General features: G+C 38.2%; 11 protein-coding genes and 2 non-coding genes across 22 annotated transcripts in view; 3 read left to right on the top strand and 10 right to left on the bottom strand.

The window, feature by feature from the left end:
* Positions 1-34,260, bottom strand: part of mllt3 (MLLT3 super elongation complex subunit) — a 52,213-nt gene extending 17,953 nt beyond the window's left edge. The window contains exons 1-7 of one of the 3 annotated variants that reach the window (XM_034303346.2): positions 33,815-34,260; positions 27,277-27,457; positions 7,019-7,101; positions 6,784-6,927; positions 5,392-5,430; positions 5,051-5,179; positions 2,648-3,238 (exon numbers count right to left, since the gene is read on the bottom strand). In XM_034303346.2, coding sequence (XP_034159237.1) covers positions 2,648-3,238; positions 5,051-5,179; positions 5,392-5,430; positions 6,784-6,927; positions 7,019-7,101; positions 27,277-27,373 — 1,083 coding nt within the window. In that variant the 5' untranslated portion in view covers positions 27,374-27,457; positions 33,815-34,260. Of the gene's footprint in view, positions 1-2,647; positions 3,239-5,050; positions 5,180-5,391; positions 5,431-6,783; positions 6,928-7,018; positions 7,102-27,276; positions 27,458-27,888; positions 28,059-33,814 lie in introns of those variants that run through there. The other 2 variants (XM_026935811.3, XM_026935810.3) reach the window with 2 other exon arrangements.
* focad (focadhesin) lies at positions 32,004-89,976 on the top strand. The gene is made up of 44 exons (XM_026936477.3): positions 32,004-32,138; positions 36,576-36,660; positions 37,415-37,489; positions 38,916-39,070; positions 41,968-42,066; positions 45,977-46,078; positions 46,468-46,678; positions 47,259-47,465; positions 49,324-49,411; positions 51,167-51,357; positions 51,521-51,781; positions 55,673-55,777; positions 56,638-56,739; positions 59,211-59,341; positions 63,513-63,639; positions 65,462-65,596; positions 65,724-65,774; positions 65,880-65,963; positions 66,059-66,191; positions 69,354-69,542; positions 69,791-69,912; positions 72,298-72,390; positions 73,275-73,363; positions 75,040-75,081; positions 75,462-75,570; positions 75,897-76,016; positions 76,898-77,136; positions 77,833-77,922; positions 79,050-79,197; positions 79,322-79,441; positions 79,580-79,702; positions 80,643-80,720; positions 81,980-82,051; positions 82,192-82,294; positions 83,082-83,162; positions 83,302-83,430; positions 83,637-83,752; positions 83,950-84,210; positions 84,332-84,421; positions 84,726-84,903; positions 86,023-86,120; positions 86,503-86,754; positions 89,053-89,116; positions 89,309-89,976. Exons 2-44 carry the CDS (start codon positions 36,601-36,603, stop codon positions 89,380-89,382), a joined length of 5,397 nt encoding a protein of 1,798 aa, XP_026792278.3. The 5' UTR covers positions 32,004-32,138; positions 36,576-36,600; the 3' UTR covers positions 89,383-89,976.
* hacd4 (3-hydroxyacyl-CoA dehydratase 4) lies at positions 89,438-96,414 on the bottom strand. 5 transcript variants are annotated; one of them, XM_053233037.1, is made up of 8 exons: positions 96,079-96,398; positions 95,538-95,644; positions 92,131-92,258; positions 91,882-91,991; positions 91,517-91,623; positions 90,148-90,279; positions 89,925-90,056; positions 89,438-89,518 (listed from the first exon to the last, which is right to left on the bottom strand). In XM_053233037.1, the coding sequence occupies exons 1-7, from the start codon at positions 96,135-96,137 to the stop codon at positions 89,974-89,976; spliced, it is 726 nt and encodes a 241-aa protein (XP_053089012.1). In that variant the 5' UTR covers positions 96,138-96,398; the 3' UTR covers positions 89,438-89,518; positions 89,925-89,973. The 5 variants fall into 5 exon arrangements, 4 of the variants coding, with proteins under 4 accessions (XP_053089012.1, XP_026792282.1, XP_034159238.1 ...); XR_008301545.1 differs by lacking the exon at positions 91,517-91,623 and having other exon boundaries at positions 96,079-96,414; XM_026936481.3 differs by having other exon boundaries at positions 89,438-90,056; positions 95,963-96,090.
* A 4,479-nt stretch (positions 96,415-100,893) lies between these two features.
* fcer1g (Fc epsilon receptor IgFc epsilon receptor Ig) lies at positions 100,894-107,820 on the bottom strand. Its single transcript, XM_026935939.3, has 5 exons — positions 107,658-107,820; positions 103,570-103,661; positions 103,292-103,330; positions 102,177-102,203; positions 100,894-101,977 (listed from the first exon to the last, which is right to left on the bottom strand). The coding sequence occupies exons 1-5, from the start codon at positions 107,719-107,721 to the stop codon at positions 101,915-101,917; spliced, it is 285 nt and encodes a 94-aa protein (XP_026791740.3). The 5' UTR covers positions 107,722-107,820; the 3' UTR covers positions 100,894-101,914.
* A 3,914-nt stretch (positions 107,821-111,734) lies between these two features.
* On the top strand, positions 111,735-111,840 carry LOC113540737 (U6 spliceosomal RNA). The gene has a single exon (XR_003404107.1). It is a non-coding gene; the product is annotated as a U6 spliceosomal RNA (small nuclear RNA).
* A 236-nt stretch (positions 111,841-112,076) lies between these two features.
* ndufs2 (NADH:ubiquinone oxidoreductase core subunit S2) lies at positions 112,077-122,858 on the top strand. The gene is made up of 14 exons (XM_026937203.3): positions 112,077-112,234; positions 113,329-113,432; positions 113,713-113,903; positions 114,076-114,196; positions 114,423-114,535; positions 115,352-115,426; positions 115,531-115,608; positions 115,756-115,841; positions 115,942-116,061; positions 116,276-116,405; positions 116,971-117,066; positions 120,067-120,150; positions 120,495-120,552; positions 122,694-122,858. Exons 1-14 carry the CDS (start codon positions 112,131-112,133, stop codon positions 122,729-122,731), a joined length of 1,398 nt encoding a protein of 465 aa, XP_026793004.2. The 5' UTR covers positions 112,077-112,130; the 3' UTR covers positions 122,732-122,858.
* A 746-nt stretch (positions 122,859-123,604) lies between these two features.
* On the bottom strand, positions 123,605-153,181 carry kirrel1a (kirre like nephrin family adhesion molecule 1a). Of its 2 annotated transcripts, none has more exons than XM_026937098.3 (15): positions 152,835-153,181; positions 138,829-138,978; positions 137,815-137,964; positions 136,768-136,925; positions 136,426-136,576; positions 136,034-136,139; positions 135,059-135,207; positions 134,337-134,464; positions 133,383-133,509; positions 132,938-133,038; positions 131,314-131,530; positions 130,146-130,253; positions 129,820-129,947; positions 128,557-128,670; positions 123,605-128,050 (listed from the first exon to the last, which is right to left on the bottom strand). In XM_026937098.3, the coding sequence occupies exons 1-15, from the start codon at positions 152,884-152,886 to the stop codon at positions 127,445-127,447; spliced, it is 2,445 nt and encodes an 814-aa protein (XP_026792899.1). In that variant the 5' UTR covers positions 152,887-153,181; the 3' UTR covers positions 123,605-127,444. The 2 variants fall into 2 exon arrangements, with proteins under 2 accessions (XP_026792899.1, XP_026792900.1); XM_026937099.3 differs by having other exon boundaries at positions 128,557-128,634; positions 152,835-153,180.
* Positions 153,182-154,571: 1,390 nt separating this feature from the next.
* trnar-ucu (transfer RNA arginine (anticodon UCU)) lies at positions 154,572-154,645 on the bottom strand. The gene has a single exon. It is a non-coding gene; the product is annotated as a tRNA-Arg (tRNA).
* A 938-nt stretch (positions 154,646-155,583) lies between these two features.
* On the bottom strand, positions 155,584-163,814 carry LOC113539830 (uncharacterized). Its single transcript, XM_026935895.3, has 7 exons — positions 163,394-163,814; positions 158,699-158,823; positions 158,125-158,284; positions 157,845-157,944; positions 157,567-157,651; positions 157,213-157,305; positions 155,584-156,939 (listed from the first exon to the last, which is right to left on the bottom strand). The coding sequence occupies exons 1-6, from the start codon at positions 163,473-163,475 to the stop codon at positions 157,225-157,227; spliced, it is 633 nt and encodes a 210-aa protein (XP_026791696.3). The 5' UTR covers positions 163,476-163,814; the 3' UTR covers positions 155,584-156,939; positions 157,213-157,224.
* Positions 163,815-167,864: 4,050 nt separating this feature from the next.
* Positions 167,865-173,958, bottom strand: LOC113540456 (uncharacterized). The gene is made up of 6 exons (XM_026936960.3): positions 173,678-173,958; positions 169,988-170,118; positions 169,335-169,485; positions 168,990-169,089; positions 168,683-168,770; positions 167,865-168,568 (listed from the first exon to the last, which is right to left on the bottom strand). The coding sequence occupies exons 1-6, from the start codon at positions 173,802-173,804 to the stop codon at positions 168,458-168,460; spliced, it is 708 nt and encodes a 235-aa protein (XP_026792761.1). The 5' UTR covers positions 173,805-173,958; the 3' UTR covers positions 167,865-168,457.
* Positions 173,959-180,724: 6,766 nt separating this feature from the next.
* Positions 180,725-186,725, bottom strand: LOC113540455 (granulocyte-macrophage colony-stimulating factor receptor subunit alpha). Its single transcript, XM_026936959.3, has 10 exons — positions 186,385-186,725; positions 185,265-185,398; positions 184,910-185,081; positions 184,487-184,586; positions 184,181-184,368; positions 183,809-183,939; positions 182,244-182,391; positions 181,868-181,967; positions 181,561-181,648; positions 180,725-181,446 (listed from the first exon to the last, which is right to left on the bottom strand). The coding sequence occupies exons 1-10, from the start codon at positions 186,461-186,463 to the stop codon at positions 181,336-181,338; spliced, it is 1,251 nt and encodes a 416-aa protein (XP_026792760.1). The 5' UTR covers positions 186,464-186,725; the 3' UTR covers positions 180,725-181,335.
* A 1,817-nt stretch (positions 186,726-188,542) lies between these two features.
* dock11 (dedicator of cytokinesis 11) lies at positions 188,543-263,934 on the bottom strand. 3 transcript variants are annotated; one of them, XM_026937321.3, is made up of 54 exons: positions 263,701-263,934; positions 258,024-258,140; positions 257,479-257,568; positions 257,238-257,320; positions 254,721-254,781; positions 251,566-251,658; positions 251,316-251,450; positions 250,903-251,077; positions 247,106-247,185; positions 246,855-246,938; positions 246,595-246,735; positions 244,362-244,589; positions 240,715-240,837; positions 240,323-240,405; positions 239,826-239,948; positions 239,639-239,715; positions 236,906-237,090; positions 236,696-236,761; positions 236,093-236,185; positions 235,229-235,352; positions 235,023-235,144; positions 234,725-234,805; positions 234,509-234,598; positions 233,238-233,359; positions 233,002-233,071; positions 232,661-232,786; positions 232,004-232,075; positions 231,008-231,154; positions 229,226-229,309; positions 224,451-224,562; positions 223,747-223,785; positions 222,767-222,948; positions 220,508-220,621; positions 219,016-219,085; positions 218,777-218,865; positions 217,794-217,908; positions 217,482-217,548; positions 212,025-212,072; positions 211,646-211,788; positions 211,311-211,426; positions 211,084-211,221; positions 210,690-210,872; positions 207,879-207,992; positions 206,167-206,382; positions 202,015-202,072; positions 201,115-201,221; positions 200,782-200,904; positions 197,971-198,084; positions 196,545-196,691; positions 195,495-195,705; positions 193,611-193,801; positions 193,327-193,424; positions 192,833-192,971; positions 188,543-190,162 (listed from the first exon to the last, which is right to left on the bottom strand). In XM_026937321.3, the coding sequence occupies exons 1-54, from the start codon at positions 263,800-263,802 to the stop codon at positions 190,073-190,075; spliced, it is 6,201 nt and encodes a 2,066-aa protein (XP_026793122.3). In that variant the 5' UTR covers positions 263,803-263,934; the 3' UTR covers positions 188,543-190,072. The 3 variants fall into 3 exon arrangements, with proteins under 3 accessions (XP_026793122.3, XP_034159408.2, XP_026793123.3); XM_034303517.2 differs by having other exon boundaries at positions 211,311-211,411; XM_026937322.3 differs by lacking the exon at positions 223,747-223,785.
* Positions 263,935-271,432: 7,498 nt separating this feature from the next.
* On the bottom strand, positions 271,433-283,417 carry ntn4 (netrin 4). The gene is made up of 10 exons (XM_026937262.3): positions 282,895-283,417; positions 280,731-281,194; positions 277,649-277,918; positions 275,500-275,626; positions 275,179-275,364; positions 272,937-273,126; positions 272,755-272,822; positions 272,543-272,611; positions 272,141-272,314; positions 271,433-272,007 (listed from the first exon to the last, which is right to left on the bottom strand). The coding sequence occupies exons 1-10, from the start codon at positions 282,953-282,955 to the stop codon at positions 271,871-271,873; spliced, it is 1,746 nt and encodes a 581-aa protein (XP_026793063.3). The 5' UTR covers positions 282,956-283,417; the 3' UTR covers positions 271,433-271,870.
* Positions 283,418-288,358: the final 4,941 nt, after the last annotated feature.

Genomic DNA, 288,358 nt, shown 5'->3' with positions numbered 1-288,358 from the left:
CGGGGGGTGGGGGGACCTTGGAATGCGATGTTCAACACATCCACATAATTTTGGTCATACTGTGTAACAGCACAAATGTTATGCAAAAATTGCTGTCTCAGTGGTCCATCTTCATTAGGAGTGTATTGGATGTTAGTACTTAAAGTGAAGTGAATTGAAGTGACGTGTGGCCAAGTATGGCGACCCATACTCGGAACTTGTGCTCTGCATTTAACCCATCCCAGTGCACACACACACAGTAGTGAACACACCCGGAGCAGCCTTTTTTGCTGCGGCACCCGGGGAGCAGTTGGGGGTTCGGTGCCTCGCTCAAGGGTCTCACCTCAGTCGTGGTATTGAGGGTGGAAGAGAGCGCTCTTCCCCCCACCTACAATCCCTGCCGGACCCGAGAATCGAACTCACAACCTTCGGGTTACAAGTCCAACTCTCTAACCACTAGGCCACGACTGCCCCAGTGTTGAAAGAACTTTGGTCTGAAAGATTCAACTGAACCCCAAGACAACAACAACTGAACAAAGCAAGAAGGAATTGGAAGCCTCAGTTAACAAACTATGTACATCCACCATTGCCCATGTGCAAGGAAGAAGCCCCTACACCAAAATGAGCATAAAAAAGCCAGACTGAAACAGGTGATCACCAGGACAAACACCTCACTTTTTGGAAGAGTACTCTCTGGTCAAATGAAACCAAAAAAATTTACTGTTTGGCCATAATGATCTGTGCAGTGTATGGAGAAAAAAGTTGAGGCTCTTAATATGAACAACATCCCATCTGTGAAGCATGGAGGTGGCAGCATCATGCTGTGGAGGTGTTTTGCTGGAAAACGGACTACTGCATTTCAGAAAATAGATGGCATCATGAGGAATAAAGATTATCTAGACATACTGAAGCAACACCCTAAGACAGAAAGCAAGCAAGACATTAGCTAGAAAGTAAAAACCTGGTTCCAAATGAGATCAGGACAACGACCCTAAGCATACCTCTAAAGTTGTAACAAAATGGTTTAAAGACAACAAAGTAACAGAGTGACCATCACAAAGCCCCTGAAAATCTGTGGACTAAACTGAAAAGCATTTCTCACAAAGGCTCACAAACCTAAACTGTGAAACCTAGCTGTGAAAAACTGAATTTGGATGACTTGTATGTAAACATTTGGGCTCAACTGTACCAATGTCGCCTTTTTCCATGGAGCAACATGGACGCATTATGTGTTGTCATGGAATGGCAGTATTTATCCTAACATTATGATATGTGGTGACAGAATGTTGACACCATAATCATGTTTCCATATAAATGTCAGGCGAATGTAATTCATCCCCTTTAGAAAACACAAGGTCCATTATAAAAGAGCCCATTAATATCATCAAATGAATCTGCCACTGTGTTTTACTGGAATCATATTTTAATAGCTATTCTCAGTCAAAAGCTTTAAACAGGTGAAGTTAGGCTTAACACTACATGTACACACATTTCTTTCTTAGTACATTAGAAAGCCTACATGACGGCCAACACAAATAATCAAAGACAGTGAAGAATACATTGCTATCAAGCACGTTTAGGGCTGAGCACAACTATATCCACTATTTCCCATCATATACAAGAGTCTCAAATGAAAACCTTAATTTTTTATTTTGCATTGTTTATTGCAAATAGGTGTCAGAAAAGTGTATCTGGTTTAAGGTGGCAGTAGAAAGGGCTATTGAGAACCATGGACCAGTAGTACAATTTTTACTTTTCTAACTACTAATTTAATGTAGTGTTTCTCTAATTTATGCCCGACTTTTAAGGTTTTCATTTGCCTCCCCCTCGTAAAAACACACACCATGTCGAGTGACAAGGACACAAGCAATGTGAGAGAAGTGAATGCTGCTTGTTAAAGCACAACCACAGGATAATCTGAGTAATTTAATATTTTCTTTTGGTGGAATAGTATTCAAAGTACTAATAGTATTAAAAGTTCTAATTCAAATATTAACAATTATTATTACTAACTGAATTAAAAAAAACTGACAAATTATAGCTTAAATATCTGAATTTTCCTACTGTGGTTTAGTTTCAGTGCCAGCATGGTGGTAACTGATGAGTCAAAATTTGTATTCCAGACACCACCTTTCTGACATCTTCCAGCACTGATTCCCTGAACCCCACCCAGGCCTCAGTGTGTGAACACCCAGCGACTTTATTAGCCCTCCTCACTGACCAAACCTGTGTTACTGGAATTCTCCCATTGCCCGTCATGACCTGTTAGTTTGATGATTACACAACTCCCGCATGCTGTTCTGGGAGAACTGTCTGTAAACAGGGCGTCCTACAGATCAAGTATCAGAACCTACTGGTGCTGCTCGACCGACACACACACACACACACACACACACACACACACACACACACACACACACACACACACACTCGTTTCTGACCTTTACCCTAATTCTAAAAAAGAAATCTGTAATTAACTGCTTTCAAAATTCCAAACCACATCTAAGAAATCGTTACTCAAAATGTGCAGATATGCTTAGTAGACAATGCTGCGGGCTCACTAGAAGATGACTCACGACAACAGGGTTAGAAACATAAATATAGCAAGTCAGTGAAAGAAATAACAAAACATCAGAAAAAACAAGCAGAAGCACCACAGGGTACTTACGTCGTATTTAGCAGAAATGTTGTCATCCATATCAGAGTCATTTGGGTCCACCACATCCTGAAAAGGAGGCAATGTGGACACCTTCCTTCTCTCTGACAGCTCATTATCCCTTAACTTGGCATGCCGGACCTGCGATTTGTCCTTTAGAGCCTTTTTATCCGAGTGGTGAGGCTGGACCAAGCTAGAACCGGATTGAAGCTTCTGCGATGACTCTGAAAAACTTCCTTTCCGTTTTTTGGTAATGTGGGCTTCATCGTCCATTGAGGGCCTTCGTTTATTTTGGCCCAAGCTCGAGAAGCTAACCTCAGTTGCCCGGTGTTCCTTAGATATGGCCTTGGGCTCTTTGAAACCCATCTTAGGGATGGGCTGCTCATCACGCAGCGGCTGGTTCTCTTTGGGTTTCTTCAAGGAGTCTTTGGAGACTTTGCCCGAGTCCCTGCTGAAGTCTCTGAAGGCACTTTTGGACTCTTTTGAGTCTTTGGAAGGCTTGTCCTTGTGCTCCTTGGATGGCTTGTGGAGCTTGAGTGAGCTGCTGCTGATGCTGTTGTTGGTGGTGGTGATGGTGAGGGCACTACTGCTTTTAGACCCGTCCTGCAGACAAAGCAGGCCAGTCAGTTAAAGCAAACTCATTAAATTACAGTATAAAAATTGCAGTCTGTGAGGGAATATCTTCTAAAAAGTACACATATAGTGAGTCAATGCTTATTCAGCAGAACTCAAAAAAACTTCTGTATCCCTCCAAACTGTGAATTTACATACCGTCTAATTTTGGAGTAAATGGAAAGAAAGCAAGCTACAGGAGCAGGGGAAGGTGAAACCCTCAGTTGTAACCTGGACATGGAGGCTTTAAGGCACTTCCTCCCCTAATGACTGGGTTGTTCTGTCCCAAGGTCAGGCCTGGTAGCCCCTGTCAATATTTCACTCGTGTAGTAAAGCCATTAGGCAGTCTAGACAGAGGAGGTGTTATGACCTGCCTGAACTACCTCTAAAGCTTTTTATTTTCCCTATCTGTTGTTGACCCTTGGACCTCTGAAGACAAAGAGGCTTCTTCATGGCGAGCCAAAGAATACAATTCGACCTGACAGAAAGCTTCAAGTGTTCATTTATATACATTTTACAAGGCTGGAGCGACACCAAATAGTGGATTTCAAATTAAACAAACGAGCCTTGCCTCTTATTATTTAAGTAAATCAACTGTAACAGTATTCAGCAGATTTAGCTTAGACCTAAAAGGGTGTTATTACCTGAGAAATATACAGTATTGAAAAACACTAAGATATAAAATGCTACCAGCAGCAACCTGAAATATGGATGCAATTTTTGCAACTTTTCAGTTTTTCTGAACTTTAAAAGGAGCAATGTGTGCACACATTGGTGTGTATATGTGTGTGTGTATTATATATATATATATATGTATATATATATATATATATATATATATATATATATATATATATATATATATATATATATATAAAATATTTTATATATATATAAAATCTTTCACAAGTACAGCCAAATCTCATCTGAATGATCTTAATCAAATCAAACATAGCCATCACTAGAACTTCCATGACCACAACACCAAATTAGCTAGAGAACATGGTGTAGACACTAGTATGTGGACCAGCTTTTGCCTATTTCCTAAGGAGGCTGATGTAGTTGTGCAGCAGCCAGGCTACCAGTGACCCTTGATCTGTCAGTAATCCATCACGTGCGAGGGCCTGTTTAGATTGGGAAGCGTTTCCATGTGCGGTAGGGACTCCCCTAACCTCTGCATGTGTGCAGCGCTTCAAGCTGGATCACAGTAAGTGATACGACACTGGAGACTAAAAATAAAACCTAACTGAAGAAATATGTAGGTGCATAGTCCTGCACGATTTACTAGCGTAATGGATAATGTGCTTCACTCAATACATAGAAAAAAGTGTTTTAACTTCTAAGCTCCCTGTGCAACACTGCTGGAAACTAATAACTGGAGTGGAGCTTTACATAAAAAGGCCTGAACAGTTTCTTAAATGGTTCTTTCAGACAGATTGGAAAAAAGAGAAAAACTGAAAATGTCTGAGGTGTATAAGTATTTCACAGTTAATTCAAAACCCCTCCTGTAACGGGACACCCTGCTGCTTAGTTTACGTCATCATAATGTAAGCACTTGCCTTTTTCCCAGCCAAGAAATACCTGACTCAAGCCAATGTTTAACGTCTCACAAAATCTCAGCTAAATGCCCTGAACATATTTGAACTTGCCAAATATGGAAGATTAAGAAGAGCTCTTTGAAAAGCTGGGAATTCTTTTGGTGGTAAACAAGCTTTTTTTTTTTTTTTTTTTTTTTAGTGAGTCACGGCTCTTTCGGTTTAGTTTGCAAGCTGTAAGGGGCTAAACCTGGATATTTATACTAACCTTTGCTCCTGAAAAGGACTTGTTCTTTTTGCCATCAGAGAAGTTCAGTGTCAGTGAGCTGCTGGGTAAAGTGGGCAGCTTAAGGTGCTGACCGAACAGAGACGTGGAGCCTTCCTGCATGACCATCACCTGAGGATAACAAGAAACCCACTCAGATCACAAGAATTCTGTGAGGAACTCTCTGATGAATGAAGCTATGCTGAAAATGAACAACTGACAAACTTGGTTTTGTGGTTTTTGATGAATTTGCAACATGGTTTCTCACATTCTGCAAACATTTCATATGTAACGATTATTAATTACACTGTTAATTAAAAAAACCCAAACAAACAGATCCTTACTTTAGAGTCTTCTGAACTTCTTTTGTGAGGATCTCGTTGCTATCAAAATAGAAAGCAAACAATTGGATAGAAAGTGAGTGAGGAAAAAAAAAACAACCTTGACAAAAGACACTGTACTTTATTTTATGATGTAAGGACAAAATCCATCAGGTAAATTGAAAACAACCTTTCAGTCCCTGCCAAGTTAGATTGATACTGGACATCCTAACAGGTCTTTTTAATTAAACAACTTCCAGTATAACCGCTCGCTGTCAATCAACAGCGTCGATTCATGCTATACTCTGTCTATAAACCAACTAGTACAAAGGGAAATGAAGTCACATCCACAGCCACAGTCTGATTCCTGGAACAAAACTAGAATCAAGAAAACACAACGTACAAGCGCATACCAATGTGATCATTTCCTTAGATAATGACATTTTTAAAAGAATGACTCATGCTTTGTGTGTTCCTATCATCAACTTAGTTTTGAAGTAAAAAAAAATTAAATAAACACACCAAACATATACAAAAAAAAAGAAAGAAAAAAAAAAAAAAAGAATGTGGTGTCCTCTGGCATGGGACCAAGAACAGTCTGTGTGTCCTGTCGTGATGGATGGTTCAGGTTGGAACTGGCCCACTTTAATTCATCCTGCAGAAGTTACTGGTCTTGGCTGATGAGAACTGTAATTCCATTAAGACTAACTCACTGACAGTGGGTTTTATTGTGGAGCTCTGCACAGGCAAACAACTTAATGGAACAGCACTACACCCTCACCTTGCTGTGGGTTTGTGTGCATGTGTGCATGTGTGTGTGCGCGTGCGTGTGTGCATGTGTGTGTGCGCGCCCACAGCTCTCCCTGAAGACACCACCCACATAAACACAGACATACCATAAAGCTGGGACAGAGCCCTGATTCGGAAACCTTAAAATGATAAATAGCCGTTCTGTGATATCACCCACATCACCCATATGTGCTGTTGAAACAAAACGTAATCTAGAGGGCAAATGCTCATTCTACACATGAAATGTAAACTAAAATAGCTCAAAACTGATAAAAACAGAATAGTAAGTGAGGATTTACTTCCAGCATGTTCAAGGACGAAATTTCAACTGTTATATTGAGTGATGGTATTGACTACATCCTAAAAATTATTGACCAGTAACATAAACCACTCAGGTTCATTCCAGTAAAAATAATCCAACTTCAATGATCATTTATACCGTAGTGGATTAGGTAGAATATATATATTACCTTTATTGTTTATTGTAAGTTAATGAATGACCAGCATAATGTGTATTCCTGAGCCTTATTCCTTATCTCAGTTCTATTCAGCAGACAGTTTCAGTTTTCATCCCATGAAATTCAGTGGCAGGAGCAAATGAATATGCTATGCACGCGTGTACATTACCCCTCCGGCCTTTAGCAGCTTCCTGCGGAACTCCTCTGTCGGGTTGTTGAAGGTGAGTTTCTCACAGCGCAGGTGATTGACAGGGGGATGACCCTCCAAATGCAGGAACAGATCGTAGTCGAAGCGCACTTTTTTCGGCTCCTCCTGGTGAACAGGAAAGCGTGCACTCAAATTTAGCACATTCATGCAACACGAGAGGATTGTGAACTCTAAGGAAAGGGAATTTTATACGTACCTTATTTCGGAAGTACACTTCAATAGGCAGGATAAAGCCAGCGTATCCAGACTCTTCCACTTTATATGGTGGATCCTTGCACACTGTCACAGATGGCAAAAAAAAAAAAAAATTTTAAAAATTAAATGATCATTTAAGGCTTCTTCATTTGTCCTGGTCATCATTTCACCGTTTAGCACAAGGTCAATGCACTTATTAGGCTCAGGCGTCATTACTTTGGACTGAAAACTGAGAAAACTACTTCTATTTGTATGAAGTGTTTGTAATAAGATCCCTGAATTGGCTTTTTCAATGCATTTTGAATATGTGTATGTGTGTGTGTTTGTGTGCGTGTGTGTGGGTGTGTGTTTGAAAGATCTAAAAGAAATGCAAATTTCTGTCTATTTCATCAGGCTCCTGCTGTGTGAGAACAATGAATAAATTGTATACATTTCCACATGCACAATAGCAATTATAGTTTAGCATGTTCTGACAAAATTTGTGTGATACTGGAAATGTGAAAGTGCACAGTTGTGACAAACTAATACACAACAACTTTTAGGATTGTTTCTTTTGATTGAAAGTGCAAAAAAATATTATAAAATTTAAACCAAACCTTTAAACAGCCAGCTTTGCAGAATAGGATTAACTGTTTAAGCAAATTTGGGAAATATTTTTGGTACTAAAGCTGAACATATTAAACACTTTAAGGATGGTAAAAGTAAGCACACTTACTGAGTTATTAGTTTGCTTGCTAGGCTGATTCAGAGCAAAACTTTTGGCAAGTTTTGTATTTGGCCTGATCCATTTTGACAGTTCATAAATTTAAGAGGACCAGAAAAACAATAAAACCTTTGCTAAGGGGCATATGGGAAGGAACAGGGATGGAAACGTAATCAAAAAGTCTTTGGAAACTCATTGGAAACTTTCTGCAATTGGGTCAAATCAGGGTTAACTTGTGATCTCGGTGCAACTGAACTGCACCTGAATGCTGAGTACTACTGTGGAGTTCACAACTGCCCAAAGGTACCGTACTGAGAGGGCAAATACACCACAGTTCGAATAGCCTGAATACTGCATATATGAACATGCCCTGCTTAAATGACTACTATTGCATGATATGATTGAATAGTCATCTTCACTTGAAATCAAATTTTCAAAGCAGAGTTAAACATGGAAATCATTAGTAGAACCACAGTGCAATGTCAAACAATCCACCACATATAGTGCTTTGCCAAAGAGCATTTTGTGAATGGTCTATACATACAAATAAATAAATTTAATTTTTGTAATATTTATATTGAATAATTTACAATAAATCAAAATCTCAGCTCTGGCACCACATCTGTGCACTGTATCAGAGTGCAGTTAACCCAAGAACCAGAACAGTCCAATGTGTATTATTTATTTGCCCTGACATGAGGTTAATAATGAGAGAATGTCTGCCACATCTCGCAGTTGTACTGTAATTGTACAGGGGATTTAATGGGACCAACCTAAAAATTGTCATTTCATGCTGCTTTTGACCTGCATGGAGTCAAATCTAGTCATATATTTCAATTTAAAATTTATTACTGATTCACTCAGTCGTAAATATTTTGGCAAGTTCCGAGTAGTACTGGAGTAGGGGACTATATTCTTGGATTACATTCTGTCTCACTTCTAAGTGGTTTTAAATTATTTTTAAAAAATTGTTAAAAAAAAAAAAGAAAAAAAAAAGAAAAAAATTAAAGCAAACACAAACAAGAAGAATCCAACATCTGACTCAATTACAACCCTGCTTCATTATACATATGTACATGTCCAGTTATACGCACGCGCACACACATGCACGCACACACACGCACACGCACGCACGCACACGCACGCACACGCACACATGAAAATGTGTTCTGGTCCCAATTATATATTTGAGAAGACAGACCCACGAGACACTTGTTTGTCTTGCTCTTGGTGTCCCACAGGGACTTACAGCGGTACCAGCAATTAGTCACCGCGCTCTGTGCGCACTGCGATTCGAGGACATCTGGAGATAAATTATCTTCAAAGAGAAACTGTCTTTCTACAAGCCCACCAAATTTCTCCCTAATGACAAACAGTACAAAAGGGTGATTCCTTAGTAAGAACAAACCTCCTCTAACAGTAGCATATGTAAATTTCCAGTGTGTCAAAAAATCTTATATCATGGGGTTAGGGGCTTATGCTATTACTGATGTTTGTTTCTCAAACATATTACGTGTGACAAGGTCTAATTCTTGTGTTGCACAACAACGCAAAGCAGAATAAAAACTACTTCAGCTCCAGACAGCAACGATCCTAGTCACAGCACATAGCAACATGATTCTCAATCAAAACAAAAACTAATGAAATGGGTATCTGTTTAAGGCACTTATATAATACATGCTAACATTTCTATTACAAAAAAAGGGGGCAAATTAGGAGAGGTAAGTACCTCACCCCTGAAGCCATTGACCGGGCCTAAGCCCCAGAAATACTCACTCTCAAGTTACACTGCAACCAAGACTTGAACTCAACAAGACGAGACACGACTCTCCTGACCAGACAGCTCATGACCCCAATGCTGAGGTCATGGCGCCCCAACACCGCACTGCTGCACAAATATTATGGGTTGCAATTAATTGCATGACTGGGTCAGGTTCAATTATAAGCTGCTAAATGGGCCTATTCACTCCACTCTGTTTGTTTTCTCTGTTAAAGCCACCAGTGTGTATAGGAGATGAGCCATGAAGTGGAATTATATAATTTCTTACCTTTTTTTTTTGGATTTATCTTTACCGTTTACGAGAAGAGCTCATAAACCTGCATATTACGATTTTCCTGTTAACTTAATGAAGTGATGGTTAGCTTATTTCTGCTGAGAGTTCAAAATTTTGGAAAAGTTAACTGAGAAAGTACAATTTCCAATGTGAATAATGATTTGCACTGGGGCTGGTACAGTGGCTTAGTGGTTCGCACGTTTGCCTCGCACGTTTGCCTCGCACCTCTGGGGCTACAGGTTCAAATCCCGCCTTCACCCTTGTGTGCGTGGAGCTTGCATATTCTCCCTGTGCTTCGGGGGTTCCCTTCAGGTACTCTGGTTTCCTCCCCAAGTCCAAAGACATGCACTGTAGATTGACTGGCGCTTCCTAATTGTCCGTGGTTTGTGAATGTGTGTGCGACTGTGACGGGTTGGCACCCCATCCAGGGTGTGCCCCGCCTTGTTCCCCGAGTTCCCTAGGATAGGCTCCTGACTCGCCCATGACACTGTGTAGAATAAGCAGTATGGAAAATGGATGGATTGATGGTCATTCTATTTTGATATTTTTACCATTTAAGCTGTTTTAGCTTTTTTCCTTTATCATATTACTAATTATAAAACATAATAAACTCAACAGGAGAAACATTATTTTCCATAAACATGATATATAATGTGTAAAAAGTATGAGATCTAAGAAAGTGTAAAAAGCTTAAGATGTACGTGATCTAAGAAGGAAACTGACTAGAAGAGAATCAAACATCTACACTGGAAAATGATCAGATTATTATTGTGGCTGTGGAACTTCTGCTTAAGTTGAAAAGGTCACTTTACATTTGGAAATGGGAGTCTGGACAAGCAAAGTGTACAATACACTCATTGACCTGGAACAGGAAATTGGCCAGCAACTACACCAAGCCAGAGTGGAGGGTGCTTTGCTTTTTTTTCCTTAATGGAAAGAGCCAAAAAGAACCCCTGCCTTCTCTTACGCTCTCTCGAACACACACACACATACACACAGAGCCAGGATGCCAATCACAACACAATGCCAGTCAGAAAGCATTTGCCCTTTCTTCAAGACTGGGTCGTAATGAGGCAAAGCCGGAAAATCCTGAGACAAAACCGCAGGGGAAAAAAAAGACCTGATCCAGTTGACATTTGGATCATTGCATGACTAAACTGTTAAAGTACACTATTAGATTCTATAAGCATTTCTGTCCTCAGTCAAGAGTGGTTAATACACACAAAAACCCAACAATGTTTCAGATTACACTTCTTACTAAATGGCCAGGCTTAGTAACAATCTGGTCTATGGGAAGTGAATTCGACTCGCCATTTAGAGTCTGATTACCATCTTATAGCTGAAGCAAAGACTCAACAATGAGATATATGTCAGTAAAACACACACACACACACACACACACACACACAGTGTAAACAATCCTTCAGTACAGTGGACCACCTGCATTCAGGTCAACTAGAGCTGAAATCTATTACATGCATGCCATAAACCCCCTTTTATACACAGATCACAGCAAAGCAAACCAACTACAGAAAATGTATACCTCTCATTCATCTTCCAGCATTTTCCCAAATTAGTTAAGAATTCTTAAAGGAGCAACTGAATTGGTAATTATTGTGGGTAAATCATATTTATAGACTATATAATGCTGCACAGTGATATGGAACTGGTTAGGTACAATGAGGAATGAGGACTCAACCCATCCCCTAATCACATTGCTAATGTCTCTAGGTCACCTGCTGTTTCAGTGAGGAAGTTCCCTCACTCTCCAAGCTAGCAATATTCATGTTAGCAATGGAAAGGATACACATTTTATGCACTAAAATGCAATCTCTACAGACTTATGTACACATTTTCACTGCGAGGCGCACTTCCCAGTTTTTTGAGAACCCAAAACAAACACAAACTTTGACTTTCAAAGGATTAAAAGGAAATATTTCTTAAGTTCCCTCATTGAAATACATTATTCTAGCTAGATATCAGGTAGGACCATGTCTAGCTATTAGTATTGTGCCTACGGTCCTACTTTTTAGTTAGTTAGCTATAAATTTATCTAGATGTAAACTGACTCCAATAGGCAAACTTGTGCTTCATTGTCATAAGATTTGTTACTAACTGTAGCTTTCATTTAGGCATGATTATCTCCTTTAAGGTCCAAAAATTATAATGTTTTTTATTCATCTGTGTGGATTCAGTTACTATGTGGCTGCTAGAATACACATCTGTGGCTCAGTTAATGGTGTGTGTAAGTTTTGCATGTTAATTTGCATATGCATAAGGTGGTTGACCAATAGCAAACATACATCCTGTTCATATTTAAATCACATATTCAACTGCTGGATAGGTTGTTTTTCCAAATTACCTATATAGGCTCAGGGTAACTCCACTTTCATGTATCTCTACCAATTTTCAAGTCAAACCTACACCCACGGCTTGAGAACTTGGTGAACTGTGTGGTGGAAGTTAGCAAGAACTTAAGAAGCTTAACTAGCTGAGGTGGCCAGTCTTCAGAAAGAAGGCGCTGGTGCATGGCTAGAATATAAAGAAACCTTGAGCTGTGATGGCCTGAAATAATAAACCATTAGTGAAATCACAAAAAAAAAATCCATAATTGGTCCCAGGCTTGAGAACTATAATGATGGCTGACAAACATCGGGAAGGATCCCACCTTTTTTCCCCCCAGCCGTAATGGTGACCAGTGCTGCCTTTCCGTGGTCTGAGTGGAAAGCCTCGCCTCATTATACATTCCACATTAAGGCACTAATTCTAATGCACTTTAAATTATTTAGGAGCAATTTTCTGAAGAGAGGTTAGTGTTTGTAGAATAATTTGGATCCCGGAAAATTTTCATCAACACATACAGAAGTTCTTCTGGACAGAAGAGCCAAGGCTCAGTTTTCAACATAGCAGCTGAAAACAGTTACAGGGCTACCAGGTAGGACATTAAGAAAACACACTAAAAGGGTTTAAGGTTTAAAAGAAAGAAAGACAAATCTTCACAAAATAATCACGTTGTGATGCTACTCAAACTATCAAGACTCAGGTGTGCTCTTTCTGTTGACACTGCAACATCAGCCACATCTCATGAAACTTTAATGTGGCTAGTAAATCTGAGGCCATGTTCACACTGATGCGGATTTAAAAACACACATTATTTTGCTTTCTATTCATAATGGAACTTTTTTTTTTTTGGGAAAATGCTTCCATGTTGATTTTTTAGTGCTGCTGTATGGAAGGAATCAAACAAAGATATACGAAATCACCAGTCTGTTGTTCTGTGACAGTACTCTGATTTGTCATGTGATCCAGCTCCATCATATGCAAAATACAGGGCTAGAAAATTGAACTCCTGTGAGTGCTGATTTGGTCACTCTTTTACAACTGAACAAAGCTATGTACAATACAGCAGAACTCCTGCGTGCAAGTCATCCTTTGTGTTCACTGCAGTATCACCAACCTCTGCGCTCTCAGTGCTTACACCAACTGCATAAAGAGCCTTTGTTCTGCTTAACTTGTCTGTCTTTGCTGGGGAGCATCACACTTAAACCGCCTAAATTGCCTTAACTTCTTGGTTCAGACAAATATACCATGATACTTGAATACATTTCTACAATATGTATCGTATTATATATGACTGTGAACAAAGCAAGCAAAACAGTAGCGTTGCAGAAAAAAAGAAAATCTGAATTCTATGATAAAATATTTATTTTTCTAGACATTAAATATAGAATTTAACAATCTTAATGATTCAGTAGAAATTGTTATTTTAAAAACCATACAGTAGTGATACTTGTGATAGCTCAGAAAAGTGGATTGGGACATAATTTATCAGGATATCAATATTATATCAATGCCCAGCCCTAGTAAGCACAATTTCTGTATATTCAGCAGCACAGGTGTTTTAGTATGGTCATCTTTTTAAAAAAAATCTATTACAAAAAAACAAAACAAAACAGTATTTTCAAATGTACTCATATGAGTGTGGTCATGGCCTTAGAGAGATGCCTGTGCTTTAGACAACAGCAGTCTGGAAGGTATTCTCCCAAACAGACCAAAAATCCAGACAGCTATCTTTACAAATACTTTTCAGGCCATTATTTTTAGTCAGATAGTCACACTACATTGGTTAGAGTAAACTAAAGAGAACAAAAGCACTGCTCTTTAAGCTTTAGGTTTACGTAGATCCCACTGAGATGCAAGGCTCTTAAGACAGCTGATCAGTGCTCTGATAAAGTTGCTACCTGTCACGTACAACAATCTGTCTGGATGGGAACTTGCTCCATTTGGTTACTATAGGGAGGGTGTGGGGTTCATATGGCCAGTCCATCCATATAGGCAAACTATGCAGTTGTTTGAGCACGAGTGGCTGAATGTAGCAGAATTATATTGCCTTTGTGTTATGTCATTTTACTTAGCTCTACAAGGAATGCGCCATCAATCAGAACACTCTCAGTGGACTACTGTAGCCAGTTGGTGCCAGTAAGAGAATGATCGAACTGGTACATTGAAATGCAAGCAGTTTTAAATGTGCTGAATATATGGTTTGTGTGCAAAAACGATGCATGTCTTTTCCCTTCTGGAGCTAAAAGAGGTTGGCTAGCTACAAACATGACTTCAGTATTTGCATTGCACTGTGTAGTCATTGGAGTGACTACGCAGAAGATTATTTGGCATCATATTAATATATTTTTCCCATGCATCAACAGGTTTGCAGAAAACTGCCAGGATTGGTGTAAATGGACGGAATACTATATATAGCACCTTTGGGACAAGACTTGGTATAAACTGTTTGATACCAAGGCGGGTCACATTGTAAGTGAACTGACACATGGTTTCCTCACCCTCCTCCTCTGGACAGAAAAATATACAGAAGCAGACCCTCCTTGTTAAGAAAATAGTTATTCTGGGTAAACTTAAGTCATTATTGGTAAATCCAGGAAGAAGGGTTTCTCAGTGAGAATTTAAAATCGTAAACGAATCTTAAATGATAGATTTCCTTCTGTATAGAGATCTATTTTTTTTTTAATATAAAATTTTTTTTTTTTTTTCCTCATAATTTTGTTAAATACTTATTTATTTATTTGATTGATTTATTTTTTTAGTATTGGAATTGTATCTACCCATTTTTTGCATTTATACCAGCACTAATATTGTGACAAATAACGTGACAAAGAATTTTCAGTACTTTTGTAATTTTTATGTTTTAATCATTTTTACAACAATATGTGCACTTAAAGATATTTGTATCAATATTTTATGGTGGAAATTGTAAGACTACTTACAGAAGGATGTGAACAAACACACACCAAATAAAAATAAAATAAATAAATAAATAAATAAATAGGTTTGCAGGTCTCAAATGTGTTACCCACTTTATAGTCTGGGTAAGTGTTCAACGTGTAAGCAAACTAGCGGCAGTATAAACGTTTTGTGTGTGGCAGTATTGGATTTTGTGTTATTACCTATTGGTTGCGACGTTGCACAGTCCTGTTTGACGTAGACCTGAAAAAAAGCCATGTGCTGGTACTGGAGGGAAGGTTAAGCTGCAATTCTCAAAGGGTACGCGCTTTCCATAAAGAGTTGACACCATGGAACCGGGCATATGGGAGCACCAAGTCTGCTCACAGCGGTGTAAACTGACACCTCGTACAGGGGAAACCATGGTAGCTGAAATGAGGCACCTTCTCACCAGGGACACTGTTACCTTTGGTCATGAGGGGTGTATACCTCTGTTTTCCAGAGAACACAAGTACCTGAGAACATTGTCCTCTTTGGTTCCAAAAAACAAAAAAAAACAAAAAAAAATGCCAGCCTATAAATATGTCACTGCTAGTGTAAATGAGCACCTGAATCTCTGCACACTTTATCTACAGCACACTTTATTTTCCCCATCAGCTCTATGGCATTTGTTGCCTTAGTGTTTCCAACCCCAATACTGAAACCGGATAAGACTTCTGCTTCCCAACTGTGCTTCTTCAAAAGTCAGCCTAGGGCGAGAATGTGGACCTGGAGCGCTTCTGGCTTCAGCACTAGTTTTCAAATCCAGCTCAGCAGCACCGAGGCACCGTGGGTCAAAGGAAACATCCGGGGTTGAAATTTAAACAGAACATGATGAGGCTCTTCTCAGCACAGCTCAACAAACAGCGCCGACAGTCAGAGTTCCAACAAGGTGTGTCCTATTTAGGCCAAACTGAGAAACCATTTGTCCTACGTAGTAAGGTTGAGGGACTAGGCTAACAACTTGTCTGGAGCGGGTGATGAGAAAACAGTCACGTGTCAAATCACACCAATATGGACCAGCATGTCTCGAAAACAAGAAACTACACTGTCTGACAAATTGTCAAGCACAAGGGAAACTCTTCAAAATCTGAGAGCAATATGATCAAGATTGCCTACTTGATTGTAATCACATGAACTGCTTGAGAGTTTAAGCTCATGAAACAGTTCCTCTTTCCAACAAAAAATAAATTACTGTATTAAAATGAAACACAGGAACACAAATAAGCAACGAATGCAGCCACTAAACTCAATATAGGTTCACTCTAATCCATAATATATATGCAGTTAAATTTCCCCTCAAAACATATTTCATCCTTTACTACTCATTTTCAATTTTTCTTTAACTTGCTAATACTTTGACAAATTCGTCAAAGTAGCTGTTTGTCTATTGGTCAGCTGAAGTCCTTTGATTCTTGGCTACAATCACTCATGAAACAAATGGTATATCATCCAACAGGACACAGCAATCTGGCCCGAACCCTCAGCAGCTGGTGTTGTAACTAGCTGCTAATGCAGTTATATTACAGAAGCACTATAACCAGAAATAAAATAAGATTAGCTTCTATTTTATGTTTAGCTACTGCCTTGATTGTAGACGCATACATACGCAAACATTCAAGATCTTCACAGCATTCAGTTAGGTAACAAATCAAACAATCCGTTATGTTATTGCTCCAAAGAAACAAAACTGTGTATTTTGGTAGCTAGCTAATGTAATCACTTCACGTTTTAAGCTAGATTTAGTTAGCATCCCATTAGCTAAATGCTATTAGCTAGCATATAATGGTAGAAACGGTGTGTGTTGGTGCTTGTATGTGCTGCAAATATAAACAATAGCCACAGGACTGTAAATTATACAACTTGCTGTTCTTAACAGTGCTTACTTTACTCAAACTTATAAACAAACACATAAATACATAAATACATAAAAGACAGAAAAGAGAAGCAGGATAAGCTAATAAAAAAATCTGTCCTTGACTGAACTCCCTTTCCCACTTTTCTATTAGATTCAAGGCTCAGTAATTGACCATTGACCATTAAGGCCTGGGAGGTAGCACAACGTGAATTCTTCCTTATTTCCAGATGCCCTATAGGCATCAACTGGGAAAGATTTACAAGAACCAAAGCAGGGCACTCACATCCTTTAATTGGCACCATACTAAAGTGATCAGTCCCTGGATAAGATTTCATGATGCTTCTCATTAAAATTCCATTAATGCCAGTCTGTGCCTCTGACTGGTTCATATGATTTAATTTCCGGTGTAGTACTGTTTTCAGCTTATTGCCCTATGACTAGAGGGGATTGGTTTCTGAAATGATACTTTTTTTTTTTTTTTTTTTGCCAAGCTGCACAGTGCTTGTCATCAACCACTCATCAGAGTTGATCTTAAAACCCAGCTCTTTGAGGGGCTCCAGCCTGCTCTCAAAGTCACCTTCCGAAGAGTTTAAGGCACTTAATGTTAAAAAGTTTTCCTTTCAAATTATTAAAAGTTGGACTGAATCCATTTTGTACAAATTTTATGCAAGACCATGAAGAATCCTTGCCGAGAGGAAAGGAAGTGAGGAAATGCCACTATTAACCACTTACTAGCCTAATGATATCAACAAACCCAGTTACCTAAAATGGAACAAGCTGGACCACCATTGCTGTTTCACAATTTAACAACGCAACACACAGATCAGGTCTGTTCATTGAAAATTAAAACCAAACCATTGCCACTTCACTCTTTGAAAAGGACAATATCTGGATCATCCTGAGGCTCACCAAAGCGATCACTGATGATGAGATACAAATGTGGAGGCTTTTTACTGCAGTACATTCCCAAATGGAATAAAACATCTTTTCAGGTAAAACACCCTCGAAAAGTCAGCTGTCTAGACACAAAAGCCCTCCTTAGGACATATAGTTTTGTATAATTTAATAATAGTAAGCCCTAACTACATTAAAATGTGCTTTGCCATCCTTAATTAAAGACAGATACATTTGGATTCATTCATATAACACAATACTAGGGCTGCACAAGCACAAAAAAAAACATTAAAAGTGCAATCTTGATTTGTGCCTCAATTGTATATATATATATATATATATATATATTTTTTTTTAAGTTATTCCTCCTTAACATGGTGAGTTTACAGAAAAAAAAGGGAGAAACAACGTCTGGAGCTGTGAGTGAATTTTAAACCGACTCAAGCATCTAAAGGAACACATTTGTCCTGAACAAATGTTTAATATTATGTAATGAATATTTGATTCTCAATAACTAAATAAATAATATGTATGACATGAAAGCATGGAGTAAATGAGTCATGGCTGCGCACGCTCAAACATGTGTCAAACATGACAAATACAGAATGAGGGCCTAGAATATCGAGACTGATTTTCACCTACAAGTGGCTTACGAATTGCTCTCAGAAGGAAACAGAAACAAAGACTAATTATTTAACTAGCTGTTAATATTACTCGTTTCCTTTAAACCTTGGGAGCACACACTGCACTTGGCACCTTAATATGATTACAGGTGGAATATAGTAAACAGCCGTTATGTTTGCTCCGGATTTAGACTGTTTCAGGAAAAAAATGCAGTAAATCAGTAATTCAAAATGTACACGAGCTGTCATTTGTAAACATCTGCTAGGAAAATCCAGCTACTACGCTTTGCTAGAGTGATGTAAGAATTTAATAAATATACACGACACAATGTTCCTTCCAACATCGGTCAAAGAATCACGCTTGTGTGAATCATGAGCTCAATTCTAAGCCAAAATAAGGTGATTCCTATTTCATCAAGAATCATGCAGCCCTAATACATACTGTTGAATCTAGGTCCTGAAGGACTCTGATAGCAGTGATAAGCTATTCTCCACTAAAACCCTGCTTATAGATGCAAGACAATCTCCTTATATCGGCTTGGCCATCTCCCTCAGGTTCAAGGGCTTTCTTATTAAAATAGGCTCCGACAAGCCATGTAAAGCAAAACAGCAGTGTGCCCAGTAACTTCAAGGACTAAGACGGTAATTTAACTCCCATTCCAACAAAAGACACAAAAAGGTATTCACCAGCCATTTTTTTGAATGAGAGCCTCATTACTGTATTCGGCAGGATGCAAGAGTGCCAGAAATTCTTGAACTAATTGTACATGAAGAGAATAAAAGCTAGTTATGCGGCACTAAGTAATATAGAAGAAGGCAAGAATCTTGAAAAACTGATCATAAACAAAGCAATCAGCAGAGAAGAGCTGCTATTTATCTGTCAAAAATAACAAAAAAAGAATTTCTTCTACTATCCAAAAACAGCGTTTCACACTGAGCCCTGGGTATGTGGAATTTATGACAATTTTAAATAGCTTCTCTCTGCCAGCCAAGCAGACAATGGCCACGGCAGGATTCCCCCTCAATGAGAGCAGAGGCTCGGATTTCACCCTCATACACTCACCACAACCACATCTATGCCAAACACTAAATGAATCTCTTCAGTTCCCTGGGAAAAAATTATTTTGGCCTTCCAACTAAAGCAGCATGTTTATTGTTTTTGGAGACACATGAAGGATATGTGTATGTATGTATACTGATGAATCAGATAGTGGTTTTCGGCAAAAAAAACATTTATTCTCAACCGGGGTAGCAAGTGGCAAACGGCGTGAGTGGATCCAAAAACCGTCCGATCAAATCAGCTGGGTTCTTTTACTCAACATGAGTATGGAGGGTGTGTTCCCGGCAGAATGAAACTGGAGAAGTACTATAGCTTCTCCAGTTGTTGATTGCGAAGCCAGGCTATTACTAACATAAAATGCCTCAAAGGTTAGTCGTCAAATTTCTGAAAACAAATTTAAAGGGAAAAAAAATCAAATCAATTCTATCACAATGCTTTGTGCCGATCTTCCACAGGCAATTTCTCATTATCCTCATTACTGCAGTGAAGATGACGAGAAAAACATTCCCGCTTTTACTTTTGAGATTTACTTAACAAAGGAGGAGACAAATGTTTTACGACACACACAAATGCATGGTGAAGGACTAAAAGACTTTGCTAGCAGACAGCCTTTATAAACCGGGCTTCAATAAACCACTTCCTCGCAGCCCTTACCTCCTTTCACTCAAACGGGGTGGGGGGGGTAAGCATTTATGGCCCAGTTCCTGTTTTGGACTGTTGCGCACAAGTCACCCCCCCTCCTTTCCATTCCATCTCTCCCTCCCTCTCTTCCTCCATCCCTCCCTTTTCCGCTCCTTTCATTCCAGTGGAGGAGGCAGCCTGCAGTTTCATGGCCTCAGCCCTTTGTGCACCACCAATACAAGTAGATACGATTTTTGCCTGGTCGTAAAGCAATTACGGGCTTGTTCTCGCAGATGTTTAATCTTAGGCTCGACCACTGCCAGGAGACGAAAGCTGGGGGAACTGAACGATGTTGGGTCACTGAGAAACCCTCCCTTTCCCCACCTGATATAAAACATCGAAGACCTACAGAACCTGTGTGGCTTTCTAAGTGTAACGCAGGTTATCTTACTAGAAAAGTGCAGCGTATGCTTGCAAATGTGCTCTAGCGTGCAGTCATTCAGAAAAGAATCATTTTCTTTCTTTCCTCCAGTTTGCAAATGGGACTTTCCATTTAAAATAAAGCTTTCCAAGACAAATTAATTTATGCTTGGGAGTAGTGGCTAGCAATATGACAAAAATATAATATCATGATATGTACATTTCTGTGATGCACAAAATGCCTCATTATATGTATAGGTTTGCTATCAAACTGCCAGCAAAACAGCAGTGTGGCATTAAAAAAATACAACCCAAGTTTGATGATATTTTATGTTTTAAAAGTCTGTAATTAAATTTGAACATTTGACCATTTTAAATATTCAAATCAGCTCCTTCTAAGGTAATTGCTTTAAAAAAAAAAGACATCAAGATACCAAGTTATATTAGAAAGTGTAGTATGACACGATATATCATGATAACAATAATATATTGTCATACTGGCCAGCTCTGATTGGACCCAATGGACGAATAACACATTTTTAAAGTCTCATTCATCAAACTGTGTTTGGTATTCAAATCGAAACTGCATACAGTTTGTCATTCTGTACTAGTGGACACACAGCTGCTGAGTCACTCCAAAACATCAACCAGAAACAAAACAAAATAAAACTGGCTCATGCTTTAAAAAAATAATAATAATAATAATAATAGTAGTAATAATAATAATACAAATGTGACATTTTTGTGACAAATTGTTTGCTCCAGAATGAGGACAGACGTGAGGCAGTTCAGCCAGAAGCCCAACTATTTCAGCTGTGCTCATGTGTGGAGGAATACTAAAGCATCACTGCTGACTAAACTTTATAAGAATAACTGAAGAACATCATAAAATATAACATCATGGTTATTAGATTTACAGGGAGAATTAACTATATTATTTACAAGTGATCACTACTGATTTATTTATTATAAGAAAAGCTCTCGGGGTCTAATCAGTAAGAAATCCTCATTGACAGTAATTTAATCCAGATGTGTGCTTAATCTGTGTAATATGTCGCCAGAAACAAAAAAAAAACGTTAAAAGAGAGCTAACTATTCCTTCAGGTATATTAAAAAAAATAATAATAAAAACAGAATTTACAGTCATCAACATAAATAATATTCCACAACTTTTTTTGTTCTCAGAGTTCTCCTGCCATCATTCCACCAGGCTCAGTTGCTCACTAAGGATAGATTGCTTCCTCTGAACGAGTGAGAATGATCTCAAGCAAAGCCACAGTGAAAGAGAACCGGAAAGTTATACATCTCCAAATGACATTTAAGCCGTACTTTGCCTGAGGACAGCTGGTATTAAGGCCACGCCAGGGTCTTACCTTATTGGACATGTGCATATAATACCACAAACCTCTGATCAGCTAAGGTAATAGACAGATTTAAAAGGCTTGCCCCCCCATCCACCCCGACACACACACACACACACACACACACACACAGTCATCTGATCATCGGTTATCCACGAGGAGGAAAGCGGAGAAGATTCTAGTGGTTACTGCATCAACATCAAAAGGTGATGTCCAAACGTACACCGTACCATCATATGCCTGTGTTTTTTTTAAAAACCTGACCTGATTTGTAATTCATCCCTTTTTCTCTTGATCAGATCATGTCATCTTCAATGGTTCATAATTTTCTAAAAACACTAATAAGCACTTTTCTTCCCTCGTAATTAAGCGTTACACTTTCTCACTGGCCACACAAAGCTTTGTGAAGCTGTGTCCTGATGGCTCTAATTGGAAAAACGTGTTCACACAATCACGCTTTTTCTTCATGCAGAAACAAGTTCAGAGATCGTTTCCTTTTTGGTGCGATTTGCAGATACCACAAAAAAAAGCAGGCTGCCGTTACAGAGGATGCATCCTAGACTTTTTTTTTTAACTAGTAACCACAATGGCTGTTGCACCGAGCAAAGTAAAGCAGTACACTCTTGGAGCTTCTCAACATATTTAATTACTTAAAATTACCACACTGAAATGGTGCAACTGTAGCGCAAAAGGAGCCCATTTCTGCAGCCATGTTCCCAGCTAATAGTTTACACCAAACAGGAAACCAGGATTCATATCTTGATGTCTAAGATGAGTGCATGCTCAGGTTCTTCTCAGATATGATATGCAAACAGAGTGGAATCAGCTTGGTCCATTTCCACATTTCCAGTCAATCATTAGTCTCATAAACCAGAATTCCAGCTCTCAGAATAAGAATCTGGTATTATTCGTCAATAAATTTGGCCAAGAAACAGCTACTTTCACAAAAACCGGTCAGTTGACTGACGCTGTATATGACTTTCATTGTAATCTGACTACAATTACATAAGGCTATCTCATTCACTTGCCACTATTTCAAACAAAACTCTGGAATAACTTTTAAAGACTGAATGTCACCAACACTATCTTGCTCAAAACAAAACAAAAACTCATTGTGTCAGTGTTCAAAAGCATGTTTTCCTAGAGCACGGAGACTGGCACACGGAAGTGCAGCAAGCCAATCAGATTGCAACCTTCAGGATTCTGATGCTTGAGGCCAGATATGTGTACAACAAAACCTACAGAGGGTCTGAGGCTGAGATTAGTCAATCCTTAATTGAAGTCATCCCACTTCCTGTAAATCCATACTTTAAATAATAAGAATGTAAGTAAACAAACGAACAATTTCTTAGTATCACAAGCAACTTTGTCTCAAGATTCTTAAATAAAACGTGGCCAAAAACTGCCTAACATCATGGGTAGAGGCTAGTTGACTGACACTGACACCGACACAACAGTCAGCCACGTTTACTCAGCACCAACTTTTTCAAACAAACGCTAACAGTTTGATCACGGACAAGATTTTCCGTATACAGAAGTGAATGAAAAGCTGAATGAAACCAATGCATTCTATACATTAACATGCTTACAAATCTCTCATATAGCAAAATTTTAATTCATCATTAGAAGTAAAATATTCCTGACCAGATCTGTATTTGTATATTGCCTGCCATACAATTGCACATTCTACTTGCACTTCTTATATGAAAATGCATGTTCTGTGTTGGCTTCGCACTTCTTCCAATGGCTGGTTTATCTGGCTCATGCTCGCTCCATCTGTGGTTACATATCGAAGACTCTTGGATTAAGCTGTAACAGATGAGCTGCATAAGGGGTCGTGTTTAAACAATTTAGTGAAAGGCATAAAAAATGTAAATAGTTCAATGTAAATAGTTTTTTTTCCTCTACAAAATGTCGAACAAATGCACCATATCACACCATGTAATTTCTATAGAGGTGTATGCGAGTTGTATACATAGGGTCCATTTTGTTGGAACACCAAACCACACATCTGAGATTTCAGTCCATTTATAAAGCTCTATAAGCCACTCGTTCTTTGTGTCCAGTCCTTTACTAGACTTCATATGAATAAAACGTATACTGCCAGTTTACCATGTGTCTGAACAAAACCGCAGGCACTGTGCAAAATTGAAGGTGACAGTCCCAAAAGCCTCTCTGTGATGACAAAGAGAACACTTTCTGCACTCGTTGCTAAATTATGGGTAGCCCTGTGACCACCCAAAAGCCACACAGCTATATTTTAGTGTTTTTTTTTTTTTTAAGGTCTGGCATCAATGGGCGCAGGTGAAATGTACAGCCGTGTTCCAGGCCATTTCTTTTGAGTTTACCCTGTACCCCTCCCTCACCAAAAACACATACACTCCCCCAACCGGCTCCCGACACTAAATATCAGGTTTCCAAGGCTACACAGCATGGCCGCTAATCATAGCCTTTTTTTCCTCCCAAGCCAAGCAGATTGGAGTCTGTTTAAAATGTGTCTAGCTTGCAATAATTCTTCAAAATTGATGGCATTTCTCATCCATCCAGCACTACACTTCAACACACTCTCAAATTTGTGTCATTTAAGGAAAAAAGTTGAGCCTGCACGAACATAACATGATGTGTGTGACAAAAGGCAACTGTCACATTTCTTTAGAACACTTCAGCTTCCTTTATGAATGTGGAAAATTTCAGAGAATGACCAATATAATAAACAAAAGCCTTCCCTTTTATGTGAATCACAGAGGTATTTCGTATAACATAGAACAGCTGTGGGATGGGTAATATCAGATGGTGGCAAAGATTCAAATAAATAAAGAAATAAATAAGAAAGAATGAAAGGAAGTGACTAAAGATATTTGGAAGATGAGAGGTTGCAAGAAGGGTGAGTGAGAGAGAGAGAGAGAGTTACAGCTGTTCTCTTACAGACGAGACTGTTGGTATTAAACTGTCAAACACATGCCCGTCTGTGCACAAGGTTTTTCTCGAACTTCCCTCCCAGCTCCTCTCGATGCTGGCGAGCGTGATCAAAGCTACAAGTCGGGAGGCCATGATGGAGAGGGGGACGACAGAGCCTCCCAGAACCCCAAATAATAAGCCTGATTGTTTACGTTACGCGCACTCCATAAATTCTCTCCTGTCTAAGAAAGCGGGTTATCTGAATTCAGTGGCCACAGAGAACCCCGCTGTGAATTATCCAGTAAACACGGAACGAGCCTGTGACTCACTTCTGAAGCAGTTTATAATTACAAACGCCACTTTTTGCTGTTTGAGCACACACTAAACAAGACACTACATACTAAAGTATGTGATCAATAATAGCTGGCCAGGTTATCATCCAAAGTTCAGGCTGATGTACAATCTAAATTGATCTTGCCTTCGTGTGAGTAACGTACAACACCGAAGCCCTACGTCCCTCAATCCATTCTGGATCGCAAACTTTGTCAAATCAATTACAAAAAGATGCCTTTCTGCAACACGCAAGTAACCTCAGGAAGTACTTAGGCTTCTTAATTTGTCATGCCGCAAAAACACATTAGGCTGCATACCATATAGTTCTAAAAGGGAGTCGGGGAGAATCACTCAGGCTGTGTCATAAGGCAAGATTTATTAGAGGTTAAGTATCCTCCTGCTGGTTTCGTACTTTTTCAGAAGGCCTCGAAACACATTTGTCAAGGAAGGGAGGGTTACAGCAGGGATGTTAAAGCAAACCTACATTTGGTACACCTCCTGTCATCAACAGCCTCCAATGCATGTTTCAAGCACTTTTCAAATTAGGACTTGGTGATTTACAGTCTTCATGTTTCTACAAATATATGGCGAGGTAGATTTTCACCAGAATGTCCAACCACACACACACACACACACACACACACACACACACACACACAGAAGTGGTACAAGAGAACTTCCCTATAGAACTAATGTAAACATGAAAATTCATGTTTTTCTGTTCTATAAATCATGACCAGTGGGGCATAAAGGCTACAAAAATTGAGAAAATATATTACCACACATTTACAAAGTCATTCTTGATGAACAGAAGCAAAACAGAATCCAAATTGGGCGTTTTATTTTCCAAACTTTGCGGTGAGATTCCCCACTGCACTATGCTAGTAAATCAAGTCCCCTTTGTGTCCCGGTACAGTTTAACGCCAGACCGTGCAGTCTGCTCCCGACTGTTTTCATGCACAGACCGCGATAAGGAATATTGCGAGTTTAAACCGAAACCGCAGAGAATAAATGAACATAATTCTATGCTTCCTTGTTTGCACTAGTATTTGCTTTTCACCTATAAATCCATCCAAGTCTTGTTGGCATGCCAACAGCATAATACAGTCATATTTTTGTGTCATGTGTTTGCGATTTCTTCCAGTCACATCCCTGTTAGGGTGGCACGACATGTCAGGCCTATTTCAGCTGTATTGCTACATATTGCAAAATGTCATGCAAAATGCAAAGAAATTTTTTGAATCCTACAATGGCTAAAAGCCCCACAGAATAACCTGGAGAGTCTAAATGCTTCATCATGCTTCATCATGCTTCAAGTGCCAACGAAGATGTCTCATTTTAAATTTTCAGGGTCCATCAATACCAGTAATGTAAACGCCAGGAGAGCTATAATGATTAGTCAGACTTGTACGGTGCAGCCGCAGTCTCGGCTGCATGCACACGCTCACTTAAAGAAAAGGCGAAGCGCAGTTAGACCGGCCCAAACTCACAAATGCACACAACACAGTGAAAACGTTCGTCTGCAGCGAGTCGTGTGTAATTAGGACAGACTCTGCTTGGCATTTCGCCCAGCACTTGTTTCCTCAGAGCAAACTCAAATGCAGCAAAGCGGCAGAAACTGTGCTTCAAAGCAACAAACAGTTTAATTGATCCCTTTCCTCCTCCAAAAGGGGGACCGGGTCTGCTTAAGCCTACTGGCCTGAAATGAGACGTAGCATGTTCCCTTACTCTGCCTTGTTTCTGTGTATTCCCTTTTCAATGCATAAACTAACAGATCTGAGGAGAAGGTGAAATTAAAATAGTCCTGCTTGTCATTAGGTGCATATATTGCATATAATTTGTCCAGCTTGTCATTGCATAAAGTACGAATGGAAAGGATTTCTCTTTACTTCATACCTTTGCTATAATGAGATTAATAATAGACTGTTTATTATTTAACTCACATTGAATAAAGGAAAGTGTTAACAACTTCCATGCATTAAGAACAGTGACATGGCAGAAAAATGGAAATGTCCAAATTGAGACATTGGAAATATGAAAAGTGCACACACACACACACAGAGAGAGAGAGAGAGAGAGAGAAAGAAAATCACAGTGATGCGCCAAAAAGCTTACACACAAATCCAACCCAATGTAAACATCAGACACTTCACACACCTCTTTTTGGTCTGGGGAAACTTTCATGCAGATGAAACACTACTTTCTCCACAAAGTGCTGGATGTTGGTGTGCTCCGGCCCGCGGACAAACACCATCCAGTCGTGTGTGAAGCCTTCAGCGGTGGGTTTCTTCCGGACCTGAGCGCGGTGCCCGAGCTCCAGCTTCACCTGAACAGCACCCTGCAACAGCACCAAGACAACACAACTGTAGATCTGATAACCTACTGCTTCCCTCCAACAGCACCAGCGCAACGCCAATGACTAGCCTTAATCTCCTCTCACTGCACTTTTTTGTTTTGTTTTGTTTTTTTGTTTGTTTGTTTGTTTTTTCGCTTGTTGTTGCATGCGCGAGCGCTGTAGTGCACACCGGAGCTCCAGCCCGCTCCTCGCTGCCGGCTTTCCCGACAAGCACCTCGTTTTATCTGAAGACGTGTCCTGCAGCATACAACTATTCTACACGCACAACTATTTCTACTAGCATGCAAATTCTTGTACGCGTTCATTTAGCGCATTCGCCTCCTCTGCTACGGAGAAGAGGAAAAAAAAAAAAAAGAAAAAAAAAACGGCGCTAAGGCAAGAGAGCACCGTTTCAGCAGGTAAAGCCTACTCACCGAGCTGGCCATTCTCGAGGCCACGGGATAATGCTATTTCATGGAGAATTTAGTTTAAATAAGGATAGCACGGACTGCGGACGGCCGATGGCGGACATGGTCTCTTAATTGAGCCCCAGCCCGAGTTTCTAGGAGTGAAGTGAAGTGAGACGCATGCGCCCTGGACGTACGTGGACGCGTAAAGGCAAACGCGCGCGCGCGCACGCACGCTCCAGAGAGAGCGCTCCGATTGGCTACTTCCACAGCCACAGACTTACCTCGTGCCAAAATAGGACACCGCTACAGCCTGGTAGTGTAGCCTGCTGTTAACCCTGTTAAGTACAGTAACATGGCTTTTTTCGACGTTCTACGTCGTATTTCGACGTTTTTATCTTTTTAAATTCTCTCCAAAACTTGTGCTAATAAATAGGTTAAGTGGTAAGTGCTAAGAAAGGAAGCGTTTAGACGAACATAATAAGCTCCTTAAAGAGAACATGACACACAGCTCTTCTGAACAGAGTGAATTCTCTCTCACACACATTGTTGTGTTTCTCCACAAAGTTGTCAGTTTATTATAACTCACAGTGCTTCATCAGAAACATATGAAGACAGATTGAGACTGTGCTTTGTGTCAGATAGTGTCCTGTTCTTTAAATCAGTGGTTCTCAAAATAGGGACCCCTAAGTGTCCATGAAGCAAAGCCAGGGCATCCCTGAGCCTTTCTGTTGTGGTGGAAATCACAAAGCAACAGTATTAGTTATTTAGTTCTTGTGGGTATTAACCTATTTGTCTGGAAAAAAAGTGGTGTCAAAACCTAATCTAACGTCAATTTTAATAAACGTGAGTTCTGTGAGTGAAAGGTGTAGGAATAGATGGTTGTCCAAAATATGATCCAAAATATGATTGTTCATTCCTTATTCATTCATCTTTAGTGAGACATCTTTCTGATCAGGGTTGCAATGGATCTGTCTGTCCCAGGAATACCCTGAATTGGATACCAGCCCATCGCAGGGCACCGTACACACACACACACACACACACACCTAGAAGCGACTTAGAGTCGCTATTCCACCTGAATGACATTTTTTGGGAGGTGGGAGGAAACCAGAGAGCCTGGAGGGAACCCACATGGACACAAGGAGAACATACACAGATACTCCACACAGACCTGAGCTAAGGACTGAACCTGGGACCACAGAGCTGTGTAGCACCAATTCTACACACTGTGCCAACATGCCCCCTTAAATATGATTGTACACATTTCAATACTAATCATAATATTTCAATAGTAGGATTATGTTCATAAATAAATCTAAACTGAACACTCACTAACGTCACTTTTCATTATTTAAGACATTTAAGCGCACTGTATATTCTCCAGTTTTTTTTTTTTTTACATGGTTACAAAATGATAATACTCATCAAATAGAGCACTATATAGTAAATAAGTCTTGTTTTGGAGAAGTTATTGTTAACAGCATATGTCTGGAGTGTAAGGTTCTTACAGTAAGCTATTGAACTTCTAAAAACATTATTTTATTGTTATTAACTTACCTACTAGATAGAAGGCTTGAATCCACTAAGGTAATGATTAGTGAAGGTTCATGACAATCAGTAAATTTGGAAAATACCCTCTTCTGTTAAGGTGAATGCTGACATTGGTGTTACTTCCTTTTCAGATGATAATAATCCATATGGCTAACCATGTGACTGGCAGTTATCCAGTGATGTGCAGTGTCCACTCTAAGCAGAATTGGGAAAACAAAGCTTATTTCATTAGGAAAGTTTTGGACAGACTGACAGTTTGGAATAAGCAAATAAGAGGTGGAGCACATAGGTTACTGTTAACAGATCACTGGGGAATTTCAGGTTTCACTCTATTTTTGCTTTTGCCTGTAAGTCACTTTGGATAGATGTGATTGGACGTAAGCACCTATAGCAGTTGGACATCATTTGCTAATTTCAAACTTTCAAGAATATTGATCTGTCAGTCAGTGCTTTAAGTCCTGCTGAGACCAGATGGTGTAACAATCCACACAGCTGAGCTACACGACAGTGAACAAGTTTATTTCTGTGTAATTAAGGCATATCAGCTATCACATTCGCTATGTCTTCTTTTCTAAATAGTTGTCTGCTCCTTGTATTCAAAATTTCACAGGCACTGTACATTTCGTCACACAGCCATTCTGGCAATCCAGCTGATTGGCCCTGAACTTTCACTTTTAATTTGGATTCCTCTTATACTAGAAAGTACTGGCAGAATTATTGCTGTAACTACTGAAACGCTTTAAATGAAAAATAGCACATGTAAACAGCCTATCAGCGTATTTTTGCATTAATACTCTAACTTTCTTCATTCTTGCTAATGTTACATTTAGTAAATCAGCTCTCATATTCACTGATGTATGCCAGATGTATGCACCAGATGTTTTCCTTTTTTCTTTTTTTTTTTCAATTCAGAACGTGAATGAAACATTTGCCTGGAATTCCTGCAAAATCAGCAGCTCACTAAAGTCAGTAAAAAGTGAGGACATCAGCTAGGTCATAGAGAAACCATCAAAGAGAAATTAACCAGAACACGTTTTAAATGACGTTAGTGATTTCTTGCTAGCAAATCAAGTGCGCACACACATGACCATATTGGACACACTATTCATTTATTAAACTGGCTTTAGAAAGATGGAAACCTTGATTTCACTCAATTTCTTTATTATAAGTAGAACCTGTGTTGTTGCTGTTGCCATTATTATTAGTAGTAGTTGTCATTATTATTAGTAGTAGTTGTCATTATTATTAGTAGTAGTAGTAGTAGGAAGAGGAGGAGGAGGAGGAGAAGTAGGAGTAGTAGTAAAAGTAGTAGAAGGAGTAGTAGGAGGAGGAGGAATAGAAGGAGTAGTAGGAGGAGTAGGAGTAAGAGAAGAAGTAGAAGGAGAAGTAGGAGTAAGAGTAGAAGGAGTAGTAGGAATAGGGGTAGTAGGAGTAGTATGAGGAGTAAGAGTAGAAGGAGTAGGAGGAGTAGGAGGAGTAGGAGTAAGATTAGAAGGAATAGTAGTAGAAGTAGGAGTAGTAGGGGGAGTAGGAGTAGTAGTAGTAATAAGAGTAGTAGGAGTAGTAGGGGGAGTAGTAGTAGGAGGAGTAGGAGTAGTAGTAGTAGGAGTAGTAGTAGGAGGAGTAGGGGGAGTAGGAGGAGTAGTAGTAGTAGGAGTAGTAGTAGGAGGAGTAAGAGTAGAAGGAGTAGTAGTAGTAGGAGGGGTAGGAGTAGTAGTAGTAGGGGGAGTAGTAGTAGTAGTAGCAGTAGGGGGAGTAGTAGTAGTAGTAGGAGTAGAAGGAAGAGGGGGAGTAGTATTAGGAGGAGTAGTAGTAGTAGGAGTAGTAGTAGTAGTAGTAGGGGGAGTAGTAGTAGTAGTAGGAGTAGAAGGAAGAGGGGGAGTAGTATTAGGAGGAGTAGTAGTAGGGGGAGTAGTAGTAGGGGGAGTAGGAGGAGTAGTAGTAGTAGGAGTAGTAGTAGGAGGAGTAAGAGTAGAAGGAGTAGTAGTAGTAGGAGGGGTAGGAGTAGTAGTAGTAGGGGGAGTAGTAGTAGTAGTAGTAGTAGGGGGAGTAGTAGTAGTAGTAGGAGTAGAAGGAAGAGGGGGAGTAGTATTAGGAGGAGTAGTAGTAGGGGGAGTAGTAGTAGGGGGAGTAGGAGGAGTAGTAGTAGTAGGAGTAGTAGTAGGAGGAGTAAGAGTAGAAGGAGTAGTAGTAGTAGTAGGAGGAGGAGGAGTAGGAGTAGTAGTAGAAGGAAGAGGGGGAGTAGTATTAGGAGGAGTAGTAGTAGGGAGAGTAGTAGTAGGAGGAGGAGTAGTAGGGGGAGTAGTACTACCTCATTAGACATTTGGCACCTTTATACTTTTTTTTTTTTTTTGCATATTTGCACATGTAAATGCATTGTTTACAGAGTTTGTTTACATGTTCTATCTATCTATCTATCTATCTATCTCTCTCTATATATAGAGAGAGATAGATAGATCATTTCTCTCTTCTCCATTTACTTTTTACTTCTTTATTTTATTTTTATTGTGTTTATGTTATCTGTATATGTTTGTTTTTACCGCTACTGCAACGCTGCAATCAATAAACTATCTATCTATCCAGCTAGCTAGCTGGCTGACTATCATTACAAATCGCTTTTTGGCTGCACGTATGACCCTTCTCGCTCACCCTACAAACTGACTGTGACGCGTTGCACTGAGTTGGAGAGCTGCAAAGTTGAAGCTGGCTAGCAAGCAGTACCGGTAAGTTGATTCAACCTCCACTCATTTAGTATTTACTCGTACAAGAGCTATGTACAGCTACTTTTACATCAAGTGCATCACTCTCAGTGCAGCAGTCTACAAAACATGGTGCCAAGCGAGTGTTCTAAAGCTCCAGAGCTAGTAAATGTAGCACTGACAGCCAGTGCATTGGCATCCAAGTCCAATCTGTTAAAAGTAAGTCATCTAACTCGTAATCTGTTTCAGATTAAACAGAGGAACATCGGAGAAGCGAGTATATCTTCTTGTGTTAGAGAGTTAATATACTAAGCACACCCTGACAGGTATGATTAGGCATTTTCCCGCTCAGTAAAGATAAAGAGGAGCTACACAGGCTGGATCTGATGCCTCCTGAGCCTCTGCCTATAGAGTTAAGAGGCATCAGATAGATCTGGTGTAGAAAACAGCCACATGTGCATGATCAGTCTGTATGTGCAGCACAGACAATGTGGCATTATTGTGTGCACACAAGCAGTGCCGAGCAAGCACTCCACATTGTACAGGGAAAAGTAACAGCAGGCTGGAAATCTCTGGAATATTTTTCACTTATGTGCTGTGCTGACGACTGCTTTGCTTTTTCAAGACCTGCTTCCCTGCATCTTTTGCTGTGGAAGCTAGTTTTACATTCATTTACATTTATACATCTCTCTACTGAAGAGACCCCTGCTGAAAAACAAACAAACAAACAAAAAAGTAATAGAAACCATCACACAGAAATTCTAATGGTTTCCACTACAGATACCATTACAAACCATCAGCTAACCATTAAAACCATCACCATTATTGGTCCCTAATGGTATCCACTAGACGTAACATGCCAACAAATTATTAGAAGGCAACAAATGACCAGTAGAGACCCACAGGGATCATTACAGTTTCCATTAAAACCAAAAAAATGACACTTTAGCAGAGACATTGCAGTCTGCTGTGTGCTAGTTATTTGCAGGGTTGCCAGATCTGCATTCAAAAATATCCCCTTCTACACATTATACACTATCTTCAACCTTATTCAACCTAATGACTAGTGAAAAGTGTATTAAAACATTTAACAGTAAAGTAAAAGCTTTTAATCAAACTTGCAGTCTTACATACTGTGTATTAATATAATTAAACAATAGCTATGAGAATGATTAGATGAAATCTGATACATAGTGTAATACATTCATACAGTAATGTACAGTGCTGATGTTGAGAATGGGAAAATAATCAACATGTATGAGAGGTGGTCACTAGTGCGTGTTTTAATATATAGATATAATTAATGTACTGTATGCAAAAAAAAAAAAAAAAAACCCTGATTAAAAAAGATCTGTTTAAAATTAACCACAGGAAAACTGCAGACACTGCTTAATTGACACCTGAACATTTGCTATAAATTTTTCTTCATAAAACCACCATAAGGACCTCTGTTGCCTGGATGTCTGCGTGAACGTGAGATACACAAATCAGCCGTAAATGTAAACATTTCCTAAAAATATCTCCCTATCAACGAACGTGATCATAATATCTTGAGAAAGCATTCATATTCATTCTGCTTTCTGCCAGGATCTTTATACTGCACTGCTTTTTAGGAACCCTGACCCCCAGACTGTTTGAGATTTGTCATATTCCCACATATCACACATTCACATTCTTACAAGGTTGTGTTGAAAACCTACCTGTTCTCCTGCGATAAAAGACACGCGTATTTTTCTCGTTGCTGTCTGAAATGCTGTCACACTAGAGACCGTGCAGCTTGTGGAGCGCAGAGCCACTGTGCTGGTTTGTCACTTATCACTTGTTAGAGGGTGAGGTAGAGAATGCAGGGCCTCCGTCATCACTCCCATGTGCTCTGTGTTTGAATATCTGTCTTAATCTGCTGGTTCCAGAAGCCTGTGTCAATCAGACAACTGTTTTAAACCTCGTGACTCTGAGAGAACATGAAACATCAGCAGTCAGCAACTGTTGCTTTGTCCACAGGAGACTAGTGACTCAGGCATTCTGCTGATAAGATGCGTCCTTACTGTGTGCACCTGTCAGCTGTTTTAACTGCAAGCCTTAAGATTGTTTCCCGAGACGTGTAGGCATTGTTTTAGTGTTGTCGAAGCTAAGCCAAAGCTACGCAAAAGCCTGGGAATTGATATTCCTTGAGCTTTGCTGGACTGTAAGAGTCTGTATCTGAAGTGCTTGCTGTCTGGCAGGTTTGACCAGCGAGTGCTTCTTGTAAGTAGAAATGTCTGCTTGGGATGAACATGATCACATACTGTCACTAAAGGTACAGAATCAATCATCATGTCTAAGATAACAGACCTGCCGCAGTTATTACATCACCTATAAACTGGGATTGTACCACAGCGCTGGTGAATTCTCAAATCTGATTGGACAGAAGTTGTTCATTAATTTCCTATAACAGCAGCTCTGACAGTAGTGCCAGCTCTAATTTATAATCACAGGTTTACATTAATGCACTCGTTCTAATGCGTTTTCATTTCTGTAACTCATTCACAGGCACTTGTTTGGCAGATCCTCCATTTAAAAAAAAGAGTGTTGATGTTTAATGAAGACGTATAATCATTGATATGATGAAGCTTTGTGTAAGGAGATGTTTACTCACCGCTTATAGAGTCTCGGCTTTGTAACGGTCAGTAAGATTTCTGCCACGGGAGAGTCTTCAGGACAGAGGACAATTTGCTGTGGTATAAGATTAATAGAACACTTTGGAATGTGCTGTTATTGGAAAATAATCAGCTTCAATGTGGTAAAGGCTCACTGCAACTAGCTTTGATTATTTTCCAATAACGGCATGTCCTGAAGATTTGTTCCTCTTATACTGCAACAATTTGTCAAGGATTAGAGGTTTTAATTTATTAAGGAACTTTTAACTGTTTGTAGTTACATTCAGTGTTGTGGAACTTCCACATAACAAGTTCCTGTTATCGCTTACGTTGTAGCAGTTATAAACAGCCGTCCTTTCACCAGCCTGTCTTTATTTCTCTCTCTTGAAATTAATAAGAAGAAAATCCACAGCTTGTTGTGTTACAGAGAAGACGGAAAAAAGCATGAAAGAGCTTATGTTATGTTCTATTCCTTAATCATTTGACATGATCACAATTAATCATTAGATGTATTAGATTCATCATTAGATTATGCAGTCGTGTTTGTATATAAATAAGCATCTCGGGTGATCCGAGCACAAGTGCGTGCCTGGTATTTTCATGTGTCTTCAGTGTCCACTTGTTCATATTTTGTCAGTAGCAGGGGTGCCAAAGGCAACTTCCAAAGGCAACCCAATATCACTTCAAAACTGGACCCAAAATACTAGCCAATCCTAAACTCAAGCCAAAATATTTATATTTAGCGCTCGGATGTTATTTCCTAATTAAAATTGTTGGTTGCTGAAATCAGTTGATAAAAGCTTTTCTTATACTGTCATATGCTTGTGTGGAATATTGTGTAATATCAGCTAGTCACATTTCACGTGCTTTTAACAATCACCCAAACGAAAAGCGAGGGATACTGTCGTCTCACATTCTATGCAGGATTTGCTCATCTAAAAACCTTTGTGCTTTCGACAATGGCACGATTGAAAAGAGGGATTTATTAGCATGCTTTCTGATATATATTAACTTTACTGTAGCAGTCTGTCCAGCAACATAACCTTTCCTTTAACAGTAGCGATTTCTGCTGATCTGCACTTGTAATTGTTAGTGATTTACTCAGCTGTTTGAAATGGTATTTTAATTTTACACTCAATAAAAACACGTACCTCGATTACAAACTTCAAAATCATGGAACTTCAAAACCACCTGGAGGCTCAATCAGCTCTTCATAGACCATCTGAATATTGATAGAAAAACCTCCTCAGCTCACTCTTCCTGAGTGTGTGTTCTCTTTTGCCATGCAACTACCTTTTATTTTGCAGTTTCGCACATTACTCTGATTATCCAGCAGTGTTTGTAGCACCCCTTTTACTAACACTTAACCAAATCCTGTGAGTATCTTGAGCTGACTTTGCCCTCAAAATCTAGGATACTCTCAGCATACATTTACAGCTAATGTTCAGCTTTGTGACATTTAAACAGGATTTGCCTGGGATGCACACATTCACGTTCACTATGAAAGTCATGCTACACAGGCTGTGACAGTTAATAAAGGAATGGTGTGAGAAGTTTTTCTTTCGTTTTACATTTTTATAGTCTAACGTATATAGATATATGTAATATAGATATATTGTTGAACACACAAGTTTGTTTAACACCTGTGTTTTTTCTCTACTTAAACACACAAGTGAATGTGTGAAAGACATTTGGCAGTTGGTTCGGGTTTACTGGTGCACAGTTAGTTCTGCAGCACTTGTATCAACGTCAGCTGACCTGAAAGGGTCTTCTAAATAAACGAATGGAAATGTGCTCATATACTTGGATGTTCTCTTCACGGCAGTGCGGACCGGCGACAATGATTCGAGATGACGAGTGAAACTTTAAAGAAGAGATTTGAGTTTCCCAGCTCCTTCATTCAGTCCCAGGTAAAAAAAAAAAAGAAGCTGTCTGAGAACTTTCAGTGTTGTAAATAAGTTTCTAACCATGTCATTGTATCTGTTTTTATTCTTTAATAGAATAACTCTTAAGAGTTGTATCTACTCATACCACAACACTGTTGTATTCTTGATTTGGATTTTTGATTACTCAGATGGTGTTGATCATTCCTCTAAAACAGCATGACCCACACAATAGTTCCAGCTGTTTGTATGTTTATGATTATGTTTATGATGATAGCAGCTATATTGTGAGTGATAATAGGAACTAACTTGTTTGGCTGATGTTCAGCAACATTTCATTAAATGAATTAAAAAAAAAAAGAAAAAAATGCTGTGGAATAAGTGGAATAAACACATTAATGCTGTTATTGCAAAGTAATCACATTACCCCATCATTACTAATCCCATCATGAACCACTGTATGATTTCATTGTTTATGAACAGTGATATTAAACCAGCAGTTAGAATATTAAAGCATGTTTCGTCATACCCTAAGTTTGTGAATTTAAGACTCACATTCCTTTGAGTGTAGAACCATTGGTCAAAATACGCTTTCTTGTTCTTTTAAAATCATGTGATATGGCTTTAATTTTTTATTAATAATGACAAGCACTGTTGTTAACAATGAGTGAAACTATGTGAGGTTTTTTGTACACAGAGAGGAGATTTTATACAGTAGGTTCGGTGTGTGTGTCTGTGTGTGTGTGTGTGTGTGTGTGTGTGTGTGTGTGTGTGTGTGTAGGCTGTAAGGAGTCTGGTTACTGCTGTACTGAAGGAGAAGGGCCAAAAGGACAAGATCACAGAGTCCAATACACAGGTGAATTCTACACTAACAACAGCAACAACAACAACAATAATAATAATAATAATGATAATAATAATGTACTTTCAGGTTGTCTTAACTTTATAAAATGTATTTTATAAATGTAGTGGTTTTGCATTCTTTAAAACACAAACGTGACCTTAAAAAACCTGTGTGCTTAGATTGCTAGCTAACTTGCTAATATTAGCTAATGTCAGTGATTGACCAGACTGTTTTGATTATTAAGGACAATTTTGGTTCATCTGTCTTCTGCTTAATAAATCACCGAGAATATGAGGATGTAAATTGTGACTCGGATACAGAAATCACACTCGTGTCTACCTGTGACAAATACATGCTAGTCTACTAGCAGTTAGTTAGCCAGTTAGCTAAGTTAGCTAATGTTAATGGTGAACAATAACTTGTGTTATGGTATATGTTGACAGGTTTAACTAGTGTTAATTCTCTGAGAATGTCACAATGCAAATTGACATTCAGATACTGAAAGTCAGTTGTGTGACGTGAGCTAGTATATTAGTTAGCTAGCTGGCTAGATACTTGGGATAACAGGAGGACATGGAGGAATTTCCAATTTGTATATTTGTGCTATTCATAGAGACTGGAATTATTAATGACAGTGAAAGTGTAGAGATGTTTGTCAGCCATTATAATTTTGTGGGAAGTTAAAAAAAAAAAACCACACACATGAGACAGTTTATTATTAGGTTTAAAATGATTTAGGTCTACATAGGTTTTTAGTGGTTTAAAGGTTTCAGTGTGCAGAAGCAGGTCATGTAGCAGTGGTTTAGCAGGGAAGTGCGTGAATGGTTGTGTATAGTATGATGGGGTTTAGTTAGCGTAGTCATTGAATCGGGATTTCTTGATGTTGTTAGAAGTGTATGCGTGGTAATACTGGATCTTTTCTCTTATTATTTTCTTGAAATGCTTGATTTGGAGGCACTGCATTTCTCATGACACATCCAGATATTTAAATATTCAAATATTTACAGTGTCTCAACTCTGTTTTAGGTGATTTTAACTGTCATTTTTACTGTTCAGTTTAATTTACATTTACATTTATCGCATTTGTTGGACGCCCTTATCGAGAGCAACGTACAGAAGTGCTTTGAAGTCTATCAATAAATACATCCTTATAATGGTTCACTAGGTCACAGACTAATAATACCATCAGTCTAAAAACTGTTGGGGAGGTAATATAGTAATTATGAAAAAATCACCCAGTATGTTTTTTTAATTACAAAAAAATTGATTATGATAGAAAAATAAGTAATACAATTATTAAATTCTTATGATAAAGATGTTGAAGAAAAGATATTAAAATGATTGCTAGTATAAATCAAAGCTGCAACCACTAGAGCTGTAGTAAGATTATCTTGATCTTTAAGGTGTATGTTGTGTGTGGTTGTGTTTGTCGTGGCAGAGCCCGGCTCTGGTGGCTCTGTGGGAGCAGTGCAGCAGTGAGAGTGTGGTGGTGCGCTCGGCTTGCTGTGATGCCCTGGTGCTGCTGGTGGAGCAGGGCCACGCTGACCTGCACTACGTCCTCAACAGCATCCTCAACCTCCTGCCCTCGGCACGGTACGCCACCACATCATGACCACCACCAATCAGACATGACCACCAGAGTGAACATGGCTCCTTAAGAATGTTTAGTATTGACCAATCAATCGTTCAAAAAAAGGCACACTGAGGAGGAAAAATGTGTGTGAACCATTCAAAAAAGCATGTGACCATTTTATTTCAGGGGTGAAAAGTGTCCATGTCTTGGAGGGTCAGATTCTGAGGTCTTCCTGCTGAACTACACCAAACTATGCTAGACTCTGACCATTGACACTGGACTGGAGTTGGGCTTTGTTTAAAGCACTCTTCCACAGTGATCTGTCATTTTTTTAAAACATTTTTTTCATATTGTAGACGTAGGGCAAGCCATTTGCTGTGCTGAAGAATAATACTAATTAGTGAAAAATGTCATGTTTCCCACCCTGTGGAGCACTGATGGCATTATGATCATGCTCCAGCTCCTACCCTTCCCAGCTGGTTGTCTGCTGCTCTGCCACTTTTTAGGAAGCAAGCCCAGCCGGGACACATAATATTAAAGAAATCTGTACGCCTTCTCGCACTAATATGTCAAAAATGGCTTTAAAAAAAGAGGGGGTCAAATGCAAATTAAGCAGCATACTCAGTCTTTGACATGTTTCAGGCTTGAAGATTAGTGCAGAAAATGTTTTCCTTGAACTGAAATTAATTTAAAGGTTCATGTTTTATCCTGCGGTTTCATTTGCTTATGTATAAATTATGAGTGTAATTAGCGTATTTAAGGCTCTCGATTCGATACGCCTGCGTGTCAAACAGTACATTCAACAGACTGCATAATAAAGTAAGCTATTCAACATAAAATACCACTTACATTATATGAGGTGTAATAAACATTTAAACTTAGTCGAGCCCACTCATCTCCTCTTTTTCTCAAATCAGACCATGCTATGGGCTTTTAAAAAAAACACACTTCTCCCCTACACTGTTTTATATGAGCTAATATGCTAATATACTAGTGTGTTAGCTGGAGGAATATCAGTGGCTGCGTTTGGCAGCAAGCAGGAACTGGAAAATTCCTCCAAATCTTTAGGTTCTGGTGTATGGAAATATTTTGGCTTCCCGTTAAGTTACGACAGCCAGTGGATCGAAACATTACAGTGTGTCGAATGTGACAAATACAACTCACTGGTGCTTACACCACAAACATGTCCGACATCACACTTCTGTTTCTATCACTATATGAAAACACAAACACAAGCTCACGTACAACAAACTCTTTGCTCCCTTTCTTCGCTGATTCAACCCAGGTTTAAAAAAAAAAACCCTGCAGCGATTGGGAAGATTATATTTGGTAGTGGAGAACACAAGATTCAAAAACACATCTAGGGCTCCAGAGAGTTGCGTGACTCTGACAGCTCAACTAGCTAACAGCAGAACGGGAAAATCCCCATGTTTCAGACATCTTGTGTCACACCGGGGAAAGCTTAGTCACAGTTTTAGCGCAGTTTTGTTTCATTATATGCTGTTAAGACTTTGAATGGATCACACAAACACAGTGTCATTATTAAGTCTCAGCAATTGTACTTCTATAATGTTTTTTTTAAATAATTATAAGATATAATGAATAACATATTCAGGAAATGCTTATTTTTTCTGTATTGAAAATGTATCAAGACATATTGTATGGCATCACATTTGAATTTCGTGTGTCGTTACACCCCTAATATAAATAAATGATTGCATTACTGCGTTTATGGCCACTTGGATGAGAGATGCAGTAGGCTGTTGGAGCTCATATGCATATTCCGATATATGAGGAAGGAGAGACGCAGCTTAAATGCAGCTTGTCATTTCTCATGTTTATTCAGTTCACACACCCCCGAACAGCTCAAGCTGTCTCACCCACCATAATAATAGAGGATCACAACCCACGCAGTACACATATCCTCCCTCCTCAGTGTGCCAGCAGCACGACCCAATAACCATGTGATGAAGAAGAACGTGGCTGCTGTTGTAATCATGCTGTTTCATGTATGGAAAGCCTGAGCAGATGGCTCTCATTTTAAAGATAATTGCACCAATATTTCAAAATTTCACAAAAGCTTTTGCTTTGGGGGTTCCTTGGGGTTCAGCAAGAGCATCTTTGTTCCAAATTTAAACACTGTAGAGTCAAAAGTGTGTTTTATGATTCATTTCAACCTGCTTTGCCTACATTTAGATGACTACATTCAAGCTCCAGCAAAATTTTCCCAATAATCCAGCTTGTTTGTGCACTCACTGACAGCCTGTAGGTAGCACGTGAGAGAAGTTTAGGTTCCTAGCATGCACCGTGCAAACCGAGACTTGCCTCTATTCACACGGAACACATGCATGCAATAGCAAAGATGAAAGCAGACACGCAGATGAATTTGCTGTCAGCGTGGAATTACGGCTTCCCTCTCAGTAAAATGCGGCGTAATCAAACCCAGAGGAAGAAGGGATGCACAGGCCAGCTGAGAGATGAGTGCAGGATGAGGGAAGAGGGAGGAGAGATGAAAGAAAGCGCAGAGCCTGCTGTCATACCCTTGTGATTTATAATGTATGAGAAACCTACGTCCTGCTTTCCTGTCTTGAAACCACCGCACCGTCTCTCACCACAATCCATCACTGGCGCATATTCAAGGATCAATACCTACATAAAGCGCAGACATAATAATAATAATAATAATAATAATAATAATAATGATGATGATGATGATGATGATGATGATGTAAGCCTGATAGGGATAAAGACTTCATTAGATTATTCATTTAAAAATGCATTCTACACTTTCAGCTGTTTGGGATGTGGCTTGGTGTTGGTGTATCATACACACAACAGACATGCAATTCTATTTATATAGTGGTAAGAGGAGAAGCTTGCACTGATGTTTCGATTCTGGTCTGTCTGTCTTAATCAGAAATGTACAAGGGCTGATAAAGGTGGTTGGGAGGCTGCTACAGATCCAAGCGAGTCAGAGGGACAAAAACACATCCTTCTCTTGTCCATACTCGATCAGGTGAGCATGCCTTACTGCCAGTGTGATGATGGATTTATACGAAAATAATATGTCTTAAAAAATTAAGAGGTTAGTTTTCAGTTGGATAGAGATTGCTACTAAAAGCCTTTTTATGCTAATTTGTATAAAGAAATTGTTAGGCTAACAGTTCACAAAGCAGTTTTGTACTAAAAGCAGGTCTTAAACATGCAAAACCTATTTTCTCCCTTACTGAACAAACAAATGCAATAGCCATATAGTCTATTTTCCATATGTGTCATTCAATTAGATCCAATATCATTCACTAGTAATTACAATGAATTTGAACAAGCCAGCATTCTCTCAGAGTGCATTTTAACAAGCTGATTCTCAACGATGCATTTCTTTGTCATTTGTCATAAGAGTCATTCACAGAGTATTATATGTATGTATGTATGTATATATGTATTATATTTATATGTCTTTATGTTTTATTTACTACTTATTTTATTTTATTTACTACTTATTTTATTTTTTTATATATAGATAATGTACACACGCCACACACACACACACACACACACACACACACACACATACATACATATATATATATATATACATATATATATATATATACATATATATATATATATATATATATATATATATATATGTATGTGTGTGTATACGTATACATACACTTTTTAATATAAATGTAATTCATGGAGCAATGAAAGCTAAACCTAAACCTGCAAAAACAAAGGGGTAGCCCTACTAAGTCACTAAAACCACAACACGAGCAATCCAAAATGGCTGCTGTTCATGTTCTAGTTCATTGCTTTGATATATGTAATGACAACAATTTTTGCATTTGCATTCTAATGTAGTTATCTGTTCAGTAAGTATGCCGTGGCTATCGGTTGGGCTTTGGTTAGAGAGGTGGGGTCCCTCAGTGACACTTACTGTCCACAAAGTGAGCCTGCAAAAGGACTGTGTAAATCAGTACTCTAATTAAATGTAAATTAAAATGCAAATCCTGTTATTAATACATACATAAAGGCTGCACTGGCTTTGCACAAAATATATTTGGTGTGAGCGTTTAGATGATTTTCATGTATGAAATCAGCATCACTTTCATTTTCTTTCTTCGTCACATTGTGCGCTGGGATTTCGAGTTTAGAGCATCAGCCAGTTATTGATGATATTCTTTCATTAAACATGCTGGCATCTGTAGCAATGGGGTTCTTCCCACTTAGATTAAGAAGCCCATAGTAAATGTTCCTCTCAGCGAGAGTAGATTTCTAGAGTAGTTTTTAGGGATAAGCTCTTAGTTATGAATTTTTAGGGCAGTGGTAAGATGAGATTCTTTTTGAATATGGCCCCAGAAAAAAACACCGATGATACTGTGATTACCCATCTTTAGTGAAGGAAATTATATGTTAGGACAAAGCTGCCAAGCCCCCCTGCTATCACTAGAGGTCATATGTCTTCATGAGTTATTGCTCATAAATTGTCCCCCTAATATGATCAAGCCGTTGGGGATGACTGTCTCGTTAGTGGTGATAAACGTGTAATTTGATTTCTTTTGCTGAAATCAATCAGTAGTGATGAGTCTTAACAGTCTTACATTTATCCAATTTACAGGCATTGCTGGGTGAACGTGCTTACAGCCCTCCATCCACATAACCTATGGAAAGTCCCAGGCTTTGTGATCCAGGCTTCTGGGGTCATGAGCATGTCAGGGGTGTAGCATTAATAACGGGGGAGGGGTGGTTTCTCTTCTTTACCCCTTAATTCTCAGCAAATGCGTCCAGAGTGGTTCATATATGCCTGCAATTAAATCTAATGATGGCATCATATGTTTAAAGAAACCATGGCCTGGTTAAAACTAGTGAAAATGGAGAACTGTCCACCAGGCTTTGACTCTCTTGGGTGCTGCCTGGTGAGAAGATGAATGGCTGGAGAGCTCGTCTTTGCGTGAACTCGTCTGGGATTGCAGCTTGGCCATCAGAGAAGGTGCCAGGATTAATGGAAGTGGCTTGGTGATGCCCAGGCTCCCCATCTGCCTGGTGCCACCTCCGCAATCTGTTGTAGGGTCACAAGGCCATTTAGAAAATATGAGTGTACCATCCAAATAATTTTGTCTCCTGGTAATGTTCATTTAGTTAATTATCTGCTTAATATTCTGCATTAGTGCCTGAATATGCTTTAACTGTGTTACATAAAAGTGTAAAGATAAGAATGAAAACATAAAACAATAGTTTATCTGCATTGAAATTGCTTCATGTTGGGACAAAGCTGTCAGCTGAGACATTACTTAAGTGAAAGTACAGAAGTGTAGTGTTAAACTCTTACTCGGTTAAAAATGAAAGTCAGAAAGTTGCTTTTAAATGTACTCAAGTATTAAAAATTTATGTTTTTAACTGATGCAATTAAGTAGGTTATAGCAGCATAGGAAGATCTTTCTACATTTGAATTTGTTTGGTTGCTTTAAACTGAAAAGTAAATAAACTGAGAATAAAATGTGCATGAGCTCATTGATGCATAGAGTACAGTCATTGGCTGAATGCGAGTAAAATGTATGTTTTTTTTTTAACGAAAATGGAATTAAGTAAGAATGCAATATTAAATTTCAATAATACACTAGTAAAGCATAAATACACCAAAACAATGCTTAAGTATAGTAATGAAATACTGCTCAAGTGTTTTCCACCCTTGCTAGTTAGATGTTAAAGGAATTTGACTCCTCACTTGAAAAGTCATGTTACATGTGAAACGAGTTAAATAGTGTATTGAGAATTGAAAAAAAATAAATAAATCAAGTAACATTTACGAAACATGTAAATGTCTTAAACTGCTGTCCTTATGGCCCCTGGTTTGCTTTGTGAACTTGCAGTTAAACTCTATGAAAAGAAGGTCAGGGTGTCAGGCAGTCGTTGAATAGACACTGAAGGCAGGTAATGTTGTGGCTGTCTGGCCAAACTGGAGCCTGATGGATGGGATCCAGTGATGTGAATATTGCCCTAGTTGGATGGGGAACACCAGAAGATAGATAAGGAGATAAACGAGTTAGAGGCCTGTCTGGGAGAATAATGGAGGGCTTCTGTTCAGTGTTAACCCTCAGACTGAGGTGTGCCTGAGAGTCGGGGTCACAGAATGGAATGACTTTGCTCCAAATACAGAACCTGGCAGATCATTTAGTTGACAAGCTAAGCTCCAGCGAGATGAAGTAGATGGGCGTAAACATTGTGGTTTGAGTTATTCCACTACTTCTTTCTCTTTTAGTGTCCAAGTCTTACTAAGTAAATCAGCTCATTTGCTGTGCGTGTGTGAAGTTTCATAAACTGTTAACTTTGTAACCTGCAACTACTTGTGTGAAAGTTTAATGTGAAAAGCCAGGAAGAGCTAGGAGTTTGAAACCTGGTGAGATTTGACTAAAAATCAAATCTCTGACACATATGAGGAAAACGATCAAGATATCCACCACTTTTGCCTAAATGGCTTTGAATATTAGCAAAAGGCTTTCAGAATTGTGTGAAGAATAATAATTAAATGTTCTTTGCTCAACCATAAGCTTTGAACATTTTTACTCATGGGTACTTATATTTGGTTATCAAGATATCTGCCCTCCTCTGCATACTTGAGATCACAGACGCCCGTGATTGGCTCTGATTAACAGGAGAGATAGAGCGTGCCATTTCTCTGACCCAGATTCGTGCTCGCGAACTCCTTACAACAGGGTGCTTTTTAATGTTTATCTTAGTTTCCAGATCATACATAGTTCAAACTTGGGTACTTTCCGAACACTTCCCTGATGTCAGTACATGTGTCTGGCAAAAGGATTTATTGTCTTGCATAATAATAAAGTGATCATGCTAATAAATTTCTAATAACTAATACATTTCAGTTAAGGATTTACCATGTATGTGTTTGTGTGTATGTGGCCCAGGAGCTGCCCTCACCCGTACATCACAGTGCTGGAGAATCGGCCTGATTGCTGGGCTGCTCTTCTGCAGGAGATTGATGACTTCATCCAGCTGGCTGCTGACAAGTAAGAGCTCCCCTTCAGCATATTGGCCAGACAAGAGGCCTTGAGCGAGAGATAAAACGCATACACAGTCGTTCTCATTTTTTCTCTATCTATTAACCAGGCTACTCTTGGATGACTTTACTTCTGTCAAATCATATGTTTCTCTGTGGGGAGACCATATTCTCTATATTTTTCAATGCTTTATTTTAAAAAGGATCAGAAAAGAATTTTAGGCACAACGTGACACTGGTGCAAGCAGTCCCTTGCTTGCCAATAAATGTAGTCTATTTGTCATTCAATTAGATCCAATATCATTCACTAGTAATTACAATGAATTTGAACAAGCCAGCATTCTCTCAGAGTTCATTTTAACAAGCTGATTCTCAACGATGCGTTTCTTTGTGTGCCAGTGACGAGCCGTTGTTTATCTCCATGTTGGCTCCGTTCCTGCGTTACCTTTACTGTGAGCCTCAGAGGCTGTCAGAGAATGCACTGCTCAGACACGGACTCCTCCGAGTGCTGCTGCAGCGCCGAGAGGTCACTCAGGGTCACAGCTTAGCCTGTGCACGGGTCACCCACCAGATCCTGCACTGCCTTTTCAATTTGTTCCCTCATATACTGGTAAGCATGTTAAAATTATTTATGTGGATTTATGTGGATATGAATTATTTTATTAACTTCTGGAAAGACTCGTGCTTTAGTTATAGATATTGTTTTTCAAGAAAAATTGATGAGCTACAATTCTACAATTTATTCTACTATGCACACCGTGTTATTGTAAAAAAAAATTTCAATGCAAAATATCATAAATATTCCTGTGGTCTATACAGAATGAATGCACCGGTTTTTATGAACATTCACACTGTGTGCTAGCTATAAATATGTGTGATAATATGGAATGGAGTTCTGAATGCCATGCATGCCTTTTTGGTTTGCCTAAAGTATAAATGTAGTGATTATTAATGAGCACAAAACTGTGAAAGAAAAGTTAATTATAATATGCCATATAATAGTTTATTATAATGTGGTCATTTAAAATCAGTATACTCTTAATACCTAATTGCACTCTTAATACCTTAATTGAGTTCTGCTAATGCTGTCGTGGAATTCTTTCTCTTAAAACGATTACATATGAGATTATCTTGATGATTATACTCATTACATGATGAATGAATTGCCTCTGTCGTTATGATGGATGTAGGTGGACAGCATTACAGCTGTGGTGGAGATCAGTTCCATGGCCGAGTGCCTAAGTTCTGCTCTGCTGGCCGAGCCGGAGCACTGGAGGACTGAGTTAGCGCAGCTAGCACTGCAGCTCATGTGTGTCTGTCACCTCAGCCACCAGCTGGGAGGAGAGCTAAGGTCTTTACTCCACACCTTGCACTGTCTCCTGCCTGTCTGTAAAGAGGTGAGACCTACTGATGGATGAGTCTGACCTGCTTTGGGGCACACTCAGGGTAGTACAGAGCTGTAGGAAAGTTATTCAGCATCTTCAGGTTCTGTTTTATTTTGACCCATCTCTTCATTTCGTCTCTTCATTTTGTATAAAAAAAACACTTGTAAATGTAATTGTTATATACCCAATCCATGCTGACCTCAATTATTAGCAGTGAAACAATATTTATGCAGTTAAATTAAACATGCTGCATCCTGTGTGTTCACAGGTCTGAGTGCAGATTAGTGATGGAGATAAACTGAAATCACAAATAGACCAGTCGTTTCTAACACTTATCTCACCTTCTTATGCTCAGTTCCAAAAGGCACGAACTTAATCTTTGTAATATAATTCTGATTTTTACTTCATATTTATGAGAAAAATTGAGCTAAATACACAAGTTATACAAGTTAGGTTTAAGAAATCCTATGGCTTCATTTATCAATTTTCTTTGGACTCACATAAGCACCTTCTTTGCACAGATGATTTATATTTAGTAACACCCACAAAACTCATAGGCCTCAAAATGACAAATGGCAGACTAAATGGAAAAAGAGCATCTCATAAGGGCAGAATGAGCAACTTGTAATTCCCACCTCCAACCAGCAAAAGCCAAAAAAAAACACCCTCTCAAATTGAAATTCCTAGTCATTAACTTGGGGTGTTCTTCTCAACTGAGAGTTCCTTCCCCGTTTATGGAGTGACGTCAAATCAACATGGCTGCACACAGCATCAGAAATAAACAACGTATCACTTCTCACTTTAAATGAGTTAGGCTGTATATACAAGTATGGGCTTTAAATCAATCAACATACAGACACATTCGCTTAAATCTATAACATTAACTATACAGTTCGCTGTTGAGGAACAATATATACATCACTCATTGTAGATAGCTGGCTAGCTTGTTGCCTTGTTGCTAACAAAAGACGAACGTGGAGGTGCCCATGTTTTTTCAAGTTGAATGTGCTGAGGTGAAAAATAACATCATTCCAACCTGCAAATTAGCACTTACAAGGCAAGTCGAATGCAGCATAACTCCTCCTTGAATAGCAAGTATTATTTGTCTTAATTTGCTTTCTTTCAAGCCTTTAATATGAAAAAAATGAATGTCAGAAAATTTTCATTAAATTAAAATATGTTAATTAAATTCCCAACACAGTCCATTTGTAAAATTGCAGTAACGCAGGCCAGTTATACAGTATAAATCTTGTTTAATAAGGTTCCTTATCCGTGAATTTGCACAGACTCAGGAGCATTTGTAGGATACAAATGTTTTTTTCCAAACTAACTGGATTTTCACGGACACCACATTACTTGTGTAAATGCTCCTGTGACTGATTTACAAATAAACTGGTTCATATCCTGCTTGATAAATGAGGAGTAGTGTTTACCTTTGTAAAATTTTCTAAGGGGACATTTTGACACAAGCATAAGCAGGTTTGTGGGCCAGGCTTTGAGTTCAGCCTCTGTTAGCTTTAGTCTTTGTAAGGGTGCTTACTCTGCTTTTATTATTAAAGAGGGAATTATTTTTTCCAATACTGTTTATCTGTCCCCAGACAACTCGTAAACTGTTTATTCTCAAAGTCTCGGTGTGTTCCTCGGCTTCCAGGATTTGTTTTTGTTAGCGTGAATGTGATGAAAAAGGCATGCTGGCTTCAAACAGGGTTAGCTGTGTGATGCTAATCTCCTCAAAGCCTCCCCTCAAGTCTCTAAAGACTGGTGGTAGCTTTCACGCCAGCCTGGAGCGATTTTCATCCTGCGCGCAGCACCCCCTGAAAGACGGCATCTGCGTCCCACTCTTCTCTCAAACGTCTCTTTCTCTCTGCAGGATCTCCCGTCTGAGCAAGTGATCATGGGGATCTCGCTGCTCCTCCTCAGAGCCTCGGCCTCACAGCAGACTGCCCTCCTGGAGCTCGGTGAAGATTTTCTCCCCACTTACTGATACTGATAGCTTTACCTCCACACAGGAGGTTGATATCTGCTATTTTTAACAGACGATTTGTTGTTTGGAGGACTGATGTTCCCCATTTGACTCAGTCACACATGATATAGTCTTATCTGTATTTTTCTTTGTTTTTAATTTTGATTTTAAAACGTAATTAAAATTTTAAGTGCAAAGGAGTGATCCTGCTCACAGTGAACAGATGCTACGAGTCAGTGTTTTTGAGGAGTTCAGTCCAACAACCCCTTATGCAATTAATACAATTTAAGAATAAAAAAGTAAAAGGCAATTACACCTACGTGCCCACATGACACAGAAATATGTGTACTGGTGCTCACTAGGGCCCCAGACTCAAATAAAGGTTTATGAAGTGCTGAACATATAACTGTTTCTCTTTTAGAACTTCACACTGCCTTGGGATTTCTAGATTAGTCCTTTTACAACAAAAGAGTAGAAAGTTATTATGGAGGAAAAAATGAATGTCATTTGGTTAAAGGAATAATTTTGCCAAAAATTGCATTTAAAAAGTTTCTTCTTCCCAAAATATCATCTATCAGCTAAAATGTGTCTGAAGGTTACCTCTATAGTATTGTACTGGAGCTACAAGGCAAGTGTTGCTAACAAACAAGGTAACTTATAGCTATCAGTTTAGCCTGCTTAAATCACACACTCGCCTCTGAAGACATTGGCCAAGTTAAACCATTTTTACATATAGAGTTTCATAAAATAGCAGAATAAGTCAATATAAAAAATCAAATATTCAAATCTAATTGAAGAACATACAGTTCTGATTTTAATATTTGGGTCCTGCTTGAGTCTGAGAAATGCACAAAGAAATACAAAAGTTTGTGCTGAGAAAAACAAGCGATTCCAGTTTAAAGATGGCTGCTACTACTATTTTTAGCTATGCAATGTGTTGTCTATTTTGTGTCAGAAACCATTTTTTTTTTAAATTTCCTTTACAAACTCAAGAAAACTGCGATGATTTAGACATACATCTTCAATTCTGTTAAACTGTAACCTATGCAATATATATTCTTTGTTATTATATTGTTATAATAACAAGCAATATATATATTATTATTGTTGTTATTATATTATTAACAGCAATAATATATTGCTGTTGCAATATATTATTGCTTGTTAGTGACATAAGCCTTTTTAATTCATTCACCCTCAGTAATTTTATTCTAGTCAGGGTTGCAGTGGATCCGGTGCCTATCTCAGGAACACTGTGTATGAGCTGGGAATACACCTTGGCTGGGATGCCTGTCTATCACAGGGCACCACGCGCACATACACGCACACATACTCTCACACACTCATTCACACACTCATTCACACCTAGGGGCAATTTAAGGTCATGAATTCACCTCGCAGCATGTTTTTGAGAGGTAGAAGGAATCCGGAGAACCCGGAGAAAACCCACAACGGCACGGGGAGAACTCCACAAAGATAGTAACCTGAGCTCAGGATCAAAGTGGGGACTCCATGCTGTCTGATATTAGTCATGTAGCTCCAAAACTAAAGAAGCTGACATCTGAGAGTAAGCGTGTTGGGGGAAAGGGGAAACTGCATTAATGAGATTTTTGCCCGAAAGCAAGCATTTAAGCATTATTGTTGTTTTCACAGCTTTAACTTTACTAAATATATAGCAATGTGGATGTATCAGTGCTAACATAATGGTCTTCTTAGCACCTATGTGATGTCTCTCTCTCTCTACTCTCAGCTGTAAAGATCGTTCCACCTGATGAGAGACCTATATGGGGCGCGTCATTGCTGGTGATGCCACTGCTGCAGGTGCTCTCCTGCTCCACTCTCATGGAGGCATTAACCGACCCTCAAACACAGGCGAAGAATCAAGGCCTGGCCACTTCACTGCTACAGACGATTGAGAGAGAGACAAGCAGTCCGGTTCAGGTAGAGCCAGCCCTGACCTCGACCTTACTGCTGTTTCTGGGGCGGCAACAAACTTCTTATTCAACCTTGTTCAATACAAAGAGCTGTATTACAAAGTCCCCTGTATCATCTGTAATAATGTGTAGTCCTGGAAGCTTGATTATTTTTTCTCTTCACTCTACAGAACAGCACACAGCTCACTCTTCCTCTAAGCACATGGTACAGTGAGCTGCAAGTGGCCACCAGTGTACTACGTCAAGTCTCTGCGGACGCCATGGCCGCTACGGACTGGCTCTACTCCGTTCAATCCACCCTTCCTCTGTGTGAACGTGTCCCTGATGCTGTTCTTCTCCTGGTCACCCACCTGATCCTCAGCAGTGAGGGGGATCTCTGCAGGCTGGCACTGGACACTGCAGCAGGCATCGCTGAGGCTGATCCCGCTCAGGTACAGCCCAGTTACTGTCATTATCACCATCATGTTGGAACGAGAATGGAGAGTGTGATATTAGCCTGTTTGTTCAGTCACTTGGAATGAATATTCCGTTAATGAAAAATTCAGGAATAAAAAGCATTATGGCGCCAATAAATAGCTCAAATATTATTGCAACAATGAAATAATATTTGAATTGTTGTTCAAAAATAAGCCTGTACTTAGAGAGTCCGTGGAATTTATTTTACAGTTCAAGATGAAATGTTTGAGAAGCACTGGATTAATCATATGTATGTGACCCCACAAGGCTGAAACTGATTCTAATTTCAGGGTTTAATAATGAATAGTGTAGTGGTGTAGACTACTGTTGCATGTAGTAGTCTACATCACCATGTTATTCATTGTCGGAACAAATTTGAACATTATTTGAATTTTCATAATAGTTATATATTCAATGGTGAAATATATACTTTCAGTGTTTGTAACATTGTTTGTTGAAATATATTTTTGGCTAAAAGTCCATTTGTCTATTTTATTTGGCATTTGGCATGTTCTGTGCAAAAAGAAAGCCATTTGGGATTTGGCCTAACTGTGCTGGAAGAGGTAGATTTTTGTTTAGGTGTCCCAAGTTTTATTTCAGGTAGCCTAAGAAATGCAAAATCAACCAAAAATATCAGCAACAAAATAGTATTACAGTGCTAATGTCATTGGCTCATTAAATCATTGCTGGTTTAGGTGAAAACATAATTTCCGATGGTTTATATTATACGGACACATATTGCAGCAGTATTGCTAATCTTTATTATGTCTGATGCTGTAGAAAATTATAGGATCATTAATATTCCAGCTCAATTTGACATCCCTATGGCATGTGTGATCTTAGCAGAATCTTACTGGTTAATTCTAAAGAAGGTGGCATATGAATTGAAATCATACCCAGAGACAGTACCCAGCTTTTTTTTTTTTTTTTTTTTCACCACTCTCCTGTTCCTGCCCATTATCCATTCAGATGCCAGAGTTGCTAGGCAACACAGTGGCGGCTGAGGAATTGGAGCAGTTTGCGGTTATGGGAGAAGGAGAGATGGCATTGCAATGACACCTGCAGATTCCCTGATGGTGAATTCAGCAATGCAAGCAATTTGTGTGAGAATGAAGCTTACGCTTGAACAAGCATGAGTAGACTTGGCACTGTTTATCATACTCATCATTTTAGCTCAGTAACATTTAGGCAGTCAGAATGGAATAATGGGAATCCATTAGGAAGGTTTCAGGAGAGTCTGAAATCATGGAGATGTTTAACTCTGATGTGAGAGACTTTTTATTCGTCACATATTAAGCCAGTGATGCATTTGTAGTATGAAAGAAAATGGGCACTCAACTGAGTTTAAGCTACAGTGTACACTCATTTAGGGTGAGGTAAACACTATGCAATTTAGATGCTGGGAGGAAGTAATGTGCAAGGAAGCTAACCAGAGTCTTCCTAGCATGTGACACAGAGATGCCAACATCTATGGTTTAGCTGTAGCTTTTACAAATTTTGACCCCGTGCTATGGAGCTACAGGAGACACCTGTAAATTATACTTTTTATCTAGTTTAGATAAAACAGTGGTTAAGCCAAACGTTAATAAATATCGGCCCCCAGAAAAAACATTTCACAGAAGGGGAAAGGACGCTGGACATGAAAAATGTTAAAATGTTATATTCTCTTTGCACAAATTTTCTATATTTGAATTGTGAATTCATGAGCCTCGGCCAACAGAATACAACAGAACAGGTACTATGGTCTGTCTGGGCACTGATAAAGAAATGGACATGCTGCTTAATATTCTGCAGCGGTCACACTGAATGTTTGCCTTGCTTTCCGTTGCTTTACTCTTACTGATGATCACATTTTAAAGTAATTACTGTCTTGTCCACAGAAATATGCTAAAGCTATTTTCTTTCTGCCTGCTAGGATTTTTTTTGTTAGCAATCTTCACACCTCTACATCTAGAATCTGTTTTTATGACAATGTAAAAAGTAGTAGGCTGTATCTATCTCGAAAAACATTAACCTTTATAATATTAATACATTATGTTAATAAATGTGGAATTTTCTTCCACAATTCTTAGCACTGTATCACGCTTCACTTTGCACTGTTAGAATTGTTTGTGGTCCTGTCCTCACTGCATGCACTTGCCCTTCCCAGTACTCCTCCCATTGGCTTAGCTGTCCTCATAAGGGCTGTTAATTGGCTAGCTGATGAGGTCAGAGGTCACGCTATTCTCAGCAGGCTGGGTCGCTTGTCTTGGCTCCTGCGGTGCGGAGTGTGTAGTAGGAGCATCGTAGGGTTAATCCCTAATTCTGGGGTTAGAACATCTAACTCCTGTCTCCACTAGCAGTTAGGAAAGCGCTGAGAGGAGGGAGTTTCTGCTCTGTGGGGTCAGAGCGACTGTGATGATCGCTGGCCAGCTGAATTGAAATTGAGGTCAACAAGCCAAATGTTCATAATAAGACTTGACTGTTCTTTCATAGTGGAGATTCTTTTTCTTCAAATGGCATGTAGGCTGTGTATGATGACAAGAGTTTAGATCTAGTCTGATTAATAAATATACGATAGGCTATAGTATTTGCTTGTATTCTACATGGTCTTAAGATATTAGCATGAATTCCCCCAAATACTGAATAGGGATATTCTTGTTTTTTTTTTTTGTTTTTTTTTGCCTTTTAGTTTACCTGCAAAGACAGAGACCGGTATTCTTTTATCTTGTGCTTGGCAGGTACCAGAGCCTCACAATATTTTGACACTCATTTGGCTCCCTGAACATTTCCAGTTCTACCCTCAGGCTCAAAACTTCACGATTTTCTCAGGACTTAAAAGCCGGGTAAACAGCGGCCACATGCCAACATGTAGCATGATAAAAGCATATTAAATAATGTTTAAGACATAAGAGCGTCTTGAGAGAAGCAGAGTGAGAGAAATGTGGCGGGATTTTGGAGCTTCTGGACGGCACTTCAAAGCTGAGTGACTGTGGGTCGTCCCTCTCTGTGTTTTCTCCACACACACTGTGTGAGATGGATGGGTTGTGACAGTCTCACTCAGTGTAGCAGCAGTAATGATGGGGGAAGAGAAGCGCTCTACCTCCTCCTCCTCCTCCTCCTCTTCTTCCTCCTCCTCTAGAGTGATCTCTAAGCAAACATGTCTCACCACCAGTTGAGCCCCGTCCATCTTTCCTTCCGTTTAGCCTGGGGGGATTTGTTGCTCCCCAACTGCTCCACTTCGTAAATGCCTGTGTGCATATTTCTATCACTTTTATTTCTTGTGTCACTCACTCGTCACCACCGCTCATTCTGCTGAGAGTGCATATCATTTCCTTTTTTTTCTGTTTGTCTTTCTCTCCTTTTCTTTTTCTGAATCTGCTCATTTTTAACACTTCCAATTCCATTCTGTCCAATTCTTTCTAAATTTTCTTTCTTTCTTTCTTTCTTTCTTTCGCGCTTTCTTTTGCACTTTCTTTTGCACTTTCTTTCGCTCTTTCTTTCTTTTGCTCTTTCTTTGGTTTGCTTGTTTGCCCTCCTTTGCTCTGTTTTGCTCTTTTTCTTCTGTTTTCACTCTTTCTCTCTTTCTTACTTTCTTTTTTTCTTTCTTTCCTTTTTTCTCAGCCTTTGACCTCTCGTTTGCTCTCATATTCTAGTTTTCCTTCTTTTTCTTTCTGTCTTTTGTTTGATTTTGTTCTTTTTCTTTCTGTCTTTTGTTTGATTTTGTTCCTTTTGTTTCTCTTGTTTACGTTTTACTTTCACACTCACGGTTTTCATTTTTATTTTGTGACTTTTTCTCTTCTTTCCTTCTCACTATCTCTCTCTGTCTCACTATCTCTCTCTCTCTCTCTCTCTCTCTCACTCCCTCTCCCTCTCTCTGGTCTCAGGTCCCGTGTCTGCTGCCAGTGTTGATGTTTAAGCTGGGCCGAGTCTCTGACCTGACTCTGTCTCATGCTGTACTCTTCACCTTACCAAAGCTGGGGACACACACGGTGCGTATTTCCATTTCACTTCTCTACCACAGGCTTTTTACCACAGTGAACTGTAATTTCAAATGGAGTGTGTAAATGATTTAGTGCCAGCACATAAATCCTACTATCTTTTTTTTTTTTTTAATTTAGTCCTTCTTTTTAAGCTTCCTGAGGTGGTGCTCGGTCCTGCACACTGTCGTTCAGTTTTTGCTACAAAAATAGAAATGTCTGGAATGGGCTGCATTTGGGCTGTAATTATGCTTCTCTTGTTGTTATGGCAACAGCTCACCTGGTGCTGTGGGCACACGTATGAAACAGTCCACTGCTTCCCCTTGCTATTGTAATTCATTGGTCTCTCCAGCCATGCACATTATTCATCACTGCCCTATACCCACGTGTGGAGCTGAGAGACACTGGCACTGGCTTATTTCAATAATGTGAAGAAAAAAAAAAATCTGGAACATGCATAAAATAGCACGCTCTGGACCAGCTACCTCATATATAGTGTTTATTAGTGTTTTTTTTGTCACAGGATCATATCTTATCTGTGTTTGATGGCAGTGACCTTTTCTGTTTCCTTAATATATTTATGTGTTCTAGGCCTAAGGTCTGCTTAAAAAAAAAACAATGCTGCACTCTTTTTAAGCCCAGGTTTAATAAAATAGCGCAATGTCTGTCCTCCCCTAATGAAATTCGAATGTTAAATTAGTAGTAAAGCACTGACTCAGTGTTTCAGCTCTCTGATAGAGCAGATTCATTGCCCCTATGCAACTAAGCCTTGTTATTGAGGTGCTTTAAGGGGAGTTATGGTGTTCTGGATTGCTCTAGATGGCCCTTCAGAGTTTTCCTCATTATGCTGAAGCTCGTCTTTGTTCTCGCAGTTCTGTATACCGCAGGTCCTGCATGTTCTCCAGATGCTGGCCAGCTGCTCCAAGTTGAGGGCTGTGGCTCTGCGGCTGCTTACTGCACTATGGCAAAAACAGGTACAGCAGTTATTTTTATATCAGTTATATATTTCTCACTGGTGCTCACATAAAATTTTCTCACCATGATATTTTTTGAGTGATGAATATGGTTTATTTCACATTTAATAATAAATTATTATAATTCAGTATTAAAAATAGTGTAATTTAAGAGCCTTATGGTTTCAATTTATTACGAAAGCAGACATTATGTTTCAAAACAGCCTCAATCAATATTTGATATAAAATATATAACAACTTAAATGGCAAGTCTGTTATGTGACATTCTCGAAAAAAGGAAGAATGATTGATAGCCGTGTTCTCAGTGACGAGAGCAAGCACAGTGTGAGTCACAGGTTTAAATCAGGGCTCTACTGTGTAACAATACTGCAACAGTGTTATTAGCGGCTGAATTTTTTGTAGTAATATTAAGAGTTCACAATATGGACAAAAATCGCAGATTGTGATTATATTTCCACGAACTGAGGCTGCTATATGGCCTGCAATATATTAAACATAACTGGTGAACCTACAATATGTAAGAGGTAAAGATTGGCCTGCAATAATTTGACCAAAATGATTCTTTTTTTTGGGATCACAATTTTTTTTTTTTTACGCTACTGAGAATTTATCTGAAACCTTTTGAGATCAAAATGCTGACAGTGCATAATTCTAAACATTATGTTAAAGAGCACATTTACATAATGCAGGCTTCTGTCATATCACAGTGGTGGATAAGTTATAAGTTTGATCAGCAAGCCCACTCAGCAAATGAAAGCTCCATTGTGTTGTTCATGTTTTGGTTGCCTGGAAACACCTGTCTAGCTAACCCTCTTCTAACAAAGTTTCTTGTAGCGCATCGTGTTTGCACCCTCGACAAAAAGTCAACAACTAGTTGGCCAACTTTTCAGCTATGAGATGTGTTGTTGTGTCCTCGCATCTCATATAAAAAATAATATCTGAGTCTGGCAATCTGATATGATCAAATGTGAGGTGAGTGTTTGGAGTAAGCAGCTTTGCGATGAACATTATTTTGCTTGGATTCCACACAGTACTGTGCAAAAGTCTTAGGCACATGCAAAGAAATGCTGTAGAGCAAAAATGCCTTCAGAAATAATGAAATTAATGTTTCTACATTTAAAAAATACTATAAACAGTATAAACTATAAACAGCAGTAAACAGTAATAAATGAAACAAAGTCAATATTTGGTGTGACGATCCTTTGCTTTAAAAAAAAATTATTAGTCTCAGGTACAATATATGCAGCTTTATAAGGAAGTTAACTGGTAGGTTTTGCTGAGCATCTTGCAGAACCAGACACAGTTCTTCTGGAGACTCTGACTGTCGACTCGCTTCTTATTTTTGCAGGAAAACCCAGCAGCCTTCATTATGTTTTTTGTCTGAAAAGTGTCTCTTACGTAATATGCTGCTTTCTTTACTGACATACAAACATTTTTCTGTAACATTTAATTTTGTGCTGGAAAACTAATGTTAGGGAATCTAAAATGATGTAGAAGTCATAAAATAAAGATCTGTAGCAAAGTTTTACTAAAAAAAAATATAGGGTGCCTAAGACGTTTGCACAGTACTGTACCTGAAAAGTTTGTCTGTTATCTCTTAATTAATCTGCCTAGTAAAAATAGTTCTGCTGTCCACCAGATGAGAACACCTCAGCCGATGTGTGTAGTGCAGCATGTGGTGCGGTTTAGAAGTGCACGCTATAGTATGCACCAAATGAGAAATTTTGTTTTACAAAAGGAAATAAGGAGGTTTTTTTTTTTTTTCCTGGTTGTTACTTGACCACCAGGCTAGGCTGAACATGAAATTTGCTTGTTCCGGGTGACCTGGTTAGTGATTTGTCCAGCCCTGTGTCAGTATTGCAAAGGCCAAAATTGAGATAATGATTAACAAACAATATGTTGTGCAAAAATACAAAAAGATTCACACCCATGTAAGACTTTTGTATGTGTGGTACATGATCACTCTCCAGATTATTATTATTATTATTATTGTTGTTGTTGTTGTTGTTGCTGTTGTTATTTTTATTATTATTTTATTATTATTTAGATTCCTGTTAGTTGTAGTCAACGATTTAATATGTTCTCACTACTTGGTGTGTAATATATCAAACATTTTGCACAAGCATAGATGGAAATGGAATTATTCTGATTATATTTCGAAGCATTGATAGTAATTCTTTGCCTGTTGAATATCGCAGTACTAAACTTTTTCAGGATGCAAATGCAAATTAGTGAAGTGGTATCCTCAAGGTTATCTTTTGTGTACCTTTAAATACTTGTAAAGATGACAATGATTGGAATGATTAACACAATTAAACAGTCTATTAATAAGTTAACAGCTAACAAGTTATTAAAAAAAAAAATTATATTAATTTTTTTTTTATATTTGAAATAATTTAAAAAATAATTTATTAATAGTGTAATGGTCTTCTGGTGTGTGTGTGTGTGTGTGTGCGTGTGTGTGTGTGTAGGATCGTGTGTATCCAGACTTGCAGAAGCTAATGGCGCTGCTGGAGAAATCCTCAGTTGTGGTGGGGAAGGAGGTTCAGTGGGAGCAGATTCTGGCTGGAGCTGCCTGTGTGCGGGACATCTGCAGGGAGAGGTCCTTCATACACTTAACACACTAACACACACTACGCTCACATTTCATCTCCATTTCATCAAACCTCTAGTCTCCATTTCCAGATGACTCTGAGAACCGTCACACTTGGTTAAGTACTCCTATATAGAGCAGGGGAGACCATATTTCGCGTACACATTGTGGTATGCGCTGTCGGATCACATAACCACATAATGGGCTGAAAGACATTATAAGGTTTTGCTGAGCACAAGATGGGAATTAGCACTGTCAGTTGAGCGCTTTCCTGATGGGAGAGTTTCCTGGGAGTAGTCAGATTCCTCACCAATCAAATAAAGAGTGCAGATTGCTGAGTTCCCAGGTGTTCTTGTATTTCTCCGGACTGCCTGAATCAGCACTATTCACCTCCTAATCTTTGTTCACCATCTGACTGTGATCACCTGGGGATACCTGAGGGATTAAAACAGAAATAAGAAGCAGCATGGAAAGAGAAGTGTAGGCCAAAGAGAAGTGAATTAAATTGACACACTTTGGCTCACTGCCAGTACCAACACCACTTAAGCAAATCTACTTGAATCCATATGTATTTATTTATGTTCAAGTATTTGTGGCACATGCAGAATATTCAGTGTATATGGAACAACTGTTTAAGTAGATGTAAATTCCTTTGCAGTTATTCTGATATTAAAGACAGTGGATTTTTGTAGTATGTAGTATTTTTTTTAACCTTTATATGAGTTGGGGGGAAAAATATTGAGCTGTTTGGCAAGCCTGTAATTCACAGTTCGAGATGGTGAGTTGGATTTGGTGGGAGTTCTGAATGCATATGTTGCATCCCAGCTGAAATACATCAAATGTCACCACTGCAACTTTAGGCACGAAAGAAGTCTGACTGCACAGTGACAGGTGAGTGGCGGCAGCCAATCAGGAAAGTGAGTGAGTGAGTGAGAGAGTCCAGTGTGATACTATAATAAAACCAACAGGGGAGTGGGAAGGTGATATCATCATAATAAGAAGATGATTCAGGAGTGATGGACTTCTAGCTTTTTTTCTTTGCACTGTTCATGTCATTGCTGTTTAGGCATACTACTTAGTGTGTAGTGTGTGGATTGTGACACAGCCTTGAATAATAATAATAATAATAATAATAATAATAATAATGATAATAACTATGAGACTATGATAAGTGGAACCCCATACTTTCTAAATAATGTGAATCATGACCATCGGGACAAGAAGACTGTCAGTCATGTTACTTAAAATTAAAAATCTCCCACTATCCTCCTACTAATCGTCCTCTAGCATTAGATGTTCTAATCTATGCAGTGCACGTGCATGTGTTTTGAAAGGAACACTAACAGGAGGGGTTGTATTTGTTTTTGAATTTCTAATCGACTTTAGATAACTTTTACCAAAACCGCTAACTATGACTAGTCCATGTGCCCAGGACAAGAAGATTTAATGTCCATGTTTTTAGAATGTAGCTGTGTTTTAACTTAATGCACTTCATGGTGGTGTGACATGCCTACATACATATAACTATGGTGTGCAGTACTTGTTCAAATCCCACTGCCTGCTGCACTACACACATCAGTTGATGAGCAATCTGGTTGAGTGTAGAACAGTTTTCACTATTTGGATTAATTAGCATGCATGAATAACAGACGATTTTTTCAAGAATCAGGAACATGCAGGCATGTGAAAACATTGACGAGACCAAGAAAATTTAGTTTAAAGCTATTATTTAACTCTCCTGCTTACTACACGCAGACATCTCACGGTTAAACATCAAGAGAAAATAAAGACGCTATCCAGGCTCAAAATGTTATTTTTTTCCCCTGTGAACACCACCTCTCATAGCTGGAACACCGGCCGCCGACTTGCCGACTTTTTATCAAGGGCACAAACATGATGCGCTTCATTAGCGCCTGTGTTGGAAAAGGATAATGAACATACAGTCATGTGTTTCACTTAGTCTGTTTTATACAACAGCTCTGTTAAATTCTCGAATATGAAGGTGCGGATTACTTTTGTATAACAGTAGCTCTGAGAGTAGGTCCTGCTGTAGCATAAATGATCAGTTTATATTAATGTGTTCATTCTAATAAGTTATTGGTTCTATAGTAACAGCTCATGCATAGTATTTTTCCCCCATGAGAGAGAGAGAGTCTTCAGGATAGAGGAGTTTGCTCTTCTATGTTCTATCTTCTATGTTTTGTTGGTCTGTTAGAAAGGTAGCACATTAGTCCAGGATTGAAGGAATGACCCTGTTGTAATAATTGTGCAAATTCTGCAGTGTATTGCTGTCTTTCTGCATTCTTTAGGCTGTTGTGTACGATCTTTATCCTAAACTTACTGATGGACTTTTGGCACTGTAGCTCAATTTGCAAATGCAAATGGAATGTTGGTGGTTGACTCATCAGACGTTCAACGGCAGAATCATAAGACGTGAGAGTAAATAGGGTACATATAAAGAAATCCTTTTATGCAAATGTGTGTAACACTAAATGATTCTTCTGTAAGCCCTGGTATAAGCAATGTGAATAATAGGATTAATTCTTTAAAAGGAGTTACACTTTGGCTATGATTGTTTAACTGTGTACAGTTTTCTTGGTGTTTGTCTTTGCTATAAGTATTAACTGTCTACAAGTCTCTCCACTCCTGGAGTGATGTTTAGATTGGTGTTGTAACACATCTCCTTCTCTTGATAAAGTGGTGATAATTGGATGGTTGGTCTGTGAACTTTCAGGATTTAATTGTGTCACTTCTTACCTCTATACTTCCTATCATGCTAACATGAGGAGATATAAAGCACAGCCATGAACTCTGTATGGGTGTGAGTGAGTAATTAACTCTACAAAAGACACAAATGCTTGTGAGCCCTTTGGAATGAGGTTTTGGTGATGATATGCAATGCATTTTTTTCCCCTCCAAACACGACATGCATTTCTGCCAGAATGTTCAACTGTTATCTCAAGTATCAACAGAAAATTGTTATAGCATTGTGTAATCATCCAGGTGGTCATTTGGAAACAGGAATACAGTGATTTTCTCTGTGGAGTCCTTCTTTTAAAAAAATCGAAAGCTCATCCCAAATTTTAAGCATGATAAAGCTAAATAGGGATAAGAAAACGTTACTGCAGGTCAACAAAAACAAAATAATCTGAAACATTTAATTACTGTTTAGAACTGTGGTGTTGCCTCTTAAATCCATCAGGAAATCCTTTTGGAAAGAGTAACAAACTTTGGCAGACAGTAACTACGAGCCTTCAACTTAAGATTTTTTTAACCAATTGAGAAGCAGTTCCAGCCAGACCCATAAATCAGGATGTCTTTTCGACTGCATCTGCAGTATTTATTGCTCCACCTGAATGTCTTGGCTCAGCACACATGAGATGAGATGAGATGAGATGAGATAAAATGAGATAACACTTTATTGATCCCAAGGGGAAATTAGAGCGTTCCAGCAGCATACATAAAAGACAAGGCACAAAATACACATAAGAAATAGAAATAATATAAGATAAAGTAAAATAAATATTGAAAAATAAAATGATTTAAAAGTAAAAAATATAAAAATGTATTCATAGCATAGGTATAAATAGTAAACCTATATAGTATGTATCATATACATCTATAGCTGTGCTAAGGTGCAAGAATGGGTTAATTCTTTAAAAGTATATTGTGTTGCAGTTCTATACTGTGTTATATTATACAGTATACTATACAGTATCATCCATAGATGAGGTGGTTAGCATGGTACCAAAGCAAGTAGGGAACCAAATTCAGCATGGGTAATAGTAGAAATAGCAGCAGTGTGGAGGATTATGGGTAATTTGCTGAGCTGTGCCACACCTCCCAGTAGAAAAGCGCTATAACATTAAGCAGGTCTAAACAGCATCTATTGGAAATATTTGGTGGCGGTTCTTGCTGCTAATGGAGGTTCTATCATTTGTTAAATACAAGGGTTCACTTACCTTTCTCAAGAGTGGACTGTGAATTATTAATCATTGTTTTTATTTAAGACAATAAAACTACTGTTGCTTGAGTATTTATGATTTAGGCGGAATGGGTTTGTCTTTTGTTATGACTTGGGTAAAGATTAGACTGCAGAAGTGTACAATGATAATGAATTAGAACCTATAGATGCTGCAGTACATATTTCACCTACATGTTGTTCTTTCTGTTTCACTAGACCATACCAACATGGAGGAGACATGCTGGCAGCCATCACAGACACGCTGACTCAGTGCACCCGGACGGACCAGGCCACCCCAGCAGCGCTGGCCCTGCAGGGTCTCCACGAGCTGTGCAGAGCTGAGGTTTGAATTCCAGCTTCTATCCTACAGAAGTCTTACTTCTGGTTTAATGGCTAACCTTAGGCAACTCACATCAGGAGGCTCGGTCAGCAAACACTGGCTAGAATTAGGATAAAGCATGGTGAGGCAGCTTTCAGCTACTATGCTGAACTCAGCTGGAACAAAGTCCCAGAAGATATCAGATATGCACACACATACTGCAGACTGAAAACATTCTGTTCACTTTCAAAACATCCAAGCAATTCCACTGCACCTTTAGCACTTCAGCATTCACCTTCTATTTCTTTTACTTTATTCCTAGTCATGTCTTTTTAATAATTTATTTTTATACAGCTCTCTGAATTCTCTCACATATAAAGTTGTGCTATATGAATAAACTTGCCTTGTATTTTGGGAGATCTTTGCTGCCTTTGAATAATACTGATCCCAACTTTTGATGAGAAATTTAGGAGTGGACAAATAATAAATTCATTCAAAGCTCAGTCTCATATTTTGGTTGTCCAGAAACTGACTGGGCTAAAAAGTAGTAGCTAAAGTACTGTAATAACAGAAAGTCAGCAAGTTTTTGGCCAAAATTTCAGATAGGAGATTATGGTGTTCTGTCCTCGCATCACACATAAAAGATATTATTATTATTATTGGGCAGCGTCTTTATTTTCTCTTGACATGATTAACCATGAGGTGACTATGTGTAGAAACAGGGGAGTTCTGTAATAGTCTTGCACTGGACTTTCTTTTGCTTGATTGTGTTAGTGTTTCTACATACCTGAAGAGATTGTCAGTTATTCAGTTACACTATTTAATCTGCTTATTAAAAATAACTCTACTGTCAACCCGATGCTTCCTCAGACAATGTGTGTCAGGATTCGGAATTTTTGCGATGGTTACAGCATTGAGGTGTATCGCACCGATGTGAAATGCATTACGTTTTAACATATATGCTAAATCAAAACTCAAGTCAGTAAGGAGTGTTTTTTTCTGGTTGTTAAACCTACTTGTCTGATGGGCAACAAAAAATAGCTTTGACACATAATCTGCTTATCCCGCACACCTGGGCTTGAGATTTGTGCACACATGCTGAAATGTCTCACTCTGCACTGTAACTCCTAGCATCGGTTTAAGCTGCCATTTATACGAACAGATATCTGCAATTATGTTCAGATTAATACAAGGTTCTTTGTTGGGGAAAGTTCTCTACTGCTACACTATAAGGCCATTGTTTGTGTTTGTGGTGGAAATCTGACCATCACATTCATATGTGCTTGCTGAACATCCTATTCCAGATTTAACCTCCACTCTTCTGGGAAGGCTTTCCACTAGATTTTGGAGCATGGCTGTAGGGATTTGTTCATTCAGCCACAAGAGCATTAGTGAGATCAGGCTCTGATGTTGGATGAGGAGGCATGCAGTCGGTGTTCCAGTTCATCCCAAAGGTGTTCAGTGGGGTTGAGGTCATGGCTTTGTACACGACACTCAAGTTCTTCCATATCAACCTTGGCAAACCATGTCTTCATGGAGCTCACTTTATAGTCAGGGACATTATCATGCTAGAACAGGTTTGGGCCTCTTAGTTCCACTGAACGGAAATCTTAATGCTACAGCATACAAAGACATCCTGTACAATTGTGTCCTTCCAACTTTGTGGCAACATTTTAGGGAAGAGCCACAAATGGGTGTGATGGTCAGGTGTCCACAAACTTTCGGCCATATAGTGTTTATTAATCTCATGTGTAATATGAAACTTTTAAGTGTGATGTATACAGTATTTTGCTGCATATATTATACCTTTATTATTCACTGTGCTACATCTGGTGACCTAAACCAGGTGGTTGATTTAGGCTCCACATGGAAGGCGCTTTCTCCCAAGCTGAGCTGTGAGACGAGACCTCTGGTGTTAAAGGCCATAGCTGAGCTTCTCTCTCTGGTGCCCTCGCTGCACGTCAAAACAGAGCAATATGAGGTCATTTTTCTCCCACTTCTGCAATCTTTTAGATCCATGTGTTTGCTGTGTAGTTTATTGTTTTTTTATGATGAAGTGCTGCAGTGCAGTGAAAATAGTCTCTCTTTTTTTCAATTGTGTTGTATAGAATTTTAAAGGTGAAGTGGTCAGTGTTCTCTGGAGCTACACTCTGAGTCAGGTCTGTGTCAGCGTATTTGTATTTTCTACCATCTAGTATTTTCTAATGCATTAAATTAAATATGGTATTTAAATTGCTACTGCTTGCATTGGGTACCTTTTTCAGGACGCAGAGGTAGCTAGCAGTGGCTACAGAGCCCTGTCTGAATTCCCAGAATCCTCTCACTCCATCTTGCACCTTCCTGAGCCAGTACGTACCTATTGACCATATTTACAGCTTTCCAGCATACTGTAATATTGGTTTTATGCTCTATATTCATTACTTTTATTTGATGAAACTCACAGGCCAGACCAGAAGTGAAGCAGCCATTTGATCAAGATGAGGAGGAGAAGGAGAATGAGAATGAAGAAGACCTCACTGTTCCAGGCTCTTCATACATTAAGCTTGTTGGTCTCACGCCACGGCCAGTTTTACCAGGTATGATCATATCTTAATCAAGCTCTGAAATCCAGATCATACTGTATTTACTTAAGGAAGTGTGCAATGTTGTTATCAATAAATGGGGAAAATGTTGTATTATTGAAGCATTTTCACACCTAGTTTTTTTAAAATCTACACCAGAGTTTTATTTTATTTTTCTCACATCATATCTTTTTCATTTTGTGTAGTTGCTTTCTTATTGCAACAGTTATCAAGTGCACCAAATGTCTTGTACGTGTCTGTGTTCCATGATAGGTCAGTAGTTTGGTAGCAGTAGCGGTCATGGACACCTCTTACTGGTTCTCATAAATTCTGTTTTACCTCTGAAGGTCATTTTTACTAAAGAAAATATTATTTTAGTATTAGAAGTGTTTTAATATAGGGCTAAGTAATAACCAGTAATAATATGCCAATACTAGCATTATATTAACGTGAGGTAAGTGTGTGTGTGTGTGTGTGTGTGTGTGTGTTCTTCAATGGTGCTTTTGCTAACAGCAAAAGGGGACTAAATCGGAATAGGATGTTCAAAAAGCACACATGGGAGTGATGGTCAGGTGTACACAAACTTTTGGCCATATAGTGTATGTTTAATACAAACTAAGTTATAAACTTACTGTAACAAACCGAAACGCGGTTCTCTTGGATGAGGACCCCTGTTGTTTGGTGCATTTACATATGCTAAAAATGGTCCTAACTAAAGAAAAAGTATGATATGTTAGCACGAAGCAAGGTAGATGTGTTTTTTTTTATTTATGAAAATAGCTTTTTTTGTTGTTTATTTTGACACTGTATTATTAGCATTAATAACATCCATAAACTGCCAAGAACTGCCAAGAAAACAGATATTATTCCCTCACCATAAAAGCCTGGGGAAAAATCTCCGATATCTGGCTTTGTCTAGAAAAGTGAGGAATATAGCTTATGAGAACATGCAGGAGAGCATGCAGGGCTGCTGTTATCAAAACAACAATGGTCCATCATCTCAGCTTACATAGGATGAAAGGAAAGACTCTGTGAATATATCAGTAAGTTGGTGTATGCCTCTGAGGATAGTCTTAACATCTTAGCCATATGAATATTGCACGGCCTGTCAACTATCTCTTCCTATTTTTTTTTTCTTAGCTGTACATATTCTTGCTGTTCATTAAAATATGACATTTATTTTCACCATGGAAGCATATTGCACCTTGCAAGTTGTGAGACCTTATTCTCTCCCTGCATAGTCTGGTACACACAAACTGACTGAGTGTTTTGAGGAAACAGATGTTTGTTAATATTAATGAGGTATTTCTTTCATTTAGTAGTAATAAATAGGGTTAAGTCAACTAAAGCGGGACATTAAAGATTTGTCCCACTATATTACTTAAGGGTCAGCAGAAAATTTGTACTAATTCTGAACTAACATTAAACTCTTTAATGAAGCAGTGATTTATATTTGTTTACTGTACCTAATATGTGTCAAGTAACTGCAGATTAAGTCTTTATTAGCTTTTCTTCTTAGTGATAAGACTTATAAATCCATTTGAATTAGCTGATGGTGTAATATACTGAAGTAAAGTATATTGTTTATAATATAAAATAATCATTTGACAAATCACTGAAAGGGAGTGGATTTTTTTTTTTAATGAAGTGAGCCACTTATTGCGATTCATTACAGCTATAAACTAATGCAGTGAGTTAAACAGCTTTTTTGGTGAAGAAAAATTGACATTTAATTTTCTTTTATATGCAGCATCATACACAGATAATATGTCTCCAGGATCAAGGCGTTCAGAGAACAGTGGAAGGAAAAAAAAGCTAAAAAGTGGAATTGTTTCATTTCTTGCTATTGTTGCAGTGTAGTTCTGCATTCTCCAAAAGAGTGAAACAAACTGTGTATTAATGTTAAATGTGTAGCATTCACACAACTACACTGACTACTTTTTTTTTCAACTACATAGGACTGAACTACTTTACCAAGTAAGCTGGTCAAGCTGCAAATCTCTTTAGCTTAAATGGTTAACAAAGCCATGGTTAAGGTGGATAAGGTTGTGCTCTAGTGACCCGAACACTGTGAGTTCAAATCATAAGACTGATAAAGGGTCACTGTTGGGGCCCCTGAGCAAGACCCTTACCCATCAATTGTTCAGCTGTAAGCTTGGATTGAATTATGCCTCACTTTTAGATGCTTTGGATAGGAGGATCTGCCAAATAGGGAAATGAACTGTAAATCTATCGCAGGTCTCAGTGTGTTTGATGATGTTTAGTTTTCAGAAACATAGGATATGCCTTTGCAGTGTCAAAAAGTATTTGTTTGAACAAAAATCTATTTAAAAAAAAAACTAAATTTACTTTACCTTAAGCTTCTACCAATACGTAGCCCACTCTGCCTGTATCCACCCCATACTCCTGTACTAAGGTTCTTGAACACATCTAAGTCCTAAACAATCAAGCCTTTTTCTGAGCCATTTAGAAGTGCTTTCTACATGTCACCTGTGCTGACATGTTAATGATGATGCCTCTAAATCCTGAATGGCAGGCCAATTTAAGTGCTTTCTCTTTTTGCTAAATGGAGATTTGTGGAAAGATTGAGTGCTGGAAAATACATAGAGGAAAGTTGATTTCCTGATTTAATAAATATGTACTGTATGTTTTTTTTTTTTTAACTAAACAACTAACCTGTGCCACGATTTTTAATGTTTACTGAGTATTTAGAAGAAGAAAAAAAACGCTCTGGTTTTACCAGTTCAATAGCATAGCAGTGTCCTCTAAAACCACTGAAGAAGGTCATCAGGGTTTTCCCTCTCTGTGAAGAGACTGTGTTTGCAGTAAGCCAATGAGGTCAGTGACTTTACCCTTGTCAGTGTGTAATTCCCTCATACAAAGTGTTCATTCACCCCATACCAGGCTTTTTGTTTCCACCTTTAATCCTAAACATCTTATGGTGAGCTTAGGGTTCAGCGTCTGACACCACAGACAAGCTGGAACAGGTTAAGATCTGGCAACAAGGAGACAGGAAAGATCTGATCATGTCCATAGGGAGAGAGTGTGAGTCATGTGAAAAGGCACTGAGTAGACTAGAATGAAGAGAATTTAATATGGCTTTTGATGATTACTTTTAACTTAGCCCACTTTTTCTGAATGGTAATTTAACCTGATTAATGATTCTTGTATCAACAGCACTTGAGACCTTCCTAACAGCTCTCATAAGACAAGAGATGAGCCAAATGCCCCGTGGAGTGTACCATTTAGCCCTGAGAGGTGGGAACCTGCGCTCTGACCAAGGCAAAACTGTCGCTGGAGTCCCTGCCTTCATGCTGAAAACGTATGAGAAGAACAAGCAGCCAGGTCTGAAACCTGGTCTTGCAGGTATGGATGCTGGGACTCGGATATCATAAAAGAAAAGCTCACACTGATCAAATACATTTTTTTTTTTTTTACAAACTCTTAAATAAGAGTCAGTGAAATATTCATTTTTGATTTTGTAACTTGCAAAAAGTCTTCCGTTTGCACAGACACTGCTCATGAGGTCTTTAAATGAGCTGTGCTTCTTGACCACAACAAGAGAACAGCAGGCTTCAGCAGACCTTTGAGGTGTAATGACTTGTTTATTTCAGCTGGTTTGTTGCTCTGTTACGACCTCCCTGTCCAGACTGACAGAGATGGACGACCAATTAACCGCTTTATGGTCAGCAGAGGGCGGAGCTTCCAGCAAACGTTAACCACCCTTATCCATGAGGTAGAACACCTGTTGATTTATTAAATAAAACATAGAGACACACACACAGCAAACATCCCAATCATCAGAAAATAATGGATGAGGTGGAGGTGAAGATCATCACAGCATGAAGTAGACTGACGTTTCCTTCTACAACATTTCCAATGAGTGAATAATATGAGGTAACATGAATAATATGAAAACATTCTGGTCCCCCATGTAGTACCATTATACATTTGCTGTGACTTTCACTGACATTTGAATTTAAATTAATAGTTAAATTGCATAAATGAAATGAAAGGTGTTGTTTCTATAACAGTACAGCTCTGACAGTGGTAGCTGTAATTCAAATGATAAATTTATATTAATACACTTGCTGATATGTTATCATTTCTATAGTAACAGCTCATTCACTGGGGTTTGGGTGCGGACACTACACATAATCTAAGCCTACTAATAAATGGACTAAAACATGTTATTTAACAGAAAAATGTTTAATCATTGATATAGTGGCTTTTTCTGTAAATAGATGTTTATTTAACGTTTTTGGAAGGAGTGACCAGTGTCAGTGCTTTCTAACGGTCAGTAAGTTTTCTGCCACAGGAGAGACTTCAGGACAGAGAACTTTGTGATTTCAGTGTTTTCAGTACCATTTATTCACATTAAGGGAGAGAAAAAGAGAGACTGGTGAGGGAATGACTGTTCATAGCTGCTATAATGTAAGTGACAATGGAAACTAACTTGTTTCATAGACATAACATTAGTTATTCCAATAAACATTGATAAAAATGTAATCATCTACAAATTGCTGTGTTAAAAAAGGAATAAAACATGACAGATATCAACTTTGGGGTGGTAACAGTATCGCTGCCTTCCTTTGTGCCACACCTCTCTGCCCTGTCATTGATTATCTTCCTCCTTAAACAGTAATCCTATTGCTTCTATAGGCTTCAATCCAGGTTAAGTTAAATCATGACAGCAACCTTTTTTCCTTGTTGCTTCAGGGAGCTCTGGCTCATCAGAGAGCCAATAAAAACGAAATTTCTCATTTCTGTTCAGGTTGAAAATTGATAGCGAAATATTATATTGTATAATATTAGGCATATTAATGTTTTTGCCAGCGGGACGTCTCTGTCACTATCAGAACTGCGAGAGGATCACTGCCAGATTGTGTAGATGGAAAGTTTGGGTTTTGCCTTCATTCACTTCAGTTGTGTCATATCCAAACAAGTTAAAACTAATGTTTAAATCCGTCATTTTTCTTATTTATATTTACTAATAGGATAGAGAAGAAAATTGCAAAGCTTAAATACATGCACTCCAAACTATTATACCATCGTCATGGTTACATTTCAACGTGATTTAGAGCTGTGATAAAAAATTTTGATCAGATTTACTTTAGAGGGTAGCCAGTGTAAGAACTTAATGTACATCAGCTTTTCAGAAAGTTATGTTTTCTGTGGGTATGGTGTAATTATAATAAAGAATCAGGAGAGTCTATTTACAAGCACTGGCCACTTTAATAGGAAGACCTATACCCCTGCTCTTTCATGCAATTCCATTTACAGCAAGTCTACAGTAATGCAAATAACCACTCTTTACAACCATGGTGAACAGAAAAGCATGACTTGGTCTGTTTACTATGCTTAACTGCCCAGTTTCGGTGAACCTCTGCCCACTGTAGCCTCAGATTCCAGTTCTTGGCAGACAGGAGTGAAACCCGATGTGGTCTTCTGCTGTTGTAGCTCATCCAGCTCAAGGTTTGGAATTTTGTGCAAGATGCTTTTCTGCTTACTGTGGTTGTAATTAGTGGTTATTTGAGTTACTGTAGCCTTCTTGTCAGTGCACAACAGGCTGGCCATTATACTGGAACATCTCTCATCAGCAAGACATTTCTGCCCACGGAACTGTTGCTCACTGGATGCAAAACTGTAGAGACTGTTGTGTGTGAAAATCCCAGGAGATCAGCAGTTTTTAAAATACTCAAACCAGCCTGTCTGGCACCAACATCCATGTCATGGTCAAAGTCACTGAGATTATACTTTTCTCCATTTTGATGTTTGAACTGAACTTGAACTGAAGCTGTTGACCTGTATTGCGCTGCTGCTGCATGATTGGCTGACTGGGTAATTGCATGAATGTGCAGGTGTACAGGTGTTCCTATTAAAGTGGCTGGTGAGTGTATGTCACGTGTTAATTTAGCAGTTTTTCTCTCCATTAACTCTATTTACGCTATGAAAAAAATAGCTTAGTGAATCCTCTAAGCCAGTAACTTATTTAGCAATGTTTAAAAAATGTCTCTATTCCACCAGGTGAATGTGAGGTCTATAATGTAACGTAAAAATGTAATTTTATCCCATATCTCTTCATGTCACTCATCTTTCTCTCCTTCTGTCTCCCTATCAGGTGAACATCCAGCCTTCAGAGTGGCACCGCTCTCTTCTCCTGCCTCAGGCATGGCGTGGCTTTATGAGCCGGGCATACCATGCTGTTTTACAGGTGTGTGTTTGCGTGTGTGTCTGTGTGTGTGTGTATATATATATATATATATATATATATATATATATATATATATATATATATATATATATATACACATAAATATATATATATATATATATATACACATAAATATATATATACATATATAAGATGACACTTTTGTGTTGTGTTTGGAGGTAATCTCTCAGTACTCCATCAATCACTTTCCTAAGCACATTCACAGAACCATGCCAACTGCAACATCAAAGAAGCAAACATAGCTGAAAGCTGAGTATACATCCAGTTGCAGTTAATTACCACTCAGTGTCATCAGGAAGAGAAAAGCTTTCTGTACACCAGTGTAGACATGAAAGGGTTTTTGAGTAAGTGAAATGCCTACAGATCCTCTATTGTCAGACATTCGTTCTTTCATGAAAGGCCACTGTCATACACTAGGACTGCAAACGTTAAGGTAAAATTCACATTTCAATAGCAAGCTATCTAGGTAGATTTCTAAATCCAGTGTATTAATTATTATGAGAGTAGTAGTCCCAGGGTCTGGATTTGCAAAGCTTCTCAGATTAGCAATCTTGCTTGAGGATTCTTAAGCACGCACAAGTGCTGCTGTCTTATGCGCTTTTTTAAACCCCGTCTGCTGCTTTATAGACTCTACTTGAGCTATAAGCTTTGTAGCTCATAATATCGTGCAACCATCTGCTCACTGATTGCCCACTAGACAAGGAGATGGGGCTTCTAATGGCTCACTCTGTGATGCTTGAGAAGCACTTGTTCCATGTGTTAAGCTTATAGTCAACATCTTACATCAGGGTAATTAATGAGTTTGTTGTTTGCAAAGAATTCAGTGTTTGTTGTGGTGATTACTAAGATTAGTGCTCTCTTAGGGGCGTAAGGCCGAGCTGGAGATGCTGCAAAAGCAAGGGAAAGAGAGCCCTGAGGAGCTGCAGTATAAACAACACTGCTCCTGGCTCTGGTGAGTCTGCGATTGTGCAATACAGACACACACACACACACACACACACACACAGCATGAATGACTTACTTTCTCCATGCCAACTTCATTCATTTCCATCCATTATGCCTAACATTAAGCCTTCTGATCTTTATCTCAAACGTTCAGGGCAGGCTGACTTTCTGGAACTTGTATCGTTAAGAATTCTTCCCATGATTGAGCTGTACCTGCTGTTGCACCTCTAGAACCAATAATGTATTAATCCTTTCTAGCTTTTTTTTACAGTCAGAATTGACACTAGTATTAAGATTTCTGTTCCCTCTGTTTGTGAGTTGATAAACTGCCCAAAAAGGAAAGAAAATACAGTGTGTATTTGTAGCAGAGGTTTCTTTAGCATACGCATATTTAAAAAGCAAATATATGGGGCCTAAAGAAGCCTCTCCTGCAAATACACACTATATTTGCTTTCTCTACGTGCTTATATCACCACCATTCTTACAGCCATGCACACTGTTAGCACGTTATACCAAAAATAGCCCATGATTCCATTTTGGCACCCTGAGCTAATAGGGCTGTCAGAACGGACTCCACAGTTTGAATACATACATGTTAACATAAATCAATTGAAGGATGTGTTTAATAAATCCTTTGGCTAAATGACCCTTGTTGTTTGTTGTGGGGGAAATGGCCCCAAATGAATCCATGTCATTTAAGACATACTTTCTTTTCACAATTTTTTGCACTACTTATCATAATTAAAATGCATAAAATGCATAAATTGTTTTCTTATAAAAAAATACAAAATCAACAATGTATCCTACATGCAAGTCCTTATCATGATGAATGATAATTTGAATGATGATAATTTGAATGAATGATGAATTTCAAATGCCGTTCTCTAGTGCCTATAGTACCCCAGAGAGGTTATAGATCATATTTTGCTATAACTTTTATAGTGAGCATATACAGTATAGTTACGAAAAGCCATTTGTGATTGGCTTTGTAGTAGTGTGATTCTAAAAGGAAGAAGGAATTATGCACTGTTAAAAAAATTATAATGAATGCAGAATTAGTAGCAGCTTAAGTAGCAGTGTAAGGAAGTTCACATACTATCAGAGATTTGTGGTTTCTGTAATGTTATGCGTGTATGGCACAATGGATTTCTTTCCCGTCTGGAGCTATCAGGTGCAGTCTAACAGCTTATGTGTATGTGTGCATGCACGTGCATTTGCGTGGGCAAAACCTTTAACAAAACCTTAAAAAAAATAATAAAAAAATAAAAACGAAAACAACCTAATGGTTTCCTTTGGGTTTGTGAGGTTAGGGCTGGGTAGCATTAATTAACTGCATTAAGATTATATGCAGAAGGTCCTCACAAGGGAAAAATATGTTGTGTGTGTGTGTGTGTGTGTGTGTGTGTGTGTGTGTGTGTGTGCACACGTGTTAATGCGTTGACAGGGTCACTAGACTAGATCTGGCCCCAAAGACAGAGGTGCGTAATGAAGAATGGCTTAGGTTGTGGAGTAATGGGAATTTGTAGAGAAGAGGGGTGGGGGCATAGTGATGGTGTATTTGAAGTAGTGTGTAGTGGTGTGTTACCTTGACTCTTAAATCATTGCCTGTAGGGATGAAAGGTTGACCTGTGTGTCTGCACTGTGCAGTAAATCAGCTCTCCTTTGCTCTCTCCCTCTCTTCAGGGTCAGGGACCAGCTGACTGATGTGGTGAAGGCTGCAGCCAAGTGAGTAACAGAGGCTAATGCTGTCCTTCCCCCCTCTATTAAGTTCTCCCTCTAATCCTCATTAATGGCCTGTGTCTGAGTTCTAAGGTACCCCAGGCACAAATGAAACCAATGTTTAGCCTAAGTAAGGATTTTAATAGTGAATTCCCATTAGCCAGTCAGAGGTGTCAGTCTAAAAGAAAATAAAGCACTCTGTATAAGTAGTGAACACATGCTGGCTTTAAAAGATCAATTAAATGAAAACTCAGTAGCAGAACAAAGGCAAATGATTATATCCATAGTGATTAGACACAAGGTCATAGTTTGTCTGACTGGGAGCCAGGGACAGTTAACCAAACTCTGTGTGTGTGTGTGTGTGTGTGTGTGTGTGTGTGTTTCAGGGACAGCCCAGTGGTCCAGGGAAACTGCATCCTTGCTCTAAGTGGCCTTGCTGTTGTCCTGAGCCGCCACGAGAGCAGCCTTCCTGCCCAGAGCGCTGGACAAGTCGAGGTAAGGACACTGTTCTCTGTGCACTCTGCCTCGTTATTCATTCATTTGTTCATTCATCTTCAGTAAGCGTTTTATGCTGCTTGTGGTTGCGATGGATACAGAGCCTGTTCCAGGCATACTGGGCAGGAGGTGGGAATACTCCCTGGATGAAACACCAGGATAAAAATTTCATTCCAACCTCATTCAGTGTACTCTACTCCAATTTAGGTGTAAAAATGAATTATTTTTAATTTATCGGTTAGATTATAAGGTTGTATGTTAACATAACCAATAAAGAGAATACATTTGGTATTACATAGTGACACTAGTGAATTTTGTGCCTGCAGGTTGGCCCAGAGATCCTACCCACTGCCCACTGGTTGTCTATGGTGATTGACACTCTCCTTAGCATCGTGAGCAGCAGCAGCAGTCGGCCCAAAGGACAAGTTTTTCCCTGGTTTGTTCATGTAAGTGCTGCACCAATTCACCATATACCAATTAACCACTCATCATTTACAATAGGAAAGCCATACTTCAGTATGTATCAGCTCAATCATACTGTCTTCTCACTAGTTAACTGTTCATGGGTTTGGAAACATGATCACTGTGTAGGTGTTCTTCTATCCCAGCTAGTCATATGCACAGGAATTCGATAAGGGATAATGCATTGAGTTCTGTAAAGCATTCTTTTTCTGTTCATATAAGGTAGAGTCTCTTATCTACTGTAGTGTTGGTGAGTCTGAAAGTGTGTTTTAAGATCAACTAAGAGCTTTATCCAGGTCATTGAGGTCATTATCCAGGGTAATCGAGAATATCCTGAGAAAACTGGGCATGATGTGAGAATACACCCATGATGGGATCTACTGCAGTGCAACATACAAACATATTCACACCTAGTGGCCGTTAATTGCAGTCAATCCACCCATCAGCATGTTTCTGGGAGGTGGGGGGAAACCGGAGAACCAGAGGAAATCCACATGGACATGGTGCGAATATGTTAAAGTCTTCTTCACAGACAGGATCAAATCAGGGACCCTGGAGGCAACATTACTCATTGTGTCTGGAAGGTGTATCTATAGGAAAAATCCTATGAATGATATAAAAATGCAAGATATAGGAAAATGATGTAGAATAGAATAGAATGATATAGAATGATATAGAAGAGCATTAAAGAGAATTTTCAAACTCCAAATCCAGTAAATGACAGGAAAAAACAAAACTCCTCTGACACACAGTGGCAATGTACACTCTAAACACAGCAAATCATAATGTCAGTTTGGTCTATTACACTCTTATTCCTGTGTTATACAGTATCAGTAACACTGGGGTTTTTTTTCTCCCACTCAAGCGTTCATACTCAGGCGAGAACACAGCCAGTGCCATTGCTCGCTCCTGTGCTGCACTGGGCCTGGCAATGCTAGTTCCTGTCCTGGTCACCTCACACAGGGACGCAGTGCTCTCTATACGGGACACTTTACAAGCAGGCTTGCCCGGTATGTCCACTGCAGACGACTCTCAAGCTGTGCAGTTCCACAGCGGCTTGGCATTAGGTATGCTGCTGGCCTGGCTTAACGAGGAGAAAGTCAGGTAGGTGCCACATTACCAGCAGACTAGTCTCTTGCTCATGGGTTACGGAGTTTCTGATACACTATATGGCCAGAAGTATATAGAAACCTGACCATCACCACAAAGTTGGAAGCAAACAGTTGTCTAAAATGTCTTTGTATGCTGTAGCATTAAGATTTCCTCTTTACTGTAACTAAAGGGCAGTGCACTTTTCTGGCCACAACCGTCAGAATGTTGAATTTTGCACTCTGATTGGCAGGCTGCACTCTTGTGTATTTACACTTCAATGCACCAGTTCTGAGTAGAGGAACAAACCTTTGAACGCTGCAACATAATTAGCGTTTCAAAGCAAGATATAGTCACTTGACTGAAAAACATTCATGGAAGTCTTTAAATGTTATTACATAGTTTTGTTTGAAGCATTTAAGGGTGATTAAATGAGATTCTTGTGGGTTTACTGACGGCTGTGGGAAAAGGTCTGTGGTTGGGCATATGCCATGCAAGTCAATTTGCCTCTTTCTGTGTGCAGTATGCAAGTATGCAGTTATTTGCCACAGTTATTGATGAAACGTAACAGACTCTCTAGTGAATGCTTTAAACCTGGCTTGCAAGACTAGTTCTAGTCATCACACCCAGTTTATTACATATTACATATAACGTATTATGGTGTATGTGTGTGTGTGTGTGTGTGTGTGTGTGTGTGTGTGGTGTTCACAGTGACACTGGTGGGCAGACCATGTGGGAACTGCTGCTGAGCTCTTTGGAGCGTCTGGAATCATGTTGCTTCAACAGCCAGCTGGAATATAAGTACGTCCAAAATGCTTTTCTTGCTTTGTATTACATTTTATGTTTTTTTATTTTAAAACACAAATTTAAATGAACAATTCAGCTCTAATGAAATGTGCCCAATATTTCCTTTAGCCCAAATGCAGTCGATCAGTCAATATGTGTTTGGTTTCTGAAGATTATTTCTTTAGCTTCACAAGTAAGGGCATGTGTCAATTTAGTATCATGCCAACTGCATGGATAAATCATCTCACGCTTACATAATGTGGCCCTTTTAGGACAGGTTTCATGAAGTCTTTGGGGTGGGCAGTATGACAAACTATCATATCACTATACTTGAAGACGTTTCTACGATATACAATGTGTATCACAATATTTAGGTTTGAGTAGCTCTGAATTAAAAAAACAAACCTGTGTAAAAATGAGTTTGATACTTTTATTTAATGTCTACTAAAATAAATTAACACGGAAATGGAGGGAAAAATCTGTACAAATTTTTACAATTTTATAAATTATTAAGGAAAAAAAAAATTAACATTGAATCTGCTGATATTACAATACTCACGATATCTCAGTAAAGTCTACTGTGGCCTGTTTTGTCATGATAGTGATAGTATATCTTCATATTGCCCAGCCTTAGTCAATGTTATACAAACCAAATTGGAATTATTTTATCATCCAGTAGACTTATAATGTATAATTCCACATTCAAACTTTGGGCCACACTTCCTACCTGAGCTTCAGGAATGCACCGGGTGATTCCCATTGTCCTGATGAAGAAAGTAATCCCTTAGCCAACTTCAAGATGGCTAATTCTAGTGATATGACACTTGGCTGTACTTCTTACTTTTGTCTACTTTTCTAGCAGTGTCAATAACCACATATGAAAAAGTCTGTTTGATTTGACATGCTATGAGGATTTGCCCATGCAGGTTCCACAATAGTAAACTAGTAGGCTATAAACATCTTTTAATTATTAACATTAGTCTTGTAGCGCCAGTGCAAAACTAAGGCAACTTGTAATTATAAAAAGGGCACTAATACAACATTTTTCAAATAATGTTTTTAATCTTTCAGCTTGCTTTCAGTCGTATCCCTCGGTACGAAGATTTCTAACTATAATTCTCTGTCTTCTTTCTCTCTCTCAGTTCTGGCTGTGTTCTTGGTGTTGGGCTGCTACTGAGTTCTCTCTGTAGCAGTAGTGATGTTGAGCAGCGAATGTGTGTGTCTGTTTCTCTGGACCGACTTCTTCAGAGCTTGCAGGACAGCGGAAGCATGGGACGCATGCAGCAGGAGGTCTTACTCACTACCCCAACACTAAATATGTGTATTAATGCAGGACGCAGCTACCTGCTGTCTGTGTGTAGTTAAGACTTTAGAAATAAGGGTTTTTTTTTTTTTTTTTTTAATGTGCCCATAGGTTCTGGCATACTCTGTGGCATGTGCTGGAGTGTCAGCGTTTAGTTGTGGCATTACTGAAGCCAGTAAAGCTGAGGAGGTGATGAACACTCTGCGATCCATGACTGAGGAGAGCCAGCAGGTGAGGACAGACAAGCCCTGTCTCACTATCGCAATCAAGCTCATTTATCAACTTTATTTGACATTTCTAAATAAAGGCTCATTCGCTGTGCGTACTAGGTTTGTGTTTAATGCTCATTTGTATGTTTGTTGTGTGCAGACTCCAGGCTTGGCCCTGGCTCTGGGCCTCATTGTGCATGGGCTCTCGTCCTGCGGCCATGGTAAAGCTGAGGACCTCCACCCTCGCCTGCTGTCTGCGTGGACTAAGATCCTGCTGGCAGAGGTATTGTTCATGACATACACACACACACACACACACACACACACACACACACATGGTTAATACTAAAAAATAATTAGGTAATTAATAATTATTACAGGTAAAATAGTAAATAATTAAATTAGGACATCATGACTAAGTTGCATTTGACGTGTGGACACACAGTTGTTAGGATGTCATTTTGTCAAATATGAGGATGTTCGTTCTTTTGGTAGCAAGCTAGCCATGTAACTGCGAAGAGTGATGTATATTTACCTCCTTACCTACCATTGATCTTAAGCAAATAATTGTATATACAGCATAACTCATTCAAAGGTAAGAAGTGCTACTTTGTTTATTGTTTATTGTTTATTGTGGATGCCATGTTGATTTGACATCAGCTGCTGAACTCAGGATTGAGGAGACGGTGCTGAGTTTACAAGTAGGAATTCCGAGTTGGGGGGAGTGTTTTCTTTGTGATTTTTCTAGTCGGAGGTCAGTCAGTATAATTCATCCTGTCAGAGATGGTACTGATTTTTCAGAGCAGATATTTTAGATGAACAAAATAGAACCATGGTACCAAGTACTCTTTCTTGTCTGTTTTGTCATAGAATTCTCATTGCACAGCTATGTATTTAAATGTTTACTGATGGAGTGCAAATTGCACTTTTCCTGGACTATTCCTTTAACACTGCAGTATTCTTTTAATCCTTAATAGCTCAGCTGATCGCTTTGGTTAAATTCTGTCTCATTTGTGCGACACTACATGGATATGGATAAAACCATCTGCAGAATGACTAAATGTTAAAGTAAATTGCTTTAATGTTTTACTTGGATGATTTTCAGACAGGCATAAGGCCACCGTTTGGGGAAACTTTAAGATGCTTTATTTTAATTTTAGGATGAATCAAGACTTGTTACACAGTCTTAGCTCATGACTTTGCTCCTTATTTCCATCTATCAGGGCTGTCCGACTATGCAGAGACTGGCAGCTCTGAATGGAGTGATCGCATTGGTGGGATCTGAGACTGCTTTCCTTCAGGTAGGTCTCCTCAGAACAACTCTGTGGCTGAAAATAATCTCAGGTGTTGCCAGGATCATCTACTGCTCACAGTTAACAGTTTAATAAGGCATGATTCAGCTGTAGGCTGCTGTTTTGTGTTGTATATACAAGCAGGAAATCGCTTAAAAACCTTTCAAGCTGCCCTCAGTGTAGCTTTGAAGCATTCTGCTATTCTTCGATTTCTTTTATTGATTATCCTGAAGCATTGGTTACAAATGACTGGCTTTTAAAGCCAAGGCTATAAATATGGTGCTAAACAGCACTTTCTAAACAGCACTTTACTACCTGCTCATTTGCTCTTTCAACCCCAGGTCCATTATCACCAGCTTAGGTGGTGCCAGGCTGAAATGCCAGTCTCATACGGTTGTTGCCCTTTTTAAAACGCACACCTGTGCCAGCTTAGTCTTTGTGTGGCAAATTACACTCCTCAGTGCCCACCCACTTTACACACACACACATACACACACACACACACGCACAGAGCTGTCTCGCCATTTAAATGCAAATGCCACCATACTTGGATGGCAGCCAGGAAGTGTCTCCATAGTAACAGCAGAACTTGACAACGGGAGTGAGGGAAGGATTTTTCTCCCAGTGCTGAACGAAATCCTTGTGGATGTCTCTGATTACACAGCCCTCCCAAATGATGAAAAGATGCACTTAAATGAGACCCTGAATTACTTCAGGCACAAGTGTGTCTTCCAAATACATTTCCAAAATACATTTCAGTGCATTCGAATTCTAACACCAGTGCTTATCATTTGGGGTGACATTTGTAAAAGCCGTAAATGATTGATCATTGTTTATGTGAAATTGCAGTTTTTGAGAGTGAGCTGTGTGTGTATTTGCTTTGGCACAGCCTAATGGAATCCAGCTGCCAGTTGGTGCTTTTTCAATCCTGCCTTTATGAACAGTAAGCCTGTCAGACTGAAATATCCAGAAACCAAGCAGCATATTCTGCCATCACAAAACAGCATACCATAATAAAAGAAATGACACTGGAGGAACATCAGCCACTTCTGGGAGATTGCTCTACTTTAAAATTAGTCTTATGCCAGTAATATTACTCTACGCTTGCTATAGAGCAAAGTAAAATTATTGACTGCTCAGTAGTAGAGTGTATATAATATAATAAATATCTGTATATCCGTTTAAGTGATGGTCAAATATTCGGTAGTAGTCTGTGTCACCTTGGGAGCTGTTGCATGAGAATAATTTTTTTTCTCTGTCTCTTGCAGCTCAAGAGTGAATCAGAGCAGTCCCCTCAGCAACAGAACCGACTAAATGAGGTCATAAGATCTATTACACAGGTAAGATGCTTTGCTTTGCTTGTTGTTCTTTGCTGTTCTGTCTTTTAATTTATTCAAATCCCTAATGCACAAAACATAAATGATTTGTGTTGTAAATAGTTTGTCCTGTCTCTTTTCTCTGTCTTACTCTTGTTGCCCAGATCATCTCTTTCTCAGGAACAATAGGTCTGCAGTCTAATGGAGCTTGCCTGGTGGCTCACCTGTATTTGGCTCACATGTCCAGCAGCCACAGTAGAACTGCAGGTAAGAGTGCTCTAAGTCAGGGGTTCTCAAACTTTTTACAGCCAGGGACCCTTTTAACAGTGAAATAAATTCCATGTTCTCATTTAGCACAGATTAGATTTGTTTTACGAGCATAATTCAACTATTCAGATATTAGACTCGTTATTTAAGTTTGTACACTAATATTTTGCCTATTTTTAGAGTCATAGCACTTTTTATTCCTGACCCCCTCCACCAAAGAAAACATTAGGTCTAAGTTAGCCTTATTTCTAGGCTACTTGTTTTTAAGGTATTCAAGTTTGGACTCTCAAGGTTTGATTCAAGTTACTAGTCAAATAGGCTGAAAACTATGACGTAAATATAACATCTTTAATAATGGTGGGTTGCAGTTTCCATCACTGTAAAAAAGTAAATATAATTATAAAAATATTATCCATGCCTAAGAGTCAAGAGAGCAAGCAGGCTTGCTCTCTGAGTGGGAGGGATACTAGCATACTAGCATACTGTCTCCTCTGTCAATCATAGTGGCACTAGCCAAAAACATCTGTGAGCTCATGTATGTGGAAGGGGGCAGATAGCATGTTCCTCCAAGTGTGCTTGCTGGTGGTGAATGGGCCAAGACCAAATTAGGGAGATTCCTTGGGTTCCCCGAGCCCTACTTTGAGAATATCGTAATATCGGCATATACATACATAAAATACTAAATCTAACATCACAGGACAGGCAATCTCACCTACAAGAAACTTGCCATAATACTTGGTAGAAATAAATTTCTTTTTGTCATTCTCTTGCTCTGTGTCTAACTCAGTGCCTCAAGACTTCAGCTATCTCCCAGAAAGGAGTATCCTCAGAGCATCAGTGTTCTACATTGCTGAAGCTGGAAGGAAAGGTCCTCACCTGGGCTTTATCATTCACATGAATTTATTTTTAATATTTCTATATCTAAACATAGACTGTTCCCAAGTTTGACTTTCCGTCTGTTGTAGGCACACCTGTTTATTATATTCATATGTTTTCTTTGGCTGCAGGACCTGAGGCTATTAATCCTGATCTGATAAAAGTAGTACTGGCTCCACTGGCCACAGTGGGCACTAGCTTCCAATATCCACCTGTTAACTGGAGCGCCATCCTCTCACCTCTGATGAGACTCAACTTTGGTAAACTTTCCCATTTCTTACACTGGCCTTTTAAACCCTGAGTGTGAGAATGATTGCTGCTTGCAAATTTCACTACTACTATTACTACTACTAATAATAATAATGAATTTTAATAAGTGGAATAAATGCCATATAGTAGTCCCATAGGCATTATTGGTCGGAGAACTGAGTGTGTGCTGAGTGTTGCTCTCTTGTGCCCTCTGTAGGTGAAGAAGTGCAGCATCACTGCTTAGAGCTGGCTGCCAGTCAGGCACAGACTTCCTCCAGTGCCTCGCTGTTCCTGGGTGTGTGGCTCGCGCCTCCTCTGGTCCACAGCCTCAGTGTGAGTGGTCACTAGCACGGACATGTATATCTATACACTTTCACGAGCAGTATCAGCTTTTACTGAATATAAGCAGTGATTCTGTGAAGATATGATTAAAAATATGTGTAATTCATATGCACATGCAGTAATGGTTTATGGATACTGTTATAACCTATTTAATACGACACAAGAAATCATTTGTATTCTGTGTTCAGCAACGCACCAGAGCTTTCCTCTATGATTCCCTGTGTTTCTGGATGAAGCACATAGCAGATGATAAGCTGCAGGTGTATGTGGAGAGTTTAGCCGTACAGCAGTTTAATCCAGACCACCGAGCTCAGCGTCTCTCTCTCTGCCTCTCCATCCTGCATGGCCTTGCTAAGGCTATGGCCATGCCCAACCCGGCCCAGAACTGCTGGACTATCCTGTGTTCCACCACTGAGAAGATTTTTCACCTTTTACCTGATCGCATACAGGTATGACCACACAGTCACTAGCTGGAGGCAACTGTTGTGAAAGTGATGGCCTGGCTGTAAAGAATGTAAATAAGTATTTTGGCATGATTTTGATGACAGTTCGTTGTTTAACTTTTTATAGGCACATGAGGTGAATCTCTATGAAGGGATCTGTTCCTGTTTGTCAGAAATGAGCGACACAGAGATAGACAGGATTGTCAAAGTCACCGAGGTACAGATTAAACCACATGCAGCATAAATACATTTTAAACAAATGGATATCTGTTTTAAATGGCCATTTTTAAAATATGAATAGTAACTCTTGTGTAGATTGAAAGCATTTATTCGTTCCACCCTTAATCTTACACTCTTGTACCCATTTTGGCATTTTCCCTGCTTTAGTCTGTTTGATTTCACTCCTTCACTTTTACCGAGTATCAGTTGAGGAGGTTTTAAAGCCGGGAAATTTTCACTGAGTAATAAGCAGAGCATGTTGGATAACACTGCTTTAATTTGTGCTGTGCTGACCTCTACAGGCCAATGTGGAGAAGACCACCTTTATTCTGTCCTACTTGAGTTCAAAAGGCAGAATTCCACTCCTGGGCCTCAATGATATCATCAGTACCATTTTACAGAAGGGGAAACCAGAGCAAATCAGCTGGCTGCTAATGCAGTGCTTCTACCAGTCACGTTTGGCCTCTAACCCTAACACAGGCAAGCCAAATATTTCACCATAGTGGGCACAGAAAGGTCATATATTCTAATAGATCCCTATTAGGTTAGGTTAGGTTAGGTTAGTTTAGGTTAAACTTTGTCATTGTCAGAGTACGAGTACAGAGACATCGAAATGCAGTTGGCATCTAACCAGTAGTGCAAATAGCAAATAAGTTAAAATGAGGTAGCAAAGTTATGCTGCAATAAGTTAACAGTGTACAGGTAAAGGTAAACAATATGATGCATACCAGTAATGCAAATGGCAATTAAGTTAAATGGAATAAATAGGAATTATGGTGCAGTTAGTTGAGATAAACAGTATACAGGTAGTGGTAAGCAGCCTGATGCATGCAATATGATGCAGCAGTGGATAAAAATGTGCAAATAGCAATAATGTGCAAATAACAGTCTGATATATTACGACTAAGGGTTTTTGTTGAGAAAGTAGAAAAGCAAAATATTGTTAGCTGCTCCAGTAGAAAATTCAGTAGTGTTTTCTGGAATTCTTTCATAGCAACCTGGTAGCAGTAACTGGATGTCTATTATCATAGAGCCAAAATGGTGTAAGAGAAAGTAAGGCACCTGACAATATGACCAGCATGGTGAAAATCATACTTAGCTAGTGGCATTGTACATGTCAAACAAGCAATACCTTCCTGTAAATGCTGAGGGCTGAGTAAACATCTGTAGGAATGCCTGTAGCTTGGACTGGAAAACGATCCACCACTGAAGAAATTGCTATCTGATTAGTGGAGAAGCCATGGATGGTATTAGACACTGTTGCCATGAATAAACACTCCTAGAAATAATGGCTCTTCAAAGCTCCTACAGTTATAGTTTTCTCAAAGGCTTCTACATGGAGTCTTTGAAGCCTTTTTTGAAAAGGAAATCCTCTGTTGTAGGATTTTACATAGAACCTATAACCCTCAAGATTTATTTATTTTTTAATAATTAAAATGTATACAGTGAAAGTCAGGCTGGTTGTAGCATCTTGAAAAATAAATGTAAAAGGAAGGTAAAAGGAAGTCAGTGGTTACCTACATGTACAAGTTTATCTTAAGTTCTGCACTGTGTTCTCAGTCAGTGTTGTCTCATATTTATAATTTCACTTGCCTTTAGGTGTTCCCAAAAGAATGGAATGGCTTCTGGAGTTGATGGGGCACATCAGTAAAGTGCTATATGGAGCACCCACTGTACAATGTGATAATGCCAAAGAGGTACATAATAGAAATAACTACACTTCAATCCTGTCCACTAGAAGAAGTAAAGCTCTTGTGACGTTATGTTTTTGGTCATCTCCATTGGACCTCGTATGAGTAGGTTAGACAAGTGCTTAAATATATTTTACTGATCCCCATATTTGGGAGGCAACAGTTGCAACATGGAACATAAAATCCACTATGCAAAATGGTACATAGAGTACAAGCAATAGACACAATCCATGTAACTGTGATCCGAACTGGAGAATGAGTCAAATCTGTAGATAAAAACATATTTATTTAGTGTCAGAATTGTTCATGTGTGTGCATATAGTATGATTATATGCTTTAAGATCTACATGTTAGTGATAAACCTAAACAGATTCTCACCCTGGCATAGGGCACCAGTTTCCTGATGGATGTTTTTGCAGCTGCAGTGGTGTCATGGGCGGACCACTCCATGCCCCTTCTCATCGGCATCCGAGCCCAGTGGTTTCCATGGCAAAAGTCATCCAAGCACGCAGACTTACCCCATGACCTCTACGTGAACACTGCATCCACTGAGGAGTCTGTTAAACAGTGTGTGCTGGCAATGTCATACAGCCTAAAGCATCTGTTAGCCAAAGAGCCATGGAAGGCCCAGTCACAGAAGGTATGGTCTGTTAAAATCGTGATTACTGACAGTATATTATTCTTTACTAAAGAGCAGAGATTACTGAATTTGTGACTTAAGAAATTTAACATTAACTAAACTATTATTAATAAAAAAAAGTCATATAATAATAAATCTAGATGGGGCCTGCTGTTATAGGAAAACAATCAAACAAAGTGGCGTGTTGAGGACCAGCGTTAAAGCAACCACTCCTGAGTTATATTTTCATATAACAGTACATGCTGAAGTGTTTTATTCCTCTTATACCTCAGCAATTTGCCAGTGATTACGTTTTTGTTAATTAAGGAAAGACACATCATTTTTATTAGTTTATAGTTACATTTAATGTTGTGGAGCATCCACAACACAAGTGAATTCCTGTTATCACATAAGTTATAGCAGCTATAAACAGTTCCCTCACTAGCCTCTGCTTTTTTCTCTCTCATGAAGATAATGAGACAAAAAAAAAATCTGAGCTTTGGCATGTTAGTGGGAAACCAGAAAGTGCAAAGTCATCTGTTCTGAAGATTTTCAATGTGGAACAAAATCTAAAGAAACACCTTTACTTGTGACTGTTACAAAGTGCTGACCACAGAGACTCTTTCCATGAATATTAAACAAATGTCTCCTTACAAATCTTCACAGAAATCACAATTAGATGGTTTTGCTTTTTTTAAATAACATGCTTATTAAACCATTTGTTATAGTTCTAGATTATGTGGAGCATCTGTCATTCAAGTCCCTTTAAATTAGCTGTTACTATAGTAACATACAATGACATAGTTAACATACAGTAAGAAAGAGTGCATTAATATACACTGACGGAGCACTTTATTAGGGACATCTGTACACTTACTCATTCACGCAATTATCTAAGCAGCCAATCGTGTTGCAGCAGTGTAATGAATAAAGTCATGCAGATACGGGCCAGTAGCTTTGGGTAATGTTCACATTAACCATCAGAATGGGTAAAAATGTGATCTCAGTGATTTTGACCGTGGCATGATTGTTGGTGCCAGACGGGCTGGTTTGAGTTTTTCTATAACTGCTGATCTACTGGGATTTTCACACACAACAGTCTCTAGAGTTTACTCAAAATGGTGCAATAAAGAAAAAACATCCAGTGAGCGGCAGTTCTGTGGATGGAAACGCCTTGCTGATGAGAGAGGTCAACGGAAAATGGCCAAACTGGTTCAAGCTGACAGAAAGGCTACAGTAACTCAGATAAGCATTCTGTACAATTATGGTGAGCAGATTAGCATCTCAGAATGCACAACACATCAAACCTTGAGGTGGACGGGCTACAACAGCAGAAGACCCCGACATGGTCCACTTCTGCCAGCCAAGAACAGAAAGCTGAGGCTGCAGTGGGAACAGGCTTACCAAAACTGGACAGTTGAAGACTGGAAAAACATGGTCTGATGAATCTCGATTTCTGCTGATGCACACTGATGATAGGGACAGAATTTGGCACCAACAGCATGAATCCATGGACCCAACCTGCCTTGTGTCAGCAGTCCAGTCTGGTGGAGGTGGTGTAATGGTGTGGGGAATGTTTTCTTGGCACACACTGGGCCCATTAATACTAATCAATCATCGCTTGATTGCCACAGCCTATTTGAGTATTGCTGCTGACCACGTGCATCCCTCCATGGCCACAACTTGCCCATCTTCTAATGGCTATTTCCAGCATGATAATGCACCATGTCACAAAGCAAAAGTCGTCTCAAACGGGAGTTCAATATTCTTCAGTGGCCTTCCCAGTCACCACATCTGAATCCAATAGAACACCTTTGGGATTCGCAGCACGATAGTGCACCTGAAAAATCTGCAGGAATTGCATGATGCAATCATGTTAACATGGACCAAAATCTCAAAGCAATGTTTCCAACATCTTATGGAATCTGTCCTGAAGAATTGAGGCTGCTTTGAGAGCAAAGGGAGGCCCTATCCAGTATTAGTATAGTGTTCCTAGTGCTTGGTGCGTGTAAACCTGTGATTTGCCTTGTATCCAGAACTACTGTCACAGCTGCTGTTGTAGACAGTCAACACCTTCTGACTGATCAAAATCGAGGATTCAACATCAGCGTGGTTTAAATAATAATAATAATAATAATAATAATAATAACAACAGTCAAAAGTAAATAAATTAAATATAGACATTCTTTAGAATGTTTAGATGTGTATTTAGTGTGTTGGGTTCTTTTGTATTTTGTGCTGTGCTTTTATAGCAGTAAAGGTTTGGATCTATAAGACTGGGGAATACAGAAATGATTCTTGTCTGTCCTTGGTTTTCAGTTCATTGACTGGCTCTTCAGCCTAACAGAAGCTCCTGAGGAATCTTTATCACAGATAGCAAGAGGTGAGACATTTGAATATGTGGTAGCAACACTTTTAAATCTGGTGGTCGTGGACCTTATACCTCATGTGTTCACTGTTCAAAACCATGAAGTAGTTTAGGAAAAAAAGACAAAATATTTATTTCATATTATATTATTATATTAATATTCTTTAATATCTCTCATCCTTAACCAGCCTTAATTTGTCTCCTCAGCGGCCTTACTAGCACTGAAGTCTACCCCAGAATTCAAGAAAAAGACAGTGTGGACGAGAGCATATGGCTGGTGATCTTCCAATGGAGTACTTTAAAAAAGTACATGTATCACACAAGAAACAGAGGACATGTATGCATGTCATAGATTTTATGAGTACATTCATCACACAGAGTCCTTGTCTACATGTCTGCCAATGATGGATTTAAAAACTGTAAAGTAAAAACAAAAATTGTTCACTTTAGAGCAATGATCAAGATTAAAACCTGAAACAGTAATGTTCCATACAGTAATATAGCAAAGCACTTACAAGTTTCAAATGGACCTGCAAAATATTAGCATGTGTTTGGCAAGACTCTGTTACTCTGAATGTATTACCATAATAGACCAGTGCCAAGCTGACATCATTTAGACTGTTACTATGAAAATAGTATTATGCATTATTCAGTTTTTGAATTTATTCTTATCAATTCCTTTGCATTTCAAGCGCCACAGTGTATGTTACATACTAGGTATGCCATATCCTTTCAGTCTTAATTGCCAAAAGTAAGTAAATGATGATGGATATTTTGGAATCATGTCCTTCTAACTTCAACAAAGTTATTAGTTTGTGCATACATTATTTTGTGCGGTAATCATGTAGAAGTGGCATAAATTTCTTCTTCATTTAGCCCCTTTTCATCTTCTTATTCCAGCTGTCAAGAGACTGACTCCTTTCTTTGAGTAAGATTCGTACTGTAAAGCCAGAACCTTCAAAACACAAAGATAAAGGCATTTATTTAGCAGTTGTAGCAGTCTTATTTATTAATAAGTGTTAACTGTATAGCACTGAGTTGCTCACCTGCTGCCAACAGAGGGAGGTAGGCCATTAGCAGGTATGGGAAATGTACATAGATAGAGACAGGTGTTTTCAGCTGGACAGAATATGTGCCTTGTGACTCGTAATATGGCAACGCCTGTAAAATACTGATTCCTAAAAAAAGATCAAGAAATGGTGCTATAAGAATTGCTATAGGAAATAGACTTCTTGAATGACACCAACTGAAACTACTGACAAATCTACCAAAAAAATATTTGAGTGTGCTCCTAGAATATGTGTAATTTAGGAGTGAATATATTTTCTCGTTTATGCTTTAGACATTTTAGAAATGTTAGTTATTTGGCTGTGGTGCAGCTGGAATGTTCTGTTATCAACATATTTCCTGAAACCCACATGCACACACTTGTTGTCTCAGCCAACCCTCTCCCTCAGGCTTCTGCACCACATGGCTTCCTGCTTGCTCAAATATCTGTTTCCTAACTATGTGCAACCCTTAGCAGCTGTTTAATTAAACAATGGCTTGGTTTGTGTTTATTCCATCCACATGGTCACTAATCAGGACTTTGCAAATATTTATTCTTAAGTCCACAAAACTTTCTCATCGTAATTTGCTCTGGCCTCGTTTTACATAGCAGATATTACAGCTTATTGTCTAGTTATTCATCTTAAACCATATTAATGCCTGGTGCTCTGTCAGCCTGATGACGTCTGTCAGCTCTCCGCATTTCTTCTTACATGAAATTAACTTGTGGGTGTCTAAATTTTCCACAGATGAACAGAGATGACCTTTATGATTTGAAGTGAAGTACAAAGGAAAATATAGTGACCTATTTGACTCCTTGCCACTGAAGGCTGAAAACTGACAGTAAGAATCTTAGGCATGATTTTCTGACAAATAGACTAGACTTCAGTAAAGTTCTCTTATCAGGGCTACCCAAGATCTGTATCACTAATTTATAAGGATTTTGGAATCTGCTGAAGGAATCCAGATACACATGAGGAAATGAATAGTGTCTTTAAAGAGTTTCACTGGCTACCTGTCTTCTACAATTGATCTTTTAATGACATTTTAAATTGATGCACTGTCTTGCCACATCCTACATGAGTGAATGTTCCTTCCAGATCACTCTAATCATCAATAGAAAAAATTAAGAATGAAAAAAATAATAGGGCAGAATCTATCTTTACTAACAATCATTCTTCCTCTTCTTATATTTTCAGACATTTTTAGTTCTTTTTTCCTCTGAATTTTATTCTGTTATAGTTACGCTTAAAGCAAGTGCTAGAAAAGCACTATATGAAAAAAAAAATTTGTATTAGTAGTCTATCAACGCATCAACAAATTTCAGTCCCATTTACATTTTGTTTCTCGTGTCTATTCATGTTGTACCTTCTGTGATCACAGACAGTATGTAGACTGGGATGGCGATGGTGTAGCGCGCCCACAGCATATTGAATGATGGTGTGGTAATGAGACACATCAGTTCATATGGGTACCTTTAAGACAGAACAGCCTTGCACAAACTGTGTTTCCTCCTTGTTTGCTTCTAAATGGTTTCATGCAATGCATTTTGTAAACACATCAAAAGGGAGAACTTGATATTTGCATGGAAACAGGCTCTAATGACTAGCTAGTTTCACATTTAGTACACAAATGTGCTTTATTCCTAATTGCCTGAAATGATCAAACATTTTTAGAATAGCATTTATGACTGCTTTGTGTCTCATTGATGTGTGTAAGTGCAAGATACACACCTTATCAGGTGTAAGATATTCCACAGATAAAACAGCACACACACTACTGTTTTACTTTGAAACTCCTCTTGACTGATGATTAGGAATAGAAGGAAATTTCTCTCAATCACCTGATGAATAGAGGGGAAGATAATCCACACTTAACAAAGTAACACATTGTGTGACATCTTAAATCAAAAAAAGGCTTCTACTTCAAGAGGGACACTGGTCTATCTGTAATCGCTAAGGTATCTATAATGTCAGCGTTACCTGGACAAGCCGAGGAAGGAGTTGACTCTCTTCTATTCCATCTGCAATGTGGAAAAGCTCCAGCACTGACAAAAGCTGGCACATGCTCATCATCACTCCCACAAAATAAAATGTGCCAGCTAAAGCATCTAAATGACATGATAAATGAGTACTGCAAGATTAGAGCATTATAATATTGGCTGATATAATATTTTATTATTAAAAATTCATATAACTGTATAACTTGTATGTTATTACAATATTGTATTAAAAACAAAATCTTATTTAGGCTCATTAGGTAGCATTTTAAGCATCACATCCTGTTTTCTACAGATTTGAAGATAGCCTATCTTGGGACTATGCAAGTGTTAAAAAAACAAGTCTACACACCCCTGTTAAAATGGCACTTTTTTTTGTAATGTAAAAAAAAAAAAAAAAAACGGAAAGAAAGATAAATCATGTCAGAATTTTTTCCACCTTTAATTTTGCAATCTATAAAAATAAAGTGAAAAACAAATAGACATTTAAGGGTAAAGAAGGAAAATAAAAATCGTACAATAACCTGGTTGCACAAGTGAGCACATCCTTTTATAATGGGGAATGTGACTGTGCTCAGAATTAACCAATCACATTCAGACTCATGTTCAAAAGTAATTATCATACACCTGTCACCAATACAGTGATTCTGATTGACCCCAAACAAAGATCAGCTGTTTCTGTAACTTGTCTTGACATCTTGGTTCCATCTGACTGCTGAAGCCATGTTCCACAAAGAGCTCGCAAAGTCTATACAGGATCTCACTGTTGAAAGGTATTGATCAGGAGAAGGATCCTTTCCAAAACATTAGATATACCATGGAACCCAGTAAAGGCCACCATCAACAAGTGGAGAATATGGGGCACCACCATGACATTACCAATAACAGAACATCTCTCCAAAATTTACAAAAGGACAAGATGAAAACTTTAGGGAGGCTTCCAAGAGACCTACGGCAACATTAAAGGAGCTGCAGGAATATCTGGTACTGGTCACTCCCTGCATGTGATGACAATCTCTCATATTCTTCACATGGCTGAGCTATGGGGTAGGGTGGATAGACAGAATCCCTTTCTCACAAAAAAAACATCCAAGTCCACCTAGCTCACCCCAAACCATGTGGCAAAATGTGTTAAGGTCTGATGAGACCAAGGGTGAACTTTCTGGCCATAAATCCAAAAGGTATGTTTGGAAAAAAAAATCACCAAAAGAACACCATACACACGGTAAAGCATGGTGGTGGCAGCATCGTGCTTTGGGGCTGCTTTTCTTCTGCTGGAACTGGGGCTTTAATCAAGGTGGAGGCACTCATAACTCACTCCCAACACCAGTTGATTTTGGTGCAAAACCTTCATGCGTCTAATAGAAAGCTGAAGAGGAATTTAACCTTCCAGCACAACGACGACCCAAAGCATACATCCTAATCAACAAAGGAATTCTTCACCAAAAGATGATCAACATTTTGGAATGGCCCAGACAGAGCCCAGACCTGAATCCAATTGAAAATCTGTGGGGTGACCTGGAGACAGCAAGTTCTTCCACACCAAACTTGGCAAACCATGGAGCTCGCTTTGTGCACAGGGGCATTGTCATGCCGGAACATGTTTGGGCTGCTTAGTTCCAGTGAAGCGAAATTATAATGCTACAGCATAGAAAGACATTCTAGACAATTGTGTGCTTCCATCTTTGTTGTAACAGTTTAGGGAAGAACCACATGTGGTTGTGATGGTCAGGTTTCCACATACTTTTGACCATATAGTGTATACTGTCTTAGTGATTCCATGATTAAGGCGTCATTTGTGTCCCAGTGATATTACATATACAAATATATATGAAGTAAAGCTAAAATTTATTTTAAAAAGGGTAAAGTTTCCTTCACAACAGCCTATGTGCATATTTCAGATATATAATAAAAAGCCTATTTACAGTGATTTTTGACAGTCCTAGCCCACTATAACTACACATTACCTTCAAATATAATCATTAAAATAGTTAAAGTATTATTTTTGCATTTATGTGTGAATCCATTTAAGATCTCATTGTTGAAACATTTGTTTCCATGAGTCATCCATTATAGATTATGAAAAAATGTACATACATTACTGCTCTGTCCAACAACTCTTACCCCACCCTGTTACACCTACACATTCACCACTGTGAAATATTTTCAGTGTATTCCACAGGAAGTGTGTTCACTCAACACTTTTACTTCAACTTCCTATTGAAAATACTCAAAATATTTCACTATTAATCGATGGGAAGAAGAAAATTAATGTCTCACATTCTTTTTATGCCTCAGCCACTGAGTGCTGGAGGCATTATGTTTTCGGGTTGTCAGTCCACCGGTCCCAGATTCTCGTTAGCGCGATATCTCAAGAACAAGTGGTTGAATGTGTGTAAGATTTATATGTAATTATCATTATTATTGTAACCAGCAGATTGATCCAAACAGGATCAAGATCACAGCAAGGTCAAATGTCTGAAAGTTTTCCATAATACCTTCCTTCATGTTTGAAAAAATATTTTAAGGGTATTTCTGGCATACAAATCAGTAGCAAGAGGACTAGATGTGTCGGTGGCAGAGGCATCCCATCAACGCCACTGCCATCAAATCTGACTTGTTTCTTTATTTTCCAAAATGATATATTGTGATATTTACTGATAGGGTCAGTTTGAAAGTACAGTCCTGTCAGAAAAAAAAAATTATAGATTGAAACTAACTTTTTAACGTCAAAACTAAGTTTTAAAGTAAATCAATACAAAGTCCTTAATGTCCACATACCATTACCATGGGGACTAGATAACTACATGTTCTGTATTTGCTAGTTCTATGCTAAAAACTCAGCCCTGTTATTTATTTAACAGCAAAATGCAGTCATTGTCAGCAAAGAAGGCTTGTAAAAAAAATTTTTAAAAAATGAGATGGGTCAACGCATTGTCTTGGAATCAATTATTAATATTTTTTTACAGATACAAGGGGTAAATGGCACTGCAATCATGGAATCAATTCTTGTTAAGTCCTACCCACTTACTGGATGAAACATGGGCTGTGACAATATGTATTGTGTATGTTGAATGCAGAATTATACTGTACAACCATTGTGCACTTGCCAACCCAGTACTGGTGGCATCCATGGATGCTCTTGAGATAGAGAAGTAGATAAGCAGTGGAACTTACTCTTAGGACTGTTTCTGTTAGTATGTTTCCTAAGGAAATATTGCTATGCAGTATTGCAGTAACACTTCTGCTGAGGAAATTCAGTTCACTTGTTTTCTTCTCTCTAGCAGTTCACTGCATGAGCAGCTCCTATTAGCTGCACTAGACTCAAAGCTAAACAAACTCCACTCCTCCTCCTTGTCTGTATTTATTTAGCCCAAATCTGCAGCTTACCCAATCCAAACGAGAGAAATCTGGCGGTCATGTTGGAAAAGATCCATGTGTGTCCACAGAACTGGAGTAAATAGTAGGAGAACAGATAGCCGAAGCCAATGCTGCACCTGTACAGGTAAAACACATGCCACTGAGGTAACGGAAAGCATTCTAACTCTAATACTCATACTTCCTTTTCTATTTTCATGGAAATTTGACTGTACATGAAGTCCTAAACGACTCACTAACTTTTTAAGAGTATTGTGTTAAAGTTTGTCACCGTGTTTTCGCTTTTTTCCCCCTCCACAACACAGCGCTTCCTGACACGAACAGCACTATGACATTAAGTGTATTTTAGCTGTAAGCTATAACAGCTCATATCCAGTGCTGCTGGCGGTACAGACACCAAAACAAAACACAGCCAAATTCCTCAGCCGTTCAGTTACCATTTACACACAGAGTTCAGAAAACTGCTCAAAATAAAACTGCTGAGAGTAAAGAGCTGAAATAAAGCCTGACAGAGCTTCGAAATGGGCGTCTGGCGCACAGAAGCAGTCCTCACCTCATTTCCTGTGCTGCTTCTCGCTCACTTTTTTGCTGCTTGTTGCTTTTCTTGTTCATCGCGCCTTCAGTCGTCGGCTTCCCCGTTTCCTCAGTGACGTAAGCAGGGCAGGACCTGCGGTGGGCTTCCCTTTGCCTTTCCCTTTTGCCTTTCCCTCATCTTTCTGACTGGGTTTGATCTCAAAGACACGCATGGAGCATGATCTTAAAGAACGCATTAGGCTTGATCTCAAAGAGACGCATGAGGTTTGATCTCAAAGACACGCATGGTGCTTGAGCTGAAAGACACACATCAAGCTTTATCTCCAAGACACGCATGGTGCTAGAGCTCAAAGGCACGCATGGATCTTGAGCTCAAAGACACGCTTGAGGCTTGATCTCAAAGACACGCTTGAGGCTTGATCTCAAAGACACGCATAGAGCTTGAGCTCAAAGACACACATGGAGCTTGATCTCGAAGACACGCATGGAGCTTGAGCTCAAAGACACGTTTAGAGCTTGATCTCAAAGACACTCTTGAGGCTTGAGCTCGAGCTCAAAGAGACGTTTGGAGCTTGAGCTCAAAGACACGAATGGATCTTGAGCTCAAACACACGCATGGAGCTGGATCTCAAAGACACGCATGGAGCTGGATCTCAAAGACACACATAGAGCTTGAGCTCAAAGACGCGCATGGAGCTTGAGCTCAAAAACGCGCATGGAGCTTGAGCTCAAAGACACGCATGAGGCTCATGGAAAAATATACAGACGCCTGCGCAAGAAACTCGTGTTTTTCACGTTATTACATGAGTCTACATTTCTCTGAACTCGACTGTGTCACATTCTCCATTTTTCAAACTAGCATTACTACTTACAGGACCTACTTATAAGCAGCATTGCTGCATGACTACACATGCTAAAGCAAATACTTGTCTAGACATTATCAGACCACATGCATAGTTTACAGGGCACCTCAAAGACAATATTCATTCACACCTAGGGGCAATTTATCTTAGCCAATCCACCTACTAGCATATTGGGAGCATATGGGGGGTGGGAAGAAAACCAGAGAATCCGAAGGAAACCCACATGGACATGGGGAGAACATATACAGACACTCTGCAGAGACAGTAACCCGAGGTCAGGCTCAAACCAGGGACCCTGGAGCTGTGAGGCAGCAACTCTACCTTATTTGAACTTGTTCACAATGTCCTCAGATGATATTGATACTAGATACTGAAAACTAATTAATGGTGGGATCAGAGCCTCTTAAATTAAAGCCCTTTTTTATAATTTGCAAATGCTCTCTTCATGCCAACAGCACAGTGTTTGGTCAACGGGAAAAATCTGTGGTGTCTGTGGCACTGCAGGGTCTACAAGGTCTTTACTGCCAACATCCACCCAATCTGGACAAGGAGGAATCTCGACTTGCTTGTCAGTCGTATTGCCTGTCCATTTAAACAGATCTACCTCTTGCACTAGCAATCTGGTGTTCTAGAATAATACTGCATTTGATTAGAGGTCGTAACTCATAACTCCCAACCTCCGATCAGGAAAAAAAACAAAGAAAACATCCCTTTAACTTGGAATTCCTATTTGGGCTCTCCAGATGGTCTCCTGAACTCGTTCCTGCGAATTCAGCAAGTGACATCAAATCAACATGGCTGCTCACTGTATGAACAGTAAACAAAGGAGCAATTCTTACCTTTAAATGAGTTAGGCTTATTTACTTTAAATCAATCACAATTACAATTACAGACATCAGAATATGCTGACATGCTGTTTTGAGGAGGAAAATATACATCACTCATCACAGTTAACTGGCTAGCTAATTGTTAACAAAGACAAACATGTAGGCGTCAATGGGTTTTTCTACATTTGGTAAGTCATACATGAGTGTTGGTCGAAAATTGAGTTATTCCAAGTTCTGACTTCCCATTTCCGAGGTAGGTCAAATACAGCATTATGACAGATTACAACTAATATCTCAGAGGTCCATTAAATCACCATTAAACCACCATTAAACCACAGCCTGTTACCCCAAAGTCACAATCAGCGACCACTCGACAGCCGTAGCACACTTTTGCATCGTACCATAAAATCAGTTACAGAGTTCAACCCGTAAGTATGGAAAACTCAAAATACCCTTACAAACACAACAAGGAACCATTATTAGCAGTATGTTCATTCACTCATTTATTCATTCGCCTTCAGGAAGAGCCCTACCCTGGGAATATTGGGCCTACAGGAATGCACACACCTATTTGCACACTTTTACAGACCTAGGGGCAATTTACAGTAGCGAATCCACCTACCAGCATGTTTTTCAGAGGTTAGAAAAAAAAAAAACAGAAACCCAAACGGTGACAGGGAAAACGCACAAAATTGTAGCCATAGCTCAGGATCAAACCATGGAGGCACGAACACTCCCTGCTCTACCACCGTAAATCCCTGTAATAGTTACAGTTCAATAAATCTTTTCAAATGTGAACTCTTAAAGGTGTGACCGGATTTATTGAAATTCAATTCAATTCAATTTTATCTGTATAGTGCTTTTAACAATGAACATTGTCTCAAAGCAGCTTTACAGAACATGAGAAACAAAAAGCATGCAAACAGAAACAAAAACATGCAAACAGTCCTAGATGTTAGACAGAATTATCCCTAGTGAGCAAGCCTGAGGCGATGGAGGCGACTGTGGCAAGGAAAAATGACAATGAAGTCATTTGGCTTGATGTTCTTATTGGTGTCTTTCTGTAGCTTGTCTACCAAATACAGTGACAATAAAAAAGCAGTGAGGAGATGGGTGTGAGGAATTGACATGAAAACAGGTAGTGACAAGTATGTCTACAATATTCTTATATAGAGAGGTATGCTTTTCAAGAATTTGGCTTTGGCCTGGGTGCTCACCACAAAGCCTGCATCATTCTCGTTAATGTGATTCCTTGTTTTGTACTATGACATGCATTTTCAATCTCCATCTTTGATTTCTCTGGAGCAAAATTTATATTTCTTCTGACAAGTTCCAACAGGTTGTGGCCTGCTGTGGCAAACCAAAATAAATTCTCTTACCAGTCAAGACAATTTCTAACATGATTGCCAGAATGCTTTTCATAATAACTCACCTGGGGGATTAATAATAATGGCCATTTTTTGAGATTAAACTTAGATTCTCAAAAGAGTTTCTCAAAATCTCTTACTCCTACTACCAGGCATTGGTGTACAAATGTCAATTTTCATCATCACGTCATGCCTATGTAAAAAACTTCAGTAATAAGAAAGCAAAATCAGTACTGATCAGAAGCAAACTCAGGCTTATCCCATGGTGTGATCTGCACAAAAAAGAAATAAAGAAGTAAAATCGACCTGCAAATATGTGTTAGTTTAACACAGTTTTACATTTTTTTTGTTGTCAGAGCAAAGATTGTAAAACCAGGCACTCGTGGACTGGTTGCAGTTAAACAGTGGGTTGAGCCAATTTTCCTTGATTTTGCTGGCTTGATTTTCTCTCCTTCCAGTGCATCTGTGGCTTTGTATTTGAATACTAGATGTGATTTTTGCACTACTTTTTTTGAGTTATACTTTTCTTGAACATTCTCCTAAAGGAGAAGTTTGTTCCTATAAGTAGGAACTAAATTAAGATTTCCAAATAATATGAAACAAGTTCTCTGTCATAACAGTTTATGTCCATTTGTATAGCAGTGTAATGTTGCCATTAATGGTCATTTCAGCTACGTCACATGCTAATTTTTGCTAAGTTTATCGTAGTTAGCATGTTTTATTTCATGTTTTATGATAGAAGTTACAACTCTGTCATAATGCTTCATGAGATGCATTGCATCTGCTCTGACATTGTAATAGGTCTCACTTGACCTGCCTAATTTCTTTTCTGCATCCTGAAGCAATGAGGCATCAACACTACCTTCAACCACTGTGCCACCCGGACCCTATTGTTCTGGATTTTAATTAAAACATTTCCATGCATTGTAGCTTATAAATAGTTCATCTAACATCCTTTTCATTTAGTGGCACCTAAACTATTATTTATGCTCATCATAATGACCTAGCCTAAACTGTTATTTATGATTATGGTTCCGTAGTACAGGGACTACTGATTTAGAATCGTGATTTGATTTTTAACGTAGTCTAGGTTAGAGATATTGTGTTATAAGAAAAAAGTGTTTTCTTTGGCCATGAAATAAAATATTTTATGACAGTTTTCACAGAGTGCATCACGACATCTGTCATTAATTCCAAATCAAGATTAAAACAATGCTAACTAAAGTACACTTCTGAAAAATTAGTATCTGACATAAGCTGTGATGGTATTTTGTGGTCCGTAATATCTAGCTCATTTAAAGAACACTGCCAAAATGTCTAGCAACTACATGCTCACCCTCCATAAAGTCACTTGGTACGAGCTACACCGTGTATATCATGCCTTCTTTCATTCATTTTCCATGGCTGAATGTGTAAGAGTAGAGAAAAAAGACTATTGTTACATATACAGTGAAATTCTTTCTTTGCATATCCCAGCATGTTAGGAAGTTGAGGTCAGAGCATAGGGTCAGCCATGATACAGCACTGCTGGTGCAGATGAGGTTAAGGGCCTTGCTCAAGGGCTCAACAGTGGCAGCTTGGCAGTGCTGGAACTTGAACTGACAACCTTCTGATCAATAGCCATTGAGCTACAACTGTCCTAGCAGAGCACAGTGACTTCTCATAAGCTTGCCCACATTGGAACTGATGTCTTACCTTGTGTTTCAACAAGAATGTTACCAACCAGGCTCTGGAAGACAGTTATATGACACCAGAGGTAATAGTAATACAGCAAGCGTATTATGGGTATGTTTATTAATGGCTTATAACAAACAGGCTCAGCAACCTGGATGCATATGTAGATGTTTTACTGAAAGAAATGATTTTTAAAAAATTACAAAAAACAGCCCAAAAGGGCAATCCAGAGAATTATAGATAGAATACAAAATTATAAATAACAGAGAACCCAGAGACACGCAAGCATAGGTCAGAAACTTGAGAAACTTGAGTCCATAGTGATGCACAAGTGAACGTGCAGGATGCAACACTGAGTGGTGGAGACATGTCCGCAGTGACAAATGTGCATAAATGCTGCTCTCTGGTGCTTGATGTCAAAACTGCATTACCATGATCTCTATCTCAAGAGTACAGAAATCAGTATTTACTTATATAACCAGCGCTGTAGTTCTGTTCTAAGTTTTGATACTCCACTTCTGTCAGACAACCAACACGATCAGAAAACAGGAAGTTAATCGAACACTGTGGTTGGAGGAACTGCTGTTGCTATAGCAGCCAGAGACATATGAAACAACTTTGCAGAAGAGAAACAGCACAAGTAGACAAATGTTTTAGCAATTTAGGAATTACGCAAAGCTAGCCCACAAACTTTGAAAAGTATGTATACAAGGAATATAAAAGGGAGAGAAGTGAGACATTAAGTATATAAATGTACAGTTATTCAGCATAAATGACATTTTGTTCATAGAACAAAAATGTTAATTTCTCAAAAATCCCAATGGCCTTGAATATTACTTTCTATGATGCTACTTTCTAACATTACTTTCCTCATAAAGTTGTTTACTTTTCTTCAAATACATATATACTTTTCAAAAATATGCAGACATTAAAGAATTTTCAATAATTATTAAGCTAGTAAAATTAGATATACATCTGTTTCTAGCATTACAGTGCAATTCCATTAAAAGAAAGTTGCTTAGATTTTACATCGGTCTACATTAGTCAACAGGAATAAGACAATTAAATAATGTTAAGAAGAGGAAAATAAAGCATTCGGATTATTTTTGTTCACTATGTCCGTCTTATGCTTTGGTCTTCTTCAAGTTGATGGACTCATACGTATCTTGAGTACGATGTGAAAGTCCCTGAGAGAGTTACAGAAAGAGATTGAGTGAAGGAGTGTCACAGCTCTTATATACCAATATGAATTTTTTTCTAAACTAATTGAGCTCATTCTCAACCCCTGGACCCATGTGGGTGTACTCAGGCATGCTGGGAAAGAGGAAGTACTAAACTATGGCGTATAAATTATCATTCCTGGCTGTAATGAGAGGCAAAACTTACTTCATAGACTCCCTCTGATGCTCCCGTCTGCAAGATTGAAAAGAATAAAGAAAAAAAAACACACTGAAAACAGGCTACTTGAGACAGCTGACATTTTTTATTCAACTCACTTATAAAGCCGCACTATGAATAATTGTTGATATGAAGTATATGATAACTAAGAAGTCTAGACTACCCCTCAAGAGCCACATGTCTCATGTGAAAAGTGCTTGCACCATACATAAAACAGAACATGAGGAAGTTAGTCATGTGAAAAGAAGAAGAGGAGTGGACAGGACAAGTGTTAGTAAGAAAGATTGTAATAGATAGCACACCTGTCTTCAACTAACTTCCACACAAACCACAGTGTGTATAAATAGCTGTTGCTAATATTAGCTAATATTAGAGGTTGCTTGTAATGATTTAATCAAGAATGTTGAGCGGAGTAATACGTAAAGTCAAGCCTTTGTTCAACCGTAAAATAGTTGTCCAACTTTAGACAACACATTGCCATCTCACACCCTACATTCTGTCTAGCACCCTAAAGGAGTCGTTGTTTTGTCTCCAGGGATTCTCTGTAAAACCGAGCATTTCCCTTTCAGAAAATGTTCCAAGTACAACCCCTTATGGCAGAAACCTTAATCTCCCCAAAAATACTCCATAGAGTGAATAGTCTTTATACATAAAGATTTCAACTAAAGGCCAAATTATCTCAATATTCTAAAGTTACAAGTCAGCTTATACATAGCTGCATAGATACCCCCCTTACAAAAAGGCTAGTCAATCATTTATCATTGTGCCCTCCCTGTGTAATTGTTATTGTTGTAATTATCATATAATTAGTATTATTGGTTGTAATAATTGCGTATGTTTGTGATTTGGTGTCTAGTGTTTTTTATATCTTGGTGGGATAGTGACAGTTTTTACCTTGTGGGGACATTTGGCTGGTCCCCACAAGGTAAAGTGCGCCTTTACTAAAAGAGCCAAAAAGTTTCCTTTTTGTTACTGAGGTCAAGGTCAGAGTTTGATTTTGGTGTAGGTAAGGTGTTAATTAGCTGCATTATTAATATGTCAGTGAAAGATTCTCACAAGAACTGTTAGACAAGTTTAGACATGTTTGTGTGTGTGTGTGTTACCTTTGCAGAAGACTGTTTTTTTGCAAGTTCATGCATTATCTGTATGTGTGAAAACAACAAAATTTGCATAAAGGATATGATTGAGTTTTTTTTGCTTGTGCAGTATATGCCAACTTTAGAAAAATGAAACTTTTCTTAGCACCCACTATTTTGTGCTAATTAAAAATAAAGTTAATGTGAAAATATTTGCCCAGAAATATGTAACATTCACATCAAAACCAATTCACAAACAATGATGACACAAAGTTATAATAATAAAAAAAATAAAAACTGTGTACCTTCAGTCGGCAGTAAAGGATAGTTAGGACAAGTCCGTAGACGAACAGAATGGCGTCCAAGACATAGCAGATTTTCGCTTCATCCACAGCGGCTTTCACAAGGAAGTAAATAGATTTAATAAGTAAATAGATTTTAGTATTAAAGATCACATTCTTCTCATTGAGATCACAAAACTTCTCAACCTCAATGAGAAGTTTTAATGTGATACTATAAAGAGCTTCTTAAGTTTTTATTTTTTCTTCTTCATATTAGTGAATATATCTATACATCTCTCTCTATATATATTTATATATCTATATATCTATGTATACTCTATATATCTATTCTGTTTAAGCCTATTGTGTCTACTGTACAGTGTTAGATATTGTCTTTTATTATTATTATTTGTAAATTTTATTATTATATGTCTTGCCATCTTATTGGTATGTGTGTTCGGGAACCTTCATACCAAGACAAATTCCTTGTGTGTGTGTGTGTGTGGGAGTGTGTGAGCACACTTGACAATAAAAGCTCATTCTGATTCTGATTCTGAGTCTAGTGCTATTAATAGATATGTAAGCAATAAAACACAATGGGAAACAAAAATCAATTTCATGCCAACGGTGTGCTGTATCGCAGCCCAAATTGTCTTCCTACTCTTCTATCAGAAATTTGCCAACACTAACAATTTCATTTATTAGAGAACTTCATACTTTTTATCCATTTATAGTTACGTTAAATGTTGTGGAATGTACTTGAAAAAACCACTTCTTATGATCACTTATGTTATTACAGCTATAAAGTTGTTCCCTTAACAGCCTCTCATTTATCTCCGTCTTGAAGTTGATAAGGTAAAAAAAGGAGCCTGGTATGTTACTGTGAAACCGAGAAGCACAAAGTCTTCCATCCTGAAGACATTCCCATGGTGGAAAAATTACTGATCATTACAAACCACCTGAGATCTCTTCCATAAATATTACATTAACGTTTCCTTACGGAAAACTTCACTATATCATTAGAGGCTTTTTTTTGTTAGGTAACATGTTTTATATATTTTATATATTTACTGCTTCCCGGGCGCCGCAGCAAAAAAGGCTGCCCACTGCTCTGGGTGTGTGTTCACAGTGTGTGTGTGTTCACTACTGTGTGTGTTCACTTGGATGGGTTAAATGCAGAGCATAAATTCCGAGTATGGGTCACCACACGTCACGTCACTTCACTTTATTATTAGCCTTAGATTATGTAGCCCTGTTACGTAGTCCCCAGAGACTCATTACTTATATATTTAAATAAAAATTATATATTTACAGTATATATGTTAGCTTTTTCACTCTGTCTTTTATATCCTTTATATTATATTTTTAAAATATTTTTTTATTTTTCTACTTCTATATAAGTGAATTCTCTTTTATGTAAATTCTGTTTTAATGTCACCGGACAATCGTAAAAAGCATTTCACTGCACGTCGTCCTGTGTATGGTTGTGTGTGTGACCAATAAAATTTGAATTTGACTTAGATTATGTAGTCCCTGTGAATGAAGTATTGGACTAGAAATGATAATGTAGTAGAACCTACAATTTGAATTACAGCTGGCACTACTGTCACAGCCATGCTGTGAAGAAAATTAATTAAAGAAAATTATTTATTGAAGAAAATTAATTTAAAAAAATTAACTTCTGACCAACCTGTCAAGAATCTGTGTTATAAGGAAAATGATTGGTCAGAAGGTGTGGATTAATTTAATATGACAAAGTTTCCTGTAAGGAGATATATCTACTTATCTATCTATCTATATATAGATATAGATATATATCTCGCGTACAAGTCTCTATGTCTATATCTATATCTATATCTATCTATCTATCTATCTATGTACTATATATATATATATATATATATATATATATATATATATATAAGTTTCTATGTCTATATCTATATCCATATATATATATTTATATATATATCTCGCGTACAAGTCTCACGTATCAGCGTTTTGTCACTGACAAAAAAGTTTTTCACCACAGGAAAGTCTTTAGAGGACCGAACTTCTCTCGCAGACAACTCTATAAATGGATAAAAAGCATGATGTGCTGTTCATTAATAAATGAACTGTTGTAATCATTGGTAAATTGTTTTTATAAGATGAATAAAACACTTTGGGATGTGCTGTTACAGGAAAATGATCCAGGCCGGGCTGCATCATACCATCCCATTGTAGATTATTTTACTATAACTCCACATCCCATTATGTTTTATTCCTTACTTATTTAAATGACATGCTGTAACTTATTGTCTTGTCCATGTTCGTGCTTAAACAAGTGTTAAAAAACTTTTGACTGGCATTGATTTAAAATTGATCTACTGTACATCCTAGCTGTTTTAATTACAAGTAAGTATAAGAGGCTGCTACATGATAACTATCCAAATATTAAGATATTAGCAGAGTTATTTTCCTGTTTATATAAAATATATTTTTATATTTCCTTCATAATTAATTTCGACTAGGCTCTACAGAGATATTGTGAGATAAAATCAACTGAAATCCGTGTACATTAAAAAAGCGCTATACCACTGCCCTGGCATGGAGTTCTCATAGCCCTAATACAAACAGATAATAAACTGTCTAAATGTCCGTAACTGTGTGGAAATCTTTTGACTTTTTTAATATAAGAGCTAAGGTAATTTTATATGTAATAAATTTTATACTGTATCTTCACACATTTACGGTGCAGGTTGATATGCATGCAACAGGATACAAATATGTTTACAGTTTCAGATAAATCCTTTACTACATAATATATGGCTAAGTATATAACTAAATGTGTGATTAAAAAAAAAATCTTCCTCAAGTAACTATACAGTTCAAACTGGTTTAGGTTTGACTGAATTTTTGAAAAGCATAAAAGAAACACAGATGTCAGATCACTGGTGTGAACTGCAGGTTAGAAATACACTGGTCACTTCCACATTTTACAGCACGGTACTAACTACTTTCGCCAAGCAGCATGAGATTTGTAAAACTACTATTGCCTTCACTTTATTATACATATTATATATCCTTACTTACAGTGAGAAATAGCCCAATTCCTTTCTAATTATCCCTCGCTGCAAGAAAATGGCATAGTAGCAATCGAAAATATCTTGAATATAGCCAGATTTATTTAGTATTTCCTATTATAAGATTACAATAAACCCAATAAATTAATATTAAACCTATTTCTAAACATTTATGTGACTAATTTCAAGCTTCAAATAGTCTTGTTCTATTGGCAGATAATTTTTCTAATTTTAAGCATTTATTTCTAGAAAGAAGCAAAATTATCTGTCAATAGAATAAGAAAAAATGCTTGAATACTAATATAACATTTATAAAGTCATTAGGGTATTAACTATTCCAATTAATGCCACATTTGAATAGCTTACATGCCTCGATAAGTTTAATAAGCCGACAGTTTGATAAGTTAAGTTATGTATAACAAACTTACACCATCCTGAATCAAAGTCTGCATCATAGTGTTTTAAAACAGTGGAAATGCTGTGTTTGCTATAATTGTGCAATAGATATTATAAGTGTTATAAGTGTTTTTTTTTGTGTGTGTGCGTGTGTGTGTGTCTAAAGTCCATGACTGTGATTGGAACAGAAACGTTTTCCACTGGCCTTAGCCCACATTTACAGCTCTCTCTGTTTTTGTTTATGCTTAATTATCAGAAGACTGAATGGTCCAAATTTTTCTACCAAATATAGCTAATGTAAAACAAAAGAAATTTTTGCTGATCAATTATATTTTAGTACGGGATGACAAATTACTGTAACTTCTGAACAAAGTAAATACAACAAGCTTGAGTTTGTATTTGTTTGGGTGGGTTGTGAGACAGATTTATCATTTTTTGCTATCAATAGATATCAATAGATATCAACAGATATACATTAAGCAGTAAGTATATCAAGGAAGTATATGTGTTAACTGTTGTCTAGCTCTGAGACAGTATCGTTGACCAGTTTCCTTCTGATATTCATATCATACGTAATTTTAAAGAGGTAAAATATAAATCCTGTGATAAAATCTTCCATTAGTTACATTAGATTATAGTTACATTACTTACCAGCTTGGCCAATGGTCATCGAAAGGGGAAGGAGACAAAGCAGGTTGAACCCAGGCTTCTTCATAACTGAAACTTAGGCCTTACAGAGAAAAAGAACCACACTGCAGCGATGGACAGCTAGCTTTCAGGAAACTGACTTCAGCAGAGAGTGAGAGGCATGAGAGGGGAAGTTGTGGTTTGTGCGTGTCCGTTTTGTAGATTAAGCCAACCCCACACTACAGTGATGGAGGTAAAGAAAAAAAATCCTTTAAGGCCTAAAGGCCATTGTTTCTCTTAAATGACAGAAACTTTGTCGTACTTAGTGCCATGATTTTATATTATTTTTCTGTGTTCAAGGCACTGAGCACATTCTAAACGGATTTAAATGTTCAGCATGTGATGGTAGTGTAGTGTCCAGTTGTTTTGGTGTAGACCAAAGGATAGATTGGTAGATATGTAGATAAAATGTCTAATTTAACTCTGGATGAAGTTCTAATTTCCTTGTTATGAGTGTCGTTGTACATTTTATATATATATATATATATATATATATATATATATATATATATATATATATAGTCTGTGCGTGTGTGTCTGTGCCTGTGTGTTTAATTAATAGGCCTCTCACTCACACGGTTACACACATTCACTGTGTTTTTTTTGTAGCACTCTTGGCATCAAAAGTCAAGCCTTAGTTGAAAGTAATGAAGGGTTACGTAAACAAAATTATCTTAAAGACAGTGTTTCTGTATCTATTTTAGATCACACACAAGTTATAAAGTAGCTTTCTGAGGCTTTTGTATGTTTGTGAAGTTTTCATCGCCATCAGTTTTCACCTTCAAAATAGGGGATGGAACCTCTACGGTTTGTCTGCTACAGATGTCATAGTGATTCAAAAAACTAGCAGTAGCTATGTAGTCGTGTGTTTTTGTTTTTGCTTTTTTTTTTTTTTTTTTGTAAAAACCACATGATTACAAATGTGCCGCACAGGTTGTTATTAGTAACAGTGATATGTGCATTTTGTGTACCGTAAATATGAGTCTGAATTGAGAGCAGGTTGGATATGTTACAATGCACATCTCATGAACTGGACTTAACAACTTTATCTAGAGCCCAAGCAGCAAAAGTACTATATTTTAATACTTCATTTAAGGTTATTAGAAGAGAGAGTGATAGAGATATATTGCAGATTTTAATCATTAGAGCTGAATAATACAGTAAGTAGTATTGAGGTCTAAATGATTTGCTTACTGGTTTCTGGGGCCGTTCTTTTACTCATTTCTCAGAAAGAGTCTTGAAGTCTTGTAGTATTTACACTGCTCAGAATATACAGTCATGTGAAAAAGAGAGTACACCATCCTTCAATTTTATGTTTTTATTTATCAGGGCCTAAATAACAATTGTGTAGTCCTCAGGAACTTCTATAAACAAACAAATAACCTCAGGTGACAACAAAAAAACACAATAGATTTCAATATGTATTCATTTTTTCCAAAAACTAAATCAACATTCAGAAATCAGGTGGGAGAAAATAAATACAGCCTATAATTTAGTAACATGTAGAACCACCTTTAGCAACAATAACCTGAAGTAAATGTTTTCTGTATCAGTCTCTCGCATCGTTTTGGAGGAATTTTGACTCACTCTTCTTTACAACATTGCTTCAGTTCATTGATGTATGACGGCATTCGTTTATGCCCAGCTATCTTAAGATCCCACCACAACATTAAACACACAGGCACACACACACACACGCACAGACTGTATATATAATGTACAATTACAGTCATAACAAGGAAATTAGAACTTCATTCAGATGTAGATTCGCTGGTGTGCTTGCGATCATTGTCCTGTTGCACGACCCAATTTCAGCCCAGCTTAAGCTGCTAGACAGATGGCCTCGCATTTGTCTCAAGAATATTCTGGTATAAAGTGGAGTTCATTGTTGTCTCAATGACTGCAAGCTTCACAGATACTTTGGCTGCAAAACAATCTGAAATTGTCACCCCTCCACCACCATTCTTGACAGTTGGTATGGGGTGTGTGGTAATATTCTGGGCTTGATTTTCATCAAACATAGCGTTGTGCATGATGACCAAACCTCTCCACCTTGGTCTCATCAGGATATTGTTTCAGAACATTTGCAGTTTGTTCACATGCAATTTTCAATCCTGAATCATGCTGCCATATTCTTTGTGGAGAGAAGGGGCTTTTTCCTAGCCACCCTTCGATGAAAGCCATAATTGTTCAGTCTTTTTCTGACTGTGCTGTCATGAACATAAACATTTAATGTGCTTACAGAGGCCTGTAGGTTAGGTGATGTAACTCTTGGGTTTTTCTTTATAGCTCTGAGTATTAAATGGTCTGACCTTGGACTGAATTTTGGGATGCCCACTCCTGGGAAGATTGGCAACTGTCTTGAAGGCTCTCCATTTGTAAACAATCCTTCTCACTGTAGAATGGTGAATTTCAAATTGCTTGGAGATGGCCTTATAACCCTTCCCAGATTGATGTGCAGTAACAATTGCTTCTCTGAGGTCATGGCTGATGTCCTTTCTTCTTGGCATGATGTCAACACACACCTGAGTGCTCCAAAACACTAACCTACCAAAAGTCCTGTTTTTATAGACATAGTCACGCTATTTGATGATGAACTAATCTTGTGCATTTCATTAGTAACACCTGGCTGCTTATTACTCTCTTAATGATTGTAGAAGTAGGAAGGGTGTACTTATTTTCTTCCACCTGGTTTCTGAATGTTGATTTACTTTTTGGGAAAAAAATGACTACATATTGAAATCTGCGGTGTTTTTTGTTATCCGATGTTATTTGTTTGTTTATAGAAGTTGTTGAGGAAAACACATTTGTTATTTAGACCCTGATAAATAAAACCATAGATTTGAATGAGGGTGTACTTTCTTTTTCCTATGACTGTACAAGTCATATCAATGACTGATGGCTCAATATGGCCCAAAATCTTGTGCTGTCTGGATAGACGTGTTCTTTTAACGGTTCTCTTTGTTGCAATATTACTTGTTTAAGGGTTTTTGTGAATTAATCTTTTATAATGTCCCTCATATAAGAGCAACATTTATGATCTCGTTCATTACAGTACAATAATTTTCATAACACAAAATGAAAGAATGAAAGTAAAACTATGAATGAGATATTAGTTATTAGATATTAGTGCATTTTAATTTCAGTGTTAACAGGTCTATTTAATGAATGAGATATTAGTTATTAGATATTAGTGCATTTTAATTTCAGTGTTAACAGGTCTATTTAATGTATTTAATATTCATGTCTGGCTAAATGGTCAGCATTTTACACGAACAACAAACATAGCCATGCTTGTCAGGTAGATTTGGATTGTGGGTCAGAGCTGAGTCTAGCCCATGCCCCTTAGTCTAAACAGCCTGCTGGTCTTAAGCAGCCAGGCCTGAACAATCACAGCAAGAAGCCCAGAAAGCAGTCTGAGTTACTCTCTAGATGAATGAATAACCTGAGAGCAGACATGGCTCAGCTGAGATCAGTGATGCAGGAGCTGAGACCATAAGCCAACTGTTTATAGCTCAATGGCCAGTCATCCTTCTCTGCACTTATCACATGAGTTTGAGGGTGCTACGTGTACAAAGTCATCTGGGAGGTTCTTCCAGGCTGACAATGACTGACAAGCTGGATCTGCCCCTTCCGCTCAAAGCAAGCTCTTCCCTCTATTTTTATTCATTCATTAATCTCCAGTAACCACTTTATCCTGGTCAGGCTCATGGTCTTTTCAGAACCTATCCTGGAAATAATAGGTGCTAGTGAGGAATAGATCCTGGATTGAATGCAACCTCCAGGGGTTCAAGCCCCAGCACTACCAAGCTGTCAGTGTTGGGCCCTTGAGTAGGGCCCTTAACCTGCTCTGACCTCAGCTTCCTAACAAGCTGGGATATACGGATATACTGTGCTGTAATGTATATATGACAAATAAAGGCTTCTTTTTCATTCACATCTAGCTAATCCACCTACTGGCATGTTTTTGAGAGCTCCAGGGTTCCTGGTTCAATCCTGAGCTCGGGTTACTCTCTGTGTGGAGTTTCACATGTTCTCCTTGTGTCCACAATATAGGCACATATACTAAAATTGGAACAATACAGAGAAGATTAGCCTGGCCCTGTGCAAGGATGACGTGCAAAATCGTGAAGCATTTCTTCTGGGTTCTCCAGTTTTCTCCTACCTCCCAAAAACATGCCAGTAGGTAGTTTGGTCATGCTATATTGGCTCTAGGTGTGAATGTGTGTGTGCATGGACTGGAGTCCCATACACACCTCAAGCCCAGTGTTCCAACGGTTACTGGAGATGAGCCATTGAATATTGACCTCTCTCTTTGAGAGGAATGAAAGTGGGTAATAAAATAATACTCCTCCCGTCGCTAGGGGGCAGTAGGTGTAGCAGATAAAGGCGCTGTGTGTCTGGGTGAAAACGGTGCCAGTCGGTCGGCCAGCAAAAATGGCGGCGACTATGCTGAGGTCGCTCAAACAACTCGGACGTCCTTCAGCAGCAATTTTAAACAAAAATGTTTTGACTCCTGCATGCGCTTTGCTTCAAAGGAGGTAAAACCGTTTGTGTAGACGATTAAATGAAGTGAGACGCTGAAGTTTCAGCATTGTTTGGTCTGAGAAACGAGCGGTTTTCTTCACAAGATCAATCCGGCTTTAATGTGCTTTGGGTTTACAGCTTTTATTTAGACGCGTCCGCAGTGTGTTTGGTTTAACTATATGTGTATGTTATGGCGGTGTGTGGTTGTGAGATATGTGGCTGACAAAAATATTGTGTGTTTCTGTGTTACATTTAAATGTCCTAATGCACAGTTCGCTGGCTATTTGGCTAACTGCTAGCTGCTGACAACCTGCCACACTGTGTTCTCACAGATCTTATTATTATTATTATTATTATTACTCTAAGATACCAGCTGGCTTGAATGATTTGTAATTGCTAGTCACTGAGTTTTTATAATCAGGTTTAAATTGTGTTTTATTCACCAAGGAAGATGGTCACATTGAAACCAAGCAAGTGTCACAGTAATGTGATTGCAACTGTTGACAGTAAGACAGTAGATGGTTTTGGTCAGTATAGCTTACAGACAGGCTTTACAGTCCAATCCTGGGAGTGGAGTAGGAGTAGTGCTGTCACTCAGTATCTACGATGGAGCTGGGACCCTGGCAAGATTTTGATATTTAAAAGAAGAGAAGAGATCTTGTTACGTATGCGTATGATCACAGTATACAGTATACCTATGATCACTAACAATACAACAAATGTATCTGTGTAGACTTGTTGTACTTTTCTGTAGATGTGCACTGATGCATTGCTGAGTAGTTTCGCTCATACCGACTTTAGAAGCTTTATTGGTGTTGGATTTGGGGATGACATTTTCTGATCCGATCCACTGATGTTTTATGTGTGTGAAGTTGATGGACACAACACAGATTGAATTGAATATTGCACGGCTTGTCTTAATGCACAGAGCCATTACACCTCTGACATTTTGCATGACTTGGCAAAAGAAACTTTCCAAAAGTTGGCACTGTTACTAAAAGAAGTATTCCATCGAAAGCATCAGTGCATGTTTATATTCTGGTTTTTAATGTCTGGGTTATTAAAGCCTTTCCAAGGACACAAAGAGATGTATGTTTGTTCCTTGTAGGCAGAAGCAATGGCAGCCCGATGTGGAGTGGGCTGAGCAGTATGCGGGTGCAGTCATGTACCCCACTGCCATCACCAAGAATTGGAATCCACCACCATGGAACGGTTCGTACACTTTTCCTTTCTGACTCTTTTACATATACACTTAAATGCTATGTGTTAACAAATAATGCTGCTTTAATGTGATATTTTAAAATATTAATCCTTTTAAGGTTCTTGTTGTGTTAAAAATATCTTTAGTAACCAAGCATGGGATTGTGTTATTTTTAGTGCATGTGCTATTGGGGAACTAAGATGGTTAATGTGAACGTCCTAAAATGTTTACCCTCTAGTGGAAGAGCTAGGGTTTGTTTAAGGTAAAGAAAGCCTCCGTATTTCTTCACAGACAAAGACCCTCCAGCAGAGAAGGAGGTGTCAAACCTCACTATTAACTTTGGGCCTCAGCACCCTGCAGCCCACGGCGTGCTGCGTCTAGTGATGGAATTGAGTGGGGAGTCTGTGAAGAAGTGTGACCCGCACGTGGGTCTGCTGCACCGCGGCACCGAGAAGCTCATTGAGTACAAGACCTACCTACAGGTATGACTGGTCACGTGTTTAAACAAAGATGCCAAAGATTTAAACTGCAGCACTGATAATCGCACTTATAATGAAATAAAGTAGAGTAACCTAGCATTAAAGATAAGGCTGACTGTGTAATGTGATGATGATGATGATCGTGGGGAGAAATGTTATTTTGTCTTCTCCATAGGCCCTACCATACTTTGACAGGCTGGACTATGTGTCTATGATGTGCAATGAACAAGCCTATGCTTTGGCAGTGGAAAAGCTGCTGAATATCCAGGCTCCACCTCGTGCTCAGTGGATCAGAGGTAAGGGGCACCCAATGCTCTTAATACAGTTAGTCTAGATTATGAATATATCAACATTTTTATTTTAATTAATTCCTTACTTGTAACCCACCTAAATGATTCTACTTTATTTGGGCTTGTTTTAATTTAGTGTATCACATAATCTACTTCAGGCTCCCTGGATACAGAGAAACTTTATTTATTTATTTATTTATTTTTTCTGCATTTATCTTATTTCTGCCCACAGTGCTGTACGGTGAAATGACTCGAATTCTGAATCACATCATGGGCATCACTACACATGCCTTGGATATTGGTGCCATGACCCCCTTCTTCTGGATGTTTGAGGAGAGAGAGAAGGTGAGAGGAAGATGAAGATTTCATCTGTTCATGCAAGCAACTTCATCATGGAAATCTGATTTTAGTTAGTTTTGGTTGAAGTGTGATTTTTTTTTTTTTTTTTTTTTTTTTTTTTTTTTTTTTTTTTGTGGTTCACTGGTATGAATGAGACATCAGTGATTTTACAACCAGTGCAGATGTTCAAATATTGTTTTTGTCGAAAAAACTACAAAGGCCACTGATGTCTTTGCCAAAACTATTGGACATACAGCTGTGTGAATTGAAAGAATAGATGTTTTGACTGTTCCAACTGCTTTGAGGCTGGTTTATTATTTTTTTTTAAATGTTGTGTGAACAACGACAGAAGGTGCACATGGTCCTTGTGGTCATGTGGAGTTCATGGTTTAACGTGCACAACATGGTGACCATAAGCCATTCAGCACTAAAGTGTCAAGAGACGTAAATTAGGATATCACATTTGATAACACAGCACAGCTCAAATCACATGACTGACCAGATGGGAGCAGATATAGCACTTTCTAATAGGGCAATAAGAACATTATACATGCTTAGTGGCACGCTTGTGATGAGCTTGTATGAGTTATTTGCAGGTTGCATTACCAAACAAAATTATATGCAGTCAATTATAACGTAACAGAAAATGTAAAATTACCTACTTCTATTAGTTTATATTGTGCATTTGATGTTTTGCATAACTTGGCAACAGCAACATCAGCTCCGAGGATGTCGGATTTGTACTAGGGGGAAAGCTGGATCATTGGATCTCTGATGGTTCTGACATTTCCTGCCTGTTCCTCTTTTCTGTGCCTCTTGCAGATGTTTGAGTTCTATGAGCGAGTGTCTGGAGCCAGAATGCATGCTGCTTATGTCCGACCTGGAGGAGTTCATCAGGTTAGTACGCTGGAATTTAAAAACCTTTCCGTCTCTTGTTGGAGACCAAACACAGTGGACATCCGGAAAGCTGAACTGACTCCAGGTTACTGTGTATGTTGTAGGACATGCCACTGGGACTTATGGACGATATTTATGAGTGGTGTAAGAACTTCTCTATACGCATCGATGAGGTGGAGGAGGTATGAATTTCGATGAGCTTTACAGAATGTTGTTCTGGTAGTTCATTGGCTGTTGGCTTGTAGCTTTCAAATATAGATGTCCTGTACAGATGTCTTGGTGTGAACAGTGTAGACTATGTTTTTTAAGAATGATGTAACGTTTTGTAGATGCTGACGAACAACCGCATCTGGAAGAACAGAACTATTGATATTGGGGTTATTGGAGCAGAAGATGCACTCAACTATGGCTTCAGGTACCATATACAGACAAAGTGTTTAGGATTTGCATTTGTCTTATGTTTTATACAATTGTAGGTTCATCATTATAGTATGTCATGTATCTTCCTCTTACAGTGGAGTGATGTTGAGGGGCTCTGGTATTAAGTGGGATTTGAGGAAATCTCAGCCCTATGACAAATATGACGAGGTGGAGTTTGATGTGCCTGTTGGAAGCAACGGGGACTGCTATGACAGGTAAGTACTTAGGAGCTAATACATAAAATTAAGGACGTGAATGTTTAAAATGCTAACTCGCTTTTTAATTTGACTTAAACTGTGACCTTATCTGTGAGCCTTATCACACATTCAGCACAGTTTAGTAATGCAAGCGTATTCATCTGTCAAATAGTATAGTTTTAAGTTCCAGCATTAAGAGAATATGAACAAGGCAATATTTGTGTTCACACAGGTATCTGTGTCGAGTGGAGGAGATGAGGCAGTCTTTAAGGATCATGATTCAGTGTCTCAACAAGATGCCTGAAGGAGAGATCAAGGTGGATGATGCTAAAGTCGCACCACCAAAGAGATCTGAGATGAAGGTGGGTTCTGTGTGTGTGTGTGTGTGTGTGTGTGTATATTAGGTATATATGATAGTAATGTGAGACATACTATGTACATCTAATTTCAGACAAACAAGAGATGTGGTGTGTGTTCATTACTAAAAAAAAAAAAAGATGTATGTCTGGAGACATCATTGCAGTTATGCCATCCCGTTAGATTGCCTACACGCTTCTTTTTCTTTAAAATATTCATATCTGAAATAAATTCCTGCAATGAATCATTTAAGCTGGTGAATTATTTATATGCTTAAAATAATATAGACCAAAATAAAATGTACACCACCACAGTTAATATTGTTAGATATAGCAATTTATCCTTTTTAATAGTCAGCCACAGAGGATGGTCTCTTAAAAGATCTACTTGTAGATTTGTAGACAGTGGATTTAATCATTCAGAATAGCCATTATGACTTGGGCCATTTTGACAGTGTTTATGTATTTGTCTGATATCTGTATTTTTGTAGGCAGTGTGCATGTGCCGTAGCAATGCTTGTACTAAATACCTGTGAATGGCTTTTAATTGTTATGGAATTTTTCTATGTAGATGTCTATGGAATCCCTAATCCATCATTTCAAGCTCTACACAGAAGGCTACCAGGTTCCCCCAGGTGCCACATATACAGCTGTTGAAGCACCAAAGGTGAGTTCCTGTACTGTAATATCCTCAGCTGTCTTTAGCTAGAACCATATTTATCAGACCTGTGTGGGGACGTGCACTGTTAGTATTACTGCAGAAGAAGTGATGGAACAAATGAAAGCTGCTTATCAAGTGAATGAAGAGTTCACTTTTAAACATTCTACATACTTATGAAAAAAGTTATTATATAGCATACAGATAATCTTTTCCAGGCCTGACTGATGGATTAAGATGAAGTCCTTGCGCCACATTAGGAAACAGGCCAAAATTTAACCTAGATTAGAGGAGTGAAGAAAAAAGAAGTGCTGTTTTAGAGGTAATAAACCTTTTGTGAAATAAAAAAAAATGTCTGGTGTTTATAATGCATCAAAGTGATGCATGTATAAATTAGGTTTTTTTTTTTTAAAGCAGGTAGAATTTATGGGCAGATCCATAATCATGATCAACAGGAGGGTTAATTGTGACTGATTAACCACTGATCGTGGAAACATTTTACAGAGGCTGAATAGTGTTACGAAACACATTGTCAGTTGTGCTGAAAACACTCAGGCCTCACACCCAAGTGTGTGGCCTGAGTGTTTTCTAAACCATACTTTTTTTGTTAGTCCAACTTGTGCACTTGTGCTTTCCTTGACAGGCACGAACGAACTCATTAAAACCCATTGTAGGCAGTTCCTTAGCTTACGTTTCCTCCTCATTTTATTTGGGAGCATAGCTGACAACATGGCGTGACATGGCCTAAAAAAATTAAACATTAGTTATTTGGAACTGCTGGATTTTACACAATGGAAAAAACAATGTGGTGTGTTTTTTTTTTTTTTCTTCTCCCCTCTCTCTCTTCACAAAATATGCAAAGGAAGAGGAAACATGACAAATGTATTTAACCACAAAGAAAGCACCCCAAAGAGTGTGCCAAAATCCGTTTAACACAGGGAGTGAACAGCACGACAACTAGAAACAGCTCTGAAGTAAACAAAAGCATTTGAAAAAGGCATTACTTATAAGAAAACAACTAAGCTTTGGAAAGACATCACTGATGCCATAACATTGCACCTGGCCAAGGATATAGTACTGGGGTTTTTGCATTCTAAAAATGATTGATCCTCATTACGACTTAGCAACTTGCAAATATTGTCTTTCTCAGCTGTACACAGCTCTGAACCAGCTCAGCTAATTTATTCAGTATTTAAACTTATTTAAATATCACAAATACTCAGCTGTCAGTTAGGGCTGTCACTATCGATTATATTGGTAATTGAGTAATCTGACGATTAATCAAGTAATTGGGTTTTTTAAAATTCACAATAAAAATAGACTTTAGCTAAGTTCACTTATGGTAATTATTTAATCTCACAAAACTATACATAATTTGAAAGGTTCTGTCACTCAGTATTTGATATTTGACCAATGTTTTACAGTAGAAATGCTACAGTGATCATAATTCTGTGATTTGTGAGGAGTAACCATGGAAACATGCCAAACTCAAAGTGGGAGTTATGACCTTATTATGAAACATGCTATGAAGAGTATTGTGCACATATGGAAAAATATTGATGTATTCACATGTTTACTTCACATTTGGTCAGAGATTATCATTTCTACTTTATATTAAATTATGGGCATTTAAGGGGCGAAAAACTGTGCTGTGTCAGGTAGCGGATCTGTGAAAGTCGGATGTAGCCTTTTCAGTAGCTGCAGCATTGGAGATGTGCTGTTATGGTACAAGTTCATTTTTTGCAGTGACGGCAGACAACAATGTTTTTCACATCTAACGTAAACTGCTCCAACACAGTTGACATACTTTGTCGTTTGTTGCACGGACCCTTGTCTGTGCATTGCCGTGCCTCCACCATTTTGCCGAATATTATTTTATTTATTTATTTATTTTGAAAGTGAGTACTCTAATTTAATTGAGTAATCATGGCAGCCCTACTGACAACTTTCCATTTATTGCACTTTTAAATCCTGAAGGCATTAGCAGAGGTGATGTACTCTTTTTATTTAGCATTTTTTAAATATGCTACACATCCCTGATTGTTTTCATTTTAGAAATAATTATGTATATTTTGTTGGGAAGTGCACTCTTGCTTGGTAACTTGCAAAACACTCCAACATGAAAAATAATCATGATATCTTGGATTGTAATCCAGCCTGAAAAAAATCATATAATATTTTTGCCAGATTGTCCATCCCTAGTTCTCAATGGAAGTATATTTCTTCATGTTGCACAGAGCGGATACACTTCTACATTTTAACCAGCGTTTCAATCCGCACCATCACCACGATGTAAAATCCGCGCCCATGCATCCTTGTGCATTGGATTTGTGTCTCTAAATGTGCATGTGCTCACAAGTGAATTGTTATTCTCTCAGTTCAACCTTCTAGGATTACTCTAGCAAAGCATTGAAACATTTAGTCAATAAATATGACCAAGTAATGCCTCCGTTTAGAAAGCGAGGCAATTTGATAGATATGGAAACCACAGACCAGCTGCTTTGAAATAAATTTCTGCCAAACTTTTAAAGATGGAGTTCTGTGAATTTTGAAGACACTCTGAACTCTGAGCTGATCAGATTGCAACCTTCAAGATTATAAAGCATGTGGCTGAAAGTCTCCAGATGGCTATCACAGGGCACGTGAGTGCAGCGTTTGAGACTGAAACTAGTGAAATGTAAACTTCGTAGCAAAGCACTCTAATCTAAATTAGAATCTACCACGACCTCGTGTCTTTGCAGCATGTAGTTGCATGGTAAGTTTTCTTGATTAAAATGAAGCATGATGGGGTGGTGGAAGTGCAAACACACAAAGTGATTTTGGGGTTCTAGTTTGAAAAATGTGGTACTAAATATCTAAAACTAAATTTGGCTGAGTAAAAATAATAAAGGGTGGACATCTGGTTTTAGTCACATTTAGTTTTGGCATCTTTTTTTAATAAATAATAATAATAATTCTAATAATTTAAATAATATCGGTACCACTGAAGTTGTTTTCGTTTCTCCACAGGGGGAGTTTGGGGTGTATTTGGTCTCTGATGGCTCCAGCAGACCCTACCGCTGCAAGATCAAAGCTCCAGGCTTTGCTCACTTGGTAAACAGATTGTCTTATTCAAGACTGTAAACATTAATGATTACTGTGTTATGCAAGATGAGAATGCAGTGATAATAATAGAGGATAATGGATTTTTAAAAAATTGTAAATTTATCCCAATTTACAATAGGGAGTATTTAACATCCTGGCACTCTCCTAGACTGGGGTGGTGTCATATAATGGAAAATTCACTACATTATTGCTCCAGCTGTATTGGGACAATGTAAAAATCTGTGTATTTAAACAGTTAGGTAGAAAATATACAAATTACTAGTATATTCCTTAGTCACATTTAATCAACAGCCTAGTTGTTTTTCTGTAACGCAAATTTGTTTTTATTGCAGGCTGGATTGGACAAAATGTCAAAAGGACACATGCTTGCTGATGTGGTGGCCATCATTGGTAAAATGATTTATATGGATATCCAAACTAACCAACTGTTTTTTGTTAACAACAAAACAGTTAATTGTTTGTAGAGTGTTAGTACTCATCTAGCTGTCTGAATATCTAAGAGACAGAAATCAGAAGGGTATTTTTCTAGATTAAACGTTCTAGAGTATGGGTCAAACTCAAGGGACGCGGACCAAATATGGCCTGCTGCCTCATTTCTTTTGCCCTGCACAAACTTGAAAAAAATTATATTGAAACAACCCGTAATAAGTACTACTCAACATTTTCACACTAACAATACAAGATGAGCCACTACAAATCACCACAGACCAGATTTTTAAAATTAAAAATGTAAAAACAATATTTACAAATGATATGCTTGCAGTAATCTGTTATAACTGGTGCAGAATCCACTTTCACACCAGACCGATAGTGTAGTGACCGACTGTCCTCGGAACGTGCCGTTGAACAGCTTATGTGTGCTCGCATCTAAGACCAAATATGTTCTTAACACATAAGCCTGTGTGAGTTCTTATTAAATGTTTTTCTTAAAGTTACATATCTTCCTTGTTTGGAAAACAAATACACACTATATGGGCCAAAGTATATGGACACCTGACCATCACACCCATATGTGGTTCTTCCCTAGACTGTTGCCACAAAGTTGGAAGCACACGGTTGTCTAGGAACTGTTTGTATGCTGTAGCATTATAATTTCCCTTTACTGGAACTAAGAGGCACAAAACTGTTCCAGCATGACAATGCCCCTGTGCACAAAGCGAAGACCATGAAGACATGGCTTGCCACGTTTGGAGTGGAAGAACTCGAGTGTCCTGCACAGAGCCCTGACCTCAACCCCACTGAACACCTTTGGGATGAATAGGAACGATAACTGTGCCAGTCCTCCTCGTCCGACATCAGTGCCTGACCTCATTAATGCTCTTGTGACTGAATGAGAAATTCCCACAGCCACGTTCCAAAATCTAGTGGATAGCCTTCCCAGACGAGTGGAGGTTATTTATAACAGTAAAGGGGGACTAAATCTGGAACAAGCACATATGGGTGTCATGGTCAGGTGTCCACAAACTTTTGGCCATAGAGTGTATATTAGGGGTTGCACTGCTGTTAATTTTAACAAGTTGACCAGTAATTGAAAAAGTTGTGGACTAGTCGTCTTTTTCCAGTTTAAAAACTGATTAATGCAATACAGGTCATACGAAGTGGTAAAGTGAATCATTCCAGTGCATCACATTCTATTAATGAAAAAGCAAAAAGAATTCCCAGTGTAGCCTAGTGTAATGTGCAGTCGAGTATAGAATTCATCTAGTCTGAAATATTTTACCTAGACTGCTTTTCTTTTTACCATCTGCCTGTATTTCCTTACTGTCTGCTTCACCACATCTAGTAGACATCCTCACAGCTGCAACTAGTGTTATATATTAATCAACTAGTCTATACGACCCCTTATATACAGCCCCCTCCGAAAGTATTGGAACGACAAGGCCAATTCTTTTATTTTGCTATACACTGATGACATTCGGGTTTGAGATCAAACAAGATTGGCAGACAAAATGTTTCTGTAGACTTCTGAATTCATTCTGCTGCTACCATTATGAGTTACATCATCAATAAAGATTAGTGAGCCTGTTCCCGAAGCAGCCATGCAAGCCCAAGCCATGACACTACCTCCACCGTGCTTGACTTTAATTATATATAACTATGCTCAGTATAATACGTGTTATTACCTAATAGTACTGTTGAATAGGTTCTGTGAACGCTTCTTTTTCCTACAATCATCCTGCTCTAACTTCTAATCTAGGTGATTAGTGTTAATATGAATGGAGAATACTGTGCTAGAAATGAATATCTTTAGATTATGGCCCTTAAAAAGCTTGCAAAAATGCTGATGTGGCCCTGCTAGAATTTGAGTTTGCTGGCCCTCTTCTAGAGGCAGAGGGCTTTGGTTGAAAGCAAATGTAAGGCAAATATTTAGCATGTAACATTACTAAAAACAGTTGGAATTACAGATAATTTAGTTTTACTATATATTAGGAACATTACATAATTTGACAAGTTTTAATGCTATTTGAATATTCACACTTTTTCCATAGGGCACTGGTTGAACTAAAGTTTTTGTTGCATTTCCCTTTTAGGAACTCAGGATATTGTGTTTGGAGAGGTGGACCGTTGAAGAGTCACAATGCCTGTTTTGTGTACATCTGTTTTGTCTTTCAAATTCACTCTAGTAATGTTATGATAGACAACTTCAATCAAGCCTATCCATGTATAAAAACCTAATAAACGGAATAAATATTTTATGTCTGTGCCTGTTGCTGTTTCTACTTCATGTATAGTTGGGTCATGATGGGTAAATGTTCTGACAAGGATGTGTTTTACTGATGTTCAAAGTTCGTATTTGGCTAAAATTTAGGAATGTCCAGCTATGTAAAATTCCTTGCTTACAAAGGTCCAGATAAGCATGGCGACAAAGTTAGCTTTTAATGCGTAACCATGAGTGAGTCCTTTTGTAATGGAGAAGATTCCGTGCTAGATAGAAAAGCAATCACACTTGGGAGAGGAAACGTAAAATGCAAGACATGGTGGTTCTGCATTTCTTTTTTTGACATGACACTGTACCACACTGAAAAGCAAAAACTTAATTTCAATACTCTCAATACTCAGTACTTTCAGTACTCAAGAGTGCAGCATCTCAGAAAGCTGCAACAATATTAAAGGCCTTGTTTCTAATTGGTCTTTACAGTCACACCCCTAGTACAGCTTATGGCTGTGATTGTATTTCGTTGTGAAACGTATGTGTAGGGGGCAGTATTTGTAGAGAGCTGTACCCTCTATGGTTTACAGTAAGTAAAATGCTAACATTCCAAAGTTTAACTTCATGAAGATTGTTTTAACACTAGGGTGCTGTAAAACAAAATAAAAAAACAAAAATGATCAGTGTACAAGTCTTGTACTTACAGAGTACACCATAAATACACTAAATATTTTGTGACCCAAGATACTTTCAAATTTGTTACCACAGATATAAAACAACTCTCATCATCCATTCTTATAAAAACAGTGCTTTTATTTGATATACTGTGAAAAAATAATTACATAACATTTTTAAAAAAATATTGGGAAAAAAAGATAATGAAATAAAAAAAATGAAAATTCATTAACTTCTGTTGTACATCTGTAGAATGCTTCAACTATGAAGAACAGTACAGTAAGGTCAACATTTGCTTTCTAAGACACAAGTATACAGGATACAGTCCTACCAGCAGAATAAAAGTATTGGAGCAGGAACTTTAGGGAAGTAAAGGATTACATAAAGATATTTGTACACAAAGAGATACACACACACTCACACACACACGCACACATCATTCTCCTCCAGCCTTAAATTGGCATATAAAGTGTTGGATTATAAAAGTCATGTTTTCCTAAGGCCACTCTTTTTTTAAAATCAACACACATATTCATATATCCCTCTTTTAGTCCTCATGGAGCTTCAGTCCTTTGAGAAGGAAGCTGGAGGAAGGTCATGTCCTCAAACGTAGGTTAGGTCATACCTCCCAGACACTTCTTTCTCTGTCAACTGCGCAAAGTAACCAAATGTACCATAAGGACATACTAATGGGCAGCACAGGCAGGTATAAAGGTGCTATCTGTTGATGATGAGCATCTTGTTCTGTTGAATGCTCTTTGGCACCGCACTAGACTCCAGCCAAGTATAACGAACAAAGCTCATTATTTTTTTTTTTTTTTGTTTTTTTTACCTCAGGTCATAAAATCTTTAAAATCCATTGCCAAACCTTAGTCCTTCTGCCAATTTTCCCTTACACTGTTGAAATGTAACAATACTGCATTTAAAGAGTGCATCACACTGAATGATATAAAATAATACTTGAAATAGGAGTAACACATGGGAAAGTATTTACAAGACTCCTTCAATTGAAAGGCATTGAAACTCAGATGACAGGTGTAGACAGTACCTCACTGTTCCGTGATGGAGAACCATTATGAGACGGATTGTCTTCATTTTCACCATCGACATGATCATGATGTTTACATCCTTCAAAACCTGTCTGGTTTCATATCCATAGACCAAGTCTGACTTTTACTGGTCAAAAAAAAAAAAAAATGCTTCCTCCAACTTAGGTGTCTGTGTTTGGCACAAGTAGCAGGTGTGTCTTTGTGATATCGTGTGTGGGAACAGTCCCCAATGTATTAGGTATTGATAAACTTCACATAATTATATATATGTATAAACATTCTGTTCTCTGGGATAGACCCTGGGAACCCAAAACTGTCAAGAAATCCATCCAAGAACTGACAACAAGATCAGCTCCACTTGGTTCATTATGATGACTTACAACAAGGTGATGACATAGCAGCCTGATCTAAGATCAGTATGTGTACCTAAGGCTGGGTCATAAATTTTTTTAATCTTTTGCAGTCCCATACCCTTCAAAATACCTTTTTTGTCACCGTTATTACTGTTGAGTCCAGAAACAACAAACACAAACAAATCTGCATATTTCCTTGTTTGTTGAGGTGAATATCACCTAAATAAAGACTGACACTCTAACGATGAACCTTTGGTCCACAATTCTTTACAGAAATATGAGAGAAAAAAAATAATTCTGTATTTCGGGACTAGTCAAAACACTCTAGCCTAGTGTGCAAATGAGAGATTACAGGTAGATTATAAGGGTAATAATCTATGCTAGAATACTGGAATGCAGTGCAAACAATGACCCCACTACAAAGCACCATGGAAACGAGTGGGGAACTCAGACACATATTATATATATATATATATATATATATATATATATATATATATATATATATATATATAGACACACATATACTGTATATATACGCAGCTATACTGTATGTGCTCGAAGATCAACTAATCGCCATGTAAAAACAATTTGAAAAAATATATGGTTTACTATGATGCCCCTTTGCACATCCCACTATATACTCCACCAACTGATGTGCCAACCCAATGGTTTGTCCCATCATGAAAAGTAAAAGAAAGAAGGAGAGAACGAGTGAAAGAAAGAAAAATAGCTGTCATTGGCCATGGCTGATGGCTTCCTGAACTGGTCTCTTTTCCTTCCTTATGCGTCTATTTTTATATCAACAAAAATGTTCAAAAGTGCTTTAATTCAATGATACGAGTTGCAACTTCATTAATGAGAATGAAAGCATTCTGCCAGAGACAACTTTGTAATAAAAGGTAACTGAACCACATATTTTTTTGTACCTATAATTGTTCTAAATGATAAGGCTTGTAGCCCACTTCATGAGGTAGCTTAGCAATCTAGAATACCGACTAGATACTAATTAACAGGTAAAGCAGGTAAGTGTATTGACCTTTCATCACCTAGTGTCCAATTGATCACACATACTTTGTAGGGGTGTAACTACACAGAGAATTCAAATCTGACACGATTTTGATACGGTGGTGTCTCGATGCAATACATTTTCAATACAGTGAAAATAAGCATTGTCTGAATATGTGTCTTAGGTTTCCATTTTCCACTGATTAAAACATTATAAAAGTACAATAACTGAAATGCAACAATGACAGTGTTTGTGTGATCCATTCAGACTCGTAGCAGCATATAAAAAAACAAAAACTGTGCATGAGGATGTAATAAAATTAAATGTCTAATTAAACATTAGCTCTAGTTTCTCTGAAGCACAGTTTTTTTTTTTTTTTAAATTTCAAATTCTGCTGTTGGATAGTTGTGCACTCAGTGTCACACAGCTCTCTGTAGCGCAAACATGTTTTTGAATCCTGCGTTCTCCATTACCAAGCAGGGTCTCATATCTGCAGCTCCCAAACTCTGCTGTGATTTTCTGTAACCTGTACTAAATCAGCAGAGAGATGTGTGTGTGTGTGTGCGTTGCTGCGTGTTTTCATCTAGTTCTACCAACCGACACAGAAGCTTTAGGTCACTGGTCATCAGAGTTTTAAGTCACTGGGAATCCAAAGTGCTCCTGAACAACAGGACTTACAGATTTGTAGGAATTTTCCAGTTCCTGCTTGCTGTTGATGGTAGCCATGGCTGCTTTCCTTGAGCTAATATGCTAGTATGCTAGCGTATTAGCTCATGAAAAACAGAATGCTTAGCAGAAAACTGAACTGAACTGAACTAAGACTAGGCAGCCTGTTGAAAGTACTGACATATCGAATCGAGAGCCTCGTATCGAATGATAGAATATGATGTGCCGTATCGTTACACCCCTAATGCTTTGGTAACCAAGGATATATGGTCATATAGTGTTGTGCTTTGTTTGGTGCTTTGCTCATGGTTGATTGTGAGGAATTAATAAAATTCTGTAAGACTGTTTAGGACTCATCATTGAACCACTGTAAGTCTACTGTAGGTGTAATCTCTGTTATATTGCTTTCTTGTATTTGCCTTGTAAAGGTGTGGAGACGAGTTGAAGAAGCCATTAACAAGAATTCATACAAAAGTCTTCCATGACCACCGCTGCCATGTAGTTTTTGTCACAGACAGACACAGAAGCTTTCATCAGTTCTCAAGATGTGTCTGTGGCCATGCTAACTCCAAGATATTCACACCTATACAGTCAGAATTTTGAAGATCTTAGATCCTTCATTAATGCTACTTTTTTTCATCTTGATTGTGACTTTCGCTATCAGCTCCTCGAGCTGAGGAAATAAGCAGAAAAAGCTGAAAAGAGAATTCCCTCATCTCTCAATTTCCCTCCCACTCTCTCTTCTGTGCTTTCTGATCTGATTCCTACCACTCATTCTCCCTTTCTTTACAACTTCCTCCTGTGTATGTTTGTGAGCATGTGGTCAAGTGTGTGTGCTGAAGTGAGGAAGAGCAGCGCAGTGTGGCATTATGCTCCTCCTTCACACGTGCGTCTGCATCCTCTGTGTGTGTCGGTGGGAATAGTCGGAATGCTGCGAGGTGTAGGAAAAACGTGTGGAGCTACCATACTTCCCGAGTCCACTCTCCGGGGGTGCAGCAGTGCCTCCGACGCTTACACTTTGCCCCACGCTGTACATCTCATATGCTGCGCCGCTTTCTAATGGAGCGAGGCTGGGAGGAGCAAAGCCAAGACGATACGTAGGGTAGTGCGATGGGTAGCTGTAGTTCTCGTATGGTAACTGTGGTGTCGAGTCTAGGAGACTGCATTCAGCTGGAAAGTCGCCTGTCTGAGGCCCGGAGCTGGGCGGAGGCTGCTGAGACTGACTTGGTCTGCTGAAGGTGTTGAACTGGGCATAGCTGAGCCTGGAAGGAGGTCTAGGGTCATAGCAGCCAGCTCGTGACCCAGGAGCCAAGCTGCTCGGCGTTCCAGGACCTGCTGTAGCTCCAGTGCCTGAGCTACCACTAACAGTTGCAGCGCCGCCTGGTGCAGTGGCGGTCCGATAGTCAGAGTAGTGCATGGAGCGGGAGGCAGGACGGCCCTCGTCATGGGTGGAAGCCCGCACGTTGTAATAGCCATTTGTTGGGTCCTGTCAAAAGAAAGAAAAATAAGTGTGAGTGTGCAAAGTAATAAAACGTGGGTTCATCTTCTGTGGGTGCATACACAGAGTGCAAAAGTTTGCATACCCTATGGTTTCTGCGTAGAAAGGAAAAACAAAAATGATTTCAAAGAAGGTTTTTCTTTTTCCTTCTTATGTGAATCTGCCACATGGAAACAATCCAAAAATTATGGCAAAATGACAAGCAAAACAGTTTGAAAAGAGCCAGAAGAAAAATTCCAAGTTTTGCTACAACTCTTTCTTTTTTCTTTTTGGAAAAAAAAACTATTCTGCACTTTTTTCAGGTTTTGCTGTTGCCAATGAAAATCATTTTTATTTTATTTTATTACCTATTTTGTGAATAATGATGGTACTCATACAATGTAAGATCCACTGATAAACATGTTAAGCAATACATATACATGTACATATGCTGCACCTAAGGACAAACAGCTTGTGTGCGTGCGAGAGTGAGCTTGTGTGTGTATCTCACTCACCTTGATCTCATAGTCCTGACGCGTGTCCAAGGTGTCACTGCGCAGGTCCGGTTTGATATCAATGTCATCTTTAAAAGGCTGAGAGGAGGGAGAAAGGGTCACAGAGGGCAAAAACTAAACAATAAACGACAAACCAACCAAGAGGGGAGGCAGAAGCAACACAAGAGGGGGAAAAATGGGTTAAGAGAAAGAGGAGGACGAAGATAAAACAGGAGGAGAGGGAAGTTGAGAAAGAAAAGAGGATTAAATTCAGTTTTTTGCATAATACTTTAGATGAAATACAGGGAGTAAGACTTTTTGACTGTTGTAGTGCAGTTTAGTGTGGAGGGAGGTTTCAAGATGACATGTTAATGGTCAAGAACATGAATAATGATTCAAACAGTTATTTTCATTGGCTGAGTTTTAGAAGCAACACAATGGCCAAAGGTTTTATGGTATCCCTAGTTAGTATTTAGGAGTATTGATGTTACACTGGTATAAAAAAAAGCATTGTGACCACAAATCACGTTTACAATGCATTTATACATAAAGGAATTGCAAGCCTGCCAGAGAAGTCTGAGTTATACAACAACCAGAAAGTTGCAAATTCATATCTCTTCTGATATAAGGTTAAATGTCACATTTCTGCAGGTTGTAATATCCCTGGCCTGTCAAAATATCCTGTCAGTGCACCCCTGAGGCACATCCAGATACCGTGATGAATATATGATGGGACACTTAGGTTACCTCTGTGATTTATGTTCAGGGATGAAGGTGTGTTGTTTCTTTACTTTTATCAAAGAATACTACTACTGACAGCACAAAAGGTCAGTTTTCATATAGACACAGAGACAGCGTTTCTGTTTCACATTTTATTATTTGCGACTGTAATTATAGTTTAATCAAACCTAAATGTGACCTCATTTGCTGTTTACCGTTCAAAGCTCAACCACAGCTGTATGAGATATGCCAAGATATGCAGGTCAGTTCCAGGTCACTGACATGAAGGAATAGTTATCTTCGTTTCTCAGCACTGAATGGTTTACACATTTGTGTTAGCAGTGAGACAGATAGCCTTGATATGTTTTCACAAAACTGCATCTGGTAACATAGACTGTCTGTTGATTAGCTTTTAGACTTGTAGCTATACCACAGTGTACACTGTGTAATGATGTAGTGCACCAACAGCTACCCATGAACAAAGCACTCATAACCTTCATGCAGTCACGAACCAAAAATTCAGATATGAAAGACTCCCTTGCATATTCGAAAATACTGACTCACCGAGTACATAGCCTTGACCATGCGGCTTGCTGTGGAGACGCTGGCTGAGTCTTCCTCTAAGCTGTGGGTTTCTTTATTTATTGTCTCCACCTTGATGTCTGGCTTACCAAGAGTGACCCCACGGCGACCTGGGAATAAAACAGATACACAATTTTATACATTTCTTACACAGCTGTCCTGAAAATCAACACATTTGCGGCTCTGCATCGTGATTGTGGGTTGTAGGAGAAATATATGCCTTTATTAATACACACTTTAACCACTGGTGCAGTGAATAATAATTTTATTAAGCCAGTAAAAATGTGTGTGTGTGCATGTTTTCTTACTTCCTTTCCGTTGACGATATAGGAACAGGACTAATGCCAGCAGACAGAGCAACAGCAGAATAGAGCAGCCTACAGTGCTGCCTGCAATGATACCAACTGGGACAATTTCTGTGAGAGAAATGAGAGGTTCAGGTTAAACATCTGCAAGTAACCAGGAGCTGAATACGTGTTTCAAACTGCGCTACTGCACAAAGGAGTTATTATCTTAATATTTAAACAAATTGTCTAAGCATGAAAACTATGATACTAGACTTGGGTGATATAATAATAACAACATCAAAATCAAATATAGTATTCAGTATTTATAATTAATTGATAATAAAGTATTGATAATACCCTTAATTCAGTACCAGCAACAAAAGTAAAGTGGAATTAGTTCAGTTTCCTTAAATCAGTGTCTGATCTTTATACATTCTATTTTGCTCCACTAGGTGGCAATATATATCTTTCTCCACAAACAGAAGGAAAGAAAATGTAACCATGCACTCCTAGGCACAGAGTCAGCGCTAATCAGTGTTACAAGAAGAGATACCTAGTTAGCCAGGGTTAGGGTATAATTTTAAACTGTTACTTTAAAATTATACACAGAAAAGGTCCCTAGTGTAGAAAAAAAACTCCTCAGAAGAAGAAGAAAAAAAGTTACACATCATCTGCAGTGTGGAATTCGTTCGGTTTTCTTAAATCAGATATCCGAGCAGTGGAACAGTAGATATATTGGTATTTATGACCAAAAATCTGTGTTTATATTTTGTTTACAAGGTAGATTTCTATTCAGTTTAGATTAATACTTAATTTAAATCTCAGGTTTTCCACATGCATATCCTTTCTGTTGACTGTTAAAGTTGTATGTCAAATGCTCAAAATTATATTTCAGTTATTCTTGATCATTTATAAAATATAAAACACCAGTATATAAACCTTTTGTTTTGTTCAGGGTTCTAAATATTATTCACAGTTAAAACTGAACTTCAGGAAATGCATATAATAATTATTGAAAAATATAGTTTAATATTAAGATTTTTTTTCCCATTATCAAAACTGAACTTTAAAAACTTGTACACTAGGTGACAATGTATGCCCTTTACAGACAGAAGGGGAACTCTCTCAAAGCTCTTGTAAGCATGCAGTTAAAGTAATAAAAATAATAATCATATGCATGTAAACTCACCGGTCTCTTCCAGAGTGATGATCATGGTTCCTGGGCCGAATGCGTTCCAGGCCGTGCAGTTGTAGGTGGATTGGAAGTCAGACTCCATGACATTGTTGATGGTGAGAGTAGACAGCACTGCTCCTCCATCAGAGGACGGCTTACTCTGTTCCACAGTGTAGCGTTCTGGTAGAGTCCCCTTCTCTTTGTCCCACACGTTCTCCTTCCACGCCCACACCTGAAACGAACGCAGAAAGGGAGTGATACATTTTTTACAAACGCAAATCAATAATTATATACTTATTTATGTGTCTAGAATATAATGTCATGAAGATTCCATCAAAGACCTAAAATGTATTATTTTTATTACAGCACACATATCACACCTAAGTGATAGCTTTCTTGCCTATTTTGTTATAAGATTCATAACACAATACCGAGGCTTTAAAATCTTCTAAATCCAGGATATTCAAGAATTTTCAAGAATGAATGGTACACATGAAATACCGTTCACTGAACAAGGCCTAATTTTCTAGGCAGGTAATATAAAGAGTGGATATTCTGTGTGGGTGTAATTGTGGAGAATTTCAATGTCTGCACAGCAGATGATGGAATGTTTTTTAAAGCAAACAATAGATTATATCACGCTTATTCTATGATATGTTCCATGTTCAATGTTCTCTCTAGCATTTTAAGCACTTGCTATTTTCTTTTGTGATAGCTATTACTTTTAAACAATTGCTATTTCTTTGTGTGTGAACCCTGTAAGTAAGAATAATTTGCCTGTATTCTTAATATTTCTGTATTCTCGATACCAGCCTCTCACATTCACACACTTGTCCTTCACACACAATGCACGTCAATTACCTAAATAGCTTTTCTATGCTGAAACAAGGGTCTTAGAAATAGATGCTTGGTGAGAAAGCATCACACTTCTTTAAACTCCACTGAAAGGTGGTGTATTATTCATACTGAACTATGAACTTGTTTAAAAAATGCATAACTCCACATGTTCACAATAAGGCTCCATTTACTGCACAACCCAGCAGTACACACAAACCAGGAATGAGGGAACAAATGCTCTGCTGCTGTGTTTCATATTTCATAAATCTCTATTCAGAGCTGCATTAGGGCTTTGGCTGCCAGTCATTCTACATTACAGTCATTCAGACAGAAGAGAGCTCTAAATGGATAGTGCTGAGTTACAGTTAAATCAACTATGCAGAGAGCAAAAGCTTGGTTTGCTCGTTGAGGTCTGACATTCGTTCATTATTAATGTTGCTTACATGGACTTTTTGAACTTCTGATACTATCTGTAACATCCAGCCATGCTAGCTCAAAATACACAACGTTATATACTAATAATAATAAAAGAGTTTTTTGTGTCACTATAAATTTTAAGCCAAGGTTACCCTAAGGCATGTTGTGTTATTTCCTGTTGGAACTTCCTGACCAAATGGGTCAGGGCTAAAAGTGATATTCAAATTGGTTATTTTGAAGAATCTGAAGGTTAGAGGAAGTTTATGCTGTAGCATGCTTTCACACATTTAAAACATGCACAACTTCAGAACATACACAACGTCTACACAACTTCTACATTCTCCATTAGATAACTATGAAAAAAGCTATTTATCCAGACACTTACAATCTTGTCCGGTGGAGGAGTGCTGGCGATGTAACACTTGACCTCGCCTCTCTCTCCTCTGACTGCGTACTGGACTGGCTCACTGGATATAATGGGGGGACCTGCACAGAGAGGAGCCTTACTTGTTTTTTTTGCTTTCTTGGGCAAAATTAATTGCGTAATTACTGTAATTCAATGTCTTAACACCAAGTTATGGCCCTGTGACTTGATATAAAAGCACTTCATAGAGTGGTGTATTACAGAACAGTATTTCTAATCATGAGAAAAGACTAACCAGCACAAGCTTCGTACTGCTTCTTACTGCTTATTTAATATTCATTTATTCTTTATCATTTATATGAAGCTCATAGCCTGGTGTATCTGCTATCAAATTATTCATGCATGCTAATAGAGTTTCAGTCTCCTATTTAATTATGTTTTCATACTTTCTGGCTCAGTTACTGACCATTGACAGTGAGAGTGACCTCTGTTTCTCCCACTCCAATCCTGGGCACTATGGCCTTACACACATATTGGCCAGCATCAGCCTGGCTCACTGACTTCAAATAGAGCTGGTTATTGTTACTCAGCACCTAGAAAAAGACAAAGGAAAGGGTTATATCTTGTAAAAATAAATGTCATTACAATAAAGGCAACAAAGCTGTAGCACCTTTACAACCCCAACAACATGAAACTTCTGAGTTAATAACTGAAAAAACAAACGAGCATGGAGAGCACAGGAGAGCGAGAGTGCACAGTTTTATTTTGCAGCACACCAGGAAGCAGCAATTCATGTCAGATGGATGAACCCACTCTCGAGAGTCAACAAAGAGAATATGTTGAAAGCAGACACGCAGGAGGAGGATTAAACACTGCAAACAATGACATCTTAGCAAGTGAAAATATCTTGAATATAGTCAAATCTATCTGGTATTTCCTATTATAAGATTACCATAAACCAAATATTATTATAATAGATTATTAAACCTATTTCTAGACTTTTTTTAAGTAATTCCAATAGTCTTGTAGTCTTGTACACAGCTGATAGTCTTGACAGATTATTTTGCTGTTCTTAAGCATTTATTTCTACATAAAAGCAATATTATCTGCCAATAGAATAAGAAAATGTAAAACTTAAATGAATAAAAATGTCTCGAAATAGGTTTAATAATCTTATATTTGGTTCACTGTACTCTTATAGTAGGAAATACTAGATAAATTTGACTATATTCAAGATATTTTCACTTGCTAAGATGGCAGTTTTTTGCAGTGAAGAGAAATGAAATGGAGAAATCGTAAGCAGGTGTATGGAGGGAGGGAGCTATTCTGAATAACAGTGTCAGAATGAAAGAAAAGGGCAGATGACAGAGAAAGAAAGGAAAACTACAGTTTTCAGAGTAGTCTGGGTCAGACTGCTTACCATGCTGGACCCCTTCTTTGTCCATGTGAGGGTGAGAGGGGGGTTGCCTGCCCACTTGCAGTTCAACGTGACATCAGAATCGATGTCCACTGTCACTGGCTTTGGCTCTACCACCAAGATAGGACCAACTTTATGGAAAGGAAAAAGAAAAAATTGTAGCAAACTACTTGTGTAGATTCTATATGTCTGCTGTAACTTTTATGAACATTTATGTAAAAAGCCTTCGTTCAATGGCAATAGTTTGAGGTAAAGCTGTTCCTGTAAATTTTCTGCCACAGGGAAAGGGAAAGAAAACTTTCTGCGCCTTCTCAGTTATGTGACAAACTGCATTTTTTTCCTTCTTATTAACATTAAGAAGAGAAAAAAGAGAGGCTGGTAAGGGAGTGACTGTGGGAATGAGCTGATATAACTTAAGCGATAACAGGAACTAACTTGTTTGGATGTTCCACAGTATTCAATGTACATATTATTAAATGAATAAAATAATATTCATAAATCGTCTGCAAATTGCTGTGGTACATGAGGAATAAAACACTCAAGGATGTCCTTTTATAGGTAAATAATCAACTTTGGAATGGTAACACCATCACACCATCCCATCACTGATGTTTTTAACTAATTCATTAGTTGGACTAATTCATGTCATCCTTTTAAACAGATATTTTTGTAAATATATAATGGCTGTAAATTAAATTAGAATTAGGTTTCAAACTGCTTCTTACAGTGGACATCCACTAGTATGCTGACGTTGGTGCTCCCCACAGCGTTGAACACTAGGCAAGAAACAGGCTCGGTGAAAAAAGAGTGGTCAGCTTTAGTGACAAACACACTCTCTCTCGCACCCTGGATGACCACTCCGCCCTTAGCCCATCTGGCGAAGAGAAAAGTGTGACAAGATGAAGACCAACAATGAGAAACACAAAGAAATATGCTAAATGGAAGTCAGTGAAATAGCCTTTTTTTATGTTTTATTACCCAAAGAATACTGTGTGCCTCTCTATTTTGGGCTACATTTGCCTTCATTTCTGTCACACTGTATTGCACCTTGCACTGCCTGCTTATGCGTTCCTCGGATAAAGATAGCAGCTCTAAGCCAGTACTGAACCAGGCATTTTAGATTTAGACCTTCCATACATTCTATTTCAAAACAAAGACATCTTTCAACTGAATAGCTCACAGTGTGGACATCATACATCACACTGCCTTAATCTGCAGCTTCCTTTAAATTTTTTTTTTTTTTGTTCTAGCAAGTGAGAACAAATAACACATAATATAAACAATAAAAAATTCGATTAGCTGGCAAAACGAAAATGTCACACAGCCAGACTGCATCTCATTTTAGATCAGGTAAAAACCTGTGATTTGATGAACCACCAACAGAAACCCACAGCACATGTTAAAACAAAAAACAGCAGCGTAAAACTCACCAGTGAATCAACTCTAATTGTAATAATCATAATAACACTGATTGGCCATTCCTAATTATCCCTATTTTTTCTTTGACATGAAAGACTTTTCCCAAACCCAATGTCCTCCCTTTATTATTGCTGTTAAAAGAATGGTGACATTTTCTTTTGAATCCAACACAATTTTTTAAAATTATCAATATGCATAACTATACAGTATTTGTGATATTTGTGATCTGATGGTTATTAAACCACCAATATAAACACCAGGAGAGTTAGAGACACACATACTTGTAGCCCATAACTGGGGGGTTGGCAGTGGCTTGGCAGGTGAATGTCACTCTCTCTCCTTCCAGCACAGAGCGTGGTTCAATGGATAACACCACCACAGGAGGATCTGCTCACATCAGGAATATTATAATGAAATCAAAAAAAGACACAGTGCATTTTAAGCCATACTACTATACTAATACTACTATATCCTTAATGTTAATGTCACAAACAATGCACAAATATATGAAGTATGAGGTTCTTTATTTGACATAGATAGTTGCTGGAATTTATAGGCCACAGCAATACCCAATCTGTACTACTGAGTACTACTAAGAAACCATTAATAGTAAAGTTCCACATAGAAAAGCCAGAGGAACATGTGTGAGAATGCTGAATGTGTAGAAACTCACGGTGCACATTGAGGGTGACGGCGGTACGTTTGCCGAAGGGCGCAGCCAGGTTGGTGGCCACGCATGTGAAGTTCTTTCCTGTGTCTGTGTCCACTGGGACAACGGGCAGGAAGCTGCGCGTGGTTACTCGCTTCCTATCAGGTAGCACCTCCTACACAGAGAGAGAGAGACAGAGAGACAGAGAGAGTGTAGAGCAGAACACATGTGATTGAGAAATCCTGTTGGCTAATTCTATTTTTTTTTTTTGGAATAAACTTGGATTTTCATGGACTATTGAAGCTTTATGGCAGTCCAGGAAACAAACAGATCTGAGTGAAATGGGTTAAAATGTGCATGTCTTACCGTTGTACTGACTGCCCCCTCTACAGGCAGCCCGTCTTTTTGCCATTCTATAACTGCAGGGGGTTTGGCTCCACGCGTCACGCAGCTCAAGTTGTAGGAAACCCCTGCAGTGAGAAGGATCTCTGGGGAGCCGTCAATAACCGGCTCATCAGGGGGAACTGCATGAACACACAGAGGAATCATGCAGTGAACACACGCTCTACATAGACTATACGTCATGCACAATACATGCAAGATTTGTGTAGTAAATTTTTTGTTGTACCAGTTAGATGATATATACATATATTATACTGTTATGTATAAAATGTAAGTCACTGACTGAGTGTGATGGCAATCAGCATAAACAAATGATGCTACACTGGTTAGATTTTTTTGGTTGCTTTTGAGTTGAGTGGGGTTTAATGTACTGAGACGTCACCACAGAGTCGGCCAACACTGACATATAACTAGTACAATATCTCAGAAACCAAACCAACACAAACAATCATTTTATAGCACAAATCACAGGCAGGTAAAAAATGACAGGTTTTTTTATTATTTCCTTTTAGACAGAGTGCTAGCTTCAGAAAGGTAAATGAACCTCCCAGATCTCCAGTATGTCAATATTGGAAATCATGTGTTTTATGTATCTTTAAGATTACCTGGTTATTATAGGTCAAGTTTAAGCTGGACAAAACTTCACCATTACACTGGGCAGATTGCACGTCACTGAATTCTGCTCTAGTTGCATTTTAATGTGGAAACCTCATATTTTAAACACTTCAGTTACACCCTTGCCTCTTTTATAGTCACAGTTAAATAGTTATTTCATAAACCTTTACAATCTTGATTTGCATTGTATTATGTTGTTCAATTTTGAAATGACATGATTAGTATAGATCTATAAGGACTTTTAAACATTACAAAAAGAACCTTTAAAAAATTACATGGCAAAAGATCTTGTTCTTCTGTATCTGTATGTTATTAGATAACAAGCCGGTGTAATATTTCCTCAGCAATATACCTAATGCAACATACTTTCTCGCTTGCACACATACACACACTTACTGAGAACGGTGAGTTTGGCTCTGCGGGAGCGCAGGGCAGCCTCTGTAGCCTGGCACTCATAGAGAGAGTCATCTGAGAGTTCGGCCGATGAGATCTCCAAATTGTACTGCCCCACATCCACCAGTCGCAACACACGGTATCTCGGCCAAGCTGAGACACACGACACACACAGACTATGCTCTTTTCTTTTGCCAAGACAAGTAGCATTTATGTGTATTTTGCAGATAATACATATTCTGGGTATAATGTAATTGAGAAGCATATAGCACCATAATAAATATCAGAGGGTGTAAATACATAACTATGCTCTGTGAATATACTTTGCCATGTGCCTACTCCATATGAACACACAGATGTTAACTGACAGTAGTATATGAAAACAGTGACTGCAGGTCCTCCAATCACTCCTGAATTTTAGTGGCCTGAATTTTCACTGACTTTATCTCAACACACTGATTCTGCATGTGCATGCACACACCCTGTCATGTCTGACAGGTTTCTGGTCACCACAAGGTGGCAGAAAAGGCTGTTATCTGAGGCAGTATAAAATATTCTAGCGTTATGACAGGCATTTCTAGCTGCTGTTGCAGGAGAAATGACAGAAATACTGCTGTGGATTACATCATTCACTCCCCTCCATTCACCAGAAACTGCTTATGTTAGCTGATTTACTGTACCTTTGAGTATTTGTGCCTCCTTATAATGTCTGTGTTATGTCCATTGTGTTCACTTTTTGTTATTACCTGCACACGTGATAAGTGTGTGTGTGTGTGTGTGTGTGTGTAGAAATTTGCAAGTGAGGCACAGAATGCAAAGCACTGAAGCAACATTGCAACCAGAGAGAGAGAGAGAGAGAGACAGCGAGAGACAGAGAGAGAGAGAGAAATGGTTGGATTTAGCACTATACCAACCTATATCATACATTTTTTTACATTTCAAGAAGGTTCATAATGTAAAAAAAAAATGTAGAGAGAGGAGGAAAGGGAGAGAAATGCATATGACTATATGACTAACCTCGAAGGTCTTCTCCAATGCCTAAAGCCAGCCCATCCTTAGTCCACTGCACAATGCCTGAGTAATTGAAGACCACGCAGGACAGGACCACTCTTTGGCCCAGAACCACCGATTGATCTGCTGGCTCCTGAGAGAACCGGGCCATCCACACTGCAACAGAGAACTGCATGTTAATATACCATCGCCTTTAGTCTTACACACACTCTTGTCTTACTGTTCTTTTGAGGACATAAATATTAATGCAGGTAATTAATGCTATGCTACACCTAAATCTAACCCTAATCTTAACCTCAGTAATGTAAAGGAGACCTTTTGGCTCTTTTAGTTTTTAAATAAAAGCAGCAGCATTAAAAAGCAGTTTTCCTTGTGAGGACCAGTCAAATGTCCCCACAAGGTCAAAACATTCAGATACAGCAATACAAACATTTCTTCACACATTTAAGCACATGAATGCAACACCCACTATTGTATTAACACCATTAATGCTGCCTTTAAGAACCTAGTGTGCTTTGTAAGGTTAGTAATGAAGTAAGTGAGGAAGCTGCACTAGATGTAAGAGTTAAGAGATACAGACAGTCGACGAGACTTTGACATAGTGAGATAGATCAGTATCACATAATGGGAGTTTAACTGACTGCAATAAGACTGTATGAAATAAACCTGATGCCAGTCAAGACTGTAAAGGTTTGCAATGTAACTAATTAGGGAACAGGATGTAGGAACTAGGACGTAATTGATGTATTTGAATATAACATGAGTGTTCCACTTTCAAATGCCACTTCAGAAGAACTCACTGAAGAGGAATCTGCAATGTTTAAAAGTGCACTTTGTAATTTTGTACATGTTTTTATATTTATAATAATAATAATAATAATAATAATAATACGTTAAGATACCTTAGAAAAACTGTTGCATTATTGCATTATTGCATTATTGTGATTATTGCTTCTTCATTTCAGGCTTATGTTTAGAAAGCGAGATGGTCAAGGGGAAATCGAAAGTTTTGCCAATGTATTTATCACGACTGCAATTTGCCTTGCATGCAGCAGATGGCTCTAAAAATTACAAACTACCTCTTTAAGATATTCTAGACACAGATTTAAAAGTCTGCTTACAGAGAAGAGCAACGCTTTTACATACCTCTGTTCAGCCTGTAATGCTACTTGGGTACGTAGAAGTAACTGCTATTGCTACTAAATTACAAACCTGATTACAGACCTGTCATAACTGAATCATATCTAAAAGCACTGGAAAGCGAATGTAGCCCGGCATAGTCATCTGAAGGGCTGGACTGACGAAATTGTCCCTCGATACCACATTCCATACACATTTTCTAAACCACAGAACATGATATCCACCTTGGTTCCTCCCTCTTTACAACAAGCAACAAGATATTCAAGACTCCCACAAAACTTCAGCCTGAACTCGAAGCATCCAGTCACAATAAGAGCTTTCTTTCATACTCTGCATCTTTAATTGGCCCCATATCAAGAATGTAGTAAAAAGGACTAAGATTTTCCCCCTTGCATTTTTCCCTTCTTGTAGACTCAGTGCCATTCCGACTCCTCATCCTTTCTTCCTTGCTTTCTTTCTACCTTCCTTCCTTTTAGAGAAGTCACTTAGAGGATTCCCTACTGTTATCTGTTATGCTGGAAAACTGAGTCACTGTCAATGGTTTGGAAAGACATTAAAAGGAATAAAGATACTCCGTCTATCTTATTGCGTGTTTCATCTGCATCACCCACACTCTTTTTTTTTCTTTATTATTTTTCTAAACTCAATGTTGCTTTCTATTTTCGTGCCTTGCTCTCTGGTCGGAGGGGGTTTGGAGACACGCCGTCACAACCCATTTATCACATTAAATAGCAACCCTCTAGTCCGCTCTCTCCCTCTTTTTTTCTTATCCCTCCAGCATTCCTCTGTAGGTCCCCATCTCTCTCACTTTCTTAACAACTGGCATATGCCCAACTGTCCCACACTGACCCTATTTCTCTCTCTCTCTCTTTCTCTCTAGTGCTATAATTTTTTTATGTGGAAAAATACACTATTGAGATGTTCCAAGCTACTACTGAGTACGGCCAGAAACTCTGGATCAGTATCAGACCAGATTTTACATATTTTCCAATCTGATCCATTGGAAGCTGTGAACATGCAATACGTTGACCGACAAGATACAGCCTTGTACCTAAATACAGCACATAAATGATCTTAAACCATATCATGCCTCTGAGGTTAGTGATACACAAAGCTCTGAAATCTGGAGTTGTATCGTAAATGGAAAAAGTAGGGTCTGTGCATTTCTAATTGACCACTACACAGAATTTCCTGCACAGATCATGAGAAAATCCCTTAAAATGGAAATAATATGTGAAGATATTTCGGATCTGTAATAACAGTACAGTGGAATGGCCTTTGCATGCGGCACTGATGTTACCATAAATCATTTGTCATGAAATCCTACATATGTACACTAATCCCCCACGTGGAACTTGTGTTCATATGCTTGTATAAAATATATTCATGAATTAACTACTACAGCTAATTCATCAATGTCATAGTTAGGGCTGCAAAATAGAAATATTTTAATAGTAAACTATTAAAGAGAAACAGTTGACATATAATTGATTAATAGGCTAAATTGCAGTTTATAAAGAACAGCTCTAAAAAACAGTATTTGCTTTTTTGTTTGTTTTTGTTTTTTATTCAATAATGTAAAATAAAACTGTGAGGAACAACTTTTAACATCTTGTTACTCTACCGACTTTCTCCAGTAGAGCTCGTAAACTAAAGATTACACGGTACAATGATCCCTGTTACAATAATAATACAAAAAGTTCAATTACAAAAAAAGGAATTCAATAAAGATGAAATTTGTGGATTACTAAATCACACAGACATTCCTTCATCATTAATAATAACAAGCCAAAATTACAGACTAAACATTACCAGGATTAATAAACTAGGAATGTGCTACTCACTCATCAAGCAGGAGTTTTCAGGTGTTTTTGTATATAATGTTCATGCATCATTGATATGTTGCTATTTGCACATACTGCACTGTACCATTATATGAATTTGTTGAGTGAAACTATATTTGGGGTTTTAGGTATTACTCTTTTGACCTCTTCTGTCTGTGATATGTGATTTCTTCCGTGTTGTTGCAGAACCGGCAAGGCAAGCTCTTGTGTTTTTGGTCACGCTTTTAGGGTCGTGAATTTGCATGAAAGCTCACTTGAACTTTGCACGAAACAACATTTAACCTTTTTTTTTCTGCAGTCAATCTGATGGCTCCATTCGGCTTCTTGTATCTAAGAAAGAAGCCTATATACGTCAAGTGAAATCAGTCTGTCTGTTTTTTTTTTTGTGCTGTGCCTTAACAGTGTTGGGCCTGAAAACAGTTTTGCGCACAGCGTTTTGTGGTGCAATCATAGCTCTTCTGCTGCCCCAATGACCTCGCTATTTTATTACATTTACAGTTTCTGGAGTTAAGTACATGATGGATCAAATATAACAATCTATTCTAAAAAATATATAAAAATCCAAATGTAATGCAAAAACATTCCATTTTTCCCTTTTAACATATTTTTACCCAATTTTTTCCCCCAGTTTTCATCACTAGCTAGTTTGCCCATATGACAAGATGGCTACCAACCAGGGAGGGTGAGAACTACTAGATGCTTCCTCCATGTCATGTGAAGCCAGCCTCTGTATCTTTTTGAAACTGCTATATCACAGCACAGCTGAATACACTCAGAGGAAATTGCTAACTGCCATCTTCCACGATTTGCTAGTATCGCTCTGATTGACGGGAAGAAAGCAATCCTTCTCACCCAGAGAGAAGGGCCGATTACTCTCTCTTGGACTCCCGACCACAGATGGCTATTCAAATTAGTGTTGGGATTTAAACTCATGATTCGACTCAGGAGCATACAAAAACATTCCAACGCCCATCATTTGCTTAAGACACTCAAATCAAATGTTACATGTCATTTACAATGCAATGTAGTATTCAGTAGATTCTCATCATTTATCTCATCTCATCTATTCTTTAAAAATAAGTAAAATAAAAAATTAAAATATTAAACCCAATAACCCAAATGCTATTGTAACTTAACTGAAAGTATATTCCTGAAAGGTTGCGTGACACTGCAATATTTCTAACAGTGAATTCAGTTATTTCAGTTAATTAAATAGGCTTGGAAAACTATGATGAATGAACAAGAGTAATGAATTGGCATATCAATAATGAATGATTTGAGCATAGCACTAGCTCCGTGCTGGATCATGTTTTTCCATACTGTGCTGAAAGGCTTTGTGGATATGTTTTAATCTCTGCATGAATTATTGATGAGCCTGAGGTAACAGGGTGGTAAACAGTAAAAGATAAGAGACATAAATTATATTTTAAACACTATCGTAGATTTCATGTAAGCAGGGATAGAGAGAGAAGGCTTGTATAGTTTTCATTATGTGGGTTATGCAGCAGTGACAAATTTAGAGTGTCCTGATTTTCTTGAGTCACTGATCCCTGGGCACCAGCAGTAGCCTGCAACACACTGCCAGTGCCCTGACCACACAAAATCTATGGTCGCAACACACTCCAACCTCAGTCGCACAAACACCACTCTGACCACATTTACACACCACACAAGAGCTAAACACACATCACTTGACCAATCCAAGAAAACAACCTCTCATCTATGATCACCGAGGGTGGTCTTTATATATAATCCAGTTTACCAGAACTGCTGGTGCGAACCAGAGTCGTAAACCTCGGGCAAACTAGAACACACTATTTTCAGTTACATTTACATCCACATTCAGCCCAAAAGGTGTTCATAAGTATGCATGTTGGTTTATTGCTGTTTATTAAATTTCAGCTGTGCTCATCACGCCCAATCCACATACACTATATGACCAAAATTATGTGGACACCTGATCATCACACTCATATGTGTGCTTGCTGAACATCCCATTCCAGATTTAGTCCCTCTTTGCTGTTATAATAACATTCACTCTTCTCGGAAGGCTTTCCACTAGATTTTGGAGCGTGGCTGTGGGGATTTGTGCTCATTCAACCACAAGAGCATTAGTGAGGTCGGTCAGTGATGTCAGGTGAGGAGGTCTGGGGAGCAGTCGGCATTCCAGTTCATCCCAAAGGTGTTCTGTGGGGTTGACGTCAGGGCTCTGTGCAGGACACTCGAGTTCTTCCACACCAACCTTCGTGAACTGTGTCTTTATAGACTTCGCTCTGTGCACAGGAGCATCGTCATGCTGGAACAGGTTTGGGCCTCTTAGTTCCAGTGAAGGGAAATTGTAATGCTAAGCATACAAAAACATTCTATACCATTGTGTGCTTCCAACTTTGTGGTAACAGTTTGGAGAAGGCCCAGATATGGATGTGATAGTCAGGAGTCCACAAAGATTTGGCCAAATAGTGTATATACAGATATTTTTTTAAATTGACCTGATTATGAGGTGAAACTGTTGCTTAAGCTTATAGATAAATACAAATTTTTACACTTGGGTCTTATCCAATATTGCATTTGGTTTGTACTGTCAAAGCAATGGATTCAGGAGCAATATAGCGTATATCATATTTTGGCACCTCTGCATGAGGGTGTAATCACAAACAAAATGAAATTAAATTGCAAACACATAATCAGATAAGAAATTACAGACCACAAAGTAACAAGCTACTAGTGGAGCCTTAGCACATGCATAACACATGCAAAACCACAATGGGCATGCAAAGGTTGATGCCGTGGTGTTTTTCAAAAACATACATTTTTCCTGTCCACACGAAAACTGTGAAAATGGACTTTTCTCTACTTTGAAGGCCATTTCATTTTCATTCACCCGAAAAAAAGTTTTCATGTGTACGGAAGGCCAAAGCACAGAAAAAAAATATATCCATACATGTAGAGAAGGCCGTAGTTCAACACGAAGGAAATGATAGGGACATTAGTAGGCTTTTTTCGATGGAGTGTCATTTCAGCAATGTTGCTCCTCTACCCAAAACCTTAACAATGTTAACAGAACCACATGAGCATAAAAGGCTACATTTACTCAGTGGCCTGAAATGTTGACTTCATGCTACATTACAGACACTAATAACATTCATCAAGCTTCTTTTTTTTTCTCAAGCTAAACATCAGATTATGACCAAAAATGTCTCCCAACATGTTTTTCTTTGCATGCAATTACCTTTTAATTAATGATCTGCTACAATTAATATGATGTGATTTAATACATTTGACAGGACATGCACATTATCCTTGGTGTTGGATTTCTTTGCTCACATTCTCCCCTCCCTGTGTCAGTTCGCCTCAGGAATATGTCTGCCTAATTTAATCTAACACAGGGAGGAGAATTTGAAAAGTCACGCATTACCATAAAGCACGTCTCACGTTCCACACTGATGATTTCTCTGAACTCTGAACCAACCTCAGACAACGGTGATGTTGCCTCTCCTTTCTCATGACTATCTATAAAATTCCAGGACACTCAAGTTTATTACAATCATACATCAGAATCAATAGTAAAAGATAAATGGTAGGAGTTTTATGGTTTCTTAAGTTCTCCAATAAAGCATGAATATCTCTAACTGCTGTATTGGAAAATCATTCTGGGGTAAATGTTCACATCTGGCTATCAGTAAACAGCCTCACAACTCTTTCTCTATGTTCCTCAGCTTATATTATTTGTTATGTACATTCAAGCCAAAGCTGAATAATTCACCTGACCTCAAATATGCTCAGTCCTAAATTGGAGTCATCAAACATTTAACAGCTTCTAATTACTCAGAGAATTAAAGCGATTTTCATGCATAATTCGTACATGTAGTAATATGTGGCACAGATCACAACAGCTTCAACATTTTCCAGATCTAGATTTTGATGAGATATGAATAAACGGATGGACAAACAAGCAACATTTCACAGATTTATACATCCCAGGTTTGAAAGCCTTCACTAGCTAACTATGATCATGCCTCATGAATTCTTCAAAAAATTAAATGTTTTCTTGTTAGTTAGTGGAAATATTCTCCCTGAACGGCATACTAATGTCCTCTCTTCCTTCATTTGTAGGCGCCTCTTGTTTATATTCGTTTCCAAGTGGTTTTAAGACTAAATTCCATTCAGCAGACGTGTAATTTGCTATTGTAAAACTCTCAGAATACAGTAGTATTAAGCAGCTTTAATCCTAATGAAATATCAGTGCAATAAAGACAGAAAATGCTTGGGAAATATGCCTACCCTAGACTCCTTATGTATCGTTCTCCTACATAATTTGTGCTTTTTTCCTTTTGCTAAATAATCAAGCTTGCAAAATAACACAATTTATTGAACTTGAACTGGGGTATAGTAATAATTCAATGGAATCTCACAATGCATATTAACACATCTTTGTTTAATAACTATAAATCATTGAACTGCAGAAATTACACTACTGTGCAGTCCTAAGTCCTAAGCACATCCAGAGAAATTCTGTAAAACCACAATGCCTTCAAAAATAATGAAATGAAATTACTATACTGTGCTGTACACAGCAAAACAGCTAATAAAAGATTAAGTCAAATCAGAATTTCTCTTAGGTACACTCTAATAATCTCCCTAAGGAAACCTTGGAGAGCTTCAGGTAAAATCCCAGACAGCCTTGATGATGTTTTAATCAGAAAAGTGGTCTATTACTTAACAAAATACAAAGAAAATCTATATAACACTGAATTTAAAGAAAAATAATAACATACGGATATCTTTTTTTCTACTGACACAGTAGAAATCTTATCTTTTTCTACTGACGCATTGATATAGCAGGCATCGAATAGGCATGTAAGACAAAAATTATATAAAAAAATTTAGGGTTTTAAAAATGTAAGACTTTTGCACAGTACTGTATAATTTGGAATCGGTTTTGCCTTTAATGTTCTAAAGAATTCATCTGAGTATTTGTAGTGTTTCTCAAAGGTATCATTTAGCTTCTGCTTTATTCAATTCTTTGTAAAAGTGCTTTTACTAGAGTACAGTTCTTCAGACCTCGTTCTTCTAACGTGCTGGTTTATGAATATGCATCGGAATGGCACAAAGAGCAAAAGCGATGATGTCATCCAAAAATAGCCCCTACCAGGGGAGGAGATAAAATTGACTTGGAGCCGCCTATCATCAGAAAAGGGCACAGTTCTTTGTTTAATGTTTTAAAATAAAACTAATCAGAGAAAATGTGATTTTGTCCAGGGTAATTATGAGGGCACACTTGCAATGTGAAGAAACAGTTCTGCAGAAATTACTTCTTTACATCTTCCTTAAGTATAACACACAATCCATCCATAGTCTTAACAATAGACGACAATGTGAACATCTAATGAAATGGACTTCACTGGATAAACCAGGCACTAAAATAAATGAATGCAAATGACTGCTGCAGCCCTGTTGTTACACTGACTAATGAAGGAGTGTGCTAATTCCTCAACTGCCCTTTCTGGCCAGTGCTCAAGACTAGACAGCTGTGTGACTTACACTACCCGCTCTCAGACAACAAAGGAGTGTCTGGTCAACAAATACGTCACCTGCTCCTTTCAAGATGCTACATGTTACGGTGAGGACAAATTCTACTACTTTACATTCAAACCTAAACACCACGCTGACTAGAACTTGCATCGTAATTATAGTTGTTGTATTACGTTCAAAACATTTATAGCCCGTCATCCTTTGTTTCTGTCTGATTCCTTATCGTTAATGACTGAGCATTAATAACACAGTATAACCATTTTGACTATCCCTTCGTAATTATCCCCTTTATCATCTATCCCTCTCTCTCTTGCTCTTCACCAGCCAATAGTGAGTTTTCGCACCATTCACAGTGTTCCATCACCATAGCAACAGCTGACGTAGGTGAAAAAGTACGAAAAAAGTTTGGTTTTTGTAGATGAGGGTGCATGTGGGGAGAAGTGTACCACTTTCTTTTTTTGGATGCACCTCTCTTCAAGAAAAAAAAAATCATGATTATTTGTCTCCCTCTACACCTTTACTCATTAGCACCTTTTATCTTATTTTCCTTTTTCAGCTCTGCATTTCCAGTAGTCTGACATCATAGGTCACCTCTCTCCTCTCATTTATTTTTCCCCAATAAATCAACTGTTTACTGTTTTGTTACAAAAAAGTGCAACCTTTAGAGAGATTATAGTCTTTGACCAAGAGAAAGGGACACTAAAACTCACCACTCTAGCTGCTTGCTAGAAAGAAATGCATATATTTTATTGCTTAGTCTCTCTGCAACAATTTCCCTCCAGTTATCTCCTTTTGTCTGCAGCTTTGGCCATCGCTTTCCTCCGTGACTTTGTCTCTCACTCTTTTCATCCCTCTATATACCCTACCATCCCAGAAAAAAAAAGAAAAATAGACCTCAATTCCTATATCCTTTTACCATCTCTACCTCACATTCTCATCCCCCCTTTCCTCCCTGTATTCCCATCACATACACGCACTCTCTTCTCTGTCCCCTTTCTCTCTCGATCCTTCTTTCTCTTCATCCCTTGCTTCTCTTTCTTTGTCCCTCTATCCACACAGCCCAGCCGTTGCTATAGAAACAGATCTATTTGAAACGGGAGGGAATGAAAATTATTTCTCAGCAATTTCCCCCTGTTCCCCATTTTTTGCTCTTCGCCGTTACCGTGTTCCTCTCCGCTTCGCTCTCTCTCCTCGTAGAATTTAATGTCGCTTATTCACGTGCACCACTGCAGAGGCTGTTGTTGCCATGGCCACTGCAGAAACCTTGACACAATAAACACACAGCGTGGTCATGGCAACCTCAAGGGTCAGCATGGGAAAACTAAACGTCCACGCCAAATGGACTGAGACATAAAGTATTAGATAATAACTTACAGACATCCGCTCAGAGCACTAAACAGCACGCGCTCCAAATAAATATCAAGGAGCCAAGATTGCCTATGTGTATGTGTGTGCACATGTGTATATGTGTGCATTTGTGCCACAGATCATACCTCATACCAAATAAAGTAAAAACACAAAACTATTTCATACACTGAATTTGTACAAAAGAGTCTTTTTAAAGAAAGAAATCCCCTCCACACAACTGTGGAATTCACCTCCACATTAATATACGAGTAACTGTGGTGACTAAGTTGCTTGACTATGAGTAACAAGCTGAAAGTCATTAATGTCTCGTTGAGCCAGACAAGTTAGTGTCTCCAGGCATCTCTACAGTTTGCGACTGGGATCTTAAACTCAGTAAGAGCTGTAAAAATGCGCAATGTTCCATTAGCGGTTGATTGGTCAGCCATCTAACTGCATGATATTTTGGCTCTAGGAGACCTCATTGGACGTGCAGTTACAATGCCTTTATTGTTGGCTGGCTAGCTGGCTCCAGGACTGCGCAACTTTTTCTGCCCCTGCAGGCTAGCTGATTGGACAGTTTGGTCTAGCAGCCCTCCCCGACTCGAAAAGTTCAGAGAATGAGAAATGACATCACCATCATCAGCCACATTCCATTGCGGCGGGGGCAGGGGGGCTACCAGTGGGAGAGGAGTCCCAAAAAAATAAAAAACTACAATCTAAAAGACATACATGCACACACAGATACGTGTATGTACACACATGACAGAGGAGACTCTCAGCAAAGTGTCAGCAGAACAGTGTCTCTTCATTTAGTGCTGCTCTCTTTTAATGCATCTCTCTCCCGCTCGCTCTTACCCCTCGCCCTCCATGCTTCTCTCCTCTCCGTCTCCTCTTCAGTGACCCCTCCCCCTCGGCTCTGACTAAAGGAATGCAAGAAACACATCTGGAACTTATTAGAGACATGGAAGGGGGAAAAACGAACTGGGGGATGGAAAGAGGGAGAAGGGAAAATGAGCGGACTGAGCAAGTGAGGAAGAGAGCAAGAATGAAAAGCAGACAGGGCGCCAGAACAAGACTTCTCTTTCCCAACTCTTTCTGGAAAAAGCAAAAGAGTAGAAGAGACAACAGGAAAAGAGATAAAAACATAATCAAAGAGAAAGAAAAAGACAGACAAAGGCTGATGGCGGCCTGAATGAAGGAACAGCGGTTTGTATGAAGTGGGCTTGGCATGTCCAAAAAGTTCAAACTGATTTCCATGCCCGAAAAAGAACATGCCTGAAAAAGGGGGAAGGGGTTCAAAGATTCTCACTCAAGCCTAGCCTTTGAACTTTTCTCCCCCTGACATTCATTGCAAAAAAGAGACAGAGAGACACAGAGAAAGGGGCAAAACCATCCCCCATGTGAGAGCAGTCAGGCATGAGTAATAATGCCTTTCTCCTCCTATGGCCTAAACCACTCCCCTCCTCTCCCTCACATGCTCCCACATTCTCTCTTTTCATTCCCATCCCCCGCTACCCCCCAAAAAAACTCATCTTTGTCAAATCTACCCCTCGACTTAACCCACCTGTCTCCAGGGCCCCCTTTTCTTAGAGCTGTACCTTTATATTCAGACAAACACGCGTGCATGGGCAAACCCACTCACTGCTAGTGCCAGTGCATCAATAAGAATTTACTGCAAATCATTAATCTAGTAACTTTCGGGTGATACCTGCAACACCATCACAGTACTGGTAACAGAGATGACAAAACACTGCTTTGCCATAATCCACTACAAATGTAAACATATTGTGAATCATAGAATAGCAACTGCAACCGACATATTTGGAAATCTTTGTTAATTGTCACAGGAAATGTTTAGCCAAAAAGAGGAAGGGCGAAATAAGACAAGTTAGTCATCCAATACTTCCATATTTATCGCCAGAATCTGTGAGACAGACGAGTTTAGAATTGATCTGACAAACATGAAGGGCAAGGACTCTGCCAAGGTTTAAACTAGGGAAAGGTGGGATGGACAGATGACACGGTGCTCAATAAATAATTTCAGTGGACTGGAAGGAGTGTGACATATTTTCATGAGAAGCTGCGTATGATTATGCCACATGAAATAAAACTAGTAGCAAATTCTACAAACAAATATAACATTCCCTTTTTGAAATTCTCTGTAAAACACATAAAGTCCAAGTACTACCACAGAGTCCATTGTTATACAAATCTTTATTGCCCATAGAGGTGACCACTAACCATGCAGAACTGGCTACTGCAATATTCAACATAATGGGAAGAAAGACTCCAGGAACAGAAATTAAAATGATCACACGATTACACCAAGACAAACATAAAATGACAATTTATAACAGCTTGTAAGTCCCAGTTTATTTTTGGCACTATGAGAACTGATTTTGCAGCTTTCCAAGTAGGGACAGGCATTAGTCATATCTGTCAAGTGTAATTATGAATAATTATAGTGATAATACAGATGCAGGATTTGGGGGAAAGTTTACATGTTAATGTAATCTCTGTAAGTCTGAGATATGCTTTTTTCATAACATTCAAATATTTGCATGGGTGATCTAATGAATGAAAGAATTTTATACCAAATAATGGGGATAAATTCTAACTGGCTTATCAGAACTTTAATGTGGGGTGTAATATATTGAGGTTCAATCCTGTATGGAGTTTTGCATGTCCTCCTTGTATTCCTGTGGGCTTCCTCCAGGTTCACTGGTTTCCTCCCGCCTCCCAAAAACATGCCAGAAGGTGGACTGACTATGCTAAATTGCCCCTAGTTATGAAAAGTGTGTGAACGTGTGTAAGCATGGTGCCCTGCGATGGCTTCCCATCCAGGGTGTATTCCTGCCTCGTGCCCCATGTTCCTGGAACGCGGGGCACAACACTGACTAGGACAAAGCTCTTACTGAAGATGAGTGAATGAACAAATGTTTTGTGTTATGAAATATTATACCCATACAAAACAGCCACAAAAAGTGATGAAAGCTTACCGTACCGTCATTACGCATTATGGTTGTGGAATGGTTAAATAATAACCTCAAGCTCCTTAATCATATATATTTCTATGGATCTAAAGTGACAACAAAGCAGGGAATGTGTAGTCTTGAGCATCTCTTACTGGAAATAATACAGAGGAAATTGTTTCTGAATGAATAGTAGGTAAAGCTTTATTGATTGGTTTGTGGTGAGCCCGAACCTGAGCTTTTAAGAGGATTTGACCTGATTTTACTTAGAAGAATGGATTACATCATCTGCAATACCTTACTGGGACTAACTAAAACACGCCCCTCACCTATGATGGAGTGCTCTTGTTGTACCTGCTCTCTCTCTCTCTCTCTCTCTCTCTCTGTACTAAAGTAGACTGGATCCCAAATCACTCCTCTGGACAAATAGTGCACTATATAGAATATAGAAGCCGTCGTGTATACACTAGGTAGTGGAGTTATGTAGGGCGTAGGGAGGTGTTTGGGATTCAGCCAATGGCAATCGCAAAGACAAGACACTAGTACTCCATACTACCGTACTAAATAGTATGTGAAAATAGTACGCAGCCGTAGGTGTGTCAGAAGCAGAGGCGTCGTAGGCTACTATTTCAGCATACTGTTTAGTACGGTAGTATGCGGTTGCAGCTGCTGTGCTTGAACAGGTAGGTCATGGGTTTGCATCCGAGCCAGGGAACTCGTTTGAAGGATTGTGATTAGGGAAGAAGAAGAAAAAAAAGACTCTATCCTGCCTTTAGGTTTAAAAGTTATCATTTGGCACAAGTGCACGTGCTCTCTTGCTCCTCTTGCGTGGCAGGTTGCCTAAACGAAGGTAGGCTAATTTAACTGCAGGGCAATGACATCACGCACGTGACTGACACGCACACACACGCGCGCGCACACACACACACACACACACACACACGCAATTAGTATGCTTGTGATGAAAGCATCATTTGAGGGAAAAGCAAAGCCATCTTCTGCCCAAGTCCCCTGCACCTCATCACACTTAATTCACACTAAAGCTGATCATTTAAAGGGGTCTTTAGTGTGAACAGAGATAAACACACGGCAACAACTTGTACCTCTTGCACTCCCACTAAAAAAGATGTCTTGCTGATAAAGGACGCGGCGTCGGTGGTGAGGTTGAGGCTCTTACCCGTGTGAGAAGTGAGCGCCAGACTCAGGAGAAGCTGCAGCAGCCTCTGCATGGTTCAGCCGAGCCGACACGAATCCGCAAGCTCAAATCTCCGCATGGGGAGCGTCAGAAAATCCCCGCACAGCTCTGCCAATAACACTCAACAACAATCCTTTCCATGCGTGTTTACTGCGTGGGGATCTTCCTCAGTCTTCCTCAGTCTTCCTCCTCATCCAACTCTTCTTTTCCTTCTGCTTTTCCTGACTGCTCGCGCGTTGCGTTCCAGCAGCGCTGTTTTCTCATTAGCGCCACATTCCTCGCATCTCTCTCTCTCTCTCTCTCACTGGCGTCAGAAGTGCTGCCCCCTCCTCTTTCGTCTTTTCGTTTTCTTTTACCCCTGTCCTCCCTCCATATCTTCCTCCCTCGCTCCCTCCCTCTCTGTCCACGGCGACAATCCCAGTCTCCCAGCGGACCTTAAAGAAAACACGCTACTTTCTGGTGGAATATTTGCGCGCGCTGCTCATCTGCGTCTCGCGCATCTCTCAGCGTCCATACTATCCTACTAACAGAGTAACAAAGTACGCCAGAAAACCGCAATACTAAGCCTAGTTAGTATGGATGCTGTTTGAGACCTAGACTATTCATGTCGCCAGATTTCAGACAGACCAGCCACATAAACTAGTGAAGAGCTGAAGCTCACAAACTTGCCAGTAAGGCTTTATTTTATACCAGAAGACATGCACTCAGAAATGGACACTAGCACTTTAACATCTAATCTTCCTAAGACTGGGAGCAGCTCCTCTGGATAAGTAATTGCATTGCGTCCTCTGGTGGAAAGACGGACACCGACCACATCAGAGCAATCAAATGAAAATGTTTCCACATGTTTCATTATTGCAGAGACCAGTTTTAAAAAAAGAAATAGTTTTTTGATCTATAAACTAACTAAAATACTAAATATTTGTTAACGTATTATTATTATTATTGTTGTTGTTGTTGTTACTTCTGTTGTAATTATTGTTGCTGTTATTGTTGTTTTTGCTGTTATTATTACTATCGTTATTGTTGTTGCTGCTGCTGTTGTTATTATTGTCGTCATTATTATTATTATTATTATTATTATTATTATTATTATTATTATCGTTGTTGTTGTTGTTGTTACTGCTGTTGTAATTATTGTTGATGTTATTGTTGTTGTTTTTGCTGTTATTATTGTTATTGTTGTTGCTGCTGCTGTTGTTATTATCGTTATTGTCATTGTTGTTATTACTGTTGTTGTTGATCCTGATGCACAGAAATACAGTACTGATTTGTACCTTTTCTAGTCACTAGGGTGGTACCCTTATCTTTTGTACCTTTAATATATTTCTTTCACCTGGACATGTGGAATGATTTACTACATAAATGCTTAAAAGAAACACCACATGCACGTTTCTGGGTAAGAGATACATGTTAAATGTACATAATGAGTACCCTTGAGGATACCACTCCAGTGACAGGGAGAGGTGTAATTTAGTACCTCTTTATTCTGAGAGTGTATCCCTACACAGAGTAATTTATTGAGAAATATTTTGACCTGCCCAGTGGATGTGACTCAGGTTATTCCCACATTAACAGATGAGTTTATCACTTCACGTGACCCACATCATGTTCTTCTCATCCGCTTCATGAAAGATTCAGCCTCCATCTAAGCTGATGCTGATCAGTTTCCTCACCAGGTGCTAATGATGACCAAAAGGAAGCCGTTCCTCATTGCTGCATCTCTGCCGGGACTCGAACCCGGAGCCTCTGGATTAGAAGTCCAGCGCGCTATTCCATTGCGCCACAGAGACGAAGCCGGTAAAACGGCAGCAGACCCGCTTTAGATACACACAACCCCCTCTGTCTCCTCCATCAGCATCCTGCAGCATCAGGACCGTACAGGAGGCGCGTTAGCACACTGTGGCCAGCAGAGGGCGCTGCAGCTCCATCAGACTGCTCTGTTAAAGACAAACAGCTCTGGAATTTTCTAACCTTGAACACGTTTCATGTGCTGTTCTGTATCAGTGATGTCCCACACATGGGTGGGGAATTCACCTTGACTTTCTACTATTCTATTCAGTTTTATTTGTATAATCCTTTACAGAAACCCAAATGTAGCTTTAGATCGCCAGCGAGCAAGTCAGAGGCAACAAGGCAAGGAAAAACTCCCTGAGATGTCATGAAGAAAAAACCTTCAGAGGAACCAGACTCAAATGGGACCTCACTGTCTTCCGGGTGACAGCAGATAGCGAGAGTGTGCATCATTACAGTATGCAGGTGTAGAAGGCAAACAGCACTGTGTGTGCTGAACAGATGTTCAGTATTGTTCAGTCTTTATGAATACAGCTGTAGTTCTTAGGTAGAAATCTACAGTACCCACTGAAGCAAGTGTGAAACATGGTTTTGGGAAATGTAAATCTTTAGAATATTCGTATGGGACCATCCACATCAGCAGAAGGTGATTCACAAGTGCAGAAGCTTCAAACAGAAGCAGAGCATCCAGATAAACTCTTCTATTAGTAATCATATGGTAGCCTACTACTTACTGCTCTCTAGTATTTAATGTGGCAGTGTGTACAGTAGTTTTGGATGTAGCCACAAACTCAGAGCCCTCATAATGGACATACTGGTAAAAAGCAGTCAAATGAATGTACTCATAGATTGCATTTGATGATGATGATGATGATGGTGGTGAAGATCATATGTACTGATGGTAATAATAATAATAATAATAATGAAATTCTCAAAATTAAAATAAATGATATTTTATTAAGAGTTGTTGAACACAGCAACAGATATGTTACTCCATATTCTTAAGTTACACTCATACTGCAGTGCAGTGCAAATGCTGGCATGGGCTTTGCATTGCATGATAGAAAATGTACATTTGCTTTACAATTTATCTATCAACAATCAAAACAAAACCAAAAACTAATGTAAAGAAAAAGAGATATGCCCACAACTGGTTGCAAAAAGACCTGAGTGACTCAAGCAACTTGATGCTACATGATCATAATACATAATCTGACTGAAGAATCTATAAAGAATTTATTTAGGATTTATTTAGGATTTGGATTCACGTTAGCTAAAATGTTATCCACTTTGTTGATTACGGATTACCACTAAAAAAACAGGAAGTGCTATTTGGCTAAACAAACACTTTCAAATGGTGTAACTCTAGAAGATTCTTATGGCTTGGTGTCCTGTCAGTGGCTAAATGATCCTAAGTGGTCCTAAATGACCAGACATATATACATATCTCATAGCAACTCTAAGCATTCAAACTAGAGAGGAATTGAAGGCATTGATTCCCGGAGTGGCTAATTGGGAAGGCCGCAGTTTGGCGATTCAATAAATGTAATGTTAGCATTATAACTTGTAGGACTACATCTGTGAACAACAAAAAAAGAAAAGAAGGAGCGGAAAAGGCCAAAATAAAGAAAAGAAAAGCATTAGGGAAAGAATATAAAAATTAATTATTATTTACATCCCAGGGCAAATACAGAAAAAAAGTCAAAAGGCAAATTTTTGCTGAACAAATTTAGCTAGCAAAACTTGTACATTATAGGCAACTCCTCACTTAGAACATGACTTAGCTATCTCGCATTTAGCCACAACCTCACTACAACCATTTTCTGTTGGCATAGAAAGGTGTCAGATTCAGTAGTATGCTGTAAAAATGAATATGTTTATGAAGACCTTTCCAGTTCTGACACCCAATAGCAACACAACATTTTACAAAACAAATTCTGGCTTGCTGTTCCCTTTTTTTTTTTTTTTTGGTCATGTCAGAGTGACGTGTATCACTCGGGTTAAATATGAAATGCAGGAAGACATCAATCCAAAAACAGCACAATATCAGTAGAAAAATACTTTGAAAGGAGCTTCTGCCATGACCCTCTCGGTCTCCAGACCTGATTGGAATAAGGCAGAGGATGACATCTTGCAGAGCTATAGCACATATATCAAGAATTACCACATTAGACAGTATATTCTGGTTGCACTTGGGTTAGGGCTAGGGTTACAGTGTATCTGCAAAGCTGCATTGTATTCCTCCTTTGCTGAGTTGTTGGGCATCTTCATCTTCATCTAGAACATGTTCATCCTAAGTATAAATATACACAGAGTACAATTTTACAATTAACAAAATTAACTGGTTGAAATATAACTCCACTCAATAAGCTCAAATTCTTTCAGCTTTGTTTCCATTAGAATATAATATACAGTATATCCTTTATAAATAATAAAATTATTCCACTATTAATATCTTTCACTACTTTACCATTTTAATTACAGGTACCAATCAAGGAACATCTGAGAACTTCACAAAATGTCTTTCTATAAATTATCCTAAGGGTACACAGATATTTGCACTAACCTTTATGTTGTTTTACTGATTAGAATTCATGACTTGTTGGATCTCTTCCACCACCTCTTCATCAGGCACATAGAGTTCTCTCACATATAGGCTCTGTGGAAAAGGAGGGACACATATTCCAAAATCAGCACATAATCCTTAACCCAAAGGCTTAATGAATTATACTGAGGTTATAAAAGGCATTTACAGGTTTATACAAATCTGACCAGTAAAATATGCATTTTGCATGAATGTCTTAAGTTATTTCGATTTACGGCATATAAAAGAAATGAGTAGCTCTTATGAAAACCATAATCAGTGCAATGGTGTTATGATGATCATCTGTCTCAAAAAAGTGCAGTTACAGCAGATCACCTTTGTCATTTCTTTGTTCCTGTCAAACATATCATTGAAGAAATGTGATGGACTGGGAACTTTGGGGAATAATTTCTGCTTGTGTCTGTGGAGAAAGATAATCTTTTTATTTTGAGCATCAACACTAGTCATGGGCTTGCAAACAAACACATGCTGCATGTTGGAACTTCAGTTTTTTTAAAACCACATATTTAGACCTCTGGAAACCTCTGAAAATCGATAAGGTAAATATTTAATTTAAAAAATTAAATAGATGAAGTATGAATAATGATCATTACCTCCTAAACAGCACTATAGCAATGCTAAGACAAGAGCATGCTATTACAGGGATGACAATCATAGACACTTTAAATGGCAAATCTGGATCACCATCCTGACCTACAAAAAAGGGGGTTTCTTAATTTGTAGTGAAACTTATAAAGTCTTAAAATAAAAGTACATATTTTGGATAAATAATTACAGTAATAGAATCATGAATCTCTGGTAATTGGAATGCAAGTTAGATTACAGTGACTTGGTGTTTTGAAAGGTATAAAAGTGAAAAAGTTGTCTCTTTACCGAAATACACAGGTTTGCTTATGTTACTGTCAAGTTCAACGTCCCCACAGTACGTTGTATCATATTTTGCCTGCAGTTGAACATGGTACTTGCAGGCAGCATCGTATTCCACCTTGGCTGTCCAATTGCTGTCTTTAGTTGCAGTTGTAGTGACTTTTTCCTAAATAACATACACAAAATACAATTTCTAGTTATTTGAAAAAAAAAATTTAAGTTTGAAATATATATATATATATATATATATATATATATATATATATATATATATATATATATATATATATATATTATATATAGACTATACTATTTGTCCGGGCTACAAGTTTACTTCGCGTGATCAAATTTTATATTTATAAATCTGGTATATTATTTATAAGTTTATCTAAATTCACATTCATGAGAATGTAAGGAATAAAACTAATTAATAAATAAAAGCCACATATTCCAAACATTACGTAGTTGGGCATTGTGATGCCACCAGTAATAAGTCTGCTCACACATAAAAAAAAAAACAAAACTGTTCTATACAAAACACAATCAGGTAGTATCAGAATGCATATAAGAAAATTCTCACCTCATTGCATTTTCTGTACCAAAACATGTACGTCCAGCAGTGAGGCGATTCTGATTCAGGGGCACTTGCGTGAAAATTGAGATAATTTCCTTTCTCAATGATTTCAAATGTGGGTGGTGGTCTCACTGCAGAATGAAAAATTGACAAAACAAAAGAAAATTGGATAGATATGGATAAAGATGATAAAGCTAGAGACCAAGAAAAACATCTGCAACTAACATAAAAGACAAAAGAAAAAAATCATCATTGGGAGCTGGCATAAAAGACAAAACATTGCAGAACATATGCATCGTTTTGTGGAGAAAAAACAAAAAAACAAATTCACATTAAAATTGCCAGTTAGGGTGTCAAATCTTTTACCATTAATCTGTTGTTATTATAAATTTATGGCCTTCCTTTACACTATTAGTAAGTAAGTAAATTTTACAAAGAAAAAATGTCTACAAAGAAAAATGTTTATATCATATTCTTTAATTTCCTATGGTAACTTCGTAACTAACATAGTACATAAACTCTTATGTAAATTAACAAGTAACCTGACCCATTTGTTATTCACTAAGTACTTCATTATTCTGAGCTTGCCTGCATTTCTACCTCAAAAAGGCAGAGGCCATTAATGTCTATACAAAAATTCTCACAGTTATATAAAGTGAGTCTGATCTATTAACCTATTATTCAGCTGCTTAACCCTGTACTGCACGAATTTTGATTTTGATATATATTTGATTTTTTTTTCATTATAACACTTAAAGTTCCTGAATAATGATATAATTTTTTTTTTCATTTAAACCTCCCAAGCCCAAAATATTTTTTCATTGCCTCAGGGCAATGGCATGCAATTATGGTATGAAATCACATTTTTATGAAATATTAAAGGGAAATGACATAAATAATGGTTTATTGCGAAAATATTCAATTTTATTACACAAGAATACTCAAACAGAAGCTTAACAAAAGATCATGTCATGTCAGAACTGTTTAACGATCTTTCTATTTCAAAGTTTTTATCAGTATGTTTTTTGATTGTTCAAAAGTCTACATGTTACACTGAAACTTAAATTTGTCCATCTGTTTTCTCTATACAGTATATTTACTCTCCACTTTCCTCAGGGCCGTCATCATCAAGGGATTCAGCTCCTTAAAAGATAAGGTGTAACATATGTTTTTGAACAAAAGAGAAAATCTGACTTATAACTCACTATACACAACTCAGCATTATAACTGACTATGTGCACCTAACACCTGACTATGATTCAAACAAACCTGTATCAGGTGCCTGTTCTTCCTCTGAGCCATTTCCCTCAAACTCACTGTCCTCACTCTCTCCCAGGATTTCCCTTACAGCCCTAGTCTTTCCCTTTTTTTTTCCCTTTTCCATAAAAAGTACCTGTGTCCATCTCCTATGAATGGTTACTGACAGACCATAACTGCATATCGTTGTCCCAGGGCAACAATTACAAATATAATTTTAATACAATTTTTTTTTTTAATAATTAATTTTTTTAATTTTTAATTTATAAAACCTGTCACATATGATCCTAGAGGCTCAGTCATTAGTTTCTCTGTGGCATGGTGGTGCAGTGGGTAATCATGTTAGCTGTACAAAAATAAATGAAGCAAACTGCATTTAAAAACTGTGTTCATGTAAATCAATCCACATGGAACCGATAAGTTAAGTGTAAGGGATGAATTCATGTTAAAGTAACATATTTCATTTGTGAATCATGTAACTTCAGTGAACTTACACTTTCTGTGGAACTCTTCCAAACAAACGTAATTTCTGTTGTAAATTGTTGATTATGCTTGCATAAATGATTATGCATTTAAGTTTTCTTTAAGTTGCTGATTTATCTATTAATCTTACCTCCAGACTGTGAATTTATTGTTTGACTACCGACCCGTGCGGCTTTTCTCCACACTCGGGCTGGACGGAGCCAACAAAGAACTACTTACAACTCGTTCAGTAAATCTCTGATAAAGAAGGCTTTTGGGAAACACTCAAAAAACCAGGCGCATACTTAACATACAGCCTTCTTTAAGTTGTTCATTATTCACTAAGTTTCTTCATTATTGGGAAACCCATGTTTACCATGTTTGGTAATTTGTGATGTGGATCTGGAGCCTCATTCACACCTGGAGGCAACTGTAGGCAATCTATCCGCATGTTTTTTGGAGAGTGGGAGGAAACCGAAGAACCCAGAACCCAGAGGAAACCTGGCGGGACCTTAGAGCTATAAGGTAGCAAAAAACTCTCTCAGTTCCAGGGGCTCTGTATCATGGCTGACTCTGTGCTCTGACCCCAGCTTCATAACAAGCTGGGATATGCGAAGAAAACAACTGTGCTGTGCTATAATGTATATTTGACAAATATAAGCTGCTGCTTTTAGTAGGGCTAAGTGAAGTTCTACATTTCCCACTGCCTTACTTCCCTGCTTATCAAAACGTTTCATAAAAACACAACTTAATGCTCATAAAATCCATCAGTGCATCATGTAACTATAGTTGTTGCATAGTTCCTGCATCCATTATATAGCTTCACTTTACTTATTTTATTTTAAGACTGTCCCAATTAAGTGAACTTGAACTGGGCTGTCCGAAATGACCAAAGCATGTTTTGTTCATTTGGGACATCTTGAAAATGATTTAATTATAAACATATGTACGATTTGATCAAATTTTTGTTACAGTACTGTAATGTGTATATATATTAAAAATATGTGAAATATACTAATCATGACAATTTTATAATCTTATTTAAAAAAGAAGACAGTCAAATCACATGACAACTTCTTGTTTAATGCTGGTGACACTACGACGTCACAAGAATTTAGCATTATTTCTATCAAAATGTTTCACTGTAAGGGCTTAGTAACATACATTGTCATACAGTAACATACATACAACAGTCAGAAATGCTGTTTAGTTAAATTATCCCAATTTGCCCGATGTCCCGATGTATCTGAATTCACCCTGTGTTTATTACGAACACTCCACTATTCTCATCTCTTAGACACACACCCATCAGCCATAACATTAAAAACACTGACAGGTGACGTGAATAACATTGATTATCTCGTTACAGTGGCACCTGTCAAGGGGTGGAATATATTACGCAGCAAGTGACCAGTTCGTTCTCGAAGTCGATGTGTTGGAAGCAGGAGAAATGGGCAAGCGTAAGGATCTGAGCGACTTTGACAAGGGCCAATTTGTGATGGCTAGTCAACTGGGTCAGAGCATCTCCAAAACGTCAGGTCTCGTGCGGTGTTCCCAGGATTCAGTGGTTAGTATCTACCAAAAGTGGTCCAAGGAAGGACAACAGGGTCGTGTGCGCCCAAGGCTCACTTATGCGCGTGGGGAGTGAAGGCTAGCTGGCCCGATCCCACAAAAGAGCTACTGTAGCACAAAAAGGTTAATACTGGCTATGATAGAAAGGTGTCAGAACACACAGTGCATCACAGCTTGCTGCGTATGGGGCTGTATAGCTGCAGACCAGTCAGAGTGCCCATGCTGACCTCTGTCCATTGCCGAAAGTGCCTACAATGGGCATGTGAGCATCAGAACTGGACCATGGAGCAATGGAAGAAGGTGGCCTGGTCTGATAAATCACGTTTTCTTTTACATCATATGGACGGCTGGGTGCGTGTGCGTTGCTTACCTGGGGAAGAAATGGCACCAGGATGAACTATGGGAAGAAGGCAAGCCAGCGGACTGGGGACAAGATGGCACTTGTGGGAAGAAGGCAGTGTGATGCTCTGAGAAACCTTGGATCCTGGCATTCATGTAAATGTTACTCTGACCCGTACCACCTACCTAAACATTGTTGCAGACCAAAAATACGCCTTCATAGCAACGCTATTCCTTAATGGCAGTGAACTCTTTCAGCAGGATAATGCGCCCTGTTGCACTGCAAAATTTGTTCAGGAAAGGTTTGAGGAACATGACAAAGAGTTCAAGGGGTTGACTTGGCCTTCAAATTCCCCAGATCTCAGTGTGATTGAGCATGTGTTGGATGTGCTGGACAAACAAGTCTGATCCATGGAGGTCCCACCTCACAACTTACAGAACTTAAAGGATCTGTTGCTAACATCTCGGTGCCAGATACCACAGCACACCTTCAGAGGTCTTGTGGAGTCCATGCCTCGACAGGTCAGAGCAGAAGGGGGACTTACACAATGTTAGGCAGCAGGTTTTAATGCTTTGGCTTATCGGTGTGTGTGCATCGGCACTTCCTAAGAAAGAATATTAACAGGGAAATGACTGACGTCACGCTCTTTCAGGAACACCGCAGGCTACATGCTAGTCTATACTGCACTGTTCTGCCTCAGTACTGTACTTAGTGTTACGTCTAAATAGTATCTGAGATATTGTTTTAACAAAGCGTTTAGTACAGTATTAACCTAGCTCAAACCACTGAGACAAGTTTGTTCCTGTTACTGTTACGCTTCTTTTGATCAATTCACCGATTCTCTTTATGCTATTTTTGTGAGATTAGGGCGTTTTGTTTTCCATTTTCTGGCGTTTCTTTAGGTTTTTGGTTTTCAAGCAAAAGAAGCTGATCCCAACTCCTCTGGATTGTCCCACACTCCTCCTCACAAACTCTTTCAAAGAAAGACGTTGTCATGACATGTCAGCTAAAACACTAATATAGTTCAGGGCAAATAACCTGTTTAGTAAGCTGGTGAATGAAGTGTTTACCTGATTCTGAGGCAACTCCAGCCAGCATGAGGGAGAAACACAGGAGGCGTATGAAGTCCACATTCCAGTATCCGCAAAACATTATCGCGTTTCTACTCAATACTCTAACATACTTGTGTTTAAACTTGTGTTAAAAATTCTTGTAAAAAAAAAAAAACTTTCCCAAGCTTATTTTCAGTAACGAACTTGTCTATCATCACCAGACGAGTCCACAGTGGAAAATGAGCCTGTCGTGTTAGCAGGACTTACTCAAAGTGAATCATTTGCATGGGAGGAGTGAAGGAGCTTATTCACTGGACTAGCATTTCAATGTGGTGTTTAGTTTCATAAGAAGGAAGTCTGTTAATTTCCCTATGCCTATATATGGTGTCTCTAATATGCATTTAATCTATAATAATTCCATTTTAACTTTCCCCTAGGTGTGCGCGCGCGCCTCTGTACCTGTGTGGGTGTGTGTGTGTCTGAGAGAGAGAGAGAGAGAGAGAGAGAGAGAGAGCTGCAAACAATCCAAACATCTTGCAGAAAGATAAATAGCCAGTACAAATAAGAGAACACTGGATGGTGGCAGAAAATTAAAAAAAAAAAAAAAAATCATCCTACCTTAGCACCCATCCGATTTAGTCCCCCCTCACTAACATTCACTCTTCTGGGAAGGCTTTCCACTAGATTCACTCATGCAGCCACAAGTGCATTAGTGAGGTCAGGCAGTGATGTCAGGGGAGGAGGTTTGGGGTTCAGTCGGTATTCCTGTTCATACCAAAGGTGTTCAGCGGGGTTGAGGTCAGGGCTCTGTGCAGGACACTCGAGTTCTTCTACACCAACTTCGGCAACCCATGTGTCCATGGAGCTGGCTTTGTGCACAGGGGTATGGTCATGCTGGAACAGGTTTGGGCCTCTTAGTTCCAGTAAAGGAAAACTGTATTGCTACAACATACAAAGACATCATAGACAATTGTTTGCTTCCAACTTTGTGGCAACGGTTTGGGGAAGAACCACATATGGGTGTGACGGTTAGGTGTGCACAAACTTTTGGACTTATAGTCTATCTATCTATCTATCTATCTATCTATCTATCTATTAGAGACTCATATTGTGCATATGGGTATACTGGCCTTCTTTTGCTGATTGCATTTCTAGAATTGCCACTAATATTTGTTTGCTTGTTACAGAGTTGCCTGGCTAGTTCCCATATAATGAAAACAGGAAGTGGAACTGTAAACTTTTCGATTACACACTGTGACTTCCTGAACTCACACATACAGATGTAAGTATCACACATACACTCACACATACAGATGTACATAATCTATATTTCTACTTCTGCAACATAGCTATACTTTATTATGTTTGTTTGTATGTATGTGTATGTCTGTATTTATTTTTCACATAGTTTGTACTTGTCTTGGCATTCAATGTGGACAGCAAAGAAAGAATTTCATTGTACAGGGAAACTTGTTTTTCCTCACTGTGCACATGACAATAAACACTTTGAATTTGAATTTGAACTGTTATTTGAAGTGGAAAGACACTGTATGGCCAAAGGTTTGTGGACACCTGTCCATCACACCCATATGTGCTTTATTAACATCCCATTCCAGAGTTAGTCCCCCTGTTATGAAAACATTCACTCTTCTGGGAAGGCTTTCCACTAGATTTTGGAGTGAGGCTGTGGGGATTTGCCCATTCAGCCACAAGAGCATTAGTGAGGTCAGGTACTAATGTCGGGCGAGGAAACCTGGGTCGCATTTGGTGTTCGAGTTCATCCCAAAGGTGTTCAGTGGGGTTGAGGTCAGGGCTCTGTGCAACTCAAGTTCTTCCACTCCAACTTTGGCAAATTATGTCTTCACGGACCTCACTTTGTGCACAGGGGCATTGTCATGCTGGAGCATGTTTGGGCCCCTTAATTGCAGTAAAGGGAAGCTGTAATGCTACAGTATACACATCTTTTGTATATCTCAAGGTGTAACACATTACATAAATCATGATATTTAACAAAAATGGTGCAAAAAGCAAAAAACATCCTGTGTGCGGCAGGTTTGCAGGAAGTCTACAGAAGCTATCTATACACTGTTGTGTGTGAAATTCCCAGGAGCTCAGCAGTTTCTGACATACTCAAACCAGCCCATCTGGCAGCAATATCCATGTCAGGATTAAAGTCACAGAGATCACACTTTTTCTTCATTCTGATGTGAACATTACCCGAAGCTCTTGATCTGTATCAGCATGATTTTTTGCATTGCGCTGCTGCCACATGATTGGCTGATTGGATAACTGCATAATATTTATCATTCAACATTTATCTTCATTAACTGATTTATCCTGGTCAGGGCTGTGGTGAATCCAGAGCTTATCCAGGAAACACTGAGTATAGGATGATAATACACTTTGCACCATGCACATACACATTCACACTCATTCACACATACAGACAATTTAACATTGCCAATGCTACCTAGTGGCATGTTTATGGGAAGTGGGACGAAATCAGAGAACCCGGAGGAAACCCACACAAACATGGGGAGAACATTCAAAACTCCACACAGATGTTAATCCAGGGTTAGATTTTTGTCCCTCCATCCTCACCCCATACTCAACATTCCTGTTGATCCACAGAAGACATATAAATAAAGCATAAACACACACATGACTGATTCAAATTTTTGGCATATACAACCTAACCTACATTGAGAAAACCGGAAAACTCACATGAGGAAGGACAGCTAAGTAAACAGCCACTTTGGAGGCTGATTACACCATAATAGCTTCATTCATGATGGAAAACATCCATTGCTTTAACCACAGAATGGACCCATACTGTGAATTGCATAAGCTACACATTATCAGCTCATTATAAGCTTGGAGATAGCTTCTCTATGTACTAGGCCAGAGCATAGGCTGAATGAAACAGCTGAAACATTAAGTGCAAATATGGGACTTCCTGATGGATGAAGAATTAGGTTTAGCTTTCAGGATTATGACAGCTAACACTGAGATAATTCTTCCATTATGCATGACCATATTTTAGTATTCAGACAATCAGGTCATATGCCTGCAGGGCACTTTCTGAACATTTGGGGGTCCTAAGCTCAGAGCCCCCACACCCACACCAGTCACTTTTATATGCAAGAATGAGTAGAATTAGAATACTTCATTATCTTGGATGAGGGGAAAACAGTTTAATGCACAATAATATAAAAACAACTGAACAAGAACTATATATACAAGGAATTAAACATAAAAGTTGAATCATTGTTGGTTGTGAGCATCTGAGTTGCTATAGTTGTGAAAAGAACTGGAGGTCATTTATGATTCAACCACTTGAGCAGCGATTATCTTTAAATTCATCAAAGTACTATTGTCATAGCTAGTAAAAACAAGCTAGCAACTTAATTAGGAACTACTTACTCTTGATACTAGTCAGCTACCTAGGTAGCCAATAATTTTTTTTTCATTTTAATTACATCATCAAGCAGAAGCAAGAAAGCAGAAAAACTGAATAAATCCAATTAATTAGCATTAGTTTCTTACAGGTGTTTTGGGTTTGTTTCTACTCTTCTGCTTTTTTCCCCATCCCTGATGGATATGAGCACTTCATTAGTACAGCTTCTATGTGAACTGATGTTAGTTACATTAGTTACCTAAATTGCAGTTTCTATTCTTTTTGCACAAGGCAATGCCTTGCTGCAATTGCCAAATACATAAACGTTTTTGACAAATGCACTTTTTTGCATGTATAGTTTAAAAATCATGAGGCCCCTGGTGGTCCGGGGCCCTAAGCAACGGCTTATACCACTTCTAGCAAGAAACTACCCTATACGTCAAGGCTTTATGACATGACACGCAGAAACAGTTATGAATATCGGAACCAGTACACATGTCCAGTCTGAAAAAGCTCTAGCCATGCAACTTACTCTCTCTACAGTTTCATGTTCATAGATGCAATCTGATACTCTTTGTACCAGAGTAACTTGTAACTTGTTTTGCATGTTTAGCAGCGTTGCACTGCAAAACCAGTAGCATTGTGTCGGCTGTTGCTGAGCTTTTAGTTATTTAGTTGGGAAAGTTAGAAATTTAAGTAGATGACTGGCTATGACATAAAAGTAATATATAGCACAACCTCTTAAATAGGTACAGTATTTCCAGTATTAGTCTGACCAAGACTTTCCAATAATTAGTTGATGATTTAACTGTTTGTAATAAAACATTTACTGCGCACATTATGTTGTACATTTTTCATATAAGCAGTCCCAACCCCAAATCCTTTCCCCCATGGTTTCAACCTTAGCCCCATTGGCGAGTCTTGTAACTACATGTTTTTGGTATTAGTTTCACAGTAGTTCCTGAATGAATAATGGTAGTTACTGAATAATATGCTTTATGATGAGTAACTGAATAATAGCCAGGACTTTGTGGATTTAAACAGATTGTGCTTGTCAAAAACAATAACAAATAAAAACACCACAAACTCCACCATAGGTAACCATACTCAGTTTTATTTACAGAGCAAAATATGAAGAAAACATTTCTTTGCAGATATTCCTATATACACTATACAGCCATATAATATTAGATTGAAATTGCCACTTATGTACAGAAGTGGGACAGATGATAAAAGATGGCTAAATGTCTATGTTAAGTGTCCTTTTATTTACAAGGTTACCCGTTTCCATTTGCATTATTACCCAAGTGGGGAAATATAGCTATACTCCTGAGTAATGCAAGCACATCATCGTTCTCTTTCTTTACTGAATATTTTCGGGACTCAGCAGATCCCAGGGCCTGTGGTCTGGCTTTGCTGAGCTTGTGAAGAGATGTCACCATGATTTCCTCATTCATACATGAACTCAGACGGCCACTGAGTAAATCACAATCTATCTAATACAATTGTGAATGCAAGACAGTCCTTTACCTAGCCTGAAGAATGAAGGAATGCACAGAACTAAGTAGCTCTTAAAAGGCAACAGTGTTGCGCATAGATTTAAGATTAAGCTGCTAGATATCAGAGCCAGACTTTGTCACTGTTAGTCCACTACTGGCCATTTTCAGAGCACAGCATTATGTAGTTTAGATGCAGGTATCATGGTTTGGGTGTAAAAGAATAGACTTTGGTTCCAGGCTCACGCCGCTAACCACAACCTCTTTAACAGGCACATAGAGTTTTCCTCCACCCAGGCTCTGTGGTGCAAGAGAGACATAGGCATATTAGTATTTCAACAGGAAAGTTAGCATGTCTTGTTTCACCTCTGTCAGGTGCTTATCTGTCTATCTGTATCACTCTGAGGTGGTTACCTTTGAAAGTCCATCAGAAGTACTGTTAAGCATATCCTTGAAAAACAGGGATGGTTCAGGAATCTTTGGGAGAATGATATCCTTGTTTCTGTGGAAACATTGATACAATAACAAATGGTTGGATTAAACAATAAGAACCATATCAGTAATGAAAATGCAATCTAAATATTTTACAATAAAGGACACGTAAGTAACAGCCATGCTACAAAAATATTGATATTATTTTTTTTTAATGCCACTCATTTTAACTAAAAATGCTGACTTAACACACAAAGTAAACAGATGAAGCATGAATAATGATAATTACCTCCTAAACAGCACTATAGCTGCTATGAGACAGCAGCACACTATTAAAGGGGTGATGATCATAACCACTTTAAATGCCAAATTTGGGTCACCATCCTCACCTACAGAAGAAAGGGATTTGCTTGTCATTTACTTAGTCAAAGTATATATCAGAATATTTTATATGATTAGAGATACAGTACAGAAATCTTAACCTATAGCCAAAACCATAGCAAGTCTAAAAATAGACATGTTGGCTTTGATGAACAATGTAGAAGCAGAGTCTTAACTAGAATGTTAACTGTAGTCCAAATTGTAGTTATTTGGTATTTTGTGAAGTGTAGGAGTCTAGAAAGGGTTCCAATACCATAATACACAGGTTCGCTCATGTCACTCTCAATGTCTACGTCCCCCCCGCAGTAGCTTGAGTATATGACCTGTCCTCGAACAGCGTACTTGCAGGCTGTGTCGTATTCCACATGTAATGTTGGGTTATCTCCTGTTTCAACCATTTCACTCTACACATCAATACACAAACAATGTCATGCAAATAGCTGAAAAGGTTTAGTTTTCTGAAATGCTTTTATTTTAATGTCTTCAATTTCCAGCTTAGTATTCTGCTATTCATCTTAAAAGCATATTATTCAGTAACTACTATAAATTATTCAGTAGTACGATCTGGAAAGGTATGTGTTTCTACGAGTGTTAAAAAAATATCTATTGCACACTGTTAAATTAAACATTCATAAACTTTTACATTTCGTAAGCATTTACTGTAGGACAATTTCAATGAAAAACAGTGAAAAGTCAGGATGTCAAGTGTGTGTCCAGGAAACCAGTGTATTTTATATAGGTAGTAGTTAATATGTGACATGTTCGTAGGTTTTTTAATGGCTAATTTTATTTCACATTAATAAGCAGCAAAGTTACTATATACTATTATTTAACTACTATATAACATTATTTCAATGGTAACAAAAAATAGTTAATGATGCCAGCACACCAGCACCAGTTTCTCACCTCTTCATTGCATTTGCTGTATATATATCTGTATTTCCAACATTGTGGTGCTAGATAATTTGGAGTGCTTGCTTGAAAACGGAGGAGTCGACCTTCCTGTGTGATGTTGACATTGGGCTTAGGTGGTTTTACTGTTAAATAAAAGAAACAGAAAATGTAAAATTTAATGTGATAATTTGGTCATTGGTTTTGTTTTTTTATTAGTTTGTTATTTTACTGCCAACCCTTTAGTGTTATTTTCTACATATAAACACACATCACTTACACAATATACTGTACTTAAAAAAACTGGCAAGACTGACAACAGCATCAATAGGTCAGAAATATTTCTTATTATGGTCCATGTGCAGTTCATCCTTTTTATTACCACAATAAGCACAAATGAAGTTTTTCACTAAGGCTGCAATATGAAAAGGGAGTCAATACAGTGTCTTTGCACAGAGAAATTAAATATAACTGAAAATTATTTGTAATGTCTCAATAATTTTAATAATGTTGCTGAAATTTTGAATGATTTCCAATTAAACTTTTGGCATTATAGGCTTTAGGAATTCATTTTAAAGTGTAAAAGTAGTAGAATGCATTATTAATAGATCCTAATAAATAACATATAATAATAAAGTTGACTACATATTAAGATGTTAAACTGAGCAATAACAACAATAACAGGGTTATGTTTTCTAAAATTCCAGATGTACAGATTTAGTAACAAATCATACTAAAAAGCATCACTAACAGGTAAGCAACATTTTATCATTCATTTTTTGCAGTAGCAGTAAAACAGACACAACAGCAGGAAAATTATATGAACACAGTACATTAAGTAAAAAAAATCTCTGAATGCTAAGTAGAAGAACCAAGTAATGTTCTTTATTTCCCAGTCTACCTTATTCCCCTTCTTATTAAGAGTCTTCATCCAACCATTTTCTGTACTGCTTATCCTACACAGGGTCACGGGGAGCATATCCCAGGGAGGTTTAGGGCACAAGACAGGGACACCCTTGACAGGCTGCCAGTCCATCACAAGGCACAATCCGGCACGCACACTACGGACAATTTAGAGATGCCAGTCAGCCTACAACACATGTCTTTGGACTGGGGGAGGAAACCCCCAAAGCACAGGGAGAACATGCAAGCTCTGCGCACACAGGGCGGAGGTGGGAATTGATCCCCAAAGTCTGTAGGTGTGAGGAAACAGGGTTAACCACTAAGCCACTGTGCCCTCCTAAGATTCTTCATTAAAACACTTAATGCACATAAAATCAGGACTCCTGACTAAAGGACCACAGGCTGTTCAGATCAGATACAACACCTCCAGCACCACCATACTGAGCACCGGCACACCCCAGGACTGCCTACTCAGCCCCTATCCGTTCACACTGATGATGTAACTAACTGTACTGTAAAGCATAGATCAAACTGCATCATCAAGTTTTCTTATCTTTTACAGGTTTCCTAACAAACTGCCAGCAAAACAATAGTGTTTCATTTTAAAATAAGCCTTTGAAAATTTGTCTGATAATATTTTTTAAAGTGCACACGAAATAAGTTTACACTGAAAAGAAAAAAATTAAAAACAATTTTAAAGATTCAGACAGTAGAAAACTTTATCAAATCTGCTTCCAGTGTTTATAATTTATAAAAAGATATCATGATATCTCCAAAAAGTGTACTGTGACATAATTGATCACAATATTAATATTATCATCATATTACCCAGCTCTTAATGTTGACAGGAAAAAGGAGATGATTGTGGACTTTAGAAAAACTGTGATGAACTGTAAGGTCGTCACATGCGTATGTCTGATGACCTAACCTGGTCTTACAACACCATATCCTTATGCAAAACAGCCCAACAGCACCTCCATTTCCTACACATATGCCCCCACATCCTCACCACATTTTACAGAGGTCATTTAGTGTGTCCTCACCAGCTGCATCAATGTCTGGTACAGGAAATACAGTGCATCAGACTGCAAGACCCTGCAGCGGGTAGGCAAGACTGCAGAGAACATCACAAGGCTCTCTTACTCCATTACAGGTCATCTATCACAAATGCTACCTCAGTACAGCCACCAGTATAGTGGTGATCCCATCTGGCAGAAGATACCGAAGTATCCAGGCCAGCTCCCCCAGATTCCAGAAACAAACATCTTTCCACAAGCTGTCAGAACCCTTAATATTAAAGTGCCCCTAACCACCTCACTGAATTAATGGGCACAAACCCCCATCATCACACACACTAGCCACTTTAATCACTAGGCACACTGTCTGCATATTTTGTTCTTTTTTACTACACCATATTCACAGACACTGCATACTCAGGAATGTCAACCTTCACCAGCATTACCTGTCATACCAGTACCAGCACATTAGACACTTTACTTCTAATGCTCAGGGACTTTTATGATGCGGGTTGTTGTGATAAGGCTTTACTAATCACATGCCATCTCTTCCCCAGGTAAGTGACACACAGGCATCTGACGTCCACACGATGTAAAGGAAAACATGTTTCACAAGACCAGGCCTCCTTCTTCCATTGCTCCACGGTTCAGTTCTGACGCCCAATTGCTCATTGTAGGCGCTTTCGGCGGTGGACAGAGGTCAGCATGGGCACGCTGTGACACACTGTGTGTTCTGACACCTTTCTATCATAGCCAGCATTAGCCTTTACAGCAATTTGTGCTACAGTAGCTCTTCTGTGGGATCGGACCAAACGGGCTAGCCTTCGCTCCCCACGCGCATCACTGAGCCTTAGGTGCCCATGACCCTGTCACCGTTTCACCAGTTGTCCTTTCTTGGACCATTTTTGGTAGATACTAACTACTGCATACCGGGAACACCCCACAAGACCTGCTGTTTTGGAGACGCTCTGACCCAGTCGTCTAGCCATCACAATTTGGCCCTTGTCAAAGTCACTCACACTCACACTTTCCCATTTTTCCTGCTTCCAACACATCAACTTCGAGAATGGACTGTTCACTTGCTGCCTAATAGTATAATATATCCCACCCCTTGACAGGCGCCATTGTAACGAGATAAACAATGTGATTCACTTCACCTGTCAGTGATTTTAATGGTATGGCTTTATGGCTGCTCTGTGTATGTACTCTATGTTAACACTAATACAACATTTGTGTTGTGTTGTATTTATTGTACTGTTCTCATTGTACAGATTCTAGCTATCTATTTATTGGTTTGTACTTCTAATTTGTCACTACATGTTGGCGTTTCACTGTTATCACTTACTGTAACTTTGCACCAAGTCCTTGGAGAATGCTATTTTGTTCTACTGTATACTCATACATGGCTAGACAAATCATAAATAAAGCTCTCCAATCTCTAATGTAATCTCTACATGATTTGAAATAACTCTATGCTTATTTTGTTACAGTAGTATATCTTATGCATATATGCATCATAAATATGTGTAATTCACCCTGCTGACTCTATGATTACTATAAATGCTCTACTACTTCCAGTATTTAGATGTGTGTCCCATGCGTTGGCGCTTCCAAAGAACAAAAATGACTAATAGGCAAATCGTCACGCGCTTTCAGGAACACTAAAGGCTACATCCTATTGTCTATAATACTGTGCTATACTGCTTCAGTACTGTACTGAATGTTATGTCTAAACAGTATTTGTGTCAAAACAGTAGGTAATTCAAATGGTGAATGAAGTGTTTACCTGATTCTGAGGCAACTCCAGCCAGCATGACGGAGAAACACAGGAGGCGTATGAAGTCCACATGCCAGTATCCGCAAAACATTATCGCGTTTCTACTCAATACTCTAACATACTTGTGTTTAAACATGTTGTAATTCTTGTAAAAAAACAAACAAACTAAAAATCCGAAACTTTCCCAAGGTTATTTTCAGTAACGAACTTGTCTATCATCACCAGACGAGTCCACAGTGGAAAAAATGCCTGACACGTTAGCAGGACTTACTCAAAGTGAATCATCTGCATGGGAGGAGTGAAGGAGCTTATTCACTGGACTAGCATTTCAATGTGGTGTTTAGTTTCGTAAGAAGGAAGTCTGGTGTGTGTGTGTTTTTTTTAAAACAAGTCTGTCTACACTGTAAAAAATGTACTGTAGAATTGTACTGTACTGCAGTAATTTGTAAAATTGACAGTAAACTCCTGTAAAACATATTTACAGTTGTTTACTGTAAATTTTACAGTACTTTACTGGGTTGCCAATAAGGTATTGTAAAATTTACAGTAAACAACTGTAAAACATATTTACAGTTGTTTACTGTAAATTTTAAAACACTTTACTGGGTTGCCAATAAAGTATTGTAAAATTTACAGTAAACAACTATAAAACATATTTACAGTTGTTTACTGTAAATTTTAAAACACTTTACTGGGTTGCCAATAAAGTATTGTAAAATTTACAGTAAACTCCTGTAAATCATATTTAGAGTAAAGTACTGTAATATCATACATAGTATAAAATAACACATAACCCAGCATGTTGATGCAGGATACAGCTGAGCTGAAGGGTCTTGCTCAAGGATGGTTGGTGGCGTCGGGATTTGAACACATGACCGCTTTATCTGCAGTTCAAAGCCATAACACTGAGCTACCACAGCTATTCATTGATTCATTGCAATCTTTTAGTGGTGTTAATTCAGTGCTAGATGTAGTTGAATCAATGCAAGCTAGTTGTGGTGGCTCGGTGGTGAAGATTTTTTGAGTCACAGCTTAGAAGCTTGTGTGTTCAAATCCCATTACTGCCAAGCTGTCATTTTTGGGCAAGACCTGTAACCTTCAACTCATTTGTATCCTACATCGGCCAAATGAGCAAGTATGAGGAAGAAACCTTGAGAGGAACCAGACTCAAAAGGGAACCGATCCTCATCTGGGTGCAACGGATAGTGCAATTACAAATAAATCCCTTCTATTATTGTGTACTACATGAGCAAATAGTACACATGTGCAACCAGTAAATTCATCACAGTTTTTGTAAGATGTCCGGTTGGTTAAAATCTATCCACTGTCCACTGATGGAGTCCTGAGTACGAAGTTGCATGGCAACTGCAGCCCCAAAGCCACCACAGCAATCACAGTCCCAAGCCATCACAGTACAGCTCCCCATATGAGATCCCCAAGCCATCTCCACAGCCCCAGCAATCCAAACAGTTCTTCAGGCTGTCCATATGGGGCCTCCCCCAGCAGCAAGCAATCTCAACCGATGAGAACTCCAACCAGAAGTAGGCAGTATCATGTGTAGCATGTCAGGAGTAGCATGTGTAGCTCGACAGAGAGAGGGAAAGAGAGGCAGACATTGTTAGGTATGCTTTTGTGAAGTGATGTGTAGCCATGTGTAGTGACCCATACTTGGAATTTGTGCTCAGCATTTAACCCATCCAAGTGCATACACACAGTAGTGAACACACACACACCGTGAACACACACCCAGAGCAGCGGGCAGCCTGTTTTGCTGCGGCGCCCGGGGAGCAGTTGGGGGTTCGGTGCCTTGCTCAAGGGTCTCACCTCAGTCGTGGTATTGAGGGTACAATCCCTGCCGGACCTGAGACTCGAACTTATGACTTTGTCCTCTAATAGTTAAGGACAATGTACTTTGACTGCAGAGTGCAAGCAGGGACTCCGGCAAGACTAGCTATGATAGCATAACTAAAAGGGAGAGCCAGAAGCTAACACAGACATGAGGGCACCCTGGGACATAAGGCAACCCTGAGTGAACACGTGAGAGTTGGGGGGCGACAACATCCAAACATCCCAGTTCACCACAGCACTCTATGCCTGTGAACCCTCCAGACCTGCTCCTTTACCTAAAAAAAAAACTATTCACAAAGGCTTGACTAAACAAATATGTTTTCAGCCTAGACTTAAACACTGAGACTGTGTCTGAGCCCAGAACACTAAGTGGGAGGCTGTTCCATAACTGTGGGGCTTTGTAAGAGAAAGCTCTATCCCCAGCTGTAGCCCTCACTATTCGAGGTACCAACAATAGCCTGCACCTTTTGATCTAAGTAGGCATGTCGGATCATAAAAGACCAAAAGTTCGCTCAGGTACTGTGGTAGTATTTTATAATCAATACGAAATTTGATTTGGAGCGGTGTGAATAAGATAGGGGTGATGTGGTCATATCTTCTGGTTCTAGTAAGAATGTACCCAACTGTTGATTTGGCCACACCTAATGTTTTTGCTATCTCTCTTATAGATTTATGTTGTTTTTTTAGCCTAATGATGGCCTCCTTCACTTGCACCTTGGACTCCTTGGACTTCATATTGGTAGCTCCAGTCAAACAGCTGCCAAATGCCAACTCAATACCTGATATCAACTCCGGACCTTTTATCTGCTTCATTTGTCTTGAAGTAACGAGGGCATGGATTGCACCTGGTCAATTAACTTCTTGTCAGTCAATTTTCCAAATACCTTTGAGCCCCTGAAAATGGAGGTACTTTGTTGAAAATGGCTGTAATTCCTAAATGGTAAATGCCATATTTTTGTGGAACCTCTTAAAATAAAGCAAGTCTACACTTCGATCACATCTTGATTGTTTTATTCCAAATCCATTGTGGTGGTGTATAAAGACAAAATCACAAAAACTCTGTCATTGTTCAAATACTTCCGGACCTGACTGTATATTGTATCTGAAATGCATTTAATCTATAATAATTCCATTATTTAATTAGTTTCTTCTAAATGGCCTATAAGTGTGAATGTGTGTATGTGCGTGATACCCCTGTGTATTCCATACAAAAAGGTCACTGTTTCATTTCTTGCAATACAAATGATTTCTGTGTATTTGGAGACCAGGGCCGTTTCCTTCGCTATAAGTGGTATGAGCTGCCAGGGCGCCACCCAGGTGGTAGAATTGTCAATCACCTACAGTTCTTTTCAGAACTATAGCAACTCAGATTATCACAACCATCGAAGAAACCAACATTACAAGGTTTGTTAGTGGATAACCAGCTAATTTCCCCCAGTCATGTAAAAATGTAAAAAATTATGTTAGCTAAGGTTAACACATAGCAGATATTTTAGTGCCACAGTAAGCATATTATTTCTAATGTTTATTTTTCTTTACCTTAATAAATAAATTAACTACTTAATTAATTAATTACCTCCTTTACAGATTTAATTCCTTTTGTGAGTATAGGACTTGTTCAGTTGGTTTTCTTTTATTGTTTAATTGTTAAATAATATATTTATATTATATAATATATAATAATATATTATAATATATTTATTTATTGTTTAACTGTTTTCTGTTTTTACCTCATCCAAGGTAATGTATTAACTCTGCTCATTCCTGCATATTAAATAAAATGCACCGATCAGCTGAGTAAGTTGTTGCTGGGCCCCCAAATGTTCAACAATGGCCCTGTTTCATATGACACCGTTTTAAGTTTATGTTAAACATTTGGGGGCTATGTTAAAGTTATGTTAAAAAGACTAGAAATTGCCCTGGGAAAGCTTACTTATTAGACTCATGTTCCATTGTCTTGTCTAAGTCATAAATCATACTGGTTTTAAATCATACTGGTTTTAAGTCTTTCTTCATTCTATATATAGTAACATTTTCCCAACAGTGATATACAGTACTGTGCAAAAGTCTTAGGCACCCTATTTTTTTAGTACAGACTTTGTTATAGATTTTTATTTTATGATGTATAAATTATTGATTCAATACAAAAACATATCAGATTTCCAAACAATAGTTTTCCAGCACAAAATTAAATATTACAGAAAATGTTTGTATGTCAGTAAAGAAAGCAGCATATTACATAAAAGACCACTTTTCAGACAAAAAACATAATGAAGGCTGCTGGGTTTTGCTGCAAAAATAAGAAGCAAGGTCAAAGTCTCCAGAAGAACTGTGGCTGGTTCTGCAAGACACTCAGTAACACTTACAGCTCATTTCCTTATAAAACTGCACACATTGTACCTGAGACTACTATTTTTTTTAAAGCGAAGGATCGTCACACCAAATATTGACTTTGCTTCATTACTGTTTACTGCTCTTTATAGTATTTTTTTGAAATGTAGAAACATTTAATTTCATTATTTTTGAAGGCATCTTTGCTCTAAAGCATTTCTTTGCATGTGCCTAAGACTTTTGAACAGTACTGTATCTGCCTTCTCTGTTTAGAGAACCCTGTCATGACTCAATCTCACATATGGGCAAAGTGGCCTACTTTTGCCCTTTACATTCTCAGAATTACCACTAACTTTGCTCGTTACACAGTCGATTGGTTAATTTTCATGTAATGATAAGAGGAAGTGGAACTGTAAAACCTACGACTACACACTTGGCTTGTAACCTTCTTGAATTATTATTTGGGAGCAAGTTAAAATACATAGTTTATTTTTTTATTGCAAGGTATGGGTAAAAGACTTATGCAAGCTCAGTATTTTACCAGCAGCAAGTTCCCAATAATCTCTGACAATCTTACACACCATATTGACTGTATTGAAGTTCAGGGGTCAGATATACTCCTTTCTACTATCACACTTACACTTATATGAGATAGCTCACATTCAGCTTTATTTAAAAATGTTTGGTAAAATAGAGCTGAAATCATATTTCATTCTTAACGAATACTAAGCCTCCTGTTTCATATGAGCTTCATTAAAACTTCTTCTTTGTGATAAAACTGTGCTCTTGTGGTTCTCTAAAGGGATGTGGCTGCAAAATTGACACCATACATGTCTGTGCAATAGCAGTCCATAAACTAAAACACTGTTCAACAAAAGTTTGATTTGAGGCTGAATTTGAAACTTCTTGAAAGCATCTATACTGGAGTACAGGCCTTGAATAACTCATTGTACACTGCAGTTTCAGAGCTTTATTTGAAAGTCGGGCAGTTGAAACAGCCTCCCTCTAATCAATCAAACAAACAAACAAACAAACCAAACAGACAAAGATCATCCTCTTGTAAAATTCCTTTTCATCCCATTGTGGATAACTACTAGGTTGTATTACAATGTCTGATATTTTATTTTAGTCTCTATTTCAGACTTAAACACCATGTAGTCATTTAAAATCATTTCATTTCAAACCAACAATTGATGATCCCCTGTGCACACCTGCTGAGTTGATGGGTATGATGGATCGCTGTGAGGCTGCAACACCACTCGCTGTGCCACTGTGCTGGCTGCTGGGCATGCAGAGGGAAACAAAGTCCCTTCTTGTTTCTCTCCCGAGATGGTTCACTTATGCTCTCTTGAATGTCTGGACACGGATAGCTGTGAGTAGGGCATAGCATAGTCACTTCAGGGTTAGGTTTCTGTCCCACCATCCTCACCCCTAATCATACTTACCATTCATGTTGATTTTTTTTTTTTTTTTAAACCACAGAAGACATAACACAAAACAGAACAATAAACTCATGGTTGATTTAGATTTTTGGCATCTACAAAATGCACAACAAAAAGGAGGGGTTCAGTAAATCATGAGAACATAGCCATTAAGGAAACTAAGGAAATAGCCACTCTGGAGACTGATTACACTCATAATAGCTTCATTCAGGATGGAAAACATCCATTTCTTTGACCACAGAATGGATCTATCCCATGCAATGCACAAGCCACACATTATCAGCTCATTATAAGTTTGGAGATATTTTCCCTATGATCCAGGCCAGAGTAGAAGCTGAATAAAGCAGGAAGTTGTAACGTTGAGTGCAAATGGGACTTCCTGTTGGATGAAGAATTAGGTTTAGCTTCCAGACTCAAGACAGTGGACACTGAGATTTATCCTTCCTTTCAACGTTAAACAAGTCCATATTTTACTATTCAAGAAATAAGGTCATATTGCAGAACATTATGACATGAAATTCAGAATCTGTTATTAATACCGTATCTACTGCATCTGTGTAGTTAACTAGCACTCTGTACAGTTTAAACTTCATAAAACCTGATACTCTTTGGTAGTAACACTGTTTGTAGTAGCAGCCATGGCTGAAGGAATGAGACTGAAACCAGTAACATTTGTGATTCATCTGTATCAGCTGTTGTTCCTTTTAACTATTTTTGATTGAAAAGCTATAAGCTATAATATTTGACTGGCTATGACAGAAACATAATATATAGCATAACCTCTTAAATAGGTATGTTCAGTGCTACAGTCTAGTTCACCTTCCCATAATTAGTTGACGTTAAGTTCTTCATTTGTGACTCATTGGTAAAACTGTCCATTAGGTTTATTTGGGACTAATTGTCATAAATTCTTAACCACTGAGTCTTAGAAAGTGTCTTATAGAGTAACCCAGATAAATGTACACAATGGCTGAATGCTTGTGAATAAATACTGACTTGTATCTACCAATAGCCTGGTACCGTAGGTTTTTTGAAGAGATCAAGAATATTTCTGCCTTCTAATCAAGACGGAGTGTTCCTATTGTAAACTAAGCACCATCTCATGGAACTGCTTAACCGCCATGGGATATTATGTGCAAAACAGATTGTTTATGGTGATGCGGAAATGATACATTCAAATTCCACTTCAAAATTGTCTACTTCCCCATGGCTTCATCCCAAGACCTGGTGGCAAGTCCAGAATTACAGTGTTCACTCTTTTATCGACATGCTTTTTGCTATTATTTTCATAGTAGTTAATGAATAAATAATGGTAGTTACTGAGTAATATGCTTTATGATGGGTAACTGAATAATAGCCAGGAGCTTGTGGGGTTAATCAGACCATACCTAGTCAAAAAACAGTAATGGATAAAAAAACACCACAAACTCATCACCATAGTTAACCATGTTCTTTTTATTTACAGAGCAAACTATGTAGAAAACCTTTCTGTATGTCAATATTTACAAATATTCCTATGAACACTATACAGCCATATAATATTAGATTGAAATTGCCACTGATGTACAGAAGAGGTACAGATGATAAAAGATGGCTAAATGTCTATGTTAAGTGTCCTTTTATTTACAAGGTTACCCGTTTCCATTTGCATTATTACCCAAGTGGGGAAATATAGCTATACTCCTGAGTAATGCTGTTTGCAAGCACATCATCGTTCTCTTTCTTTACTGAATATTTTCGGGACTCAGCAGATCCCAGGGCCTGTGGTCTGGCTTTGCTGAGCTTGTGAAGAGATGTCACCATGATTTCCTCATTCATACATGAACTCAGATGGCCACTGAGTACATCACAATCTATCTAATACAATTGTGAATGCAAGACAGTCCTTTACCTAGCCTGAAGAATGAAGGAATGCACAGAACTAAGTAGCTCTTAAAAGGCAACAGTGTTGCGCATAGATTTAAGATTAAGCTGCTAGATATCAGAGCCAGACTTTGTCACTGTTAGTCCACTACTGGCCATTTTCAGAGCACAGCATTATGTAGTTTAGATGCAGGTATCATGGTTTGGGTGTAAAAGAATAGACTTTGGTTCCAGGCTCACGCCGCTAACCACAACCTCTTTAACAGGCACATAGAGTTTTCCTCCACCCAGGCTCTGTGGTGCAAGAGAGACATAGGCATATTAGTATTTCAACAGGAAAGTTAGCATGTCTTGTTTCACCTCTGTCAGGTGCTTATCTGTCTATCTGTATCACTCTGAGGTGGTTACCTTTGAAAGTCCATCAGAAGTACTGTTAAGCATATCCTTGAAAAACAGGGATGGTTCAGGAATCTTTGGGAGAATGATATCCTTGTTTCTGTGGAAACATTGATACAATAACAAATGGTTGGATTAAACAATAAGAACCATATCAGTAATGAAAATGCAATCTAAATATTTTACAATAAAGGACACGTAAGTAACAGCCATGCTACAAAAATATTGATATTATTTTTTTTTAATGCCACTCATTTTAACTAAAAATGCTGACTTAACACACAAAGTAAACAGATGAAGCAGGAATAATGATAATTACCTCCTAAACAGCACTATAGCTGCTATGAGACAGCAGCACACTATTAAAGGGGTGATGATCATAACCACTTTAAATGCCAAATTTGGGTCACCATCCTCACCTACAGAAGAAAGGGATTTGCTTGTCATTTACTTAGTCAAAGTATATATCAGAATATTTTATCTGATTAGAGATACAGTACAGAAATCTTAACGTACAGCCAAAACCATAGCAAGTCTAAAAATAGACATGTAGGCAATTTGGATTTTGGCTTTGATGAACAATAAGTCTTAACTAGAATGTAGAAGCAGAGTCTTAACTAGAATGTTAACTGTAGTCCAAATTGTAGTTATTTGGTGTTTTTGGAAGTGTAGGAGTCTAGAAAGGGTTACAATACCATAATACACAGGTTCGCTCATGTCACTCTCAATGTCTACGTCCCCCCCGCAGTAGCTTGAGTATATGACCTGTCCTCGAACAGCGTACTTGCAGGCTGTGTCGTATTCCACAAGTGTTGAGTTTTTTTCTGTTTCGACCACTTCACTCTACACATCAATACACAAACACTGTTTGTGGTTTGTAGAATTTGTTACCTAATTTTGATATCTAAAAGTCACAGCTATGATTCTGCTATTCATCTTAAAGTATGTTATTGAGTAACTACTATGAATTATTCAGTAGAACAAAAAAGGTATGAGGTTACATAAGCATTAAAGTACACTCACTGCCCACTTTATTAGGAATACCTGCACACATGCACATTCATGTAGTTATCCGATCAGTCAATCATGTGGCAGCAGTGCAATGCAAACAATCATACAGATACAGATCAAGAGCTTCAGATAATGTTTACAATAAACATCAGAATGAAGAGAAAGTGTCATCTCTGTGACCTTGATCATGGCATGGATACTAATACCAGAGGGACTGGGTTGAGTATTTCAGAAACTGCTGGGATTTTCACACATAACAGTCCCTAGAGTTTACACAGAATGGTGCAAAAAATAAAAAACACTGAGTGAGCAATAATTCTGTGGATGGAATTGCCTTGTTGAGATGTCAAAGAAATAGAAGTCAAAGGCAAATGGCCAGATTGGTTCAAGCTTCCAGGAAGGAGATAGTAACTCAGACTCACCCAAATACAGTCTAAAGATTAGAAAAAAAAATCATCTGGTCTTTTTCCGGTCTTCTGCTGTCCAGTTCCATGATAGCCTCAGATTCTTGTTCTTGGCTGACAGGAGTGGAACCTGATATGGTCTTCTGCTGATGTAGCTCATCCACTTCAAGGTTTGATGTGCGTTCTGAGATGCTTTTCTGCTCAACACGGTTTAAAGGGTGCTTATGTGAGTTACTGTAGACTTCCTGTCAGTTCAAACCAGTCTGGTCATTCTCCTCTGATTTCTCTCATAGTCTGCAGACCCTATGCACGCGGGATGTTTTTTGTTTTTCGCACTATTCTGTGTAAACAGTAGAGACTGTTGTGTATGAAAATCACAGGAGATCAGCAGTTTCTGAAATACTCGAACCAGCCCATCTGGCACCAACAGCCATGCCACGGTTAAAGTCACAGAGATCACATTTTCCTCCATTATGATGTTTAATGTGAACATTAACTGAAGGGCTTGACCTGTATCTGCATGATTTTATGCATTGTGCTGCTGCTACTTGAATGGCATAAATGAGCATGTGTACAGGTGTTCCTTTAAAAGTGACTGGTGAGAGTATATCCATTGCATGCTGTTGAATTAAACATACATAAATTTATAAATCTCAAAAGCATTTAGTGTAAGACAATTTCAATGAAAACCCAGTAAAAGGCCACCAAAATACAGGATGTCAAGTGTGTGACCAATAAGGCAGTGTGTTTTATGTATGTAGTAGTTAATATGTTGTTGGTTTTACATGGGCTAATTATATTTCACATTAATAAGCAGCAAAGCACATACAACACCAGTGTCTCACCTTTTCATTGCATTTGCTGTACATATACTTGTACTTCAAACATTGTGGTGCTACAAAATTGGGAGTGCTTGCTTGAAAATGGAGGCGTTCGCCTTCCTGCGTGATGCTGACCTTGGGCTTAGGCGGTTTCACTGTTAAATAAAAGAGAGAGAGAATAGCCAATGGAAAATTTAATGTGATCATTTTAATAGGTGACAAAAAGCATTATTTAAAAACACACAACTCACTTAGCACTGGTTCATGCACATACAAGATACAAAAAAAAAAAGTAAAAAAAAATGTCAAGTAGAGTTTTACCATAGTTTTAGTCCTTAATCTTTTAGGTTTAGAGAAATTTTCACAAAACTAAAAAAAAAAAAATGCATAACCAACCTGCGACACGTATTTCTATCATAAATCTGTTGTTAATCAGGTGATTGTCTCCAGTTCCATTGATGACAAAGTAAACCTTTGCAGAAGTCGTAAGGTTTTCATCATGAAGGTGACAGCCTGTCTTCATGGTTCCATAGGTGAGATATGACAAACAATGCTTTAGGCTGTCTTTGTTTTTATTCACTTCCCTATGGGATGGGACAATACATGCATTAGTACATTAATGTTCAGGCAAAAAACAAGAAACCAAATACAAAAAAAGCTCAAATAAAGACTTTAGAATAAAAACTAAAATAAAGATCTCACCTGTAAAAGAGCTGAAGGTCGGGGGTATTTTTGACTATAGTCCATGTGCAGTTCATCTTTTTTTCAGCATAATAAACACAACTGAAATTCTTCACTAAGGCTGCAATACGAGAGGGCAGTCAATACGGTGTCTTTGCACACAAGAAATGACAATTCTGTAACCGAATTATGTAATTATTTGTAAGGCCTCAATAGGTTTAATGATGTTCATAAATCTTTAATGACTCATAATTAAACATTTGGAACATTTAGAATTATAGGCTTTAGGAAAGGTGAAATAATAAATAAATAAATAAATTATTAAGTCAACAAGTATACAAGTAGCAGAATGCACTATTAATAGATATTAATACATAAGATATAAAAAATACATGATATATGAGCATTAAACACTATGCATTGTACATTCTGTTTGTTGGTTACCTAGGGGTGGAGATAGGCCTTTGTATACTTCTTTGCTGGCAGGTTTGTTTTCACAGACCATAGGGTTTGTTGTTAGGCCAACACATATTTCATCCTCTTTAGAAAAGGGATGATTAAAGCTCAAATCGCTTGTTCGATGTATATTTGGAGTATTTTGTCTGGGAGGACATTTCTGTTGAGGAAAAAAAAATAGGTTTGGGATTAAGGAAACAACGGAAGTGGAAGATGCACTGAAAACATTCATGTAAAACGTGTTCTTACAAGTTAGCTTTAAATTCCTATCGGAATGGCTCAACAAGGGAGGGCATTCGTATTTGCTCTGTGGTGACAATAAGACAGTGGAGTAATGGCTCACCTCATAATATATTGCTAAAGTATAGTTCACTTTACATTTTGTGTCCAAGCCAGCTGGTTCTCTCCAGTGTATATGCACAGACAAATTGCGTGGGTCCCATGACAGGCTGAGATTTTCTGGAGGAGGCAAACTGCCTTCAATACGGAGAAAAAAAAAGTTAAATGAAGCATATGTAGCTTTTAATAAAGGTTTTATAAAGGTTTTATTGGTAGTTGCACATCATGCGTGCAGTACAAGGGTTTAATATAATGGCCTGAACTTTGTAACCGATTGTATTATCAGGTCAGGTGGTTTTACTATTGTGTTTATTGGCAGAGAAATACACCTTGTTCCTGCTTGTAATTAATGATTACATTACATATGCAATGTTTTGTAAGATTGAAATGAAAAACACTTCCCAAGAACAAGAAAAGCCTGCTGAACTACAGACTAAACTGAATTAAACAAAATAGAAAGTCATGCAACTCAAGTTGAGGTAGATCAAATTCTCTTATTATCTCTTATTATTTCTATCTCCTGTCCTATTTCAGTAAATACCTTTTATTCATATTCTACATCGAAATCTTATCCTAGCATTTTTTTTCAAGCTCTCCATTTTCCCCGAAGCTGGAGTGAAGTTGATATTTCAGATTCTTTAAGACTTTGGTGAGATTTATTCCATCCAGGCCTACGCCCTTAGAAAAAAAAGGTTCTTTGGTTCTTTAAGGGTTCTCCCAGAGGATCATTAGGGTTACACATGTAATCTTTTAAGAGTGTATTTGCATATACTAGTTAGATCATTAAATTAGACAGATCATCCAATGAGATGAGTTTATTAAAGGTGAATTATTTTGCTCATTGACTTAGATTAGTGAATGCAAATAAATCTCAGATAAAGTAGCCAAGAGATAGAATCTAGGCGACTTTTATTTCTCTTTTTGGAGTAAACAGGAGCTGTGCTGAATGTCTGAGAGGCCGGATGCTGAATTAACGGGTGTCCCTTTTGCTCGTGCCTGATTTTCGGGAAGTCTACAGGATATGCAGATTTCCACACACAGCTGGACTGCCCTCCTCCCTTTCCCTGTTTCGCGGAAAACCAAACCTCTCTACTAATAGAGATTAAACCAGCTAAAGCAATTACCTGATAAGCTGTCAACTCCAACCAGAGTGAAGGACAAGCACATCAGCACCACAGAGCCATCCCAGCCTAGGAGCTTCATACCGGATCACTGAGGGAAATCCACAGATAGGAGGAGAGTTTCCTCAAAAGCTCTTCATGTGTGGTGTATATATATTTAAAAAAAATCCGAGGAGAGGATGTGAACTCAGAGAGACGCTAAATCCGTTATAAACTGCTCCAAAACAATTCGAGATCACTGATTAAAGCAGCCTGATGAGACTGCGATATTCAGCCAGTGTGCTGTGCTTGTAACTGAAAGCAGCTCTAATCTGCGTCTCTTGGCTTGTCAGGAAAAGTGGGCGTGGCATCCTGCTACTGTTAAACACTGTACTCCAGAGGACCATGGCGCAATAACAAACCCCTCCCCCTCGCACTTCCCACCAGGTCCACTTCGTTAGGAAGGTTTCTTAATTCACGTTTTACGTGACACGTTGCTGATCTACATCGAAGAGTGCGCAATGGTTTGCTTTTTTTGGACACGGATGATGTCACACATTCGTATCGTACGTTAACCACACAGGATTACGGGAAGTTAGACGTTTATTACAGAACATTAGCCTATCTCAGGCGTCTTTACAGCTCTCCTGGCGTCTCATATCGCCATTATCACATGAATAGGGCAGCACACGGAATACTTCCCACTTAAATCTTTATAAACATGCTTACATGTCTTTCAGTGGGCATTTTGTGGCTTATGAAACAGTACTGATAAAGGGAAGTGGGAATGGAAAGGCTCTACCACTCCAGCCATGTGTGACAGATACTCTTTACCACAGTGTTCCACAGCACTAGTCACGTTTACATGACTAGTGTTTGTTTCAATCGGAATGAAATCAATCAGATTGATTAATCCGATCGCAGTGTTTACAAGAATAAAGTAATCGGGTTGATATGCGCGTTTACATGACAGAATCGGATTTGATCTTCTGACATGCGCACAGTGCACGAATACACGTTTCCCACCGTTCCAACATGCAGATACTAGCAGCTACTCTCTTACCATTGCTTGTTTTTTCGTTTTAAAAAGCAGACTTAACATTTGCCTATTTCAGCTGCTAATTAGAAGACGACGAGCGCGTGATGTTTTGTGCGTGTATTTAAGCAATTAAAACGTGTATTCACTGCGTGTATTTAAGCAATTAAAACGCCCTTTCCCGAGCCCAGAACAAGGCGTCTGTGGATGAGGGTCTGAAGCAAGGACCGGTGGGACAACGTCGTCTTGCACCACTTCACAGACGAGGAGTGGTGGTGAAGTGGTACATGGCACCTGGTGAGGCTACGATCAGAGCCCCAATACCGCTGACAGCCGTGCGTCATACGTCATTATGTGATTTGTACGTCATTGCACATGCGCAGAACTGGTTTCATTTTCAATCCGATGAAGTGTTTACATGTCCTCTCCATCGGATTAGAAAAGATTTAAACCACCCCTTACGATCCGAAAGAAATTTTAATCGGTTTTGGCCAATTCATTCCGATTGACGTGTTTACATGTGACTTTTTAGATCTGATTGTGCTTCTAGTCCAATTACGATCGGATTATTAGTGGCCATGTAAACGCAGCTACTGAGTCTTTCTCACACAGAAGCTACTGTGACTGCACATTTGCCAGTGTCTACAGTTAGGATCTGCACTTTCCCTACATATTTATACCTATGACTAACAAATTCTGCATAGTTTGTATATATGGTGTGTGTATATATACACACACACTATATATACATATATATAGTGTGTGTGTGTTTGTGTGTGTGTGTGTATGTGTATGTATATATGTATGTATATTGTATTCCTCCCCCCAAAATTGTATTATTGTACTTCTTATGTACATATTTTGTATTGAACAGCTGTAGAGAATGCCTCATAAGAAGCATTTCAATACCCAACTGTCCCTGACCCTGATTTGTGCACATAACAAATAAACTTGAAACTTGAGACTTCAACTTAAAGAGCCAACTAATGAACCAGCTTAAAAAAAAAAAAAAAAAAAAAAAAAATCACATATTTAAAAAAGGTTAAACAGAAAGACATCAAGGGGAATTCATCGTTTGTTGTACAGGTTAAAGGTTTCCTCTCAAGATTTCCTTTCATTCATACATGCCAACAACACAGTACAACCTTTCCCATTGTTTCTTAAAACACATTTTATTCTTTTGATAGCAAATAACACATAGACAATAATTATTCATTTAAAGTACTTTTTTTATTCTTCTGCAAATACCAAAAACCACAACAAAATTGAGTAAAAAAAACAAAACAAAACAAAACAACTGTTTGCAGCTGTTATTTTGTTCTCATTGAACAGGAGTCACGTTCAGATACAGTCCCATGAGTTATATAACAGCAGCACTTAGATAAATAATCCAGTCTATGAGAGGATGTTGTTCCTGAATAGACTAGTAAATCCTGCTCAATGCAAACTGCTACACAGTGTAGCACTGGCAAAGGCGTCACGCTGCTGTGGACTCATCTCAAGAATTATTTCCCACAATGATAAAATCAGTGGAAACAATCAGCCTATTTGATTGCCAATTTAACATGACTTGTACTGATTACCAACAGGCAATGCATCCAAGATTTTTTTCTTGGACCATACATTTTGTTAAACATGAAAAAGAAATCTTAATTTAAATTTAAATTAAAATCCTGATTTCTGTAAAGCTGCTTTGTGACAATGTCCATTGTTAAACGTGTTATACAAATAAAATTGAGTCGAATTGAATATCTTGAAACTATCCATATTAATGCTTCTCCTGGCTGTGAGTTTGAGAATTCAGACACAGTAGTCAAATTATTAGCATGTAATCATCCGTGCAGGTCCATTTGCTCACATGTAAGCACTTATATTTAAAACTCAGAAAATTAGAAACTGTTCATTGCTCCAACACAAGCTTTGGAATAACACACTCTGAATAAAGCAGGTGTTCATAGTACATTTACTGTGTTGTTTGTCACCACTGTCAGTAAACACAGCGACAGTGGTGCTCTAATAATTAAGACTTCAATGCAAAGAGGAAAATATCAGAAAGATAGTGAGGACTTGAAGGTGTTAAATCTCAAAACCTCAGTAAGGATTGTCAAGATGGTAGAGATTCTGAGCTAACAGGCACCAGGCATTATTGACTTATTAATGCATCATAATAATAATAATACATATTTTTAAAAGGAGTGATGCGTTAAAAGGAACATCAAGGCCACAAATGTAGCTTATTAAAATGAAGGTGTTTTATTACGTTCTTCAATATAGTTTAAAATTTCTTCCCCTTCGCCTGTCTAAATTCATCTATCCACTGTGTTTAATAAAAATAATAATAATAGTAATAATAATAATACTATAGCTCACAAAAAAAAAAAAAAAAAACTACTGACCATTTTCAGTAGTTATATATGAAATATGAAATACACTGGGACTGTCAGATTTTGGCTGCTGCTACATGTGATGTTGCTGAATATCTATTTATTTTGGGGAAAACATGATGGACAGCTGGTGCAAAATGAAAGAGCTTTAAGCACTTGTACTAACATGGCACTTTCTTAGAGGCTGACATTTAAGCAATGTTTTAATCCAGAAGAGCGTGGAGCAGGACGCTGAAAGTTTAGGTGTGCAGAGATTTGATTAGTCTTAAATTTAAGGGATCTTCATCAGATTCTAGCTGAAGCCAGTGGACGTTCCACTGATGGCACGGAAAACATGGAGTGAGTTCTGCAAGAGGGAACGCATCTCATCCTCCTCAAAGATCTACAGATTGAAAGACAGGATAAAGTAATAAGCATTTAAAGAATTAACAAGCTATAGATACTATAGCTTTAGAAACTATAACTTTAATACAGTGCAAAGTATACACAAAACAAAGAATCCATTCACTACAGGATGTGTAAATGTACTCGGATGTGCTGTATAATGTACAAATCTGTGTGCATGCTTCAAAGTATCAAATTATGTTTGTATTTGAAACAAAGGTTACCTAGCACTCAATCTACAGAGCATGGCAGCACAGAGAGGGAGAGCAGAGACATGTTAGAAAACAGCATGTGAAGAGAAAACATTTTTGCATTTTTCAGGGCAACAGATAAATGCACCACAAACATGCACAAACACAAACAACCACAGAATTGTGAAGATAATCAGATAGCTTTCTTTGCTGGAACATTTAGACTGCAGCGCTACAACATACTGGTATGTTTATGCCCTTGGAATATGTTTTGGCAAGATCCCGTCCCTCACACTTTGTAGCACACAAAGCTGGAAGGATAGGAACAACTGATTTCCCACTGTACGGACCGGTAACCCATTTTCTCTTGTGTAACAATTGACTATGTTTTTATTAGAGCCAGACTAGCTGTACTGAATTTTTGTGTCTTTTTATAGTAGCTACATTGCCTTACATGAGAATTCATCTCCACTGAACTTTTCGTCATTTTGTAGTGTGAAGTGAAAGGGACTTCATTGGGATAATATATCACGAATCTACACAAAATAGTCCATAATACTGTGGGTGGGTGTGGAATATAGCAGCTTGCACAGATCTTAAACAAATAAAAAAATGTGCACATTTATCACTGCATAAATATTCACCTATGTTACTGTGAAAGCCCCAATTAGAGCTGGTACAACCGGTTGCCATCAAAAGTCACATAATAGGGCTGAATGGAGACCACATGTGCAATTACAGGCTCACATGATCTTGATTAAAATACACACACTCCCAGATTTTGTTAGAGATCATACATTACGAAGACAAAGTGTGCTATGAAAACAAGCCTGGGACAACGTTCTGGAAAAGTATCAATCATCAGCCAGAGAAGCAACCGAGAGCCCAAGGGTAACTCTGAAGGAGCTGAAGAGATCGACAGCTCAGATAGGAGAAGCAGTTCACAGGACGACTGTAGCCTTGACACTACTTATAGCTGGGCTTTATAGAAGAGTGTCGAGAAAAGAAAAATGCAATATGAGTTTGCCAAAAGACTCAGGTTCACGTTCCAACAGGACAACAACCCTAATCATACTGCGAAATCTACACAGAAGTAAAGTCAAAAGCAAGAACCTGAATATGTTACAACGACCCAATCCAACTGAGAATCTGTGATAAGATTTGAAAACTGCTGTTCACCCAGGGTCTGACAGAGCTTGGGCAATTTTACCAAGAAGAATGTGCAAAAATGCAGATGTGCAAAGCAGATCAGTCGTGGAAATGGCTTGTATCGCATACCAAAAGCATTTTCTTACATGGCATTAGTGCGGCCTCATTGCCATTTCCTATCTTTTCTGTTTAGTGGTGACATGTCTATACTTGATATCTCCCCTAAAGTCAGGTGATTTCTTAATTCTCGAGAAAACTAACTGCCAAGTGTCTGAGTCACCAATGAGTTTCACAACAGATAATAGATGCATTTGTTTTTTAAAAAGGCTACAGCTTTTCCTAGCACTTTCTAACTGAAAATGATCATTACTACCTTTCAAATTCCAGATAAAACATATCAACATCATGTTAACAAACTGCATACATTATACTGTAAATCTGAACTAGCCTCTCCTTAACTCACAGGCATCGTACAGGTCATAAAATTTATACTCTGAGACATGCCGACAAAGCCTGAACAACAGATAAGGGTTTATTCATTAAGTGTTTGTAAGGACTTGTTCTTTATGAAACATATATGATGGTGCATGCAAATCTGTTCGAAATGTTATCAACAATAAATAACAAGACCTGAGAAAACATGAGGAGAAAAGATCATTATCAATAACTGTGATGTTTATCCCAGTGTTTCCTTGTCCATTTCTCATAGAGTCCTAAAACGTTTACTGTTCGGCTCTGCCTCAGCTTCTAACACAACTCTACTAGGTGTTCTTGAGCGCTAGGTTCATGAGTGTTGGAAGCTGGTGAGCAAACCTGTGGACTATTTTGGTGTCCCTGTGGACTAGATTTGGAAACACTAGTTTACCCTATTATTAAATTGCTGTAAATGACGTTGTGCAATTTTGAATGGCCATGAAATAAGGGATGATTTCTTCAATGAATGCTTTTCCTTCTCTTACAGAAAATGCCATGTGTAATCCTTAATTTTCCTAGCTGTCTTCAATGCAGATATTATATTATTTTAAATGTGTTTGTTGTGCTCAGTTTAGAAAGATGTACAAAACAAAACATAAAATACTGGTGAACTAAATGATGTAGATTGTTTATTATTTTCTTCACTCCACTCAGACAAATAACAGGCCACAGGATTCAGTGGTTTTTAAGCCAAAACGTTGAGCCCAATCACACACAGAACAAACAATTTTATAAATTTTGTTTTAAATAGTATTGAGAGTTGCCAATGAGCAAACAACTACTAGTGAATTTAAAATTTACATGATGTTAATACTATTGATATTGGCTAATATATGGTTTTGTCTGTGTCCTACCTGTTCATGAATAATATCAGACAGCTCCTTGACCATGCTTTTAAAGTTGCCCTTCAGTCCCTCGTGATATTCGTACTGGTCCTCTTTAATGAGCCGCTCATTAATATCTAAAGCCATACTGCATGCCTGAACAAAGCTCCTGTACGAAGCACAATAACAAACATGTGAAGTATTAACAAGTAACATACACAAGATGACTGAGGAGTAGCACTGTGGCAAATGTTGTTTGTCTATAATTACAAGACTTATGTGAATATCGAAATGTTATCTAATGCAAAATATCCAGCCACACAAAAATATCAGTCAGTTGTGAGATTATGAAGTTAGAATGATCATGCAAGGTAATAAAGTTATAATGATAACAGATAGAGATGTATATAATGGGCAAGAGCCGAACTAGTTTTCTTCTCGTTAATGCACAACTTATTTATTATTTATTTATAGTACTACAAGACACAATAAGAAGCAGCTTAAGTAATCAACAGATTACACACCTGAATATATCTTTGAGCTCCTTGACTTTCTTATTGGACTGGCCAGACTTGGAATCATCGAGGAAGGCTCTAGCATATGCCATAGGACCAGCATTGACCTAAATCCAAAAAATGAACCAACCACAAATCAATTTGTGCAATATCGCACTGCCTTTCAGGCAGCTGTAGTCCACCTCACCATCACTCAAAAGTTCTTGCCAAACAGTACATGGCTACAAGTTCACACATTATGATTAATGAATGATGATTAAATTACACAATATTTCATTGTGGGGCTTCAGGACCTGCACACTGACGCAGCCCTGGAGTTTGAGCTGCAGCTGAATCATGTCCACTTCCTGGTTGGAGCATAGTTTGTTGAGCTCAGTGCTGCGATCCCGCATCTCATCTATGGCTACATCAATGGGCTTCAGCTCCAAGTGCTTCTCCCCAACCACCTCTATCCTCTTCTTCACATAGGGGAAAGTGTTTGACGCTGTGGATGTGTGCGCACAATTGATACAAGTCAGACACAGGCTATTAGTGGGAATAAAAATTTTTTAAACAAGGCTACGCCCCAGGTTGAGCTTATAACACCTCAATTAATCCTGTATTTTGTCATCTAATTAACAAACTGTAATAAACCTGAGAGACAGCAGGCAAACACAGACCAAACAACACATCAACACAGAGGAGTCCGTTATAAAAAAGTTCATCTTCTCTATACATCAAAACATGCTGCGCACCTGTTGTTATAATTACAGTTGTGACAACGCCACTCAGCCGTAACCAAAAGGTCTGAACAAAAGCTACATTCTAAATGACTTGTCACTGTAAATAAATGGCATGATATAAAATACAACAGTGACAGTTTCAGTCTAAGAGTGTTTAGGAGTCACTAAAAACCTAAATAAATATTTTAAATTAATGTAACAGTACAATCACCTATAGATGTAATATTTGATTTATTTTTATTTTAAATATTTATTTTTTAACATTATAGATGACTAGAACTCACAGCTTATAAGTAGTACAAAGAGTAAAGCATACAAATACTAGGGATGATAAAAGAAAGATTTGTCTTGATCTCTGTTGAAAGACAAAAAAGATGTAAAATGACATCATCAGACTTTTACACAGGCTTATACATACACTGTAAGACATTTCAAGTTGGTTGAACTTAGAAACGAAAGTTCACGTGCTACCTTAAAAAGGTGAGTAAACTCAACTTGAAGATAACCTTTGTTACAACTCAAAGTCAAGTCAAAACAATGACTTCAAGTCAAGATAATGTTTATCTTGTAACTTAAATTACTTTAATGTTTATCTTGTAACTTAAATTACTTTAAGTTTAATTTCTGAAAACTTATAAATTTGAGTTCAATATTCAAAACCTGCCATGACAATTGGAGTTAAAGAGAAGAAATAAGTTTACATAAATTAATGGGTCTATCATGTTTCACAATCTACACAAATGTTGTTTTTTTTTTTATCAGAAAAAAACGCAATAGTAGTGAATATTTCTGATAAAAGAATAAACACCATACATAGGACTCAAATTCCTGTAAAATTATGTTTGAATTTTAATTACATAGATTTACTATTTGAACACATTTAGATATTAACTGGCCAAAGTTAAAATGTTCATACTGCCACAGGCATAGCTATGACATAGCTACACACTATGTAGTCATATTACATAAAAGCAAAGAACATCACAAGGTAAATGTCATTTTACTTTTAATCTATTTACCTACAATATTGTCTTCCTGAGCTGATATTTAGCTTGATTTTCCTTTCTTGAGATAGAGGTTCCAGGTAAACATCCCCAATCTCTAACCTACACATTTAGATTATATCGCAAATGGGTTTCTATATAATGGTTACACTAGATACAATATCAAATAATGGTGTTGTAGTGCAATATTTCAATATTTGATATTTAGGCACAGAAATGCATGTCTTTGGCAATTGTGTGTAAAATTAAGTAATTACAAGTAGCCTAATATCACTTTTAGGATATAATAGGTTTACAGTTTATCTGCTAAACATGAGTGAATTTAAACTGCTAACATGCTGTTTAGAATCAGTTGATAGGCTGGTTTATGAAAGATGGTTTGTTTTTACAGTCTCTGGCATGGATGACATGAATACCACGCTGACACAGCTGATAGACCTGCTGTACTCACTCGTAAGAACTGTTCGTCTTTTGCACTGCTCTTCAACTCCTCCGTGTTTCTTCCCTGTAAGTGTGTAAGGCGTTTCGAAAACAAAGCGGTTGATGTTGTGACACTTCTCAAAGTCTGTTGTTCTCTCAGCCAGCTCTCTCTCATCAAAGTAAGGCTTGACAAATGTGACCTGTATATAAGCAAACTTTGGGTCCAGGTCTTTCTGATTTACCTGTCGAGTAAAGGCAAAGTGGATCAATTGTATAAAATGTACAATATGAACATTGTACAACAAGCATAGGTTAACAAAAAAGAATTACATACTGTATGTTAAAGGATTTGTTAAATAATTGTATGTTAGATAAAACCACACACAGAGAAAATCCATCCATCCATCCATTTCCCATACTGCTTATCCTACACAGGATCATGGGGAGCCTGGAGCCTATCCCAGGGGACTCAGGGCACAGGGCCGGGGACACCCTGGACAGGGTGCCAACCCATCACAGGGCACAATCGCACACACTCACTCACCCATTCACACACTACAGACAATTTAGAGGTGCCAATCAGCCTACAGTGCATGTCTTTGGACTGAGGGAGGAAACCAGAGTACCCAGAGGAAACCCCTGAAGCACGGGGAGAACATGCAAACTCCACACACTCGGGGCGGAGGCAGGAATTGAACCCCCAACGCTGGAGGTGCGAGGCAACAGTGTTAACCTAAGCCACTGTGAGAAAATTTACCCTTTAAATTCTTGGATTATTATTCTGTGTATCCATCTGAAAGCATATTATTCAGTAATTACAATGGATCAGTAATTACAGTGAAAATAATAAAGAAGTCTATGTAGTTATGAGAGAGATGAATGCAAGTCTGGACCAACCGGGGGTTCTAGGTATTTATGGGTTAAAAAAATATACCTGGTCCTGGTGAAGTGTTACAATTGAAGCATGGAGAGTATTGCAAAATACTTCAGCACAAAATAAAATGTTTTTTATGGTCTTGCACAATAACACTGTTGAACACACAAATGTTTTCTGCATTGGCCTACTCAAGCCTAAGAATACCTTATTGGAGTCCTGGATGATCTTGACATTCTCTGCTCCAAATTTGTCCCCATATAGGCTGAGCAACCGATGAGAAATTTCTGACAGGCCTGTGAGCTTTGGCTCTTTGTAGATGTATTCTTTTCCATCTTCCTCTTCAAAAAAGCCCTAACAGGGAAAAAAAAAAACAGTTGCATGTGAAACATAACTTAAATCATATTATAGAACACAGACATATATATATATATTTAATGGTACATGACAGTGGCATATATCAGTGGCAAAACATAAAGCCAAAGGGGTTAAAATAATAGAGTCCATTCAATATTTATGGGCAGGAGAGAATTGGGAATGTCGTGCAAAAGTGACACATACTGGGATTAATTATATTATGGATGTTCTTCCACGAAGATCAGTCATTTACAGTTTAGAAATGAACATGTTTATTAATAATATACACTCACTGACCACTTTATTAGGAACACCAGTACACCCGCTCACTTATGAAAGTAAAATGGCCATTGAGTGTATGTGTCATAGGTGCATATTATGTAGTAGGGTCCGGTTTTGGTACTGTATGCTAGACAGAAATGTCGTGCAGACAGATGCACATGTAAACTGCAGTGGCATGCAATCGTTTTACAGTGGGGGGTAGGGAAGAAAACATCTGTGGTATGAGACAAATAAACATCCATGGTATGAGACATCGTGGCTGCTGTTTTTGACCAATGATAAGTCTAAAAGATATGTAATTGTAGTTTTAAATATTTGTAATGAAACAAAACAGAGCATTACAAAATTTCCTACTGCTTTTACATGGTAGTGTGACAGGCTATTAAAATGAATCTTCAAACTACCTTATTACTGCATAAACAGTATATAAATACAGTAGGTATCTCTTACATGAGCACAAAAAACAAAGTTATTGGAATTATAGGAATTATATATATTACATATAGGTAGAGCTGACCTCTGGATTTGTAATACACACTGTGCCAGTGCTGTCAAAAGTGCCTTTTTTTTTAACAAAATGTAAATAGTAGAGGATTAACCAAACTTGCAACTGGAGAACATACTGCAGTTAGTTCCCCAGACATTAAAAAGTACAGCTGCAGAGTTAGACGTTGTAATATGAAACCTTCAAAGATATGATGCAAAGATAAGTGCAGAAAACACACTTGTACCAGTGCTGTGGTTCTAAAAGAAATCTACAGTGTACATTACAAGTCATTGTGTACTCATTTGTATTCATTCATTCTGAACTCATTAACTCTGTGAACCCTGGTGGCAAGGCTTTGTATGTATAGCTACTACTAACTACTTTTGTTGTTAGAATTGTGGATAACTGTGGAAAGGAGGATTGAATGGAAGATAATAATACAGAATTGTTTCCTATATAAACATATAAAGTGGGCATATTCAATATGCATATGTCCACTTTACCCACCTGCCCATAGAAGGCCACTCTGAAGTAGGTACCCAGCAGGCGGCGACCCGTCTGCATAACCTCTAAGATCTTAGAATATGCTCTCTGCAGGGTGTCATACAAACGTCTCAGCTTCTACAGAACAGAAAATACAGTGAAATAATTTATGGGTGTCTGCAAGTGTATACAAAAAAGAAATTACTTATTGGCAAATGCTCCAACAAGTAATTTTTTGCAATGCAAAACACTATACACTTGAAACCTTTTCTTTCACACTTATCTGGCAAATGCTCCAACAAGTAATTTTTTGCAATGCAAAACACTATACACTTGAAACCATTTCTATCGCTCTTATTTGGAAAATGCTCCAACAAATAATTTTTTGCAATGCAAAACACTATACCCTTGAAACCTTTTCTATCTCATTCCATCTCACTCCCTTCCAATTGTAATATCCTCTGTAAGCTTTAGGCATGGTGCTGGTAGTCACATTGTTATCATTCCCCATTCCTGTCTTTACAGCCTCAGTTTTAGTGCGCCTGGACATGGTGCGCACTGGCGCAGTGATTAGCGTTGCTGTCTCACAGCTCCAGAGTCCCTGGTTTGATTGTGAGTTCAAGTTACTGTCTGTGCAGAGTTTTGCATGTTCTCCCGTGTCGGTGAGGGTTTCCTCTGGGTTCTCTGGTTTCCTCCCACCTCCCAAAAACATGCCCGTAAGTCAACTGCTTGCACTAAATCTCCCCTATGTGATAATGCATGTGTGCATGGTGCCCTGCTATTCATCCAGGGAGTATTCCACAGCTGGTGGTCCCAGGATAGGTTCTGGATCCACCACGAACCTGACCAGGATAAAGTGGTTACTGAATATGAATTAATTAAGGATGAATGGACAGTTGCAATGATAATACCCTGAAAATTACTTTGTTCGCCAAGATTGTTATGTGTAAGGTCCAGGGTAAGCTCCCTCACTGTCTGTATTTATAGACTATGACGTAACAATATTTTGTTCCTTTTGTTCACCAAATTAATATTATACTTACAACAGTATCACTGGGCTTAAAAGCACTCTTTCACATGCGCTATTTAACAGCTGTAGCATTAAGTCTAATTTACTACAATGAGTGACTAAAATGAATTATATGGACACAGGTCATGTTGATATAAACTTGCTACAACTATGTTTATGACACTCTTGAAAGTATCCATATCCATGGAAACCCAGGCCTTGTTTATGACCACTTTCTATAAACATGTTAAGAGGCAGTGCTGGTTAGATGTACAACAGGAATCATGAGAAAATGTGTGTTACTTTTGTTTTTTAACAGGCTCAGATTTCTATTTAAAAAAAACCTTGGCTACCAAGATTCTTAAAATTGAAAGGAAAACACAAAATATTCTACTTGGAATGTCTTTGACATTTATTTCCACACAACCACAAATTAAGAGTTTTATTATTATTATTTTTATTAGATCAGGTTAGTCTAGGTCTATTTATTATTCAAATGCTGTTATTTACACAGTAATATACCTTCACCCTCCCTGGACCAATGCCTTTATATTGTAAAACAGTTGTGCTTTGAAACAAGACATGAACTCTAATCTATAGAGAGTGAGGTAAGAGTTTTCCAAAGCTTAGGCACACTCACATGGTGGACAGTCGAAGGAGACCACTGCCAATGGTAGACAAGAATATACAGGAATTGAGGAACACAAATGTTAAAGGCAGATGCTATTAGAAAACCTTGTTTTGGACCTATGTTCTGAAAAAATCTGGCAACCTTGGAGGCATGAACTACATGCACGTGATTTGCATAATTTGAATGGGGAACTCAGAAATTCGACTTAAGCAGCTGTATAACCCTTGTCTAAATATCATAACTTTCCTGGTGTAAATGCTGTGTGTAACTTCTGGATTTAAGTCATATTCACTCTGATTACAGCCATATAAAATGTTAGGCTGAGTAACCTATACAACCATGTATGACATGAGCATACACTCTATGTGACAACTATAAATTTAATCAATTTTTAACTAAATCTATAACAGAATAAAGTGTGCAAAATCTAAAGGGGCCTGAAGAATTTCCATACCCAATGTACACTATATAATCTTTATTATATAAACTTTATTACAGCCTTTTTTATCATCATTTATTGTGTCATCATTTATAACTCATCATACACTACAGTTTGTTTTTTTGTGGCAATTAAATTACAATATTTATTTACAGATTTGTAAATGACTTAAATCTGCTGACGGATTTCCCAGTTTGCTAAAAATGTCCTGAGAATTTCTCAAGCTTGTTCAACCACTCTTTGTTTCTGAGGAAATAAAGAGTGCTTCTCACCCATTTGTTCCTGTGTGTAATATTCTGCAGAAGCAGTATGTTGTAATGGCAATAGTGTTGACAATTTTGCAATATGGGTGTATAGTCCTGAGAAATGTTTTTATGCAGCTGCAAAAAACTGTATATGCCGTTAGCTCAGGTTAATCTATGGTTCACGTTAAAGTGTGCATACAGAAGGCTGCTGTTAAATCTGAGAGATAAAGCTACAAATTCTTCCAAATGTCCCTCCAATGTGTTTAAAGAACAAAAGCTCTTACAGAATGATGACCCAACAGACTTTCACTAGCTATTTTGGGCATTCTTTTGTAATAGAAATTATTTTATGACATGATGCCATAACCCGGTTCCGCACTAATGGTGTGTTATAACTAACCTCAACAAACCAAAGAGACAGTAATAATCTTCTCTTTTAGACACTATCACATGAAGGTCTAAGCTGTAACCACATTTATACCATAAGTAAACTACTTGTACTTTTTCTTACCTCAAACTCATGGCGCTTTTCATAGACTGGAATAATGAGCCGGGCAATGTATGTGATAAGCTCAAACCGTTCAGCTTTCCAGAGGCCTTCCACACATACCTCCAGCTGCTCTACCAGAACATCCTGTCACACACACACAAACACACACACACAAACACAAGATTAATTGCACTTTTATCTTTTGAAAATGTCTCGATAGCAAAGAATAAAACAATCAACTTGTTCAACTTGTTCTAATATAACTTTTTCTGTCTTCAGAAACATACCTGTCTATAATCTAGCTCCAATTCAGTGTATCACTTTGGTTTTCTATTAACATTTAATATGTTTTACCTCACTGTAGTAGACATCTTGCATGCCTGAGTCTTCTTTCATGGCAGCCTCCTCCTCTATGTTAAACGTGATCTTCTTAAAAGCTGCCAGTCCACTTGGGAACAGTTCTAAGACCAGACAACAACAATATACTATAGCAAGCAATTGTACAAGAAATTGGACAGCTGACTTTTGCACATTATAGTCTGAGTAGTGCCCTGTGTATGTTTGAATAAAAATGTCTCCAGCTAAAAATACACTGGGTGCCTGTATGTGCGTCATGCATACAGCAAAAGGCCTTTTGTGTTCTGCTAAGTGAGCATGATCTGTTTCCTAGCTCTGCAAATCCTGTGGCAGTATCATTTTTGATTGCAAACCTAAATATAGGTATATTTAAATAAGTATAAATATAGCATATACTGTATATTGTACTTATAAACCACAGGACAGATCATTACATTATTACATTTTACATATTTAAAAAATAATTTAGCCAAATGACTAGGTATAGTGATTTTTTTCACAACAAATGTCCAGTGTTGCAAGCCTTTGCGTAAGAATTTGCATTCATACTGTCATCCAAACACACTGTTTGGAAAGGACATGCAAACTTGCTTGCAGGAAATAGTGTTAACCAATTAATCTGAATGTCTTATTCACGTTTTGCTTTTTCCATCACCACTTTGCGCAAATCCAGTTAACAGCTGTACAGTATGTTGATGAAAAGACTTTAATTATGCTAGTGGACACACCAATGTGTAGGGACGTGCTAATATAGCAAATTTTGTGCAATGATATTTAACTGTCAACCCCTAAATTCCAACAGTTGTGTGTAAATATTTGTTCACATTTGTCTTAGGCACTATTAATGTAAAAGCAGTTATAGATTTCTTTTAATGAAAGGAAGAAGAGACTACTTACTTTTCCTGAACAAATACTCTGCCACTAAAGCTGCAATGTGGACATAGCACATAGCTGCCTGTGGACACAAAAGAATAATCTAACGGATGGTGTCTGTTCAAAGCAAACATTTGAGGCTTACTGAATGACAAAATGAGCTCATACCTAAGCATATGTGTGTTAGCAGTGAAAGACAGAAAGACTTGCAAGAAGGGAGAGAAAGTAACTTTCCCTCTATCTAGAAAAGATCTGTCTATCTAAACTGGTTGTTGTGTTCCTTTATTAATATTGGATTCCACTTGAAACTAACTGCATTAACTGAAACATCATGCCGTTCACCATATACTTTTGTGTTACATAGATAAAGGTAGCCAACATAAGCTACCTTAAGCGCAGCATATTTGATTGCATGCAAAAGGCGAGGAGAATTCTTCAGCAGATAATCCTAAGATTACACTATAATTAAGACTTTCCGGTGAGTTCATGCTCAAATTTCCAAAAGTTACCATGGAAAAGGAAATGCAAAAGCTTTTTGTGCCTGTCTTTACAATAAGTACACACAGGCTATTTTTTTCTATATTTTTATTTATTCTACAGTGAGAAGGATTGTTTACAAATGGAGAGCCTTCAAGACAGTTGCCAATCTTCCCAGGAGTGGGCATCCCAGCAAATTCAGTCCAAGATCAGACCATTTAATACTCAGAGATATAAAGAAAAACCCAAGAGCTACATCATGTAACCTACAGGCCTCTGTAAGCACATTAAATGTTTATGTTCATGACAGCACAGTCAGAAAAAGACTGAACAACTATGGCTTTCATGGAAGGGTCACTAGGAAAAACCCCCTTCTCTCCACAAAGAATATGGCAGAACAACTTAAATTTGCAAAATCGCATCTGAACAAACCACAAAAGTTCTGGAACAATATCCTTTCAACTGATGAGACCAAGGTGGAGCTGTTTGGTCATCATGCACAAAAAAGTGTTTGGTTTGACGAAAACCAAACACTGTGTACATCTCATACCAACTCTCAAGCATGGTGTGGATGATTTGGGATAGTTTTGCAGCTACAAGACCTGGAAACTTGCAGTCATTGAGACAGTGATGAATTCCACTTTATACCAGAATATTCTTGAGACAAATGTGAGGCCATGTGGCCAGCAGCTTAAGCCGGGGCGAAATTGGGTCATACAACAGGACAATAACCCCAAGAACACTAGGACATTGACATCTGAATGGCTAAAGAAAAAAAAACTCAGGGTGTTAGAATGGCCAAGTCCAACCCCATTGATATGTTATAGTGGGATCTTAAGAATGCTGTGTAAAAACTAATGCACTCAAGCATCAATGAACTGAAGCAATGCTGTAAAGAAGAGTGGGCCCAAATTTCTCCAAAACAATGTGAGAGACTGATAAACTCCTACAGAAAACATTTATTCAAGTTATTGTTGCTAAAGGTGGTTCTATGTTACTAAATTATAGGGTGTACTTATTTTTTCCCCACCTGGTTTCTGAATGTTGGTTTAGTTATTGGGAAAAAATTACTACATATTGAAACCTGTTGTGTTTTTTGTTGTTACCTGAGGTTGTTTGTTTATAGAAGTTGGTTACGACCACATAACTGTTATTTAGGCCCTGATAACTAAAAACATAGAACTGAAGGAGAGTGTACATTCTTTTTCCCATGACTGTACAAAAATATGTATATGTGTGCATATTCATCCATCCATCCATTCTCTGTACCGCTTATCCTACACAGGATCGCAGGGTAACCTGCAGGCTATCCCAAGGAACTTGGGGCACAAGGCAGGGGACACCCTGGACGGGGTGCCAACCCATCGCTGGGTCTAATTACACCCACACACTCACACACCCATTCGCCCATTACGGACAATTTTAAAATGCCAATCAGCCTACAATGCATGTATTTGGACTGGGGGAAGAAACCTGCGTACCCGGAGGAAACCCCCGAAGCACAAGGAGAACATGAAAACTCTGTGCACACAGGCGAGAATCAAACCCCCAACGTATGAGGCAACAGTGCTAACCACTAAGCCACCATGCCCCCATGTGTGCATATATAAATATATAAAATATATACATTACAACATATTTATAATAACACAAAAGAGAAAAAAAAAACCTAGAGGGGTAGAACAACAAACTCCAAACTATGTGTATAACATACAGTACTGTGCAAAAGTCAGAGTGCACTTTATTTAATTAAATGGTCATTCAGTCCTTATTGGTAATTACACTATGTAACACGATTTTTGTTCCTGGATAGTAAGTGTTATTTTCTATTTGGTTACGCCTCAAAAGAATAGACAATGGCTATTAATCCCCTCAAATTTTGCTTTGGTGATCAGGACATTGGTATTTTGGACATTGGTATATTAACACGTATTTATACTGCTATATTACAAATATCTGCATAAGTACTGCATGACTGTTTGACTGAAAAGATTAAAACTGTACTGTACATTTTCTCATTATTATTGTTTGTCACCAAATAATTAACAATACTGAATGACCATTTGATAGAAAAAAAGGGTGGTCTCTGACCTTTGCACAGATTCTATGCAAGATAAACAAATTGCAACATTTTCAGTGTAGTTGATTTTCCAGAGAAACCTGACATATAACGTTTGCTTGCATAGCTAACTGACTTTTTTTTTTTTTTTTGAATATTCTATTTCTCTGGAAATGATTTTGACATTTGCGTTTTTTTTTTGTTTTTTTTTTTTAAATACGATTTGTAACATGTAAAAGGTGTTTTCGTGTCCAAATGTGGTCCAGAGAACCGATCATTGGTTGTGTTGAAAATGGTGATATGGAGCTCACTTTAGCCGAACCAAGCTATCCACTCTCAGTGCTGTAAACTGAGTAATGTTACTCATTCAACTAAAGTTTCATGATGGAGGAGAAACAGTTGTTATGGCCAGCAGAGGAGATAGAATGCCTTACTGATATATAAAACCAGATTATTATAGGACTGGAGCACTGTAATTAGCTCATCTTTGTTGTGCAAATGCTTTGCAATGAGAGCATTGTAAAAATGAGAATAGGAATAAAAAGGATGAACCTAGTGCCTATTATTTTGCAAATCTTTTTTTTTTTTTTTTTTTTTTTTTTTTTAGTATCAAAGCGGACAAGCTAGAAAGTTTGGCTAATTTTTAAGTTTGACAGAACCATCTTGTTCCCTGGTTGTGGTCTGGGCCTGGGACTGCTAACAAGAAACAATGCATTTCTAACAATTCAAGAGATTTCTTATGTGGGACCAACTTTAGCAGTTAAAACCAATTTATTATATTAAGGCAGCCTAGATTAATCTGTTTTGGTTGTTAATATTCACCTTGGGCATGCTCTGACATTTAATTATCTCATAAGCTGCTAAAAAAGAATGCCAGTTATTTAGGTCATAAGCAAGCATTGTCAAGAAGGTTTGGGGAAATTAAGTTCAGTTCAGGTTCAGATACATCTTTAAAGATTAGCACGTTGGCATGTATGTACGGTCTCATGTAGTTTTTTCTTTTATCTGTTGAATTCAGCAAATAAACTGTAACCTTGCAATGATTTTATTATCTGTCAAAATACACCCCAGTACTCATTTAAAAAAATCAACAACACACCTATCTCACCAGGGGTGTACAACTTTTTCCACACAATTATTTCTATATTCTACTATTTTTATATTCTAGTTCTACAATTATTGGACAACTGTTTTTTTTTTTTTTTTTTTTTTTTTGTTAATGGATAATTGCTTCTTCCTGACTTAATAACAAGAATACAGGTTTTAAATCAAAAATGTTTAAAGTTTTGGAGAAAAGTGATGCAGACCTAAAATGATTTTATACTATCAACATGATCAAAAAAAAACACGTAGGCTAGTGAAATAATTTTACATATGTAAAATAAGCAAATTATACTGGATATCACTAATAAAAAATAACATGGTTCTGTATCACCAACATGATCAAAACATGTAGTGAAAGAGAAATACAATAACATTCAAATAAAATTAACTTAATATTTTTGCAAATTTATATGACTCTGTTAAAGCAAGCAATTCACACTGAACCAATGTCCACAATTTAACTAAGTAAATCCAATTATTTCTTTCAGTGCTACTACAGTATACTATTTATATAGTCACACTGTATATATACATACCTCTGAGGTGTCTCCGTTTTTGAGGTGAGCTCGTGCCATGCTGTCCAACCAGGTGCGTCTGAGTTCAGGTGTGCTGGCGTAGGAGCGGGCCAGACTGTACTGCAGATCCAGCAGCATTTCTGGGTCCTTCTCATGCTCACGCATTTGAGCTGTGGCCATCAGCACCGTACGGATGCGCATTGTGAGGCCCTTCACTTCTGTTGGAAATGATGAAGACTAAACACACAAACAGATTTTTAAAAAAATGTTAGATATGAAAAACACGCACAAGTGCATTCTCACAAACATGATTGTAGGGTCACATTACATAAGGACTAAAACACGATGGCACGTGTTTCCTGCTGTTATAAGAAAATATTGATTCTCAATTATTTTCCAATAACAGCACATACAAAGTGTTTTATTCCTCTTGTACCACTGCAGTTACCACTGCAATTAAAATGTTTTAATTAATTAATTAATGACACATCATACTTTTAAACAATTTATAGTTATATCTAATGTTAGCTAATGTCAGGTATAAATAGTCGTTCACTCATCAGCCTCTTTTCTCCCTCTTGAAGTTAATAAGGCTTAAAAAACACAGCTTGTCATGTTACAGAGAAACCGGAAAGACCTTTGTCCTGATTTCTCTCCCATGCCAGAAAATTTGCTGACTGATACAAAGTGCTGACACTGGATCCTCCTTCCATAAATGTTAAATAAACATTCCCTTACAGTCAACTTAACCATATCAACTAATATACAGTAGTGTGCAAAAGTCTTAGGCACCCTGTTTTTTTTAGTACAAACTTTGTCATAGAATTTTATTTTATGACTTCTACATTATCGAGTAAAACATTTCAGATTTTCTAACATTAGTTTTCCAGCACAAAATTAAATGTTATAGATGAAATGAGTAAAGAAAGCAGCATATTACATAAGAGACCACTTTTCAGACAAAAAAACATAATGAAGGCTGCTGGGTTTTGCTGCAAAAATAAGACGCAAGTGCAATAGTCAAAGTCTCCAGAAGAACTGTGTCTGGTTCTGCAAGATGCTCAGCAAAACTTACAAGCTAATCTACTTATAAAACTGCACAAATTGTAGATGAGACTAATTTTTTGTAAAGCAAAGGGCCATCACACCAAATATTGACTTTCTTTCATTTATTCTTGTTTACTGCACTTTACAGTATTTTTTTTTAATGTAGAATCATTCAATTTCATTATTTCTGAAGGCATCTTTGCTCTACAGCATTTCTTGCATTGTGCTTAAGACATTTGCACGGTACTGTACATTTTAATTTGTTTGCTGTACAAGACTTTGTACATTAGTTGTTACTATAGAAACAAAAATGTATTAGAACAAGTGCATTAATATAAACTGTGATTTGAATTACAGCTGGCAATACTCTCTGTGCCATGCTGCTATAGAAAATCAACAACTTTTGATCAGTCAACATCTTCTGACCAAACAGATTAGAAAATTCAACAGTGCTGTGGTGCAAGATCCAATTAAAGTGCATTAATGACTTGGGAGCTCTGTTTCATTATTCAGGGAATTCAGCAATTTCTAACAAACGCTTGGCTTTACATGTAAGATGTTATGAATTGCTCTGAAATTCCTGATTAGCCCCTGCCCATGTGAATATTAACCTAACACAAAAATGTCACTGTAATGAATTAGAACTAGGTCAACACATGATCTAGCCTGAAAATGCTGTGATATACCTTCATGGCCTTGTCACTGTTGGCAAAGTTGTTGATGATGGATAATGACTCCTGGAAGCGTGAACTTCCTGTCAGGGCCACATCTGCAATTAGCTGACTCACAGCAATGATGATCTTCAGGGGAAGAAGAACCAAAACAAACAACAACAAAAAAAATGTAAATATGCTTACATAACTAACCAACTAATGGCCACTACTCACACAATAAAAACCACTGTGCAAAGGGAGATTGATATTGATAAGACTCATGTGTTATCTTAAGCAGTAGTTCCACCTCACCAACTCTAAGGAGAGTTGACCAGGGGGCACCCTTGTAAGGTGCCCAAGCCACATTAACTGGCTTGTCCCAATTCAGCAGAGCAGCAGTTCGACGCAGAGGCTCTGAAGACTGTCAAGATTGGCAATCAGCCCTGTAGATAAGCCTCATTTCCGACTCTTTTCCAGGAGAGAGTTATGGCCCTCGGACTTGGAGGTGTTGATTTTCATCCCAGCCTCTTCACTCTCAGCAGTGAAACATTCAAGTGCATGTCAGAGGTCTGGTTTGGATGGTGCCAAAAGAACATCATTGGCAAATAACAGGGATGTTACTTTAAGCCCTGCATACCTGACACCTCTTCAACCTTGGATAGCTCTTAATGTCCTATTAATTAAATCCACAAACTGGAGTAGTGAGAAGACACACCCTTGACAAAGTCCAACACCCACCATAACTGGTTTTGACAAGATTGCAAACACAAGTCTCACTGTATTCATACAGAGACCTGACCACACATAGTAGCAGCCCAGATACCCCATATTCCTGCAGTACTTTCCACAGCAAACTTCAACACACACAATCATAGCTTTTCCAAATCCAATTTTCCACATCCTGGATGGCACCCTGGATGTTTCTCCTGAACTCTAGGTTCCACGAATGGATGGAATCTCATTTTCAGAACCCTGGCATAGACTTTTCCTGGAAGGCTAAGAGAGTGATTCCCCTTTATGGAACATCTTTTTAAAAACAGGGACCACTACCCCATTTTGCCAGTCCAAGAGCACTGCCCCACATCTCCATACAACATCCTACCCACACATCCTCAACCATATCCAGTATCTTCAATAACTCTGTCCGAATCTCATCCACCCATGCAGCCTTGCCACTATGAAGGTTTCTAATTATCATAGTAACCCCAGCTACAGAGAGGTCTCTGGCACTGCCTCCTGAAGAGAGGGTATGTAAGAGAGAGTGCAGAGTTCTTCAAAGTGCTCAACAATATCTCCAGTAAATGTCAACACTCCCCCACACTTGCTTAGCAGAGCATATGCCTCTTGCCTTCCCCTCCTGAGACAATGATCTGTTTAACAGAACATCTTTGGGAACAACTGGAAGTCTTTTTCCATGGCCTCTCCAAACTCCTCCCATGCCTGAGCTTTCGCTTCTGCAACTGCATTTGCCACAGTCCTTCTGGTTCCCCTTTATTTCAATTGAAGCAGGAGAGCCCTCCATGAGCATAACTCAGAAGGCCTCCTTCTTCAACTTGACAATTTCCCTCACCACTGGTGACACCCACCCTTCATGCTGCAGGCAGTGAACCCTCAAGATGACTCCATGTTGCCATTTCGGGCTGAACCTGACAGTGTTACAAGGGTGGCCCGGTCACCATACCCTTGCCTGTGGAAACCACCCCCAGGCCTGGCTGCAGGGGTGTGTCCTGATGAACTTTATTCAGGCAGGGTACACTTGAACTTTTTTTTAAATCCCTTGATGAAATACTACTGTCACCTAATTGGCTGACGTGCCAAAATGAGTGTTTTCAAAAATGTTTTTCCGTTTTCATGTGGATGGAGATATTTTCAATATAATGTACAATATATGGCCCAAAGTATGTGGAAACCCTGATCTTTGCACATCCCACTCAAAGACCATGGGCATTAATATTAATTTGTTCCCCCTTTGCTGCTATAACAGCCTACACTCTTCTAAGAAGGCTTTCTAGCTATATTTTGGAACATGGCTGTGTGGATTTGTGCCCATCCAGCCACCGCAAGAGGCTGGGCATTGATGTTGGGCAAAGAGGAAGCCGTTATTCGAATTCATCCCACAGGTGTTCAGTGCAGTAGAGATCAGGATTTTGTGCAGGCCACTTGAGTTCTTCCATATTAAACCTTGGCAAACCATGTCCTCATGGATCTCACTTTGTGCACAGGGGCACTGTCATGCTGAAACATATTTGGGCTAGTCTCCTTTAGCCCCAGTGAAAGGAAATCATAATGCTATAGCATATAAAGACATTCTAGATATTTTTGTGGTTTCAGCTTAGTGGCAACAGTTTGAGGCATAAATATATATATAAATAAATAAATAAATATATATATATATATATATATATATATATATATATATATATATATATATATATATATATATATATATATATATATAGGGCTATGAGTGTCAGGTGTCTACATACTTTTGGCCATTTAGTGTATAACATGTGGAGGGGGCCTAGAATGAACATAGTGAATACAAAGCCTTGGTGAGAGGAATATGTACAGCATAAGGCACTATCCTATTTTTATTTTATCATGTACATCACTGTGTTATTTTGGCTAGCACTATGCTATTTTCCTATCACATACAGCGCTATGATATATTTTAAAATTGTTTTTCTTTAGAAGGCTGACAAAAAAAAAACAAATGCTGATTACATGCCTTAAATAATGCAAAAATGCATTTAGTATTACTCACTTAGAACTGACAACCTAAAAAGTATCTTGTTGTTGGATTGTGGAGATACTTGACACACAAAAAAACAATCCCTACTGTACCTGTAAGTGCATGCGCAAAAAGCTCTTCCTCTTGGTGTACTCAAAGTTGTTTTTCATGAGGAGGTACAGCAGGCCTGCTGCTTCCCCACGTATATTCCCCAGTTTGGACATGCAGCACTTTAGTACCTCGTAACACAATGAGCCACACAAGGTCACACGGCCCTTAAAGAGAGTCACCTGAAACTGAGGCATGCGACCATCCAAAAAATATTAATTCTCCATTTTCATAAGGAATACCATAATCATTACCTTTGGTAAAAATAAATAAATAAATAAATGTAAAATGCATGCAGAATAAACAGTGTAAAGACATTTACCTATAAATATAGACAAAATATGTGTAATTCACTACACTACATTCATACACAAGAGACATCACTGTGTGTGCGTTCACCTTGGACATAAAGGCTCTTAGAGATGCAAAGACGTGTCTGATTGCCACTTCTGATTGTCCAACTCTTAGGAAAGTTAGATAAATATCGAATACCTTCTTCATCAGAGTGTTGTGGCCATCATTCTCTAGAAGCTGGTTCTGTAGGCACCGGTTCAATAAACAATTAATCACACTGCCCAACAACCAGAAAAAACAAATTCTGATAAATTAGCGATTATTTGTGTTACCTTAAAGCTCTGAGTGAAGAGAGAGAGTGTGTCCAGCACAATAAGGCAAGCCTCTGTAGAGATGTTACCCTCTAACAGGGCCTGATGGTTCATTTCTGCTTCTGTGGAGCCGCCACCTAAATATCATTCAGGTGTATATGCATTGTATTTGTCATGTGCTGCAGTTTTTTTTTTTTTTAAATGTAACAAAGGAAAAAGGTGGAAAATGAATGAATTTTGCCTAGAACAATATTTTGGTAAGAGCTACATTATACATGTGCTTTATATTGTACAGAGCTTTGTCACAGTGCCATGCATATTTCCTTCCCTGTTCTTTTGGGAATGATGCTCAGTACCTGTGTTGAGTGTATGAGAGGCCTCCAGCGTGTTAAACTGCTGCAGGCTGGCCTGCATGAGGCTGGAGCGTCCACGCATCACAGGCATCGTCTGAGACTTCCTGTCTGAGGAGAAGGCCCTTGACACCCAAGATTCCTGACACCTACAGACATCAAAAGTGCACACATGCGTACAAACACGCACATACACACACAGGTGTACAGAAAGCAATTATATCAACTTACCAACTTGCAAAATGCGATGAAAAAATGATAAAACCCGATGACATGATCTATGCTCTTATTACATAACATGAGATGGTATAGCTTGTATTTTTGAAAATCATCATTATCATTCATTATTAAGTGACAAAATCCAACAAGATATTACTGTTCTTACCTATTTATGTTCCTTTTACCAGCATAACGAAATTGAACCAGAGAAATCCTGCCCAAAACATAATAGGCACTTCATCAGAATTTTAAAAAAAGAAAGTTATGCAACAGACTTGCTGAATCATTGGCATTTTGCTAGAGATAAATAAAGGTTATGAAAAAATGTCTTTGTGGTTAATTGGCTAAATCTCACACAGAAATAAAATGAAGTAAATTTTTATTGTAAGAAAATATTTCAACGTTACAATTGCTATGGAGCACAGCCAACTCCTCCGCTTGGACATAAGTGGAGTGACATACCAGTTCAGGGTCCTTCATTTTGTGTTAGCTTTAGCACCCAGGGTGTTTACAAAATGTATGAGTTGCGCTAAGCTCCTGCAAGCCAGGTCTTCATGTATTCCCCTATCGGGACGACTAGCGGCTGTATGGATAACACTAAAAGCAAGTGACATGTCAGGCAGCTCCTGATCTCACATGTGGAAGTTCTAGGATTGAACGTAACATATGAGACAAGACATTTGACACCTGTCCAGACGATGCAGTTCACAGAAATGAAGCTCCTTGCAGCCTATATAAGCCTTTTTAAAGAAACAGGGTTTGATGTCAGCATATCAGTGTCCTCAAAAGCTGTGTGGCCATTACTGCAACATTTTCGGATCATCAAATGGAAGGCACAAAAACACAAACAATGCTGAGGTGGACAAACAAACTCTGCAAGTGGGCGGGTCATCAGGGACATCCTGTTTCTGAGATCTGTGCACCTACTGCGTTGATACAACCACACAGCAAATGTGCTGCCTCGCAGCAAGTCCATAACCGGAGATTGGCAATTCCGTGAGATGGTGTTTCAGTTAATTTGGAACACCTACAGAAAACTGATCTGTTTGCAAACAGGGTTCACAGCCAGGGCAGAGACAGAAACAGGATGCGTTGGCACACAATTGGCCAAATCAACTGCCATATGCCTACCCACCACTGTCAATATTATCTATGACACTTCATTTTCTTTCAACCACTGTTGCTGATAACAGACCATGGTTCCTCCTGCTGCTGATGTTACTGATTTGACCTCTGTATCCACTACTCATCATACAGACCTGTACTAGATAAAGATAAAGCAGATACACACCATACACACCCTGAAATTATGTGTAAGGTCCCTAGGAGTGACCTCGGCATACTGGGATGCTCACAAGGGGTCAGGTTGTATGCAGGCAAGTGAAAGTTTTTTTTTTTTTTTTTAAATACATATGAAAAGATAAACCATGTGTGCATCATGTTTTAGAATTTTTGCAGAGTTGACTAGAAGTGTTTCTTTTTGGGTCTACTCTAAAAGTGCATGTGGCCACACTGGCTGCGCACAAAGGACAGATAAACTAATCAAACCTTTTCTTAAAGATGCAGAATATCTCTGACCCTCATGCAAAACAGTGATCCCACACTGGCATCTAAAATTGTTACCAAGCAGCTAGTGCATCTTGACATCTGAACTAATGAAAAATGCAGACATAAAATGGCTTTTGACATTGACAATGAAAGCATTTTTACTGTTCATCACTAGGACCAGGCAGGTTAATGAATTGCAGGTGTTATTGGTCAGCCCATATTGTCTGCATTGGGGAGCAGGGTTCAAGCCCGGAATTCCTACCAAAGATGTTTATGGCGCAGGATATCTACCTAATTGTGTTTGCAGATCAGCTATTTATGTGTTTTGGGGAACATCATAAAGGTACTCTGCTGTCTAAAGACAGGTTAGCCAATTGGTTAAAGGAGGTGACAAATGTCAGTTGTGGACAGTGGCACCATTGGGTTCACCATCTACCCTCAACAGATTTTACAGTCTTTGTTGAAATCTATGTGCTTTATGGTGAGTTCAAGTAATCCTCACCATCAAAATTTTAGGTGGTTCTTATACTCATTAAAAATGTATCAGTGAATGAGTGATTTTCATGTTCAACAGCCTATTGACCAATATCAGTACCTTGAGGGATTCTCTTTCTCAGTATGAAGCAGTATTAACTCTAGAGTCATTCTCAGTTGCGATTTAGTATATTATGCACCAGCAGCAGCCCATGACCATAGATTTTGGTGGGGCAGGACAACATTAATACAGACATAGCCTCAAACAAAATGAAGTCTATGACAGCTGACTTATGCTATAGGCTACTGTCTAGTGAATACTTAGATGCCGTAATAGGCAGTTAAGAGTTGACAATATACAGTCATCCTACACAGTCTAGCAATTGGTTTTGAGTAGCCCAGCAGACTTTTATTAAATCACAGTATGAACTAATGATGAGTCACACCAATCAGTCAAAAGATATGACAGGACTTTGCCCAGTAACAGGCCTGTTATCAGACTATACTCCACCATACCGCACATACCGCAACAGCATTCTGTTGTGAAGAGCTGGTAGACAAAACTTTTATATAGCAGACCAGGGCCCGTATTCATAAAGCTTCTTAGAATTCTCTCAGAGAGCTCCTATGTTAGCTGAAAAAGTCCTAGCTGGGAGTCCTAGACTAAAAGTGATTTAGGAAACTTCTCAGAGCAACTCTGAGTAAGGAAAGTACAAAAATCTTAGTGAGGAGGTGTGGTTGACCCCGTTGCTAGGGATGACGCAGCAATTCAAGGACTGTGATTGGTTGATAAAAAACTCTGTAAAGGTCTTAAAATGCGCTCTTTGTGAAAATAAATAAAATATGATAAAAGAATGGACAGTGAAATCATAAAGTATTTGTATTAAGAAATTGTATAATCATGAATACAGGCTACTTTATGCCAAGTTTCAATATTTTAAAGTTAATTAAAACAGCCAAATGTTGAAAATGTGTCTACTTTTGAAGCAACCAATTTCCACGCAGTAGTTACTATATTTAAGTTCTTACATTTATTTACCATACTGATTTTATTATTTGTAATCCATTTCAGACTGATGGGAGCAAAATGGCTCACCTTTTACCAATTTACATGATTGCAGGACAGTCTATTTAAGTTGCACTTTTGGATGGTATGTAGCCAACAATCCAAGAGAGATGGAAGGAAGTGAAAGAACAAGAAAACCAAATTGAACAAGTCATCACTACTGCACTGTTGCATTTTTCCAGTTGCCAAATACCTCAGTGTTATAATCACTTTCATTTCTGGCATTATGGCATTACTACGCTGGGTGGGAGATGTGAGCGCATCTCTAATAAGTTCGACCACAAACATTATCCCATCGCGATCCAATCTGTAGCGTTTAATTAACTCACGATCGTTCAGTGTTTGGAGAATATTTCTTCTTTCCGCCATTTTGTCCTCTGCTATAGAAACTCTTAAGCCTCTTAAAAGTCCTCCTCTCTACTCTTAACAATTTTTTTACCTTAGGAGCTGTTTTTAGGGCTAAGATGTTTCGTGAATCATTTTTATCTTTACTAAGATTTAGTCCTAAATTTAAGGGGAAATTCTAAGAAAACATCATAATTCTAAGAGTTTTCTTAGATTTTGTCACTAGGAGCAACTTTTAGGCTTAGGAAGCTTTGTGAATACGGGCCCAGGTAAACACCAGCACTGCATTCATTGTAATACCTCACTGTAATACCACATTCGACTGCTTCCTCTTCAAGCAGTTCTTATTCTACAGATTTACACAATGACACACACAATATTTCAATAAAAGTGTTGTTAGTTTAAAGTAGCAAATAGGCAAGATTAGTCAAAATTAGTCAAGATCATGTCACTAGCAGTTAAGCAGGTGGAGTTCAACAAGATCTGAATTATTTTTTTCCCTTTTACTCCATGAGCCTGCCTCTCATTTCCACCAGTGAACACTAAGCTCCGTCCTCAGGATCTATGTGGCCCGTAGGGTTCAAATAGAGTTAGCTTGCTAACTACCATTAGCATTAGCAAAGACTGTCATGGCATCACTTTCAAGTGATGAGGCAGGCTGTCTATTTATTAATGTTACTGCTTTAAATTATTAATAAATAAAGAGTATTTGCTTACTTTGTTATTTAGATAGGTGAAAGAAGTACAGAACCGCATTGTTGTACCGCATTAGGGAAGATATTACCTCACAAAGAGATAAATACCTAGTTAGCATGATGCTAACATTAACTGATAAGAGACCCAAATAAAAACAAACAAACAAAAAAAAACGCCTGATCATGTGGCAATAATTGTCTTTTTGTAGTAAGTCCCCTTTAATAGCTGCAGTCCTCTTTAATAGCTAAAATTTCACAAGCTGACATTACATTTCTCTTATCCAGGGTGACTCATCAACCAATCTAATTACATAAGTACTCTTCTTGTTATACTAGCGGGTATTAGGATCCTTCGCATTGTCAGCTGCACAAGAGTTAGCTAGCGTTCCAAACATTTCTATGAAGGTGGTTTATCCAAAGCATTGCTTTACCTGGCTCTCTAAGTGATGAAAATGTATCTAATTGATTCATTAAATGAAGCTCCACTCAGACAATTCAAAGCTTTATACAGATTGCATTTACATATTACTACAAATTACATATTTGTCTAGGAGCAAAGTCACTAATTCTGCATCCAGCTTTATATGCTTCATCAGCAATCAATTCTGATAAGTTAACTTTATTTAAAATAAATTTCACTCCATCGTGAAAAAGTACTACCAGTGTTTAATCTGGTTTTAGTATATATATTTTTAAGTATATATTTTTGCACTGTAAAAGCATATGGCTGCACTGGGCATAGCTACCCGTTTTAGCTATGGTTTTTTTTCCCGAACAGACAGACATAGGTGCAGAATGAAAGGGTGCTGTGGGGGTCTCTAACAAAAGAGCCCCATGTAAACACAAAAAATGAGGCGATTACGACCACTTATGGTAAACCACATAATACACTCAGCAGCCACATAACACACTTGTGCTGATGCCAGGTATTAAACTATTTTTTTATCATGTTCTACGTACATTTGGACTAGTAATAAATACTACTGAAGGATTATTGCACCTTTAAATAAGATCGATTTTATAAACTAAATGACTAGCTTACAATTGAATATATTTTACCATGTTAATCCAGACAGCTCCACAGGGCTGAATTACTTTTTTTTTTCCCCGTAAGTGTATATCGTAAAAAAAGAGTCATTGTTAGGGTGGAATGAGATAAACCCTGCCCATATTAAACAAACATTTCAATAGGTTTAAAAGGCTTTGATGCCTTGGGCAAAAAGGTGAAGTTTAATTATTCCTCAAGAATAAACTCTGCTTATATTCCAGAACTCTTATACTCCACAAACTCATTCTTTGAAACTATCTCCTTTTATCACCATTCAAGCATGTGAGTTTATTACATGGCACCAAAAAATAAAAGTGTGACACATAATACTGCGTGAGTTTTCCCCCACAATCATACCACCTGCAAGGTGTGGCAGTTTAAACAAGGAATCCGCGTACCTGTGACTGACTGAACGCTTTAAAAATACTTTTCTGTTTACACACTCACTCTAGGAGACTGAGGAAGTTCATGATGTCCTGTGGATTCACTTTGTTCCAGTAGGTCAGCAGGGTATCTGAGAGAAAAGAACAAATGCATAAGAAGTTAAAGGTTAAGTTAAAGTTTAAGGTTTGTTGACATCTGTTAAATAGTTTCTCAGAACCAACTATATTTGTCCCTGTTTTCCATTAATAGGATTATTACACACAAAACACAGTTAAACAAAACATGTTTAATAAACATAGATTGTATATAAAATGTATCAGAAGTGCATGACAAATATTTGGCATTATACAAGCAAATAGCGTAGTTGGTACTGACCCTCTGATACAGTCTTTACAATGTGCAGGAAACACAGCAGCAGTCCTCTGACCTCGTAACGTCCAAGGCGCCCTATGGACGGAAGGGTGCTCATTGTGGACTCACGTCTCTGTAACTGAAACAAAAACACTGTATTATACATGGAGTGAAAACAGGTTGGAGATATTTCATGATTTGTTTGTGCTTACTTGGAAAGGACTGATGATTCATTAAATCTGGATAAGCTACAATAGGTTTAGTAGGACACACTTTTTGGATTTCTCCCCTAATTTAGTCACATACTTTTCCTACCCACGGCCTCTGAGTTAAGCCAAAGGGCTATCAGGGCTTCATTCCAGGGCCACAATCCACAGAGGGCCCACCGCATAACACTGTAACAGTAGCCATGACAGGTATGTAGATAAAGTAGTATGAATTTGAATGAACGTGTTTAACTGATTTTATTTATAAACATTGTCTTAAACATGGCACTGTCGATAATCAGAATATGTATATGCAACATGGTTCTTCCAAGACTTTGTAGAGTAGTTACACTGTAGTTTGACAGTTCTGATGGGAAGGAGTTTCAGAATGTTGCTTCAAGGCTTTAATGAAATGAGGAAGACTGATTTCTGAACTGAACTTTTAACCAAGATTTTAGCCTTCTTGAATGGTGTTAATGAGAAGTTTCTGCTCTGTTCTGCTCCACTGACTGCATTATGGTGGTGAATTTAATCAGCTTCACTGTGGTTGATCTGCATACAGTATATCAATATAATTCACAATTGCTACTGGGCTGTTTGTGCTAGATTTTAGTCGGTTGATAAGTAGTTGTCTTTCTGGAACAATTAGGCCCTCTTGAACTCCCAGATGGCCGTGGGATCATCAGGACTTGAATTCATTATCTCCCTTGATGACAGGCAAAAATCTTTAGTTTTCAATACTTCTTTTTGCTCTGTCAAGGCGACCCATCCCAAGCCACTCTAGAACTCTAGAAGTCTAACCTCATTAATATCTGGTGTTCCAGGGTCTCCGTACATTGAGCTTCGCGAGTCTTCTTTCCTTAAATGTCCATTCATTGTGACCAGCCCAGCTATGAGACAAACACATCACTAATGTCTTCATTAGGTTTGAGAAGTATGCTATATAAATTAAGCATTTATTATTATTACAAATAAAAATATAAATAAATGTTGTATTTTGAAATCTCTCTACCTATTTTTGCACTTATACTTCTGCTCACCTGGTTCCTTTTCAGTGGCTGTACTGGCACGCCGAGGGTCTAAGCTAGTCATGGACACATCATCTCTGCACTGAGGAGGCATTTCAGAAAAGAATCCTTTTAATTTGAGTAAATAAAATATGCAGTTTGAAATCTGCTCTAAGCATGCAAAACAGCAAACATGTACCTTTTCCAGGTGAAGTAACATATCAACAGTATGTGAAGTCAAGCAAAACATGAAATTCTGATTAAATGCACAGACTGATTCAGACAGTGAGGAAACACCTCCAAAAACAATACTAAGGGTTACACATTTAATGACTGACTATGTTCTTTTTCGGACAGATATTAATAGTCCTCGCTGATTTCTCAGTTTCTCTGCTCATTTAATACCTCCGGTTGCCATAACTTGCCATAATTTGGTTGCCATAATCATACATTTATATGAACATGTTGAAGAGTTAATACAGAAATTGTGCACATCTATATTCAGACCTCAGAGTTAGCTATAAACGAAACTGCTACTCAGACAATTACACACTGGGTGGAGTTCTCCTGACATTCCAATCCATATACCCGTTATCTACTATTAGGCTTCGTCACACCTAAGGTTTTTGCTATTTCACTGATGTATTTCTTTTGATTTTTCAGCCAAATGACGGATTGCTTCAGTGGCAGTGACAACTCTTCGGAGTTAACATCAACAGATTCCATGTGCAAATGCCACACTTGAAATTTAATGTAGATATTTTATTGATTTACTTGTACATCTGAGCAACCAATTGTCCAATTATTTTTGGTCCCTTAAAAAGGAGGGAGAAGCACATAGAAAAACTGCTTGAAATCCCTACAATGTTCACCTGATTTTGATGTATATATCCTCAAATTAAAACTGAAAGCCTGTACATTGTCTGCACAATTCATTACTTAATTTCAACTCCAATATATTTTAACAGATAGCAAAAATAACACTAACTTTGTCTATGTCCAAATATTTATGGACTTGACTATATCTGTGCTATTATGTATTGCAATTGACAGCAAAATTCTGATATACAAATTGACTCATTAGTTTTCATTTTAAAACTAATTAAAAGCACCTCTGTTTTTTTTTTTGTTTGTTTGTTTTTATTTAAGGATGTGGCCTTGACTCATGCCCCAAAAGCATTGCACAAGAAAAACAAGTGTGAACTGCTCACAGGTAATTTCCATAATCTGAATGAGCCACCCAGTGTATATACTGATGCATTCTTTACAGTTAATTTGGGATCATGTTGGCTTGCCTGTTTTTAATTTAAGATCACCGACTGCATATTACTTTCAAAAACCTCTTTTTTGTCAATTTGGAATGGTTCTAATCAAGGTTAAGTGATTCCTCACATCTCTGTCAGAGCAAACCCTCTACTGTTCTGAATGACTGCTAGAGGTTTCATCAATAAATGTCAGTGAAGTTTTTTTTTTTTTGACATTTTCCATGACTATCTATACCCTTGGATGAACAACAGAAGTTTACCATGATGCCAAAGCCAGATCTTGAAGGTTGCCTTTTGGCATTCAGCTGATTCAGGTTTTGGTAGAGTAGCTCGAAGAGTGGCAGGTAGAGCACACAAATACGGGCCTGGTGATTCTGTTTAGAGTTCAAGCAAAACAAACAAACAAACAAACAAATAATCATAAACAACAACAGCAACACCCATAATAATAATAATAACAATAACAACAACAACAACAATAATAATAATAATAATAAAAACACTGATGATAAAATGCAGAACGTTGGACAGCCTACTCATGAAGCCCTCTGAGAGACTAGAGAACACAGAGGAAACCCACAGACTCAGGGATAACATGAGAAAGTCTGCACAGAGAGTAACTGGAGCTCAGAATCGAATTCTAGGACTTGAGCTTTAAAGCACCAGCACTAACTGATGCGGTACTGTGCCACTCACATGCAAATAAACAAAACATTATAACTAAACATTTGCACAATTTTGACTGTTATGTTCCACACAGTCCCTTCCATGGATCAACGGTCAGTCATGTACACAGAGGATATTCTGTCATTTACAGATGCTTTTCTGTTCTCAACAACACACTTCTTTTATCCCAGAATGCATCAACAGTGGGTCAATTCTTTATTTTAGGAGACTAACAAACATGGACTCAATGGTGGAATGAAATTTTATTGTCTAAGGCCATCTGGCTCTGACTATGAAAGCTGTTTGCATTCTCTGATATATAATTTACAAGTTCATAACTGGCAGTTTACTTTTGCGCAGACTAATTTAAAGCTGACATCTACAACAGGTGAATTAAGCATATTGTTCAGATCATCTGAACTATAAAATGCACAAACACAATTACTCTAACAAACAGCTCATGTTTTGTCTCCAGTTCCAGAGCTTTAGAAGCTTATGTACAATAGGCCGAATGAAATATTTGCATAACAGACAGTTGCTTATCAGTGTCCTGGTTAAGATTTTGTTCGACAGTCATCTGCACAATGGCGTAAGCAGGGTTTGAGGTTTCCTTGTCTGTGGTACAATATCATACACCATTTAGAGATATACATGTAAATCCTTATCGCACTCTCTCTTTTTATTTATACATTTTTTTTTTTTGACAAGTTCTGCCAATGTGTTTTTGGCTTCTGAAATGGTTTCTGTAAAATAAGTAAAATATGTTGACAGCCTGCCACCATCAGTTAAGGAAAAACATGAGCCAAAAAGAGTTATAAAGGGACTGGGTACTTTATGAAAAGTAAAGTCTGTAAAGTCTCTTTAATTCTTAATATTAAGTCGGAGTTATGACTTTTACTCATTTTGCAAAAGTCATAACTCTGTTTAGTACTACAGGAGGGGCACCTATAATTCTGTGTCAAATAAAGCAGGATGTGAGTGTCATATCAGCCCTGTCTCTGTCCCTGTTTATATTCCAGTTTTTATTTTTTGCATTCTGTCCTGCTTTGTCTTTTCTGGCAGTCCTTTGACATTATATGGTCTAAGTTTCTGTCGCCTGTATCATGTTATTCCTCTGATTTTTTACATTGGTCAGTTTGTTTTTATTGTTGATTATGCTGTTCTGTTTTCTTCTGCCTGTTCTGACTCCATAGACCTTGAATAAAGATTATTGGATTTCCCCTAATAAACGTTTTCAGCCTACGCCCTTGCATCCTGTATATCTCTCCAACAATTGCACGTTACAATGAGCTATGTATGCAAATATGAAAGGCGACAGCAATGAGACAGTTTTCTGAATGCAGAACACTGGTGGCAGATGTCTGTTACCTTGTCACGTAAAAAAAAAACAAAAAAAAACAACACCAAGGGCTTTATTCAGAGTTGAGATACGCATGCGTAGTGAGGCTTTAATACTAAAATTGCACATATCACTGTTCAGACTTCAGCCCATTTCTCATGATACTGGCTCGAGCAAGGAGCAGTGTTAAGTCTAGTGTTGACAGTTAGATGTTTAACACTAAAGTTCAATCTAAAATTCATATTTTGGGCTGTAAATATTATTATTATTAGTCATTAGTCATTTTAAAGTACACAAAAAGTTGTTTTCTTTTTTTTTTTAACCAAGAGGCATTCAGGAGAGACAGCATCATAGCCAAAGACATAGGCATGAACTACACACAGGTGATTTGCATAATCAGAACTTTCTTAAATTTTTGTATTTAAACTACCGAATTTAGAGACCAACTCTGAATACAGTCCCAGCAGTCCTTATTTCCAGAAGGAAACGATCAACACTAACAGCTATTACTTGCCTTATAAGCTGTGTATCTGTCATCCATGGCATGTTTAATGATCAAGTTCTTCAGAACAGCTACAGCCAGTTGCCTGATCTCTGGATTTCCCTGCAAGCCCTCGGCTACCTCTCGCAGTAGCAGACCCACCAGGAAATGGTTCCTGCAGTAGTCCTCAGTAAGGCTGTACTCCAGACTCTGGTCTGCAAAGTGTTATTAGTGTTACTTATATTATCATCAGTGTTATAAACAGTATTAACAAGCAACTTCATGTCTTATTAAAAACAATTTGTTGGACAGGCAATAAGCATTTCAAGCTTTGTTCGTCTACATGAAAAGTAGATGAGAAGTACATCAAACTACAGATCTTCCCTCAGCCATCAAGACACAGACCATTTGATCGTGACTGTGAAATGTGTCTTAATGAAAACATGGTGTTTCTTATATAATAACACAGTTTCAAACAAAAAATAAATTGTGTATCGTTGGAAGATGGTCACCATATTGCATTCCCCAACCCATGAGTTTCAGAAAGAACTTGTGTTTTATGCAGTAAGATCTCCCTGAGCGCACAGCAGTCTTTCTGGGAACAGCTGTGTGCTGTTTTTCTATATGCTAATATTATTCACACAAGATCCTTCTGTGCACTGAAAATTAGTCAAACAGTGCAGAGGGCACGAGCGAGATAAGAGTGTGACGAAGACAAGTGGCGCCTACCTGTGAGGAAGTGCTTTTATTTGTGGAAATAACAAACACAAAAGGACTTAAATACATCCATTTAAAAACTGTTCATTCAAAAAAAATGACATAATGCACTATTGGATTTCAGCATAGTAAAGCAGACAGAAAAAGCACAGGCCCAGGCCTGAAATGTCAGATGCGATGACAGTTAGATGTTCAAGCATGATCATGGCTGTTGCAAGAAAGTGGCTAGCTAGTTAGTGTGGTTATAAATGGCAGCCTGGACTTGTTTCGCATTGACATTTGCCGGCACCACCTACCTATGACGCCAAAACACTCCGCCGCGTATGAAATAAAATCTGATCATGAGTAAAAACAAACAGAAAAGAGAGAATGAAAAAAAGAGGGCATTATGCAGGGAGGGAGGTGACCGTGTGTGTTCAAAGTGGTCGAAAGCAACATTAATTTGGTGCTTCACTAGCTGGGAATGCAAATTCAGCTTGGATATGTAAAAATATTGTTTGATAAGATCATCTAAGGTACTGCAGAGAATATCACTTGCTCTGATCTGTACCTCTCCATCTATGAAAAGATTTTCAAATGTATCTGTGCATCTATGAAACATCTGACAGTTACAACCATATGCCTTTATTAGAAAGTGCAGGTGCAGTGCAGGAATTCTAGTAAAAGTGGTACTAGTAAAAGTGAAAATGTGGAATATAGATATTATTACCATGACCACAATGAAAAGGGACATAATATCAATGTACCAAAATAAAGTCAAAATTTAACAGACATTATACAAAATCTACACAAATATTACAGTTAGTTATGTAAATTTTTATATGTGGGTATAAAGCTCCAGAGGTGAGTGCTTGTAGTTAGAGTGATCTCAATGTGCAAGACCAAGTGCAGGTAAAGTAGGGTAGGGTAGGGGAGGGTAGAGGAGGGGGACAGGGAGAATGGAGGAGTGAAATATAGTAAAAATACACCTAAGAGAAGCGTTGAAAATTGCTAAACATACCCTGGACTCTCTGTAACTTGGTACGGCCAAATGCCATGGGCAGGTTCAGTGGAATGTAGTGCTCATGATTGCACACTGCCATGAGGAAGTAGAACTTCATTTCTGTCAATACCTGTAAATGCAAAAAGTATTTCGATACGTCATGTGACAGCTCCTCCCACTGCATAAACCTTACATATTGAGCTTACTCGACTAACAAATCTGTCTGAATACTTTCAATTCTTGTCATAGAAATTTATAATGCATAGGGTTAAAATGTGAATACCAATAATGTTTGCTAATGTTATTAATTTATCTAACTATTTTATAACTACATTATTGAAATGCATAAGAAAGTTTTAAATAAGGTGTTATTGACCAACTAACCAACTCCGTCATAGTGTGGTATGGCAGCTCCATGGTGTCTGAAAGAAAAGCCCTGCAAAAGGTGGTGAAAGCCGCCCAACACATTATCGGTGCCCATTTACCAGCTATTGAACATTTTCACCACAGTAGATGTCTCTGTAGAACACGCAACATCATCAGGGATTCCTCTCATCCCAATCCCAAAATTGCTCAACCTCCTTCCATCTAGGAGGAGATACAGTAACATTCGCACCAGAACCAGCAGGCTCAGGGCCAGCTTCTTCCCTGCAACCATTACCCTGCTGAAGTCCACACTACACCGTTAGGCCACTGATGTTTTACTGCCTAATCATCCTGCAGCTCCATTCTATACTGTATATTCTTTATTATCTTTATATAATTTTAGATTCATAGTATATATAGTAGGTTATCTTTATATTTCTGTATATTATCTGACTGTATACACATTGTATATTGTGTAAAACATGGTGGAGGAAGTGTTATGGCATGGGCATGTATGGCGGCCAATGGAACGGGCTCACTGGTGTTTATTGATGATGTGACTGCCGACAGAAGTAGCAACATGAATTCTGAGGTGTACAGGACTACTCTCTGCTCACATTCAGCCAAATGCTACAAAACTGATAGGACCCCGCTTCGCAGTGCAGGTGGATAGTGACCCTAAACATACTGTGAAAGCAACTCAAGACTTTTTGAAGGCAAAGGCCAAGTCAGTCGCCTGATCTCAACCCAATAGAACATGCTTTTCACTTACTGAAGACAAGACTGAAGGCAGAAAGACCCACAAACAAGCAGCAACTGAAGGTGGCTGCAGTGAAGGCCTGGCAAAGCAGGGAGGAAACTCAGAATTTGAGTTTTGAGAACATGGGCTCCAGACTTCAGGCAGTCATTAACTGCAAAGAATTTTCATCCAAGTATTAAAATAATGGTTATACTTACAATTATGTCACTTTGTCCAAATACTTTTGAGCCCCTGAAAATGGAGGTACTTTGTTGAAAATGGCTGTAATTCCTAAATGGTAAATGCCATATTTTTGTGGAACCTCTTAAAATAAAGCTGAAAGTCAGATGGCAGATGGCCAGGTGTGTGTGTATGTGTGTGTGCATGTGTGTATCTGTGTGGGCATATGTTTTTTTTTTTAATCATCATGGTGGAACCAAGAAATATCTGACAGTTCTGGTATTGAGATCAAATGGGGGCATTTCATTTGTTGCCAATGGGAAAATCTGTTTTTTTAAATAAACTGCACTTTTTTGGGTGTATAGATAAAGATGTCATTCAGGGAAATGCATACCAGTATTAGGTTGCCTAGCACATGTTTTTCATTACAACCTTATGACACAATAGATGACGCTTACTCAGACCATATTTTCTCATATGCCACAACCACATTATGAGGACATACTCATTAGCACATTCATTACATCCTGTGCAATATGAGGACATACATTACCCCAAAAAAACTTAACTTCAACATAACTGACACGCGAGTTACAGTAAATGCAATCTTTGGATGGGAATCCTATAACACTTGGGACTTGGGAATATCAGATAATTAAACAAATCTTTGTTGTGGTACGTATTATTTCTACAATATTTTTTGGACACGTGAATTTGTATTTTTCATTGTTTTAAAGGCTTATTGATAAAGTTGTATCAAATTTGAAATACGTTTCTATTTGAGAAATAGTGACGTGAATACCCATGTATGCCCATTTAATCAGAATTTATATCAGAATTTACTTTTAATAAAATAAGTAGTCTTTACTAGTCAAAATTTTATTGGTTCTCTCTACAAGTTGTTTTGTTTTAGAACTTAGCAGTGAGCAGCTCAGGAGCTCAGATTATTTTGGAAGAAAAGCTGGCTGAGAAGACTTCAAGAGCTTCATCAGGAATACTGTTAAGAACGCAATATAAAATAGCTTTGATATAACAATTTTATATTGTTATATCAAACAAATTTATATTGTTATATCAAACAATTTTATAACAATTTTATATTGTTATATTGTTAATTTATAGCTTTAATGTCTGTTAATGTCATTATTATTCTATAATCATATTAAAAATGTATAAAATCTCTACATTCCTACACTATAAACAGATGTGTCCAAAATGTTGGATGGTAGTCTACATACTCCCCTTCTTTGTCAAGTCTATTAAAATATTGTTATAATTAATGACTGGTTTGTCAATGAAACAATATCAATATGGTTAGGAGGAATAAGGGGGGTTTGGCCTAGGTAATTCGGTTTCTAATAAAGTTTCAGTGGTAGTGCTTCCTGCATGAAAATGTAAAAACTCAATATGTACAAAATCAAGAATATCCAGTACTAGAGAAACCCTGACTTGATTTTGGCTGGTAATAATAAACCTCAGCTTTAATAAAATATTCCCCAAGTTTAAGAAACAAATTCAGTTTTGTTTCAGTACACACTGAGACAACAGGCCACATCCTAGCAAAGACATTTTAGGGCCCCATAACAATGTCACAGAGTCCTGGAAGCTGACTAAGGGGAAAAAAGTAACATTATACAAGAATCAAAATAAATCAACATCAAAAAGTTACTATCTATTTTTTAAAAATCTCTAGAAAGCAGGAATCAAAGCCTCTGAAATGTCCCTTGCTGAACTTTCTAAGCTGCTGGCACAAGTAGCAAGTTAGCAAGTATGTCAAGTATGCCTGTTAGCATGTGAGTGTATACTGTATGCATTGTTTTTCAGAGACCACACTGGAATGAGGATGTACTTGTATTTGCAAGTCAAATACATTCAGATGCCATCAAGCATGGTTACTCTTTTATCTGTGTTCTATAATGAACAATACATTAAGGTGCTGTGAAATGATCAGAAGCTTGAAAGAGAAAGTATTAGTTTTAAGCTAATTTTGGTACCTCATGCTGATTTTGTATAAAATTTGTCTTATAGTTTACTATACATAATTATCTAGCTGAGTTTAAAAAGTAATCATCTAGCTGAGTTTAAAAAGTAGTGACAGTACCATCCTACTACTGGAAATGGTAGTTAGTCAGATAATAGCATGCTTATGAATGTTATTATATTCAAAGATAGCCAGGCAAAACACTAAGACAGAGTGAAGTTCCTTATACAGTCAAAGGATGAGAAGAATCTTGCATTATCACTTGGCTGTGTCAGCTTCTCTAATCCAATATGATACATGCTCCATTCAACAATATGATACAATCCAATATGATACATGCTCCATTCAACAAGAGTCCATTCAACTGTAATAACTATATTGTTGAGCTTAAGATAAGTTGTAAAAACATTTTATGGTAAATATACTCTATCTGATAAGCATCAACATATGTTTTTTTTTTTTTTACACAATGTTAGTCTGTGTATTGGTGATATAAATGGAGATAAAAGTGTGCAGAAGTGCTTTGGGCTCATTTCTTGAGAGATATTGGATGTGATTAACAAGCTGAGAGGCATAAGTTTCAAATACCTGAAATCAATAATATTTATATACTAATTATAATAATAATTATATAATAATATTTATATACCAAAGGTCAGAGGTGTTCAATAAAAAACGTGAAGGTCCAGCTACAAAAATTCTTGTTCATTCATAAAATATTCATAAAATAATTGTTTACAAAGGTCTGGATAAGCAGCTAACATGAGTGAATTGTGATGACAATGACCTTTAAAGCTTAACCATGCCTATATATAAAACAGGACAATCTGTTATGTTTTGCTTCGTGTTAAGACTTTTGACTAATACTACAAATTCTGAACAAGACGAGACACTGAAGCAGAGAATAAATGCATCCTTCTCTGCCCAATCACCTTTAAATATTCTGTCTTCATTGTCGACTTTTTTTCCCCAAAGCCATTGCCATTTCCCTAATTAAACAAAAGATTGTGAATAAAATAAAAAGATCTATGAAAATCTGTGAAAACTCTTTCCTTTTGCAATGAGCTGCCTTCACATAACAAAATACATAAATGTCACAACAGAGGATCTGCTACAGAAATCAACATGATTAATGTTTAGAAAATTGGAGCCATACACTGATCATCTCTGCTACAGTATTTTTTCTAGTACTCTGGTCGATCCTCTGATATACTTTGCCGGGTCTGCATCTGGACCGTGATCCGCCAGTTGATGACCCCTGCCATAGGTATTTGCTGTTTCAGCTTAAATTAGAGAAATGCATCACTTTCTCATCAAAACCTCCCACCATAAATCTAATGACTCTTCATAGCCATGGCCTGCATGCTGATACTACCCCGATGACATCATGTAGCTTTAAAGGGTATATGAGCTGGCCTATCTGTGGAAAGCAGTGCTACAATAAATAACCCTAAAATGACCTACCACCAACTTTTCCTGGAAAGTATTGCTCTTACCTTAAACCCAATAAAAAATGGTACTTCTTACCTTGGGATCTTTCTGGCTGAATCCACACATGTAGTCATTCACAAGACTAAATGCAAATCCTCTGTTCATGAAGGTCAGGCAGCGCTGTAAGGAGAGGTAGAAGCATTTTCACATGTATCTATAACATTAGGAGAACAGTTCAAATCAAGTAAATGTTTTGTTATTTTGAGGCACAACTACACTGTATACTAAGGTATATAACACTGAATAGCTGAGAGCTACTAGAAAACACATGACCTCAGTAATATAAGGATCTGTCTGGCATTGTGGTTAAAAAAGAGTAAATAACAAAAAATAACCACATAAACTTCATCACTGGGGGATACTTTATTCTCATCTGGTGTTTTTTTTTTTTTTAAGTTTTTGGTTTAATAGTTGAAGCAATAATAAGCTCTATCACCAAACACATATATAAACTTGGCTTTATGAAATTATGTTAGCCAATCATCATCCAGGAGAAACACACAGCATATGCAGCCGTGGTCATTCGATACCCACATTCTATTTGTGTTGACAGAAAAGAACATACTCAAAACTTATATGCTTAAAAAACAGAACTTTCCAGTGTAACAAGAACATAATGTCAGCAATCAGACAGTGATTGTGTGTGTGTGTAGTTTTTAATGTATTTTAATGTAACTACATTGTTATATGTTTCTAAATAAAATTTTGAAGTAAAAATATCTTGTTTAGGAACAGTGTCAAATTTTCTAAAGTAAGATAACTGTAATGTTAGTTCTAAAGATATATTCAGAAAAACAGCTTACTGGAAAGAAGGGGTGTAATAATCGGACGATTTGGATTGATGCGTTGACTTAAAAAATAATGATTTAAATGAATCGAGGAACCAATAATAAATTGTTTATTATTGAATAGTATTGCTTATAATTGATTATAAATTGATTACTACTGAAAAAGGACAGACAACTGCTGTGTAAACATAATTTCACAGTGATGTGTAAATAATTTAATACGCTAGCGAAGTTATTTGCTTGTAACTCTGATACTTTAATTTGTCCTTCTATAAGTCATCATCCTTCACAAATTAATGGTAGGAGTACCCCAGATTCTTTGTCACATAACGACTGAAGGATACTAAATCAAATCATATCATATTGTATTGGAGCAGATTCAGTGGTATCAAAATCATCGAATCATTGCCTTAAGAATCGAAATTGTATCATATTGTGTAGGAGCCTGATGTTTCCACCCCTACTGGAAAGCATATACAATCATAATGTAGTGTTAATAGGTGTAAAGGTCACACTATGAATTTGCTTGCTAAGAAACAGACAGATAGAGCTTAAACTGGGCCTTATCTGAGCTTACAAAACTTAATAAAGTTTTATTATTCTGTGTTTGGTCAGTGATGAGACTTCCACCTTCTAGCTATCTCAAAATTTTGAAAATGTAAATTTGAAAAAAGATTAAAGTGTAACTGTAGTTGTGCTTTTAATGTCAAAGGTTTAATGCTCCATATCACAAACACCTCTTCCCCCAGATCCTTATAATACTAAAATCATAAATATTTGTTTTAAAAGTTAGTTTAAAAAAAAAAGAGTTTTAATGCCCAAGGGCTTTTAATGAATTATAGTTATGTATGTGTCTAGCTCAAGACACATACCCCATACTGAGCTGCAAGACAAATGTCCTACAGTAATGCCTCTGATTTTTTTTTTCTTCTACCAAGAGAGTGGTTTATTTGCTATCTACTGCTAACACCCTCTCTGCGTGACTGTGTGTACATGCGGGTTAGATGCCTGAGTAAGTAGATACACATACCTTAATGAAGTTGGCCAGGCTGATGTTGACGCAGCGAGCCTCTTCCGGGATCTCTACATAGCGTATGGTGATGTGAGGCATGATGGAGAGCAGCAGAGATTGCAGCACCTGCTGGAACGAATCCGGGAACCTCTGAGCTCTAGGCATCTATAAGAGGAATACAGAGCTTTCAATTAGATTTCACTTGTACTCTGAGAAATGTTCTGAGTGGCTTTTTATGCATTTGCTTATTATTCTTCTCTTTTGTTAGTTCAATACTAAGCTCTTTAATTCCAAACTTTAATGGGAGATCATGAAGTCATGCTATGGAAAATAAAAGCAAAGACATGGCAACTCTTGATTTGCATCAATGATTCATGTACTTTTTAAGTTACCAAAAAATATGCCATGCGTATCCATTCATACAGTATAGCCAAAGAAAATATCAAATGGCTGAGGAACATCGCTACACTTATTTAAAAATGCCAGGATCTTTGAGTATGCAATTTGAAAACACTTCCATGTTTTCCTGCCATCTGTAATAGCTATCTGACTGAACAAACAGGAGAGATCATCTCAATTGTTCATAACCGTTTTAAACAAAATGTTTTAATTAATTTTAAAAGATAGTATTACATTAACTTTTTAAAATATAGTAAATGCAGTATACATTGCTCCAAAAAGCACACAGTGCTCAGAAGTTTGTTTTCCTCCTGGAAAACAATGCAGGGAAGTAATCATGAGACAGAAGTGTTGAACGCCAATCAGATTGCAACCTTAATGATTATGGAGCGTGTGGCCCAAAAAAATATATATACACACACACACACACACACACATATATATATGTATGTATGTAAAAACTTCTAGTGTTAAGGATGAGATACTACACACCATGATCAGTAACTTTTTTTTAAAACAATGACACATTATATTTCCATCCTTTCTCTTGCTGTAAAAATTCTATGATAGGTTTATAAGAGAGTGTAAGCTGTAAATGACATGAAAAGCACCAACCTTCATTCTGTTGCCTTCTAAAAGGTAATGTGCCATTGACTTGGCCATTGCTTCAAAGAAGAACCATGAGTACTGAAATGTAAGACAAACACATGTTCACTACTTTTGGTAAAGAAAGCAAATTAATCATTGGGTACAAAAGCTTAAGTAAATGGGCTAAATTCTTCACAAGAAGTTGTGACTGATGCTGTCTCTGCTTGTTTGGTGTTAGCCAGAGCTTAAAAAAAAAAAAAAAAAAAAAATGACATAAAATTTAGTTTTGAGGCTGGCTGGCTTGTGAAGAAAACTGAAATGCTGTGGGGAAAAAAAGACCACAGTACACCCTGCTGTTCAGAGAAAGTATTGCAAGTTTAATTTGCTCATTCATGCATCTTCAGTAATCTGGTCAGGGTTGGTGGATCTGGAGCCTATCCTGGGAGCACTGGGTGCAAGGCCTTAAACGGCACACCAGTCCTTTGCAGGGCACCATGCACACACACACACACACACACACACACACACACTCATTCATACCTATTTATAGTGAAGCCATCTACTGACATGTTTTCGGGGGGTGGGAGGAAACCGGAGAACCCAGAGAAAACCCACATGCACAGACCAAAAACGGGATAAACATAATAATAATAATAATAATAATAATAATAATAATAATAATACCTTCAGTAGCTTGTTGCAGGTGTTGAAGTCTGCAGTCTGCTTGAGAATTGCGGTCACTGTTGTGGCTAAAACTTCATGCGTGGTCACTGAGTTTCCTGATGCTGCGCTGTTTGTGAGAAATACATACTATGGACAGAAGAGACATTTTAGGTAAAACCTATTCAAATAAATCTATTTAGATTAAAAAGTTACTTAAAGTAACGCCAAATATATGAACACTTAAATATATTAAACCTTTCAATAACCAGTAAAATAGCCTACAAACTGAATAAAAAAGTGGAACAACATGAGATGTAGGACAAGAGAATCATTAACACAGTGACAGTAATAAATATATCTACCTTAATGAAAGAGCGCAGGTAGTGCTCCAGCCCTTCTTCATGACACTGGGACACAATGTGAATGATCACACTGTGGGGAACATTACAGTTTATTACGACTGCTGTCTTTTTTTCAGTCTTTATACCATGTACAAATGAAACATTTGAATTAAAGAAAGGTTGTCAGTTTTGGAGAAAAAGCAGCTTTAACACTTATTGGATCTGCTTCAGCCCAATCCAAAGAGCACCCGATTTACCGTGTGGCGTTGACAGCAATCTCCTGAGGCTCTTTGCTTGTCGTAATGAGGACCTGGAAGAGCTGCACTAGCACGGTGGGCAAGAATTTAATGATGACCTGAGTCTCCACAGCGTGCAGGCACTGGCACAGGACGAGAAGAAGGAGAAGATTTTTTTTAAGATCAATATTGTTTTACATGTTGGACACAACCTCATGGATATACCACTTGCTTCATTTATGCTAACCTACAGTTGAAGCAAAAGTTTGTACACCCTAAAGACAAAGAAATTCGCTGCTGTTGTTCTTTTGGCTGCTCCCATTAGGGGTCGCCACAGATGATTATTGGTCCACATGTTTTGGCACAGGTTTTATGCCAGATGCCTTTCTTGACGCAACCCTCCCATTTTATCCGGGCTTGGGACCAGATAAAGACATTTGAAAGACAAAGAAATTTAATTTGTAATAATGAGACGTTTAAGGTGTTGTGTTTCACAGAAGTTTATTATCACAGTAATAACTGCGCCTTGCACCTCCCTTGTGATATAAGTGATATAAAATACAAGCCTTACAAGATAAGTTCTTTATCTGAGACTATAGAAAGAATGAATGTGTACCATATACATACATATGTGTGTGTGTGTGTGTGTGTGTGTGAGTGAATCTGAATCTTACACACAAATTTTTAACAATTATATGTTTATTCTTTTGAAAATAACAAGAAGTTATTCTATCCCTTTTATTTATTATTACCCTTATGTAATATGTGGAGTGTGTGTCATACAAAGTCCCTGCAGAATTTACTATAGAAATGATAACACATTACAGTGAGCGCATTGTTATAAATCCAAGCTGAACTGCAGCCAGACCTGTTGTCTGAGCATTGGTGTTATAGAAAATTAATCAAAACCTTCTGACCAAAAGAAGATTTTAACAACACTGTACTATAAATGTGATATACCCCATATATTTTTAATAACTTTAATAGCTTTATTCACTTTGGTCTAGGAGTGGAATGCAATGACACTATCTGTATCTGTATCTGTTTAGTGCTCCAAATATTCATATCTGTTTTTGGATTTAAACCTGTAGTGTGCGTGGCCTAAACTGAAAGGTTTATACAAATAAACAAACTAGTATCCCTGAGTCTTTATTTATGGTCTTTATTTGAGCTTATCTCCTATTTGTATCTGCATTTGTATCCGTTTAGAATACATTACCTGTTTAACCCAAATCATGTATTCGTATCCAAATATATCTCTACTTTGCTCTTGGTCTAGTGAATGCTCTCACCTTTAAGTATTTGATGAGCTCTGTCAGGTTCCCCTCTGACGCAGACTTCCGCAGCTGACAATACTGGAAGAAATTATGGAGATGCAAATCCTAGATGGGGCCAAACACAAATATGGGCTCAGTGCCACAGAATGTTTTAAAAAGGTATAAATAATGAGCTTTAACAAGCAGGATTGAAACAGATGTTTTTCACTCACTACAGTGAATAAAGCTGACCTGAGTGTAAATTGTTGATGCTGCATAGGTCTTCACTTTAAACAGCGGCTTAGCATTCTCCACCCATTTGATGTCTGGTGACTTGTGGCAGAAATGAAAAGAATGGATTACCAACTGATCAAATTCATTGGAAAAAAAAAAAGCAGGGGAGCTCTTCTCGTGATTTTACACAGTACAGTGAAGGTCTAATTAGAAGAAGGAAGCCATTAAATATTGATTTAAAGAGCAATTTGTAATTTTTAGTTCTGGAAGCATAGGATCAATAAAAAAAATCCTTAGCTAGAGGAGATGAACCTACCTTCTTGGAGTCTTGGCTCTTATCACAAAGGTAACCAGCAGGTAAATTAGCAGATACAGGAAGCTGCAGCTCTGAAGACTGTATCCTCCCATCCTTTAGCAGTGGTGCCCAGGCATATCCCACTGTAATGCAATATTAGGAGTTTGATGGACTACTTTAATAATGAAGGTTGATATGTGCACACACAATAACATGTGCACTCTTACCCAGTGTCTCTACTCCCTCTCTCTTCTTGGAGCTGGCTTTGTTACTGAGCTCACAGCTGATGTGGTAGAAGGTGAAGAGAATGTGATGCTTCTCATGAACATGGATTGGCAGCTCAATTTTAATCTACAATAAAAGAAGTTAATGTCACAAGAGATTTACATTACCAAGGTAATCAGGAAAAGAACAAATATTCTAATAACCCATTCTCATTTTCATTTCTTATATAAACCATATTACAGTGCTGACCATACAGTATCTAGCTACCTTTGTCCTTAAACCAATGGGTAAAGTCCCATTCTGTTTCTTAATAGATAATAACTCAGGGGATACAAATCTCCTGCTTGCCACAAGGTGGCAGCCACAGAACATACAGTCTTTAAAGACAAGTGCATGTGAATGGGGTGTGATGCATTTCACTTCCTGATGCCATCAGTAATAGTAGTTCTGTATCTAAAAATCATGCCTTTTTTGAGAATGGAAGTCTTGTGACTTGTAACCAGAATAAACAAAAATGACCTTGTTATTTATTCACTGTTCATTAAATTTGAAGACATCTGATTTTATATGCTGAAAAAATTTTTTATGTGCTTGTCAATTTCCTTACGACGAGTTTGTGTTAAGTTCAGCCTTGTTTTTTACTGCCGCAATTCAGCCTTGTTTGGAATGCTAAGAGGAACTTGTTTTAAGAAAAAAAGGAAGAAAAAAGGAAGAATAAAGGGAAAGTCTGACATCATTTCACCTATTCCACAAGCAATCAAACTACACAGACAAAAACCAATGATTCTTTAAGCTTCAGTGCATAGTTTTCATGGTTATGCTCTACATGGATGCTTTGACAATATTCATAAAATAATGAAGATTACCTCGTTGTAAAAGTCAGGGCTTTGGTTGTGATGCAGCACAGCAGCAAATGCACTAGTGGTGAACAATGGCTCCCCTGGCTTGCCGTAGATACACTGGAATGGATAATGGATAAAAATACTGAACATTAAACTACATGGTTCAACATTAACTCCTTCCTTACTCTGTCCAGCCAAAGAGATTTCTATTAAGCAAGAATAGTAATGCTCCTGTTTAATACTTCATTGAGATTTTGAATCATCTTCTCTCTGTAGAAGATTACTAATAATGTGACTGGTTTCATTAAACTTGACACACAGCTGGATTTTTGCATGACGAGGACATGTTTGCATATCCAGGCAAATTGAGTCAATACTAGATAGCTAGTTTATTCAATGCCTCATAATCCTCAGAACAGTCAATAACTCTTCTATTACTGAATGTCATTCGCTGATTAAGAAATGTGCTTTTCAGTCATTATTGTTATAGCCTGGGCATCAAAATGCGCCCTTTTACACTGACCAGCTCTCCTAACCCAAATGTAATCTTTAATTTAACCAAGAGCAAAACTGTATAAACATTACACAATGATATTATGCATCACAAAAATGAGATGTGGACATTACCTTAAGTGGGCCTGCCCCCTCTTCATCTGAATCTTTGAACTGAATGGACACTGCAATGTTCCTCGCCTACAGGACAGACACATAAAACAGTCACAAATAACATTTGCACCAAAATTTCATCCGGTTTCCTCCATTACTTATTTTCAATAAATCAACCTCAAGTCACTGCATCAGCAACAAACTCCTAAACCTGGGACTACAGCTTTTTACCTTGGCAAAGGTCTTTTGGCTTTCATATTTGAGCTGCTGGGGATAGATATAGAGGTGATTCTTATAGATGGTGAAAGGGTGATTGTACTTGGCTTCTTCAGAGACAAACTCGTCTAGTTCCACACACACTTTCTCACACTGCTCATCGAATGGCTTCACTGGGATGTAGGAAGAGGTCACTGAATCTAAGACAGCAAAAAATTATGAGAATATTTGTTTGTTATGCTGGTAATCATTTCTTTATTTAACTTGAGCTTTACTTTCCTACTCCTTATAAGTGCACTATGTAGACAATTGTTTCTTAATTGTTTCTCAACCCTATGTAGTGCACTATTGCAAGCCATTTGGGATTCAGCCAGATGCAGATAACTTCCAGGAAGACCTAATCATGTGACCTAAATCGTATGCTGTGTTACAGCGACAACTATTGATCAAAGATAATGTCAGACAAGAGTCTGTTGCTATGCATGCCTGAATCATAATAAATACAAAATGTTGTAAAAAAATATTTTTTAAAACCAAATCAAATCTATTATTGCTTAAAAAAGCCACTGACAGGCTGCACGGAAAACACAAAGGTATAATTTAGGACTGAATTTGGATATACATGGTCAACATGTATAGCTCTTATTTTTACCTTATTTTACTCCTGTCAGGTATATATATTGTTGATATATATAAGTTATATATAAGTTGTGGTTAAAATATTGATTATGTATAATTACATAATTAATGGTATAATTAATGTATAATTACATAATTAATGTATAATTACGGTGCTTGCACCCTTCCTTTTCACCCTCTACACTGCAGACTTCACATACAACACGGACAGCTGTGTCCTGCTCAAGTTCTCTGACGACTCAGCCATCGTTGGCCTGATCAGTGACGACGATGACGCAGAGTACAGAAGACTGATGCAGGACTTCGTGGACTGGTGTCGGCCAAATCACCTCCTCATCAACGTGGGAAAGACCAAGGAGATGGTGGTGGATTTCCGCAGACACCGGTCTGCCCCCTCACTGGTGAACATCCAGGGAATGGACATTGAGAGAGTGGACTCTTATAAGTACCTGGGTGGTCATCTAAACCACAAACTGGACTGGACTCACAACACAGACGCACTGTACAGGAAGGGTCAGAGCAGGCTCTACCTCCTGAGGAGACTGCGGTCCTTTGGTGTGCAGGGGGCGCTCCTAAAGACTTTTTATGACTCTGTGGTGGCATCAGCCATCCTGTACGGTGTGGTCTGTTGGAGCAGCAGCATCACTGAGAGGGAGAGGAAAAAGCTGGCAAGGTCATCAAGAGGTCCAGCTCTGTCCTGGGCTGTCCTCTGGACTCAGTGCGGGAGGTTGGTGACAGACGGGTCCTGACAAAACTGACATCTATGCTGGACCATGAGTCCCACCCCCTGCGGGACGTCTTGTCAGCTCTGGAGAGCAGCTTCAGTGACAGACTGCTGCTGCTGTAAGACTTTATAATGAACACTGCTGATTTATTTATTTATAAACTCTCAGTGCAGTATTTACACTCACATTTATGTGCAATATCAGTGTGCAATATTTTAATGTGCAATACCGTCACACTACTGGCAAGCTACACTATTTCTTAACCAACCTGTACTTATGTGTATATACCCCTCTCCTTTTTTTGTTTTGTGTTAGGATTTTTGCTTTTAGCACTATTTAAGCCATTTATGTACAGAATAGTTTTTAATCTACCTTGTTCTTGTGTGCATACTCTTTCTGTACTGTACCCCTGCTGTTGCTAAATGCAATTTCCCCACTGCGGGACAAATAAAGGAATATCTTACTCTTACTTAATTAGATATGTGTGCGTGTATGTGTGTGTGTGTATATATATATATATATATATATATATATATATATATATATATATATATACACACACACACACACACACACACACACACACACACACACACATACACGCACACATATCTAACTATTCATTATTAATTATTAACATAATTATTATTTTAACCACAACTTATATATTGCACTATTGAACACAATATCTTGGCTTATTATTTGTTTAGATTCATATGTTACTGACATTGTGTTTGTGCAGAATAATAATAAAAAAAAATAGTTGCAAAAAATAATGTGGTTGATTTCAGTTCATTTGCACTGCAGTAATGAACACATTTCAAATTATGGTTAATTATGAAACCTAAATATTATAATATTTAATGATGGTTTTGAGAACGAGTATTTGTGTACTCGTTACAGAAACACCAAAGCCCATAAAACGCCCTTCGGGTGAGGCCTAGAACTGTCAATTTGAGAAGACACTATAATTACACAATAAAACAGAAAGCTCAGAAAGGCAGACATACATGTTTTAAAAAGCTGAGATTTACTAAACGGTCAGCACAGTAACCAAACCATAGCGAGAGAGAAAATTACACTTCTGTAGATGGAGTTTGGCCATTATCATTGTTGTAAGCAGTTGTTATACCACAGTTCTGTCACTTCAGTAATGTACAATACGAGCTAAAATACTATATCTGCCATAGACAAAAGCCGAATCCCAAATTCACATGTATTCAAAATTTTTTAATACAAATAATATCACTGAACCCAAAGGTCTGACAAACTGATGTGAAAAAACGAACAGAAAAAAACAAACAGAAGCAGGTTGCAAGAACTGCATTTACAATCACAGAGATATTGCCTATGAAACTTTAGAAGGTGTGATCTAGACACTTACTTGGCAAGTCCGGAGACACACATTCAATGGTGACATTCAATTGTCCTGGGATGATTTGCAGCTTACTTTTTTCTGGTCTACAAGAAAAAAAAATTCTCAAAACACTGTTCATATTATTAAACAAACACAGGAGGGACACATATCTAGTGCAAAAAAAAAAAACCACATATACTGCATACACACTCACTTCCTGATGTCGATCAGTAGTTTGATAAGGTCTTCTGTAGAGATCTTACTGCTGTCCTGGCGATACAGGGGTGAGAACTTTCCTTCCATGTCCAAACTACCCTGGGCATCTTTAAATACCTGCCTGGAACAGCATCACATTATTGTGTAGTTTGACTGAATTGCAGAGGTTTCGAAGGCAAAAAAAAAAAAAAAAAAAAAAAAAACAAGAGCAGGCAATGAAGAAGTAGGTAATCATATACTGCTATAAAACACATAACTCAAGATTCTGTGGAACAACCATTCTTCAAGAGTTATGAAACTCTTTCAATAATTTTTACTTAGAGTCTTAATCGAAACATATATGATGCAAGCATTGAAATGTATTTACTAAATGTCAAAATATAAACCTTACAACTAGGAATTAAACCTTCTCTCCTTTTTTTCTTTACATGAGACATCAAACTTCGTTTGCCGCCTCAGTTCATTCATTTATATAATATTTAATAGATGACTTACTTGGCAGCCCAGGCAAAGGGCATCCTGTATTGCCCAAGCCGCTGGCACGTCTGCTTAGCTGTCTTCAGCACTTTCTGAACCGTCTGTAGATCACGCACAAAAAAAAGCAAGAAAAGCAAGATAACGATAAAACTACATCTACATAATGAAACAAAGCCTTAAAATATGTATTAAACATTTTTTACAGATCATGACACAACTCATAAAAACAAATAACTTTATATTCTGAAAGATTTTCCAAAAAGGACAGATAATAGAAGTCCCATTCTAATGAAATGAAACCACATGCTTTAGCATCACCACAAAGCATTTATCCTTCCATTATCCCTCATCATTGCGTGTGCATTTTTAAGTGGTTATTTATTTATTTATTACAAGTGGGGCATTCGTACCTTGCACATATCAGAAGTCTTAATGTAGGGTTCAGCACAGTGAGTGATCCCATTCTGCAGGACCTTCTCCACCCGAGCCACCAGGAAGACATCTGCGTGGGGGTTGGTCACAGAGAAGATGCCCTGTAGAACACAAAGACATTTATCATGCCATATGGTTCCTTTTGAAATACATTTCTATGTGTAAAATCTACACATTTCAGACTAAAATAGATGATGCTGCATGTTTTTTTGCCTGTGGAGGACTGAAATTAACACTAGTAGAACACCTCACATAGTTCACTAGACACAGAAACCAGAATTACCAGGATTGAAAGAATTTTGCTAGCTAGTTTAGACTGTGAATAAAATCTAGAGTATATAAAAGTATTATGTGTAACTCCGGATATAGAAATCCAAGATGTTTAATAGCAATAGGTCTTTTTTATTCTGAACGAGCCAGTATTTCTGCCTATTACTGATAGTGAATGAGAGTGCTATCAATAATAAATAAATAAATATCAGGAATCTCATGTATGAGTATGCCTTATGGTTAATAATGCACATTAATAATGCATCAATGGAAAGCCATGCTGACTCTGGTAGAAACTAGTGCATCTGATCAGAAACTGAGTGATGGCCAAAAGCAGAAACAAAGGAAACGTAAGAGGGAAGAGTGTACTGATAAAGACCACGTCATGGATGAAGAAGCTACAGTTCAACTATATATTCCAGATCAGATAAAATGTCAGATGCAATGATTATATTTGAAAAGCAGCTTATCTATTCTAAAGAGATTTTTACACTGCTAGAACAACTATCTCTGTAAAATTGAAATAGTGCTGCAGACATCAGATACTCTATTCCACTTGTACTTGGATGTGTCTCTGTTTATGAGGAAATTTGTTCTTGTTGTTTCCAACAAGCCAAATTTTTATTCAGACTTTAGGTATTAGGGGTTTGTGCATACGAAAGTATGTGTGTTTTGTGAAATCTTAGGCATGTCAGTGGACTGACTATAAAGTGTTATGATATTCCTATCTGTAAGATTATCAAGACTGGTCAAAATAAAATGGGATTCATTTACAAGACTTTTTTTAAATTATTATTTTACAGCTTGGTTTTTTGTTTGTTTGCACAGACATTTTTTCATCATCTGGTATTAGATTCATCTTCCATCTCCCTCTCCCTCCATCAAAAATCAGATCTAACAAGCGGAGTCCCTTTCATGTCACAGATGTTACTCTCTGTTCTGCTGAGTTAGCCTCTGGCTTGTGTCAGTTCCAGTAAGCCACGTCATAGTTCCCACCCTGGCAGTGAAAGCACAGGGCAGTCTGGGCTCAGGCTATGATTTACTCTGCAGCACTGGCGCTGCTGAGGAAATGCCTCTAATGGATCAGAGACAGTATTACTGAGTGTTAAGAATGCAAATTGCCCCAGCAGGGACTCAAATACAATAAACACCTTTCTGATCATAGACAAACTTCAGGAGCAAATAAGTGAAGGCTTCTGTCTTAATTGGATTTTTATTTAAAAACTTGTTTACTAATGAATAATTGAATAATTAAGGTATAGTGTGGACAAGAAGGCTACCACACAAGCAGGACAAATCTATCATTTTCATCAACAGCTCTCACCAGATCAAGAGAGACATGATATTTACAAGAGAGACATGATATTTACCAAATCCACACAGATATACCTTTACACATTCATACTGCTGTTCAGGACTATTAACAGAGTTTACATTATCAAAATACTACTATAGTCACTAATAATACTAATAATGTTAACAAAAATACAAATAATAATACTAGAGTTTAGTGTATTGTTTATGGCACAATTTATTGTATATTATATTGGCAGTATTTACTGTAATTTTTGACTTTGCACTGTCTGCCTGACTTGGCACTGTTTTCTGAGCGTAGCACTGTGATTCTAGGGAACTATATTTTGTTCCATATCCGTACGTAATGAGAGGAATGACAAATTCTACTTCACTTCTGCTTCTACTTCTGGATTGTATTCCCATTAAATGGACACAATGAAATAAGTACAAATACTTATGAGAAAATCCACCAAAACTGGAAAATGAGCCCATTTTAGAGGTATTCTAAACCTACATAAACTACCACTTCTGTTATTCCTGCAATCCATTCTGTAAGATTTAGCGAAGGGCAGCTTCCTTTTCTAGGAGAGTGAACAGTGTCCCCAGTGTTTACAGTTCAGTCATAGTTATTAAAATACTTTACACCTGATTGGTCAGGAGGTGTTGATTCACCTTCTGTAACAACACGGCTCTGATAGTAATGCCAGCTGCAAGGCAAATTTATATTAATGTATTATATGTATTCGTATTAATGTGTAAATACATTATTGTTTCTATAGTAATAGCTAATTTACATGAACTTGAACGGCTACCACTCCATGCAATCTAAGACTATTTGTAAGTGATATTTCCCCGCCCCAGCCAGCAGAGGTCATGCTCTCCAGAATTCTAGTGCGACCTCTGCCATTTCTTAATTCCACGTCACTTCCTGGGTTACCACTTTATAAGCAGATGGACATTCGTTTATTGCGAAGCCTTGCTGATATTTACTATTGTCTAAGTTCCTGTTTGCCTTGATGTGTTTGACCTCTGCCTTGTTTTTGGATTTTGTCTCTTGGATTACTTTCTGATTCTGTTTCTTTGCTTGTTATATTGACTTTGATTTTTTTGACTGTGCTATTGTGATTATAACTGTGCTTACAACTTTTATTAAAACTTGGATCCTCACTGTGTCTGAGTCCCTGATGATACACTAATAATAAACAGATTAAAAAATGAGCTGTTATTTAACAAAGGAAGACATATAATCATTGATCTGTTGAAGGTTTCTGTAAGGAGATGTATATTTATATAAGGAAATATTTATAGAAGGAAACTTAGGCTAGAGCTCTTTGTAACAGTCAGGTGTTACACCACAGGAGAGTCTGCAGGTTTCTCAGCTGTATTTTTTTTGTCTTAATTTCAACAGAGCAAAAGAGCGAGGTTGTCAGGGAACAGTTGTTTATAGCTGTTAAAATCAATCCAGTCAAACAGAAAAATTTTTTTGCATGCAACTTATTTGCAGCACCTTCAATTCAATGAAATGTCAATGTTGTACTGCATGTGCATAGCAATGTATCAAACTATCATGCCAATGCTCTGCATGCCACATTCTGCACCACGATAATGTAATTAAACTCACCTACGCTAGTTGAACAACATCAATATATAATAAGTCATTTCACCTCTTTTATAGACCCTTTTATATATCACCCACCTCATGCATAAAGTTTGTGCTTTTCATGATATGTATTAATAGACTTACTGGGCTCATGAATTAAGCCCAACTTCTCCTTTTCCCATCACATGGTAACACAGCAACATGAGCATTTTCAAAACATGTAAAGTCTCTGTATTCCCTGCAGCCTTACTTACAGCCTAAGACTTTCAGCATTTTCACTGACAAATTGCTGTGGTATTAGATGAATTAAACACTTTAGGAGGTGCTGTTATGAGAAAATATTCAACTTTGGGCCAATTTACAATTAAATTGTAAAATCTCATAAAAAAAAAAAAAATACTCAATCCTAATTAAACCCATTCATACATGCTTAAAATCTAAAAAAAGTTCATCTCTTACCTGAGTTGGAAAGTGTAGAAGAGTCTCTGACACTCTCTGAATAACAGGTAAGCCATTGACTCTGACTGCATCTGCCACTTCTCTTCCTTCTGTCTCAGCGGGTGTGTGAGGGGCCTCAGACAGCATCTCTCTCACACATGGTGGGTTCAGATCCACATGGAAATCTTCTGAGATCTTGCAGCCTTTGGCTACATCAAATAAGGCTAAACTGATGAAGAACGGCTCCGGCTGGAGTAAGAAGTAGGAGAATGAACAAAAATGAAGCAAACAATGACAACGATTGGTACCTAGCAGAGTTTAAGAATCTAATCTGACAAAACTGTGCATTATTTGGCCTGTTCTATTACGACAATGTGGTACACATATTTGAAGCGTGCCTACATTGGGCCTTCATAACACATTCATAAATGTTGTATAGCAATACTGGAGGATTCATGTAATACTTATATAAATCCTTACATGAAAGAGAAGAGTAAACTGTTCAAGACTGTTGGATCTTGAATTTTTACTTGTCATTACTATGTTGCAAGTTAGTAGGTTTTCTTCACTAAGAGCACTCTTATGGTGGTCCATTTGCCTTGAAAACTATTATGAAGCACCATTCCAGTTCCAGCTTAATTTAATCAAGAAACCTATACATCAACTGAATGAATGGTTTTATGCCCTTAAACTAAAGTGGTAATCAATTTTGTGTTTATAAGACTGTTGCAGTGTACATTCTATAGCTTCTCTTATTCAAAAAGCCCATATTTCAGCTGAATAACAGGAAAAATGCATACTTCATAGAAAATGTTGCAAAGCGTTATGAATGTGTTAGTGAAAACAAACAAATAACTAATAATAAAAAGATTACAGAAAAAACTTTGAAAAACTATGTCTACCCTTGATGATCATGACTGAGGTTTTTACTCTCATATAAAGACATCATACTAGTCACCGTACACAAGTTTTGAAATAAGTCCTCCAACACTGCTTTATAAATTGCTTTATGAATGTGTTACGAAGGTCAAATTTAGTATTACCAAAGATGTTTAATCATACTGATGCACACAGAAATGTACATACAATAAGGCTACATCAAGGAATAGTGCTTTTTATGATTTTAAATAAAATGTCCTACTGATAGCAACAGCCAAAGAAAAATTATTTCCATCTGGTGCTGCCTATGTTTAAAACACAAACAGCCTGCATGACTGATGAAAGTCTACACCATTACTTATAAATATTTCTAAGACTCTCATGCTTACTATTGGGAGGAGTGCCACAGATTTTCCAACCACACTAGTGTCTGTCAGCATTCCTGCCCATATGCCATCCAGAGCGCTCTGCTGAGGATTATGTTCATTACTGTGGTTTACAGCCCTGTCTCGGCAAAAGCAGTGCTTATGCCAAAATGAGAGCCTTCCTCATTCAAGTCTCATTCAGGCTGACTTGCCTGGTGTCTTTTCTTACTGATTTCAGTGGAGTGAGTTAATGCATATGCAGAAACGTCTGAATAGAAAGACTAACAGTGCATTATTCCAGCTGCTAGCTTGTTATATGAAAATGATATTTACTATAAACATGTCAAATGCAGCTGTAAGCTAATGAACCATTTCAGCCAACAAAACCATCACAATACGCCTATTGGCATACATGAACCACACCTCGATCAACACTAAGATAAAACCGCTGGCAGAATGCACTTTTAGTCTTTGTATTGAGACATTTCTGCCACTATGGTATATTGTGATATTACCTTGTTGAAAATATGACAATAATATTTACTATAAACCTGTCAAATGCAGCACACAAATTCTGACAAATAATGACAATTATAAAATACAGACAAGTGACAAGTTAAAGGGAAAAGTGTGGCTCTGTTGTGTGGGCATTTTGCTGGCATAGTTTGTGTTCACTTGTCCCCTTAAATAATACTGACTGAATACCCTTGTCCTATGAGGAAACATTTTTATCCTGATGGGAGTGGCTTCCAGGGCGACAATGTCCCCATTCACTAGAGTTTGATCAGTATAAATCATAAATCATATGCTGTGACCTTAGTCACCATAAATCAACGCAACTGAACACGTTTGATAATTTTGGAGTGATGTGTTAGCACTCTCCAACATCATCAAAACATCAAGTAACTACACTACATTACACTACTAAGATACTACTCAGACATACTGGTTTTTCCTTTAATTTGTCACCCGGTTGTATGTGTGTGAAACAGTCGTTAAATTTCTCCTACATTGGTCAGCGCTCCATCGCTTTTCTCACTGATAGAACCCTGCAAGGCGAAAGTCAGGTCATGGCAGCTGACCATAATACGGCGACCAAAGCGCTCTTCAAATGGCTTCACATCTGGCTCGATGCCTGAGAAATCCAGTCTCTGAGAAGAGAATAACACCATATCAACTAGACTCAGTCATTAGACTACAGACATCAGAAGAGTATAAGACAGAAAGAGCTACACCAATAAAACTTTAGGAGAGCATAATGGCTACCAACCTGAGTCTCTGGATCTAGGGTAAGGATCTTCTGCCTACTTTCATTCCTGTTGATTTTACTGAGCTGGTCTGTTTCTCTGGCATACTGGAGATAGATGTTGGGTATAAATGATAGAGAGAGGGAGATGGGCAGAGAGAGAGAGTGTGCAAAAAAGTTCTCTGAACAACTTAGTTTGTAGTAGACAGTCTGATAAGAAATTAGAGTACATTAAAATATGATAAGTGGATTGAGTTATTTATAATTTGCTTTACCTTCATAAGCTCTGGATGAAGACTCCGTCCAAAGCCCTCGGTAATGCTCTCTGTTTTCCCTTGGCTACTGGTTTCTTCATCTGAGTAAAGGTAAATACATGAGTAAATACATATGCGTAATATAGTAACATGGAGCTGACGGTCACCTGTGTGGGACAGCTGTTACTTAAAGCAATAAAAATAACATACAAAAGTAACACAAACTATAAACACATTAGAAAGCTTTATCTGTGGAGAGATGCAGTTTCTGAAGCACACTGTGCGTATGTACGATGAGTTTCTATTGGTTTCACCCCAGTCCCATTGTACCGTAATATGCTACTGTAATAATGAGCAGTTAAACATGAAAACACAGATTTGATAAAATACAGTGAAAAACAGTTCAGTTCATAAAAACACCACTTAAATATATATTACTCTTCACCAGTGTTTCATCAAATTTAAACAAATCATCAGACTGTATTTGACCTCACTTGGGTAAAAACGACCAAAATAATAAATGGACCCGTAAATTCACTCACTGTGTTAGATTCTTGTTTTATTCTAGTGCTGTTTTGAAGCAGGATTTTTAATAGCCAGGATGTTATCTGACTAAGTGTAACCTATATTTGTTGTTGGCTACAATTCACCCTTTTGGTGAAGGCATTCCCCAACAGTTTGAAACAAATCAGCATATAACACTAAATCTCTCAGCCTTCCGTTTACTTCACACCAAAATGTTTAGAGCTGTACCCAATATATAATCTCTCGCCTTTGAAGTAGTTTGCAGAGATGGGCCAGACTTGAGCCTAACACGTCAACGTCACTCTCACGGCTGGCATATCATTGCAAATAAACCACATGTTCTATAAAGCAACATGTTGCTTATCTCTACGTCAACATTCTCCGGGAATTCCCTACACTACAGATTACAACTACTTTTACTGCTGCAGTAATTTTCACACTATGAGGTTACAGTGGCCAGGTGTTGCAGTTAATGAAAGGACATATTAAGCGTCCCAGAAGTTATGTTATATATAGTCAGAATTGTTTAGTTATAAGTAAAATGCTTTTAAATATTTGCTTTTATAATATTTAAGAAATAATGCCTTTATTACATTTCATAACCTAAAATGTGGCTCTAGCCAACAGACTACAGATAACACACAACCAGGAAAAGAAACAGAACAGGGACAGAAAGATGACAAACAGCCACATGTGAAACATCCTTAATCTGCTGCGGGTTATGCTGTGGTAATCTAATAATATCTGAACATGTTTATCATAATTGCCATGGTTCTCACACACACACACACACACAAACATACATACATACATATATATATATATATATATATATATATATATATATATATATATATATATATTTTTTTTTTTTTTTTACATGAAGTGCACAGTGCAAACATGTGCAGACAGCACAGGACAGTACAAAACTACCAAAACAAGACAATGGGTTCAGTAAGTTACAATGCAGCGCTGACTAGTACACAGTTCTAGTAGGAAGTGAATCAGATGACAGTAGTGCAAACCAGTAACAATATAATTTGTAAACATAAGGAGTAGCAGCCGGGTAGAGAGTATGTATGATTTTTATACAGTATATAATAAATATTTGCAGCAGCAGAAATTGAATATGGAGATGTGCAAAAATTGCAAAGAGGACGTGGTGATGTTGATGAGTGTATATACTATATATATATATACCAAACAAACAGTTTTTCATATCTCCCGGCATATGCCGAGCTTCTAACTGATCTAAGTCAACTGTATTAGCTTGTGCTCTGTCCAACAAAACTCCCACAGAACAGCAGAATCCAGTCATGGCTCAGTCCCAGTCTGCCAACGCAAGGAAAAATATTTACGCACAGGGCAGAAGAGTGGGATGCGCTCCGCTCTAATGAAAGGCATCACCCAGACTCAAGCGCACATCCACATGCATACACAAGCAGGCTGCACTTGTTGCAAAGTTGCTCCAAGATCCCCTTTTCTGCACACAGGAAACTCTGAAGGCATAATGCTCTTAAACAACTTCCTCAGTGAAAATAAAGTATGAAACTTGGAAAGGGAAGTAAAGGTAACACAATGATGACCAACAAGCCAAACAAAACTGGGTTAACAAAGTGTAATTTTACCTACTAAACATTCGTGATGCTGTTATTTCTATGTATGATTATTTATAGATTGTGGGTGAGCCAGTCAATGTTCAGTAGAATTTCTAGCAAAGGCCAAGGTACACCCTGAGACTTAAATGCAGTTATACCACAGTGCTGCTGAATTCTCATTTCGGAATGGTCTGAAGGACATTCGGCTGCAAGGCAAATTGCAGGTTTATATTAATGCACTTGTTGTTATTGTTGCACAGATATGTTCTAGTTTTCATAGCAACAATGCAAGGATTTGTATGGTCGATGTTTCACATACAGAGAAGTTTTGATACAGTGAATGAGACATTTATTTAGCAATTTTGGAAGGACTCTCCAGGTCGGCGCTTTATAAAAGTCAAAGGTAAGGCTGCTTCATTAAGTTTTCCGACTTGGGAAAATCTTCTCAGTAACATGACATTCTGCTTTTTTTGCTTTTATTAACTTCAAGAGAGTGCAGCTGGGTGAACAGCTGTTTACAGCTGCTATAACATAAATAATAACAGAAACCTGTTTCATGGATGTTCCACAACAGTAAATGCAACTGTAAATGGATAAAAAGTATGAACTGCCATTCTTTAATAAATAAAAAAATGCACTGAAAATCTGCTGTGGTACAACGGGAAGAAAGCACATTGGGACATGCCCCATCATGTTTTATTTCTAAAATACAAAAGTAATACACAAGTAATATGCAAAGAGTATACCTCAATATCGCAGCATCAGCAGGTATGATCTGAGGTGTATATAACTTTCAGTCTCAATACACTTTACACAACCTAGTAATGTACTGTTCAGTGCATTCATCGTTCAGTGCAACACAAGTGACTCTAGCTTGTCATGTTATAAATGAAGAATGGAATAAAGTTAGAGACAGAAACTAAAATAGAGAGAAGATACAAAGTGGTAACTGCAAAGGAGAAATCCAGGCATAAGGGCAGTGAGGGGACAAGTACACTATATGGTCAAAAGTATGTGGATGCCTGACCGTCAGAACCAGATGGGGTTGCTGAACATCCCTTTTCAAAACCATGGGCATTAATATAGAGTTGGTCCCCCGCTTTTGCTGTGATAATACCCTCCACTCTTCAGAGAAGTCGTTCTACAAAACTTTAGAGCGTGGCTGAGGGGATTTGCCCATTCAGCCACAAGAGCATTAGTGAGGTCAGCCACTGATATTGGACAAGAAGCCAGTGTTCCAGTTCATCCCAAAGGTGTTCAGTGGGGTTGAGGTCAGGGCTCTGTGTAGGCCACTCGAGTTCTTCCACACCGACATTGACACACCATGTCTTCATGGCCTTTGCTTTGTGCACAGGGGCAATGTCATGCGTGAACATGTTTTGCCTAGGTCTTTTCCAGTGACAGGAATTCATACTGTTACACCATACAAAGACATCATAGATGATTCTGTGCTTCCATCTTTGTGGCAACAGTTCAGGGAAAGCCCACATATGGATGTGATAGTCAGGTGTCCACATACTTTTGGCCAAATAGTATAGATTAAGAAGAACCTAAATGTGAAATCTAAACCATATAGAGCCTGTCAAATATGTGAGAAACAGAAAAGCAGTGTGAATATCCAGTTCCCATCGGGTTTAGGAAAACATCTCCAGTTCTAAGACAGAGACAGAGGGAGTAAAAGAGAGATAGACACACCTAATGAACAGTCTGAGGAGTCGGTTCCGTTTCTCCTGTCTTCTGATGAACTCTGAAGCGCGAGCTTCAGTGTGTTCACCCAGTCCTCCATCTCAGCTTCACTGTCTGCTGCCAAATAGTGACTGTAGCGCTCTTGCATCTTCAGTTCAAAGCCATTCCGACGCATCTTAGGACACTATGAAGCAGGCAGATATCATTTACACCATTATTCCTCAGTCAGCATTTACATTTTATTTCTAAGCCTTTGAACTCCAAATCCTAAAAATACTACAAATAAAAGATCTCCAAAGCCCCATGTCATCCCACAAGCCTGGCCACTAAGCTAAGCCCAAGTCTGAGCCAAGGAGATATGAAAGTTCTGACTAAACAGCTTGTAAAGATTTTCCCTGGTTAAGTGTTCTGATAAGGAGTACCGTCACCACGTCGATACAAGAGTCCAAGTAAATGGAGCCCTTGGTCTCTTTACAGTTCTTCTCATCTTTGTAAGAGTTGAGAATGTAGGAACCATCAGGGAGCTGAGACAGGTAGAAATACCGCCGCTTGAATGCCTAGGATTAGAAAACCCTGATTAAGTAAATGAGGTTGACATTTAAACAAAGGACTCAAAGTTAAGACAAAATATAAACCACATGATTTCAGTTTATTGTTGCAGGTTTCAGTTACCTTCATCGATACAGAAAGGCTGCTGATATTGGCTTTATAGAGCCATCCCTGTTTCATCACACCTCCTTTCTGAGAGCATAGTGATGAGGAGTCCTGATTTACACACACACACACACACACACACACACACACACAGTCAATAACGTTGCTTGTGAACCTGCTTTTTTCTCAGACATGTTCTGCTGGGAACGGGTGCCCTTCCATGGCACTCAGAACTTCTTTGTATTTCAGTTGCATTCATTCAAATTAATGCTGACTCAGGAGTGCTGTCCCTCACTGATACACTTCCCCATTCTTCCATATCAAAGTACTGTCTCACACATACACACATACACACAGACACACACACATACACCTAACGTAAGCATTTTAAGCAGACTGATAAAACAGCTGGATTAAATTAATGAAGGTGGTAAAATTACAGATAGACATACTATAAATGTAATAAATGTACATGCATTAGTACTGTGCAAAAGCCTTAGGCACTCTATAGTTTTTATATTTATTTTTGAGGCTGATTTTATGTGATTTTTGTGTGTATATAAGTAAATAAATTTAAAAAATGTTTTTTAAATGTCATTAGAAGACAGTAACATACTATATGTAATAATACACCACATCATCCAGGATGTCTGAGATTTTTTTTCTACAGAAACTGAAGCAAGTGAGACAGTCAAATTCTACAGAAGAACTATGGCAGGTTCTCCATGGTACACAAAAAAACAACCTACTAGCCAAAGGCCAAAGACTGTACTTTTGCACAGTACAGTATATTCACAAGACCCGGTGTCAATAAATGTTTCATATTATTATGCATATTTATGTGAATATACTACCTTGCAGAGGTGGAAAATACTTGAGTAGCTTACTTTGTTACTATACTTAAGTATTATTTTGGTGTATTTATACTTTAGTATTAGTGAAAGTGAATACATGTACTCTTCCGTAATTACATTTCTACAAAAAATACTTTTTACTCCTTACATTTTTCAATTTAGATTACGTCACATTTTTACAAATCTTAAAGGTCTCTTCTTCTCTCATCTGCCCAACGAATGGGTGCTATACATCAATCGAATGGGCTCAGTTCAATCATTTCAGGTAACCAGCTAAGTTCATCAGTGTAGAAAAAACTATTTTAAAAAATCAGACTAATTCATTATCTGCTGTGACTCATGCTGCACAATGTAGTTAGCACTACAGTTATCTGTGGCCCTAGCTCAGTAAAATGTTTCAATATGCAGGAGTAAGCAAAGACTTGTATAAAATGAGGCATTTCCTTTGCCTCTCTAGAAGCCATGAACTCCAGCTAATTTGAAAAAGCATGCTGATGTAAGGTTTGCTAATTTGATAACATGAACCGGCTATATTTATCTAAGTTCACGTTTTCTTGCCAGGTTAAACTATTGATTCCGGCAGCTAATATAATTGGCCAGGCAACAAGTCAGAGTCTAGCTAAGGGTTATTTGTATAACTTGATTATGCTTAAAAACGGGGGCATCTACTGTAAGTTTATGCCTAATACTTGCATGTTCCTGCCTCACATGTCCAATAAAAATATAATAAAAAATTCTAGCTAAGGGTAAATATTAGTTATTTACTTCTGATTAATTCATTAGCAAACCACAGAACATTAGTCATGCATGTGACCAGTGAACTTACTTAATATTTTCAGGCAAAACAGCACAGTCACTTAAAACAAAAATCATCTCTTAGCAGTTTTAGATGAATAATAATTCTACTTTTCACATGAAAACACGATATTACTTAAACTCATCGGGTAAAGACATTATTACTTTCACTTGAATACAGTTGGCTGGATATGTCCACTTTTAATTGAATGTTATTTTGGCACTTATATCTACTGTATACTTTCACTTAAGTAGAATTCTCAGTAACTTTTCCACCCCTGCTACTGTGTAAGTTAAAAACAATTTCTTATTGTTCCATCTTACAGTCATTTAAACAGACTCAAACATTCTTATGACCTTCTTCAGGTCACATTCAGATCATGTTTTGTATGGTTACTACATTCAAATTATCTTTGTAGCAACAGTGTAGTCCTATAACCTACTAAATTTAATATGAAAAACAGATGTTATTTAATATGTGGACTGTCATGTTCCCATGAAAAATAAAATATCAGTAAGCCATATGTGTTATTTCTGGTTTTCCATAGTTTTGATACTAATGATAATTAATCCCAATTCATGCAGTGAGCTTTGCACTGTCATAAACAGTGTGTGTATATGTGTGTGTGTGTGTGTGTGCCTGTTTATATCTCGCTAATGTAATTGAAGTGGCCTGGCGCCGTATATCAATGTGCTTTTCTCTAGCTCTCTACTGTAATGTGATTGTCCAAGTGCACTCCCTCCTCCTTCCTCATTTCTCCTTCCTTCCCCCCCCCTCTCTCTTGTTGTCTCTCTCTCTTTCCCTCTCTCTCACTGCTCCTCTGAGACTGAAGGATCAATCACTCTTCCACTTCCCCTCTTCCCCGACCGCTCTATGGATTAAAAGCCTTTATTTTCCATCATTCATTAATTTCAATACACATGTACAGGGCCACGCTAATGTCCTGGAACTGGCTAACATAAGGAAACAGTATTGAAAATTAGTTGCAGGGTTATAAGACCTCTGGATCATGATGATGACATCACACTCTCAGCAACCCCACAGAGAATGGTACAAAGCTGTTTAAAATTAGAACAGCCCCTAAGTGGCACTGATGCATTATGGACACACAAAACATGGAGAAAGCAATACTTTCTCCTTTAATAATCACTCATTCTCTCCATCTTGTATTATCCAGATCGACCGGACATTTCATTTGAGGCTATTTATAGTGTGAAAGCCTCAGGCCACTGAAAAGGCCTCTGTCCTGACTCTAGCCATGTGACTGTGATTTTCCTTTCAGCAATCAAATCATACTTCATGACTAAAAAAAAAAAAAGAGGCCATCATTCTTTAAACATTTATTAGATTAGTAGCTTTGCAGCTCCTGTACACCCCGAGCCAACAAATCATGAGCGCTCACGGATATTGTAACATTTATTGTCAAAAGTAACACTGCAGTTTCACTGATTCCAGCCTGACAGCACATTTCAGCACACTGCTCAGGAATTCAGAATCACAGACACACACTGAAGTCCTCTTACCTCCTCTCCCTCATCAGTCTCAAACACGTGGTATGGGAGTTTCTCAGTCTTGGTCCCTTTACTGGAACAGAAAACAAAGCAGAGCAGCCAGACTGTGAGCAGAGCACTGGAACAACTGACTAGACTGAACACACTGTGAACTTATAGTGGAGCTAGAAAGACTGTGAACTTCTGAAGAATTTCTGAATTTTGGAATAAATTAAAATTTGATCACAAATAGATTAAAAGAACCCAATAAAACTAATATCACACAAAATGTACTTTTTTATTCATTAAGGGCCATATATTCATTGCTGACTTGACCATACATAATGGAGAGTTAATACCAAAATTGGTATTCAGACCTCAGACTTAACTACAGACTTACCCAGTACTAAGACAATTGTGCAGGAGCTGCACACAAAAAGTGGTGTGTCTCAGTTACGCACAATTCTAGATTCCTACCAGGAAATTCTACAGGAACATGTCGGCTATTTGTCCATGAATTAAAGCTTTAACTAAAGTTAAGTCTTGTAGCAAGACTATGAACCTAAACACTCAAGTCAGATCTTCAAAGTTTCTGTTCTTCAGGAATTTTGAGTTTTAAAATGGCCAGATATGGTTCTGCGATTTCCACAATGTGGAGAACGCACACACAGAACATAGTCAATGCTTTGGTCAATCTGTAGCAATATCTGGATAGCTGGATATGTTTAAGCAAACACTATTCTATGAAGAAATCTGTCTCTTCGTTTGTGTATTTATACTGGAAAATTAGTAGTATTGTGTACCGACACATTAAAGGCAGAAACAGTGGATCTGGTATGAGGGTATGAGGCTCATTTAATGGTTTGATGAGTATGAAACTGATGTAAATCATGTGCTATGGCCTTTGCAGTCACCAGATCTCAACCTAGTTGAACAAATATGGGAGATTTGAGTGATTTTGGAGTGTTTTAGAACTTTCTCCCCATCGTCTAACACAAACTGAGGGAAGATCTGTAAAAAGAATGGTCTTCATCCCTCTGGTAGAGTTCCTGAGACTTGCAGAATCTATGCCAAGCTGTTCTGATGGCTCGTGGTGGCCCAACAGCTTATTAAAACATTTATGTTAGTTTATCCTTTGATTTGTCACCTGTCTGTATGTCATGCCATGCATGGCGTCCAGCATCTATGTGTTAGTGAAATTCCCATGTCAAAGAGACTAATCCTACATATTCTGATGATAACTAAAAAAGCCACAAAGCAATACTGCCTTCCTGACTACAATACCTACTGCAAAATTCAGAGTGGTTTTTGTTGGAGGTGTGGTGGTGCAGCGGGTATGCTGTCTGGTTAAAGTCCATTCTGCTCAAGGCTTTCACACCAATGACTGGAATTACAGGTTCACATAGGTTTTTCCTAAAGATGTCAGATAATTCTTTGCAACAAGGAATGGAAAGTAAATACACTCACTGGCCACATTATTAGGAATACCTGTACATCTGCACAATCATGCAATTATAAATTAGCCAATCATGTGGCACTGCATAAAAGAATGGTTAATAAAAGAGAGCCACAGAGCCTCAGTTAAAGTTCACATCAAAACCAGAATGCATCAAAAATGTGATTGGTTTCAGACAGGTTGGTTTGAGTAACCAACTGAGAAAATCTGAGAAAAAAAAATGCTGAAATCTTGAAACTTGAGTATATCAGAAACCGCTGAACCATCCAATGGACAGCAGTTCTGTTAGTAGACATGTCTTGTTGATGAGACAGGTCGGAGGAGAATGGTGAGACTGGTTTGAGCTGACAGGAAGGCTAGAGTAAATTAAATAACTACTCTTTATATCTGTGGTGAGCAGAAAAGCACCTCAGATGCTTGAAGACCAACATGTCAATCCTTGAGGAGGATGGGCTACAACAGCAGAAGACCACACTGCGTTCCACTCCAGCCAGCTAAGAACGGGAATTTGAGGCTACACTGGGATCAAGAAATTGGACCGTTCGAGAAAGGAAAAACATTGCCTGGTGTGATGAATCTTGATTTTTGTTGCAACATGCAGATGGCTGAGTTAGAATTTGGTGCCTACAACATGAATGCATGGACCCAATCTGCCTTGTGTCAACACTTGAGGCTACTGCTAGTGTAATGGTGTGGGGAATGTTTTCTTGGAACACACACTAGGATCTTGTGTGTAAGATTTAGATCAGATTCATGTAGAAATTCAGAAATTTATAAAGGATTCACTAACTATCTAGCACCACTGTGTATTTTCACTCAGTTAATAAGGTTAAAATTTCTTAAATAAGATCAGTAAAGTTTAACTGCTGGGGACAAAGCTGAGTTTACACTCACTGTGCTACAGGAAAAGCTTTCGAAATAGTGTTTCTAAGCAAATACAGTAACACTTAGTTTTAAGTTAATCAGTGAGTTATTTACATGTCAAACATTTCAAACATTGAAGACACAACATTTCATATACTGAGACAAAACAATCAGTTAATAATAATAATAATAATAATAATAATAATAATAATAAACTTGGAACATCTTACCTGGGAAGAGTGCGGAAACATCCTGAGTAAGCCTCATAATTGTAACTGATCATGTGCCACTCAGTGTTGTACATTTTGATGCACTGCCAAAAGAACACTCACCAGTTACTACATCACAGCACCAGATGTACTCATAAAAACATGAGTAAGGTAGGAAAGTGTGACAAAACCGCTCTGCTTAGTCCAGGAACACGTATTAGTCAAGCTTTTTTTAATCAGAATCAGACGTTCTGCAAAGTACCTCTGTTGCAAATAGACTTTTAGCTTCTTGTTCAGCATTCTGAGGTACAGAGGAAATAGTCGTTCTTCTCTGACGTTCGATTCGTAACTCCTGAAAAAAGCAGTATTAAAGAAATATTGAGTACAGCATGCACTGACTGGCTGTTTAAAAAAGCATCCTGTATGACTGCCCCAAATTCAGAAGCTTATGCATCAAACATCCAGTATTGTTGTAGATCCTAATCAACAAACATATAGAAAAAAATGGATCTAAACTATTGTAAATAAAAGTAAGCACTTTTCTCTATCACACAGCAAAGCTACAGATATAAAATTATAGATATCTATTGACAGAGCTTCAACCATTTGATAATCAATTTCAAATTTGCTTCATTATACTACATAACCTACTGCTGCTTTATTTACTTTATGTTAGAGTAAGATCTTGGGTCAAATGTACTCCTCATGGTGTTGGGTTAAATATACTCCACATTGGCAATGTGTTCTTAAAGCCGCCTGCACTGAGCTCTACTGTATCATAATAAGAGTTATTTTTGGTGGACTCACTGAGACGTCATCAGCTGGCCACAGAAGCAGGTCTCTCTGAGGATCACTGTGGATCTGCGCTTTCCTTTGGAACACAACATTTTCATAGTCTAGTGGTTCGATGATCTTGGCTTGTTCCTGCAAACACAGACACACACACACACACAGAGACACACACATGAGAGAGAGAGAGAGAGAGAGAGAGAGAAAGAAACAGAAATAAGAATATATATTAATAAGATGACTGAATTACACAATCTATGGGGTTTCTTACCATTAATCTGTCTACTCAACCAAAATTAAACCAAAGTTCAATTCCTTCAAGGTCTTAAATGTGGCTGCTTCTTCAAAGCAGAAAACAGAAAACTGCATATGTACAGCATCATCTGAAATAATGGGTCCCTTTTAGGTCTATGATAGCATGTTGTAACAATAGTATCTTCAAAAACGTGACACTACTTTGGGTGAAGGGATTGCAACCTATAAAAATCAACAAAAAACTCTGTTTTGATCACCTTTGCTTCTATATTTTACCCTTTAACACTTAACACATGTTAATACTTACTTAAGGGTATTCTTCATAAGGTATCTGCATAAGCTACACTATATGGCCTAAATGTTTGTGGATGATGATCACACCCATATTTGGTTCTTCATCAAACTGTTGCCACAAAGTTGGAAGCACACAATTGTACAGAATGTCTTTGCATGCTTTAGCGTTACAGTTTCCCTTCACTGGAACTACGGGGCCCAAACATGTTCCAGCATGACAATGCCCCTGTGCATAAAGAGAGATCCATGAAGATATTGTTAGCCAAGGTTGGAGTGGAAGAACTCCATGACCTCAACCCCACCGAACACCTTTGGGATGAACTGGAATGTTGACTGCACCCCAGGCCCTCCTCATCGAACATCTTTGCCCGACCTCATTAATGCTCTGGTGGCTGAATGGGCAAATCCCCTCATCCACACTCCAAAATCTAGTGAAAGGCCTTCCCTGAACCATGGAGGTTATTATAACAGCAAACAGAGACTAAATCTGGAATAGGATGTTCAAAAAGCACACATGGTTGTGATAGTCAGGTCAAGTGAGATAGATTTTATTGGCATAGGTTTGTGTGATGACACTATCCGGTCTGACTTACATTACAAAATCATGACAACTGACTTGTACACTGTAGCTCAATGTACTTCTGGTATGCCTTTCAGTGATGCCAAAAAGATCTATAGACATAACATTGTTATTACAGTGTGATAGAATTGCCCTATAAATAGTCAAATCCAACCCACTTAAGGACCAGTGAAAACCAGTGAGATACATAGCATACAGAACTATGTAGCAAATGAAAGGGAAAACCTGAGATGGAGATAAACTAACAAGTGAAGATGCTTCCAGACATGTGTACTGTATGATACAATTAAGTGACTGTATCATGCTCTGCAGCATGTATTAAATTATTGGTTTATTATTGGAGCAGGCGGTTCAGTAACAAAGACTGCTCAACTGGCTGTGTTTCAATAGGAACAGTGACTAAACTGGCATCTGCATTTAGAACTATGGGCAAGACATCAGTAAATGGGGCTGGAAATTCAATATTGGTGATGCTTATGCATTACCATGATGTGTAAGGAAAAACAGGTGACTCAGGTGACTGAGAATGTCAGTGCAGGACGTGACCAGACTGTCAGCAAAAACTACATAGAGAGGGATGTTATAGTATGGTTGTAGTACATAAACCCTTAATTGCAACTATGAATTCACATTGAGAGTTCCAGTTCTGGTGCAGAAACTTCAGGTACTGGTCAATATAGATATGGAAAAAAAGGGATATGGACACTTTTTTCACTTTTCACCGTATTCTCGACAAGTGGGCGTACACCAAAATGGTGCAGGTCTGAATGCTTGACCCCTACAGTGAGCGGGTCCAGTGGTAAATCTTTCAGACTGATCACTTTTATCCTATGATGAAACATTGACAGTGCACGAAGGCTCCCTGAATGGTTTGATGAGTTACCCTTTTTTTGGACAGCTATAACTGATATATCACTGAGCTACAAGCTTATTCATTCAGTCAATCATTCTTTCATTTATTCTTATTCATTCATTAAGTAATTGCTTTATCCTGGTCAGGGTAATGGTGGATCATGGTAGCAAATCCACCAACAGGCTTGCTTTTGGGAGGTGGGAGGAAACCAGAGAACCTGGAGGAGATTCATGAGAACATGAAGAGAACATGCCAAACTCTACAGAGACAGTAACCTGAGCTCAGGGGACCCTGGAGCTGTTAGGTGGCAACGCTAGCCGCTACACCAACGCACCAGCCACACAACCTATGCCAACACAGAACACCGTCTCTCAGGTGTCATTATAAACAAAGAAACTACTCTTTATATCTGCAAAAGATTAATGGAATAAGCAATGTTTGTGTAGGTTTACATCAATTGTCATTAAAGACGTATTTATGTGTCATGAAGCCTTCTGAAATCCACCCTCAAATAACGTGCTACTGAAAGATCTAAGGATGCTGCTTAAAGAACAAATTTACATCATCTAACCCTAATCATAATGTCACACAAAGTTATTAATATGTCTGTCACATTATTAATTGCCCTGCACCAGATTCACATTAATCAGAGAGGATTGTTGGTTCTGCAACCTTTATATTCAGGCCTATAAATAATCACATGTAATCAAACACTGCCAATCAGAACAGATGCAAACATATTTTTATTGCAAAATGTAAAATCTTGTAGATCTCGCTTTTATCCAAAGTATTGTTAAATGCTTTATAAAAACAGCCACAGACAATTCCACATAAAGGATAAATTTCTTAATGCAAGGATGAACAACTCAATACCATGTGTCCTTGGCCGATATGAATTCCTGCTTGACCTGCTCAACCTTCACAGCAGTTTTACTTTCGCTTTTCTATTTTTTCATTACACAGCACACAAACTGTCTAAAGTTTGGCTGTAATAGTATGTACTGCTCCAAATGGAAAGTTTGAAAGTTTCTATTTTATACTATTTCCCACCACCATAATTTGAAATACACTACTTAACATATTCGTATTATTAAAAGTAAAAATATCTTAAGTATCTCCGACGATGTCCATTTTTTTCTGTCATTATAAAAGAATATTTAAAATAAAGTGTTAATTAACTTTTGTTTTAAAAATCCTTTAAAAAAATATATTTTTTATAAATTTCTTTTATCTGTGGATACGTGATTGCGCATCAGGGTACCAATGAGAATTATGTATTGCTTAGGACTCAGAAAGCCTTTTAATATGACACTGTCATGACCTCTTGATTTACTTATCAGTGGAGGTTGTCTGGCAGCAGAAAGTATGATTAATATCAACCTGGGTACTTCCATGAAAATTACTAGAAAACTTAAAAAAAAAAAGCTTGACAAAGATGTTATACCCTAGAAAGAATGGTAAATCTTAAACCTCATACCTAAAATGTAAACGTGCTCACTTCTTTTAGAGCCTTATTTTGCAGGAAGTGAGAAAGGAAGGAGTAAGATGTTTGTAAGTGATGTTCTGCTTTCTCTGGAATTTTAGCCCCAAAACTGAGCAATCGGTGTATTCAAGTAGAGCACAAATGATAAGAAGCACCAAGTTCAGCACAATTTTAACTCGAGTCTTTTACAATCTGCTCATTGTTTCTGCAGCTGAGTTTCAACAGGATTTGCTGCTCATAAAAAGTGTTGTAAGAATCCCTTAGAACTACTTCACAGATACATCATACCAGTGCATGCTGATTTTCTATGTTAATCATATGATAATACAAAAGGAGCTGTATGTCACTCAAAAGCAACTACACAAATTTATATTCACTTTGTAACATCTGCATACCCGCAAGCTTAACAGCTTCCTGTCATGCGACAAGGCATGTGCATGAAGGATTCTGAAACCACAATCCAGGCTTCCAACACTGGCTGAATTTCAGGGTCTTACTGCCTTGTGCCTGCACTGTTGAACCCTCTCAGTTCTACCCCAAACAAACTTTCTTCATTGTACTCTGAACAAGGAACTGTTTCTCATCCTTTATAGGAGAAATCAGTACACTGGGCTGAGATTAGCCAAAGTAGGTATCCCAACTCCAGCACCCTTCACTCTTTACTGCTACTGTATAATATAATATAAAGAGGCACAAAGTATAACAGACGAACTACAGATCGTCGAACCACAAACAGGAGGGAAAAGGAAGTGTTAGCTAGCAGCAGACCACTTTCTATTTGCAGGGCGTTGGCGCTTGGGTTAGCTATGGTGAAGTTCTTACTTCCGTATCCGCAGAAAGACGCTCCTCTGAAATATTTATAACCAACATTTATGATAAAACCTCAGTTGCAGAAATTCCAACAACAATGGTGACATACACAAATTGAGGTCTGCCTCAAAGGTCTAAAGGGCTAACTGCTTTTCCAGATAACTTTCACTTAGCACAAATGTAAAAGGCAGCTGTTGGCCTCTGTGTATAAACGTGACAGCCTAAACACATCATGGCCTTTTCCTGAACCTAAAGTGTGTGTGCTACTTGTTTTCATTTAATTCGGTATAATTAAATCTGTAGGTCTAAATTCTTTTCAGTTCCAGGAATGGCCACAGACTGAAAACATAGTATGTTATGGTACAAAGATTGTGCTGATTAATATAATTTGTAAACATTAACTATGTTCAAAGTCAAAATCAAAGTCAGCTAAGTTTTGAACTCAAGACACCTGAGACATTTGAAACCAGGCGTAGACACAACATACTCAAGCTTTTGTGATCCCAAGACACACCATGACAACCTGGCTTATTGTAGGATCAAAGTAAATCACAGGGCAAAGATGGTGAAGAAGTGACGGTGAAGAGGACTGGCTTTGATGGCATGTAGAATAAAAGCAAGAAGGTGCAGAAAGCACGTACAGAACTGAAAACACTGAAGGGATTCCCTCAGCATCACTACAACCTCCATGGAGCACTGCCGGACGACCGGCTGTCCCTAACCAGGATGTAACAAGACACTGAATTCATCATGCCACCCATTAAAACTTGTCAGGCTCAACATTCAGACTGCAGCCATTTTTTTTTCCTGCATCATTTTCAGCAGCATCATCATCCAACATCTTACTACATGCACAGATAATAACACACCTCCATGCTTCTGCCTGTGTCCATTCATCCTTCAACAAGGACACAGCTTACATTCACTATTCAAGCAATAGTCTCCCAAGGACACACATAAGCTCAAACCCAATATATCCTATTAAAAAAATAAAGTAAGAAAGTAAAATGAGACTGAATAAGCACATGGGCGGCTTTTTCTGAACACAAAGGAGAGACTACACACAGTCCATGTGGTCTGCACACCAGGCACATCAGACTAGTGGAACAGCCATTATCAGGGGAATAGGGTCACTCAGTGTAAACACGACCCACTGAAAATCTTCAGCTAATACACTGAAACACATAAAGCAGGTTCGATTGAGCTTTGGCTGAGGGCTCGAGCCACAGCATCAGCTCAGCACACGGGAAACTGTGGCTGAAACTGCTTTACGTCAGGTCGCGAATGAAACAAGACCTGAGCTTATATTCGAGGAAATAACTGCGCCATCCATCTCTGTATGATGAGAGACAGGATGAGAGCTATCACCACCGACAGAACACTGTTCCGTTAGACTAAATGTAAACTAAAGCTTACTAACCACAGCAACAGACGTCCTGACAGCCTCCGACACGCTTTGCCTGAGTTCCGCCGCTGTCCCGGGTTTACTCAGCCGCTTGGTGAATTTCCGCACTTCGGACATGCTTTTGACTTTATACGCTTAACAGTTCCATCAACTTTCCCTGTGAAATCCGAGACATTACCTTAAATCCAGGTGCGACAGAGACACACACACAGATGTAGCGCGGTCAGATACGCAAAGCTGCTCAGCACCTCTGCACCGCCCACAGGAGGGTTGCCAGATAGACGAATAAAATGCTTAAAAAAAGGGGAGGGAATTAGAAATGAAAATGAACTAAATTAAAATAATGTTAAGTAAAATAATATCCACACCTTTTGTAGATATAGTCCTTAGATTTCATGTTATTGCACATTTTTTTATATTTATTAAAAATATAGATAGAAGACTAACAAGAAACTATCCGAAGGGAAGTGGGTCGATAGATAGATAGATAGATAGATAGATAAATTACTTTATTGATCCCAGAGGGCAGATTACAGCAGCAATCCAAAATGTAGAGTGTACAGTATTCAGAATAATAATAATTAAAAAAAACATGTCTTGGAGATTCTCTTTACACACACACACACACAAACACATATATATATATATATATATATATATATATATATATATATATATATATATATATATATATGTATATATGTGTGTGTGTGTGTGTGTGTGTGTGTAAAGAGAGTCTCCAAGACATCCTCTACATGATTGCCATTTCTAGGTAAACACACAGGGAGTCGTCTCTCTCACTCATGATGAACACGTGTTAACAAATCTGAGATACTGTATATATACAGTATTTTTTTTTTCTGGGTAAATGTGAAAGTGTCAGTGCAATATTGGTGAATTAAGCCCAGGGAATGATTAGTGTAAGCAGCAGGTATGGAACCACAGAGAGATCACAGTCATACAGTTGCACAGTGCAGTAATATGATGAGTGGCATCAGTGCAGTAAGTCTGCAGTCTGCAGCCCAGTACAAAAATGCAACATATGTCCAATGTGTTTTTTTTTTCTAGGAATAGGCTCTAATGCACAGCAATGTCCGGCACAGGGAGGAACTGTTGTACAGGGTGACTGCTGTTGGTAAGAACGACCTCCTGTACCGTTACAGTTCTACTGTTTATTAGACGCTCTTAGACGCTTATGTATGCAGAATAGCTTTGCAGAGTGAAGGAGAGCTCGAGCAGGGAAGGCTGCATGGGTGCCTGATTTATCTCCTGAGCCTAAAGCGACATCTTGTGGTCAGTATGTGGTAGTGCAAGAGTTTTCATGCTTGTTTACAGAATGATCAACGAAGAAACATGCGAAGAAATGTGTGGTTTTTTTTTTTTTTTTACATGTAAGTTCAGACAGTGTGTAACAAGTAATCAAAAGCGAATGCGTAAAATATCATGAATAACTAATATAGTCTGTACTGTAGTATGATCAGTAATAACAATAATCACAGCTGCGCACGCGGGAAGTTCGGACTAATAAAGTTATGGGGTTCAGTGTCATAGTGTCATTATGTAATCTGTACATGTGAATGAATCCCCTATAATAGAGAAACACTGGGTTTGTGTACAAGAGGCACCAGGAGCTTTTGACCTGATGAGGAGTACTGAGCAGACAAACCACAGCAGCTATTTCCTAAAGCATATATATCATCAAGCCTTTTTCCAAACATGGCAGATGAGAATTTATAATACTTTAGATCAGTTAGTTTATTTGAAGTTTTTGTGATTTTGCCTTTATACACCACCACAATGGATTTGAAATAAAACAATCAAGATGTGATCGAAGTGTAGACTTTCAGCTTTATTTTAAGAGGTTCCACAAAAATAAGGCATTTACCATTTAGGAATTACAGCCATTTTCAGCAAAATACTTCCATTTTCAGGGGCTCAAAGGTATTTGGACAAAGTGACATCATTGTAAATATAACCATAATTTTAATACTTGGATGAAAATCCTTTGCAGTCAATGACTGCCTGAAGTCTGAAGCGCATGTTCTCAAAACTCAAATTCTGAGTTTCCTCCCTGGAGATACTTTGCCAGGCCTTCACTGCAGCCACCTTCAGTTGCTGCTTGTTTGTGGGTCTTTGTGCCTTCAGTCTTGTCTTCAGTAAGTGAAAAGCATGCTCTATTGGGTTGAGATCAGGCGACTGACTTGGTCATTGAAGAATATTCCATTTCTTTGCCTTGAAAAGGTCTTGAGTTGCTTTCGCAGTATGTTTAGGGTCATTATCCACCTGCACTGTGAAGCGGCATCCTATCAGTTTTGTAGCATTTGACTGAATGTGAGCAGAGAGTATAGCCCTATACACCTCAGAATTCATCTTGCTACTTCTGTCAGCAGTCACATCATCAATAAACACCAGTGAGCCTGTTCCATTGGCAGCCATACATGCCCATGCCATAACACTGCCTCCACCATGTTTTACACATGATGTGGTATAATTTGGATCATGAGCTGTTCCTTTCTTTCGCCATACTTTTCTCTTCCCATCATTCTGGTACAAGTTAATCTTGGTTTCATCAGTCCAAAGAATCTTATTTTATGAACATGGGAGGCTTTTTTTTTTTAGATGTTTTCTGGCAAAGTCTAATCTGGCTTTCCTGTTCTTGAATGTTACCATTGCACCTTGTTGTAAACTCTCTGTATTTACATTCATGAACGAGTCTCTTGATTGTAGATTTTGACAATGATACGCCTACCTTCTCCAGAGTATTCTTGACTTCGGTTGATGTTGTGAAGGGGTTTTTCTTCACCAAGGAAAGGATTCTGCTATCATCCACTTTAGTTGTCTTCCATGGTCTTCCAGGCCTTTCGATGTTGTTGAGCTCACCAGTGCTTTCTTTCTTTTTAAGAATATACCCAACTGTTGATTTGGCCACACCTAAGGTTTTTGCTATCTCTCATCGATTTATGTTGTTTTTCAGCCTAATGATGGCCTCCTTCACTTGCATTGAGATCTCCTTGGACTTCATATTGGTAGCTCCAGTTGAACAGCTGCCAAATGCCAACCCAATACCTGATATCAACTCCGGACCTTTTATCTGCTTCATTTGTCTTGAAGTAAGAGGGAATGGACTGCACATGGTCAATTAACTTCTTGTCAGTCGATTGTCCAAATACCTTTGAGCCCCTGAAAATGGAAGTACTTTGCATAAAATGGCTGTAATTCCTAAATGGTAAATGCCATATTTTTGAGGAACCTCTTAAAATAAAGCTGAAAGTCTACACTTCGATCACATCTTGATTGTTTAATTTCAAATCCATTGTGGTGGTGTATAAATTCAAAATCACAAAAACTCTGTCATTGTCCATATACTTCTGAACCTGACTGTATTTCAAGCTTAAATTATATAAAGCTTTAATTAAATATTACTTCAGCTAAATATGACCTATCTGAGAACTAAACTGAATAAAACCACTGCTATATGATAGAGTTCACATTAAGTAAGGTTTGAAAATGGTTCAGTTTTCTACCTGATGTTGACCTTAAACAGCTTTCACTGAAAAACAGAAACCCATCCATGTTTTAGTTTTGCAGATAATCAGGGGCTATCTCCAAAAAATGTGACAGAAAATGAGATGGCAGGTTCTTAGAAGAGTCAATTATATGTCTGGTGTATAAACTGTACAACTGCTCAACTGTAGCCTAATCTGAGGTGTGGTCTTCTTCAGGACTGTCGTCCCTCTTCCTTCTCCCTGTAACGTGTTAGTTGGGAGCTAATTTGCTGGAGGGGGATTATCCTTGTCTCCTTTGTCACATCCTGTGAAATCCTCCATCTTGTAGTACACCAGTTTTATACCTCCAGCTCATATCTCATCATTCATCCTAACAGCTGTTAAGGTCTTGCTTTAAAAAAAACCCCACAAGTCCTCTTTTTGTTCTCTGTCATCATGAGTGACCTTTGAGTTATTCATATTTCTTGCAGTTGCTAATAAACATTCTTCCTTCTTAGAGTACTATGTTTCAACCTTGTCTCCTCTTTCTGTTACTTGCTGGGAAGAACTGTGTGCTGAAGTAGCTCATAAATCTTAGTGTTATTATGAGACACAGGTGGAATGTACCCTGTGGGTGAAAAAAGACCCTCTTCTTCATTGTTACTGTTATCGAGGTGTGTTATTTCTGGCTTTTCTAGAGTCTCTAAGCAGGTCAAGGTAGACCAGAAGACGTGAAAGCAGAGTGTGGGAACTGGTGTGGGAATGTTATTTTGCCATATACTTGCAGTGACTTACATGACAGATCTATAAATATGTATACTTTGCACACTGACACTTATCTTGTGTTGATATGCAAGGTGAATGTAACAAAAGATATGAAAATATATCCATTAATTTTTAACTGGGTTTGGTGTTTAGCCCATGTTTAGGAGCTAAGATATAATTTTAAATTGTATTAGGACCTGATAAACAACATTATTTCTGAATGCACCTTAAATTACCAGTGTAATCAAAAAGTTAAATTAACCTGCTGGTTGAACGACATAATACATAATAACGAGAGATTAGTGCGACCAAATACTTCGGCTACAGAGATACAGATACACAGAAAGATATTTCAGATACTGATTATTCCAGTATCAACAATCTAGATTGTTGATGTTTTTTAGATCTATTAAATAAAAACAAGACAGATTAATAGAGTGATTGTTGTTTTCCTGTACACTGATATAAAAAAAAAGCTGCTAATTGCTGATGTTCACTGGTTATTGCTGCTAATTGCTGCTGATCGCTGATGACCAATGGTTATTGCTGCTTATCACTTCTAATCGCTGCTCATTGCCGATGTTCACTGGTTATCGCTCCTAATCGCTGCTGATCACTGATGATCACTGGTTATCGATGCTAATCGCTGCTGATCACTGATGATCACTGGTTATCGATGCTAATCGCTGCTGATTGCTGATGTTCACTGGTTATCACTGCTGATTGCTGATGTTCACTGGTTATCGCTTCTGATTGCTGATGTTCACTGGTTATTGCTGTTAATTGCTGCTGATCGCTGATGATCATGATTATCAGTGTGTAGCAGGTAGGGTACAGGTATTGGGACAGAATATGATGCAATAACAGCTTCTTTGCATGTGTCATTGTTGCATACCACATTTTGTATTCTGGTCTCCAAATTTTCAAAACAATCCAGTAAAAATGGCTCTGTTGAACTTGACCAGGTGGGCACATGAGTCCGAAAGGTACTTTGAGCAAAAACTCACACTCCAAAAATAAATAGCTTGAAATATTAGCATAGAAAAACTGCTTTTAGCCCTGTCTGTACACAAAAATGGAACTGGCCAAGTTAATTAGGTTATCGATTATTATTATTATTATTATTATTATTATTATTATTATTATTTCCGACAAACCCCTTTGTATATCACCAAGGCTGATTACAAAATGATCTTCTCCGCCCTATAAATGTAATAACATGTGTCCTTGTACACCCTATACAGTGCACCTGATGCTAAATGTGGGGTCATTTGTATTTCACCAATTTCCACCGTTACCTTCTGTAAACCTTTGTGTTTCATGCAGAAAGTACAGTATCTTGTTTCATGCCATGTAATAAACTCTTGTTTGTGCTAAGGATATTTTATGCCGAGGTAACTTTATAGTTTATTTTTACATTTATTTAATTACTCATTTGTCTGGTAGCTCAGAAATTAGCAAACTAGGGAACTAGAGCTAGCGGGCTAGCAAGTTCCAGTCCTGCCTCACACAAGTTAAGCTAGCTAAATGTAAAGAATTCTAACAAGCTAAAATCTATGTAAGAGTTAATTAAAAGAGCAGTAATTTTGTGTATAGCTTAATTGATTTGGCTGTACAGTTGTGCAAAGTTAATTTTTTTGTATTGGTAGATAGCTGTATTGCTAGATTGCTAGCTACTTTTCTGCTAGATTCCAGATAACGATAAGTGGCTAACATGCCTACATGCGAAGGCGTATCCTGAATCATTAATATACACACACCTGAAGTGTTATGCATGTACTTTTAAGCCTCTGGACCTGTTTCAGCACTTAAGATTTCTAAGTAAACCTGATTAATCCCAGTGTGGAGCTGTGAAATAGTTTCAAAATTATAATAAAGGTCTTGCCACCTAAACTAAAAACGTTTATGGACATGGAATCTGAAACGTCACTTGATGGCTTGGTTCATTTCAACACTTTCAGGGGACTTAGATTATAAATGTAGGTCCCCTAAATGTATAGCCTACTGTGTGTAGTATTTCTCAGTAATGCAGTCAGTGTGATTGGGTCATAAGACTTGGACAGAGCTGTGACTTATGTTATACATATGTTACTAACATAAAAAGTTCAAATGTTACAGTAGTTCTAAATCATACATCTGAAAATTTAAAAAATGTAGGGAGTTCAGGTTTTGGGGTTACAGAAATTTAATAATGTCCAGTTGGGGTTGTTTGCCCAAAAAGTTGGGGAACCCCTGGTGTAAGTGCCTAAAAACCAGAGGTGTATTCATTGCACTGATTTACCAGTTTAGTCGGAAGTTTTGTGTTGTTATAGGAAAATAATCCAAGCCAGAGTCGTGTGATTCAGCCTGATGTGAAACAGAGCCTGGTTTATACTTGACACCTGACTTTGCATGTGTGTGCAGAAGCATTATTCACATACACTATATGGCCAAAAGTTTGTGGACACCTGACCATCACACCCATATGTGGTTCTTCCCCAAACTGTTGTATAGAATGTCTTTGTATGCTGTAGCATTACAAGTTCTCTTCACTGGAACTAAGAGGCTTAAACCTGACAATGCCCCTGTGCACAAAGCGAGCTCCCTGAAGACAAGGTGCGTTAAGGCTGGAGTGGAAGAACTCGAGTGTCCTGCACAGAGCCATGACCTCAACCCCACTGAACACCTTTGGGATGAACTGGAACACTGACTGCACCCCAGGCCTCCTCACCCAAAATCAGTGCCTGACCTCACTAATGCTTTTGTAGCTGAATGAACACAAATCCCAACAGTCACGCTCCAAAATCTAGTGGAAAGCCTTCCCAGAAGAGTGGAGCTTATTATAACAGAAAATGGGGACTAAATCTGGAATGAGATGTTCAACGAGCACATATAAGCGCGATGGTCAGGTTTCCACAAACTTTTGGCCGTATAGTGTATTTGACAGCCTATCTTGTGTATACCTGGAGGATTAAATGCAGCTTTCCCTAGATGGCATGTCAATGCCAAAACATCCCTGTCCGTCATGTTTCCAAGTCGAATTACAAAATGTTCTGCGATTTCATGCACAGCAATATTAAACTGACAAGCTCTGGTTCTCCTCAAATCTTTCTGTTGCTATTGTGACTGTTGTCATGAGCTGTTTCTCAAATTACAATGGCCTCAGTTATTTTTCACCTTAAAACTACTTTTGGTGAGATACTCTCTTATGGCTGTCTCTTCCTAAGACCTTTATTATTACAGGATAATGGCTGTACTTTTGAATGTATTATGCAGCTGTATAGTTTAAAATCTTATTTCAGCAAATGCCCTCAGGTTGCCATTATGAGCGGTTTATGTAGAGGTTTTCTGTTCTTTTCTCAGTACAGGACAACATTTTGAAGTAATCTGAAGTAATCACACATATGCTGTAGACACAGTGGATTGAGATTAAAATAGAAAGTGAGTACTCATTTAATAAGACTGGTAATATCTAGTGATGCAGAAGAGATGGGCATGAATAGAAACATACACCCAAATTTCCAACTGTAGTAATTTATTTAAAAGCATTGTCTCCAAGTAGTTTCATCAAAGTTGGTATTTTCCTGAAAGCAGGGTCCTAGAAGAAATAATGCCAGTTATCCAAAAAAATGCCAGTTATGTTTTTTCTTTGTCAGTCCTAAACCATTTTCTATTGCATTTTATGAGCATATTGTCATTGAGACATTATATACAAATGGCATTGTATGTACAGGCTCCAAAAGATACAAAAATTTCATACATTATAATATGTACATTCAATGAATATACATTCTGTACAACAGACATTCATAACTGACCTCATCTCTCACACACATTCAGTGACACACAGTTGCAAAAGACATTGTGTAAATTCACAATAATTTTGGCTGAATTTGACCACATCCGACACCCCCCTCCTCTCTCTTTCATTTTCTCTTGCGTACTTGCTAACTAACTCAGGTGCATTTAGTTTTAAGGAGCTGTAGCACTCGACGACTGTGATTGGGTCTCCATGGCTTCACTAAACTCTTCATGTTGACTAGAAGACGATCTTTCCTCACATCATGGTGCCCAGCAACAAGATATTCCTCCCCTAGAGGAACACAGATAGAATGTTGACCATTCTAATTTAGTAAAACAGAATATTCTCATTTCATTACATGATTATCTTATCATATTATCACAATTTTCACTTTTGTAATGTGTGTGTGTGTGTAGTTTCTCACCTGGGTACAGTACAGGGCAGGTACAGCCTCGAGTGGTCCAGGACTCTGGATACAGAGTGACAGTTCTTTGCATGAGCCTGAGGGTGGAGCTGCTCCACAGCACCTTCAGAACTTTAACATCCACCTCGGCATGAGAGCCCTTATCATGTGCTGCCAGCACTCTTACCTTTAGAACTATACACACATACACACACAAATATGCTGGTATGAAAGTAAGAGAGAACCTTAGTTTTCTTCACATGCACACGAACACGGTAAACAATAGAACTGTGCAGCTGGAGTCTACCACTATCCAACCTAAGCCTTAAATTCTAAATTCCCAAATTCTCATACACTCATATACAATGACAGTCTTGGAATATCCTCAAGGCGTACATGTGTGTTTATGTCTATGCTACTTACCATAGGAATATTTCATAATGCAGAAGACTTTTCTGTTCCTAAGGGACGGCTGTTTGCAGACACATTTCTCTGCACAGAAAAAACACCCGTTATCGTATTGTCTGTCAGTTTATTTCTGCTGTCAAGGCAATATAAAAGCACACATGACATTCAAGTAGCACATATCTTATCCAAGCCAACAGTCAACTCCAGAGACATAGGAGAGCTTATACCTTGAAAGTTCAGGGCAGAAAAAAGTTCTTCTGCTCGAAATAAGGTGGTGTTGTGATCAGGATCTGACCTGCACACACACACACAGACACTTTATACACATTATTATCATTATTATGTTATATAACACTCTTGGTATTCGATGGGTTTCTGTTCATAAATACACACAAACACACAGACTAACCCCGTCATGCAGTCTCCAGTGTATGGATCACAGTCGCCTGCACAGTGGCAAGGTCTGCAGCCATACTCACTGAAACCCCAGTATCCCAGCATACACTTGTCACACAGTGGGCTGGCCACACCAGGCTTGCAGATACAGTACCCATTAGCAGAGTTACAACTCTCAGTTCCAACACGGTTGCACAAACAAGCTGTGGTTGCACAAATGAGAAAAATATATTCATGCACATGCCTTTACACAAACATAATTAAGTGTGATACCTAAAAGAGTGCAGTTTCAATATTTTTTTACATAGTCCAATAAAAAGTGCAATATAGTCTATGTGAGAATATATAAAAGCATGAGTTAGTTTCTTGGAAAGCTTATCATGGAGATTAAAAACTCAGTGGCTACTGTAAAAATCGTGTAATATCTAGAGCCAGATTTGCCAGTAAAAGCAGTGATTTATCTACTAGCACATTGGAAAAATCTGACCGTTATTATTATTTTTTTATTTCAGCAAATTATTAATCGACAGTGCTGGACAGACAGTTTACAGTTTGACTCCCTACACTGGTATCATCTGCATAGCTATGGAATTTGAGCCCCATTGCTCATGATACTGTGACCTAATAGCAATATGAAAGGAAAACATAAGCAGATCAAGTACATATTCTTTTGGAACACCATTAATAATATAATGTATTTTTGAGACAAGATCACATTTTATTAAAAATTAAATTGTGATCTACAAATTCAACAGCACTTACAGTACGTCCATAAGTACAGATCATTTAACACCATTGTTTCCATATTATAAACTTTTCTAAAACCTATAATCTTCCACGAATACCATTTAAACATGCAGTGTTCCATACGTCTAAAACTGCCTTTCTACAACACTTCTTAAAAAAAAAAAAAAAAAAAAAAAAAAGGAACTGGAACTGGAACTAATCCAATATGAAAGTGAACTGTTTTAGGTGGGTAAATACTGAGTTGACAGTTTATTAGGTACAACTGTCCTTAACCTGCACCTATTTGCTATTTTATCAAGTACATCTACCTTAGAGGTTCAGCAACACTGCCATACCTGATACCAATGCAACACACACATCAGTGCTATGCTAAGAATGGTCCATCATCCAGGAGTGGTTTTAAAAACTCAGTGTCATCAGGGGCTCTATTACTTAGTTTACGATTTATTAATTTTGCTATTTTTTTCCGTTTAAACAGACATCATGCAGTAGTTCATAGTCTGGTGGGTGATGAGTCTGGTTTGGTGCTCAAATATTTAATAGTTTTGGTAATTATTATGTCTATTATTTAATGATTGTATAAACTTCCATATCATTTCATTTGTTCGAGAAATGCAGCTGTTCTTCTTTCATCAGGAAAATTCTTTTCTAAAGACTGAGCAAGTTGAGAAGTATATGAGAAAAGACCATTAAAAGTAAAAAGGTTTTGAGCCCAAGCTTTACGATAGAAGTAGAGGTAGAGTGCAAAAAAGATGTGGTATAAAAAATTTAAAAACATGTGGTATAAAAAATTTAAAAAGTGTTGCTCATACTCATCATGACAGGAAGTCTGGTTCCATACGTGCGTTTAAGAGGCTGCTACATGAACACGCCCAAAAAAAAACATGATACTGATGCCTTGGCTATGAGGTGAGGTATCACAACAGTAGTATGTCAGTGTATGTGATGATTAATCTGTCTGCTACGCACACGCACACACACACACACACACACACACATTAACAGCTAAAATCCCACTGAGATCTTGTTATTCTGCATGTCTCAACTCGTTATAAGAGCCATCAGCATTCCGAGCTGGAATAGTGCTCTATGCCAAACAGCCCCCGTGTGTTTGCGTGTGTGTCTGTGCGCGCAGGCACATGTGTGAATTAATGTATTTTCAAAAGTACATAGTTCCTGAACTCTGACATTCTCCTGGCTGTGGTTCATAAATAAATATTTGAACACAAAGTGTGCACACATACATACACACACACTCAGGCAGCACAGCGTGACAAAGAAAAGGGAGATCAACTGTAGAGAAGAAAAATGATTTCCTTTAAACCATTTAACTGGCTTCTTAAAATCTGAGATCAACACTCTCCAGCATCACATTCTGTACTTATTAACTAAAAGAACCTTTTCTATAAAGTTCTCCACACCCTGACAGCCATTGTCTCATAACTCACATTTAAGTCAATGACTTATGAAAGTGTGTGTGTTTGTTTTGAGGTGAGGTGTTGTCTTACCTGTACAGGAGTTGGCAGCGGTCAGTAGTCTCTCTGGATGTCTGTAAAAGCCAATCTGGCACTGCTCACAGTGTCGACCTGTTGTATTGTGCAAGCAGTGACACACACCTCCACTTCTCTGACCAGAACGCAGCCACACACTTATGTCAAAGTGGCAACTCTCTGCATGTCCATTACACTTGCACTCTTGAAGTGCGCACACACATGCGCAGACACAGACACACACAGACACGTCATCACCGCTGAATTGTACTTGAGGATGCTAATTTAGAGAGAGAGGACAGAAATGCAGGCAGGCAGACAGACAGAAAGAGCACTTACTAGCACACTGGTGAGCTTCTCCAGTTAGGCCACTTGCTGGTCTCCATGGTCGGTCATTATAGAGACGATCACATTTCTCACAGTGATCACCTGCTGTGTGATGCCGACACACACATTTGCCATGCACCTGAAGAGGAGAGACATAAAACAGTCAAATGAATCGATTTCACACCAATCTAGGAGCAGCCCTCTCTGTTTTGTGAGATGAAAACATGTCTCTGATATTGGAATAATCATCTTGATATGGAGCAAATAACCAAATATGTGAGTTACTTTTTGTTTTTTTTTTTCCCTATTTCTAAAATTGTTCTCCTAATTTAGTCAATGCCTATTCCCAGCCCATTAACTACAACAGCTAACAAACCAGGGAGGGTCAGGGTTAATTGAGAAGTGTATAACCACACTGAGAAGAATGTGATAATTAAACAACTGCATATGTAAAAACAGACCATGCATTACTCTCAGGGCCAAATATGCACTCTTATCTACTTTTCCAGCTGAGACTGCGGTACAGCACGATATGGTAACAAATCTGTGATCCCACATTTTGTTGGTATTTCCACTGCCAAGTGACCCATATTGTCAAGGACTCAGCCTTCGATGCTCCCTTTTACACTTATCTGGACACAAGACTCAGAATCTTGAAGGTGGCACTGCTGTGCACAGGTTTCCGACAGGAAAATAACATTTTCAGCATAAAGACACAATGGCTTTTTCAGAAGATATAGTCACTGTACTGAAACAAGTTCACAGAATCCCTTCTTTAAAGCTTATTTAAAAGATTTATTTTATGAATACAAGATAATCTTGCCAAAGAGCTATGAGACAAAATTACCCAACTTCGGCCACTTTGTGTGAAAGTGGCAGTTCACCCCACTAACCTGAACACACCTTGTCTTTCTCCAGTCTCAAACATCCGTCTGTGTTTGTAAATGTTCCACTTGATGATACCCAACTCTTCAATGAGCACCACTGAAGTAACACATACAAAGCCATGACCTGCACATAACCTCACTTCAATTCCCAACTTCATGCTCACTGCATTATGTTGCTTTATGGCTTTGTCTTGTCTATCCATCATCTGTGGGAGACAGACTGATATCTCCACTGCCCTGTTCCCAAACAGATACAAGCAAGAATACACAGACCAAACAAAACAAAATGGGCAAGCAAGAGAATAAAGAAAGAATGAGAGTAGCTAGACAGGGTTCAAATAACTTTTGTGTGTTTATTATTATTATAATTTACAAGCACTACTTGCTCTGCAAATAAAAACATTCCTGTAAAGTGTGCAGACCTCGTGTATAAAAATGCTGATAATCAAGCAGTGTATGTATCTGTGCCTGGATATCTTCAACGGGAGTGAATGCACGCCTTTGTGTTTGGGTTGGTCTAGAGAGTGTATGTGTATTTGGTCTGCACTTTTAGATCAAAGTTTGACCCTCCCTGAGCACAGTGTTTGTTTAACTATTTGTTGTTGCTGTCTGATTACAAAAGGCAAACAATAAAAAGTGGATTAGAGAAAGTGGCATGCAATGAGGCCCTTCTCTCTACATGTTTTCCTCTGTGTATCACTCCCACTGTTCCTTCCCTCCTTCCTGTCAGACTTTCATATCTCTTTCCAGATCTTGGCCTTGCTATTAAGAGTTTGGGTTTTCAGTAATGGTACCACAGAATAGGGGAATGCTGTATAACAAGTAAGGAGGGAGAAATAAGACTAGAAAAATATATTAAGTTAGGCAAGCAGACATTTATATAACCATGAGAAATCCCTGTAACAGGTTAGTCATTCCTGAGCAGACACTTACAATTTCCTTATACAATGCTCAATTGTTTTTGGCATTGCTGAACTGCTGAACTGCGTCCTGAAGTTGGCTTACCTTGCCAATTGCGATAGTAAAAGATCAATTCATGCCTGACCTTTGTTTAAATGAACACCCAAATGCCTAAAATCAAGTCAGGGCAACGATTCTTTCAGTTAAAAATCTAACAAGTCTATCTGTGTCTTTCTGAGGCTTAACAATAATTTGCAGAATGTCACTCGTGACGTGACTGGCTTTTTTATTTAGCATTTTGTTTTGTATAAAGACAAAACAACATACAAGTATCCATACACTATCGAAAGACCTCCACTTGGGTCTCCACTTACCACATGGTGTCCACCATTGTGTGTGGCCAGGGAGCCAGTGGCTGGCACACACTGATCAGAATGGCCATGGCACAAGCAGGCTCCCTTCAGGATGAAGTCCGAGATGGCATAGGGGACACTGCGGAGGCTGGTATTACTCTCTTTGAGTTGACATGGGCATGGCTGGGGCTGCAGCAGGCGTACTCGGAGGTTGGTGATGCCAAGTTGGGCACGAGCCTCTGAGCTGTAGGGTTCTACTATGCCCCAGGGAGAGAGAGCACGATATATAACCTGGAAAGACGCATACATACACACAGCATAAACATCTATGAAAATTAGAAGCTAGTCAAAGTTTACCAGTTGGTGTGTCACCATGTGAATACAACTGGCAGTCCTTTTATCGCACTTTGTGCCATTATTACTACTACTGTTATGACTAATAGGCAGTATTTTTTTTTTTACCAATATGATATTAGACTTGTCCAAATTAAACAATATGTACAAAGAGATAACCAACCTTAAATATATAAACAACTTAAATACTATGGATAATAACCATGCACCCTAGATAACCACCAGAGGAAGTGAGAATCACCTGGTCACCTTCTTGTGTGTATGCATCTTGAGACATAATATGACACCAGCGCATGCAATGCAGGCTTATTGCCAGAGCATACAATTCTCCCACTCTTTCTGACAAAAAAGGCAGTTTTCAGAGACACCCACGTCAGTTCAGCATCTTGCAAAACCTGTTAGGGAAACTGGTGGATGGAGGGGTCTCACACCTTTCAGAAAGACTGCAATATGTTTATGAGCCCCCGAGAGATGCCATCCATGATGCCATGGTGGAGCCAGTGAAGGCTGCCACATATGCCTTCAGTTAATATGGGGACTTGCTGCTGTCTAGCAGTCTTTGGAGAAAAGTTAGTATTCTGGGAATCAGGCAATGCACTGGATGCAGCTGATGGGGCAAACACCATTTACAGAAAATCTGGGTTGCATTTCTCAGTTGCCAATTCATTCTGAGGGGACAAACTGGCAGATACAGGTGACTAGGATGAGGATGCTAAAACCCTCCGTCCACTTGAGACAGCAGATCTGCTTGGGTAGACACCACTCCCATAGGCACTGTTGTACAGCCCCAAAAGCAAAGTTGCCCTCAGTGAGGCTAACCATGCCATCTTGATGGTTGATGTAGTTGACTGCCATCATGTCTGAGCTAACCAACACTTGGTGATGTCTCAGAACCCATAAGAACTGGGAGGGACAGACAGGCTGCCCTCAAGTCCAACCAGCTGATGTGCTCTGATCTTACCCTGGGTGGTCACATGCCTACTGTGCACTTGCGGCACTACAGTCCTCCTCAGCCTGTAAAAACAGTGTACTTTCAGGTCCTGATTTGTTCCACTTACAGCCATAGGCTGATAACCCACTTCTTGTGGTCTTGTAAGCCTAGGAGAATTACCGCTGTGGCTGCTGTCATCAGTCCGCACCAGGAGTTGGTACCACACATGGTGGCCTGGCTGAATCATAATATCTGCCACATGTTAGGTTGACAGGGAGGCTGGCATTTTCAGTGAATCTCATGTGTGTGGCCTGCTTTGGTGTTATGGGAGTTCTCTTCTGAGTACACTGTGAGACCGAATAATATTATGTGTGCAAGGAGGGTGGTCTGCTCCTTGGTGAGGCACATAGGAGCCAGTCATCCAAGCATGGCAGTATCCTGATGCCACTGGCCATCAGGGAGAGAAGGCCACTTAATTGAGGCTGAAGTACAGAAGTAGTAGAGGTGAATTAAATGACCTTGGAAGGCATCAGTGGTCTAGAGCACTGGGGACATAACTGTCAATCATGTCCACCCCCACGTGAATCAAGTCTTGTCTTTACATGGCTTGAACAATGTCTGACAGCCTTAACAAATGAAAAGAAAGGGCCTTTAAGAACCAATCCAACTCTTATAAATCTATAACAGGACAAAAATCATCCTTCTTCTAAACAAGGATGTAACTTGAGTAGACCTTACTCCTTGTTTTGATATGCACTATCTACCTTTTCGATTGCCCCTCTGTCCAAGATTCTTGGGTTAGAGCAACAACTTTGAATGGGATCCAGCAGTGGAACTCACAGTTTCTGGCTGTAAATCATCAGGAGATTGTGACGCAGAATGCCACTGATGCCAAAATCATCTATGGCTAGATGCACACTCTTAGTGGGAGGAATTTTATATTCTCATCTCTATCAATCAGAGCAACACTAGCCAATCATGAGTATCTCTGAGTTTATGTATGACTTCATGTGTCTTAGGGGAAGGATGTGCTAGCTCTAACCCTCCCCAATTGGTAGCTGTTGTGTGACATGGGAAATTAGCTAATTTAATTGGAATTGGAAATTTAACAGAATTTAATTGGAAATTTAACTTCATTTAGCAATAAAGTGTGTGTAGTACAGAGAGGGGAAAACCACTCAATCTTGCTAGTGGCACATAGCCACAGGCCTGGTAGTTTGAAAGATGCCAGGGGATATGGAATACTCAGAGGAGTACACATCACCTAAGTAGAAGAGATGAGAAGAGGCTATCCCCAGCTTTGAAGGCCAGGAAACATGTAGCTTTGAGCATAGTCACAAGCTGCTAAGCAGAAATCTCCATGAGATTTTATGTGTATGAGGCAAGAAAAAGAAAGGGAAAAAAATAGCTATACGATAGTGTAAATTATTGCAAATTTTAAAAATCATTTGAAATACTACATGACTTTGTTGAAAGGTGTTTGCATGTGTGCACACATGCACAAGAAGTTATCCAAGCGATTCTCACCAGCCCTGGTGTTCAAGTTGGGTGAAACAGATCAATAACTAGCAAATAAGTCAGTTACTATTATTGCAATCTAAATGTATTATTGCATATAAACACAATAGTAATTCCTTTAGCCTTTGCCAATGTTGCTTCTATGAGCCCTGGGTAGTCCGTTCAACCTGAGTAACACACCTGTTTCTCACCCCTCTGCTGTGGGAAACACTGATTTTAATTATTTATTATATTATAACATATTACATTACTATTAGAATATTATGAGTCTATTTTTTGTATCTTTGCACACACTCTCACCTCTCCACCACTACATGGCCTTGGTGATGAGTATTTCTCAGTACATCCATGGCCATCTTTTAGTCCAAACCAGGAGCTGCAGTTGCGGGCATATAAGTGTAGGGTACTCCATGTATGCCCGAAATCACGCGAACGCTCCACAGTCATGGCTGCAGGGCGTGGTGAGTGGAAGATCATAATCAAATGGGTAAAGTAAAATTCCACCTCCAGGTCCAACTGCAACGTTTCAGTGATAGCGTCTCCGGCTGACTGCCACCATGTAGGCGGCTGTATGAAGGACGAGTCGGTCATGGAGGTGGGTGGGTGAGCATGAGGGTGACACACTTTACACTTCTGTACACAGCTGCCATCGTCATAGCTACATAAGTACTCTGGTGTAGTGGAGCCGCACTGCGTGTCCGTGAGCATGGGGCGCCCAGTGGCCAGGTTGCCCATACGAGGATTACATACACGGTTCTCACAGCCTAACACACAAATGCACAAATAACAGCTATTTTGATATGTGATGACAAATGAAATCAGGGATTAATTTAGGAGGAATGCGTTTGGTTTGTGTGAAGGGCAAGAAGAGTTGACCTCTGGTACTATAGCTTGATTAAAAACATACAGTCAGGTTCATAAGTAATTGGATAGTGACACAATTTTTGCAATTTTGCCTCTGTACACCCCCACAATTGATTTTTGATTTGAAGCAATCAAGATATGATTGAAGTGCGCCTTTCAGCTTTAATTCAAGGGGTTTAACAAAAATATTGCATTAACCGTTTAGGAATTACAGCCATTTTTTACACAGTCCCTCCATTTTCACAGGCTCAAAAGTAATTGGACAAACTAACAATTATAAATATAAGAATTCATTTTAGTACGTGGATGCAAATCCTTTGCAGTCAATACCTGCCTGAAGTCTGTAACCCATGGACATCATCAAAATGCTGAGTTTCCTCCACTGAGATGTTTTGCCAGGGCTTTACTGCATCCACCTTCAGTTGCTGCTTGTCTGTTCCTCCAGCCTTCAGTTTTGTATTTAGTAAGTGAAAAACATGCTCAGTTGGGTTGAGGTCAGGTGACTGACTCAGCCATTTAGGAATACTCCATTCCTTAAGAAGCTCTTGGGTTGCTTCTGCAGTATGTTTTTGGTCATTATCCATCTGCACTTTGAAGTGCTGTCCTATCAGTTTTGCAGCATTTGACTGAATCTGAGCAGAAAGTATAGCTCTGTACACTTCATCCTCCAACTTCTATCAGCAGTCACATCATCGATAAACACCACTGACCCAGTTCCATTGGCAGCCATTCTGTGATCATCCACTTTAGTTGTCTTCCGTGGTCTTCCAGGCCTTTTAGTGTTGCTGAAATTGCCAGTGCATTCCTTCTTTTTTCCTTTTTCCTAAAGTTTCTGCTATCTCTCTGATAGGTCCATTTTTTCTTGTTTTTTTTATTTTATTTTCAGCCTAATGATTGCCTCCATCACTTGCACTGACACCTCTTTGGACCACATTTTGAGAGTTCCCTTCAACAGCTACCGAATATAAATTCAACACTTGGAATCAACACTGGACCGTTTATCTCCTTAATTTGTTATGAAATAATGGGGAAACAGACCACACCTGGCTATTAAACTGCTTAACAGTCAATTGTCCAATTCCTAAACGGTTAATGCAATAATTTGTTAAACCCCTTGAATTAAAGCTGAAAATCTACACTTCAAAAACATAATACAATAAATAGCATGGCAATAAAAATGATTAATGTATACAGTCTGAAACTGCTTTATATTTCAAATTTGTAAAATGTATTGGTATAATCAAGATAACTCTACCTGCTGTTTATATATAATTGCACCCCCCATGGTTTCTGGATAAAGGATAGGAAAGAGGTTGGTGACAGTCATGAAAGCAAAGATTGGGGATACAAATTATTAGAGAAAACTTACTTCACATTTAGATGGGGGAGATGCCAACTTTAATATCATTTAGATTTTTAACAATTATTATTTATTTATTTTAAATTATTTTATGACAATAAAGGAACCTCTTTGAAACCAAACTCTCTAAATCTCTTACTGGTCTGCCCACTCGATGGCAGTTCGAATATATCGAAACGTGTGTGTGTGTGTGTGTGTGTGTGTGCTGTTTTGATGGCACCTGCAGTGCAGTGCACTGACCTGAACGCGCAGAGTGAGAAGCGCCGCACGCGAGCACGAGAAACAACGCCCACCTCTCCATCGATGCCCAGTCAAAATGTCTCTCTCTCTCACACACACACACACACACACACACAAAACCGTCTCCAATCTCTTAAGAAGACTCGAATAGCGCTGGAGTGGATATTCTCTTGTCCCAAAACAAGGCGCAGGATCCGCAAGTAGCGCCAGCGTTTCTCAAGCGGCAAGCAGAAGCATGACTGCGTTAGCGTGGCTCGGCCAGGTGCGCGAGCGCCTCGGAGCTGCGCTGCTTTGCCTCCGTGTTGAACAGAAAGCGCTCACCTGCGCAGCGGCGCAAATCGCGCGCGACGCCGCCATCTGTTTACCAGGACACTCCGCCACACTCCTACTGTGTATGTGCCGGGAGAGAGTGCGGGCAGTGAAGCGCGATAGAAGCTCCCTCCTTCACACGCATCGCATCTCAGACTCGCGCTGCTGGATCCTCGAGCTGAATTCTCTGGAATATCGGTGAGTGACAGGAGCCTGAACTTTAGCTCCGCCCCCTCTCCCAACATTTTGACTCCGATTTAAAGGAGCATTCCCGACAAACTCGACTCTTGAGTCACACTTGGGTTTCATCCAAGCAATGCACACACACGCACGCACACACACACACACACACACACTCTAGGGCGCGTGCAGCAAATATGACAGGGAGGGAGGGATACATATCAGGCACCACAATGCATCATTTGTTAATCTTTATCGCAGTACTGTGCTTTAATACACATAAGCCTGCAATATGCAACTGAATCCTGGAATACCTATACAAATGAGCCTTAGAGTAAGCAAATTTGCATGCAAATTAATTTTTTTTTCAGGTGTTCTAGATTTTCTCAGGTTTTCTGTCAGTTTTTTGATAAATTGTACCATTGTCCCAAATAAATAAATAAATAGTCACATTCATATAGGAATTCATATTCATATATATTATCATTATCATCATTAACCATGACATCAAAAACCAGTTTGCTTAATACAGGCTATTGTAAAGCATAACACAATTCTGTGTGTAGCAATATAATCCCAGTATGTTAATTTCATCCATATAGTGCAAATTTACCATACTCATAACCTACCTAATTCCAAATCTAATCATGTGCAGTGGTTTAGTTTCAGAAGTGGTTTGATTGGTGTCAGATTAAAGGCTGGAAGGAGGCAGAAAGCAGAAAACATGGAAAGCAGCTGAGTGGGTAGTGTGAGTGGATCAAAGCCATGCCGTTCACTGCCCCTTTCCTGATTGGCTGTCTGGAATGCGGACTGGCTGAAAGGCTTTCTGCTCATAATCCGTTCATGTGGATTTACAAACGTGGTCCTGTTTCTTAAATTAATCGTGATTTTATTCCTCAAGGTTTTACAAGAGTTGAGTGCTCTACCTCTTTCATCACTTGAAGTAATCTGATAGGCCCCACACAATGCCTTGTTTACAATGGACAGCAGCACTGTGTTTAATTTACAACTTGTCCCGCTCATACAGCTCTTTTTGTGAAGACCCAACACTTGATTGGGAGGGGAGTTCCAGTCATTTTTCTGGACAATGAACCTGACATTGACATGCCTCGCTATTTTCTTGCAAGGTCAGGTGCTTAGGTAAACTGCAGGCAACATGCCAATCCCATATTCTTTACAAACTTTTGATGACTTCAGATGACAGGACTTGCATTCCCTTCATTCCATCAAGACTCTTCCAAACAAGCCAGTTCATTCAGAAACGATACTTGTCGATCAGTTTACACAAATGAAATGACATTCAGACTCTGATGAGAAGGCTGTGTGAAATCTAATTAGTAGACATACTTTTCATCATTGTTGGCCATTTGTGTTAGCAGCTGCTGTAGGTGATTAAAAAGACTCAAATCAACATGTTCGACAGCATACATTAATGCTAACAGGTTGCACATAATTACACATTATTTTAACTAGTGAAGGGTAGATTGATACTTACAATCAGTGCTTATATAAGAATATTGTAATGTAGTGCAACAGAGCAGTGTCTGCCCTATCATTCAGAGATTTGCAAGTTTGAATCCCAACAATGCCGTGGCCATCTGTGGCTGGGAGTCCAAGAGAGCTAAATTGTCTGTGCTCTCTCTCCCCGTCTATGTCCCTTGTCCCCATCAATCACAGTGACACTAGCCAATTGTAAGCATCTGTGAACTCATGTATGCGGAAAGAGGATGACACAACGCGAGCAGTAGTTCAAAAAGTGGCTGGCTTTATGAGTCTCAGAGCCTTCACGGCTGGTAGCTTTTGTATGATGGGGAGAGCTGACTAGTGAGTTGGAATGTGCCAAGACCAAATTAGGGAGAAAAATGCGTGGGGGACAAAAAAGAAAATTGTAGTGTTGCTGCACTTCCATGAGCTAGTGCTAGCTGTGAGATCCTTGTTTTTTTTTTTTGTATGTTTAAGGTATGTTTTATTCAAATGAGTGTTTACTCTTGTAAAAGAAGTGTGTTTATGGGGTGCCCACATGTTATGTGATGTTTATTTGTGTTCAACATTTTGATGAAGACTAGTGGGATTTATTACCCCCACTGGTTTTCCCACATATCCTGTGGCAAACCAATAAGCCTGTATTTGTAAGTGTATTTTGCCAATAAAAGAGCAAGTGTATTGTTTTCACAGTGCTTCCTGGTCAAATGATTTCCTTGCCAACACCACATCAATACTACGTGTTAATTTTATTATTAAACAAAATGAAAAATGAAATGATATAGCACATAATATTGATGTGCAGGATAGGAACTAATGCTGCTTCCTCCCTCTGCGTGATGTGAACTCGGTGACTTTGACTGTGGCATGGCTGTTAGTCCCAAATGGGCTGGCTTGAGTATTCCAGAAGCCGCTAATCTCTTGGGATTTTGATGTGCAACAGTCTCAGGAGTTTACACAGAATGGTGCGAAAAACAAAAAATGTCCAGTGAGCAGCAGTTATGTGGGCAGAAGCACCTTGTTGGTGAGAGAAGTCAGAGGAAAATGGCCAGACTGCACTCAACCATAGAAGTTTGACAGGACCAGTATGGTAACTCAAATAACAACTCTTTACAACAGTGGTGAGAAGAAAAGCATCTCAAATCACACAACACACTGAACCTTGAGGAGGATGGGCTACAAAAGCAGAAGAGCACACTGAGTTCCACTCCTGTCAGGTAAGACAGAAATCTGAGGCTACAGTGGCCACAGGCTCACCCAAACTGGACAGCTGATGATGAAAAATGTCACCTGGTCTGATGAATCATGATTTCTGCTGCGACATGCAAATGTAAGGGTCAGAATTTGGCATCAACAGCATGAATCCATGGACTCAACCCGCCTTGTTTCAGCAGGTCATGCTGGTAGTGTAATGTTAATGTGTAGTGGGAATGTTAATCTTAATACCAATCAAGCATCGTTGGAATGCCACAGCCTGAGTATTGTTGCTGACCATGTGCATCCCTTTATGGGAAAAATTTACCCGTCTTATAACAGCTACTTCCTGGCAGATAATGTGCCATGTCACATGACACAAGTCTCAGTTCACTCAGTCTCAGTGTACTTCAGCGGCCTTCCTAGTCACCAGATCTGAATCCAACGGAGCATCTTTAGGTTGTGGTAGAATGGAAGATTCTCAGCATGAATGTACCACTGACAATAATTGTAGCAGTTATGTAATCATGTCAACATAGACCACAATCTCAAAGGAATGTTTCAAACACCTTATGGAATCCATGCCACAAAGAATTGCGGGGGATCCTACCCAGTATTAGTATGGTGTTTCTAATAAAGTGGCCAGTGAGTGTATATTGTTATATATAAAATATCTTATTATTATTACCATAAGGAATGGTAAGACTAGGCTTATGGTCTGCAACTTGAGAGGTATGATTGAGTGGGCAAGTATCACTTAGTGCTCCCAAAGGTTCAGAAACTCTGCATATACACACACACACACACACACACAGCATCAGGCAAGCACACACCTCTGGTGTAACTCTGGTAAAATTACCCATAGTCTCCTGCACTGAAAAAATTAACTTCAGGATATTATTGCCAAGTTGAAATGATAAATGAAATAAATGTAAAAGTAGGAACAAGTGAGTTTATTTAAGGGATATGAGACACTTCTATGGTTGAGTTCTGTGTGTGTGCATCAGGGGAACACTAAATCCCTGTCTGAAATCACTCCCATGAAAATGTTGTAGTATTAAATACACAATATTAAATAAAGTATTTTTGCTTGCATTTCTATACAAAGTTGGCCACTCCAGTGTCCAGAGCTGTCAGCGTGAAAAACAGCTCATTCATTCATTCATCTTTTCAGTAACTACTTTATCCTGGTCAGGCTTGCGGTGGATCCGGAGCCAACCCTGGGAACATTGGGCCCGAGGTGGAAATAAACCCTTGGGGCAATTTATCAAAGCCAATCCACCTACTGGCATGTTTTTGAGAGGTGGAAGGAAGCTGAAGAACCCTGAGAAAACCCACATGGACATGGAGAGAAAGGCAAAACTCCACACAGACATTAACCCGAGCTCAGGATCAAACCGCGGACCCTGGAGCTGTGAGGCTGCAACTCTACCTGCCAAAAGCAGCCAGGTCAATAAAATTAGCTGTAAAACCAGCCCAAAACCAAAACTCAAATATCCTGTACACTGTATGCTTTTACATTCCAGCATCAATATCATTGCTGAATGCATTGTAAAAGCCTGTTTAATATTAAATATTGTAACAAAGCATTAAAAAAATTCTCTGGGAATTTGGTCAGAATAAGTTGGCAATCTTAACAGTAAGTGATATGGCTACACATGAATTCGAACAGTCTCAAATAATTTGTCACGTATAATTCACTGTAGAAAGTTTCATACACAAGAAGACTTTTCAAAGTATCGTTATCAGCTATAGTCTTGGTATTGGATAGAAGAGCAAATCAGTGATATCACTATTGTTAATTTTAACTTACTATGTCAAGTTTCAGACACAGATGACATACAGCCAAAAGTTTGTGGACACCTAACCATCACACTTACGTGTATGCTGAACATCCCATTCCAGATGTATTCCCCCTTTGCTGCTATAATAACCTCCGCTCTTCTTGGAAGGCTATTCACTAGATTTTCGAGTGTGGCTGTGGGAATTTCCCATTCAGCCACAAGAGCATTAGTGAGGTCAGGCAGTGATGTTGGGGGGGAGGAGTTAGCATTTAGTCGCAATAAGCGTTCGAGTTCATCACAAAGGTGTTCAGTGGGGTTGAGGTCAGGGCTCTGTGCAGGTCACTCAAGTTCTTCCACAGTAAACTTGGTAAACCATGTCTTTATGGACCTCAGATTGTGCACAGGAGCATCGTCATGCTGGAGCATGTTTGGGCCTCTTAGTTCCCGTGAAGGGAAATCTTAATGTTACAGCATACAAAGACATCCTGTACAATTGTGTACTTCCAACTTTGTGG

Source organism: Pangasianodon hypophthalmus, chromosome 4 (assembly GCF_027358585.1).
Source record: "Pangasianodon hypophthalmus isolate fPanHyp1 chromosome 4, fPanHyp1.pri, whole genome shotgun sequence".
NCBI lineage: Eukaryota > Metazoa > Chordata > Actinopteri > Siluriformes > Pangasiidae > Pangasianodon > Pangasianodon hypophthalmus.
This window is presented reverse-complemented; position numbering and strand designations above follow the sequence as displayed.

Coding starts and splice junctions, on each gene's coding strand:
- focad (XM_026936477.3), top strand. CDS start 36,601: ATGACGAGTGAAACTTTAAAGAAGAGATTTGAGTTTCCCAGCTCCTTC. Junction 56,740..59,210: donor CTGCACTATGGCAAAAACAG/GTACAGCAGTTA, acceptor GTGTGTGTGTAG/GATCGTGTGTATCCAGACTT. Junction 65,775..65,879: donor GGAGCTACACTCTGAGTCAG/GTCTGTGTCAGC, acceptor TACCTTTTTCAG/GACGCAGAGGTAGCTAGCAG.
- hacd4 (XM_053233037.1), bottom strand. CDS start 96,137: ATGAACAAGAAAAGCAACAAGCAGCAAAAAAGTGAGCGAGAAGCAGCA. Junction 91,992..92,130: donor TCCTTCCTCGGCTTGTCCAG/GTAACGCTGACA, acceptor TCTATTCATCAG/GTGATTGAGAGAAATTTCCT. Junction 91,624..91,881: donor AATATCTTACACCTGATAAG/GTGTGTATCTTG, acceptor TCTGTCTTAAAG/GTACCCATATGAACTGATGT.
- fcer1g (XM_026935939.3), bottom strand. CDS start 107,721: ATGAAGAAGCCTGGGTTCAACCTGCTTTGTCTCCTTCCCCTTTCGATG. Junction 103,662..107,657: donor GATGACCATTGGCCAAGCTG/GTAAGTAATGTA, acceptor TCCTTGTGAAAG/CCGCTGTGGATGAAGCGAAA. Junction 102,204..103,291: donor AAAAACAGTCTTCTGCAAAG/GTAACACACACA, acceptor TCAATCTTGCAG/ACGGGAGCATCAGAGGGAGT.
- ndufs2 (XM_026937203.3), top strand. CDS start 112,131: ATGGCGGCGACTATGCTGAGGTCGCTCAAACAACTCGGACGTCCTTCA. Junction 115,427..115,530: donor GACCTGGAGGAGTTCATCAG/GTTAGTACGCTG, acceptor TGTATGTTGTAG/GACATGCCACTGGGACTTAT. Junction 117,067..120,066: donor CAGCTGTTGAAGCACCAAAG/GTGAGTTCCTGT, acceptor GTTTCTCCACAG/GGGGAGTTTGGGGTGTATTT.
- kirrel1a (XM_026937098.3), bottom strand. CDS start 152,886: ATGCAGAGGCTGCTGCAGCTTCTCCTGAGTCTGGCGCTCACTTCTCAC. Junction 136,577..136,767: donor AGGGGGCAGTCAGTACAACG/GTAAGACATGCA, acceptor CTCTCTGTGTAG/GAGGTGCTACCTGATAGGAA. Junction 131,531..132,937: donor CTCCTCCACCGGACAAGATT/GTAAGTGTCTGG, acceptor CGTTCGTTTCAG/GTGTGGGCGTGGAAGGAGAA.
- LOC113539830 (XM_026935895.3), bottom strand. CDS start 163,475: ATGTTTTGCGGATACTGGAATGTGGACTTCATACGCCTCCTGTGTTTC. Junction 158,285..158,698: donor GGTACAGAAAATGCAATGAG/GTGAGAATTTTC, acceptor TATGTTATTTAG/GAAAAAGTCACTACAACTGC. Junction 157,652..157,844: donor GCTATAGTGCTGTTTAGGAG/GTAATGATCATT, acceptor CTTTCTCCACAG/ACACAAGCAGAAATTATTCC.
- LOC113540456 (XM_026936960.3), bottom strand. CDS start 173,804: ATGTTTAAACACAAGTATGTTAGAGTATTGAGTAGAAACGCGATAATG. Junction 169,486..169,987: donor ACAGCAAATGCAATGAAGAG/GTGAGAAACTGG, acceptor ATTGATGTGTAG/AGTGAAATGGTTGAAACAGG. Junction 168,569..168,682: donor CTTCTGATGGACTTTCAAAG/GTAACCACCTCA, acceptor CTTGCACCACAG/AGCCTGGGTGGAGGAAAACT.
- LOC113540455 (XM_026936959.3), bottom strand. CDS start 186,463: ATGAAGCTCCTAGGCTGGGATGGCTCTGTGGTGCTGATGTGCTTGTCC. Junction 184,587..184,909: donor AGGCCTATCTCCACCCCTAG/GTAACCAACAAA, acceptor CTCGTATTGCAG/CCTTAGTGAAGAATTTCAGT. Junction 183,940..184,180: donor GATAGAAATACGTGTCGCAG/GTTGGTTATGCA, acceptor TTTATTTAACAG/TGAAACCGCCTAAGCCCAAG.
- dock11 (XM_026937321.3), bottom strand. CDS start 263,802: ATGTCCGAAGTGCGGAAATTCACCAAGCGGCTGAGTAAACCCGGGACA. Junction 236,762..236,905: donor GCCAAAAGACCTTTGCCAAG/GTAAAAAGCTGT, acceptor TCTGTCCTGTAG/GCGAGGAACATTGCAGTGTC. Junction 212,073..217,481: donor AACTTCCTCAGTCTCCTAGA/GTGAGTGTGTAA, acceptor TGTTTTGGGCAG/GATTTCTCTGGTTCAATTTC.
- ntn4 (XM_026937262.3), bottom strand. CDS start 282,955: ATGGAGAGGTGGGCGTTGTTTCTCGTGCTCGCGTGCGGCGCTTCTCAC. Junction 275,365..275,499: donor AGAAGCTCACCAGTGTGCTA/GTAAGTGCTCTT, acceptor GCGCACTTCAAG/AGTGCAAGTGTAATGGACAT. Junction 272,315..272,542: donor CATTATGAAATATTCCTATG/GTAAGTAGCATA, acceptor ATGTGTGTATAG/TTCTAAAGGTAAGAGTGCTG.